This window comes from Delphinapterus leucas, chromosome 8, assembly GCF_059928025.1.
Source record: "Delphinapterus leucas isolate spDelLeu-1000000601 "Yukka" chromosome 8, BTC_Dleu_Yukka2, whole genome shotgun sequence".
In the NCBI taxonomy this organism is placed as follows: domain Eukaryota; kingdom Metazoa; phylum Chordata; class Mammalia; order Artiodactyla; family Monodontidae; genus Delphinapterus; species Delphinapterus leucas.
In genome coordinates this window covers 54,105,657-54,349,449 of record NC_143136.1, presented here as the reverse complement: position 1 = coordinate 54,349,449, position 243,793 = coordinate 54,105,657, and the positions used below count along the sequence as shown (strand labels likewise).

Here is a 243,793-nt window from a genome sequence, read left to right as displayed (position 1 = left end):
GAATACCGTCTTTAACCATTCACTTTAGACAAAATTTTCCCTAACTCATCCTTTGTATTATGTAATACTCTTCCTGGCACCTCTCATTTATTTCTTGGTTTACAAGCACTGTCACTTAACATCCATAAGTAAAGTGAAGCTGCTCTTTCCTCTTAAAACAGCCTCCATTCTGGCCATCAACTTATTCTTCTATGTAGTTATTCATTTGTTCATTCACTGAGTATGATTAAATATCTAGTAGGTGTGAGGCACTGTTCTAGATGCCAGGCACACAGCAATAAGCAAAACAAAGTTCATCCACTGATGGAGCTTGCCTTCTGGTGGGGGAGGCACAGCCAACTAGAAAACAAACAAACAAGAATACATATATAATTATGTAAAGATGTAATCAGTGTTATGAAGAAAAATAAGGCAGAGTAAGAAGGTGACAGTGAACAGGGGAAGAGGGATAATACTTTAGGAAGGAGTCAGGAAAGTTCTCCTGAAGAAATGAGATTTGAGTAGAGACCAGGATTAAGTTGAAAAGAGCAAGATATGCAGATATCTTAGGGAAGAACATTCCAGGTAGCTGGGCACACTTGCTATATCTGAAAAACATCCAGTAGGTCAATGTGGCTGGAGCTAAGTGAGGATTGAAAGAAGAGGACACTGATAGAACATGATATCTACCAGGTAGGGGCCCAGTTTGCTTGGACAATCACGGTTTACATCTGTTTCCCTGGCATAATTACTCTTAAGGCACCTTCCACTCTTCAAACAGTCCTGTTTGGATGATAAATTATGTGGTAACCCTGCTATTATGCCAAGGTAAGGACTTTGGATTTCATTCTGAGAGGGATGGGACATTAATGTGAGGTTTTCATCCAAGGAATGACATCATTTGACTTAACATTGTTAAAGAAGCTCTTCATGGTGAAGAAACAGTAGGAGTCAAGAGTGAAAGCAGAGGTAGGATGAATTCCATAGCACCCAAAACACAAATGCCAGTACAATTCTCCTTTGGGATGTTTCTTTACAGACACTTAAGTTTTACTTAAGAAATATCATGACTCTTTTTTAACAGTTTTACATTCTGTGTACATTGACTGCCATAGAATTCCTTACAATTAAATGTACGTAATGACATAAATCCTTAGCTTCTCCATAAGACCTAGGAGAATAATTATAAATAAGCAACTTCAATATCCAGCAAATTTCCCTTCTATAAGTAGTAAGGAAAACAAAGCAAAACAAAACTTGGGAAAGTTCAAAGAATACCTAGCGTGGTCAAAGATCAAAGATGGCTGTACTTACTATAATTTTAAGCCATAGTTTACCAAAATGATGTGTGAAATGATAGCAGTATCTGTTCAACTATCATGTACATATTTTCCTAAAATTCTCTATTTAGACCAATGTATGATCTGGAAAACTGTCAAATACTTGTGTAGAGTTTAGTTAAAATAATCAGCAAATGTGGCTATGATTGATTTGGCAAAACTTTCTTTTCTGAATGGGAGAGATGTATATGATGCTTCAAGCCAGAAAAGATTTTTTTAAAAAAATCACTGAAAAGCTTTCATGTAGAAAGTTTATTTTTAAAATTTAAACTCACACGGCTTTCTACCTGCATTGGGCTGTGCACCCAGGCTTCAGTGCAGCAGGGTTCTTTCTCTGATATAATTCCAGTTAACATAATGAAGTGTCCTGAGAGTTACCCTTTAGAAGGGAGGGTGAGTAAATGAGAAGACAAGAGTCTTAGTCAACTTGATTTTGGAAAATTACACTTTTGTTTTTCCTTACTGTTGCTAAACTCCAGTTGAGGCTGAGAATTTCCATCCCAGAGTAACTCCCAGGGAGGCCTAAAGAGCAGCAGTCCTTCCAGCTGCTTGGGAACCCAGCAGTGACACTAAGGGTGAGCTGCCACTTCTCCATGCAGCTACAATTTTTGCCAAGGAAGGAAAAATAATATAAAACTCAAGAACATAAAGATCACATAACCTCAACAAGATGGTGTTATCCATGGATTCTAAGCAGGAAGTATGCAAAGAATTAAAAAGAGAAAGTTTCTTTTTTTTAAACGACGTTTTATTAAGAAATACTAAGACCTAAAGAACTTAATGTATATGTGCATATATTTTGTATGTAATATACATATGTGTGTGGATGATTATACGTAGTAAGGCTCTGTTTATAGTGTTATAATGGGCTTTCTCAGTTGTATGAGGTGATATTTCATCATTTACTGACAGTTTATTGGCAACAGTTTAATGACAAAGCCATTTTTAATAGAATTCCCCTGTAGATTATGTTTTTAAAAACTTAACTGAGTTTCTAAAAATTTACTGTATGGTTTTTGAGATCTGCATCCTCAGTCCAAGTAAGAATGCCTCATACCAGCATTCATACAGAAGTCCCTTGCTATCGTTATCTTCATTTTTGTTAATACATCACTCACCCTAGTTGTGGAACCCACCTGAAAGGCAATGATTGTTGAGAATGTCCGGAAGGATAAAGAAGTTACTAACACCTGCAGGAAAAAGGATATTCATATACTCAGGCTTTTAGGAAAAGCAGGAAACAAGATGAGAGAAACTCAGAGAAATCTGGAAATCAAAAATGGAAACAAAAGTAGCAGGTCGTTTGTGCCCCACCCCATACAAATCACACCACTCTGAGCAAACCGGTTTCCTATCACAAATTCCACTCTCACAAAGGAAGGACTTCAAAAGCAAAGTCAATTTACTTTATGCAGAGTTTAGATTCTGCTCTGGCATGTCCCTGCCTTAAGCTCCTGCTATCAGGGTGAGTTAAAGGCCTCACCACTAATGTCTCTTGAGCACCTGCTGTACACGGGCCCTGATTTCCTTTATCAGCCCCATCCTCATTAAATCCCTTTAGGTTTGTAAAATTTATAACCAATTAATCTGGCTGGACCTCTCAACAACCTTGTACAGTTGGCCCTCTGTATCTGAAGATTTTTATATAAGGGACTTAAGCATCCGTGGATTTTGGTACCCACAGAAGGTCCTGGAAGCAATCCCCTGTGGATATCAAAGGATGACTGTACTATATTCAAGGCAGGACTGTTAATTCTGCCATATGAGTTGGAGAATTGAGGCTAGAGAAGTTAAAAGGGCTTATTCAAGTTCATGAAGTGAGTGAGTCTAGAACCCAGCCACTTCCCTCTTACTCCCCTGCTCCAATGCCACAGGGAGTAAGTTCTATCCTAATGTTGGATGAAAAATTATACAGATGTCCATACAAACCAGCTAGTCCGCAAAAGTTGAGCATTCTCTGATAGAGCCCTCTGAGTCAGAACACTACACCAACCACCCTTAAAAGGCAACAACAGAAGTACAAAGCCACATATCTATTCTCAGCTTTCCCTATTAGAAAACTAAAGATAAAATACACACATGAAGCAATTTGGCCAGAAAAGCTTTATAACATAGGAAATATACAAAACTAAAATGTCCTGTAAATGACAAGAACCCTTTTAAAGAATTTTCCAAATCAACGTGAGCAATCATTAGACAGAACAGCTTTATGCACGGATGTAAATTAACATTATAATAAAACTGATTTGGGTTTGTGTCATAGTTCTTTTTCTGCTCTTGTTAAAATGAAATCACATTAAGGATTTATCACATAGATGAATGGAAATCAATTCTTTAGTAACATACACTATAGGATTGTTTAGTGATTTGTTTAGCCATTTGTATGAATTATGCATTGATATTCATCTTTCTTGGACTTAAAACATGAAAGTATCTGCTTTTCAAATGTCTGTTTAAAATCTATCTTATGTACTTTCAACTTCTCAGGTTCCTAATTCTATTTTATTAATTTCTCCATACTTTAAACAGCTAAGTGTAAATATAAATAATTAAAATAAGATGTGGTTTCCTTGGATTTTCTTTTTTCCATGTACCTCACTGATATTTAAGAAAAAAAATTCATGGGGAGGGGAAATAGCTGTTTTGAGCATTCATTTTGAAATTTACCAGTATGTTGAATATTCAGTCTATCTTTACTTGCCATTTCATTGGATTATGTCAGATAGATAAATTTAATACAGATAAAAAGTAGAGGCATATATGACCATGTTTAAACATGGGCTGACTCCCTGAATACCTGAATCCACTAACTTTGGCCTTTCCACTAGTTTTTCAGAACATATTTTGATGTAATGATTTCCAACTTTTAAACTACCACACTCTGGTCTAATCTGTGAAATTACTAACCCATCACTTCCTTCTTCTTGCCAATGGCATATCATGGAGAAAATTGTGTTGTAATATTAATTAGGTTTTAAAAGATGTTTGGGGAAAATATTTATATTCCTGTGGAGATGTTTAAAGATACTTTGAGGTATCACAAATTTTAGGCTTAGAAATATTAGTATTCCAACTATTTATTTTTTCCAGGCTTATCGAGATACACTTGACATACACCATTGTGTAAGTTTAAGGTATACAATGTGTTGATTTAATATATATACATATATATATTATTAGACCCTCAGAATTCATCTTCTAACTGGAAGTTTGTACAATTTAACCAACATCTATCCATTGTCCCAATCTCTGAGCCCCTGGTAACTACCATTCTATTCTCTGTTTCTGTGAGTTTGGCTTTTTTTTAGATTCCACATATAAGTGATATCATACAGTATTTGTCTTACTCTGTCTCACTTATTTCACTTAACATAACACCCTTGAGGTCCGACCAGGTTGTTGTAAATGACAGGATTTCCTTCTTCCTCATGGCAGAATAATATTCCATATATATCACATCTCCTTTATCCATTCATCCATTGACAGACACTTAGGTTCTTCCTGATATTGGCTATTGTGCATAATACTTTAGTAAACATGTGAGTGAAGATATCTTTGATATTCTGGTTTTGTTTCCTTTATATATACACCCAGAAGTGGGATTGCTGAATCATATGGTAGTTCTATTTTTAATTTTTTGAGGACCCTCCATACTGTTTTCCATTGGCCGCATTACTTCCACTTCTACCAACAGTGCACAAGGGTTCCCTCTTCTCCAGATCCATGCCAACATTTGTCATCTCGTCTTTTTGATGATGCCCATTCTAACAGGTGTGAGGTGATATCTCGTTGTAGTTTTGATTTGCATTTCTCTAATGATTAGAGATGTTGAACATCCTTTCATGTATCTGTTGGCCATCTGTATGTCATCTTTGGAAAAATGTCTATTCAGTTCCTCTATTTTTTAATGGGATCAGTGTTTTGGGGTTTTTATTTTTTTTTGCTATTGAGTTGTATAAGTTCTTTATATATTTTGTATATTAACCACTTATCAGACATATGCTTTGCAAATAACTTCTCCCATTCCATAGGTTGCCTTTTCATTTTGTTTATTGTTTCTTTCACTGTGCAGAAGCTTTTCAGTTTGATGTCACCCCACTTATAAATTATTGCTTTTTGGTGCCATACCTAATTTGTTGCCAATACCAATGTCAAGGAGCTTTTTCCCTATGCTTCCTTAGGATTTTTATGGTTTCAGATCTTATGTTTAAGTCTTTAGTCCATTATGAGCCACTTTTTGTGAAGGGTGTAAGATAGGAGTACAATTTCATTTTTATGCATGTAGTTATCCCAACATCAACTATTAAAGAGACTATCATTTTCCCATTGAATCTTCTTAGATTCCTTGTCAAATATGGGGCAGTTTATTTCTGGGCTCTCAATTCTGTGCCATTGGTCCATTGTTTTGATTACTATAGCTTTGTAGTATAGTTTGAAATCAGGAAATGTGATGCCTCTGGCTTTGTTCTTCTTTCTCAGGATTGCTTTAGCTATTCAGGGACTTTTAGAGCTATACAAATTTTAGGGTTGTTTATTCTAGTTCTGTGAAATATGCCATTAAAATTTTGATAGGGATTGCATTGAATCTACAGATGGCTTTGGGCAGTGTGGACATTTTAACAATATTAATTCTTCCAATCCATGAACACCTATCTTTCCATTTTCTTGTGTCTCCTTCAATTTCTTTCATCAAATCTTGTAGTTTTCAGTGTACAAATATTTCACCTCCTTGGTTAAGTTTACTCCTAAGTGTTTTATTATTTTTGATGCTAGTGTAAATGGAATTTTTTTTTCAGAACAAAGTTGTTGTTCATGTATAGAAATGCAACTGATTTCTGTATGTTGATTTAATATCATGCAAATTTACTAAGTCTGTTGATTAGTTCTCATAGTTTTTCTGGTGGAGTCATTAGGGCTTTCTGTATATAAGGTAATATCATCTGCAACAAAGGCAATTTTACTTCTTCCTTTCCAATTTAAATATTTTTTCTTTCATTTTCTTGCCTGATTGCTCTGGTTAGACTTCCAGTACTATGTTGAATAAAACTGGTGAGAGTGGGCACCCTTGCCTTGTTCCTGAACTTAAAGGAAAAGATTTCAACATTTCACCACTATTATGTTAGCTGTGGGCCTGTTGTATATGGCCTTTATTATGTTGAGGTATAGTCCTTCTATATTCAATTTGTTGACAGGTTTTATCATGAAAGGATGTTGCATTTTGTCAAATGCTTTTTCTGCATCTATTGAGATAATCATTTTTTATCTTTCATTCTATTAATGTGGTGTATCACATTTATTGATTTGTATAGGTTGAAATTTCTTGCATTCCAGAGATAAATCCTGCTTGATCATTATGTATGATCCTTTTAATGTGCTCTTGAATTCAGTTTGCTAATATTTTATTTAGAATTTTTGCATTTAAATGCATATTTTTATTATTATATAAATTTCAGGTGTACAGTATTATAATCCAGCATCTGTATACACTGCAAAGTGATCATGACCACAAGTCTAGTTACCATCCTTCACCATACAAGTGTGACCCCCTACCCCTACTTTGCCCACTCCCCAACCCCCTTCCCCTCTGATTACTAATCTGATCTCTGTATCTGTGAGTTTGTTTTTGTTTTATTTTGTTTGTTCATTTGCTTTGTTTTTTATAGATCCCACATATTAGTGAAATGATACGGTATTTGTGTTTCTCCATCTGACTTATTTCACATAGCATAATACCTTCAAATGTTGTCACAAATGGCAGGATTTCATTATTTTTTATGGCTAAGTAGTATTCCATTGTGTGTATGTATGTATATATACACACATCTTCTTTATTCATTCATCCATTGATGAACACTTAGGTTGTTTCTATATCTTGGCTATTATAAATAATGCTGCAATGAACATAGGGGTGCATGTATCTTTTCAAATTAGTGTTCTCATGTTCCTCAGATAAATACCCAGCAGTGGAATAGTTGGACTATATGGTAGTTCTATTCTTAATTTTTGAGGGCTCTCCATACCATCCTCCATAGTAGAAAACGGTGTATGAGGGTTCCCTTTTCCTCACATCCTCTCCAACATCTGTTATTTCTTGTCTTTTTGATAATAGTCATTTTATTTTATTTTATTTATTTATTTTCTGCGGTACGCGGGCCTCTCACTGTTGTGGCCTCTCCTGTTGTGGAGCACAGGCTCAGCGGCCATGGCTCACGGGCCCAGCCACTCTGCGGCATGTGGGATCTTCCCGGACCAGGGCATGAACCCATGTACCCTGCATTGGCAGGCGGACTCTCAACCACTGCACCACCAGAGAAGCCCGATAATAGCCATTTTAACAGGTGTGAGGTGGTATCTCACTGTGGTTTTGATTTACATTTCCCTAATAATTAGTGATGTTGGCCATCTGTATGTCTTCTCTGAAAAAATGTCTATTCATATGCTCAACCCATTTTTTATTTTATTTTTTTATTTTTCTACCCATTTTTTAAATCTGCAAATAGTAACAGTTTTACTTCTTCCTTTCACTTTGAGCTTTTCACTGAGTATGATGTTATCTGTGAGTTTGTCATATATGACTTTTATTATATTGAGGTATGGTCCCTCTATACCCACCTTGTTGAGAGTTTTTATCACAAATGGATATTGAATTTTATGCATCTATTGAGATGATTATATAAATTTTATCCTTCATTTTGTTAATGTTATGTATCACATTGATTGAGTTGCAGATCTTGAAACATCCTTGCCTCCTTGGAATTTAAATTCCACTAGAGGGTGGCGTATAATCCTTTTAATGTATTGTTGGCTTTGGTTTGCTAATGTTTTGTTGAGGATTTATGCATTTATGTTCATCAGGGATACTGGTCTGCAATTTTCTTTGTGGTATCCTTGTCTTGATATCTGGGTAATGCTGCCTTTGTAAAATGTGTTTGGAAGCTTTTCCTCCTTTTCAATTTTCTGGTATAGTTTGAGAAGGAGAGGTATTAACTCTTCTTTACATCTTTGGTAGAATTCTCCTGTGAAGCTGTCTGGTCCTGGAATTCTGTTTGCTGGGACATTTTTATTTATTTATTTATTTTTATTTATTTATTTTTTGCGGTACGCGGGCCTCTCACTGCTGTGGCCTCTCCCATTGCGGAGCACAGGCTCCGGACGCGCAGGCTCAATGGCCATGGCTCACGGGCCCAGCCGCTCCGCGGCACATGGGATCCTCCCAGACCAGGGCATGAACCCGTGTCCCCTGCATCGGCAGGTGGACTCTCAACCACTGTGCCACCAGGGAAGCCCTGCTGGGACATTTTTGATTACTGATTCAATTTCAACATTAATCATTGGCCTGCTCAGATTTTCTATTCGCTTATGATTCAGTTTTGGAAAAATATGTATTTCTAGGAATTTATCCATTTATTCTAGATTCTAGATTATTCTAGATTTATTTATTCTAGATTGCCCAGTTGGCATATAATTTTTCATAGTAGTCTCTTATGATTCTTTGTATTGCTGTGGTATCAATTATAACTTTCTGATTTTATTTATTTGGGCCCTCTCTTTTTTTTCTTGGTTTGGCTCGCAAAAGGTTTGTCAATTCTGTTTATCTTTTCAAAGAAGGCAGCTCTCAGTTTGTTGAGCTTTTCTAAATTTTTTCACTCTCTATTTCTGTTCTGATCTTTATTATCCCTTTCTTCCAATAATTTTGGGCTTTGTTTGTTCTTCTTCTTCTTCTTCTTCTAGGTGTTAAGTTAAATTGTTTATTTGGGATTTTTCTTGTTTCTTGAGGTCAACCTGTATTGTTTTTAACTTCCCTCTTAGATACACTTTTGCTGCATCCCATAGATTTTGGTATACTGAATTTGTTTTCATTTGTCTCTAGGTATTTTTTTTATTTCTCCTTTAATTTCTTTGATGACCCATTGGTTGTTCAGTAGCATGTTGATTAACCTCCTATTTTGTGGTTTTTCCTGGTTTTATTTTTCTCATGATTGATTCCTAGTTTTATAACATTGGGGTTGCAGAATATGCTTGATATGATTTCAATCTTTTTGAATTTATTGAGACTTATTCTGTGACCTGATACATGATCTAGCCTAGAGAACATTCTACGTACACTTGAGAAGAATATGTATTCTGTCTTTGGATGGAATTATCTGTATATATCTGGTCTGATGTGTAATTTAAATCCAATGTTTTCTTATTGATTTTCTGTCTGAAGGATCTATCTATTGATGTAAGTGAGGTGTTAAAGCTCCCTACCATTATTGTATTGCTTTCAATTTCTCCCTTTAATTCCATTAATATTTGCTTTATATATCTTGGTGTTCCTCTTGGTGTTGAGTGCATATACATTTATAAATGTTATATCTTCTGCTGCGTCGACTCCTTTATCATTATGTAATGCCCTTCTTTGTCTTTTATTACAATCTTTGTTTTGAAGTCTATTTTGTCTGATATGAGTATGGGTACTCAAGCTTTCTTCTTATTTCCATTTGCATGGAATATCTTTTCTATTCCTTCACTTTCAGTTTGTGTGTGTCCTTTCTTCTGAAGTGAATCTCTGGTAGGCAGCATAGATGGATCTTGTTTTTTTAATCTATTCAACCATGCTATATCTTTTGACTGGTGAATTTAGTCCATTTACACTTAAAAGTAATTATTGATAGGTATACACTTATTGCCATTTTGTTCATTATTTTCTCACTATTTTCATAGTTCCTTTCTGTTTCTCTCTTCTCTTGTGTTTTTGTGGTTTTCTTCAGTGTTATGTTTAGATTTCCTTCTCATTTTCTGTTGTGTATTTACTATAGGTTTTTTTCCTTGTGGTTACTGTGAAGTTTATATATAACACCCTATGTAAATTGTAGCCTGTTTTAAGTTGGTAGCAACTTAAATTTGAACATTTCCCAAAGCATTACCTTTTTATTACCCGCCCCCACATTTTATACTTTTGATGACACATTTTACATTTTTTATTTCATGCATCCCTTAACTAATTATTATAATTCTGGTTAATTTTACTATTTTGTCTTTTAAGCCTCATGCTTACCTTAAAAGTGATTGATCCACTATCTTTATTATATATTTACCTTTTCCAGTGAGATTTTTACTTTTGTATGTTTTCTAATTATTAATTAGTGCCATTTATTTTTAGCTTCAACATTTCTTATAAGGCCAGTTTAGTGGTAATGAACTTCTTTAGCTTTTGCTTATCTGGTAAACTATCTTTCCTTCAATTCTGAATGATAGCCTTGCTGGGTAGAGAATTCTTGGTTGGACTGTTTTTTCTCTCAGCACTTTGAATATGTCATGTCACTCCCTTGTGGCCCGTAAAGTTTCTACTGAAAAATCTGCTGATAGCCTTATGAGATTTCCCTTGTATATAAGTTGTTTTTCTCTGGCTGCTTTTAGGATTCTCTCTTTATCCTTAACTTTTACCATTTTAATTATAATGTGTCTTGGTGTGTTTTGCTTTGGGTTCATCTAATTTGGAACTTTCTTGGATTCCTGAACCTGGATGTCTGTTTCCTTTCCTGGATTATGAAAGTTTTTGGCCACTAATTCCTCAACTGAGTCTTCTGATCATTTCTCTCTTCTTCTAGAACCCCTATAATGTGGATATTATTCCTCTTGATGTTGTTCCAAAGGTCCCTTAAGGTATCTTCACTTTCTAAAATTCTTTTTTCATTTTGCTGCTCTATCTGGTTGAGTTCCATTGCCTTGTCTTCCAGCTTGCTGATTTGTTCTTCTACCTCATCCAGTCTGCTGTTGAACCAGTCTGGTGTATTATTCAGTTCAGTTATAACTTCCATTTGGTATTTTCTTATATTTTCTATATCTTTATTGTAGTTCTCACTGTGTTAATCCACTTTTTCCCTGAGTCTAGTGAGTATCTTTATGACCATAACTTTGAATGCTTTATCAGGTAAATTGCTTATTTTCATTTTGTTTAGGTCTTTTTTTCTGAGGTTTTCTCTTGTTCTTTCTATTGTAACATATTCCTCTGTCTTCTCATTTTGTGTAATTCTCTGTGTTTGTTTCTGTGTATTAAGTAAATCTGCAAACTCTTCCAGTCTTGAAGGAGTGGCTTTATTTAGGAGATGTCCTGTGGGGCTCAGAGGTACAATCCTGCCTGTACACCAGAGCCTGGTGCTCAAAGGGTGTCCCCTCTGAAGGCTCTGTTTGCCTTCTTGTTGTGGTGGAGCCACAGCTGCTGCTGTGATGCACTGGTGAGTGGTGCTGGCTCCCAGACAAGCTACGGGGTCCAGCCATGGCTGCTGCACTTGATGGTAGGTGGGGCTACTGGTTGGCTGGCTGAGAGGACTAGCTGAGGTGCAGAGGTGGGTGATGTTCTCAGTGGGGCATGCCTACTGGCACTAACAGGTTAGAGGGAGAATTTCAAAATTTGCCTGCCAGTGCTGCATTAGCAAGGTAACCTGAGGTTGCAAAAATGTCTGCAGGGAGAATTCCAGCTGGTTCCTGCCTCTCTGGCAGATGCTTCAAGATTAGTAAGTGGGTCCCCTTCACCTATGATCCATGCACTTTTCAATCTGATGGTTTTTTTTTTTTTTTTTGGTGGTGGTTTTCAAGTTGAGTGAGTCTGCAGGTAGGCCCCTTAAGAGTGAGTTTTCCATTCTCTGCAGTCTATAGTTTTCTTGGACATATTCCCTGTTGGTTTTCAAAGCCAAACGTGCTTTGGGGGCTCATTTCTCTGGTGCAGGATTTAAGGGTTGAGATGCCTAGTGTGGAACTCGAATCCCTCACTCCTCATGGAAAGGATCCATAATGTTGTGATCCCTCCTGATTGTGGACTGCTGTGGCTGAGGTGTGGTTTTTTCCCCTTGGTGAGACCTTATCTCAGTCCTCCTACCTGTCTCAATGCTGTCCTTTTATCCTGTGTTGTGGAGGCTCTGCCCATTCAGTTTTCAGGTAACTTTCTGAGGGAATTATTCCATATGTAGTTGTAGATTTGTTGTGTCCATTGGGAGGAAGTGAGTTCAGGATCTTCCTATGCTGCCACCTTGAACCCTCTCCTCTTGCATTTATATTCATCAGGGATACTGCCCTATAGTTTTCTTAAAGTGTTTTTTGCAGTATCCTATAGATTTTGGCATGTTGTGATTCCACTTTTTTTTTTAGGGCATTTAAAAATTTCCTTCTTGATTTCTTCTTTGCCTCATTGGTTGTTCAGGAGATTCTTATTCCTACTTTTTTTTTTTAATTTAAATTTTTTTTCCATTTAGACCTATGTTTTTCTTTTTTTTTATTTTGGCTGTGTTGGGTCTTCGTTTCTGTGTGAGGGCTTTCTCTAGTTGTGGCAAGCAGGGGCCACTCTTCATCGCAGTGCACGGGCCTCTCACTATCGTGGCCTCTCTTGTTGCGGAGCACAGGCTCCAGACGCGCAGGCTCAGTAGTTGTGGCTCACGGGCCCAGTTGCTCCGCGGCATGTGGGATCCTCCCAGACCAGGGCTCGAACCCGTGTCCCCTGCATTAGCAGGCAGATTCTCAACCACTGTGCCACCAGGGAAGCCCGTCTTCTTCCTACTTTTAAAATCACTTTTGTCTACTTTGGTTTGTAGATACCTGGACAAGACAGGAGGGTGATTTGGCTGTATCATCAGCCACCCATAGGTCACAGGGAGATTTGACTGAATGGGCCCAACAGTCCAGGTCAAACAGGTGGTAGAACAAATAATATGGTTAATTTGAGTTATTACTCAACTCAGGAAATTTGAGTTATTACTGCAATGTGATATCCCCTCTCACCATTAGCATCCACAGACTGGTTAGGTTTGAGGACATATGAGTTATGTATTTGGACAGTTTCCTTAATTTTCTCTTTCATGGCTGTCAGGAGGCCTGGAAAAGTAACACGGCTGAATCAAAGGCACATTTTAATCAAACTGAAGTATGAATTCAAACTCATTTCTTTAAAAACAGAACTTTGAGATTAAGGAATTGGAAGGAAGCTTTTTGGTTCAGAATGTATGCTCCAGAATAATAATGAAGAGGGTGAATTTTATTTAGAATCTCTCCCCAGAATTCCATCTCCTAAGTATATTTGGATGTGAAAATTTTGCAGAATAAAACAGGCAGACCAGCTCATGGGGAATTGCAAGGCAGAGGTCTTTGTACCTGTTTTTGTAGCCTCACAGTCTCTGCTCCTTCCTGGTCTCCTCTGCCATGGGCCCCTTGCCTCAGTGCCATCCACTCCTGCCCTTACCTGGTTATTAACCACTTCCCATCAGGGGGTTCATAATCTAATGTGTTAGTTGATGCTGACTTAAACTATGGCTCCTTTTAGATGAAGCTGCATTGAGAGGAGTCTCTTGACAAGAAAAGATGGCATTTTTACATTCAGAGAGTAGACCCTCAGAACGCAAACCTGTGGTCTTGTCCTCTCTCTCTCCCCTATCATCACACTTGTATCCCTTAGAGAAAAGCCCTGTAAAATGGTCAAATGGGTTAAAAACAAAACACAACAAAAACTTGATGGCATATTAGATTCCATGCAAATATTCATTTATTTTTTCAACAAAGCACTTCTGATGTTCCAGGCATTGATTTAGGCACTAGCAAAACAATGGGGAGGAGACCCAAATTCCTTTGCCCTCAAAGAATTTGCAGTCTAGGAAGCTCACAGAAAAAAATTTCAATATAGGGCACTGCTCATGTGCCAGCTAACCTCTTATGAAAGAGTTTATGATTTCATATAATTACCAGAGAAACACTTTCAGGTATTTCCAATTGTTAATCTCATTTTATTAGGGAAACTGACCTAGATACATTAAATAACTTATCCAAAATTATGAGGTTAATATGGCTTAACTCATGTCAACCCAACACCAAAAACAAGATTATTAACCACTGGCTCTAGACTGTAGAGCCAAAGCTTGTATAACTCCAAAGCAAACTTACAAACTGAAAAATTATACAGCCAACCCATAAACAACATGGGTTTGAACTACATAAGTCCACTTACGTGTATTTTTTTTCAATAAATATGTACTACAGTATTACAAAGTCAGCACTTGGTTGAATCCACAGATGTGGAACTGTACATATGGAGGGCTGACTGTAAAATTATATGAGGATTTTCAACTGCAGCAGAGGGTTGGTGCCCCTAACATGCATATTGTTCAAGGGTCAACTGTATATTAATAATTTCCAGGTAAGCGCTACACTTGCAAATTCTTTTTACCATCAATCTGACCACAAGAGAGAATTGGTTGTGGTTTGCTAGTCTGGGGATCTGGGTTCTTGCTTCAGTCTATTTCATCTGTCATTAATGTTGATACAACATGCTGTTCTTGTACATCTTTATTTATCCCATGGGCTGGGCCCTGTTATGTGTGTGCTTTACACTTTATATGGAAATATTCTACTATAAATATACTTTATATATTTATACTGTAATAGTACAATTATTATTCTCCTCTTCTTGCAAAACTTCATGTTGTTTCTCCATTTTCTCCTACCCTTCCATTTTCACTATTTTCTGGCTGTTTTGTACTTCTCTCTTATACTTTTTCTTCTCTGCATTCTGCATACCATCTTGTTCTTTCTCTCCATGCTGTATACTGTGCCCATTCAAGTAATACAATCTACAGCTACTGCTTCTTCACTTCCCTTCTTCTTTTGTCTTAATCATCTTTAAGCATATAACCTTTTCTCTTCATTCCTTTAAATCTGCTGACACCTATACTCATCCAGGGATTTTTTTCTTCACTTACTTATGCCACGAAAAAAAATTCTTTCAGTACAAAAGAGCTGCTTCTATGTGATGCTATTAAAAAGGACTTTTGATTTCTGTTTTGTTTTGAAAGCAGTCCTAAAAGCAGTGTGGTAATGGCAAAAGAATAGATATACCAATCAGCAGACAGAACAGCAAGCCCAGAAGCAGGTCAGGAAACTTAAGAACTTATTTTCAAGGGAGTATCAGAAATTAATGGGCGAGATAGATTATTCAATAAGTAACGTTGACAACATTTGATGTTTGGAAAAATCTATCATATTAGATCATTATCTCATATCATGTGCCAATTCTTTTGTATTTAAAAGTGAAAAATTAAAACTGTACAAGAGGAACAAAATTTAAGCTGAAGGAGCAGGACTTAAGCTTTAAGGCAATGTAAGAAATCAAAAAGAAGATTGGTTAAGATTTCACCATAAAAATAAACACACTAACATCACCAAAATTCATGAAGATTAAAAAAAAATGACAAACTAGGAACAATACTGCTCCAAGTATGATAAAGGATTATTAAAAAACTTCTACAAACAAATAAGAAAAAAGGCTAAGACTCCAGAGGAAAAGTACACAAATAACCGGCAAATCATCAAGGGGAAACACAATAAATAATACCAAATTATTAAATTATTTTCAGCCTCACTGGCAGTTAAAGAAATGTAAATAAAATGCTTTTTTCAAAAATTTGCAAAGACTTTTAATAAATAACACTTCGTGATGGAAGGAGTGCCGTGAAATGGGCATGCTAGCTTTTGATGGGAACCATAAATTTGCTTCTGGAAAGCAATTTAATCATAGCTATCAAAAGTCCTAAAATATGGATACATTCCAATCCAATACTTCCACTTTAAGGAATCAATCTCAAGGATAGACGCAATCAGTTAAATACAAGAATGTTGACTGCAGCATTACTTATCAAAGCATTAAGAAAGAAAGAAAGAAAAAGAAGGAATGAACTAAAATGTTTTGCTTAATAGTAATAATAGTTCAATTACGGTATCTACTTATCATTGAATATTACACAGCTATTGACTTGCACTGGAAAAAAATTAATAAAGGGAAATTTTTATGTTACAATGACTGTAAAAAGCAGAAAATAAAGTTGAATAATTGTATAATATTGTTAGGTAAAATACAAAGGAAATGCATCAAATATAAACTGTATATTTTCTGCATTGACAAATTATGGGCAATTTTTAATTTTTAATATTTTTCTCTATTTCCTAGGGTACTTTTTAAAAACAATAACTATACTTTATTCTTATATTTAAACAGAATTTTAAAGAATAAAGCAAAAAGGGACAGTTGACCACAATCATCACTCAGTTTCCAAATAATGAATGAGATTATGTTCTAAAAATCTACTGGTAGGTCAGTTGTTCATAAATTGCAACATACAATAATATTAATACTAACTAAGTCTCTAGGCCATCCAACAGAGTAATTTACTTAATCCACAATGTAGCTGAAGAAGACCAATTGCATTTTAATCGTTTTGGTGGGAAAATATGTCCCCAGTTCTAAAAGAATACTCTAGGAAAGCCTGGTCCTGTCATCACTACAGGACTTCCCCGAAGATTCAACTGTGTAGACAAGTGGGTAGAGCAAATAGTCCTATTCTGAGAGTGTTCTAGATACAAGAATAAAACAGATTAGAAAGAAAGGAAAGTCAAAGGTTGCTGCTGACTCTTTCACGTTCCCTCCCAGACTTTATTTTGACTAAGGATAGACACTGGCAATATTACTTATCTTCAGAGATTTGGAGGAACGCATCATCCTGGGATTGAGGTACTTGACCCTTCCGATACAGGCATGGCTTCATTAGCATCAACCTGCAGCAACAGAGTTATCATTGAAATTTTCAGAGTATTTTCTTTGCTTACCCATTCTTAAAATGGATCTTTGTCCAATACAAAATGATTTGTTTGAAATAGACCTGAAGAGAGGGATGTAAGCAGATTTAAATGCACATTGTTTTCTCAAGGTATTTAAACCCATGATGTTATCTTCTATATATCTGAGATATTAAGACTTCAATGAGATTTACTTTTTGTAGCATTGTGAAAATAAAAAAGGTATATTCAGTTTTAAAATTCTATCCCCCCAGATCTTTTTTTTCCTACTTCACCTTTGTTTCAACAGATATTTCAGAATATACTTACTAATACTTGCTAGGCATTTAATATTTAGAAGCTCTTTAAAAATACTCATTTTAACAAAAAAAATCAGAAAATAAAAGTAACAAACGTAAGAAAATTATGATGACCTATTAATTCCACACCTCAAAGATAACTTATTCAAGTTCTAAAAAGTTATTTTTATTTTTAAAATGGAATAATATTTCTATAGTTTTGGAACCTGTATGTTTTCACCCAATAATATACCATAAATATGTTTCTTTTCAATAGACTTTTACCAATTTCAAAAAACATACTTCTGTAACAACAACATAATACTTTAACCTTACAGAATAAGCTTATTCAAACCTTTGGACTGTTTGCAATTTTTTATTCTTATAAACATATTTATAATTAAATCTTTTCAAGATTAGACTCTTTAAGTGGAAGTTAAAATTCCAAAGGCAGCTAAGTTACAGTTTGGTGCAGTGCAAGGCCATTTAATAAGGGAGTATGATTTACTAACCATTACATTTTATTTAATCATGGTTACAAACTAACTTTTATGCTTATTGTTCACTTTTTTCCCAGTTTTTCCACCTATTGTTTTTTAGATACTTTTTTGACTTCTTCCTATCACTGTAATTCTCTTCCTCTTGGTCCTGGCAAAAACTGGGTATTTCTTGTGCTTATTTTAACTTTCACATAAGAGTTTATGCTTATGAGAATACTTTTGGGTAGATTTTATGCAGAAGGTGGAACAACTTTGTGGATACATGTGTCTAATGGGAAATCTAGAGATGTGGGTGGATACTGTAGCTAGTAAAATGAAAATATTAATAATAAAGGTACATTCTTTTTCATACACGTATTTTGCTTGTATGTTGAACTGTCACTCAAATGTACCTAACTTCATTGGACAAGGTATAAGGCATGCCAACTTCCAAATTCTGGCAACTCTAAACTCCTGGTAGCCATTCTGGAGCTGCTACTATGTATAGCATAATATGATTAATTGTGTTATTTTTAAATACAGCTAACTTTGTTCTAATATGCATTCCCCAGTCCCAAATACACATTCGCCTTTTCAGTCTTAAAAATGGACTTCTTGAGGGACTTCCCTTGTGGTTCAGTGGCAAAGAATCCGCCTTCCAATGCAGAGGACGTGGGCGCGATCCCTGGTCAGGGAACTAAGATCCCACGTGCCCCAGGGTAACTAAGCCTGCACAGCACAACTACTGAGCTCGCACACCTCAACTAGAGAGACTGCTTGCTGCAAACTACAGAGCCCACGTGCCCTGGAGCCTGCTCACCACAACTAGAGAAAACAGGATGCCACAAGTAGAGAGAAGCCCGTGAGCTGCAGTGAAGAGCCCGTGCGCCGCAACTAAGACCCAACATAGCCAAAGATAAAAATTAAAAAAAAAAAAAAGGACTTGGTAGGAACAAATTTAACTACTACCTACCGTGATGAGAACCTAACAACTTCTGACACAGTAGGACTTAGAGAAAGCCCTGAATTTCTGTGCCAAGCCTGTGGGAAGGTAGGATGGGGGCTATTGACAAGGGAAGGAGAAGCACAAGGGAAAGTGTGCTTAGCCTCTGTCTTCTAAGACTCCAGATTATTTCAGAATAAAGGAGTTGCATTTTCATTTTAATCAAAGATTTCAGAGAATATTGCTAGAAAAAATTTAAAGTTAAAAAACTAATTTGAATAGATTCAGAAATGCAGAATTCATCAGATTATGTTATACAGACCCGTATGACTCAATTCTCCCTAGATGGGATGAACAATCTTTATTAACAGAAACCAAATTTATTGTCCAAAGTGATAACATACAAAGAAATACATATCAAAATCTGTTGCCATGAATTATAGTTTTTAACATTTTCATTACATTTACAATATGTGTGGAACATTATAAGGATTTACAGTAGAAGCCAAATATCCCAGCCCTTAAAAATCAAATAGGAAAGACTGTATGAATCATACATAAATATCTTTGAACACAAGCATTGGAAACATACATATGATTATAATTTTATAGCCTTATACAGGTAACCACTATATGTAACAGAACAGGCAGAAAGGGTAAGACAAACGGGATAAAAGTCACTGGGGTGTGAAATAACTATAGCTGGGTGGTACAGAATAAAAAGACAATATTGAAAATATGATTTGTAAAGGCTAAAATGTCCTGCAAAAACATAGCTATCCCCTGTGCACAACTGTGAGGTAGAATTCTCCCCACTACGTTTTCTGGTTTCTTGACCACCATTTGGGGGATTTTCCTGTCCAGATGGTTCACTCTCACATTGCTGTACCCGGGAATGACTAGTAGTACATGTTCTTTACTACCGCCATTGAACAGAATCTTTTCTGTTCAGTTATCAGTCTTATTTTACCTACTGAAAACGGGTGGCAAAAGTTAGTAACATAAACTAATGCTGTTTCTTCTAGTTAATATATCACCATGCTTGGGTAAGTACTTTAATCTTTTAAGGAGTTAAATTAATTCTAAAATTCCAGGGATAGGAACCATTTGGGGAGCTGTTTCGGGCAGACAGGCATTTGCTTCCCTCAGCACCAACTGCCAACCGTGAAGAATGCCATTTTTACCCCAAACCCACTTCTAATACTTCAAATGTGGGTCATAAAAATAGTTTACACCTTTCTACACATTCAAAATATGGTGAAAATCCAGGACACAGCACAACCACAATGAAAAAAGGTATGGCAGTTTCTTTTAAAACTACCCTGTGACACAGAAATTCTAATCCTAGGTATTCACTCAAGAGAAATGAAAGATTACGTTCACGTAAGACTTACGTTAAGAATAATCGTAGCAGCTTCATTCATAATTGCCAATACTGGAAACTGCCCAAGTATTTATAAATAGGAAAGTGAATAAATAAACTGTAATATAGTCATAGAATGGAATACTTCTCAGCAATAAAAAAGGAACGAACTACTGAAACACCCAACCACATGGATAAATCTCCAAAACATAGTAAATGAAGAAGCCTTCTAAGAGTACATGCTGTGTGACTCTACTTATACAAAGATCTAGAATGCACAAATCTGATATACAGTAGAATAAAGAAGAGGATGCTTGTGGGGACAGGGGGCGGGGGGAACAAGGACTGACTGGAATGGCCATATGGGAATTTTCTGGTAACATTTTATATCTTGATAGCACTGTATGCATTTGCCGAAACCCAGCAGATACACACTTAAGATTTATGCATTTCACTGTATGCTAATTTTACATAAAAGTAAAAATGTAAGCAAACATTGAATTCTAGTTAATGATATGTATGCTAAAGTATTTAGTAGGAAGTGTGTAGATTTCTGAAATTTAAAATGCATCAAAAATAATCTGGATTGATGAACTGATACATGGATAGGTATGTGATAAAGCATAATGCTAACTAGCATCTGGGTGGTGAGTACACTGTAAAATTTTAACTTTTTTATATTTGAAAAATTTTACAATAAAATGTTGGGGGGAAAAAATCCAGGGTGCAATGCTTGCCAAATAATGTCGCTGAGAATTTCATCATTGATCTCATAGCAACATAACCATCAAATTCATCCAAACAGTGTCAACTTAGAAACTTAAGAGTTTGTGAAAGGATATTCCTGAGTGTGAGGTGAGCAATCAGTTTTCAAATCTATGCTGACTGAAAATTGTCAAAGTGATACTTCGATCTCCTCATACCTTAATAAAAATAATACATACACTGATAGTATATTCTGAGCAAGTTTGTTGGCTTGTAGACTAACATAAGAGTTAAGATGAAAAAACATTAAGGGAAAAACCAAGCATAGACATTTTTACTGACTTCTAAAACAACCAGGGTAACAATAATAGAAGAGATGTGTAGAACCGAAACATGATGTGAGGCTTGATCATGGTGAACAGGTCTCTTTTTCTGAATGGAAGGACATCTGAACCGTCCTCCTGTCTCTTCAGGGAGCAACACATTTGGGGACACCCTAAAGAGATGGCATTTGACTTGTAAATACTTCTGAAGTGGCACCTTGAGAGTCACCAAGAATGGCTTCAGAATTTAGCCTTTTGACAGAAACAGTTTTCTACATGCCTTGGATCCATAACAACGCTGCTCATAATACCTAAAGCTGGTAACTATTTTTAGTTATTTGCTAAGAATTCCTGTATCATGATATGTGGGTATTATGTGTATTGCCTCCTAAGAGTTTTCTAACAAAAATAATCTTGATTCTTTTAAAATTTTACTTACTGCTTTCACACTACGTAGTCATGGTTCTGGCTTTCCTGTGATCTCTTAAGTTCTTCATGTTCTAGTACAGGCTCTGCTTTTTCTTGAAGCACACGGACTAGTTTTGACATGTTTTCAAGTCTGCTTTAAAATATTACGGTCGTGTTATTCAGCATATCTAGGACGCTTTTCAGTCTTAAAACATTCCCCCTTATTTATGCTATTTCATGGAGCACCCTTAGTTCTATCAGCCTCTATTACAGGACCAGTCTTTTTCTGTTATTATCACTACCCAAGTTTACCAGGATTATTCTTCTCTAACCATAACAGCACTAACGGTGGTCAGATTCATGCTCTTGTTTCTATAGGTTGGTGCTGACTCACTAAGATCCTAAGTATGATTTTTACTTACTTTCTTATTTATTGATGGAACTGTGTCGTGTCCTGTCAACCTCAAAGTAGATGATACTCCTCATTTGTCCTCCATCTGGCTGGCCTATCATCCTGTCATAAAAGAGTTAATTTGTCAGATTTAAAAGGCTTGCTATTTACTGCCAAGCTCGTTGACCCCACCCTTGGCATTTTCAGTGTATAGAATGGAGGGAAACGGAGCGTTGGGAGGTGAGCAGACAAGGTTCCCTTTCCCCCAAGACCCCATGCTTCCACCTGTGACAAGAGCAAGATTAAAGAATGCTCCATTTTCTATTCTGAAAAGATAATACCTTCCACATTGAAAGACATTTTGGCTTTCAATACTTTTTAACATGATTGTACTTCATTCTTAAAATTATTTGATATGATTTCTCTATTTTACAGATCCAGAGAAATTTAGTGATTTTTTTACCAAGGTCAGTAAATGGCAAAGCCAGACTTTGAAGTCAGGTATTTAAACTCCAAACTCTTTGCATTATATTCACTATAGTTTTTATTTTAACCTTTATGATCTTTCCTCTACTATTCTTGCCATTATTCATGTAACTTAGCTAAAACTAGATTTTCTGTAGCACACACTAAAGTCAAATAATGTCAGGTGTTTTATCTGTGCTTCATTTTGCCTCATCAAGGTATTCATTGCCCTACATACCAAGAGCGTATTTTCCACTCCCATCTGGAGCTTTTTATTTTTAGAACTGAAAGTTAACACTGGTTAAGTTTGCTAATTAGGTTAACTGGTCAGCTATGTTCCAGCCCATCTTCGTACTCCTAGAGAATTTTTCCTTTCAAGGTTTAAGCAAAGACATCCCAATCATAGAACTCTTGTCATTGATGATATTTACTGATGTTAATTTCCTCTACCGTTTTCAATAGGCTCAAGATGGGGAGGACTTTAGCAATTATAGTATGCTTGGTTTTTAGTAACCACAGTATTTTATTGCGGTCCTGTGAGGATGGGAAAAGTACACAGTAATTTCCAATCTCTCTGGCAGAGAACTTACAGTGTAGTAGAAAATTCTGAATTCTTTCTCCAAATGCAGATGGTACAGTGAGACAGGTTCACAATCAATCATGACATTTGTTACAGTGGGTTTATGTATGATTTACTCAGCACCATCAGAAAAGTAACTGTCACGTTCACATTAAGGAGAATGCACTAACTATAATAATAATACACTAAATAGCACACCCCACCCATGAACTGACAGGGTAATGAAACAAACGACAAACACGTTAATACTAGGTAACGCTTTGGAGCACTGGCCAATTTAAAGGCCTGTGAAGTGAGAGAAATATCCAACCTTCTACACAGCAAGGAAGCCTAGAACTGCCACTGATATCTTAGTTGGCAGGCTGAGCAGTTTCATCAACATGACCAATGAGTTACAAGAGTAGAACAAGGTCACCAACAATGAGGACTGGGAATAAAGTCAATTTCATCTGAAATGAAGTTATCATCTTCGCATATCATAACTCTGCCGGGTTAGACTTGTGTGAAGAACAGAGGCCAAAACTGTCCTTAGATATGGAGCTTACACGGGAACAAGTACATGACATGAAGACAAAAGGCAAAAAAACAAAACAAAATGAAGCTGGCCCAATTAACATTTCAGTAATTCCCTGAGATGAGCTAAAGTAATGTGGCAAGTTGCAGCATATACCAATTAGAAATGATGGTTCTTTCTCCGTTATATCTGCGGGGCTAATGTTAATTTATGATGTACAAAGAACTTGTCATTTCAAACAGACTGCAATCACTTCCTTCACAGGTACTCCAAGTGAACTATGACCTTATGAAAAAAATCACATTAGGGCACTGTTGGGTTTTCATTCATAACTGTCTATGTGTATATGGATATACAAATAGAAAGTAGCAGCACAGTTACAAATGAAAAGCAACAGTATTTATTATGTGATAAAAACATATTCATCTTCATTTGAACTACTCAAATTACAAATATTTCCAGATGTGCCTTATTTCGCTCTTGCTGTAGACAGGATAGCTTAAGGCATATAAAATTAACTCATTTGACAATCAGTAGGCGAGTTGATGGTAGAACTAAAGAGTCTCTTTACTTACAGTCAAATTCCTTTCTGGCAAAGTCTTAATAAAAACATTCGAATTCTGTGAAATTCAGTAAGAGAAATAGATATTGAATGCAACTAAGTATCTAAATTAGCCAGTATTTAAAATACCAAATGACTTCCTGATGAATAGATTCACTCATAAGTCAGTCCTAACTTTAGGAAATCTGTTTAAAACATACTTCAGACTACAATACAAGAGGGATTATTACTAATGCCTACAACAGACCATTCACATACAGGGGAACTGAGAAACTATTATGCATGAGCAAAAGGCTGGGAAGAGGAGAAGTCAGGCCCAAAAGATTCCTTCCCTCAAAAGAGCTTATAATGTAGCAGGTACAGACATAAACAACTGTAGCGCGTGGTCAGCACCATCATGAAGACTGAAATGAAGAATCACAAACATTTACACTCACAAAAGTTAAGCCCTAAAAGACTGAGGATTATCGAATATAGAAAAACCTTCCTGGATGTTCTCAGAGCAGTGGCAGCATGAGAGGGAACAGCTGAATGTGGCCCCAGATTTTCTGGCATGTCTGACTATTAAAAAAAGGCTGCATCTTTTACCAAAATTACTCCAAGAGGCGAAAGGTGGAAAATATGATAAATAACTTCACCTAGGTTGGAATGTCAAGTAGGTAGCTGAAAGTACAGGCTTAGAATTTTGGACCAGATATGTAACCCAGGACACTGGGATAAAATAGAAACCCTAAGGATGAGATACTTCCAGAAGCATTCTGAAGACAGAATCAGAGAGAGCACATTTTAGTAGATGCATTTTAAGTAAGAGTTATGTGACTGGACTCAGTTACAGCAGAGGATAACATCTTCAAGGGAGGAGACACTGTCTAGGAAAGGTTGCTCAATGGTATAAATGCTGCAGAGGCAAAGAAGGATAAGGGATGCAGACTGAGAAAAAAAAGTCATTCAATTCGGTAACTGGGAGCCCATTGAGAACCACTGCATTGCTGGTCTGTGTAAAACCAGACTGCAAGGTGCTGAGCAGTGAGTGATGAGGGTGCAGGGTCAATGGATATGGATTTCTCCAAGAAGTCTGGCAGTGAAAGAAGGCTGGAGAAACCAGCAGGCTCAGAGGGAGCTTTTTGCATTAGAAGATACACGAGCATTTCTGTAGACAATGAAAGGAACCAGCATACAATTCTTTGCATAATTTTGTATTGATCACAGACTACAAATTGTTTTTAATCTTTCTCAAAAACATTTTCTGAAATAAAAATTAAAAATTATGTTTTTACCATTTAAACTTAATATAAACTTAAAAGCACTAACATTTTATAAATTTTATTTCTAAAAGAGTTGTACAATTTTTGTTGTTATACCACTTCAGAATCTTGCTTCTAGTCTATGTTGAGAAATTTAATTTTATTAACAATTGCTATTTTAGCTCCTGAAAGATTACTCTGATATAAAGGATTACACTTAAGTAACTATGTAGGCCTTCTTCCCCAGCCCTCCTCCCCCAGAAACAAACTATCTTCAGGGTAGTTAATAATTTGGATAACATTTTTCAAGTTGAAGAAGAGAAAAATGAGAAATAGTATTCCATTATTCATAAGTTCTTAAAGATCTAAATTGTTCTTCACAATAATTTTTCATGATAAAACATGCTTATCTATTATATACACATGCTTACATATAAATTTCCTGGCTAAAATACATGCAACCAACATGAAAAAACAAATACTAAACCATCCTCACAATGCTAAGAATGCCCTTTTAAATAAGGCACTCATGTTTGGAAATAGATATAACCACCAAATTAAATAAGATGTTTAAAAGAAGCCTTTTATTAAGCACAAACAACTTTTATACATTATCAATACAAATAGGAAAATGTTTTTTAATGAATATGATATATCAAAAATCTGAAGGTTTTCTTCATACTGACACAATAAAAATAATCAATTTTGAAGGAGAATTACAAAGTAAAATTTTGAGGACACCACTGTCTACTAATAACAGTTTAACTATAGTCTAAATTTACTACATCACTTGGGGAGGAAGGGCAACCATTTTTTATGGAGAGAATTCCTAAACTCTTATTAGCACCATTCAAAGCTTATTATCAGTTATTCATCTACAAACTGACAGGTCAGGTAAAGCTTTAAAGCAAGTTTTCAGTGCAATGTTTACAGTTCCTTCTTTTAAGATACTTGGAGTCTATGGTCTCAAAGCATGTTAAATAATTCTGCCTTGGTAGTTACAAGATGTTAACACATGGAGAGAAACGTGTAATGGAAAGAAATGAGGCTTATCCTGGCTGTGAAATGCATCTTAACATATTGTAGCCGATGCTGCAGTATGCCAACGACATGCGGGATTATGAACTGCAGATCTGCGGGAAGAAGGCAGCTATTAGCTCTCTGTAGTCATCATTTCGGGATGTCTCAGCTGCTGCCTTTTGAGACTAACTAGTTTCATCCTGTCTCTGATGTGTTCTGCAGTAGAAGCCATGTCACTTGGACTCCCAAAATATTGTTCAGTTCTAAAAATCAAAACAGAAAAAGCCCAGTCAGATTAATACAAATCCATTGACTGTAGTGAATGCAAAAGGAAGCAAAAATTACCATAAAAATTACCTACGTGGTATGGTGTTAGTTCTTTTTGCAGACCATACTGTTTACCTCTGAGTAGCAATTTGGTAGGAGAAACATTTTTTAAAATGGCATAATATGTATTAAGACATGTTGAGAAAAATTTATTAGAAGTATAAATGTCCTATCATGTACACTTATGATAATCTCAATAAACCAAACAATTCAACAAATAAACAAAACAATGCAACAGTATAAATGTTATACTTTTAGCTTGGGGCCCATAAGCATACACAAATATAAAATTTGTATGTGTACTTCAGTGCCAAGGGCTACGGACACCAGTTGTCTAATATAGCTACCAAGTAAAATATCCGTTTAATGTTAAGCCATCATTTGGGACATTAATAGGTAAAATTATTTAATTTTATCCTATCTGCAAAGACACAGTATTCAGAGTCACAGAATCTTTTAGAGCTCTACGAGTTCTTGGAAATAATCTGGTTAAGCTCCTCATTTTTTAGATCAGAAAACTAAGACCTAGAAAATTAAATGACTAAGATCACACAGTGGAAAAAACAGAATTTGAACCTGGGTCTTCAAGCAGTGAATCCAGAGAGACCACCTAATTTCTTTTATTGTTCTAGGAGAATGTTACAAAAGATAAATCTGACTAAGCTTACTGTCCAACTTTACACAGCATAAACAAATTATCATATAAAAGGGAATGAAATAATAATCACAAATATTAAAGTTGTGAAATTAGAATATACAGCCCTAACTTACTCTTTTATCTTAAAAATGAAAATGACACATGAACTATTTGTAGAACACAGGAGGAGAAGCCCAAGCAAAAATACCAGGGGTAGATGCTCCTAGGATGACTTAAGTAGAATGAGAGCGACTTTATGTCAACTGGTTATGAAACACAGAAAAGAGATTTTGGCGAGGGGAGGGGGGGGTTCCTGGAATGGAACAACCAGAAGCACCCTACTAATACTGTTACCAGCTGAATTTATAAACTTTTAGATTTTATTCTCTTTTATACATTGGAGATATACATGACTTTAAGCTACTTCTAATTGTTCAAGTTTAGGTACGACTAGAGATTATCTAAGTACAGACTATGAATAGTATTTGTTCCTGGGCATAAAGTTATATCTTCTCAATATCAATTCCAAATCATCATTTGAAGTTCATGACACAGTAGTAGTGGCACTTACCATGTGTCACAATTGTTTTAAGTAGTTTATATACATGTAGCTCATTTAATTTCCTCGCTCTTGTAACCTGACGAGGTATGGAAAATATATCCCTATTTTTATTTTTATTTGTTTATTTTTTTGCCGTACGCAGGCCTCTCACTGTTGTGGCCTCTCCCGTTGCGGAGCACAGGCTCCGGACGCGCAGGCTCAGCGGCCATGGCTCACAGGCCCAGCCGCTTCGCGGCATGTGGATCTTCCCGGACCGGGGCACGAACCCGTGTCCCCTGCATCGGCAGGCAGACTCTCAACCACTGAGCCACCAGGGAAGCCCCATATATCCCTATTTTTAGATGAGGGAATTGAGGCACAGAAAGGTTAAGTGGCTTGCCCAAGACGTCATAGCTCATAAGTGGCGGAGCTGAGATTTAAACCCAACAAATCTGGATCCAGAGTCCACAATCGTACCCATTACACTCTGTTACAATGTAAGGATACCTGTATTCAATGGTTTGGTTTCTCTATTGTTTTATTTTTTATTTATTTATTTTTTTGCGGTACGCGGGCCTCTCACTGTTGCGGCCCCTCCCATTGCGGAGCACAGGCTCCGGACGCGCAGGCTCAGCGGCCATGGCTCACGGGCCCAGCCGCTCCACGGCATGTGGGATCTTCCCGGACCGGAGCACGAACCCGTGTCCCCTGCATCGGCAGGCGGACTCTCAACCACTGCGCCACCAGGGAAGCCCTCTCTACTGTTTTAATTCAACATCCTCTGGATTACTTCTAAATTATTTTTACTGAGAAGGTCTAGTTCCTTGTAGATAAAGCTCCTTCTGATTCATTTACTCGTCTGTTTATTTTCAAGAGGCTATTTCTTATTTTTATGATCAACTATTTGAAATGGAAAGGAATGTGAGAATCAGAACCCCATCATTTTACAAATGAAGAAATTAGGACTCCATACAGCACAGTGAAAAGAGAATGGATCTGGTGCTAGACAGACCTGAAACTATATTCTAATTCCACTCAGAAGCTGTGAAATCCTGAGGACCTTATTTAACCTTTCTGAGCTTTAGTTTCTTCATTTGTGAATCAAAATAATCATACTGCTCTAGCCCTGGTCAAAAGTAATTAAGGTGAAGTGTTTAACCTGGGGCTTGGTATATATTTTAAGTTACTAAACATTAGTTCCCTCCCCATCCCTTCCATGAATGAAGCCCAAAGTCACCCAGCTCCTTACCATCAAAGTCAAGGCGAGAACCCAAGATGTCAACCTAGTTGATGATCTTTATTCTACAACAAGCTATCAAGAGCAATAAATTTGACAGCAGCAAGTACCAATTGCTACTATTGTTAAGAGCCCAGTATGGATTTCTTTTCATTTTAAACTAACCTTTTATAGAAATTGAAAATGTGAACCAAAGCTAATTTACCAGGACTGTTAAGAAACAGACTTTCTTCTCTTGATAACCCTTTAAGACCTTACTGATAAAAACACAAATTGTAAGAACATGCACCATACCCATCAGGATAAACCACAGGAACAGTTAGTCTATCTAAAAGCGATTTCCCAACTGCTTCAATTTCATCAAATTGCTCCTCATCATTAATAGCTTCAGGCTCTTCCGGACAGTCTTGCAAAATCTGCAACAAATAAAAATGCAACATCAATCAAGAGACACAGAAAAGGAATCAAATTCATGCAAGTTTAGTAGATTGAAGGTGTTTTTGTTCTGTTCTTAGCATTGTCGTGTATGCCATTATAGAAGATTGATCAAAGCTGGCCTAAGAAATTCAAACAAAATGAAATACACAATCCCTACTAATAATATAACTGGAGTATAAAGAGGTTTATAGTGATTTCCAAGAAAAAAATAATACTAGACTACTATTTGGAATCTAAGCTCAAACTGTGCTTAAAAAGTAGTATTCTTTCATTCATTAAGTAACTATTTATTGAATACTTACTTTATGTTTATGTAGCAGCTTGGGATATGAATGAGATACAGATTTTGACCTCAAAGAGCTTACAGACTTCAAAAATGAAAGAAAATATAAATACATAACAACATATACTCAGAGTACAAACACATAACTGATGTGATTATCTAGCTAGAAACTTTATAGTTATTTTAAAAAGTGATCCACTGACCTGAGTTAAATGATGTAAGCAAACAAACAAAACAAAAATAACAACAAAAAAAGATGTAAATTCATTAAGGTTTTAATTCAAACACAGAAGTTCTACAGTCCTTGATATTATTTTTTCCTTAACTATTACCATTTAAATTTAAATGGTACAAAAGAAAATAAGGAAAGAAAGAAAAAAAATGCTGTGATTTGTAACAGTTAAGTCTACAAGTACAGACCCACACATAGTAGCCACTAAGTACATGTGGCTAGTGAGCTTTTGAAGTATGGCTAGTCCCAAATTGAGATGTTCTATGGGTCTAAGATACACTCCAGATTTAAAATAATAATACTAATTTTAAAAAATTACCTCCAAGAAAAAAACCTGCAAAATTTGGGGCAGAAGAAAGTATTTATTTTTACAACTTTTTTTGCATTATAGTTTACTTAATCCAATTATGTTTACTTCAGCATTACTCATAAAGGACATTTTCATATTGTAAAATTCTAGATTAAATTTAAATATTTTCCCAATCACTATCATTTGCTATACAAGTTGCTTATAGTTGTGGTTATATTTATGCTTACTGGTATAAAATACAATATGCTCAAAAGAAAAATAACACCTGATAACAAAAGGCTTTACATAGGTTGGCACAATAAAATAACTTAAAGAGTTTATTACAAGCATGATAAAGGCCATGTACCAGAAGAAATAAGAACATTAATTTTCTACGAAAAAAAGTCTCAACCATATTCATTCTTACATAACTTCTTAAAGAGATCTAGGTTTTAAAATGTCTTTGCAGATACATTTTTAAAGCACGATCCTAAAAAGTTATCAGTGGTGTTAGAAATCAGGCCAGTGGTCACCCCAGGATGGGCAGCAGAAGCAGGGTGATTAAAAGAGGGTGGAGAGCCTCTGGGGTACTGGTAACGTTCTGTTGTTTGAATAGTGCACTGATTATACAGGCATGCTCACTCTATGAAAATTCAGTGAGCAGAACATTTGAGCTGTACACTTTTCTATGTTAATACTATACTTCAATAAAAAGTTTTCATTAAAACAATCAGTAGATAAACAAGTCAAGCCATTTTGTGTACTTTCATTCATCATCACCAGGCCCATTTTACACTAAAACACTGACCTGTGGAGTTCAGTGACCAGCTCAAAAAGAGTTAACTGTGGACATTTCCTAACAAATGTACTGCATAACACAGACAGAAACTGCTTAATTCCTGAGGTTCCTGGCAATTTCTCTTCTGTTCTACAGACTAAGGCTATCACATTTACATCTTAGGTTTCTCATATCTTAAATTGTATTGAACATTCCCTACATATAAACTGTGATCGTTAAGAGATCAAAACAAAGTTAACTACTTAGTAAGACTCCTCTTTGGAATGGAAATATAAGGCTTGGGTGCTATAAATTTTCACTGTGCAGTTGAGAAAAAGGTTCTATTGAAAATTTGCCTGCATATTTCATTTTTGGTTTCTGGGACTAATGAATTCATTAACTAATAAATTCTAGAATGAATCTTTAAAGACAACACATTAAAAAAAAGCTATTTTTATCCTTACTCTCATAATTTTAGCTGGACAGTCTCTAAACATTATAAAAATCACAAATGACCTTTTAAAAAATTTATGACAATTAGTAGTAGTTGCCAAAGCAAAGTTTCCTTTCCTGGCATAATGAAACAGATGGGAGTCATGACACCTGAAAGAACAGACAGTACATTCTGGGCACCAGGTCTGGTGAGGAGAGACGTGCTATTGAGAGAGAGGACTACTGGATAGTTTCAACTCCTCTAACCACAGTCCTCTAGCACTGGTATGGCTTACTAAGAATCTGATTTGAACTTTCTAAGACAATACATTATATCTAAACAATCTTTAAACAATGAAATTAATATAAATTTTTAAAAAACAGACTAATAACAAAATTACAAGGTTAACATATTTTAAACGTACAAACACTACTGAAACTACATTTTTAAAAAAGCGAACCTTTTCAGCATTTGAGTGAAACGCAATAGCCATTTCCAGCCTATGTACCCTCTCTTCAGATGCTATCGTAAATTGTTTCCATACTCTGTTCAGTCGAGGAAGTGTATCCCCAGATGATCGAGAGGTGCAGCGCAAAGACTGGCACAGCACAACTGTGGCCTGTAGCAACTGTCTTCCATAGTCATAAGTGCTCTGAAAAAGAAAAAGTCAACATGAAATTATAATAAAAGAATTCTGAAAAGAGGGACGGGAAAGTGTGCAGGAGGACTGAGATGACAATTAAGCAACACTACTAGAAAGCAATAATGAGTAAGTCCACTGGCACTTACTGCTACAAACTGTCTGCATGCATAAATGATAAAGGGGAAGCAATACTTTCAGTTAATTTTTATTAAGTTTATTTCTTGTCTGGCTTCCCTCTCTTACTCTGTTTTCCCCACCTCGGTCTGCTCAACCATGACCCCCCCCCCCACACACAAAAAAAGGTTTGCTCCCTCATTGATCAAAACGAATGGGTGGCAAGTGGGCACTTTATATTACATACAGGAAACCACACTGTTACAATGTGAACTCAATAGTTAGGGAAAATAAATTAAGATACTTTTCACATGCAAAAAAAAAAAAATCTGTGTTGCTATGCTAACACTAGTGAGATGCAGAAACTAGGGTTTGTCATTTACTGATTTACTTTCGTGAATGAACAGTTACTGCCTAAAAATGTCATAATATATACCATAAATCAGAGGAAGCATACAGAACCTGTATTCAGGAAAACATAAACCCTCTCAAGTTTATGCAGGCTAGTTTTGATTCACCGGCTGACATTTTCTTAGTTCTGTAATATTTCTGGATTAACGTAACCAATCTTCTTGGACTTGGAAGGTTAAGTTACATTACAATCATGCAGAAAGCTACGCAAACACATAGCTTGTAGAAAAGGAAGATAACCAGTTCTGCACCTGGGCAACATCAACAAATTTTCTATGCTTCTCCAGTAGAACTTTCGTTTCCTGAGCATCATCACCCAGTCTGATGTGGGTCTTAAGAAGAGCATCCAGAAGTTCACTTAGCCATTCTACTGCCTAAACGAAAATAAATAACAGTGAAGCTGGATTCATAACTCTTTATGTCTTACGTCAAAACATCATATTTATATAAAGAAAGATTACTATCATGTGATTAATCCATTAGTTATAACCTTAATAGCTTATTTCATTCAATGCCAAGCTACATGAATTAATGACCTCTCCTCCCACTCAAAATTTTTAAAAATCTAAAGACAAGACCTATTAAAGAGAAGCACTCATTTAAAATTAACATTGCATGATTTATACTAATAGAACATCATGTGTTTATGTAATATAATCTTATTGGAATCTCATTATAGATTTATGTTACTACTTAAAATCATAAGTTTCTTCTATGTCAAGCTGGAATCATGTTCTTTGATGCTAACTATACAAAGATAGCAAATTGTTTATCTAGCTGAAAAACCTTCTTGTGGGTTAAAAAGCAATAAGCTACACCAGGCTTCATCCTGGGATGTGTAACTGACAACCAAATCAACAGTAATAAATAATACATAATCCCAATTTCTAGCTCAATAGAGCATTTCATTGAGAAGATAAGTCAAATGAGACGAGTAAGGGCTTCCCTGGTGGTGCAGTGGTTAAGAATCCACTTGCCAATGCAGGAGACACGGATTCGAGCCCCAGTGTGGGAAGATCCCGCATGCCACGGAGCAACTAAGCCCAGGCACCACAACTACTGAGCCTGCACTCTAGAGCGCGCGCACCACAACTACTGAAGCCCGTGTGCCACAGCTACTGAAGCCCGTGTGCCACAACTGAAGCCCACGCACCTAGAGCCCGTGCTCCACAACAAGAGAAGCCACCATAGTGAGAAACCCGTGCCCCCATTCGCCGCAACTAGAGAAAGCCCGCGTGCAGCAACGAAGACCCAACACAGCCAAAAATAAATTAATTAAAATAAATTTTAAAAAAATGAGACCAGTAAGGTAAGTGGGAATACAAAACTTTATTATTTTGACAGGATAAACTAGAATGTGATTTAATGAATTTACTTGCTTAGGACCATGAAAAGTACACTTTTGTTTATAGTTAGGTGAAATCAATCTTCTAAGAAAAGGCAAGTGCATAATGTGCCTGATTGATCTTTACCTGGGCAGCATCTTCTTCACATTTAAACAACTGCACCATCTGAAGCATCTTTAATCTTCGCACATCTACCATGTCTTCACATCTAATAAATCCAAACATAAATTTAGGACATTTCAGTTTTGTTGATAACTAGTATAACGCCACCATCTGGCACACATGTTTTACAGTATACTAAAATACTCAGTCCTACACTATGGAGGCTGTAACTATTTTGTATTGATTTGTAAGAATTTTAAGGATATCTGTATCTGTGTTATATCAAAACCTTAGAATACCTGAATGGTACTAAATCACAAACCCTTCTGAGTATAGTATGGGTTCTGCAAAATACTGAAGCAAAGCACAAACACAGCAGTACACTAAAACCCAAAGCAATATCAACTGCCAATTAGCATTAAACAACCTTCAAAGATAAAAATGTAAAGTTTCTAAAATACTAGTTTAGAGAATGATGCTCCAAGGGAATAAAAACAATAAATAAAGCTTTTCATTACATTACACATTACCCAGAGTAATATCAAATTTTGAATTTAAAAAAACCTCCATCTATGTTCTTAAGAAAGAAAAAAAATTCTGTTGATCTCTGGGTGGAGAGAAACACAATTCAGAGTATTCTTAAATTTTACTGTGGTCTGCCTGGATAATATACAGATTACAATTTTAAGCTGACTTGATCTAGCTCAGTTCTGATCCCTTCATTCTGATTCCCTTCATTCCCATGCAATTCCATGAACTTTAGATGGGAAGGTGGAAACTCACTGCAGTACCAAATACCAATAACAAGCTCCCCATGAGGCACTGGACTCCACTATAGTTGATACGCTTAAGGAAACTTGATAACAATAAGTAAGTCATTGTCACAAGGCTATTTTTTATAAGGATGCCCTCAACAAAAGCCCATAACATTTTGTTAAAATGCAACTTGGTTAAACAATTCTACAAGGGACTGAAGGGAAGTAATCATGATAAGTATTTTTACAATTTGAAGCTAAAAGACAATGTAAGACACTTCAGTGATGAAAATGATATCATACACATATTCAACACATATTGTCAGGTATGACTAATGTGCTCAAAAAGGATAAGACATGGTCGCTACTTTTAAGATGGTCTCATTTGGGGAGATGGACTTTTAAATAAACAATGTGATAAAAACACTACTGCAGAGCTGTATGAGAATAGGGAGGAATAAGTAACAAACTTGCCTTAGAAATCTAAAAAGGTTTCCAAGGATAACTACCCCTGAGTCTTAAAGAATAAGTAGGAATCCAGTTGGCAGAAAACAAGGAAAGACGTATTCTAAGTCATGGATGCATGAAATACCATGATGCGTTCAGGAAAGTGAAAACAAGTGTGTGGTTTTGTAGAAAAATCAAAGGAGGTAAGATTATGCAGGGTTGGACTATAAGGGTCTCCTACACTATTCCAAGGAGACTGAACTTCATCTGAGAAAATAGGAAGTCACTGAGAGGGGTTTATACAAGGAAGTTGGGGATTAGATGTGCGCTTTACAAAAGATTGTGCTCTTGCACAACAGACTGTAGACAAGCAATGCCAGAGGCAGCTAAGATCAGGTAGAAAGAAGTGTTCATGATTCAGAGACAGCAGAACTTGGGCATCTGATTAGGCTGTAAGGGATGAGGAAGAGTAAGGATTTTAATAAATCCTTGGCATAAATTCCAAGTTTGGTAGCTGATGGTATTTTTAACCTGGATAGGAAACTAAAGGAGAAGAGCAAGTTTTGGAGGAGAATGATTCTGATCTGTCCATATTAGTTTTTTTGAGTAGTGTATGGGGCATCCAGGTGGAGACATTCAGTAAGTAAGAGGAACTATGGGTCTAACATACAGAAGAGGGGTCTGGGTCAGAGTCATAACTACTCAATCATGGTCATATTAAAGAAAGTCATTAAAGTAGGGAGAAGACAAAGAGTGAGAAGAGAATTTGGCCTCAGAACAAACCCTGAAAGCAGTGAAATTAGCTAGAGAACAAGAAATCAGTGAAGAGAACCAAGAAGAAACAGAGTGCCAGGAGGAGACTCATGAGGGTGTTTTCAAAGAAGACAAGGTTGTCAGGAAGTTTCAAGAAGAAAGAAAAAGTCACTTGTGCCTAATTCTATTCAGAGTGGTCAAGCAATGTCAGGAGCAAAAGCATTCCCTGGATTTTGAGCAAGATCAAGCATTTATTACACATGGCGATTACAAAGTCACTTGTAACATCGGTAAGAGTATGTCCAGTGAAATGGTGAGGGGACAGGGGAGACTGAGAAGGGATGAAAAGTAACTAGAGGCAGTGAGGAAGTATGAGTGCAGATTAGACCATCAATGACAGCTGTCAGGAAGGAGAATTCTAGGGCTAGAAGACAAAGGGTTGAAGGTATATGCATGTGTGTAATTGTCTAATTTTTTTTTTAATAGGAGAGATTTAAGCATTTAAATGAAAGGCAGGGATCAGAGTAGAGAATGGGAATTGACAGAGTGAGAAGATGATGGGGACACATGGCTTTGATAAGAGCAGACATATATCATCTTTGTGATGAGCATAAATAATGAAATGGATACGTTTGCAGATATGAGGATAGAAAGAATTTCTGTCTAATGACTGTTTTCTCTGTGATGTAAGGGAAGAGTTTCTGTGAGGTTTCTGTTGATGACCTTAGAATTTCTAAGTGTACAAAGATTTCACACAACCATGCTAGCCTATATATACTAGCATATGTTAATTTAATCCTTTACTTTGCAATACTCTGCAATTGCTATTGCAAACTGAGTTTTCAAAGAACCCTTTAAATTCCTAGTTCTACATCAAAGGAAACTAAAAATCATCTTACCCAGAGTTTACTGTCTAATCCTTCTACAGCAAATATGAGAACAATGGATGCATGAAAATTTCTGAGACGTTTAGATGAAGAAACACATCAATGTAAATGACAGATTTAATAGCAACTCTAAACTAAATGAAAATGGAAAAGCAAAATTCTCCAAAAAGAGTCTTCTTAAAAGATAGACGAGTCATAGGCTACACTGGGGATATGGGATGTGATGTACTTGAGTGGAACCAAAATTTTTACCACTGAGTAAAAAGGGAAAATGTACCCATTAATTGAACAAACTGCCATTATTTGTTAGTACAATTATATACAATAATCATTACATTCACCAAAAACCAACTACATGCCTACTATATAACAGGTAAGAATTTTTACTCTGTATGGAAAATATAATAACATCACTTTTTATTTTAATTAATATTAGGTTGTCTTAGCAAAAATTAACATTAACAGTCAAACTTTGCCTTTGTTTCCTAAGCTGCATATCTTCCATCACTCCTTGTATGTGGTCCACATTTTCTTTATTTTCAATGGTTACATCCTTTCCATAGGCCCAGGATGCCTGATTGGAGATCTGATCCAGAAGACCTTGACCTTTTTCACGCAAACCTTGCAATCCTACATCTAAAACAAAAGTTACTATATTTAATCTCTTAAACCAGAGAAGCTTTCCCTCCCTTAAGTAAATCCTCTCAGCAGATACTGTACTTGGATTCCAAGTATAACAACTTTGTACATTAAACTACTTTGGGATGGAGCCCTCTGAATATTTCGATCAATAAAACCCCTTTAAATGTGGCTCAAACTGGAGCTCCCTCTCATTCAAATTCTCCCTGAAGAGAATTTCCAAAAGGTGAATTTCCATAGATAACAATTACTTTTCAAAACTGCAAATAGGAAGTGTGAGAATTTCTATTTTGACAAGATTTTCAATTTTTTCCTTTCTGTTTTTATGTAGTCCAATTTTTAGGAGAACAAGGCAAGTATTCTGTTCAAAAAATATATGAGTTACAAGACATTAAAACATTCAAGCAATGTATTCTCACTGTAAAAGGACACTGAACATTTTGAGTATAGGCGCTGTCCAGCTTACACCCAACGAGAAGCAACACTTAGGATATGTTTACAAGACTCTAAATTAGGTACATATACCAGAATTCTTTTAGCATTTTTAAAAGAAAAATATGGTTTAAGAAAACTTGTGACATTTTGAAATAAATTTCATTTGGTATATTAAATACTAAACATGTATTCCTCATATCATCTGTTAAAAATAACGAAGACTGTAAGCAAGTAAAATGCCAATACAAACGTGATTTTTCAAACCCATTCCCTCAAGTCCTTTTCAAAATTAATTAAATTGGTTCAATCACATGTCACCATTTTCCACTAAATCTCTGCCTTAAGTTACTGCTTTCCTCTCCTCCATTCTCCTTTGCCCTCCTGTCCCACTCAATACAACTCCCCTCCCATTTTCACATCCACTATCCACCTCTCCCAGTCACGTCTTAGGGAAATTCACTGTATTTCCTACTGTAGTAAAATGTAAAAAGCCTTGGTGTCAAGTAAGGGTACTAGCTTAATGAAATTGGACCATCCTCTCCTTGGAGAGTATGTAACCTCGGCAGTATTCCCAGTTTGGAGAAACAAATGCACAGAACCAAACCAACTATTTTTTCACAAGGTTAGGATATAGCAACAACAAAAATCATTGCATAAAACACAGTCTGGGGCATACAGGGTTTACCACAGAACATTTCACAGCTAATTACAGTTTATGCATGCACTACAAATAACTGTTCATAGAATATGCAAGACATAGCACCTGTAGATTCGGCTGGGTAAACAAGAAAGGCTAAAGGCCCTGTGAAGGAAGGGTGACTGACCAACAATGAAAAATAAACACTGTAGCATAAATTACACCCTTTAAGGGGATAAAGCCTTTTTTATACCAATTTTTCCTATGGTCCCTGTTAATAATTATAATTAGATCAGTGTAAGTTGACTTGTCTAACCATGGTAGTGATATTTTTAAAAAAAAGAACCCTTATGTTTCAGCATTTTTAAAATCTGCTTACCAACACTTTTCAGCTTCTCTTCAAGCAGTTTTAAAGTTTGCTGAATCGATGCTCCATCAGCTGGTGCTACATCTACGCACAACATCCCTAATAAGCCATCCAACTGCTGAGACAACTAAAGCAGAGGGACACCAAAGAGATAACCCTGATGTAATCAGCATCTAAAGTGTTTAATGATTAATGAGGTTTATATCTAATGAGGTTATCACAATTATACTTGAAAAAGACTCTGCTGTTAAAAGACAAGGACAAATAATTAGAATACATGTTATCTGAATGACAGAACACACAGATGCATGCACCAGGAAGACAAAGTATGTCCAGGTCAGCAGAATGTTAAAAAGTATTGAAACTTCCATTTCAATCTATGTTATAAAGCATGAAGACTGAAAAAACTATCCAAATGAAATATATCTAAGAGGTTGGGACACTCTATTTAGGCAAAAAAAAAAAGTTTAGTTGCATGCAGAATGACTTAAAATTTTTTTAAAAAATCAAAGAAGTGTATCTTATTTCCCCCACCAGTAAATTTTACTGTTCCAGAAAAATAATTAGGAGACATGCAAACCTGCAAAAATGATGTGCAGATAAGTATTCAGATAATTTGAAGAAAAGAAAAGCAATCAGAGTAGACACTTACATCTTGGGCAACACCATGAAATTCAAGAGCTGCTTGTAAGAGATTCTGCCTAAATTCCAGCTGACTGGCCTGTCGGTAACAAACATCACTAAGTTGTTGCTGCAGCGACTTCAGTTCCACAAGATCTTCCTCATCCCCAGCATTTAAGAGTGCTGCAATTTGCTGATTAAGTTCCACATAAACTGCAAACCATTCCTGTAATATGGAGGTTGTAAAGTAAATTAAGAATCAAATCAGTTCCTGAAGAATACATTACATTTTACAATATCTCCAGATATACTAAGTAACATATATGAGAGTTTTCTAAAGCAAAATTATTTAAATTGAGGACGAAAAGTCCCCAGCGCCCAAATCCTTCCACTGCAATCCCTGGAATTCACTCCTGCCAACAGCAGGATCTATTTGCTCATCCTGGCCTCTAAATGTCCCCTTCTCTTTCCTGTTGTGTGTGAAACCCGTCACCCTCAGAGGAAGCAGTTAGCTCTGCAGCCCTTCTGATGGCTGTTTTTGCTTGTACAGCCAACCTACCACAAGCCTGGAAGTGGGGGAGATGGCTGCCTCACTCCTCATTACTCTTTCCAAACCATTTCTTCTGCTCCTTCTCTCAAAAACCACATCTCCAGTGAAATGCATGTAGTAGGATTACATCCTGCCAACCTTTTCTGTTGCAGGCCCTCATCTCAGAGCTAGCAGACTTCCCTGAACTTCCTCTCAGTGCCAGCCTTCTTCCTGACTTCCACTGTGTAGACATCCAATCAACACTGAACTAAGTCTTAGTTCCTTGACTCCCTCCCTCACTTCCAACTATCCTGTCCTCACCCCACCTCAGCTACCTACTCCAACAGACACAACATTTTGTCATTATCATATACTACCATACAGCCCCCAAATCTTAATTTCAAGAATCCCATTCTCTGATCACCAGTTGCTGACTCTCCAATTCACATCCTTTAGTATGCCTGCTCCTACAGCCCCATGAGGTCCACCAATCCATTGATCTCAGCATGTTCTACTGTCCAGCACTCAGGAGCCTCAGGTCCTCCCTTCTACCCTTTGTCAGAGGCTATAACCACCTCCAGGGCACAACCCATGCTCATGCCCTGCTCTCCTTCCTTCCATCAGACTCACCTGTCAAAAACGAAGAACAGATGCAGAAAAAGCATCCATTTATGAGAAAAACTCTCCAGTGGGCATAGAGGAGACAAACCTCAGCATAATAAAGGCCATATATGAAAAACTCACAGCTAACATCATACTCAATGGTGAAAAGCTGAAAGCATTTCCTCTGAGATCAAGGACAAGACAAGGATGCTCATTCTCACCACTTATATTCAAAACAGTTTTGGAAGTCCTAGCCACAGCAATCAGAGAAGAAAAAGAAATAAAAGGAATCCAAATTGGAAAAGAAGAAGTAAAACTGTCACTGTTTGCAGGTGACATGATACTATACATAGACTATCCTAAGGACACCACCAGAAAACTACTAGAGCTCATCAATGAATTCAGTAAAGTTGCAAGATATGAAATTGATTACAGAAATCTGTTGCACTTCTATACACTGAAAACAAACTATCAGAAAGAGAAATTAAGGAAACAATCCCATTTACCATTGTATCAAAAAGAATAAAATACCTATGAATAAACCTACCTAAGGAGGTAACAGACCTGTACTCGGAAAACTATAAGACACTGATGAAAGAAGTTGAAGACAACACAGATGGAAAGACGTACCATATTCTTGGATTGGAAGAATCAATATTGTTTAAATGACCATACTACCCAAGGCAACCTACAGATTCAGTGCAATTCCTATCAAAGTACCAATGGGATTTTTCACAGAACTAGAACAAATAATTTTAAAATTTGTACGGAAACACAAAAGAACCTGAACAGCCAAAACAATCTTGGGAAAGAAAAACAGAGCTGGAGAAATCAGCCTCCCTGACTTCAGAATGCAAAACTACAGTAATTAAAACAGTATGGTACTGGCACAAAAAAAGACCCATAGATCAATGGAACAGAATAGAGAGCCCAGAAATAAACTCATGCACTTGTGGTCAATCTATGACAAAGGAGACAAGAATACATGATGGAGAAAAGACGGTCTCTTCAATAAGTGGTGCTGGGAGAACTAGACAGCTACATGTAAAAGAATAAAATTAGAACATTCTCTAACACCATATACAAAAATAAACTCAAAATGGATTAATGACCTAAATGTAAGACCAGATACTATAAAACTCCTAGAGGAAAACACAGGCAGAACACTCTTTGACATGAATCACAGCAATATTTTTTTGGATCTGTTTCCTAAAGCAAAGGAAATAAAAGCAAAAATAAACAAATGGGACCTAATGAAACATAAAAGCTTTTTCACAAAAAAGGAAACCAACAAAAATTACAACCTACTGAATGGGAGAAAGTATTTGGAAATGATATGAAAAATAAGGGGTTAATATCCAAACTACATAAACAGCCAATATAACTCAACATCAAAAAAATAAACAGCCTGATTAAAAAATGGGCAGAAGACCTGAACAGACATTTTTCCAAAGAAGACATACAGATGGCCAACAGGTACATGAAAAGATTCTCAACATCACTAATCGTCAGGGAAACGTAAATCAAAACCACCGTGAGATACCACCTCACACCTGTCACCTCACACCTGTCAGAATGGCTGTCATCAAAAGGAACACGAACAACAAATGTTGGCAAGGATGTGGAGAAAAGGGAACCCTTGTACACTATTGGTGGGAATGTAAATTGGTGCAGCCACTGTGGAAAAGAGTATGAAGGTTTATCGAAAAACTAAAAATAGAACTAACATATGAACCAGCAATTCTACTCCTGGGTTTATACCCAAAAAACCCCCCACAATGCTAATTCAAAAAGATACATGTACCCCAATGTTCACAGCAGCACTATTTACAATAGCTAAAATATAAAAGCAATCTAAGTGTCCATATACAAATGAATGGATAAAGAAGATGTGGGATACACACACACACACATACACACACACACACACACACAGACACACAATGGACTACTACTCAGCCATAAAAAAGAACAAAATGTTGACATTTTTAGCAACATGAATGGACTTAGAGGATATTATGCTATGTGAAATAAGTCAGAAAAAGATAAATCTATATGATACTGTATGATAATCCATATAAATGTGGAATCTAAAAAAATACAACAAACTAGAAAATATAATAAAAAAGATGCAAACTCACAGATATAGAGAACAAACTAGTGGTTACCAGTGGGGGAGGGCAAGATAGGGGGTGGGGATTAAGAGGTACAAACTATTAGGTATAAAATAAGCCACAAGGATATACTGTACAACATGGGGAATATAGCCAATATTTTATAATAGCTATAAATGGAGTATAACCTTTAAAAACTGTGAATCACTATATTGTACACCTGAGACTTATATAATATTGTGTATTAACTGTACTTCTATTTGAACAAACAAAACCTCAGACCTGGTTTCTCTTCCTGCTGCGTGCCTCCAGCAGCTGAAGGTGGCTGGATCAAATCAACTATGTGGATAGGTGTCTTTTAAAAGTTGTGACCAAATAACCTCAAATGGGCCTTCAGAAACCCTACTGTATTTCTCTAGTTATTTCACCTCCCTATTCTTATGATATGTTCTTTTCATTTCTTAAATATCCAACTCCCTTTCACCTCTTCACTCTAGCCAAAAATCCAACTTCATAATTCACTACGACGCCATCAGAAGAGAACTCTTTCATCCTCTCACAGACAAATCTATTACCTTCCCCGCTTCTGTAGCCCTAGGCTCTGCCCTCTCTGCTAAAATAATGAAGGAACTCTGCCTGATTCTAAGGCCAACTGCTCCACTGCACTCTACAGACTAACCTCTGCTGCCTATGCAAGGCTTTGCTCTTGCAATTATCTTCTCTTTTCAACTGGATTATTCCCATCAGCGTACAAATAAACTGCATATTCTACTAAAAAACAAAATATATACTTAAGATATGTGGATTTTAATATATGTAAATTAAAGATAAAAAACCTTCCCTTAAAGGAGATCGCTATACTCACTCTACCTTATTTCCTATTCTTTTTTTAATTCACTCTGATCAGGATTTTGTCCTTCCCACTCTTATCAAAAAAATCTCAGTCTTTATCTTATTGGACCTCTCAGTTGATTTTAACAAAGGTGACCACCTCTCCCTCCTTTTTCACTTCTTTCCTGAGCCACACAGATCCTTTTCGGCCTCTTCTGCTGGCTCTCCTTCCTCTCCTTGCCCTCTAAATTTAGGAGTGACCCAGGGTTAAGCTTTCCAAAGGCTCTTTTCTTCTAAACCAATACTCATTGGGTTTGGATGATTTCATCTTGTCCCACGTCTTCAAGTAACATCTATAGACTAATAATATCTTCAACCCTGACCTCTTCCCAAGATACTGATACCCAACTATCTAACAGCTATCTTCATTTGGATGACTAACCTGCCCCCACAGATACTGATTCTCCAGCCTCCCAAACCTACTTCTCTCAGTTTTCCCCACCTGAATAGTCATTAAGGCTAAACACATGACTCCTCCAAGAGCCAGTCCTGCCGGCTCAACCTCGTAAGCCTGACAACTTCTCACCACTTCTGCTGCCTCCATTCTGTTAGCTTCCTGTCTTCCTATTTCACTGTTTGTCCCTACTCCCTATCCCCTATACAATAGCTGGTAATCTTTTAAAAACATAAATCAATTATATGCTCAAATACTTCTCCAATGATTTCACATAATATTTAAAACAAACTTCAAGTTCCTTTTTCTGGGCTAAGATCACATGACATGTTTTGGCCCCTGACTCCCTATCTTGCTCACTGCACTCCAACATTGCCAACATACCTGCTGTTCCTCTATCATGGCAAGTAAGCTCCTGCCACAGAGTGTTTCTACTGCTGTATCCTCGATCTGAATTGCCCTTTGCTTGGATTACTCCTTCATATCATTTCAAGGTCTCTGATTAAATGTCATCTCCTCAGAGAGGCCCTTCCGGAAAGCCTTACCTATACTGCTCTCCACTCCCTCTTTCCTCAACTTGAATGTAAGTTCCGTATGATAAGACAGTGCTATATTCTCAAGAGCCCAGAACAACAAGTGACATTTAGTATGTGCCCTACTAGCATGTACTGAGTGAACACATAAAACACTTTTTATATTAGGTATTGTAGATTTGTTGACATTAAATTAGGTAGGTAACAGGTACTGTTCCAAATGTGGTCTCTCTTATGCCCTGTACCTAAAACTTGGGTTTCTCTAATCTGTCATATTGTCTTATTGCCTGAACTACTATGGAATTTTTGAGTATGATTACAGAGATGATGTAGTCATACGTAATGCAAAGAACACCAGACTTGAAAGACAGACTCAAGGTCTGTCTTTTTCCTTCCTAAGGGTGTGATCTTCATCAAGTCACTTAATCTCTCAGAATCCTTTTCTGTCTTTATAGCAGTATGTTCAACTGGTGGCAATTTTGCTCCCTAGGGAACATTTTGCAATATTTAGAGACATTTTTGGCTGTCACAACTGGGAGGGAGGGATGCTACTGCACCTAGTGGGTAGAGGCCAATGATACTGCTAAATACCTACGATCACAGGACAGTCCTTACAACAAAGATTTATCAATGAATAAATCAGTAATGCCAAGGTTGAGAAAACCTGTTCTCTACAGCTGTCCTTCCATGTCCTTGGTGGACTGGTGCCAGGGATTCCAAATTCCAGCCATGCTCACGTCCCAATTTATGTAAAATACTTTCTAACCACACAGTGATTATAAAGGTTAATGGAGACTGACTGATTTAAAGCATAAAATATTGCCTGAGAAGATGATCACTGTTGTGTTCTAAATAGAAAGGGATTTCACAGTCTTATCTATAGTACTTACAAATTTAGTTAATGCTCTAAATAAGTTGGTCTAATTCTTTGAAGAAGTAATAACAGTGATTCAGAGAAAAATAGTAAGCTAAAGGATAAAAGACCTGAGATATTATTTCTTGCAGTGAGAACTCTCTACATCAGATCACCTGGGGTGCTTATTAAAAATACCTAAGTGCCCCCCAACCTACCAAATCAGAGTCTGTGTGGGTGGGGTTCTGCCACAGGCCTTTTAACAAACACATCAGGTGACTCTCATGACCATTAAGGGTTAAGAACTACCATCCTCAAGCTGATTTCTTTTTTCCTCGTTTAAACTTGCAAACTATAGGCCCTAATAACCAGACCAGAGATGCAAACAATTTAAGAACTCGTATGTCTCATGAAATTAACACCTGAAATTAGAACTGATGTTGTCATAGAGAAATAATCAGTCTCTCTGGGATGTGGGGAAAAAAATCATATACATATACACACACACAAACACACACACATTTTAATCAAAATGTTCCTTCCTAGGAAATTGGGGAACATAAAATTTATAGAACCTCAGATGAACAGGCTGCATTCAGTTCAGTTATCGTCATTCTCTGGTTTACCTCTTATAAACATTTAACTGTATAGAAAATGATTATTTCTAGCCCCCCCCAACGAAAACACACACACACACGCACAGAAACAAAAACAAACTTAAAAAAACAATCCACCACCAAGATATGGGATTTGGATTAAGATGGTAGATAAGAAATGAACCTGGATGTTCACATACAAGGAAAAAGCAGTCATCAGGACTGACACTGGAAATGTATGTGAATTGGTGGTGATGCACAGTTGGTGAAATGATGGGTATTTATATTTTATACTATGATATAGGAATCTCAATCTAGGAGGAAAGAAACACTGCCAACACACTTAGGCTAATACCTTAGGAAGAAATGGGGTCTTGATTCTTTATGCAGACCTGTTTTGCTTACTATAAGGCACAACACACCAGTATTCTCTTCGGAGACCAGAAGTCAGTACTGTGGGATGGGGAGACACTGACAGAATCCTAAAGCAACTTCAGAGATTTATGCTTCTGCACCTTCCTATTATGTGCTTTTCCTACCACTCACCTACCTCCACCTAAAAGCTAAAGTAAGATTACTGGACTAAAATACTTTAAAAATTATTTTAAGTTATTATAATCATTTTCATACACCTTAATATTCTTTCTGTTGTGCTTACCTACTATTCAAAAACCAAGTAAACTTCTCATTGCCACTCCTTGACAAAGAATTATATATTAGTAGCATTTTCATTTTCTATATATTAGCATTGAATATTCTAATCAATTTGGGTTTATTTTTAGCTTTATTTCTAAAGTATGGTTTTATAAAGAATCTAAAATTTAATACTTGACAGAGTGCTTTAACACAAAATGGTACATTAAAAGTTTCTCCAAATTCTACCCATATCAAGCAATCAATACACTAGAAATTTGTCATTATAGTTTCATAAGACCTGAACAATTCCAAAATAGGCTTTAAAGTGTTGACTTTTATTTACAAAGAGAAAAGAAAGCTTTTAATAAAATATTAGAACATCTTAAAAATCATAAGCTGATACACGCGTCCTGCAGCAAACAACCTATTCTCAAGGTGACAATGCAGTGCCACCTATTGGTTAAAACAGCACAATTCAAGTTTTGCCTTTTAGAACTTCATGGAATATTTTTTTCTGAATATTTTCAATCTCTGGTTGGTTGAATCCTTGGATGTGCGTGGAACCTGTGGATACGGAGGGGCCAACTGTATATATATTATCTTTGCAATTTTCCTAGTTAGTACTTGTAAGAGACTTAAATATGAAATTCCATAATTGAAAAATCTATATATTTTATGCATTTCACAGGTTCCAACATAACGGTTTTTCCTTTTATGCTGAAGAAAACCCTGAATACTTTGTATTTAACTTATAATTCCTGTTCCTGAGGTTATACTTTTTAAATTCAAGACTAGATAAAGGCTGTATTTTTGTACTATCACTCTTTCTTCTGTTACAGTAGTTTTAAAAATTTCACATGAACTGTGTTTCTATAAAAATATATAATTAAGCTATACTGGAGACAAAACCAAAACCAAACTTCTAATGAATATGTACTAAGTGGTCAAAATGTACTTGATAGCCATTAAACATACCATACTTTATGCCCCTAAACCAAGGTGTACAGCAACTTATCACTTAGTACCACACGCTATTAATTATGCACATTAATAATAGCTCTGTAACTTGCAGAGGAAAAAGCCTCTCACACTGTGCTGGCTCTCGATCTCTTCGTGCTTCTGCTGTAGGGCTTGGGAAGCCCGAATGGAGTCTCCAATCCCCCACTGGGCTCTCAGCTGTTCTGATCCAGGCCCTTCAAGCCAGTTCACAACCTATGAATGGAAGTTGAGATGAAAATTTTAAAATAATCAAAAACTTTTCAAACTTTCATTCTAATTGGTTTTCCCTTCCCGAAGTTCCTCAAGTATTTTTAATTTAAATTATTTAAATTCTATTGTATAGGCAGTAAACGTTTCTTCTGGAACTATACAGCTATAATGTGACAACTTTTCCAAAACCTAAATTTGATAAAATGTACACTACAGCACCTTAGGCTTTCAGCTATCTGATCACCTGCCAGGCTAAAAGAAATATGACATGCTCCCATAAGAGAGGCTTAAAAATTAACTTATGATGATAAGAAAATTAGAGAACTATAGGTTTTAGAATTGAAAGGGACACCAGAAATGACATTGGTCAAATTTCTTATCTAATACTTAAGAAAACTGAGTTTCAGAGAGATTAAGTGACTTGTTCAAGGTAACATAATTCATTATTAAAAAACTAGGACTAAAAGCCACGTGTCCTGACTCATACTCTAAAGTTCCTTCCAAAGCACTCATAAAACAGAATCAATTAACTGATATAAAGTTAAAATACTATTTTTCTCACTTGGAAAAGAAAATTAAAAACTGTAGAATTATACTACTGCAGTACCCTCTAGGGGGTCTTCTTAGGATAAGCCAAACTTTCAGACCCACGAGACCATCTGAAGTCCCCGTGGCACCAAGTCTACTCAGAAGGATGAAGGGAAGGGACTACAGTCTGCCAGGGTAGCAGGACTGGGTGTTTCTCTTCTGCCGGGTCCCTGAAGCAGTCCAACAGTTCAGGATATGAGATCCATATGGGACAGATATGGGAGACACTCTGGCATCAAAACCTCACACCACACAGGCATCATGCCCATTATAAAAGTCACTGAGCTCCAAGATGCCCGAAGTTATCCCTTCCATCAAGTATTAAGAGTTCTCCCAGTCCAGAGCCAGAATAATTTTTACTACAAGCAATGTCGCCTAGTAACACAGTTGACATTTTTATCAGGTTTTCAAGGGAACAGACCTAGATAGTTAAGCAAAGATCAAATTCTCATGCAGAAGAAAGGGTTTTGTTTTCTCTACCCACAAACATATATACTCTAAAACTACAGACACAGTGAAGTAATTCTAACAGGAAAAAATACTGCCCAGCTTTACCAAGCTGAATTATTATTTATCAAGCTAAATTACAATCAGGAAGTCAACAACAGCTAACTTAGGATATGTCTTAAATCTAAACTTAGGATATGTCTTAAATCTAAACTTAGGATAGGTCCCAAGAAGTGAATGAGGATGTCTGTGCAGCATAATATTAGAGACTCAGTGGATAGACAGGCTTACCTTATCACAGACCCACAGTGCATTCCATAGTTATTACCAGGGTAAAATATATTTAAAATCTAAGAGTTTATGTAATTTAAATAATCATATAAAAGTACCACATCATAGGGGAAAATCATGTGTGTTTCCTTCCATTAATTTTTCACATGCACTGCATTTTCATATGTTACTCCAGATTTAAGTGCTGCAGCCGATTGTCAGAGTACAAGTAATTTCTATCCTGTGTTTTTCACTTCCTTGTGGCTACAGTTATTATCATTTTAATGGCTCGAAACCCCTTTTTTAAGAAGGCCAGCCTCCTTGCCTGCCTCCTTCCTTAGCTCCCTCTCATCTGTCCAAACAACCAACCATCCCACCTGACTAAGAGCTAAATAAGCAACGTCCGACCTCAAGTAACTATTATACCTGCTTTCACAACTCCAATTCTCTACTGTTGAGCATCGAAGTAATTTTAAGATGAACATATATATATAGCAGTTATGCAACAGAATTCTTCTCTAATTCTCTATTGCTTTCCTAGAAAACATTTTCAATAGAGATCTTGGGTCCAATGATGATACAATGTTAATTGCTAATAGTATACATTATAAAATTACTCTCTAAAACACTTGTCTCTATTTGAAACATCCAAGTCATGAAAGTTTTAACTGAGAATAACCTTTGCAAGGTATATAAACTGACTACTGCTTTTACTTTATTTTATTTTATTTTTATTTTCTGAGATTCTCAGTGCAATTTATTAAGAAACACCCATGTGGGGGCTCTGGGAGAAACAGTATCTCTAACAACAAATATATTTTGTCATTTCCAAAAAAAACTCTGGAAATGGGGTTCTTGCCCTTAGTCTACTTCAAGCTTAATGTAAGAGATGAGATGGGTAGTCAACCAAAATAATGCAGCAATGATTACATTTAATTTGAAATCATTTATATTTATTACAAAAGTGGGTTAGAAACAGTAACTAAGGAAAAAGTTGGTTAGATCATAAGAATGTTGGTAAGTTCCTATGTGAATGATACTAACTTTGAGTAAAATTAGGGGAAAGTTTCCTGGAAAACAACATAGACGTCATCTACTTTTGGATTTTATATCTTCTTACATAGATTGGTAAAAAACACCAAGACTTCTTGTTTTCTTAATAACCAGAGGGGAAAAACAGAACTACATACTAAATAAAAATCTTTTCATGAGGACCCAATACTCATCTTTGTTTAAATATTTCTCCCAGTGAGAAATCCTATACTGGTTCTGCATTACATTCGGGATGAAATGTGGCTATCTGGTATGGCCATACTATGCCATGGATGATGGGGCCCTGCCTATCCTTCACCATTTCCTTCTTTAACCGAGCCCACGTTGAACTTTTAGTGCTCCCCAAGGGCGCCATGTTCTCTCACTAGTCTTGCTTTGACATGGGTCATCCTCCTACCTGAAATCTTTTCAGCCCCTTCTCTTCGTGACCTCTTTTTCATCTTTCAAGACTCATCTCATGCTATAGATTTTGATGATTTTGGTTTTAAGTTTTCTACTGAACTGTTTATTTTTCTGTTGATCCATTTTTTAAAATGAGTTATTTTTCATTTCCAAGGGGTTGGATACTTTTGATCTGTTTGAACTTACACTATTGATTTCTAGTTGTCAAACAAATTCAAATAAAGATGACATTCTTGTGATTATTCTCGCTATTTCTTTTTAATTTTGAAACTGCCTACATAATGAGAATATTTTAAAGAGCATTATTATAAATTATGCATTTTAGAGTTATAATTTAGAGCAATATTCTCAAACCAAAAACCCTTAGAGTCATTCTTGACTCTTTTTTTCCTTTTACATCCTGCATATCTGATACCCCTGGAATCCTGCTGTTTTGACTTTCAAAATAAACCTGTTCTAAGCCTACTTCAGGCCTTACCTAGATCCTTGTGGTAGCCTCCAAACCAGGCTTTCTGCTTTTAGTTTTGCCCCCTACATGGCTGACTATTACTTATAAAATACTTCCACCAAGTTTAAAACTGAAATCTCTTCAGGTGTATTTCTAAATATTAGTGAGAACGAATAAACTGCGAATGTTTGCTTACTAACAGTATATGATCTTTTGGGATTTCTCTCTTTATGTGTGTGCACATTTATGTCCTAGTATCTTAAATATTAATATATTCTTAGCTTCCACCTTCTCTTTACAAGGTTTTAATACTAAAGAGCAAAAACTCAAAAACAAAAAAGTCCAAGTATTATTTTTGGCTCACTGGAATAGCCTAACTGCTACGATTTTCTTTGCTAAATTCTGTTTTCAGAGTCCTAAATTCATCTGCAAACCTCTATTGCCAAGTACTCTTTAGAATACAATGCTTTGTTCCTCAACATCTCCACTTTTTCTGCTTTACTCTTTGGTATGAGCTATATTTGCAGGGTACTAGGATCCTGTTTGTCTCTGCTGGCCTGTGGAAAGTATCACTCTTTCACAAAAGAGACAGATGAGCAGTTCTGTCTTCAGGAAGCACTAGGCGTGACTCTGAAATTCTGGCTCTGCTCCTAGGAGTTGAAAGACTTTGGTCCATCACCTTTGAAATGGTGTTAATGCTACCTACTGTATAGGGCTATTGTCAGGATTATACAGTCATTATACGTAAGACACTTAAGCACAGTAGATGATACCAATGGTTGTTAGCCTCTTTGCTTTCCCCACTTTTTCTGAAGAAGAAAGCCTAGCTCCTTCTATTTATTCACTCTTTATAAACTATGTCTCATATCTGCATTTTACAGTAAAACCCATAGGCTTTTTAATTCCCGAACTAAGTGTTTTAGTCTATGCTTTTAAAAATTGGAAATAAAAAGAGTAAGTTTTAAGAAATCTCATGTAAACATTTTGAAACAAGTTTCCATTCCCTTTGGGGGACTCAATTGCTTCTCACTAATTACTATGTATTACGAATATGAATATAGAAACAGATATACAATGGCATTTAAGCAATTAATACATTATTTCACTAAAAATGTCTAAATTCTAAAAATAAGGGTGGAATGAAAATAACTCAGAAATTTTAACTAATTAATGTGTTATATATTATTTTTAAAAACGTAAGGCAACATTATTTAAAATTTAAACTTTGAAACTCTAGAAAACTTTTAAACGATAGAAACAAAAGAAGCAGGTTAATATAAATCATGATAACTGGGGAAAAACAATTCATTAGCGGGGAACTTTCAAAGAGTTATAAACTTAAAAATAAATTTTAAATAAAGCAAAGACATCTCCTTGGCACACACACACAAAAACAGTTACACAGTCAAGTGTACATATAGTTTTAACGTATGCTGAAAGTAATTTCCCTTGGAATGCAACATCAGTAACGTAAACACCATAAATGTATGACTATTTCTAATAAAAATGATGCAAATTGAGGTTGATGCCCCAGTAAATAAATCTATTTAAATGCATTAGTGATGGTGGTTTGCCAAATTGGGTTATAAAACTTAATTTCAATCAGGACATCTTGCTCATCAGTCAATCTGAATATTAACTTACTGCAAAAACAGTTTCATGCACAATCCATTATCAATGTGACCTCTCAAACGGTTACATTTATATGCAAAGTATAACCTTGGAGATGTGCTCTTAGAATCCACCATGACAAATATTTGCAGAGGCCAAAAATGCATGTGACTATCCATCATTTTTTCCTGGCCAGACTGATTTCTAAAGACTGCATGAGAGAATATCTAGAAGCATGTTAGGTCAAACCAGGTAGAACGGCATATCAAGCAGATGTCAAGCATCTGACCAGAAGAAAGAATATGGTGAACTGGGATCACAGCCTCCAGCTGTATACTTTAGCAACTCAGAGTTATCCTATTTTGCATCTATGGTTCCTTTCTACAAAGGAAGAAAATCACATGGATGATTCTAGAAATAACATTTGCAATGCTGGCAGAAATTACTGCCACAATAAATAATGAAAATAACAATAGCTTATTTCAGTGAAGTGGCATCATCTCCTATCCAGAAGTACGTGAAATCTGATTTTTAAATGTAGCAGCAGCAACATGGAGAACTTCTGCATTCCACATGAAGTCTAATGCTACCAATTTGAACTGTGGGGAATAAATGGCTGACAACTACAATGGTTATTACCATATAGTTTATCTATTAGAGCTATTGGTTTCTTTTTCATTATGTTCTGTTTTCAGTGATAAATCAGTAAAAAAAGAGATGTGGAAAATTTCAACTTTCATTAATTTTACACAAGCAGAGGTAGTCAACTTTATGATTATCTTTATATAAACATCAAAAAATTTCATTTTCACCCAAATTTGCAAGACTGAAGATGGTAGTTTATATTCTGTGTGTGTGGACATGATCAATATATGTTTCTAAATAGCTAAACTTAAGTAATCATTTTGGCAAGAGAAATAGATCTTTCCCTAAAATGTGACCTGTGAAAAAAAGAGTGTAGAAACCATCACCTGGTGAATATTAATGCTCTAACCAATTCACATGTAACGCTTATAAAGAAAATTGAATTGCAATGAGGTTTATTTGTTTTTAACAATAATCTCATGACCATCACCACCATCATTATAAGTACCATCATCATCTCCTTTCTCTAGTTTCTTTATTCTTTATCCAGTTGAGCTGGTCCGTCATTTCAAAAATGCATGTCAATACATTAACTCCTTTGCCCCTGATGTCACATAGCAAAGCACAAATGCTGGGGGAATCCCATCACCCACGTTCTCTGGGGCCTGCACATCAACAGCCAGCCATGAATTGACAGGGTCACATAACAGGCCAGAAAGTTTCCACCGTAAGTTCAAGATCAGCACTATCTAAAAAATACATCTATACTTCCATGGTAATTTCACTCTTCCAATCCCCAAAATGAAAATTTTGAATCATTTCCACTCCATTTAAACCTCTAACCCTCTTTAACCACTGCCCTCCCCATCCCTGCCTTGCCTCCAAACCTCCACCACCAAAGAGATTCCCTTTGTGTCTTACTTAAAAACAAACAAACAAAAAACAATCAAAAAAACCTAATCACTCAAGAACTACTTCATCTTCTCGATGCCTGACTTATATATATGAAGGCAACTCTGGATCATCCTACCATCTCCCTCCTGTTACAAAGGAAGAGCTCTCCCTCCTCCATTCTAAAGCTAATCCCTTCAGCTCTGCTTTGGAGTCCATTCACTTCCACCTTGTCACGAACTTGATAGTATTATTCTCTCCTCCATGTTCAACTCCTCCTTCCAAACATATACTTTCCCCCTAGAATTTAAGCCTCTTAGTTTTCCATATTACAAACACAAACTAACAAAAATAAACTACACTTGACCCCAGCTGTGGGCTGAATTGTGTCCCCACACTCCCCATATGCTGAAGTCCTAACTCCCAGTGCTTTAGGATGTAACCATATTTATTTGAAGACAGGGTCTTTAAAGAGGCACTTAAATTAAAATGAGGTTATTAAAGTGAGCCCTAATCTTATATGACTGGTGTTCTTAAAAGAAGAGGAAATTTGGACACAGACAGGTATAGCGGGAAGATCATATGAAGACATAGGAAGAACACATCAGTAAGCCAAGGAGAGAGGCCTGGAACAGATCCTTCCCTCACTGCCCTCAGGTGGAATCAACCCTGCTAACTCCTTGATCTTGGGCTTTTAGTCTCCAGAAAAATGAGGAAATACATTTCTATTGTTAAGTCCCCTAGTCTGTAGTACTTTGTTACAGCAGACCTAGCAAATTAATACACCCTCACTTCTACACAATGCTCTGTTTCTCATCTTTCCTTCAGAGACAAAATTCTCAGCGAGTTCCCTACACTCCACGTCTCCTTCACCACACCTCACTTTCATTCCTGAATTCAGTCCAATGTGCTACTGGCCCTGCTACTCCATACCCTGGGATCACCAACGACCTTGACCTTGTGGATTCTTAGTGAACATGTTAAGTCTTCCTCTTTTTCAATCTTCCAGCAGCATTCGACAGGGTTCCCAACTCCTCCCCTGACATGCTTTCTTCTTTTGACTTCCATGACACAGAGCTGTTCACACTTTCCTTCTTCATCTCTGGCCAATCCTCCACTGCCTTCTCTTCAGGAGTATGCTCCTCTATCTTGTCATTAAATGCTGGAGCTTCTCAAAGCTCAGTTACAAAGCCCTCTTCTCATCTACTCTCAGCTCTTTCCTTGGGAAATTCTCACCCACATCAATGCTTTAATTACCATTCATACGCAGATGACAAACAAGTATGTCACCAGCCCAGACTTCTCATTTCTGGACCTGTTTGGGACTACCTTTATATATCTTCTCTTAGATGTCTCAAAGTCTCCTGAAATTCACCATGTCTAAAACCAAACTCTTGATTTTCCACACCTCTTCCATCTGCACGTAAACCCAAACCTGCCCAATTTCCCTAATTAGACAACACCATCATCCATTAAGTCTTGCAAGCCAGAAAAATGCTTCACCTCTGATATCATCTTCTTTCTCACGCTTCCTCCCTTCACTCTCCTTGGGACTTGAGTGGTTGCAATTTCACAACTATTGGTGTAGTTACGTAGCCATGCACCAAAAGGCGGGACACCCTGTCTGTTTTTACTCACCATTACATTCCACCGAGCACAATGTCACACTATTGTAGATACTCATTTCTTTAACGAGTGAGCAAATAATAAATGATACTAATAAAAACTCGTATGTGCCAAGCTAAACATTTTATTTAAATTATCTTCTTAATCTTTGTAACAGCCCTATTAAGTAGGTATTATTATTATTATTGTTATTGTTTCCCTCACTTTACTGAGGAGGAAGCTAGGGCATTGAGGAGTACACTTCCTTCCCAAGAACAAACTTGAAAGTGGCAGAAGAGAGTGGACCCAGGTTACTGGGGTACTTGTATACCACTATGCTATTCCATCTTTATGGTTTTCAAAGATACTCTCAAGCTATTTAAAGTTTACCTGAGTTTAATACAAGCTATCTTTAATTTATGAATATATTATGTAGAAAAAATTATATATAATTAACATATGCTCAGAAATCTTCAGTTTCTATGTAGTTATCATGAGATAAAGCCTAAATCCTGTTGCCTGGAATTCAAGATCTTCCATGATCCAACTCCTTCCCTCCTTTCAAGCCTTTTTCCCCATGACACCCTGATGCTCTAGTCAGGGGTCAGCAAACTACAGTTTGCAGGCCAATTCTAGCCTACCACTTGTTTGTATAAATAAAGTTTTACTGAAACAGCCAAACACATTTGTTTACATAATGACTATGCATTACAATGCCAGTTAAATAGCCACAGGTTCAAGAAAAACTGTATGGTCCAAGAAGCCTAAACATTTATTATGTGGCCCTTTACAGAACAAGTTTTCCAACAGCTGAATTAGAATTCTAGGCTACAATCTAGTTCAATGGGAACAAATAAAATAGCTTCCATTAGCTGAGTGCTGGGTTCTTTCAACAAACCTTTCAAAAGAGCTCCTGTTACCCCTGTTTTATGTAATGAAAGAAGGAAGGAAGAGAGAGAAAGAGAAGAAGGGGAATAAAGAAAGAAAGAAGTCAAACTGAGGCTCAGGTGGGTGAATAATGTGACCATGATCACACAGCAAATAAGTGGAAGAACTGGGATTCAGAGCATGCTCACTATGTTCCATGACTCAAAGGCCAAACACTTTCCCTGGTGCCTACTGCTGCCTTTTTCTTCAGTAGAACTTGGGATTTCATGTTATTGTTTATTCATGCTATTCTTTCTCCTCCACAGAATGCCAGTTCTCCTTTAAAACCTAAAGGAGGTGCCTGGTGAAATCTTACACATTCTTGGGGACAAGCTCAAGCACTACCTCTTTCCACTAAGTCTTCCGAGATCACCTGCAACCAGGGGAATAATCCCTCCATTGAATGCCCACAGCACTTCAGTCATTCCCTTGTGACACCTAACACTTTCTCTCCCCTCTTAAGTTTAATGTAGCAAAACCCAAGTTTACCTTTATATCCTGTAGAAAAGGCACACTGCCTTCTATATAATAAGTACTTAACAAATACTTATCTAATAAATGAATCTAGATTAAAAACTTTGGGACACTTCTAATCTGGATTTTTAAAGTGAAATATTTAAGATTTACTTCTTAATAATTCAACAGATCAAAATCCAGAATGTAGTCTAAATAGAGAAATGTCTTCCTTAGTATCGATTTTTAGCATTTTTAGCCTACTTATAAAAATCAATTTTAAAAGGAACTAAAAATTCATAAGAATTAAATCTACTTGAAGTTTTCTATCAGTATCATAAATAAGGAAACTTAATATTATAATTACTTATATTACACATTAACATTTTGCTAGGACAGAAAATCTCTTCATAATGCCCAAATTAACAACAACAACAAAGTTATTAGAAATTTAAAATAAATCTAAGGTCAACAATAAAATGTTATTTATTACAAGAATACAGAGACCACAGGTGATGTTTCCAACAGCTAGTTATTTTTGAAATTCTGATAGAGTGAGCTGAATGCTCAATGTCATCACTGTAGAAATAATATAATTTAAACGCAAATACTAATTGTAAAAATAGTTTGAGAGTCTGGTTTGACATTTCTAAAGTTCTCTATATAATGTAAATAAGGCATAGTATAAAATCAGGTACAGAGTAGAAATTACACACACACATAAGAAAATTTAGATTTTAAAAAGAGTTTAATATGTTAGAATCAGACACCTACCTGCATCACCTTCTGTTGAATCTCTTCTAACTGTGTACGCTTACTACGTTGCCTACAAACTTCCTGGTAGCGGGTATATTGCTCTCGCAGTGAATCTAATAATTTCATAACCTGTGGCTGAGCTAGCAGTTCATCATCCATAGGAGACCACGAGACCCCTCCATCTGAGCCATTAAATCGACGCTGCTGTAATTCGGATAACAATTCATGTCCTTTAAGAAGGAAAGATACTTATAATTAATATCCATAAAGAAATATAAATCTTACTTCTCAATCTTCTCAATTCTAATCCCTTATTTTTAGAACGTATCTGCCTATGTATTTTTAGAATGTATCTGCCTATATATTTACCTACCAGGTCTTAAGTACTAAAATGCAATTTCTCAATTTATATAGAAATAAATAGGAAAACTGCATGCATACATATACATATGGATATATACTATGTCGTATATCATAGCTCTATCATATACAGACAGTCCCAGATTTAACGATGGTTTGATTTACAATTTTTCGACTTTATGATGGTGCATTCAGTTGAACCCGTACTTCAGATTTTGAATTTTTTCTTTTTCTGGGCTAGCAATATGCAGTACGATACTCTTTTGCGATGTTGGGCAGCAGCAGTGAACTGCAACTCCTAGTCAGCCACATGATCATGAGGGTAAACACTGATATACTGACAACCATTCTGTACTCATACAACTGTTCTGTTTTTCACTTTCAGTACATTATTCAATAAATTACATGAGATATTAAACACTGTATTATAAAATAGGTTTTGTTTTAGATGATTTTGCCCAACTGTAGTCTACTGTAAGTGTTCTGAGCACGTTTAAGGTAGGCTAGGCTAGGCTATGACGTTCGGTACTTTAGGTGTATTAAATGCATTTCAACATGATATTTTCAACTTATGATGGGTTTATCAGGATGTAATCACATTGTAAGTTGAGGAAGATCTGTGTCATATATACTATATATGCCATACTATATAGTAAGTATATAGTATATATGGCATATATATTTTCTAGACCTAACTATCTTTCTATCTATCACATTCTTGTTATTGGTGGATTCACTCCTCAGGACATTGTGCCAACCATTTCTCTGTAGAGTACAATTATAATCTGGGATTTCTGTCTGATGGTACTAATTAGTATGTTTTGTCTGATAGTACTAATCAATACTAAGCATTATGTTGTAGGATTTCACTATTAATCCATAACCTTAATCACAGCACCTAAAAGAAATGTTGGTGTGTAACAAATGTATGATTAAAGGGAGAAAGTCTTTACTGCTGGTACAAAATAACATTTAAGTAATCTTTATTTATATAAATTTCTACAACATATTAACTGTGAATCGTGAGGGGCCACACTAATGTAAGAACTGCACTCAATGTTATTTGATTACAGCAAACTCATGGAGAAAATCACTCATGCACAAGAAGTTAAAATTATAGAATGTGTAACATCTAAAGCTGTAAGTATAACATTAACAATTTTACAAGATGACGCTGGTCAGACCACTGATGGCCAATTTCAAGATGACTGTCACAGCTGACTGTGCTGTTTCTGCATGTAGCCCCCTCCCTCCATCTGTAATAGCTCCTGCCCACTGATCGTCAGGTGCGGAGGAGGGAGTTGGCCTTTGGACAGGAGTCTGCCCTACACCTCAGTTGCCGGCATCCAAAACAAAGAAAACTATCCTTTCCATCAAAAAAGAAAAAAAAAAAATTTTTTTAAGTGAATAAATTGCAAATTGTTTTTCTAGGATAATACTATTCCAATTATCATTAAGGAACCCAAAATACGCAGACATTTAAATTCTCTTCTCTTCATCTCTATTCAAGAAAATGTCCTAAACTTAAATGGCTTTAAATAATAGAAACAGTTTTTATTATGATTTGGAGGTATTTCCAATTTCTGAAGAATATCCAAGACTGTTTTAAACGTCCCCATTTTATACTCTTTCTACTTTAAGAGTCAATAGCATATTAAAAAGGACTTAGTGACATATACAGATAATTCTAAAATACAAATGTAACAAGTTTCTGAATTCAATGGCTTAAGCAGCTTTTAAAACAAATATAAACATGGAGCTAAGTTTTGAATCTAAAGCAATATTTTTACTGACAGTCTCTTGTACCTTCTAAACATGCAGTAATTCACAGATTACAATTATTTCTTTGTTCTTTCAGGAAGTAAGATCTAAATCGTACTGAAAAAACTCGGGAAAACTGAATCGATACAACGAAGATATTCAGAATTTATTTCTTTACTCTTTATTATACTTTATAATTGGAAGGACACCTGTTTTGAAGACTTATGGAAAGTCTTTCTATATATATACACACACACATTCATATTCTTTATATATATATTTCCATAAAAGTCATTAAGATCAGAATATATATATTTTTTCTTCTTTGATGACTGTTACCTTTAATGTGCTCCTTGTGGATACATTTACATTAGAGAAGCAGAACCACATAATGATTTCAAAGACCATACTTCGAAACCAAACTGCCTTGGTTAAAGTCCCAAATCTAGCATTACTAGTTGTGTAATCTGCCCAAGTTACTAAACCTTTTAATGCCTCAGTTTCCCCATCTTAACATTGGGGTGACAACAGTACCTACTTCAGTGGGTTGTAGTGAAGCATAAATGAGTTAGCATACATAAAGTGCTTAGAATAGTACCTGCTATGCAGTAGGATTAGAACTATGCCCTATTAGAAAAATATATTAGAAATAAAATTAAGGTATTTTCATTTAAAAGAATTCCAATGTGTTCTCTAGAATCTGTGAAACTACTACTAAAGCTATTGGGGCTGGAATATACAAACCATGCAGCACTGAACACACACTACGCGCAAGGCCATTGCAAGGTGCTAAGTGTTTTTACACAGATGATTGTAAAACAGTACAACTAGTGGCTTTGGATTTAGACCTTTTTTTAGTGCTATGGTGGTAGAACTTAATAGTTATTTGATCTTGAACAAGCTTTTTAATATCTCTAAGCCTTGGCTTCCTCAAGTAGAGAAAATAATACTAATTCTCTCAAGGAGTACTTAGAAGAATGAAATATGAAAATACATAAAAGTACAATGCTAGAAACACAATGCATATTCAATAATCCTCATAGCAAACCCATCAAATAGAAATTTTTATCTTCATGTCATAAAGAAATAAATTCAAATATTTCAAGATAATTGATCATTATTAATAATTTTTAATATTGTAGAGTCTATTAACACACTCTTAGGCTAAACCAAAGAGCAGTTTGAAACACTTCTCCTTCAGTTTCTACGACATAATACATACTCAAATCAATGTTTATTTCATGAGCCAATTAATGTATGGTTGGTTTAATGGATTATGATTATCACTGATATGTTTTTTCATCTTACCTGTCTGAAGAACAGTTTCAGGATCAACTGATGGAAGAAAGTTTAAATCCACAGACCTGGCAAGCACCAAAAGAGTATTTTTTTTTAACTATATGTATTTCTATTTATATAACTTAAAAAAATCCTTTACATATATTTACCAAAACAGGGGCCTACAAATATGAAAATATGAAGCATACTGTCCTACCAGGCTAATTTCTCTTAAGCATCAGGAAACCCATTACAGATAATTAAACACTAGTAGCCAAAGAAATAACTATGTGATAAAAAACAAAATATACTACTTGGAAAAATATAATTTATCATTATTAACTACAGTATTATTTCAAGTATATCAAAGGAATCCATTTTATTATTTTTCCACTGGATATCTGCTTCAAACTGAAATTTGTCACTATATAATAATCCAGAAACGTTAACATTAAAATCGTGTGCAGCCATCCTCCAATCCAAAGTTTACCTATCTATAGCAATCTTGATATTCGTATGTATGTGTACCCTAGCAGATGTACACTCTTTATGTACTAATTATGTTTCACTTGCAGCTGGACTATGGGCTTTATTTTCTTAAACATATATGGAAAATGGAGAAGATGAAGGAAAGATAGAGTACCTGGCAAATCAAAGCCTAGGGCCTTGCTACTGTAACTGACAAGTCTTGCTCTATACATTTCACTTTTGTCAACTGATCTAGGCCTTCACCTCTTGTATAGCCCAGATGTTTCCTGAGGACTGACATAAAGAAGGTGATGAAAATTTGCAAGAGGGACTTCATTGTGTGGGGTTTAAAAGAGACTAAGTAATAACACTTGAGTTCCTTAGGGAGGGATTGGCAAATACAAGATTTCACTTGACACTTCATGTAGTCACACAAACCATCATTTCCCAGTGTTTACCAAAACACTGAATGAGATACTACTGAGTAGAGAAGATAGGGTTCCACTGTCGTGTAAGTACGGGAAATTTTAAGAAAGCAATTAAACAGGTTTCTTTACTGCAACACTTTCTCAGAACATGTAATCTGTAAATGTTTACAGTCATTCCCAGAGAAGGAAACATAGTAAACAGCATTAAACTCTATGACCATGAACTCATTTTCTACCAGTACCCTCTTAGGATGTCTTTCCTGGAGAACATGATTTTGAGAAACACCAGATTTACTCTGCTGGACTACTCAGAAAGCAAGAGGTTTGGCAAATTTTTGTCAAGTAACTTGAGTGATATTTTCAATTCCATAGTATTTAAGTATGTGTGTGTGATGTCTATACACACACTCACATATTTACATATATGTAAAATTGTCATTTACATTTTTATATGGCATCTATCTATAAGATAGTAATGTTCCTAAATGTTTGTTGTAACTTTAGATTTATATTCAAACCATTTGTTTTCATATTTTTACTTTATTTTAAATCAAGATTTGGTGTTAAACTATGATCTTCTCACATCCCTCCTATATTATTATCTCAGTTAACTGGTCTGTGACTATATTTGGATTCATGGAATAACAAGATGCATTTTATCAAGGTTCCATTGTATTTTCAAGGTCAGATTCAAAAAAGATAGACAAGGATGAGTGCTGATCCTTTCAAATTTCCTAATGAAAAATTACTGCCTACTGACTACTCTGTTACTGAGGATTAATTTGCTTCCTACAGTACTTTTTACCTGGGGAAAGGAAATTGGTCTGAAAACTGTTGGGGTTGAAAAGTTCAATGGAAATCTGCAAAATGATAAATCTAGGTAGTTATAATTAGATCCAGTGTCATAAAATACTAAATTCCCGAAGTTAAACTCATGAATATCACATATTTTACAAGGATGTAGGAGTTCCACAAGATAGGCATTTAAGTGCTAACATATGTAAATAAGGTTATAATGATTTTATTTCAAGCTGCAACCCTTTCCATATTCTTTACAAGCAAAGTAAAACTCTAAAAAGGCAGAAAATTGTTTCCTTCTGAAAACATGTTCTTGCAAAATAATTATTTTACACAGTGTCAGGAAAAGGTAAATATATTATTATTCAACAAAATTAAAAGTCTTCTGTAAAGAAACCTGGATTCAAATCAATAAATTTTATGTGTAAAGCAAATTCTCAAGTACTAAAAAATAAATTTAATACAACTTTTATAGGCCAAGTTTGATTGAATGGAGGCTTGCTTACCTTAGTTCTCTTGGCTTGCATTAACAACAGAGGTTATCTTTTAATTATAGCTTTGCAAAGGTGTAATTGTAGGACACTAGACACTTACCTTTCTTTCTCTTGCTGATTTCCTTTATCACTTCCATTGTTAATCAAAGCAAGTTCATCTAATAATGATGTAGATTCCTTTGTAAACTTCTCAAAAACCTAAAGTATGAGATTTTATTAACATGTTAAGGATGATCTTAAAAGTTGATATGTACATAAGGATTTTCAACTAAGAGCAACAGAATTAGTCAAGCAGGATTCTGGTTCCCTCTCTGGACCTCACTTAGTACACTTTAATCACCAGACCACACAGCATAAACAATTTAGACAATGAAGACAAAATTAAAACAATGAAGACAAAACTGCTTCCTAAAACAATGAATAGTTTTAATGCATAAAGAATTTTTTTAATTTAAACACATTAAGAAATTATTTTTATTCCTGAGACAAGTTTATATTTATTCCTGTTCCCTTGAGAAATATGTGTACCAACAACAGTTTTAACTACATGAACATTATTCAGACCAGTTCTAACCCTCTAATTCCAGTTAAAGAACTTTTCTTTATGTTATTCTATTAATCATTCTGGTTGCATGTTAATACTTAGAAAGTTTTATATATAAGCATGTAGCATAAAAATAAATTAGTTATAATCTTAACATGATTTCTTAAAATATTTCAAAAAAGGGATTTGGGCAAGTCTGCTTAGAATAAAATAGACACTCATTGGTTTTATATCATTGTTCAAATATGGTGAAAATAGAACTGGTTATCCATTCTCAAATATCCAAAAGTTCATTATTCTTCAAAAAAAATTAGCATATAATCTAATGTGAGCAAATTTTAAGTTTTTTCTTTTAGTCCCTGGCAGTTCAATTAAACAATACTATATTATACAGAGCGGCAAATTTCCAAAGTCTGCCCTGAAAAAGAAGATATATTTTCAGAAATGAAAACCTTAACCTGTCAAACTGCTTTTCAACTCAAATTGATGTCTAAATATCCTCTCTGAGAATGGTGTATCAAGGGCAGAGAGAAGAAACAAGAAGAACTACAATCGGGAAGCCTGTGGAATGAAAACCACATTCACAGAAAGACACACAAAAGTACAGGCAGAGGACTATGTACCAGATGAAGGAACAAGATAAAACCCCAGAAAAACAACTAAATGAAGTGGAGATAGGCAACCTTCCAGAAAAAGAATTCAGAATAATAATAGTGAAGATGATCTAGGACCTCGGAAAAAGAACACAGGCAAAGATCAAGAAGATGCAGGAAAGGTTTAACAAAGACCTAGAAGAATTAAAGAACAAACAAACAGAGATGCACAACACAATAACTGAAATGAAAAATACACTGGAAGGAATGAATAGCAGAATAACTGATGCAGAAGAACAAATAAGCGACCTGGAAGACAGAAAAGTGGAATTTACTGCCACAGAACAGAATAAAGAAAAAAGAATTAAAAGAAATGAAGACAGCCTAAGAGACCTCTGGGACAAAATTAAATGCACCAACATTCATTCAAATGCATTACAGGCTCCCAGAAGAAGAGACAGAAAGGACCCGAGAAAATATTTAAAGAGATTACAGTCAAAAACTTCCCTAATATGGGAAAGGAAATAGCTACCCAAGTCCAGGAAGTGCAGAGAGTCTCAGGCAGGAGAAACACGCCAAGACATACAGTAATCAAAATGACAAAAATTAAAGACAAAGAAGAATTATTAAAAGCAACAAGGGGAGAGATATGGGAACATATGTATATGTATAACTGATTCACTTTGTTATAAAGCAGAAACTAACACACCATTGTAAAGCAACTGTACCCCAATAAAGATGTTAAAAAAAAAAAAAGCAACAAGGGAAAAACAACAAACAACATATAAGGGAACTCCCATAAGGTTAACAGCTGATTCTCAGCAGAAACTCTACAAGCCAGAAGGGAGTGGCATGATATATTTAAAGTGATGAAAGGTAAGAACCTACAACCAAGATTACTCTACCTAGCAAGGATCTCATTCAGATTTGACGGAGACATCAAAAGCTTTATAGACAAGCAAAAACTGAGAGAATTCAGCACCACCAAACCAGCTCTACAACAGATGCTAAAGGAACTTCTCTAAGTGGGAAACATAAGAGAAGAAAAGGACCTACAAAGACAAACAGAAAACAATTAAGAAAATGGTAATAGGAACATGCATATCAATACTTACCTTAAATGTGAATGGATTAAAAGCTCCAACCAAAAGACACAGGCTCACTGAATGGATACAAAAACAAGACGCATATATATGTTGTCTACAAGAGATCCACTTTAGATCTAGGGACACATACAGACAGAAAGTGAGGGGATGGAAAAAGATATTCCATGCAAATGGAAATCAAAAGAAAGCTGGAATAGCAATACTCAGATAAAATAGACTTTAAAATAAATCTTACAAGAGACAAGGAAGGACACTACAAAATGATAAAGGGATCAATCCAAGAAGTTATAACAATTCTAAATATATATGCACCCAACACAGGAGCATATCAATACATAAGGCAAATGCTAACAGCTATAAAAGAGGAAATTGACAGTAACACAATAATAGTGGGGGACTTTAACACCTCACTTACACCAGTGGACAGATCATCCAGACAGAAAATTAATAAGGAAACAAAAGCTTTAAATGACACAATAGACCAGATATATTTAATTGATATTTATAGGACATTCCATCTGAAAACAGCAGATTACACTTTCTTCTCAAGTGCCCACAGAACATTCTCAATGATAGATCACATCTTGGATCACAAATCAAGCCTCGGTAAATTTAAGAAAATTGAAATCACACCAAGCTCAATGCTATGAGATTAGAAATAAATTACAGGGGAAAAAAAAGTAAAAAATACAACACATGGAGGCTAAACAATACCTTACTAAATAACCAAGAGATCGCTGAAGAAATCAAAGAAGAAATAAAAAAATACCTAGAGACAAACGACAACAAAAACACGATGATCCAAAACCTATGGGATGCAGCAAAAGCAGTTCTAAAAGAGAAATTCATAGCAATACAATCCTACCTCAAGAAACAAGAAAAATCTCAAATAAACAATCTAACCTTACACCTAAAGGAACTAGAGAAGAACAAACAAAACCCAAAGTTAGGAAGGAAAGAAACCATAAAGATGAGAGCAGAAATAAATGAAAAAGAAATGAAGGAAACAATAGCAAAGATCAACTAAAACCTGGTTCTTTGAGAAGATAAACAAAACTGATAAACCTTTAGCCAGACTCATCAAGAAAAAGAGGGAAAGGATTCAAACCAATAATATTAAAATAAAAAAGAAGTTGCAACAGACACCTCAGAAATATAAAGCATCATAAGAGACTACTGCAAGCAACTCTATGCCAATAAAGTGGACAACCTGGAAGAAATGGATAGATTCTTACAAAGGTAGAAACTTCCAAGACAAAACCAGGAAGAAATAGAAAATATGAACAGACCAATCACAAGTAATGAAATTGAAACTGTGATGAAAAATCTTCCAACAAACAAAAGTCCAAGACCAGATGGCTTCACAGGTGAATTCTATCAAACATTTAGAGAAGAGCTAACACCCATCCTTCTCAAACTCTTCCAGAAAATTGCAGAGGAAGGAACACTCCCAAATTCATTCTATGAGGCCACCATCACCCTGATACCAAAACCAGACAAAGATACTACAAAAAAAGAAAACTACAGACCAATATCACTGATGAATATAGATGCAAAAATCCTCAACAAAATACTAGCAAACAGACTCCAACAACACTTTAAAGGATCAAACACCATGACCAAGTGGGATTTATCCCAGGGATGCAAGGATTCTTCAATATATGCAAATCAATCAATGCGATATACCATATTAAAAAACTGAAGAATAAAAACCATATGATCATCTCAACAGATGCAGAAAAAGCTTCTGACAAAATTCAACACCCATTTATGATAAAAAACTCTCCAGAAAGCAGGCAGAGAAGGAACCTACCTCAACATAATAAAGGCCAGATATGACAAACCCACAGCAAACAGCATTCTCAAAGGTGAAAAAATGAAACCATTTCCTCTAAGATCAGGAACAAGACAAGGATGTCCACTCTCACCACTATTATTCAACATAGTTTTGGAAGTCCTAGCCACAGCAGAGAAGAAAAAGAAATAACAGGAATACAAATTGGAAAAGAAGAAGTAAAACTGTCATGGTTTGCAGATGGTATGATACTATACATAGAGAATCCTAAAGATGCCACCAGAAAACTTCTAGAACTAATCAATGAATTTGGTAAAGTTGCAGGATACAAAATTAATGCACAGAAATTTCTTGCATTCCTATACACTAACAATGAAAGATCAGAAAGAGAAATTAAGGAAACAATCCCATTCACCACGGCAAAAAAAAGAATAAAATACCTAGGAATAAACCAAGGAGGTAAAAGACCTGTACTCAGAAAACTATAAGACACTGATGAAAGAAATCAAAGATAACACAGATAGATGGAGAGATATACCATGTTCTTGGATTGGAAGAATGAATACTGTGAAAATGACTATACTACCGAAAGCAATCTACAGATTGAATGCAATCCCTATCAAATTATCAATGGCATTTTTTACAGAACTAGAACAAAAAATCTTAAAATCTGTAAGGAGACACAAAAGACCCTGAATAGCCAAAGCAATCTTGAGGGGAAAAAAACAGAGCTGGAGGAATCAGACTCCCTGACTTCAGACTATACTACAAAGCGACAGTAATCAAGACAATATTTTGTATTGGCACAAAAAATTTTGTACTGGCACAAAAAAAGAAATACAGATCAATGGAACAGGATAGAAAGCCCAGAAATAAAACCACGCACCTATGGTCAACTAATCCATGACAAAGGAGGCAAGGATATACAATGGAGAAAAGACAGACTCTTCAGTAAGTGGTGCTGGGAAAACTGGACAGCTATATGTCAAAGAATGAAATTAGAACACTCCCTAACACCATATACAAAAATAAACTCAAAATGGATCAAAGACCTAAATGTAAGACTGGCCACTATAAAACTCTTAGAGAGGAAAACATAGGAAGAACACTCTTTGACATAAACCACAGCAAGACCTTTTTTGACCCATCCCTAGAGTAATGGAAATAAAAACAAAAATAAACAAATGGGACCTAATGAAACTTAAAAGCTTTTGCAGAGCAAAGGAAACCATAAATAAGATGAAAAGACAACCATCACAATGGGAGAAAGTATTTATAAACAAATCAATGGACAAAGGATTAATCTCCAAAATATAGAAAAAGCTCATATAGCTCAATATTAAGAAAGCAAACAACCAATCAAAAAATGGACAGAAGACCTAAATAGATGTTTCTCCAAAGAAGATATACAGATGGCCAAGAGGCACATGAAAAGCTGCTCAGCATCATTAATTATCAGAGAAATGCGAATCAAAACTACAATGAGGTATCACCTCACACCAGTTTGAATGGGCATCATCAGGAAATCTACAAATAACAAATGCTGGAGAGGGTGTGGAGAAAAGGGAACCCTCTGGCACTGTTGGTAGGAATGTAAATTGATACAGCCACTATGGACAACAGCATGGAGGTTCCTTAAAAAACTAAAAACAGAATTAACATATGACCCAGCAATCCCACTACTGGTCACATACCCTGAGAAAACCATAATTCAAAAAGAGTCATGTACCACAATGTTAACTGCAGCACTATTTACAATAGCCAGGACAAGGAAGCAACCTAAATGCTCATTAACAGATGAATGGATAAAGAAGATGTGGCACATGTATACAACGGAGTATTACTCAGCCATGAAAAGAACGAAGCTGGGTCATTTGTAGAGACGTGGGTGGACCTGGAGACTGTCATACAGAGTGAAATACGTCAGAAAGAGAAAAACAAATATTGTATATTAACGCATATATGTGGAATCTAGAAAAATGGTACAGATGAACTGGTTTGCAAGGCTGAAATAGAGACACAGATGTAGAGAACAAACGTATGGACACTGACGGGGGAAAGCGGGGGGCGGGGTGTGGTGGGATGAATTGCAAGATTGGGATTGACATATATACACTAATATGTATCAAACAGATAACTAATAAGAACCTGCTGTATAAAAAAAATTGGTGTATCAACTAGATTACCTCTCAGGAAATTATGCTGCTGTTATTCAACTCAAAAGATTTACAACTTTGACTATAATACTGCTACTAATGACAACAGTAATAGCTAATATTTGTGAGTCTGACTCCAGAGTATATGCCTTCAAGCATTATGCTATCATGCGGTATGCATTATATTTCTTTAGTTTTGTAAAAAGTAAACAATCTACCTTTCAGTTGATTAAAATTAAAAAGCTATCAAAATATGTCTTATTTATATATAATAACATGTTTCTCATTGTAATATACCAACCAGCCTCTTATTTAACCAGTCCATATGATCATAGGTGAGACTCCCACCAAAATCTTCTGTTAACTGGCATGGTTCTATATAACGAGTCAATTTATTGGCAGACACTAAAATAACCTAGAAAGGTAAAAAGAAAGAAAAAAAAAAAACTTAGTCACTATTAATGTCCATGAAAAGTGATGAGGAGGTGAAATTGATTAGCATATGCAATACTATTTCCAACATGATGAAATATTACATAGATATTTATTTAAATAATACAACAGCATTTAAAATCAATTCAATAAATTGTGGCTGTTAAAGAAATAAGCTATCACAAACCATTTATAATAACACATTATAAAAAACAAGAGACGTTAGTAGCTCAGATGAAATATTTTCAAATCTTATCAATATGAATAATTTCTTGGTAGTAAAAATCAATTCCTTTAGTACAAAGATGTATTCGTCAAAGAATTTTCACATGGTCTTAAAATTAGCTAGGTACACTACAATAATAAGTACAAATGAATAATAAATCTGGAAATCAAAAAACGATATACTTTTCTAACATGAAATTTCTCTATCATTCCTTTGATTATATATTAACAAAACATATCTTCTAATAGTAGAGTAAAACTCAGGATAACATATACTAATATTTAATTTGAAAAACAGAACTAGAAAGTAGGGAGAAGTTCAGAGAATTCATAAACTTGAAACTTACCTGTTAAAATGATACTCTTTAAACTTTAAAAGATTTCAAATACAAATTACAAAATGAACAAAGATACCATTTTAGCACTAAATAAAACTTCAATGAAGATATACATGAGTATTAAAAAAATACATATGTGGGAGAAAGATATTCAAATGGTAGTGTTAATGCAAAAGGCTTGATAAGAAAAATAACGTGTCCAACTGGAAAGAGCACCATTCCCACCCTAACAACAACAAAGCCCAGATAATCTACAAAATTAAAACTTTTCTGAAACTCCTCAGAGAGCTGAGGTCACAGAAAAACCAACTAGTCTGAATATGCAGAGAAGACAGGCACCATAGAGAGAGCGGTAGAAGGGGTGACTATCAAATGTGAGGAGCAAATCTTTGGGGATGATGCAACTATTCTGTATCTTAACTGTGATGAAGGATTTATGACTATATCTGTTTGTCAAATCTCGAAATTGTAGGCTAAAAAAGGAATTTTACTGTATGTAAATTATACCTTGATAAACTTAACTTTAAAAAAAGGGGGGGAATAAACTCAACAACATAAGGAGGACTTGTGAAAGAACTACCAGGAAAAGAAAGAAGGAAAAGAAAAATTCAGAAACATACCCAATATGCAAAACTAGGTATATCCATACTATATATGAAGTTGTAATGTAAACAGTAAATAAGGGGAAATAACCAAGACTACAAAATGCTTTGCTAGAAGGGTGGAAAGGGAGTCACCTTAGGAAGATAACAAAAACACGGTACCAAAAGTTCATAAAAGGGGACTTCACTGGTGGCACAGTGGTTAAGAATCCACTGCCAACGCAGAGGACACGGTTCAACCCCTGGTCCAGGAAGATCCCACGTGCCGTGGAGCGACTAAGCCTGTGCACCACAACTACTGAGCCTGCGCTCTAGAGCCCATGTGCCACAACTACTGAGCCAGTGCGCCTAGAGCCCATGCTCTGCAACAAGAGAAGCCACCGCAATGAGAAGCCCACGCACTGCAACGAAGAGTAGCCCCCACTCAATGCAACTAGGGAAAGCCCACACGCAGCAACAAAGACCCAATGCAACCAAAAATAATAAATAAAAATAAAATAAAAAAATTTTTAAAGTTCATAAAACTATCAGAGAAAAATAAATCCTGTCATAATTAGAGTTTATAACAAAATGCTATTGATAACAATAAATAACAATTAAATGCCTTGGATGCTTACGTTAGAAAAGAAAGGCTAATGAATAATGAGCTAAGTGACCTACCTAAGAAGTTGGGGGGCAGGGAGTGGGAGGAGAACAACAGAATACATCCAAAGAAAAGAGAAGGAAGGGGAGAAATTAAGAAATTAATAAAGCCAAAAGTTGTTCCTTGAAAAGACTAAAATGAAATCAACAAAGTTCTGATAATGTAAAGCAAGAAGAAAAGGAAAGTACACATAAATAACACTAAGAATAAAAAGAACATGGCTACATAGACAGCAGTGATTTAAAAGATACAGATGGACACAGGACATGCTTTTGTCAATAACTATGCAAATTTAGAAGAAATGGACAAATTCCTGTAAAAAAAGTAATTTATCAAAACTGACATAAAAAAACCCCAGAACACCTATAATCAATGAGGTGAAGTGAATCACTAGATTCTTTTCATTTTCAGTGATCATACTGTTAGTGGTAGTTTTAGCATTGCTATTCAGAGATCACTTGATGAAAAAGACAGCAAATGATTAATATGGGTTATTCTTATTCTCCTATCCCTCATGTCCTTGAGAAAACAGAATTCTTGAGAAGGAAGACGTGAAAGGGAAAAAGTTACACTGTGGTCTTCAATTTGAATTGGAAGTATCAGATTAAACTCATGATGTATTTCATTTTAAATAAAAACATGCACACTCACATAATATAAATTTTCTAGTTTTGTCCACTGAAACGTTTAGAAATAATGACAAAGGCATTCTGTAGAAATGCACACTCCTAGCATCCCAGATTGTTGTCTTCAAGCACTGTTTCCCCCTAAACGGAATCAAGGTTCCTTGGAGAAATGGCCAATTCTAGGTCTGGGGCTGGAAATACACATGGTGACCTTGTAACATCTTCCCATTCAAATATCAAGAAAGCCATCCAAAACTTTTAGGGTTGTGCCAAAAGGTCCGGAAAAGGCTTCCACTGGCCAAATAAGTAACAATTTGCATATCAATTCAAATTCTTTAATAAACTAAAGGATCTAGGCATTGAACATCAATGGCTGCCAATATCACAAAAAAAGAAGACTACGAGCCTCATGATCAAGGAAACATCATCACCAATGAACAGCCCTGGAAAAAGAAATTCAGGTCTTAATCTAATCAACTGTTTGAATCCAACTATGAATTCATGGAAATACAGAGATGCAAAAGAGGAGAATGATATGTTAGACTATACCACGTGGATGCTCACTGAAACAAAAAATCCTGTAAAACACATATCCTGGTCTCCCCAAGAAAAAAAAAATTGTGTAAGAAAAAAGAGAAATTAAGATTAAAAAGCTTAATTTAATGGACTAACTCAAAATTCCACAACCAATAATAAGAGAATTACATATTCTTTTTAAGCAAATAAGAAATATTTTAAAACTTGAGTGTATATTAGGTCATAAAGAAAACCTTGGTACATTTCAAAGGAAATAACTCATAACGTTCTATCACCACAATGAAATTAAGTTAGAAATCAATAACCAATCAAATCAGAAATCATTAACAAGATTTTAACACCTATCCATTTGGAAAGGCATCTCAAACCAATCACAATATCTGGACAGTATCTGGATCCTAATTCAAAGAAATAAATCAATCTGTGTGCATTCACAATTTATGTATAAATTTATGAATAAATTTTAAAATACATTATTTATACAGAATATTTTTATATATTACTAAATCCTTTTATAACATTCATCAAATTTGAAACCAACTGGCTCTTTGATATTAAGGAACTGTTTATTTTAAGGCATGGTAATGGTCTTGGGCTATATATTTTAAAAAAGAGTCTGCAGATATTCAAATGTCTTAAATTTCCTTCACTATAACATCCCCAGCCTTCCTTGGGCGAAGTGGATAGGGGTAAGGATGGGGCAGGTGGCCCATGGGTTGACAGTTGTTGGAACTGGGTATAGGGATACATGGAGTTAACTATAATATTCTGTTTACTTTTTGATGTGTTCATAACTCCTTATAATAAAAATACTAAAAAACTAAAACACATATAAATCTCTCTTTTAAAAAAACCTTGGCAGAAAGAAAATATCAGGCCCAGCCAATTTACAAGTGAGTTTTAAAAATTAAAGAACAAAGGATCAATCAAGATGGCCAAGGAGGAGTATGTGGAACTCACTTACCCCTCATGAACACATCAAAAGTACATCTACATGTGAAACAATTCTCACTGAAGATGAACTGGAAACTGGCAGAAAGACTCCCATACAAGAAAGGCTATAAGATCCACATGGAATCAGGTAGGAAGGGAAAAGACATGATAAGGTCGGGACCTGTGCCCCTGAAAGGGGACACAGAAGAAAAGAAAGATTACATGGGTGGAGACCCGCCCTGGGGAGTGAGCAGTTCAAACCACAGACTGGGCATCTCACTCTTGGGGTCCAACACAGGGGGGACAGGCCCGTGGTTGGCTGGAGGACTGCTGGGACTAACTGGAGGAGTATGGGAAGCCTGGAATCCATTTGTGAGAAGCATGCATGCTGGTTTGCCCATGAGGCAATGAGGAGAGAACAGAGTGAGGACCATCCAGTGGCTGCAGGGTTTCCTGTAACTGCCTCAGTGCATATCCCAGCCGAAGCCAAGCAAAGGCTCCAGGCCTGCTTACTCCATGTTGCAAGTGGTACTGGATCGGGGGTCACATGACCAGGAGAAAGCTCAGCTGTGGATTCAGAGGCAACTCGGTTGCAGAGCAGTGACAGCCACTCTTGGCACATACTCAGGCAGTGCATCAGAAGCAGCCCAGAACTCTTGACAGCAGCCACTCCCCTACAGCTCACCTCCCAATACACACTGAGACCACAAGGCCCCACGTGCCCTGTGGTGTGGCTTCATGAGAGGGCAATGTGGCAGAGGCTGCGGGTGTGATTGGCTGGGGTCTGAATGAAGGGGGAGAAACAACTGCTGGCACCTGCAAGGCGGTGCAGCTTAGAATCTGTCTGCAAGCAAAACAAGCCAAGAGTGCACACAGGCCCCATTTGCTTCAGCACTCCCCCACTCTGGGTCAAGGGTCATGGTGCTGGGAAAGTAGAAAGCACACACTTAAGGGGAACAAAGTCACAGCAGGCCTGACCTTCAGGGCTTCTGCTTCACCAACTTGGGATCAGACCCCACACCTGAAAGGCCAGTGACGGCCACTGAGCAGAGGAGAAGCCTCGTCTCACACCCGGCTACAGCTCTGGCACCTCCATCTCCAGCACCACCTCTTACCAAGGTGATAGTGGCCATTATACCCTGAGGAAAGACATGACTGGCATCCACGTCAAATCCAGCTCTCCAACCACTGGGCACTGGGCATATGCAGTCTGTACATGAACGATCCCGCAGAAGGACAAACCTTTAAGACACAATAGGTAACTATTTCATCAAAATTCACAGAGACAGAGAAAGTTAAGTAAAATGAAAAGGCAGAGGAACTGGTCTCAAACGAAATAGCAAGAGAATAACCAGGAAAAAATAATGAAACAGAAATGAGCAATTTACAGAAAAAGAAATCAAAGCATTAGTAATAAGAATGTTAACTGAATTAAGGAAAAGAATAGATTAACACAGTGAGAATTTTAACAAGGAACTAGAAAAAAGCAAGAAAAACCCAATCAGAAATGAAGGATTCAATAACTGAAATAAAAAACACACTAGAAGGAATGAATAGCAGGCTAAGTGGTGCGGTCTTCTGCACAGAATAATGGCAATCATCCAGTCAGAACAGCAAAAAGAAAAACAAATTTTTAAAAATGAGAGCAATTTAAGAGATCTCTGGAATAACATTAAACATATCAACTTTCACATTACAGGGGTCCCAGAAGGAGAAAAGAGAAAGAAGAGGATCAAAAATGTATTTGATGAGATTATGGCTGAAAACTTCCCAATCCCGAAGAAAGAAGCAGATATCTATGTACAAGAGGCACAGAGGGTCCCAAATAAGATGAAACCAAACAGATCCATATCAAAACATACCATAATTAAAATGGCAAAAGTTAAAGAGAGAATTCTAAAGGCGGCAAGAGAAAAACAGAGATTCATATACAAGGGAATCCCCATAAGGCTATCAGCTGATTTTTCTGCAGAAACTTTGCAGGTCAGAAGACAGTGGCATGATATACCTAAAGTGCTAAAAGGGAAAAAACTGCAACCTAGGATACTCTACCCAGCAAGATTATCACTGAGGAACGAAGAAGGGACTAAAAAAAAAAACTTCTCAGACAAGCAAAAACTAGAAGGGTTCATACTAAATCAACTCTAAAAGAAATGTTAAAGGGTCTTCTCCAAGTGAAGGGAAGTAAGAATCCATGCAAAAGGGAAAATCTCAGTAGGACAAGCAAATATACAGTTAGGGCTGAGGAACAACCACTTAAATAAGCTAGTACAAAGATTAAAACACAAAAAATTATAACAGCAACTATAACTTTATATAAACAGTGAAGGCATAAAATGAAGATATAAAATGTCACATCAAAAACACAAAGTGTGGGGCTTCCCTGGTGGCGCAGTGGTTGAGAGTCCGCCTGCCAATGCAGGGGACACAGGTTCGTGTCCCGGTCCGGGAAGATCCCACATGCCGCGGAGCAGCTGGGCCCGTAAGCCATGGCCACTGAGCCTGCGCGTCTGGAGCCTGTACTCCACAATGGGAGAGGCCACAACAGTGAGAGGCCCGCGTACCGCAAAAAAAAAAAAACAAAACAAAAAAACCCACAAAGTGGAAGGAGTAAAATATGTAGATATTTTTGAATGTGTTTGAATTTAAACGACTACCAGTTTAAAACAAATAGGTATAGTTATAAGTCAACATAATTGAAGCCCATGGTAACCACAAATCAAAAACCTTCAACAAATACACAAAAACTGAGAAGAAAGAAACACAAGCATAATACTAAAGAAAATCATCAAACCACAAGGGAAGAAACAAAAAGAAGAAATCAACAGAGAAGAAACTACAAAAACAACCAGAAAACAATTAAAATGGCGATAAGTACATACCTATCAATAATTACTTTAAATGTCAATGAACTAAATGCTCCAATCAAAAGACACACTGTGGCTGACTGGATAAAAAACAAGAGTCATCTACATTCTGCCCATAAGAGACCCACTTCAGTGCTAAAGGTACACACAGACTGAAAGTGAGAGATGGAAAAAGATATTTCATGCAAATGGAAATTATGAGAAAGCAGGGACAAAACAGATTTTTTTTTTAAAAAGGCTATAACAAAAGACAAAGAAGGACATTATATAATGATAAAGGTATCAATACAAGAAGAGGATTTTACACTGGTTAACATATATAAACCCAAAACAGGAGCACTTAAATATATAAAGCAAATAGTACAGATATAAAGGGAGAAACTGACAATAATATTGGGTTGGCCAAAAAGTTCATTTCGGTTTTCCCATAAGATGTTATGGAAAAACCAATAAAATAGTAGTAAGGGACTTGAGCATCCTACTTACATCAATAGACATCTTCCAGACAGAAAATCAGTAAGGAAACAGTGGTCTTAAAGGAAACAATACACCAGCTGAACTTAACAGATGTCTACAAAACATTTCATCCAAAAATAGCAGAATACACATTCTTTTCAAGTACACATGGAACGTTCTCCAGGAATGATCACAAGCTAGTCCACAAAACAAGTCTCAACAAATTTAAGAGAACAGAAATTATATCAAGTATTTTTTCCAACCACAACAGAATTAAACTAGACATCAATTACAGAAAGAAAAATGGGAAAACCACAAATATATGGAGACTAAACAACATGCTACAAAAAACACCTATGGGTCAATCAGAGAGGAAATGAGAAAATACCTGAGGACAAATGAAAATGGAAATACAACTTTCCAAAATCTATGGGGTTCACCAAAAACAGTTCTAAGTGGGAAGTATGCAGCGATACAGGCCTTCCTCAAGAAGCAAGAAAAATTTCAAATAAACAACCTAACCTACCATCTGAAGGAATTAGAAAAAGAAATACAAACAAAGCCTGAAGTCAGCAAAAGAAAGGAAATAATAAAGATCAGAGAAGAAATAAATGAAATAGATACCAAAAGAGAGAAGAGATCAATGAAACCAAGAGCTGGTTCTCTAAAAAAATAAACAAAACTGATAAACCTTTAGACAGGCTCACAAAGAAGAGAGAAACCAAATAAACAAAAGAAAAAAGAAAAAAAGGAGGAATAACAACTGATACCAGAGATATAAAAAAAAAATCGCAAGAGAATACTACCAACAGTTATATGCCAACCAACTGGACAACCTAGAAGAAATAGACAAATTTCTAGATATGTACAACCTGCCAAGACTGAATCAAAAAGAAATAGACAGGGCTTCCCTGGTGGTGCAGTGGTTGAGAGTCCACCCACCGATGCAGGGGACATGGGTTCGTGCCCCAGTCCAGGAAGAGCCCACATGCTGCAGAGCAGCTGGGCCTGTGAGCCATGGCCGCTGAGCCTGCGTGTCCGGAGACTGTGCTCCGCAACGGGAGAGGCCACAACAGTGAGAGGCCCGCGTACCGCAAAAAAAAAAAAAAAAAGAAGAAAGAGACAATCTTAACAGACTGATCACTAGTAGCAAAACAGAATTTGTAATTTTAAAAACTCCTAGCAAACAAAAGCCCTGGACTGACTGGATGGCTTCACAGGGAAATTCTACAAAACATATAAAGAAGAACTAATACCAATTCTTCACAAACTATTCCAAAAAACTGAAGATGAAGGAACAATCCTAAATGGATTCTACAAAGCCAGCATTACCCTGATACCAAAACCAGACAAAGACACTACAAAAAAAGACGAAAATTACAGGCCAATATCTTTGATAAATATAAATGCAAAAATCCTCAACAAAATACTAGCAAACTGAACCCAACAATATATAAAAAGGGTCATATACCATGATCAAGAGGGATTTATTCCAGGGATGCAAGAATGGTTCAATATTCAGAAATCAATGTCATACACCTCATTAACAAAAGTGTAAAAATCACATGATCATCTCAATAGACACAGAAAAAGCATTTGACAAAATTCAACATGCATTCATGATTAAAACTCTCATCAAAGTGGGCATAGAGGGAACATATCTCAACATAATAAAAGTCAGTTATGATAAACCCACAGCTAACATCATACACAATGGTAAAAAGCTGAAAGCCTTTCCTCTAAATTCAAGAACAAGACAAGGATGCCCACTCTCACCACTTTTATTCAACACAATTTTGGAAGTCCTAGCAATAAGTGGTGCTGGGAAAACTAAACAGCTACATCTAAAAGAATGAGATTAGATCATTTCCTCACACCATATACAAAAATGAACTCAAAATGGATTAAAGACCTGAATGCAAAACCTGAAACCATAAAATCCTTAGAAGTGAACAAAGAACATTCTCTGGCACAGATTTTAGCAATATTTTTTTGGATCTGTCTCCTAAGGGAAAAAAAAGAATTAGTAAATAAAAGCAAAAATAAACAGATGGGACCTAATCAAACTTAAAAGCTTTTTCACAGAAAAGGAAACCATCAACAAAACAAAAAGACAACCTACTGAATGGTAGAAAGTATTTGGAAATGATATGACCAATAAGGAGTTAATATCCAAATAATATGACCAATAAGGGTTAATAAACAACTGATACAACTCAATATCAAAAAACCCAAACAACCTGATAAAGAAATGGGCAGACGACTTGAATAGACATTTTTCCAAAGTCATACAGACGGCCAACAGGCACATGAAAAGATGCTCAATCTTGCTAATCAACAGAGAAATGCAAATCAAAACTACAATGAGATATCACCTCATATCTGTCAGAATGGCTATCACCAAAAAGACCACAAATAACAAATGTTGGCGAGAATGTGGAGAAAAGGGACATTACATTGTTGGTGAGAATGTAAATTGGTGCAGCCACTGTGGAAAACAGTATGGAGTTTCCTCAAAAAAACTAAAAATAGAACTACCATATGATCTAGAAATTCCACTCCTGGGTACATATCCAGAAAAAACAAAAACACTAATTCAAAGATACATGCACCCCAATGTTCACAGTAGCACTATTTACAATAGCCAAGATACAGAAGCAACCCAAGTGTCCATTAACAGATGAATGGATAAAGATGTGGTGTATGTGTGTGTGTGGATATATGTGTATATACATGTGTGCGTGTGTGTAAATACACACACGCACACATGTATACATATATAAAATGGCATATTACTCAGCCATAAAAAAAACAAATTCAGCCATTTGCAGCAACATGGATGGACCTAGAGATTATTATGCTTAGTGAAATAAGTCAGACAAAAAAAGACAAATACTATAGGTTATCAATTATTTGTGGAAGTTAAAATATAAAATGAATAATTATATGTAGCAAAACAGAAACAAACTCATAGATACAAAGAACAAACTAGTGGTTACCAGTGGGATGGGGGGAGGGGCAAGATAGGGGTATGGAATTAAGAGATACAAATTACTATGTATAAAATAGATAAGCAACAAGAGTATATTATACTGCACAGGGAATTATAGCCATTGTTTTGTAATAACTTTTAATGGTGTATAATCTCTAAAAATACTAAATCATTATGCTGTACGCCCAAAACTAATGTAATAGTGCAAATTAACTATACTTCAACTAATTGATATCAAAGAACAGATCATTTCAATCTTTTAAAAAAAATTTTGTTATTCATTTATTTATTTATGGCTGCATCAGGTCTTAGCTGTGGCAGGCGTGATCTTTCATTGCAGCACACAGGCTCTCTAGTTGTGGTGCACGGGCTTAGTTGCCCCACAGCATGTGGGATCTTAGTTCCCCTACCAGGGATCGAACCCACGTCCCCTGCATTGGAAGGCGGATTCTTAGCCACTGGACCACCAGGGAAGTCTCCCAGATCATTTCTATCTTAAACAAATGCTTCCAAAGAATAGAAATGCAGCGAATACTCCAACTCATATTATGAGACTAGAATAACATTGAAACCCAACAACAATTTGAGAAAAGAAAAAACCATAATGAATGGCAAATATCCAGGTTTAACTGGTATCAAGTGTCAGCAAAGCTGTTGGGCAGCATGAATTCTTACACAGCAGAAATGCATACATAAATTAAAACACCTTTGGAAAACAATTTGGCATTATCTTGAAAATTTGAACATTTCTATAACCTATGCCTTGATATTCTGCAAGCAGAAAAATCTTATACATATTTATCAGGAGACATATGTAAGAACGTAAACATCATTCATAATGTCAAAAGAATGGAAACAACACAAATGTCCATCAATAGGAGAATAAGAATAAAATTGTTTTTATTCACAGAATGGAATAACATTCATCAGTGAAAATGAATCAACTACATCTACTGCAAGAATATGCATAAATCTTAAACATATAATGATGAGTGAGAAAAAGGTACTGAAGACTAAAATGATATTATTTATAAAGTTCAAAAATAGGTGAAACTATATTAAGAATAAACAATATCTTTAAATGGGAACTCTATAGAAATAGATATAAAAGAATAATAAAAGATAAACACTCCCTATTTTCTTCTAAAGATTTTGCCTTTCCCATTTATGTTTTTAATACACACACACACACACACACACACACACACACACATGCACGAGAACATGAACAAAGGATGGGTAGACACAAATAAGTTAGGTGTTAAGGGATGGGGGGTATATGAATGAGACCAGGGAGGGGCACTCAAATTTATTTCAAGCTGTTGATATCTGGATTCTTAGGTTGGGTCGTGGGTGCCCAAGTGTTTTATTATTAAGCTTCATGTTATATGTATTTTTTAAGAATATGTTCTAAATACTATATTAAAATACTAAAAACAGAAAGAATGAACAGAAGTAGGGAATCACTGACAGAAGGGGCACCACGAGATCTCAACTCAGACTGAAGAAAGGGTAACTCTTCTGAGGCAGCAAATAAGGAGGTTAGAGAAAAAATGGACAATCTTGTGGTGGTGATGACAGAAAGCAGAAGGAATTTATGTGCCTCTTTTTTTCCATTAAAAAAATAAAAAAGATATTGAACATCAAATTACATTTTTGGTTAGTTTAATAACAACAAACTATATTATGCCTATCTATTTTAAAAGGCAATTTAATGCTATCTCTACTATGAAGAGTTTAGCATATCAATTTCACTGTTCTCCTGTTTTGGTACTAATGGGAGCTAATTTAAGATAAACAATAAAAAGAACACAGAAAATGGTTTTCTCTTAGTGAAAAAGTTGTTAAAGAGGGCCTCTATTTCATCCTCTTGTTCTAATGCAACTTCTTTAGACTAGTTCTTAGAGACAGGCATGATGTTAAACATGAAATAATAAGTGGAGTTAGGCCACAGAAACCATTTAATCTGCCACCAACTCCTTTTGGGATCAAGACAGAAACTTCCACACTAAGAAAATTAAACACAACCAGATCCCAGGGAGGGGCTTTTCCTTTCTTCAAAACTGTCAATCTATTAAACAGAAATATACCAATAATGAAACAAAGAAATATGTATTTATTCCATGAGGAAATAAACTACTTGCTAAATTGAGCATCAATTCACATCTGAAAAGATAACATTTCCAGAGCACTCTCTCCTGAAAAGAGGACTGAATAGAAAACTTAAATAACACAATGAATGGTCTTTTTGCTCTTCTGCTCTTCTATTTCTGCTCTCCTTATTTGGCACAATATTCAATTTAAGCAGTGAAAACATATCTCTTGAGAAATTGCTATCATGTCCCTTATAATTTGACATTTTAATGTCAAATGTTCAACATTCATTATTTACTGGACATTAAATTTATTTACTAGAAGTATTATTTATTAGAAGTTATGTGTTCTAGTGCTGGGAATATAAGGATAAATAAGTCATGCTTCTACAAAGTAAATGAGCTTTTTATTTCTGCAATATTCCAGAGAGAGTTGTGCACGCTTTTTTTTTTTTTTTTTTTTTTTTTGCGATACGCAGGCCTCTCACTGTTGTGGTCTCTCCCATTGCAGAGCACAGGCTCCGGACGCGCAGGCTCAGCGGCCACAGCTCACAGGCCCAGCCGCTCCGTGGCATGTGGGATCTTCCCGGACTGGGGCACGAACCTGTGTCCCCTGCATCGGCAGGCGGACTCTCAACCACTACGCCACCAGGGAAGCCCCGTGCACGCTTTTATAAAAAAGAAATAGATTAAAGTTTTCTGGTTTGCTTCTAGAGCCTTTACTGAAAATACTCTAACTAAATCTAAATGTTGTCCCTTTGGTCGTAGTAGCATAGAGGGCCAAAGGCTTTACTAGAATACCCCAAATGATTTCCAAATCCCTTTCCTAGGTTAAACACCATTATATGATAATTGGAAGGATACTGAGTCAGGAGCCAATCATTCCACGTTTGTGCCCTAGCTCTGCCACAAATTCACTGACTTGTAGAAGTCAACCTAAAGGAATTCACTCCAGGCTTATCTCCCCATGTGCCAAAGAAGGCAGCTGCATTAAATTATCTGTGATGTCTCTTTAAGCTCTAAGAGGTCATAATTCTAATGAGTTGTCATCCTATACATTTAATTTGGGCCATTTTCTCTAATATATGACCTGTCTTGCCCAATGAAAAGAGCACTTGTCACTTTCTACCCACTCTGGTTAATCTCACTATTACACTTAAATACATTAAAATCATTTTGCAGTTGTAGTTCCTAAATACAATAAAATCATTAGCAACAGATTTCAAGTTTAATAAGCCGAAGGGAAAATTCGCAGTTATTGTTATATATGGCAAAAGTTTATTTACATCTGAATATTCCTCTTGAAAGCTTTTCCTAAAAAATCAACTTAAATGTAAATAGTACAGATTCTTTCCTCATGTAAAATATATTTGAGAGTATACTATCCCTTACTAAATATAATTTTTTAAATAGTTGGCTAAAATTACTCCTATTATATTTTTACTTATGCAAAACAAACGTTAACAAGGGAACATCATAATTATAGAGACCTGCATAGAACAAATTTTCTCCATCATCACAAAAATTTTATAGAATCCATATTCTTATAAAATTCACTGGTGGCTGTTCTAAGTGAAAACAGTAGATCTGCCATGTAGATATACAGAATTATATCAACAGCAAAGGTATCTCAAAGCTAAATAATGTGAAAAAAAGCGCAATAGTTTAAACAGTCAGCTGACTCAAAACTACCATCACTTCAAATTAACAATTTAGAGAACTATCTACCATGGTGAAATATGTGTTTCCACTGCAGTAATCTCATCTTTGCTTGAGAGGAGAAAGTGTAGAGGAGGCTGGCAAAACAGCTATAACTGCTTCTATTTTATTGTATAATACATGTTTCAAAAGAATGAGGGAAACATTTTAGGAAGAGTTTGCAGTAGTAGGAAAGAATCTTACTGTATGAAAATGCTGTATATCTAAGAATCACCTTTTTTGAAGGGAGTCAGGAGTGGCATCCTAAAGAGGAAGGAGAAGCCCTACTCCCAGCACACAGCAAAAGTACACTCTTCACAAAGGTAAAGAACTGTTCACCGGCCTTTGGAAAACGACACCACTTGCCAGAATGCAATGTATAAACTACAGACAACTGCTTCCAAAAGGATAAATCAAGTTTGGACAGATAATTTAACTCTATTCTTAAGTGATAGCAAATGTCACAGAGGGATGTGATTTCACAAAAAGAATAAATTCAAAGGCACAAGCAAAAACAAGACACTGCGTTTTTCGGGGGTGGGGTGGGGGAGAGTGGGAGTTTCAGGCCTGAAGTAAAATGTTAAAGAAATGCTAAAAAAAGAAGTTGTGTAGAGAAAGATTTCTGGACAATCTACATGAAAAAAAAAAAGAGAAAACTGACACATTTCAGAGCCAATGTGGCAAAACAGATTTGGAATCCCACGCTAGGTTATTTTCTCTAAAATCATTCATTGCAGCTTCTTAAATTACAAAATACTAGTAAAATTTCCTATATTCCCTTCTGTTACAGTTCTTAAAGAACCCACTAATACAGCAAACCTGTACAAAAGTTTAAACATAAAGCAATGCAAATCAGGGAGTTACTTTATCTTATAGGAGATGTTTTATTACCGGCAAAGAGGAAAAAAATGATAAATAAAAAATCCAGTCCCCCAAAGCAATGATCACCAAAATTAAAAACAAAACTAGAAAATAAGAGTCTAAAACATAATACTGAGGTCACATGTATTACGTCTGACCCCTTTTCACCTATGATTCTAAATATGAAAACAAAGAAATAATGACATAACTGTTGAAAATTCTAAAGAAATATTTTCCAAAGCTATAGAAAAAGCTAGAATCTTTAGTTAAGTGACTCCTTAACGAATAAGAAATAACACTATGAATTAGGGCAAAAATATTAAAAAGGACAAGACTCTAGGCATTAGAATATTCATTTAAACATCATATAGTCAGTTGTTTATTATCTACTATAAAACTTCCAAATATCTACTGACGTTGTCATCTACTCTAATTAAGTGGTTAATTGATAGGAAGACCATTTTTCTAGCTCAAAAGCAAATCTCCTTAAAAATCACACAATGCCTTGCTTGTGGAGAAGATGGAACCACGAGCTCAACATTTCATTTTTTTCAAAAATTACTTAAAATAATACATTTTCCAAAGGTACTGTACATTTTAGAGAACAGTCCACTGCATCACTCTAAAGCAGTACTTCCCAAGCAGGTATGAAAATCTTATATCATTCTATAGCATTTTATCACTTTTTCCCAGAACATAATATAAAAGTAATATACAATGAGCTTGTTTTAAGTTTAAAAAAAGAATTCACTGAATTATTAATATTATAAAACACTGAATTAAAGTGAACTTCATAATACCATCTTAACATATACCAAAGTAAAAGAAAGACCAATTCTGGCTCTTCCCATCTACAAATGGAAGTCATAATCTTTAATTTTAAAATAGTTATGTAAGATACAGAATGAATTGTAAATCATTTTTAAAACTATCTACTTTCATGTTGGATTTTAAGACTACATATAAATTAGGACGAAAAATGGTATTATGCCATCAAAAACAGAGGGGGAAACTATTTTTATAAACTGATCTTTGGAATTTAACTTTTACACTTAAAAAAAGAAATCCAGCTGGTTTATTTTTATAATTTTTACGTTTCTTTTTAAGCAACTATATATGAGAAAACGTCTGCAAGCCTGGCCTGGTAGACAACTCACTGACTGTGTAGAAAGTCTTTCATTCCCCATAAATGAAGATCCAAATTCGATTTAATCACATTATATACTATCTTTTTTACCATAATTTTTAGAGTACTAAAGACATTATGATATCGAAATAATTTTCATGAAATGAGTACAATTTATTCATCTGGGGATAATTGTCTTGAGGCAAATTTTCAGGATTACCATTCTTATGCTCCTTATTAAGTTGTTATAGATAACAAATATCAGTGAATTTTATGGTTTCTGTTATTGACGAGTGTTTCATTTAAAATAAAACCACCATATCATTTACGATTTCTAGCTGAGTGATAAATCTTGAATGACTGACAGATCTCCAACTAACTAGTCAACTGATAATATCAGAAAGATTTTAAACTCAATTAACTCAGAATGGTTTAAAGATTTCAACGTTAAGACCTGAAACCTTAAAACTCCTGGAAGAAAATATATGATGTAAGTTCCTTGACAGAGGTCTTGGCACTGATTTTTTTTAATCTGACATCGAAAGCAAAAGCAACAAAAGCAAAAATAAATAAGTGGGACTACATCATACTAAAAAGCTTCTGCACAGCAAAGGGAACCATCAACAAAATGAAAAGGTAACCAACTGAATGGGAGACAGTATTTAGAAATCATATATCTGATAAGGGACTAATATCTAAAATGTATAAAGAACTCATACAACTTAATAGCAAAAAAACAAACATCCGATTAAAAAATGGGTAGAAAATCTGAACAGATATTTTCCAAAGAAGACATAAAGATGGCCAACAGGTTCAACATCATTAATCATCAGGGAAATGCAAATCAAAACTACAATGAGATATAATCTCACACTTGCCAGAATGGCTATTATCAAATAGACAAGAAATAACACGTGTTGGCAAGAATGTGGAGAAAACAGAACCCTTGTACATTGCTGGTGGGAATGTAAACTGGTGCAGTCACTATGGAAAACAGCACAGAGCTTCCTCCAAAACCTCTGTACCTCCTGGATAAATCAGAAGAAGAAAGAAAAATAGCATCTCTTATATGTGGGATCTTAAAAATTAGCAAACAAAAACAAAAACAAGCTCATAAATACAGAGAACAGCTTGGTGGTTGCCAGAGGTGGGGTGGGGGGTGGAAGAAATGGGTGAAGGGGGTCAAAAGGTATAAAGAAAAAAAAATAATGTATTTTAAGTGAAAAAACTTGCTTATATCTTTAAAAAGGGGAATATTTTTTAAAATGAAGTCTTCCTTTAAGCATTTAACAATTTCGAAAATAATATGAGAAAACACTAAAAAAACACTAGTCCTGGCTAGGAATACAAAGCTTAAAGAGAGATTGATATGAAAATCGTAATATCAAACTTCAGAAAGTAGTTTCTATTATTCTACAGTGATATGAATGTTCAGTATGTCACTAATGCCCAAATTCAAATTTTACAAAATATAATCCTATAAAAAATATAATTCACATATCCAAAAAACTATCTAAATCTTAGGGAATGGTCAAAAGATAATACTGGGTGTTAGTTCATGCAGTGTGGAGCTCGTGCCTTCGACTGACTTTCTACAGACTAATCAATAGGTACTAACATCTGTAGGGACAAGGGTTAACTTTTAGATTTTGTCCAGAAGAAATGCAAATAATTTATGATCTGTGCAGTAGTTAAAATTTCTGTCCAGTAGGGTAACAGAGAACCTCAAAGTTTAGAATTTATGGATCTGCAGGACATTAACTAGTTTTGTAACTAATTTGGCAATCTTATCTGCCTATAAAAATCCTAAATTCTTCAAATGCTCTTTGGACCACACCTCACAAATTACTGGTAACTTCATTAGTTAATGATTTGCATAATATGTTTAATTTACACTTATTTTATATTTACATGAGAGTCATGATTTTACCCTTATGAAAATCACACTTTAACATATGCTTTATCTTATCTGTTCAGGGATGTGGTGGGGATTATATTCTAATTTTTATCTAGTAAGCAATTGTTAATTATCTTCAAATATCCACCTCCATGAATATCCTAATATGTATGGATACAATTAAATTCTTGAAGAAAACGTTTATTGGTTATATTCAAAGCAGCTATCATTTTAATAATCAGAAATCTAAATTTCAGATCTACTTCCAGGGAAATCTGGAACCTAGTAACAAGCACAAACGGAACCAGAGTAAAATGGAGGAACTACAAAAAGGAGGGAAAAAGACCACTACCTACATGAGTTTTTGCCAAGTCTTTTCAAAGGAAATTTAAAAAGCATAATATTTTTAAAATAGTAAAGTCCTACATAAATATTACTTTTTCCTTTATTTTATATATGTTAGGTTAAGACAAGACAAATTGAACTAAGCCACAGTAGTTATTAACTAGCACACAGCATTGTTCAGCAAGTTTGAGGAGAAAGATATTTATCATATGGTCTTTAATCAAAACATCTATGAAGGTTTTCTGGAATTCAATTTACAAAAAGACTTAAAACTTATTTCTCCTTTACTCCCACTCTTCCATATGTAACTAAAACACTTATCCTCTCCTAATAAAACATTCCCAGAGAACCTAACACTGAACCTTTCACTCTGTAGGCACTCAGATGTTTTATTTTTTAATTTTATTTATACTAACAATGTGTGTGCAAGATCTAAAGTGAAAACGTGTCTTTGTATATATCTTTGTGTGCTTAGTACAGATTCATGTGTATGTGTTATACACATACTATTTCAAAGGGTATGTCTGCTTATATCTGTTTGTGGAAGGATATTTTTCTCACTAAAGGAAATAACTTTCTGCAAAAGGTACAAAGAAGTCAGAAGAGATGGAGCCAGAGGTTTTCTTGACAGAGAAACATGAAGGAACTCTTTGGTCCTAGATCTTAACATTAGTATGGCCTCAAAAAGAGAACAGGATCAGATGTAGTAATAAGACGAGGTAAGAGAAGAAAACAACTTAGAATGGTGGCTTGTTATCATTACCAGTAAAAAAAAAACACTTTGACTATCATGAATGACAATAAAGAATGAGAAGGTGAGATCATTTTGATTATTACTTTCTCAATTTGAGGATAAGGTTAATGCCAGTACTATTTCAATTTTACCTTGTCATTAGACAGACTATAGATACTATTATCTAACCAGCAAAAGGTATCAAAGCCACCAGGTATAATGTTGCTGATGGTCAGAAAGTACTGGAATATCTGAGTTGCTAAAAAGGAAAATGAACAGGTAGGTATCAATTTCAGAGACAAGAAGGATATATAAAGAAACATTTAGGTGACCAATGAGAAAGGAATATTCAGTTGCTGATGAAAAACATTAGGGAAGTGAACAAGAGGAAGCCCATCTAGAAGAAAGAACTTAGGATGATAGGCAAGAAAATGTGAAATCATGGAAACAGGTTGTCATTAAAATGACAACTGGGTGTTTATCTGATGAATATTGTGGACAGCTAGTAATAAGTCTTTGTTATGAATAATTCAATAAGGTAAAACAAAAACTTTTGCTTACAGGAACACCAGTACTCATAACAAAGTTATCCTTTTAAAAATATTTAGAATACATACAAAAACATAGGCTTAATTACAACAGCCCAAATGATCCAAAATAATATCAAGGAAAATAATTATTAATCAAACAAACATCTATATTGAATTTAATTATATATAACTCTAAGTATCATTTAATGGCTGGTGTTGAATTGCCCCTTAAAGCTGATTATGTTTGGCGGTATATTAGCCAGCATTTGAAATTACTCTCGTCTCATTAGGACATTAGGCTTTTAAATAAGTGTCTAGTGCTTATTTACTTGGGAAAAATATTCTAACTGAATCTCTTTAGTGTCTAAAAGAAAATATATTGACAGAAGAAGCTTTAACACCTGAGTCTTAAAACATCAATCTATGATATCAGTTCAAGGCAGACAGGAATTCTCTGTCTTCCATTTTTTCCTCCAAGATGCAAGGTATTTAGCCACTACAAATTCATATAGCATGAGACCCAACTAGGCATACATTTCTGATCAGATGCACACACCTAAGCAGGATGTGACAGGTTCCTCACAAAAAGGATCTTTGCTTCTATTTGGAGTTCACAGAGTTAGTTTCTGAACCACTGGGCTCCGTCCACTTTGCATTCCTTCAGAGCAACATTTCTTGCATGCCCCTGGCATGACAGGTAGACTTCCCTGCCTGTATGAAATACTCATTCACCATGGCAACATCCAGGCCTCCTACATTCAGCTTTTGCTTTCTTCTCTCACTACACTTTTGATTCTTCTCCTTGGTATGCAGCTTCCTATCCAGCAATCAGGGTAACACCTTTCCTAACATAATCCAGCAGCCAGGGCTGCCTTCCCTTACACTGCTGGCACACAGCTTCTAATAAGTCTACATCACAGTCAAGTCAACCAATGACAAAAGTCTGCAAGATAAAACTGAACAACAAAACAACTGTCTTCTGCTTAGGATATGCAGAAAGATGGAAAGAGCATTGTTCCAATCCTTACAACAACAATATAATGCATATTAATCTGAAAAATGACAACTTTTCTTGAACCCATCAGAGAGTTGTAAGTCCACAGGAAAACCAATTACCCTGAAATCTAAGGAGAGGTGAAATCCAAGGACACATGGAGCTGGAGCACTTGCTTACCTGGGGAAAATACCAGGTACGATACAAGCCAGGTAAGAATTCAGCTAAAGTTTTTAATGAATTGCTTAAGGCCACATGTAGTTTAGTATGAAAGCACAGAACCTGTGGGAAGCAAAGATACAAGAAGAATTCAAACTCACTTGTAGACTCTTCTCCACAGACCTCCCAGGGACTCATAAGAAAGATTGGGGTAGGGAGGATAAGAAACTTCAAAAGAGGTCTGGAAGAAGGACACAGCAACCACCACTGTAAAGGCATGAAGCTGAAGCACAGCCCAGATTCTTCAACTCTTTCTCCTCTAGAGAACAAAAACCTTCAGGTCCCGAGGGAAGGCAGCAAGCCTGGATGACCTTAGACCACAAATAAAACCCCACTGCTGATATAGGAAGGGGAAAGACACGCCCTCTATCCCAATGGAGGCAGGAATATATTATGAGCCCAGACTACCATAGGCCTCCTAAAGCTGGGGAAGAGGGCCCTATCCCCTAGACCCTGGGTCTCAGAGCCTGCCTAAGACTGAGGCTGAATCAGAACAACAGAAAATGCCCTACCGACAAACACTGAGTAACAAGTAACAGCACTCTATTCCTGAGGAGGGTCAACAGTGCAAAGAGAGACCTTTTCTGAGGCACAGGTGCAAAGGAAAGACCTACAGCTGAGGGTGAGACAAACACTAACTCTAGAGGAATCTAAAGCCTGTGATACACTGAGGAAAAGAAGAGCAACAACAAAAGCCAAAGCCAATTCAACTCCTGGCTAGACTAAATCAACCCCTCCCCTGTCCCACTAAAATCCTAGCACAAACCAAGATGGGTCCATGTGCAGGCAAAAATACGATTTATCTCAGTCTTTACTGTCATAAACAAGATGTCCAACACCCAACATACAAAAAGCAAGAAAGAACACAACCCACTGTCAGGAAAAAAACCCAAACAACATAACTAGAGTAAGACAGACCCAGATACTGGAACTATTAGGTATGGAATTTAAGATAACTATGATATATGCTAACAGTTCTCATGGAAGAACTGCAAGACAACATGCAAAACAGATGGGGATTACAGCAAAGAGACAGAAACCATAAGAAAGAATCCAGTAGAAATGCTACAAACCAAAAACCTGGTAAAAGAGATAAAGTGCATTTACAACTGGCTCATTAATAAACTCAACACAGCCAAGGAAACAGTGAACTTGAAAATGGATCAAGAGAAAATACCCAAACTGAAACACAAAAAGAAAAAAAAAATAGAGCACCAACCTAGAATGGTGAGAAATTTTCAAATGGTCTAACATACATGCAATTGGAGGTCAGAATGAGTAGAAAAACAAAATGGAGCAGAGGAAATATTTGAAATGAAAATGTCTAAGAATTTTCCAAAAATGATAGCAGAGGTCAAACCAGGGATTCAAGAAGTGCAGCAAACAACAAATAGAATTAACACCAAATAAAACATGCCTAGACATTACAAAATGTCTAGATTTGAAAACTTTTTTCAGTTTTTGCTGAAAACCAAAAACAAAGCAAAAATCTTGAAGGTGGCCAAGGAAGATAAAAGATATATAACATATAGGGGACCAAAGATACAAATAATAGTAGAGTTCTCCTCAGAAACTAAGGAAATGAGAAGGCAACGGTATGATATAGTTAATGTGCTAAAAGAAAAAAATCAAACAAACAATGAAAGAAAATTCTATACCAACAGAACATAACTTTCAAAACTGAAATACAGACTTTTTTCAGGCAAACAAAATCTGAGAAAACTCAATGTCAACAGACCTGCAATGTAAGATATTTAAAGGAAGTTCTTTAGGCAGAAGGAACATACCAACCAAAAAGCTGAAAAGAAATGAAGAACACTGGGTGTTGTGAGCAACCATACTTCCAGGAGATGCTTCCCAAAGGAAGAGCCCTGGGGAAAACTAAGTATGGGAAACGCTATATGTTAAATGTATCTTATGATCATTCACAACACATATTAGCAAAGTAAAAGTTTGTAGTAAAGAAATGTCATAAATGAAGGTAAAAATGAAATTCATTTTTTATTATTTTAATTGCTATAAAAGACAAGAGACTATAGCAAAAACAGTAGCAATATATTGTGTGCTTACACTATAGTAAAAGTAAAATGTATGGAAACAATGGAAGGAAAGTATTAGAGATATACTGTATTAAGGAATTACCAGTGGTAAGTGGTATATTACTTGAAGATAAGACTCCGTTAATAAAAGATGTATATTGTAAACCTAGGGCAACCACTGGAAAAAAATACTTAAGAGATATAAATTACCAGTCAATAATGGAGATAAAATGTAATCATAAAAATACTCAATCCAAAAGAAGGCAGAAAAAGAAAAAAATACATAAAATCTAGCAAGATGGAAGATTTTAATCCAACCATATTAATAATTACATTAAATATAAATGGTCTCATAAACCAATGAAAAGACAGATTGTCAGGCTGGATATGAAAACAAGACCCAACTATACTATATTTATAAAAAATCCACTTTAAATGTAAAGAAATAGGTAAATAGATGATATGTAAACAGGTAATACGGAAAAACATACAATATGCAAACAGTAGTCAAAGGAAGCTGGAGTAGCTACATTAGTATCAGACAATGTACACCTCAGAACCAGATTATTATCATGGATAAAAAAGGGACATTTAATAATGAAATGATAAACTGGTCAACTCAGTAAGACATAATGATTTTAAATCTATGAACTCAACAGAAGAACTTAAAAATACATGAAGAAAAAACTGATAGAAATGAGAAATAAATCCACAATTATAGTTAAAGAATGCAATATTCCTCTTTCAGTAATTGATAGAATAAGTGGACAGAATATTACGAAGACTATAGAAGACCTGAACAACACTATGAACAATCTTGACAATTACAGATCACTCCACCCACAACAGCAGAATACACATGCACAGTACAGGGAGAACACATGTGCATAAGGAAATCACCAAGATAGAGCATATACTGGGTCAAAAACCAAACCTTAACAAACTTAAAATAACCCAAGTCATAAAATACATATTGTCAGACTATAATTTATACAAATATTAACTCAAATGGATAGATCTAAATATAAAACCTAAAATTATACAACATCTAAAACAAAACATGAGAGAAAATCTTTGTGACCTTGGATTAGGCAAAGATTTCTCAGCTATGATACCAAAAGCCTGATTCATAAAAGAAAAATTTAAAAATCAGACTTCATCAAAGTTAAAAACTTCTTTAAAAATGCTGAAAGAATGAAAAAACAAACAACAGATGGAGATGCAATTTTTGCAAACGACATATCTGATAAAGGATTTCTATCCAAAATATATAAATAACTCTCAAAATTCAGAAAACAAAAAGCCTTAATTCTTTTTTAAAAATTGGGTAGAATTGAACAGACACCACCAAAGAAGGTACATGGATGGCAAACAAGCACTTGAAAATATACTCACGTCATTAATCATTAGAGAAATGCACGTTAAAACCACGCTGAGATACCCCTACACACCTACTAGAGTAACTATAATTTAAAAACAAAGAAAACCTGACAATGCTAAGTGCTGACAAAGATGCAGCTGGAATTTTTACACTATGCCTGTGGGAATGCAAAATGATACAGCCACCTTGAAACTGTCAATTAGGAAGTTTCTTATAAAATTAAACATACACTTACCGTATGACCCAAGAATCCCACTCCTAGGTATTTTATCTCTTAAAATAAAAACTTCACACAAAAGCCTATACACAGATGTTTACAGTGACTTTATCTATAATCACCAAAAATTGAAAACAACCCCAAATGTCCCTCAACTGGGGAATGGATAAACAGACTGTGGTACATCTACACAGTGGATTACTACTCAACAATAAGAAAGGAAGTACCAGTACATCCAACAACATGGATGAATCCCAAATACAAATGCATACGTGAAAGAAGCAGATTAAAAATGCTATATACTTTATCATTCTAGTTACATGGCATTCTGGAAAAGGCAAAAACCACAGGGACATAAAACAGATCAGTGGTTGTCAGGGACTAAAGATGGAAGAAGGAGTTGACTACAGAAGAACATGAGAGAATTTCTGGAGTAATGAAATATTCCTTAGTTTCTTGATTATGGTGATGGTTACAGACCGGTTTGTGTTTGTCAGAACTCTCAGAACTGTACACTAAAATGGATGAATTTTACTGCAGTTAACTTCTTTTTTAAGTGCAGAAAAAAATCACACATTTTAAAGACATTTTGTGCTACCTCATTTAAAAACTTTTAACTAGATTTTCTTAAATCTTTATCTAAGACACCTTGGAGACTTTTCCTCCATACAAAAAAAAACTGACTTTACTGAAAATAAAAATGACTATTGTAGTCTGGCAAAGTCCACAATGAGTCTTTATTGTCTGACTCCTGTAAACATTCCAAGGCTAGATTCTACAGGGTTGAGTTAGGTTTTGCACCCTTCAGTGCTTCCACATTTTAACTAATGTAAAGTTTAGTATCTATCAACTCTCCTACTAGGAAGCTGGGATTAATAGGCTGTGGAAGGAAAAATATGACTGAATTGTTTAAATTTATATTCCATCTTAGGACTTCTTTCTGATCTACAATAATATGTACAGCCCTCCCTCAGTATCCACAAGGGATTGGTTCTAGGAAACCCCATGGATACCAAAACCCACAGGTGCTCAATTCCCTTATATAAAATGGCAAAGTACAATGAATACAGTTGGCCCTCTGTATCTGTGGATGTTAAACCCGAAAATAGGGAGGGCTGACTGTAAAAATCCACTTGTAAGTGGACCTGTGCAGTTCAAACCCATGTTGTTCAAGGGTCAACCAAGCTTTCACACAAGAAAAGTAAGAGGGAGAGAGTAATGCCAATAGGAAAGGATGGATAACTGTGTTCATGTATCAAAACCAAACCAGATACTAAGAAATAATTATGACATCATACAAAATAGGCTCTAATTTCAATTTCTAAATGCCTAGGATTTCCTAGTATTAGTTAAATGTCTTCTTGGTAATGTAATAAAAATGTTTTTATTTTCATTTATTTATTTATTTTTGGCCGTGCCATGCAGCATGTCGGATTTTTAGGGAAGTCCCTAAAAATGTTTTTAATAAAAAGCTTCTACTTATTCCAAAGATTCACAAAGAGTGATTAAAATGAAAACAAGAAAGCATTTGTGGCCTTGACAAAGAATCATAATTCATTCAACAAGTATGTGAATGCTGACTAAATATTAATCATTACTTAGGCACTGATTGAGCATTGCATAAGCACTGCTTAGTATCCAATGCTGAACAAACAAAATAATACCAGCAAAATGCTGTTTTTAAAGATATAACACACTTCTATTTTTTTATAGAGTATATTTACCTCAAAGCCAAGTCTATCCTTTTCCTTCCAAAAACAAAAATGTGTTACTTTCTTATCCCAGAATTCATCTGGCTTCACTACACAAACAAGGGACACTTCAGCTGGAACAACATTCTATAGAATACAAAAAAAATTACAAATTATACATGTAAAATTAATAATTTATTAAAGTTATAAATTATTAGATGCTCACGATTAGGCTGAGTAATTAGGAGACCTTTGGAAAATAATTAAAATAATAAAATAGAAGCAATACTGGAAACTTCAAAATGTACATGGCAATACAGAAATACTTGAAAGACAAGCTGATTCAGAGAAGATTTCAAAAAACAATGTAATACAGACAGTACCTGTGCATTATTTTTGTATTTCACTGAATCTCTATAACAGGGATATATTTAAGCTGTAAGATAATTTTTAGTTGAGAAATTATTAAATTTGGTTTTTCTATGATATGAAAAACATTTTTTATAACACAATCATCTTAGAGAATTTCCTCCAATAACATAAATCAATATTCCCACAAAATAAGTTTCTTACCAGCCATTATGCAAAAAGGCCAAGATTCTGCGTGATTATTAACTTGAAGAAGAGGACAAAGCTAAACCTCAACAAATACAATTTCACATTTACTAGATGCAGTTATTCATATCATCTAAAGAATGGAAATTAACATTTACTGAGTTTAATATATATTCCACATATATTTTATCAGCCAAGTCCCATGAAGTCTATCTTTAAAATATATCTTAATTAAACCTACCCATTTTTACCACCTACATTGCTAACATTCCCAGACTAGTCAGCCTTTTGAAATATCCTTTTAGCAGGCCTCCCTGCTTCACGTTTTCTCATGTTCAGAATAAAATTCAAACCCCTTACCAAGGCCAAGAAGGCCCTCCAAGCTCAGGGTTCCATGACCTCAGACCTCATCTCACACCTCTCCCCTCCCAGCTCACTCCTCTAACACAGCCACACTGACCTTCTTGCTGCTCCTAGAACGTAACAAGTCTGCTCCCAGTTCAGGACTTTGCCCTTGATGTTTCCTCTGCCTGGAATGTTCTTTGCCCTATACCTAGGAGTACTTCCTCAGTTTATTTAGGATTCTACTCAAATATTCCCTCTTCAGAGAGACCTTCTCTGACCACCCTATCTAAAGTAGCAGCATCTGACTCAGTCTCTTTTCACCAATTTATTTTTCTACATAGCATTTATCCTTATATGATGTTACATTACTTAGTAATTTGCCTAACTGCTTATTGTCTGACTCCTCAAACAGAATATAGGCTTCCCAATGGCAGGTACCTTATCTATAATGTTACTCCTATATCTCCAGAGCCTATGACAGTGCCTGACATATAGAAGATACTCCATAAATCTTTGTTGAATAAATGAATTCACATTAACAAGTGGATCTCATCCTTGCAATTTTACAGAAAAGTAAACTGAGCTTGAGAGAACTAAAGTAACTTGTCCAAGGGAACAGAGTTGTGCGGGATGGCACTGGATTAGAAGCCAGGTCGGTCTGACGCTAACGTTCTACCATACCATTCCAAATGTTCTAGACCAGGGGTGAGTAAATTCTTTCTGAAGGTCCAGATAATAAATATTTTAGGCTTTTCAGGCTATACAGTCTCTGTTGCAACTATTTCAATTCTGTCCACATAGTATGAAAGCTGCCATAAACAATATGTAAACAATAAAACTCTATTTATAAACTCTATTTATAAAATAGTGGTCAACCACTATTCTAGACCATAAATGGCACTACTGAATAATAATGTTATATAATTATAAGTATTGATTAGGGGAAAATAGAAAACTTTTCAATTTAAACATGTCACTGTGCACATCACAAATCTAGCACCTCCTGCAATGACTGGGTTGTGAATAAAGTTAAAAAAAAAAAACACCTCAGTGTTATCAAAACTTTTATCAGAGGGGCTGGGAAATTTAGGGTAGAATGAGGTTTATTTATATGTTGATTGTGTTAGAATATTATTTCAAAATCACTGCGTATTAAAGCTGTGAGAAACAAGAGAAACCAAGCCACTCATTTTAGAGAATATTTGTTACAGGCAGAGCCAGCACTAAGCTCTGGGCTCCCAAACAGCCAGTACCAGTACCTTCTGAAATAAAAGCAATGAATAACTTTGTATGTAGAAACTGTTTGACTAGGAACAAACAACAGGTCATTGCAACTTCTGAAAATCTTAACTATTAATAAGTCCAAAAGTTGTTAAAATACCTATCAGAAAAGAAATCGCAAGAGGGGATTAAATCATCCATTGATTGTTCTTCAAAAGTGCCACTGATCAAAGTCCAGTTCAAACAGCAAGTCCCAAACAGCTCATCTGTGACACAGTTGAATGGAAGAACACAAGGTCATAATGAATGGATTTCTCATCTAACAGTTATTTTAACAACTTGCACAGAGAAGAGTTAATCTTCAGGGTTTGGAATACAAAAGTGCTGGGAACACATGTGACAGAAAAAGTTATTATGGGACACCAATCTGTGTTCCCTTAAAAACTGATCCACTGGGACCTCTGTCCTTTCCAACCCAAAGGAGTGATTCTAATGATGAAGGTTTAGGCCAACCAGTTAAGAATAAGGTAATGGGGAGATAATTTGGGAACCACCTCAGATACATCCCACTGGTAAATATACACTTTTAAAGGATAAAAACCTGGGGCTTAGGTTGTGCCAGGTTCCAATCGTGACTCTCTCCCATGTTCACCATGAGAACCTGGGTACATTACTTAAAATCCTTGAAGACCTTTGGGGATCGTAGAACCTGCCTCCCAAGTTTGTGAGGATGAAATTAAATGAGATCATTTATAGAGCAAGCTTATGCACAGTACCTGAACCATACTAAGCACTAAAACTAAAACTGAAATTACCAGTTCCCATCCCTTGAATTTCTTTTTCCTAATTATCACAAATACAAATAAACCATTAAGATTCATTCTCCCTAGTTATCATTTAAAATTTTAAATTATATTTCTTTCCACAGAACCCTAAAGCAGCTACCGATTATTTCCCAGTTCCTTTAAAATTCTTGATCTTTCCTTCAGTCTCACTAATATTTACCTAATTCAATGTTCAACATCCCACGTAACAGCCAATATATTGTCCCCAAACTAGCCTGTCATCAGCTCCTTTCATTGTATTCACTTAATTTTTGAGCTATCACTGAATCAGTGTCCCTGCCAGGAATGTCCTTTTCACCTTCTTTCATTTAAATTAGATAATCTCTCTTATTTAATTCACTTAACTTTTACTTTCTTTACAAGCCCTTCTAAGGAAACCCAGGTACATCAGAGCAATCTGTCCCCTTTCAATCACTCAAATACTGTATTTTTCTCTTTCAGATCACAGTATCCTCAATACTCTCACAATAAACCAACAAGTATTTACTAGGTACCTACTATGTGCAAGGGATTACAGAAACGTTCTGTGAGGAGCACAAGGAAATATAAACATAAGACTAGGAACAGATCAGGGATTCTATAATCACAGCTATTTATGAAATGCTTATCTGTGAGCTGCTGAAGCCCCCAAGGACACAGCTGTCAGAGTACGTTTCTTCTAGACCAGAGACAGATATAAGACTATTATGAATCCTGGTGATTTTTGAAGGAAAAAGGGTAACAGAAAGGAGAAACCTATCAGAACCACCTGAGAAGCTTTTTCAGATTAGACTTACCCAGTCCTACTCCCTACCTGTGGTATTAGGAGGGGGTGGAGGTGGGATGATGCAGCTACTACAGTGTGCAAAAGTTCCTAGATGAGTCTGATAACCTCTGCCCTCACACTTTGAGACTCATTGGCCTAGTTGTTTAAATTACTTAAACATGACATATTATTTTTGGTCATTTACAAACCTTTAGAATAAGGTTGAAATTTATTTTACTACTCAAGTGAAACCTGTAAGAATTGAATCTAAACAATCCAATAGTGACCTGTGCATTTCAGAACTCAGTCACTGCTGAGAAGCTTGGGCACAGTCCAATAAACAAAATGCATTTGCCACTATCACCTCACCTGTTGCTGTACAATAAAACCACTTCCTAATAGTCAAAAATAAAATTACCTGTAGCATTAAGACTACTGTTTTCACCACATTCCACTGGGATTTTCTGCCATCCACAATCACGGTAAATCCTCTAGCCTTACACTTTTCACTGAAATGAAACAAAATTACAGAGTATTAAAACAAGCTTCCTATTTTATTCTTAATAATCCTAAATAAAGTTTACAGTGTAATCATACATGGAGCAGCATTAATCTCAATTGACTTGGTTTGCACTGTCAATAAATGAATTCTTCAGTGTCCTTTCAGTTTTCTCAAGCAATTTATTTTTCTCATTTCAGGAAACACTGACAATTTATAAGCTAATTTGGCAAGAAAGTTACTCTAAAAGCATGTAAATTCAATGTCTTAAAAAGAGAAGAAATCAAAGCAACATTCAAATAGTCTCACTAGCCTCTCAATCTCTTCATCTGTAAAATGGGATCACAGTGAAGTAGGTAACTAATGACTGCCAAGTGTGGACGTACTTCTTGTCTCTCCTTCCTGCCAGAAGTGTAAGGTTGTGAAGTGATATTTCAAAACAGGTAGAAAATAAAGTAAGCTATTATTAAACCATTGGAAATAAGCTTCTTGGTGTTCTTTCGGGGAAATTTAACGAGGTGAAGTAGCATTGGTGTATATAAGAATTCAAAGCTTGAATACACCATGTCTGACCCACGTCTGCTTTCACTTTTGCATTCTTAGGCACTTGACCAGCACAATATTATCTTGAGTGTTGGAAAATGTGTTATTGCTATATATTATATTCAATTATTCAAGTACCTACTAAACACTTCTCAGAAGCCTGCCCTAGTAAAATGCAACAACATGGAAAAACTCTATCCTATGACCAAAACTACATAGCTATATTATTATTATTTATTATTACTATTACTATATATTTGTTTTACTTATAAAATCAACAACATAAAGATCTCAACTGCCTTCCCTCTAATATAGTGGAAGAAACTGCAGCTTTGCTTAGCAGAGCAAGGATTTGTTAGTGAAAATTCTCTCCACACAAAGTTCTCCCAATTGCCTACATTATAGGATAGGTTAATAGCAGGCCCTTTCCTAAGATTTAAATCCAACAGTCCAGGGAATTTTACTAATCCTCCCTTATTCTCTCCAAACATTCACATTAACCTCAAGAGGATTATTGGAGAAGGATATCCAATTCTATTGAGAAACAGTAAGGTCACAAGAATGAGGATGATATTGCTAAAGATTTGGAAGAAGAATAGGTGACTCTGTAGGCAGGGACAGAAGCTGAGCTTCCAAAGAAAGCAGAGAACTGTTCAAGAGGTGAGGCAAAGTGAAACATATGTCCATACAAAAAACCTGCAAACAGATATTCATAGCAGCATAATTCATAACAGCCAAAATCCAAAACAACTCGAATGTCCAGCAATGGATGAATGGGAAAAAAAATGTGGTAATCCATTCAATAGAGTATTATTCAATCATAAAAAGAAATGAAGTACTGATATATGCTACAACATGGATAAACCTTGAAAACATGCTAAGTGAAAGAAGCCAGATTCAAAAGTCCATATCGTATGATTCCATTTATATGAAATGTCCAGAATGGGTAAATCCATAGAGACAGAAAGCAGACTAGTGGCTGACAAGGGCTGGGAGGAGGGGAGAATGGGATGAGGAGGGACTACCAATGGGTATAGGTTTCTTTTTTGGGCTGATGGCAGTGTTCTGGAATTAGAGAGTGATGGTCGCACAACCTTGTGAATATACTGAAAACCACTGAACTGTACACTTTAAAAAATGATGTTTATGATATGTGACTTATATCTTAATAAAAAAATGTTGAAGTATTCTATTTTTGGATTTTGCATTACAAAATAAAGGATCCACTAAGCATTCGTGGGGGTAAGGCAATAATACAGTGATCTCTTCTGCATCAGCAACAGCACATAAAGACTTGCTGGGGGAAGCAAATCTGACATCTAACTGCTAGTTGTGGGATCAGGTAAGGAGAAGACCACCCTGACTTACGGAGGATACAAGCCAAAGAAAGACAAGCCTAGTAGAGTTACTGTCAGTGAGTGGTCTTCAGAGAAGTGGCAGCAACTCAGGGACTCTACCAGTGCAGTGTGGAAATTTGCAGGAAGGGGAGCTAAGATACATGTCCAGTGGAGGGCCTTTGCTGGTTGGGACTAGAGCCCAAGAGAAGTAAGTCATCCCCATAATTTGGCACCTGCATCTATGAGGTACAGGTTACACAACCATTTTGTTAAACAAGTAAGTTTTACACAAACGAGACATCTATATTTCAAAGCACACTAAATTAATCTGTATATTAAGACAAAGAAAGTAATGAAGCTTGCAAATACCATCTGCAGTGATCTTAAGGGCATAAAATACTCTAAATTTATCTTTTAGAGTACTTAAAAACACCCTTAATCATAATTTTTCTCACATTTTACTAAGATAAAGAAAATACACACAATTCAAAGATACTACATATTTGAAGATTGTAAGATCAAGTGATCTTTCAACTACTTGAAAGGAATAGTTTGTTTGCTTATTTAAATTTTTTAGCTGTGCCACACGGCATGTGGGATCTTAGTTTCCCGACCAGGGATTGAACCCATGCCCCTGCATTGAAAGTGTGGATTCTTAACCACTGGACCACCAGGGAAGTCCCTTTTTTAAAAAAATTGCAATCCTACAAGTGGAGTGATGGTTTAAACTGTTTTTTACAAGAACATACTTCGATTTAGAAGCATATTATGTCCCTTATAAAGGGTGTGTAGCTGCAGTGCTATATTAGTAAATTCCTATACTACTATTAACATTTTATAATTTTAAGACCACTAACCAAAAAAAAAAAAAAATCTATTAACACCCCACTTCCTTGTTCTTACTCCATTAGAGCCTTTCAAGGGTGACGTGGCTAAGTCAAAACAGCTATTAAAGGAGGAGCAGGTCCTTAATAAGCTCACTCACTTTGGCTAGAAAGAGACTGTCAATGGATTTTCTGCAGCTCTTCACTAATTTCTTTGATTACGACTAAGGGCTCCTTCTTTCCACTCAGAGAGCTCTGCTTATACTTACTTAACGGCACTAATTTTACTTATGCTTTTATTATAATTGCTTGTTTATAATTCATCTTCATTAGATAATATGCTTCCAGAAAGCAAGGATATTATTGTCTTAATGATATGTTGGCAGCTTCCAGCTTTAAATACAGAGGGCCTCTAGAAATGTTAGAAGACGCAGATCATATCACTCCTCGGTAGGAATGTAACAATGGCCTTCCTTCTCATTCAGAATTGGAAGTCCTTACTATGGCCTACGAGGTCCTCTAAGTTCTGACTGCAGCCCCTCTGAGGGCTCTCCCAGAACCCTCCTTCTCTCAAACTGCTCCACCCACACTATCCTCCCTACTGATTGCACAACACACTGAGCCTGCTCCTGACTCAGGGCCTTTCCACTTACTGCTCCCTCTGTCTAAGATACTCTTTCTTAAATGCTCTTTCATCAGCTATCTGTATAGCCTGGCCCTCACTTCACTCATCTCCGGTAAAATGTTACCTTCTCATTTTGTAAAATATTGCCACACACTCCTTTGCACTCCATCCTTCCCTTAATTCTTTTCATGCTCTGTTTTATAGACTTATGAACCTCCAACATACTATGTATTTATTATTTTTTATTTTTTTTTGCGGTACGCGGGCCTCTCACTGTTGTGGCCTCTCCCGTTGTGGAGCACAGACTCCAGACGTGCAGGCTCAGTGGCCATGGCTCACGGGCCCAGCCTCTCCACGGCATGTGGGATCTTCCTGGACCGGGGCACGAACCCGTGTCCCCTGAATCAGCAGGCAGACTCTCAACCACTGCACCACCAGGGAAGCCCTATGTATTTATTTATAATATTCATTTGATCATTAGGGCATCAGGCCCATAAGGGCAGGGACTGGGCCTTTGTTCACCCATTTCCTCAGCACCTAGAATGATGAGGAACTCATTGTAGGATCTCACATATTTACTAAGTGACTGAAGACTTATGACTAATCTCTGTGTGATTCTTGGCAAGTCATTAAACCTCTGTGTTCTGATGTTTCTTCTGTGACATAAATGAGTTTTTCTACAATTAGGAAGAACTGACCTAAAATCCAAATTTGAAAAAAATCAATACTTGAGAGAAACAGAAAAGTAACTTCTATAGATGTTGACTCTCTACAGAATTAGATTAATCTGGGCAAGTACTTGGCAGCATTTCTATAAAGAGGATTTAAGTATGGGTAAAGTGGTTAGTCTAGATGATTGAAGATGTTTGGTCTAGATGACTGTTAAGGTACTTTCTTAATCATGACATTCCATGATTCTATAACTGGATGATCAACAATTTCCCTTTGAGCTAGAAAAATGCTATGATTTTAAATATACGCTGAATATACTGTTGAAAGAAAATGTTAAAACAAAAAAGATTTCCATTATGCTCAACTATGTTCACCATAGTTATTTTCATATGTCAATTCTCAATTGTGATAGATGCAGGTTAAATGCAAATGAACATTAAAAGTTATCAATAGCTATGGCACTGTGATTATAACAGAGGTGAATACAACAGTGGCTAGAAACACAGGCTTGGAGTCAAACCACTAGGTCCAAATCCCCCTCCAACCCTGGTATGCCACATGTTCTTGGTCAAGATACTTAAATTACCCACTTTTTCTATGCCTCGGTTCCCTTATATGTAAGAGATAAGGATGATAGTGCTCGTCTCATAGGGCTGTTACGAGAATTAAATGACTTACTGTTATCTATTATTTCCTTAAGTATAGGATAGTCTTTTTCACATATGCCTCCCAATTATCACCCATAAGTAAATTCCCAGGTCCATTTCAAATTTAATGTCTTCAAAGGAAAGCAAGACCAGCCTAGACAAACTTCTTATCCACCAAAATAGCTTCTACTGAGCTGCAACTTCTACATGTTTGATTTTCCAACAAATGTGAGATGTTCTGAAAATGATCAGCCAGGCTGCATTTGAGTACACAGAGCTATGAAGAAACTTAAGTAAGATAAAGAGCAGAAACCCATATCCACTGACTATTGATTACTAAGTATCAATATGAGGTACTGCACAGGATTATGAAAAAATATGTATTATACAACACAGTTTCTCCCTTCAAGAAGCTTAAGATCATTTAGAAAGGTGAAAAGGTAAAATAAAAGTATTTTAATTAGTGTCTACACTCACTGATGTCACCTTTTTAATGTTACTAGGGAAACATATATCTTTGAAATTTTTTTAATGTAAAACTTAAATAATAAATGTAAAAATTCAAGAATTATCATTAAACACATTATGATTAAATGCCTAAGAGTCAGAAACGGCAAGTGCTGTAAGTCTGGAGAACAGCTGGAAGACTCTGGGAAGTACCGACATAAAGGAGCTAATGAAACTTAACATAAAAGGATACAGAGCAAGAGGAATATGAGCAAAGGTACCACTTATTAATTTGGGTAAGTTTCTTAAATTTCTCTGCCCTCATTTTTTCATCTATGTAATAGGGATAATAATATTGTTATTTTGAAGACTGAGTTAATACAAGTGCTATAAAACTAAGTGCCTTGCATGATAAGCGCTCAAGAAATATGAAATGAAAGGGTTAAGTCAAATCACACAAGGTCTTGGCATAGCAGTTAAGAAGGCTGAAAGACTGTCCTTGAGAGCACACACTAGTCTTTCTTGCCTTCACAATGCACGGTGTACAATGTCTGCACTTGGTAGCAACAAAATAAATGACCATTGAATTAAATTCATTGTGTGGAAAGGAGAGGAGGTCCTAGAAAACTGAGAAGGATGATAGAACTGCTGTTTTGGTGAAATTTATCTTGTCCTTGTGTACAAATTGGGGAGAGACTGGAGATAGAGAAATTAGCTTGGCTATTGCTGTACTAGTCCAGCTTGACAACCCAGCCATCCCTAGATGTGAACTTAAGCACATGAAAAGGGAACAGAGGAGACAGGAAATTTAAAAATACGTGGTAAAGAAAGGAAATGCTAGCTTAGCTGTCACATTTTAAAATGGACATTATAAGTTTTCAATACATATTCGTTGAATGAATGAAGTAAATATTAAAAAAGCACTCATCAACAGCATAAAGCATGTTCAGAGCATTTAACTACAGTGCTTTGAAGTAACTCTAAGATCAACACAATTATACCGTCATTTGCCAGAAGTGCATTTGCTAAGGAGGAGAAAGGAAGGCACTGCCTTAAACTTTCTTAGAAGCATGTCCCATAAAAAAACAAAAATAAAGGAGAGCCATCCCAATATGTACAAAGTAGATAACGAACAAGAATCTGCTGTATAAAAAATAAAAAAAAAGAAGAGCCATCCCAGTCACACTCTCACAGACTATACTGAACCAATCAGTGTTATATTCATATTCAAATTACCTTCTAAGCGCTCTGCAGAGTCCTGTAAGCTCCAAGGAGGCTCCTTAAAAGCGGGTGAGGGGGCACTGCAGTGGAAGTGGAATTTGAGAAGGTGGGGATGAGCAGGAATGGCTGTGGGCCTACACTTCTAGCTCTTTTATAAATTTAGTTTCTCTGTAAGATTTTCTTTGAATAAAAATGTCCACAGATAAATTTTTTAAAATTCTGAAGGTACAGAATATATGCCCCATAGAATTCTGGCAGTAACAAAACTACTTGTATGGGATTCAAATGATATTTCACCATACACAGCTGTTATATCTCCTTTCATAATATATTTTAAGTCGTTTCTATGACTTTATTGCTAAGTCTGGTTGGTTCCTTCAATATCCATATAACAAACACCTAAGGTCTCCAAATCATTTTTATTGGCCTTGTGAATATGGAGATAAATGAAACATGGCTCTGCACTCTAATATCAGACTGATTTAACAGTAAACTCTATGACATCAAGCAGAAGTGAATAGGAAAAGCTGCCTAAAAGGGCTCCTTACAAAGGTAACAATGACAAAGAAGGTTGAGAAACACTGATGCATATGTTTTGCCACATGTTTTTAAAAAGCTGGTAGTCTCAATATCTTATAATCATACTTTGTGTAATAGTACTGACACAAATTTCATTTTATACTTTGAATGTGAATATGCTTCTGACTTAAAATTTTGAAATATATAAAGAAATGATATGAGATAAAGATCTACTTGTGAGGTTTTGTTTAGTGCTAATCTCAATATTTACTTTTTTAATGAAAAGATTTGCAGATTAATTTATATATCTTTTCTTCATCTCCATAAGGTACTCTTGAATTTGATTCTGCTTTCTGAGTCATGGACTCATAATTTCTAATCATGTTGTTTATGTCTAAAGTGTACAGCAATCGCTGGTATAACGAAAGAAAAACTCCATTTACCTCTCCTAAAATTTAACACTCAGGTTGGCCCAGCTGTGTCAGTCTATGTTATTTTTTATTAAAAACCCTTTGTAGAAAATGGGGCAGTAATGGTTAGTCCTGAACTCCACACAGACCTGGACATGAAGAGTTACCTGAACATAAACTTAGTATTCAGGTCAGGTTACAATTAACCTGAACTTCTCCTTTCTTCTCAGCCCTCTGCTCAAGAGTCAGAAACCAAAAACAAGCTTAGGACCAAGCTGTGTGTAAAGGAATCAGGAAATGACCCCATTTTCAACTGTACTGGGTTACCCATTTAAAATAAGTATGTATCACACCTTGCTCCTGCTCATGAAACTAAGCATAAAATATGGGTAAGAACTGAATAGTTTCTTTCCATTTTTAAATAACTTTTAAAGAGCTGTTACTATATTCAGAATGTTAACGTTTTCACTGCAATGAAAGACTACTTTTGGACATCTCCTATAAAGAAGAGGCCGCATTAGCTAGCTACACTGCTGGAGCTGTCTGGAGACATTCACAGTAGGGAGGAGTTAAGCTTTAACAGCAGAGTCTGGGAGAAACAAGTCACACCAAAAAAAATGCAGACATACTAAAAAAGGAAAAACCTTCTAGACCCAAGCTGAGACTGATCTGACAGGGTAAACTTAAAAACAGTTCTGGAAAAAAAAAAACAAAACAGTTCTGGGATGGAAAGAGGGGTGGATGAACACATAGATACGTGATAAAGTATTACAACATTAGTTGCAGGCTTCTAAGTGATGGGCATAATGGTGTTTACTGCACTATTCCTTCAACTTTTTTGTGTATTTGAAATCTCTCATAATACAATTTAAAAGCAGTTTTAATGGCAGGCATTCTGAAGGAGAAAAATCAGTTTTTAAGGCTGCACCTAATAAACTACTGTCCAGAGTTGGAATGAAGAGCTCAAAAACCCTCTAGCTCTCTAATGAAATGGCAAGCACTGATATAAAGCTGCCAACTACGTTTTTAAATGCCAAAGTTATAGGAGGTTGATCCAAGAAAGCAGAAGGCTAAAAAGTCACGGCCTTCACAAATATTTGAGACGGTCAAACTTTAGCAGAACAATTATCAAAAATAAAGTATCCAGGTATCTATTTTGTCTTGCTAAATTAAGTTCTTTCATCTTGCTTCAACTTACATCTTCTCTATTAGCTGGCAGGTAGGTATGTGTAGCTCTGCAGAAACTGATTCATAATTTACACTGAAATAGTACTATATGTATATCTATATAAGAAAGAAAGAGAGAGAGAACGTTTAAATAGTGTAGGCTATTTTGCCCTCCATTGTACTTCCTGTTTGCACACCCAGAGTGAGCAGACAGGCTGCATGAGTGAAACTGGTCATTTACCCTACAGTGTGAGCATCCTGGCAGGCTGATCCTGATTCTAGTATATACAAGCGTGCATTTTCTTATCACAAACCTAACCACAAGCCGACTGTGTCTTCCAGAACTCAGCCTCAATGACTGACATGTTCCAATGCTGGAAGAAAATCTAGCATGTTCACGGAAAAATAGTTCATAAGTCTCTAATTCTTCCTTAGGCATTTTTCAAGGGTAATTTTGACTATCAGTAATTTTTGCATTACATTTTAACTTCAGAACCTCACCCCACATAAGATGCAACTACACTGTACTCTATTCATCTGAAGTATGAGGAGCTCTGGATTGGTGTCAGGAACTGCAGATTCTAATCCCAGCTCTACTGCTAATTAGCTGTGTGATCTTGGGCAAGTAACTAACTTCCGAGTCTCAATTCCCTCAACTGTAAAATAAGGCAGTTGATTCAGATGGTCTCTAAGTTCCCTGAACACTTTTAACCATCTATGAATCCATGAATATTTTTTCATAATTTGTTAGCTATATGTTTAGCTAGTGTCATTTACCTAAAAACCAGTTCGTTATCTAATGATGAATAATACAAATTGGCAATCAGCAGCTCAGAGAATTAGCAAGGCTATTCAGTACTAATACACTGTGAAGTCTGGTAACTTTCTTTTCCAGAAAGTAAAAAGACTGAAAATTTTCACTTTAAGACCTCTATTTTCCCAATATTGAAAAAAAATTCAGCAACAGAATCATTATACAGCAATACTGGAAGCAGATGTGATTAAAGTCAGTTGTTCTAAAATGTAATTTTAACCCTGTATTCTTCAAGGTGGTTTAAAATGAAATAATCTATTATGTCAATACTGCAAATATAGGAAAAGGATACAAAGAATTGTTTGCTCTGACTAAAATGTTTAAAATTCACTATTTCGAGCTTAAGAGCATTATGTAAAAGATAGTTTTGTTCCTTTTACCACCCCTATATTTTACAAACACACACAAAACAATCTGCCCTCATTCCTGCACTTTGCTGCAGTGGGTTGCAAATGTGACTGCATATTAGAATTATCCGGGAAGCTTAAAGAATTTTTTTTGAAGTCTGATGAGCAGTCCTCCCAAAAACAATTGGATCAGACTCTCTGGAGGTGGACCCACAAGCATTAAAACTTGGGAAAAAAATCTCCAGATCATTCTAATGTGCAGTCAGACTTCAGTCCCCAAATATCACATATGGGAAAGGAAGCTGGGGAGGGGGCTTTTCTGTTCTTGTTGTTGAAATGATGGGTAGGCTCAAGCAAATACAAAGGTTTAAGTTTTGTCTTCACCAAAGAAATATAAAAATTAAAAATCCAATGATCTTTGGATTAAAATATAAACATTTTTTGCATTTTTTAAAAATAAAAATGTTTTAAACTCCAAATAGCTTTCATTCAATATATTAAAACATACAGATGTATTTATATCTATTTAGTGAAATAACTACCTAAATACAAGAGCTTTCTACTGAATTCACTTTTCTAAGTTTTCTTAAATTACATGGTATATAGACAGATGCTCAATCTTTGCATTCCTTAAAAGTTGACAGTATATACATTTTAGAAATCAGTATCATTTAGTGCATCAAGAATATAAAATGTCTTTATCTGCTGTGGCATCATATATTATTGATTCTTGTGTTTTCAATTATGATTTCACTGCTAATAAAAGCAGATAAGATAGCAAAGTATACTTTAACAATAGCAGGAATCATTCGTAAGTAAATGAAAACATATTGAAATTTAAGAAAAGACACCTTTAGAGTCACCTTGGAATGCTGAGTAGGTAGTCTAAGGTGACACTCAGCTCGTCCATATTTGTCTGTTCCAGGCATAATGGAATTGTCAGAATGAGGCCGCTTCGTCTGTCCTTTCCTCCTATTAAAGAAAAAAATATATAAATTTAACATGTAAGAGATATTAAAGCACTAAATGAATTAAATATATTTGCATCCAATGTTACTACAACAATTACAAGTTTAAGACATCAGTAAAAAACAATCTAATGGCTGTTTATTTTATATATTGTAAATGTTTATAGTAGTACAGCAAAATTATATAAAATTTAGAAAAAATAAGAGGAAAAAAATTCACCAATGAAATATTCACTTAAACATAGCAATTCTCATTTTGTTTAATTTCTTCCATTTAGTCTGCTTCTGATTGTAATCAATTCATCAAACACCTATTGTGTGCCTAGTACAGTAAGCATTTGCAAGTAAAACAACAAATTTCTTATCAACCTAGGAAGAAAAACTTTAAGTCGTAAGAAGTAACAGTATGAAATATGACAGATAATTTGTTAGGCTGTGTTGTACAAAATATATAAAATATTATAAAAAGGGATTTAGAACATGGAGAAAATGATAAGAGCTATAATAAATGTAAAAAACTTCATAGAAAAGTTAAAACTTAAGAAAAATGAATAGAATTTATAAACCAAGTCAAAAGAGCATTCCGTGATGAGGAATGATCTGAGTTAACTCACAAAGGTCAGACAGGCATTCTTTGTTCATGAGGCAATAAAGGGAAAGCCCTGTCCAGCTGAGAAGACTGCACGGGACCTGGATATAGAATTCTGAAAGCCAGGAAGTGGAATGCACTTACATTTCATGGATGTTCAAGTTCTCTTCGATTTTCCATAAGCATTAAAATATAACTAGTACTTTTATACACACACAGCTTCTTTGAAAGCTCCCCACATGATTGATTTTCACACTGAAGTCCATCTTTTGACCCAACTGACATTTATGGCAATTTTAGAAACTTAAAAGCCAGCAAACACTAAAGCAAACAATTTTATATGATCTCTATCACTAAAAACTTAAAGGACTGAATTGAAAAAAAATGATTCCTATGAATAACACGGATGCAATTCACAAGGTACCAACCATAAATGATCTTTTATCAGATTAACCATGTAAATTACTGATAGTCAACCACTTTGTTTAATCTCAATAAATGGCAATTTCAAATGGTTCAACTTAATCGATAATCAATAGTGACTTCAACTGCAAATGTTGTTTTGTTTAGAATACAAGTTTTATTTTTTTTAATAGACTGCAACCATGGTTTTCAAACTGTATCCCCTGAATGATTTTGTTGGTTTGAGAAGTTATTCTCTATTATTAAAAAAGTTTGAAAATTACTGGTTGAAATAATTAACGGTCAAGAGCAAGTCAAGAGGAATTGGGTTCAGAGAAGTCTCATTTTCTCCTCAAAAATCGCTAAGCCCTGCATTAAACCAAACTGCAAAAAGGTTCATATCTGAACTTCAGCACTCTGACCCACTGTGAAATTGTCTGCAGAGCACAGGTCTAACATACAGGATTACATTTAACCTCATGCCCTCAGCTTTCACTAAGGTACAATAAAATAATCACCAGTGTAGATGCAAAAGAAGGCAGATGTCAAGAAGAAAAAGGCTTTCAAGACAGGTATGGTCACCAGGGTCAAATGCTGCACAGAGACAAGTAAAATAAGAATGCAAAAATGTCACTGATAAAGATTTTTTTAAAATAGTAATATCCACTCTTGGCAACAGTATGGGCAAACTGGCTTTTTTTTTTAATTGAAGTATAGTTGATTTACAGTGCTTCAGATGTACAGCAAAGTGATTCAGTTATACACATACATATATATCTATTCACTTTCAGATTCTTTTCCATTATAGGTTATTATAAAATATTGAATATAGTTCCCTGGGCTATACAGTAGGTCCTTGTTGTTTATATATTTCATATTTAGTAGTGTTTATCTGTTAATTCTAAATTCCAAATTTATCCCTCCCCTCTTTCCCTTTTGGTAACCATAAGTTTGTTTTCTATGTCTGTGGGTCTATTTCTGTTTTCAAACATGCATTTTCATACACTGGTGAGAGATCAACAATTGCCACAATATTCTTATAGGGCAATCTGACAAAACCTTTAAATGTAAATGTAAATTCTCTTTAATACTTCCAGTTGTAGGAATTTATACTGCTGGGCTTGTACAAAATGCACAAACTGTGAATAAGAACGTTTCCTACAATACCATTCATATCATAAAAAAATAGAGAGAAAACGTGTCAACTGGTAAGGGAAGAAGTTTTTTTAAAAAAGAAAACACATATTAAATAAAGAACTAATATTACTGGTGGAATTCAATATCTTATTTTCTCCTTTATAATGTACACTAGAAAAACATGCCAATTTACAGAGAGATACAATATACATTGAAAAGGACATTAGTAGCCTAAATATCAAGACAATTCTGATAGGACCTAAAAAGTATAAGAGAGAAAAAGCAAGATAATACAACTTAAATAATCTTCAATAGGTGGGTCACAGTACCTATTCTAAAGCATGTGCAAATTTACTCAATGGTCCAAAATTCCAGAAAATTGCTACACCCAGCGTCACCACTGCTTTCACACTAGCAACATATCTCGAAGCTTCTCTTTGACTCTTCTTAGTCAATGCAGACTTTGGGTTAATAATGGAAGGTAAATTCAAGCCTTATAACCAAATTTGAGCAGTAAAAAGTGAAAACCATGTAATTTATTTCATAACTCCCCCTTCATAGGAAGATGGAAGACAAAAGCTAGAACGGGATAACACAAAAATGAATTACTCTATATTTCAGAAACAATACTTTAGATGCTGGTTACTCAATTATTCTCAGCCTGTATTAATTATTTCATTTTTATATGAGAAGTGAGATGTCATGACATCTACCTTGTAGAGGTCATTTAATCAAATTACAGAACAGAATAAAAACTAGCTGCCAAGCACCAACTGTGACAGAGTTGGCTTGCACCGCTATCCATTCTGAGTAAAAGGTATCTCAGAAATACCTTTAAAACAAAACCTTCAGAGAAAAATGAAATGCCTTTCTGCCAAACTTATCAAAGAAAAAAAGATTAAACAAATTTATACATCAAACACTTCCAATTTTAAGAAGAAAACATACCTGAAAGGAAGGCTAGTTTTTTCTTCAGAATGGGTAATATTACTGAGGCCTCCATTTTACTCCAGTAAACTTCCTCCAGTAAATTTTCCTTTCTGAAAACAAAGAAAGTTAAATGTCAACTACAAGATAATAATTACTCTATGAAATATATACAGACATACCTCATTTTATTATACTTCACTATATTGTGTTGTTTACAAATTGAAGGCTTGTGGCAACCCTGCATTAAGCAAGTCTACTGCTCATTTTTCCACCAGCATTTGCTCATTTCGTGTTTCTGCGTCACATTTTGGTAATTCTTGCAATATTTCAAACTTTCTATTATTATATTTGTTATGGTGGTCTGTGATCAGTGATCCTTGATGTTACCACTGCAAAAAGGTTACAACCCACTGAAGGCTCAGATGACGGTTAGCATTTTTTAGCCATAAAATATTTTTAATTAAGGTATGTACATTGTTTTTTTAGACGTATTGTTATTGCACACTTAACAGACTACAGTATTACATAAACATAACTTTTATTTGTACTGGGAAACCAAAAAATTCATGTGATTTGCTTTATTGCAGTATTTACTGTGGTCATCTGCAACCGAGCCAGCAGCATCTCTGAGGTATGCCTATACTTAATGGCTTACGCAGGGTTTCTCAATCTCAGAATTATGGACATTTTGAGTCAGATTATTTATTCTTTTCTGTAAGGAGTTGTCCCGTGCCTTGTAGAATATTTACCAGCATCCGTGGCCTCTACCCACTAGAATACTAATACCATTCCCCCTTCCCAGTTGTGACAACCAAATGTCTCTAGACACTGCCAAATATCCTTTGGCAGGCAAAAATCACAGCTAGTTGAGAATCACTGGCTTAACTGTTTTTCGGAGCAATGCTCTTGGGCTAGAACAGTGCCTGGTACATAGCAGTAACTCAACAAATTATTTGCTGAATAAAGGAATGAATCAATTAATCAAACTTGCAATATTCTATTACTCTCCTTATTATTTACGCAGCTTAATTCCAAATATCTGATTCTTTCAGATCCACTATTAAATGGCTTTCTCTCACTTCTCATATTTTTGCTTCCCCATAACACATGATAACTCACCTTATCCTCATGTTTACCTCAAGTTATTTCCCAATATACTATTTCAGTTTTTGCCCTCACTGTTAACTGTCTCTATCTCTCCACATTTTATATTTTAAATTTGCCAGGGAAAAATCTGATTAGCCTAGTTATCTTTTTGTACCAAGCCATAATTCACTGATCTTGGTTTAGTTTTCTAGTGTCCACTCAGGTACCCCCAGGGGTTATTGAAAATACAAAATGGGACTATTCATACAGCAAGGGCTAAGAGCAAGACAGTTTCCTTTAAATGGGAGCTTTGGCATGGCAGGCATCTGTATGCTTGGCCAGCCCAATATACCATCAAAGCACGATTTTAAGAAAAGCAGGAACTTCAAAACAAAACATAACAAGAAAATCAAAGGTTCAATTATATTAGCTACCTAAACTTAATTTCATGTCTCAGAGAGTATTCTCCATCACATTTATCCCTCCTTCCCTTGTCCTACACCCGCATACCATCACTACATAGTGACAGTTCCTTGGAGGACACTGTAAAATTGCATTGCATTTAGTGAAAGTATACTCTTTTATAAACAGCCTCCTCTTTTTTTACTGAGCTATAACTGACATAGAAAATTATATTAGTTTCAGGTGTACAGTATGATTTGATACTTGTATATATTGTGAAATGATCACCACAATAAATCTAGTTAACATCCACTACTATAAAGAGTTGCAAAAATTCTTTTCTTGTGATGAGAACTGTTAAGACTTACTCTCTTAGGTCTTTCAAATATGCAATAGTGTTATTAACTACAGTAATCAGAAAGCACACTCTCTTGAAAATAATTTTCCAGCAGAGCAGAAAATGTGACTCTGTATTACTTATTCAGCAAATACTTGCTATGAACCTATCCCATTTCAAGCACTGTGCTTTCAGCTGGAGCTAAAAACTCAAGCCACAGCCTTGCCCTGAAAAAACTGTAGTCTTTTGAAAAAATTCCCAGATTACTTGGGAAAAAAAACGACATAGTCTTATTACTTGTCAGATGACTACACAAGCAAGACTAAAGAAGTATATTATTTTACAGCTTTTGTATATACAACTAAAAAAAAAATCACTACCATTCGTATATATCTACAAAAGAAAACATGTTGTCAAAGTAAATATGATATATTCTCTTCAAGTTTTATCCTCGAATATTTGTTTGCAATTTGTTAATTCAGTTTTGTTCTACATCTGCCCAGGCTAACATACAATTAGTAGGAAGAATGAGGGAAAAGCTCATGTTTTACATGTTTAACCTAAAATAGTAGCACTTCATGTTTCCAGATCAGTATCTTGACCTGATGAGTTTTTTCTCCAGCACTACAAGAACCAGACAGTTCAGACTCATGACTAAGCTCCCTTCTCTGGTGACCAGCTTGTCAAAGACCAGATGTAAAAGTCTGATAATGATGATTAAGCAAGTTAACATTTACCAAGTGTTTACTACAAGGCATACATTGTTCTAAATGATTTACTTATATTAATTTAATTACTCCTTGCAACATTTCTATGAGATAACTACTATTATTAACCCCATTTTATAGAAAAGTAAAATGGGGCCGAGAGAGGTTAAATGTGGCCCAACATCTCAAAGCTAGTAACTGGGGAAGTTAGGATTCACACCCAGGCAATCTGGTTCCAGTAATGATGTTCTCATATCACATGATCAGCTTACCAATAAAACAGCCCTGAAAATATCCAGTGACATCTGGCCAATTGAACAAGATGGAGTCCTAGCTTTTGCATTATCGGTGCAAATGGCAACACAGTGAAAGGGGCATTACTAAGAATTATTATTAAAATAGTTTTGAACTCACAGACCCCCCGAAACCTAGTAACAAGAGAACTGCTGATCTAGGCTGTCAATGGGATGCTCCAGACAACTTCTCAACTGCCTTTGTGTCCTTCCTATTTTCTGAGCCTATTTTCCATCCTTCTCATAAATTCTGAGTTACATCTTTCTAATGAACCCCTTTCTGCTTAAGTTTTAGCTAGAGCAGCCTTCTCTTTTAGTCAATGGAGAAACTTGGTACAGGAAGCAAAACTGCAATTCAGAGTTTGGTAGGTCTTATCTGCAAACACCTCAGCACCGCTGCTTCTTCTTTGTAGGTTTTTTTTTTCCCCAATCTGTTGCCATTTATTCTGAATGAAAATGTCCATCAATACACTGAAGGTTAAGCCTTGCCACAATAAAACCTAATTAACCAGTACCCAAGAAAAAAGAACCTCTGGAATTCCTAAGGCATAAGAAATGATAGCTGCAGGTAATCCTTTGAATAATATCTGTGTTATCTAAGCTTTGCAAGCCAGGTTATCAATTTTATGCCAGCAAGTGCCAAATTTTTCACCACTGTGTTCTCCACATACTTAAAGTGCAAAAGGGAGATGGTTTCAATCTCTAGTCTAGATTTAACCTTGGCAAACTATAGTACCCAGAAGCAATCTTACATTTCATCACTGTCTCCTGAGACACATGCTCTTTCCAAACTTTCTATGACTTCACAAAACCACCTCAGCATGGCAAAATACTAATTTTTTTTAATCCAACAGTCTTTTTTTTTTAAAGAACATTTTGAAAGTGATGAAAAAGTAATTTAAAGTAATGAGAAATATAGATTTTTGGCTGTGTGGGCCAATATCCAATGAATTGATGAATAAAATGTGAAGCAGTCAAGAGATGAAAGCTGTAATGTTTACTCTTTATATCTTCCTCCCTTCTACAGTCTCCTTTACATCAATCTCTTTCATTGTTATCATAAAAGAGATGGATAATAAAAAGTAATGATTACTGTACTACTAGTTCCAATTAAATGTGGTTTTGCAAGTCATTTGTTTTACATTTTTCAAGTCATTAGCACAGCCATAAGAAAAAAAAATCTCCCTATTTCTAGTTATATAGTTCACAGAATAATGTACAAAACACACAAAATAAAGAGAAAATCCTGCAAAAGACAATACAACCATCCACTACCATCACCACAATAAATGTTAAATAACATGAGGTATCTGCTCATGCTCTTCTCCAGTAGGTAGATATAGATCATTATTTTTCACAAGAAGCTTATTCAACCTAAATATATCTGAGTGAATTATATTCTCAAACAAGGAATGAAGTCAGTGGCAGACATATACCTGATATGAATCAATGGAAAGTGACAAGGAAAACATGTCTTTTAAAAAATTTGCCAAGTGAAGCAGGCCAAAAAAATGGCAGAAAATTCACAACATGCTTAACACAAACATGTCATATTTCATATATGGCTATTTAAAACGATCTATTTTAAGTCACGATTTATAATACATAAAAGAAGCAGAAAGCCAGAGTTTATAGCAGGTGAAGTGCCTTGGAAACTGGTGAACATAAAGGAAAATGTGCAACCATGACTGCATGTTGCTTTCAACCAAAAGCAAGAAACAGCAAAGTAAATTAACATCGTTCCTAGGTGCAAAATAAACCCTACCTAAAAACAGAATCCTACGTTAGGGATGATGAATTCTGAGAAATTCTGAAAAATGTAAGGAGACTAAGTTTCAACTGATATTTGTATCTATCTTCTAGTTTGAACTTCTCAAGACCTTGAAGAGTTAAAAGAGGAAAACTGGGGCAACTAAGTAGTTAGAGACCAAGTCCTATTTATCTTTACATTTATTTACTCATTCATTCACTCATTTAACAAATCTACAATAAGCACCTACTAGATCGAGTCAAGGCGAGGCACTGGATATATTTGGCATTCAAAAAATATCTGATTAATGAATGGATAAATGAACGAACAAATGAACAAACATATGAGACCGACAGTAAAGTGAAACACACCCTAGGAAACCTAACGTTATCACAACTACCTGACAGTCAACACCTTGTGGTGTGATCACAGACCACCTGTGCATACTTTTCCTTCAGAGCGGCTCCTCCCAGCTCCTTCTACTGGGACACTCTCCCACGGATCCAGCCGCTACGTAAATCACTGGATGCCAGAGGAAGGCAGGTCTATGATGATGGTAAGGGGGACCTCAATGGGTGCTACCAATGGGCAGCCGTTAGAGGGCAGCAGAAGTTGTGTTTAAGGAGCAGGAAAAGAGAACTGCAGGCCTTTTAATCAAGACTGGGCAAATTACACTTCATAGGAGACTGTAATTGATGATACGAGTGGGTACACTGGAACTCCTCTCTCAATAAGTATAAATCAACCAGTTTATTTGGAAAATTTAGTTAGATTCTTCGAAGAGTCATTTTTAACAACCAGTGAAAACCCATTAAGATAGCCTAAGGCTAACTAAATCATCTCTAATGAGTCTACATCATGTAGACACATAATGGCAATGAACAAAATCAGAATGCAGGCTCCTCAGCCCTGCATTTTCAGAAGAAATACTATAGCTGTCCTTAAATTCAGATTAGAAATACCTTCAACTATTTTGACAGAGCAAGAGCAATCCTAGATGAAAACAAACAAGCACACATAGGTACTCACTACTACCTAACTGGGCTCACCACACTATGTATCCATATATAAAATTATGCAGAAATAAACATTACTCAACTTTAGGAAAATATATCAGTAAAGCAGATCAACAGTTGAAAATATCTGTCATTTTTTTATTATTGTAGGTGCCAGTGTATAATTACTAATCTGGTTTTACAATAACATTGACAGTTCTAAATGAAAGAAAAACAATCGTTTTGGACAGACTTTAAATGAAAATGATAAAATAATTATTAACTTTCATCAAAATACAGATCTATCCAAAACAGTAATTCTTCTAAATAAAACTGAAAGCTGAAATATCAAGTATTTTACAGATGGATCAGGACCTAGTTTATTCAGTGAGGGAGGGAGGAAGGAAACGGAAAGTTCTGAGGTTTCTATGAAAATACAATCTACCTTGAAAGACAAGAAAATTCTATATTGAAGGTCCAATTGGACATGAAAAGTCCTACACTGTATTTAAACGTCAAAAATTCAACAGCTTATGGTAATGATAGCCTACCACTTAAAAACTATTTTCAAAAACAACATAAGCAGCTACCCCTACATCTAACCCTCCCTGCCCTGCCCCCTCTCCACAGGAGCCAGACACCAATATCTACAAAGTCGAAGGGAAGTCAGTTCTTTAAGGATTTCCCCACCTCTCTAGCTAGTCTACCAAACCCTTAGCAGCGGCAAACTTTCAGTTTTGAAGGTCCAGCTTCAAGAAGTCCTTTACTCCATGACTTTTTCAAATCTTTGGCTTTTCTTGTCTGTGTTGATTTACAGATAAATCCTCCTTCACCAAAACTGGAGCAGCAAAAGGAAAAAGGAATATTGCTTTAGAGAAGTGAATCAGGCTGATGGAATTCCAATAAGGTAAAGGTATTTCTGGCATCCCCAGCTATAGAGTACCCTATAGCTTGAGCTTCTTCACCTGCTGTCACAGCTCTCTGAGGTGAGCTCTCTTCCTGCACGGCTTCTGCATCTGAGTATTGCACTCCAAGAAGCCTGCATGGCTTCCTTCCCCAGGGCAATGGATGTGTTCACTGAGTTCCCCTGCCTGGGTACAGGTCTTCCTCCATCAACAGGCGAAGCACGTGATAACTTTACAAACTCACGGTCTTATTTCTAGATCCCAACCTCTCTTGACCTGCTATAGGTGTCTCCTCCCTTCCTCTTTATCTCACAATTTCTCTGGGTCATCACTAAACCTGTTCTCTATTGACCTTTATCCTAGAAAGAAATGTTCCTCCTCTACACTTGGCAAAGACATACATGCCTTTCATTGAGCTAATCTCAGGCTAAATCTAATTCAGACATATAATAGTCTAACGGATTTGAACAGAAGTTCATATGTATCATCAAGTTCCTAATTCTAAACAACTGGCATACAAATTAATTTTTAGTACCAAATTGTTTATATGTTGGATACCGCACATATACAAAAGAGTACTTTTGTTCAAATGAAATTATATATAAAACATGAATTAAGACTTTGGCACTATTAAGTTTTTTTGTTTATATAATGAAAATATTTGGTATATACCAAACACCACACTGGAAAAAAAGTTAAAAATATAGTACAAAAGAAAGTTTAAAAAATTTAAGTTAACTAAAGAGACATAAAACTGCTCAAAAAAATGGAAATTATTATGGCATTACCCAAGCAGAAAGAAGCCAGTGGAACATGTGAAAGTTGTCTTCCATCAGATTAAAAGTCCATTTAAAAAAACCATGTATATTATAATGTATTTTTGAGGTAAAACTACAAAAACAATACTGAACATACTGCAAATCCTTTAACTTGTTCAGTAACTAAAATGTCTCATCACAATCACATGGAACAAAGTAATATAAGACATACGGAAAACTGTGAACCAGCACCTGTTATCCCTCAGCAGGATTGTTAGCAATACTAGATATCTTTCGCAAGCAAAGTCCTCCCCAGATGAAGACCTTTCTGCCATGGGATTCTGTTCCAAAGAGTTGTTCTCCCTGAAAGGCAGTCTGGTGCAGTGGTATACATCATGGTCTTAGTTAGAGCCAGGGTGTGACTCTGAGGCAGCCACTTACTAGCTAGGTGGTTTGGGCAATTCCTTTGCTTTCTTTTATGGGCATAATCACCGAACCCACAGGACCCAGGATTAGGTGAGCTAATGTATGTATAGTCTTTAGTATACTCCAGAATGTTAAACACTCAATAAATGGTACCTATTATTAGCAGCTAAATTTTCCTTCCTCCACCAATTACTAGCTTACTACCACTGATTCTCCACGAAGGCCACAGCCAAAGCATTCCCACTAAGGCCTTCTTGCTCCAACAAACTAAAATGGACACAAACATATTACACATAGCTTAATACATCTTGGCATTTTTTTATGTTCCAAGAATATTATTTCATCCTCAGAACAACGTATAGTTATATTAATATCCCCATTTTTTCTGATGAGAAGACTGAGGCACAGAGAAATTAAATAATTTGCCCAAGGTCATACAGAAATTAATAGATTTATAACCAGGGATTTAGAACCATGGAGAGCATCTACTTGAATTTTTTCATTTTATTAATAAGGAAACTGTCTTAGTACATTTGGGCTGTTATAATAAAAATATCATAGATTGAATGGCTTATAAACAACAGAAGTTTATTTCTCACATTTCCGCTCAGGCTGTTATAATGAAAATACCATAAAGTGGGTGTCTTATAAATAAAAGAAATTTATTTCCCACAGTTCTGGAGGCTGGGAAGTCCAAGATCAAGGCACAAGGAGATTCAGTGTCTGGTAACGGCCCACTTCCTGGTCCTCAGAGAGCCATCTTCTACATTTGTCCTTACACGGTAGTAGGGCAAGGGAGCTCTCTGGGGTCTCAATACTAATCACCTCCTAAGGTCCCATCCAAACACCATCAACTGGGGATTAGTTTTCAACATATGAATTCTGGGGGGATACAAATATTCAATCTAGAGCAGAAACTGAGATCTACAGACATAGATTTACCCTTCTAAGGCCACAAAGCACGTGAGTACTAACATGAAACTCAGACTCCTAAAACCCTGCACAGAGCTTCTCTCCACTATACTGTCACATAATAAAATCAAAATTAAAAACACATGAATAAAAGAGAACCATTATTTCTACATATGTTAATAATTTTTTAAAACAATTATGTCCCCGTGAAAACTTACACACAAATGTTCATAGCAGTATTAGTCAAAACACTGAAGACATGGAAACAACCAAATGTCCATCAATTCTGCATGGATAAACAAAACATGGTACATCCATATAATAGAATATTACTTAGCAATAAAAAGGAATGAAATATAGACACATGGTATGACATGGATGAACCTTGAAACATTATGCTAAGTGAAAGAAGCCAGACACAAAAAGTCACAAACTGTATGACTCCATTTATATGAAATATCCAAAAGAGGCAAATCTATAGAGACAAAGTAAATTAGTGGCTGCCTAGAGGTGGGTAAGTATGGGGAATGACTGGCAATGGGCAGAGGATTCTTTTTTGAGGTGATGGAAATGCTGTGAAATCAAACTGTGGTGATGATTCCGTAAATCTATTTTAAAAATCACTGAATTGTACACTTAGACTGGGTAAATTTTATGGCTATAAATTTTACCTCAATAAAGCTAACAAAAAATAAAAAACAAAAAACAGAATTGCTCATTTTGTAAATCAGGAAAATCTGCATGAAAGTGATGAGCACTTTAAGTATTAAAAAATAAAAACTAAAGATGTGTAAGCATTATGTTCCAGAAAGTCTGTACAATGAATTGCATATGCTGAGCATTTTATCCCCTGACTTCCACTATAATTAGAACACACTACTATGAAAGAACTTCAGCTGCAAAGACAAATTTCCTTCAACATTGTACATTCTGGATGGAGTAAGATAAGAAAAAAGATTAAATGGATTAAATAGAGGGAAGAAAGGAGAGTGTAAGCAATAATATTGATACCACTTTTATGTTCACAGTTGCCCAAGCTATCACTTTAGGTAAACTGGCATTCAGATTTGCTTTTTATTTTTAACCTATATGGAGATTTATAAATAATGGGCTTATCTCAGGGTATCTCAAAGTTTTCATACCAACACACATAAAAATATCCAAGATTTGAGTAAAGTTTAAATATTTATTGCTTTCAACAGTATCACATGTCTTAAAACAAACTGTTTGCTTTTGAGAAAAGTGTAAAATATACCTTTGAATTAAAATAATACTAAGACTTTTCGGCATTCCCTAAAACTCAAAGGCTTAGAGGATCACTGAATGCAAATCACTTTGAAACATCACCTACACTAAAAGGTGGAATGTGAAATTAGTTATCTGTATATTTCCCTATACCTCCAAATAAAATAACAATGACTAATATTATTGAGAATGTTCTATATACAAAGCAGTATCCTAATCACTTCATGTTCATTGCTTCATTTATACCTCACAACTATCCTATGAGGCTAGAATTACTGTTATTACCAATTAACAGCTAAGGAAACTGAGGCTAAGTGAGATGAAGAGAGGTTAACGTGCCCAAGGTCATGAAGTTATTGAAAAGCAGCAAAACTGGCATTTAAACCTAAGGCTGAGTCCAAGGCTTAAGTGACATTACTTCTCATGCTCTTGTTTAACACAGTGACCTGTATTATGATATGAATAATAAAGGTCTTTAACACCTCTCAAATAGAATTGTTCACTTTTTCAGATGTAATGACAGTAAGGTTATATTTATTAAAAAGAGTACATTATCTTTTAGTGACAGATACTTTAATATTTACAAACAAAATATGTCTGGGATCTGCATCAATAATGGGGAGGAACATACATGGGGAACATACATGAAATAGGATTGGTCACATTGACAACTGTTGAAAGTAGACAGATGATTGGTGAACAGTGGTTCATTTTACTACTCTCTCTGCTCTTGTATGTTTGAAAATGTCCATGATTAAATTAAGAAAACTAAGTCTTTAAACATACCAATACTGTAAAACAGGAAGCTACAATCCTTTACTTTTTTTACATTTAGCAATATTTTATTTCAAAATCAAGAAGAAACAGGAAACAGACTACATACAATTTTTTAAAATATTCACATATTCACCAACATATCCTAAAGCTCTTTATGTAGAAAGATCTGAGTATTTGGTCCCCATGTAAAATTGCTGAGGAGGAGACCAATTCTGACACACAAAATAACCAGAAGATACAAAGAAGCAGATTAGGCAGGTGGAATCCCTGCTTTCACCGCTGCGCTGGCACTGGAGACTTTTGTTTCCTGTCCCTTTAGGTTTTTCTCACTTTGTAACTGGAGTCATTTTCTCAGCAGTCTCCCTCTCACTTTCATACTCTTTTATATATCACTATATTATACTCTTTTATAAGAAATTAAATTACTAAGAAAAGCAAAAGCTTAAGTCCACAACAGGCATTCACTGTGATGTAGTGGCTGGTCAGAAGACAGGAAGATCTCTTAGATGGAAGACTCAATTAAGTACCATACTGTTTGACTCAGAAAAGAAAGAGAGTCCAAAGGTTTTGCATGTAACACATATTAACACTTAAGAGCATGTTCCAATTTAATAACAATTTGTTTTACCTATACAGTCAACAGAGCCAAAAAAGTTATTTCTGAAATCTTAAGTAGGTGTTAAGTCAGCCATTTGAATGCATCCACTTGTTTGCCCAGGAGAAAGCCTGGCACATGACCAATGCACAATAAATATTCACTGAATAAAATCCCTTCTCACAATCCTGCCAGCTTTCTCATTTAAGTGCCACTGGGCAGAATAATTAGGAAGAAGAAGAAGCAAGGTAAAAACAATCAGATAATTTTAAATTTGACAAAGCACTATGAAAAGAGCATGCATTTACTCCGAGGAGAATATTAAATTACATAGTACAGGGACCTTTACTGAAACATCTTGGGACCTGGCCCATCGGGATCACGAATGAAGAGAGGCATTTTATAAAGCCTTCTTTATGCTGAGCCAACTCTAAATTTTGGCTTTTAGAAATGGCTTATTTAACTTTACTACATGTATAGCCTAAGTGAGTTTTCATTATCTATTTTCAACACTTGGAAAAAGTCACTATTTAAATGAACACTTTTTCATTTTCTGAAATTGCATCTTCACGTTTATTACAGCATTCACCATCAGCCCCTCCTCCACCTCACTTTCTCATTTTAATATCTATAAATACTTTTCCAGTTCCTAGTTCTCTCTTGCAATATTTAGATGGCTCCTGATTCTAGCATCCACATCTCACTTGTCAGATCATCTGATCTGTAGAATCCACAAAACAACCACAGAAGAAACTTTGGGATTCCTCTGGACAGCCAAAAAGAAGCTGCTGACAGCAAGTATTTTGAATAATTGAAGCAATATCATGTCTGCCATCAACTAATCCTATATTTTGGAAGGGAGACTATGGCAACAGCAATTAGAAAGAATACTACTTTTTTATTGGAATACACTATATACAAAATCAAATTTTTTAAAGTGAGGAACTGTTTACTTTACAGAAAAATGATTTAAGTTTAAAAGGGCTTTCTTGAAGTGGCCCCTGCTTCTGGTACAACGCATACCAGTTAGGTAGGAGGCAACAAAGCAGCACTTCCCATTTTTAATGATTTCTGTACTGTTTGTGGAAGCCCTGAAAATAAGCAGAGGCAGAAGGGTGCCATAATTAAGAACTAGAGTCAGACTGACCTGGGGTCAAATCCTAACTCTGCCCCTTTTCAGCTGTGTGATCTTAAGCAGGTTGCTTTACCTCTCACCCTGGTTTTAGTACCTAAGAGGGCCCAGCTGCCATTCTGTGTAGGGTGAAATCCCAGCTTTCAATAAATCCCATTTTAGCTTAAGCTCATTACACTGGCTTCAATGCTTAAAATTAAAGGGACTAAAAATAAGACAATCATCCTTCCTGAGCTCCATCCTTAAGATCCTCCCCGCTCCCAGGAATCTTCCTTGATATCAATATCTATCAACCAACCACTGAAGCAAATTGAAAGACACACAATCCTTTCACCTACCAGAGGTAAGTACTCTGCTACAGTAACGGAGGAGGGTACTCTTAAATTAGTATTCTCGTAAGTCCCTAAAATATCAGCCTTGCTCACATAAATGCAGAGGCATGAGCAATTTTCATCTCTATAAAACTGCTACAAAATTAAATCATAACAATTACACTGATGAAAAATACCCCTCCAAATCGATAACAAAGCAGAAAACGTTAATAAACATTCCAAACTCAATTGTATCTCCTTAAATACAAATTTGGTATATGAAAAAACACGTTGGATCACAAATTTACAAATGAAAAACAGAACGAACAAAAGCTAACAGAAATGAAAAAAAGAGGTGAATGAAAATGATAAAATTCTATCAGAATTGAAGACCAAATTGCAAGGTGCTCAAGAAAAAATTCAAATAAAAACTTAATAAAAGACACTGAAGAAAACAGTAAAAGAACCAAGAAGATGAAAATGAGATAATGAAGTAAAAATAGAAAGTTTCTGAAATGGAAGATAGACAAAGAAAATATAATTATGTGTTACTAGAGTCCCCATAGAAGAAAAACAAAACATTAGAATATTTAAAACTACAATCCAAAAAAAGCTTTTCAGAAACAAAAGCCCCAATAATACATATTAAAAGGATCCAGTAGGTAGAAGGGGAAACTGACCTGCTACAATAAACTCTAAGACATATCCTAACGAAACTATTAGACTTTAAAAGTAAAAGGGAAAATAAAACCGAGCAAAAGGGTCAAATAACTTATAAGGGCAAGAGAATTAAGACTGGCATCAGATTTCTCAAAAACGACATAAAAAACAAGGGCACACTGTAAGCAAGGAAAAAAAGTGTGAATCAAGCTGTCCTTCCAGTATCAAGGCTATAGAAAAACAACTTTACATATGCAAGAACTCAGGGAAAATTGTGCCCACAAGCTCTTCTTAAGAAATCTCCTAAAAATTGAGATATATCTACCAGTAGGTGACTGGGAAACCTCAGCAAAAGACTGATGGTGAGGATTTAACACATTTAACTGTAGAACTAAGAGCAAAACAAAGTTGCAGTTAAGTTTGAAGAGAAAGTAGACATAATTCAACTAAAAACATGGGAGAAGAGAGAAAAAGAACACAAAATAAACTCATTGACTGTTCAAATAGCAATAGGTAAGAATCAAAGCACACCATTAAAAACTAAAATAAAGGACAGTAGAAAGTTAAACAAGAAAACAAGGAAGAGGGCATTTTAAAAAGGCATAAGTACACAAGTAGCTACTATAACAAAAACAAAAAATAAATCCAAAATACCCAAAGAAATTTTTTAAAGGGAAGTGCAAAGAAAGCACATCACAAAGAAACAAAGAAAAATATAACATAATGCATACAGTAGTATATATATAACGTAAAATGACAAAACTGAGATTGAGCTCAACAGTTGTTAACAGAAAATGATTTTTTAATACAACTTATAAAAAAAGACCTAATTAGGGCTTCCCTGGTGGCACAGTGGTTGGGAGTCTGCCTGCCAATGCAGGGGACGTGGGTTCGTGCCCCAGTCCGGGAGGATCCCACATGCCGTGGAGCGGCTGGGCCCGTGAGCCATGGCCGCTGAGCCTGCGCGTCCAGAGCCTGTGCTCCACAGTGGGAGAGGCCACAGCAGTGGGAGGCCCGCGTACTGTGACCACCTAGAGGGGTGGGAGAGGGAGGGTGGGAGGGAGGGAGACGCAAGAGGGAAGAGGTATGGGAACATATGTATATGTATAACTGATTCACTTTGTTATAAAGCAGAAACTAACACACCACTGTAAAGCAATTATACTCCAATAAAGATGTTAAAAATATATATAAGCTACAAGGACATACTGTGCAACACAGGGAATATAGCCAATATTTTATAACAACTAAAAATGGGATATAGCCTTTAAAAATTGTGAATCACTATGTTGTACACCTGAAACATATAATATTGTACATCAACTATACCTCAATTAAAAAAGAAAGATAACCTAAAACAAGGTAAATCAAAAAGACTAAATATTAAAGAGATAGTAAAAGCATATTTAAGCAAATAAAAACAGTAAACAAAAAGCAGGAGTAGTGATCCTGATACAGAAGAATTCAAGTCAAAAAAGCATTAAACGTGACAAAGAGAAGCAACATGTAATGTTAACAGCCATATTACACAATGAAGATATAATAATTAAGAATACTTATGCTTCAAATACCACAGCAATTACCTTTAAAGGCAGAAACTACAAGGGATGCAAAAAGACTCAGAAAAACAACTTTAGTAATATGTAAGACTAACACATACTCATGAACTTAACTGAGAATATAAACAACTTACATAACATAAAAAGGTAAATCTTATATATCAAACTTTATACCCCGATAATAAAAACTCCTCCTCAAGTGGACCTGAACACTGACCAAAAATATGGGGGTGGAGGGGGATCATATGTAGGTCTTAAAGTATATTTCATGAAGTAGAAATAATGTAAAGGCTGATCACAAGTCTAATAAAATTAGACATCACATCACTAACAGAATCAAAAATACAAGGGCATTCTACTCCAAAATTTTTAAATTGTCTACTATTAAACAACTTGACTTACACAAGTAAGTATGAACCAAAATTACAGATTTTCTAAAAAATGATACATTTAATGCACTGAAAAGAGGAAAATCTATACACTTGAAAATTTATATCAATAATAAAAATAAATTCAAAAAGAACAAAATAAACAAAGGAAAACACAAGCATGGAAATAATAAAGATTAAAAAAGAAATTAACGAGGTAGAGAATTTCTAAAAATTTATCTAATTCACAAATCAAAACCTTAGACTTTTTTAAATTAAGAAAACAGACAAGGTTAATCCAGAAAAAACAAAAGGAGAAAACATAAATATACAAAATAAGGGGGAAGATACACTTTCAACAATATAAAAACAAATATTATGCAAGATTATTCATTGCAGTATTACCTGTTATTGAAAAATACAATTAGAAATAACATGAATGTCCAAAGTGTAAGAACAGTTGAATAAACAGTTGGTATAGCCACACAGTGGCACACTATGCAGCTCTAAAAATGAATGGAGATCCCTATGAAATAATATAGATATCCAGTACACATAGACAAGTGGAAAAAGCAACGTGCAAAAGAATGCCCACAGTGTGCTACTTTTTGTGTAGTAAAAAAGAGGAAAGAAGAATATATATATGTACATCCTCATCTTGTGCAAAGAGAAACAAAAGATAAAAGAGAAACTTAGACTAATTGCCTATGGGAAGTAGGAGAGAATGGATGGAAAGGATGGGGGACTGGAAAAGGAGTAGAAGACATGGGAGGGATGACTAACATTTCTCTTTCTGTATAGTTCTAAATTTTGGAACTATGTGAATGTTAAAATAACATTTGTCAAAAATAACAAAATAAACAATGATGAGAGAAAAAAAAAAGAACCCTAAAAGAGAAATCAAACAGAAAGAAATGTCTCTAATGGCATTTCAGATGACAAACACAATTACACTAAAGAGGAATGGGGGAGGGGAGAACTAACCCAAGTAACTTTTGAACACAGTATTTTTAATAATACTCTCAGGCTATAAACAAACACACGACATTGTAAAGCAACTATACCCCAATTAAAAAAAATAAAAAACAGGAAACTAAATAAACACTGAATTCCAATAAATATTTTGTTTTTCACAGTGTTAAAGATTAGCAATTCTGAATTACTTTCTGTGTATTCTAGGGTTGAGCAAATAAATAAGTAAACTGTGGATAATGGGAGCCGGAGTTCTCATGGTCAGAGAAGAGAGTTACAAATATGTAAAGTGGGGAGGGAGGCTACAATGAGTCCCATAATGATGGCTGAAGAAAAGTAATATGTACTCATAGTTTTCACTTAATATAGGTGTGTGTGTGTATCCCCAGCTCCGCCCACTGAGCAGGCTCTGATGGTTGATTTTATGTGTCAGTTGGCCCAGTGACCACATGTTTGATTAAACATTATTCTGAATGTTTCTGCAAGGATGTTTTTAGATATGATTATAACATTTTAATTAGTAAAGCAGCTTGCCCTCCATATTATGGGTAGGCCTCATCCAAACAGATGAAGGCCTGAACAGAACAAAGAGACTGACCTGACCCTCCTCTAACATGAAAGAATTCTCCAAGTAGACAGCCTTCAGACTTAATCTGCAATATCGGCTCTTCTTGCCTGATGGCCTTGGAACATTGGTTCAATGGACCATCAAACATTAGTTCTCCCTGGGTCTCTAGACTGCCAGCTCACCCTGTAGATTAGACTTGCCAGTCTAATCACATGAGCCAATTCCTTACGATAAATCTCCTTATATATATTTCCTATTGGTTCTGTTTCTCTGGAAAACCCTAACTGATAGAAGGGTCTAAAAATCAATGACCTCTCAGTAGCAATGAGCACAGTGCCTAGATCTTGATTTCTAAATACTACTGCCACTAAAATGCATCAGGGCTCCTTGAAAAAATGGCAGATTCCAACACTGGGTAGGGAAAGTACAAAAGAACTCTGAAACACCTTGTTGCCAGAACAGAAGGAAGTGCTCAAAGATTTATGGGTATGTGTCAAAAGTACACAATGATTCAGGTAAAAATTATTATTGTGTGTTAAAACTATTAGGCAAAATTTTAGGAGAAACAGGATATTTGCAGAGTCTCAAAGTATTTCCCCAAAAGATACCTATTAATTACAAAGGGAAAAAAAGTAATTTTATAGTGGAAAAACCTGGAGGACACTACCATAACAGGTGATAAGAATTTCCATCACCAGTAACGAAACAGTAGTATGGACCTTCAGATATGATACATGATACACTTTTGTAGTATTCCAGCCAAAAATGCATAACCTAAATCTAATCAGCAGGAAACATCAGACAGACCCAAATGGTGGAATATTTCTACAAAATAATTAAACTGTAGTCTTCAAAAATTTTTTATGAAGAAACACAAAGACCAAGGAAGTGTTCCAGATTAAAGGAGATTAAAGAGATACAGCAATTAAAAGTAACAAATGATCCTGGACTGAACCCTATACCCGGAAAAAAAATTTTTTTCTCTTTTACTCAAAAGGACATTAGGAAATTCAGCAAAATTTTAATTAAGCTGATTTAGTGTTCTATCAATGCTAACTTCCCAATTTTGATGACTGTACTGTGGTTATATAAGAAAATATCCTTGTTTTTTGGAACGTGTAAACTGAAGGATTTAGGAGCAAAGGGCCATAATTTAGCAAATTACTCTCAAATGGTTCAGAAAAAAATATTTATTTATTGTTTTATGAAGAGTGACTGTGGTAAATAGTTAACATCTGGGGAATCTGGGGTGAAGAAGAGTATAGGGGAATTCTCTGAATTATTTCTGCAACTTTTCTGCAAGTCTGAAATTATTTCAATATTTTTAAATTAGGTAAAATTACAGTAGTATCTGATAATAAGCTTTCCTACATTATTCCCCTACAATATTTGTTCACCCACACACACATATTATAAAAACCAAAGCCAAAAACCTGACAGGTTTTTCTTTTCCTATACCCTCTATACAAATGACTACATAACGTGCTGACTCTATCCTCTTCTCTTCAACAGCACTATTGATTCAATTAACTGTATAATTTCTAAACGATTTCCTGACTCCAGACTCTCCACTTTCACACACTTGCAAAATTAACCACCTCACTACTCCACTTTAAAACCTTTAATGGTCTCCATGGCAACCTTTTTACAAGACTTAAGTCTTCTCCAGATCATGCCCTTTCCGCTGTACTTCATGCCCTTCTCATCAGGAAGAAAGCAAGTGCAGTTCTCTGAACCTGCAATGCTCTTGCATTGCTTGTGCTCTGGCATATGCTATCTATACTGAAATATCCTTATCTATCCAGTCAAAGAAATTCCTATTTATTCTTTAAACCTTATCTTAGCTTCACCTTCTCTGTGAAACCTTCCCTGACACAATACACAACGTGAGGGTGAGTAACCATTCTCTCCCTCCTTAGTGCTACTATTTTATTTTATACTATCTCTATTACACTTATCACACAGTGTAAGTCCCATTCTAAGGTGAATGGGGATTCACTGACAGAGGGACCAAGTCATATTTATTTTTGGAATTACTTAGAATACAATAGGTTCTCAAGGGTAGAAAATGTTAGGAAAGTCTTTATCTACATGATGAAAAAATAAAAGCTAAAACAAAATGAAAATATAATTTTAAGACTAATACACCTTTCACAGGGAGATGACATATGCTTTTGCTTCTTATTTAATATAAAAGTTAGAACAAGCCCTAGACTTAATATTTTGCACTCATCTTTGGAAAACAAATAATCTGATGCAGCTTTCCAATTTTTTATTTTCTGTAGTTTGTTAAGAACACTGTTGTTCACAGCCTTTTAAGTTATGAACTGGGACTAAAATAAACTTATGTATATGAAATAATACAAAACCAAAAGTAGTTTTACTTTATAATACTTAAGTTCAAGAATCATCTTTTTGGTCTAAGTGCTTTAAATGCAGTAATTCCTGATTTAAACTCAATTCTACAAAAATCTAAACACTGCTTAATCTTATTTTTCTTGATATAAAACTAAGCCAATTATATAATTTTCTATCAGAAAGAAATTTAAAGGAAAATATTACAAATGGTTCACTTGCCTTCCTTTCCAATATATACATTACGGGGATAAATAAAATTATTTTCTAATCTTAAGAAATGGATCCTTAAATTATTAATCACATAACAATACATGTGAAAGATTCCATGAAGAAAATGCTATTACATACAAATATGCAAAATCATAACTGTTATTGATGTCTTCTATACCTCACTCCCCTGGTTTTCCTGATGGCTTTCTGATGGTCACTTTATCTTAAACTTTTTTGGGGACCTAGCATGTGATCAACCCTTGTTTGCCTTGCCCTTCCTACATGTTTCTTTCATAACCTATATCTCCAAGTATAAAGTTTAGCATCTAGTAAAAGTATATGCAATTATACTCTAATAAAGATGTTAAAAAAAAGTATATGCTCCAGAAGGTCAGGGACTGAGCCAATTTTACTATCTATTATGCAACTGCTCCTTCCCTACAAGTGCCAAGTACAGTGTCTAGAGCATAGAAAGAGCTCAATAAATGTAAGACAAATGGCTGAGTTAGTCTGGAGATACTTTAAGTGGTAAATTTCCATAAAGATTTAATTTATTTTCTTTAGGAATAAGGAAAGTAATTATTTTCCGTACGAAGCACTGGTAATCAGACACGTGTGCCAAAAATGGCAATAGGCATACTTTCAGTAGCATAAAGAATAAATTCAAAATTTCCCCTCAGTGTTTGGGAGTACAGAGACTTCCCCTAGCCCTGCTCACCAGACAAAAGAGTCCATGGGAGTTGGCACCTTTATTTCCTACCAGAAGGACCAAGATACAGCCATGGTAAATAAAGTTTGAAATGAATCTATACATATAATGATACTAACAAGCCTCTAGAAAACTGTTGGCATAATGAAAACTAATGTCTTCTCTTGATTTTCCCTTAGATATCCTAGAATCATTAATTAAATTCCTTCAAAATTCTTAGAATCCATTAAAATATATACTAATAAAACATTATTTAGAAAAACAGAAGATCTGACAAGTATTAATACTAATTTGACAATGAGCCAATAACTTTGTCACTGTCATTCATTAAAATTAACGTAATATAAAGTATCAGTTCTTTTGCAGTAGTCCCCTCAGTCATGCCAGTTCCTGTATGAAACTAGAAACTTATTACTTAATAAATTACTAACTGTAGGAAAAAAAGTCAGTGTCATTTTATAATCCTTTCTGTATCTTGCTTATAGAGGTCATACATAATACAGTAAACTGAGCAAGTGTCCCTAAAATGAAGAACGAACTAGAGCACCTAATTTCTTCTTCCTCAGAGGAAAGGTTTTGTTGTCACAAAAGTTAATTGAATTCTTGATCCTATTTCTTTTCTCTACATTCTCTATTAACTGACCTCTTTTTTCTTTTTCTTCCTTTGACTTGCCTTTCTTTCCTTAGCTGTAACCACTTTTATTATTGAAACTAAAAGTCCTGTTAACCTTTTTAGTCAAACATACTAACTACCTAGATGTCAAATGTCTACACCAATTTTAACATAAGACATTCAAGAGTGCTATACTTACTAATCACTACCAACGTCTGATTTCTCTGCTCTAGTAGCAAATTCCTTGTTTACAACTAGCTAAGATACTATATTCTTTCTATGTATCTTAAGTGTTTGACCAAAAACACTCAAGGTCAGTCTAGTTTAAATGGACTGTGTAACAGGCTGCTTCACTATCTTACTGTTCCTACAACCATCTTTTTAAAAAATCAATAGTGAATTAAAATAAATCTTTGAAAAAATCTTCGTAATTTTAAGTGCCTAAAGAAATATTTTCACAAAATGTTGTCTTCTCTTTGCAAACCAGATCATATTTCATATAACGTACAACATGGTTTTTTAAAATCTGCTAAGGTAAAAACTGAAAGACAAAGTTCAAAGCTGCACAGCTGGAAGCATCCTGGGACAAAACTTTAAAAGTGACTGAAATCACTGGTGTTCACTTATATTTTTTAATAATCTGATTCTAGACCAGTGGTTCTCAACCCAGCTATGTATTAGAATCACTTGGGGAGCTTTTAAAAAACATCCACTCCAGGCTAACTGAATCAGAATCTCTGGAGTCTGGACCTAGGCAAAAGAATTGTTTCAGAGCTACCCAACTGACCATAATATGCAGTTAGGATTCCAAACCTTTGGCTGCGTCTTTATAATTATTAACACAGACTAAAATACTAAGGCGTCATTTAGCACTAATAGCATTTTATTCTGAAAGAACTGTCATTCAACTAAATGTAAATCTTTAAATTATCTAACAGTATTCCAACATTTAAGTCCATTATTCAACAAAGAGTAGGTCCTCCACAATCATTTGTTGGTGATGTAGGTATTTTAACAATTAAAATTACAACAATCCCTTACTTTAGAAGGAATATGTAATTATTATAATACAGAACATATTAGTTTGACATTTTACAATAATTCCAGCTTCAAATCCTCTGGAACAACTGATGATGCAGTCACCAGTTAAGGTGATGCATCACAGTAAGATGAAGGATTGGGGCATTTCAGGCCAAAGAACAAATTGGTGAAGACCATGATATACAGACAATAGGAGTACAGAATCTATTTATAACAGAGGGGAAAATTCAGTATGATGGTGTGATGGAGACAAACAGGAGTAGTTGGAAATGGGAAGAAAAGCTAAGATTGTGCACAGATTGGGAAGGTCTCTGACAGACTAAGAAACTTAGATATTCAACTACAGGCAACAGAGAGTCATTGGAGGTTTTTGAAAAGGAATGACAGGATGTTCTACTTCCAAGATGACTGAATAAAGGTACTTCACCCTATTCCTCCCACTAAGTGCAACTGAAAGCCCTAGACATTACACATAATAAATATAAGAAGTCTGTGAAAGGTGGACAGACGAAGGCAAACGCTTAGGAACCTCAAAACCTGAGGAACAAGTCAGTGGTTAGATTCCTGGGTTTTCTTTTTGCCTTGTGTATCTCAGACTTGCAGCTGAAAACCTGGCAACACCAAGAGGCAAAGACAGGGACTTCCCTGGTAGCACAGTGGTTAAGAATCTGCCTGTCAATGCAGGGGACAGGGGTTCCAACTCTGGTCCAGGAAGATCCCACATGCTGCAGAGCAACTAAGCCCATGTGCCACAACTGCTGAGCCTGCGTGCCACAACTACTGAAGCCCATGCACCTAGAGCCCGTGCTCCGCAACAAGAGAAGCCCCTGCTCGATGCAATTAGAGAAGGCCCGCGCACAGCAATGAAGACCCAACGCAGCCAAAAATAAATACATAAATAAATAGATTTATTTTTTAAAAAAGAGGCAAAGACAAAAAAGCCCCAACAAAAGCTTGCTCTCTTTAGCCAAAAGACCAGGTAGGGACAGTCTAGCAAGACAGAAAACTTTTAGACAGTAACAGTGCTACTCTAGCTAAACACTACACAAAAAACCATGACCCCACTCTCATCCATGCCAACAAAGGCTGAATGGGGAGCCTAGACTTCCACCCTCACAAGGTTATAATGAGGCATACCCAGCAGAGTGGTGTCATAGAAGGCCAAGGTGGAATTCAAAACTTTCATCTGATAATGAGCCCCCACGTTCCAGTACTCCCCCATTCTTGTGTCAGTGGAGTCCACATGGAATGCTGTTAGAATTATCTGACAATGATCTTAAAGCAGCCATAATGAAAATGCTTCAATGAGCAATTATGTTCAAAAGTAATGAAAACACAGAAAGCCTCAAAAGAGAAACAGAATATCTCAGCAAAGAAATACAAGATATAAAGAAGGACCAAATGGAAATTTTAGAACTGAAAAATACAATAACTGAATAAAAAAGCTCAGTAGATGGACTCAAAACAGAATGGTGGGGACAAAGGAAAGAATCAGTGAACTAGAAGAGAGAGAATAGAAATTACCCAACCTTAGTAACAGAAAGAAAAGAGAGTGAAAAACAAACGAAGAGATTCTCAGAGACCTGTTAGATTACAACAAAAGGTCTAATATTTTTGTCACTGGAGTCCCAGAAAAAAAGAAAAAGGGACAGGGGGTGACTGAAATAGTACTTGAAGAAATATGGCAAGAGACATAAAGCTATGGGTTCAAGAAGCTGAGTGAACCCTAAACTGGATAAACGTAAAGAAATCTATGCCAAGTCACATCATAATTAAACTTCTGAAAACTCAGGACAAAGAAAGCATTCAGGAAAACACCAAAACCTTTCCCACAAGGAAAAAACAACTCAAATGACAGTGATTTCTCATCAGAAACCATGCAGGCCAGAAGGAAGTGGCCCAATATTATTCAAATGCTATACCCAGCAAAAATATCCTTTAGTCATGAGGGGGAAATCAAGATGAAAAAAACTTTTCATCTTTTCAGATGAAAAAAACTAAGCCAATTTCTCCCCCACAAACTAACCTTAAAATAATAACTAAAATAAGTTCTCTAAACAGAAAGAAAATAATGAAAGAAGGAACTTCCAAATATCAGGAAAGGAAAAGGAAAACAGGAAGCAAAAATATGGGTAGATATAATAGGCTTTCTTTGTCCTCCTGAGTTTTCTAAATTATGTTTGATGGTTGAAGGAAAAGTTACAACTGTCTGATGTGGTTCTAAATGAATGTACAGTAAACATTTCAGGACAATTATATGATAAAGAGGGGAGGGTGCAGGGATGTAAAGAAAAGTAAGGTTTCTATATTTCACTCAAAATGGTAAAATGACGGGTTTCCCTGGTGGCGCAGTGGTTGAGAGTCCGCCTGCCAATGCAGGGGACACGGGTTCGTGCCCTGGTCTGGGAAGATCCCACATGCCGCGGAGTGGCTGGGCCCGTGAGCCATGGCCGCTGAGCCTGCGCGTCCGGAGCCTGTGCTCCACAATGGGAGAGGCCACAACAGTGAGAGGCCCGCATACCGGAAAAAAAAAAAAAAAAAAATGGTAAAATGACAACAATAGACTGTAATAAGTTATGTATATATAATATCTATATTATAGCAAACACCAAAACCAATTATAAAGAGATATATCCATAACACAATAGATAAAATAAAAATGGAATTCTAAAATATGCTCAAGTAACCCACAGAAAGAGAACAAAACAGAGAAAAGAAAAATAGAGAGATAAACAGAAACCAAAAAGAAAATGGCACGTTTAAGCCCTAACAAATCTAAAACTACATTAAATATAATAGCCTAAATATATTAAGACATATCAGCAAAGTGAATTAAAAAATATAATCCAACTATATGATGTTTACAAGAAACTATATGTCTACAGGAAACTCACTTCAAATATAATTATAAAGGCAGATTGAAAGTAAAAGGATGGAAAAAGACAAATCATACAAACATTAACCAAAGGAAAGCAGGAATGGCTATTTAATATCAGATAAAGTAGACTCGGAGCAAAGAAAATTATCAGAGACAGAGAAGCATATTACAGAATGATAAAAGGGTCAGTCCATCAGGAAGACATAGCAATCCTAAATGTACCAAATGACAGAACTGAAAGATATGTGAAGCAAAAAGTGGAAAGACAGACAACTCCACAATCATAGTTGGAGACTTCAACATCCTTTTTTCAATAACTGATAGAACAACTAGACAGAAATCAGCAAGGATATAGAACTCGAAGACACTGTCAACCAACAGGATGCAGTAACATTTATAAAACATTCTACCAAACAACATCAGAATACATATTTCTTTCCAAAGGCCCAAGGAACATATACTAAAATAGACCATACTACTAAGGCAAACCCTGGGTCATAAGGCACACCTCAACAAGTTAAAAATAACTGAAATCACACAGAGTATCCTCTCTGACCACAATGGAAATCAAACTAGAAAGCAATAATGGAAAGATAAAAGGAAAACTCTTCAACTACTTGGAAACTAAGTGATACTCTTCTAACTAACCCATGGGGTCAAATAGGAAGTCTCAAAGGAAATTAAAAACAAACAAACATTGAAACAAATGAAAATAAAAATACAATGTATCAAAAAATGTGGGGGACTTCTCTGGTGGCACAGTGGTTAAGAATCTACCTGCCAATGCAGGGGACATGGGTTCGAGCCCTGGTCTGGGAAGATCCCACATGCCACGGAGCAACTAAGCCCGTGCACAACAACTACTGAGCCTGCACTCTAAAGCCAGCGAGCCACAACAACTGAAGCCCGCATGCCACAACCACAGAAGCCCACGTGCCTAGAGCCCGTGCTCCACAAAAAGAGAAGCCACCACAATGAGAAGCCCACGCACCACAACGAAGAGTAGTCCCTGCTCGCTGCTGCAACTAGAAAAAGCCCGTGTGCAGCAACAAAGACCCAACGCAGCCAAAAATTAATTAATTAATTAATTTAAAAAATGTGGAACACAGCTATAGTGCTGAAGGAAAAATTATTACACTAAATGCATACATTAGAAGAAGAGAAATCTCAAATTGATAAATCTAAGCTCCCATCTCAACAGAAGAGCAAAAAACCTTAAGAAAGCAGGATAAAAAAGGAGCAAAGAAAAAAAAGAAATACAAATTACCAATATCAGGAATGAAACAGGGATATCACTATAAACTGCAGACAGCAAAAGGATAAGGGAGTACCATAAACACCTCCCCACACTTTAAACTGACAACTCAGACTAAATAGGCCACTTCCTCAAAAAATACAAATTACCACAATTCACCTAATATGAAACAGATATGAATAGCTCTTCAAAGGTTATCAAGGAAAATACATTTATAAGACTCAAAAAAAAAAATAAATCTCTGAGCCCAGATAGTTTTCACTGGAGAAATCTACCAAATGTTTAGAGAGGAATTAAAATCAATTCTACACAATCTATCTCAGAAAAGAGAAGAAGAGGGTACACGTCCTAATTCATTTTCTGAAGCTAGTATTACTACCAAAACCAAAACCAAAGAAAGGCACAAATATAAACATGAGAATCCTTAATGAAATAAAATCCTTAATGAATTCAGCAATATGTAAAAAGATGATAATCAACTGGGATTTATTCCAGGGATGCAAAGCAGGTTCAATATTCAAAAATCAATGTAATCCACCATATTACCAGGATAAAGGAGAAAAATCCCATAATCATATCAATTGTTGCAGAAAACACAACTGGCAAAATTCAACACCCATACATGATAAAAATAAAAAGAAACTCTTAAAAAAACTATGGAAAGAGGGGAACACACTCAACTTGATAACGAGCCTGTACAAAATAAACCTTACAGCTAACATACTTATGGTGAAAGACTGAATGCTCTTCCCTATGATAAGGAACAAAGCAAGTATATCTACTCTCACCAATCTTATTCAATATAGCACTGAAAGTTCTAATCAGTGCAATAAGACAAGAAAAAGAAATAAAGGGCATACAGATCAAAAAGGAAGAAATAAGACTGCTCCTCTCTGCAGATGACATCTAGGTAGGAAGACCCAAGGAATCTATAGAAAATTCCTAGAACTAATCAATGAATTCAGCAAGGTTGTGGGATACAAGATTAACACAAAAACCAACTGCATTTCTATATACTAGCAATAATGTGTGAACACTGAAAAAAACCACCATTTATAATCACCCAAAATAACAGAATACTAAGGTATAAATCTAACAAAACATGTATAATACTTCCATGCTGAAAACACAAAATGCTGATGAGAGAAATCAAAGGAGATCTATAAAACAGGGAGAAACATACCAGTTCATGGATTGGAAGACTCAATATATCAATTCTCAAGACATCAATTCTCCCCAAATTGATACTGAGTTTCATGCAATTTCTAACAAAATCCCTCCCATCAAGATTCTTTGTAGATATAGAGAAGATTATTCTAAAATTTATATAGAAAGGCAAAGGAACTAGAATAGCTAAAATAACTTTCAGAAAGAATAAAACAGGAGGAATCAGTCTTACCAGATTTCAAGATTTATTATCTACCTATAGCAATCAAGACTGTGACATTGGCAGAGGGATAAACACACAGCTCAATGGAACAGAACACAGAACCTGGATATACAACACAAGTATGCCCAACTGTTTTTTGACAAAGGTTCAAAAACAATTCAGTGAAGAAAGACAAATGGTGCTGGAGCAACTGGATATGCATAGACAAAAATAATAAACCTTGATCACACCTTATACAAAAATTAACTCAAAATGGGTCATGGACTTAAATGTAAATAGAAAACTGTAAAACTTTTATTTAAAAAAAAGTTTTCTAAAACTTTAGGAGTCAATTTTCAGGATCTAGAGCTAGGCTAGACTTGATACCAAAAGCACAATCCATAAAAGGAAGAAGTGAAAATTTAAGTCATCAATATTAAGAACTTTTGCTCTGTGAAAGACCATGTTAAGAGAATGAAAAGAAACCACAGAGTGGGAAAAAATATTTGCAAACCACCTAACTGACAAAGAACTAGTATCTAAAATATATGAAAGAATACTTGAAATTCAACACTAAAACAACAAAAACAACAAACAATCCAAAGAGAAAATGAGCAAAAAACATGAATAGACATTTCACCAAAGAGGACCTACAGATGACGAATAGGCACATGTAAAGATGCTGAATATTGTTAGCCACCAGGTAAATACAAATTAAAACCACAGTGAAACATCACTACGTACCTGTGAGAATGGCTAAAATTAAAAGTTAAAAAGCAAATGCTGACAAGGATGCAAAAAAACTAGATTATTCACCACATTAGTCTGCTAGGGCTGCCATAATAAAATACCACAGACTGGGTGGCTTAAAGAACAGAAATTTGTTTTCTCACAGTTCTGGAGGCTAGAAGTTCAAAATCAAGGTGTCAGCTTGTTTGGTTTCTTTTGAGACCACTTTCCTTGGTTTGCAGATGGCTGAGTTCTCACTGCATTCTCACATGGTCTTTCCGCTTGAGTGTGCATATCCCTCAAGGATGTGTGTCCAAATTTCTTTCTTATAAGGACATCAGTCAAACTGGATTAGGACCCACGGTAAAGCCCTCTTAATCACCTCCTTAAAGGCCCTATCTCCAAATACAGTCACACTGTGACATGTTTGGGGAGTTAGGGTTTCAATATATGAATTGCGGGGGGGACAATATTCAGCCCATAATACACATGCACTAATGTAAAAGAGTACTGCTGCTCTGGAAAACATTTTGGCAATTTCTTTTAAAAAGTAAACAAGCAACTATCATACGACCCAGCAATTACACTCCTGATCATTTTTCCCAGAAAAATGAAGACTCATGTTCACAAAAAAACCTACAGACAAATGTTTACAGCAGCTTTAGTCATAACAGCCAATAACTAGAAACAACCCAGATGTCCTTCAATGGATGAATGTGTAAATAAACTGTGGTACATCCATACTATGGACTACTACTCAGCAATTTAAAAGGAACAAACTACTTCAATATGGAATAACTTAAATAAATATCCAGAGAATTATGCTGAATGAAAAAATCAATCCTAAAAGGTTATATACTGTAGATTCCATTTATATAGCACTTTTGAAATGATAAAATTATAGAAATGGAGAAAGGATTAATGGTTTCCAGGCATTAAGGAGAAAGGGGGTAGGTGGGAAGGAAGTAGGTGTGGCTACAAAAGGGAACTCTTTATGTCTTGCTACAGATGGGTGGGAAACTTCACTGAAACCTTTTTCCACTTTCTAATATCTGAATGATGTGCTCCAAAATAAATTAGATAACAACGATCAAACGGGCAGATGGGGAGATATTAGTTACCACATGTGGAATGATTAAGGAGGGCGAGGCTCTGTGCTAATCCAGATTTATCCTGGCTCCAACGCTGTGCTTTACTTCGCCAAGCTGCACTCAATTCTTAAATGTCACCCAAATTTAACAACCACAGTGTCTAGCATGATCCTGCACAAAAGATGTAAATTATAAAATTACCTCTCCTCTTCTACCAACATTCTTATTTCCTTAGTATCTGATCTCATTCAAGAATTAATGAGAAAAGCAATAATTGTCCGCTTAAATGATTCACACTAACATATAAGTAACTGATAGGTTTAAATATCGTCACAATGTACAAAAGCAGGTTAACTCAAATGGCATTTTAACAAAAATTGTATGTTTAAGATAGAATTAAACTGTAGTCCGAGTGTTGTCATCTGTTTAATTCAGATGCCCTAAAACATCACTCCCCATCCTGATCTTGGAGTTCTTAGGTATTTTGGAAGTAAATTAGATACAAATCCTAAATTCAAAGTAACAGTAATAGCTTCCATCTCACCACAACTCAAGATGCATGTCTGGTTAGCTGCCTGTCCTACAGGGAGGAAATATTTGTAATAGAGCTTTTGTCTGTGAATAAAGATAATCCAAGACGGGTGAAACTTGTAAAAATCCATGTTTGTTTTCTCAGCTGCCTCTACGCATCCCTTTCTCCTGCCTTCTAAGTTCTCTACCACTCCCAGTGCATCCTTCATACCTCCTGCTTTCAGGAGGCCATTATCTGCCAGTTTCTCCAAAGCAGTAAAGGACTTAAGCAAGGGCTGAATTCAGTCTTTCAACAGACTTATTTGTAGTTTAAGGTAGCCAGGAGAAACGTTCCACTTTTGGTTGACCTGGATTGACTGAAAGCCTAAGGGCTTCGTTTGTTTTTATTTTGCTTAGTCCAGGGAAAGCTGCCTTAGTACTGATACCACACCTGGGGGGACTGGGTCAAAAGAGTTAATAGGTCACTTGAGCTCTCCTTTGCCCTGTTCACTCTATTAACCTTAATTATTCAGAAGCCAAGAATCTCAAATTCCAAGGATTCAGATTCCATTTTCAGGGTGTCTACTACTCCCTTCTGGTTTGATATCCCTTTCCTTCTTTCGGAATGGTGGTCATTTTCTCAGAATGGTGGTCATTTTCTCCTGCCCTTCAACTCCTAGAAATCTGTTCTCATGCCTCAGGGTTCTTGCAGCCCCCAGTGTGCGAGAGGTAAAGAAACTATGAATGTCTGGAGTGGGTAGGCTGGGCTCATGGACTCCCAAACATGAAACTCAAACTAAGGAAAAGAGCAAGGACCATCACCCCACTACCACCCACTTCCAGCTAATGTAAAGTAAGACTTAACACTTTTGTTTTTTACAGTGTAGTTGTGGAGGATGGGGGGGGTACTTTAACGATAACAACAACTGCACAATACATGATATCAGAAAAAACTACCAGCTGGCAATGACTACATACTGGGGAATGGATGGAGAAAGAAACACTTCTAAAACTGGATGTTAAAGTTAATTACATGTTGTAACTTGCTTTTACTTTCTGCCTAATCATTACACAACATAATAAACATGCATCTCATAAACAATGTGTCAGATTAACTTTCAGTTTTATTTTAATGCAACCTCAGCCTTTTCTTCCAACCTCCACCCCTGCAGCTTCGCTCATTGCTGGCTGCAAATGTAAGATGGAGATTCCTTCTAAAACAATTACCAAGACACCATGCTGCCACACTGGAAGAGAGGCCAGCAGTTGGGTGTCCCACTTCACAGACTGTCCATCTTGCAACAACTGTACTTCTAGTCTCTCCTATGCCTAATCTAGTTACTGTAATTACTTCCCCCAAACAATTTTTTTTATCACTTCCCAGCCTATGAAGCACAAGTTGTTTCACAACCAGCAGCATCAAAATCTAAACTCTTAAATGGCTCAATGAAAAGACGGTCAAATGAATTCAAAATATGAGATATGCATCAATGGATTGGCAAAGATCAAATAATCTGGTAAAAGGGACATAGAAACGCAGATGTTGTCATATATCCCTGGTGGATATACAAAATGGTTCAACCTCTATGGAGGGAAATTTGGCAATATCTATCAAAATTACAAACGCAAGTACCCATTTGCAGGAATTTATCTTATACTATACTTGCCTGTCCCACCACTGTGTTGAAATAATAAGTTATTCATTGCAGTATTATTTTAAGGACAAAAAAAATTAATAATGATAATAGCGAACACTTATCTAGCACTTAGTATAGTGCCAAACACTGTTCTAAGCACTTCACACATACGCTCATTTAATCTTCTGAACAATCCCATGAGGCAGGTGCTATTAACATCCATATTGTACAGATGGAGAAACTAAGAGGCCAAATAAAATTAGCCCAAGACCACATAGCTAGTGTGAGCCAAGATTTGGGCTCCAGAGCCTACTATCTTAACTATTACGATATACTAAATCATCTAAATATATATCAATAGGAGAACAGTTGACTAAAATATATGATACACCCGTCTAAAGGAACATCACATTTTTAAAAAGGAAAGCTCGTTAAATTGCCTCTCCCACTTTGAGGGTAGGTTAAACTTAGTGACTCACCTCTAAAAATAAAGTATGGAAAGAGAAAAACAGCAATTTTACAGTGGAGAAACCTGGCAAAACACCTTAACCAAGAGATCTAAGTTAAACATCAGCAGTGATGTCTTGTAAATATCAGGTAGTACTCCCTTGCTGAGACATTGAGAAAGACAACTCAACTTTGTGCAGTATTTCCAAAAATCCATAGCCCCATTCTAATCATGAGGAAAACATCAGACAAACCCAAGTTGAGAGACAGTCTATAGACTGGTACTCCTGAAAACTGTCAAGGTCATTAAAAACCTTGAGAAACTGTCAAAGGAGACTACGGATAAATGACAACTAAATGTAATTATGGTATTTTGGATGGGATCATGGAACAGAAAAAGAACATTAATGGAAAAACTGGTTCTATCCAAATAAACTCTGGAGTTTAGTTAACACTAACGTACCAATGTTGATTTCTTAGTTTTGACAAATGTACCACAATAAGATGATAATATTAAATAAAGGGAAATGAAACTGGGTGAGGTGTATATGGAAACTTTGCAACTTTTCTGTAAATCTAAAATTATTCCAAAGCAAAGTTTATTTAAAAAAAAAAAAAAAAGAAAGAAGGAAGAAAGCTCTTTGTGCACTGATATGAAAAAAATCTCCAAGAAGTGAAAGATGTAAGGTAAAGTGAAAGACGTAAGGTAAAGAATAAAGGACTTCTCTGGTGGCATAGTGGTTAAGAATCCACCTGCCAATGCAGGGGACACGGGTTCGAGCCCTGGTCCGGGAAGATCCCACATGCCGCGGAGCAACTAAGCCTAGGCGCCACAGCTACTAAGCCTATGCTCTACAGCCCACGAGCCACAACTACTGAAGCCCGCGCGCCTAGAGCCCGTGCTCCACAACAAGAGAAGCCACCGCAATGAGAAGCCTGCACACCGCAACGAAGAGTAGCCCCGGCTTGCTGCAACTAGAGAAAGCCCGCATGCAGCAACAAAGACCCAACGCAGCCAAAAATAAATTAATTAATTTTTAAAAAAAAGAAGAAGAAAGTGTATATAGTATGGAAGAAGCAGTATTTGCATAGGTACAGAAATATCATTTGTGTAAAATGGTTGGGAAAGCACATACGTATACAAAAATTATTTCTGGAAGGATACATAAGAATCTGATAACACTGGTTGACTTTGTAGAGAGAACTCTGTAGCTGAGGAACAGAAATAAAAGACTTTTGATTGTGTCCTCTTGCACTTTTTAAATTTTAAAATATATGAGTATATTACCTACTCAATTAACTTTTAAAATTAAAAGTATGGGGCTTCCCTGATGGCACAGTGGTTGAGAGTCCGTCTGCCGATGCAGGGGACACGGGTTCGTGCCCCAGTCCGGGAAGATCCCACGTGCCGCGGAGCGGCTGGGCCCGTGAACCATGGCCGCTGGGCCTGCGCGTCCAGAGCCTGTGCTCCGCAATGGGAGAGGCCACAAACAATGAGAGGCTCGCGTACCGCAAAAAAAAAAAAAAAATTAAAAGTATGACAAGGACCTGAACTCAGGCAAAGCCCTGGAAATAACATAGGGGAATAATTAGAGAGAATTTTAGGAAATTAAAAAATCTAATCTCCTCCACCTACCAGTTACCCACACCCCCTTCCTCACTTTTCCCACCAACCTCATTTCTCCTTATGCAGTGCAAACATTTTATTCTAGCCAAACCAATCTGACTCCCGACCCCAACAAATCAGCTTGTTCCCCAATTCCTTATCCCTCCCAACAAAACCTAGCTCTTAAATTAAAAGCCACCCACCTATTTAGCTATTCAGCATCCTGTAGTCTGTCTGTAACAGAGACGGCAAATACAGACACTCACGCCATCACTACTCCTACATCCATGACAACAACACTGCTCAATGATCACAGGAGCCTTTCCCACTAAATCTACACACTGCCTCCAACTACTTCTTAACGCGGTCCTCCATGCAGCCATCATTATCAACCAAAGCTGGCCCATGAAATAAAACCTATTCGCCATACTACTCTACTATATTGATCTGTTTGCCTTGATATGTTCCTTCATGAATTTCATATATATTCATTTACACATACCCCTATTTTGTTCTGAAAAGGATTAATGAGACTTATAAGAATACATGAACTATAAAAAGTTAATAGATTTAAAATATTAGCAGAAGAATAAAGAAAACACCAAAAATGATGCCACGAAAAAAGCTGAAAAAATGTACAGCATAAAACCTGTATGCCTACTCTGGGGTACGCTACAAATCTGGCTCTGGTTTTCTAACAGCCATCACAAAAAGAAGAACCCAGTCCACAGCCCAGGAGATAAAGAGAAAAGTACTCGGAAGAGGAACTATTCTTGGTACTTAGACCAAACAGTAATTTTTACAAAGCAAAGAGAACACTATAGAAAGAGCAAGACATACAAGATACACAACTACCAGTTTTCAAAGAGTTGGGATGTTTCTGATAGTATCCATCAGGAGAACCTACAGTGTCTCACCAAAGTCCAATGCAGCAAAACTAATTTTACAAGGAGCAGACACAAGTTTTAGAACTCTCTGTGTCCCTTCACTTGGTCTCCTCCTTCATTGCCTCCCTAACTAAATATAAACTCTTTGAAGACTAGAACCATGTTGTGTAACTCTTATAAAGCTCACAGTGTTCTGTATCCTGCAAAATAGCAAGCATTCAGTATCAGTGAGAATTTACCGAGAGCAATTCAAGCCTATTCTGAAAAAATTCTCTAATCTAAACATAGGAATTCTCACTCATACTAAATAGGATAAAAATGATACTGAAGCCTCAAGAGATAATCTCTAAACCTTCTATACTATTACTGAATTGCAATTTAATTTATGATGTCTCAACAGCATTTTTTGTTTTGCATATCCCTGGCACAAGGCTTGCAGAAATGCCAAATCAGTATCACTAAATCTGATCAAATAAAATGGCAATCCCTATAAAATGAAAGACAATATTACTATCTTTCAAGAATGTAAGCAATAGCTCTTTACAAACCAGCTGACAAAGGCAGTTTCATTTTTTAAATGACTCTGCAAGTCCTGTAGCAGACAATGAATTATAATGCAGATATTCTCTACTCCTTTCCAAGAAACTGTAGTTTCTGTAAATGCCAAACTGCCAGAGAACTATACTTCCCAGCTCTTCCATACACACGTCCATTCATAAATACATACATACACACCACTATCAAACACTGATGTAAAGCTTATCTTTCCCTTTACAACCACTCCCTACCCCCTCTTCTTTACCTGGTCAAACTGAAAATGAATGAAGCCTAATAAATTTAGGTAAAGCGATTATGAGCAACACAAGTATTTAAAAACTTAAATTAGGGCTTCCCTGGTGGCGCAGTGGTTGGGAGTCCGCCTGCCGATGCGGGGGGCGCGGGTTCGTGCCCTGGTCTGGGAGGATCCCGCGTGCCGCGGAGCGGCTGGGCCCGTGGACCACGGCCGCTGGGCCTGTGCGTCCGGAGCCTGTGCTACGCGGCGGGAGGGGCCGCGGCAGTGGCAGGCCCGTATACCGCAAAAAAACACTTTAAATTACTACTCTTAAGCAGAGGCATTAGGACACATTAACAATCTCTGTATTTTATTAATGGAAATCGTTAATAAATAAAAAGTCTCATCCTACATTGGTTTAACTTTTTTAATACACTTAGTATTTCAGTTTGCAGAATGCTCCTCATTTGGTATTCCCTGTATGCAGGGGAACACCCTACCGTCCCGGGAGGGGATAGCTGTAATAAGTGAAAGAACATGGACAGGACTGCGGGGTCCACCAAATGGACCTCAGAAAATCTAATTCCTGTGCCTTTGTTTCTTCAACCATAAAATTGAGAAATGACAATCATCTCTATCTGATAAATTATTGAGAGGATAAAATGAGGTAAGATTTGTAAACTGCCTAGTAAATTGCATGTAAAATAGATCCTCAATAAGTGTCAGTTCTCTTGCTCTTTTCTTATAGGTAAGGAAACAGAAAGAGCTTAGCAGGTGACTGGTCCAAGGTCAATGCCTAATCAGTGTAATACGTATGCTAAAACTCTAACTTAAGGACTCTTGCCACTACATCACACAGCCTTAACAGAACCCAATACCTCATGTTCATCACTGTTGGGCACTCATTACATGAAAAGAGAAAAAACCCTAACAATTTGTACACCTATTAGATGCCAAGCACTATATTAACTTCTTTCCTCATGACTACCTACAAAGTAGGTGTATTTATCCCATTTTACTGAGAAATTAATTCATCCAAAGTCACAAGGCTAATAAGTGATAATGCAAAATTAATCCAGGTCTGTTTACTACTTTCCCCTACTATCCTGCCTCAAAAGCATACAAGTATTTAAAAATAACTGTCTATCAAAATTAAATTCTAAATGGCCTGGAAATTTTTTTTTTTTTTTTTTTTTTTGCGGTATGTGGGCCTCTCACTGTTGTGGCCTCTCCCGTTGCGGAGCACAGGCTCCGGACGCGCAGGCTCAGTGGCCATGGCTCACGGGCCTAGCCACTCCGAGGCATGTGGGATCTTCCCGGACCGGGGCACGGACCAGTGTCCTCTGCATCGGCAGGCGGACTCTCAACCACTGTGCCACCAGGGAAGCCCGGCCTGGAAATTTTTATAGATCCTTCCAATTTATTAGTGGAAACTGTCCCTAGCGTCACCATCCTTTCTCCTTAAATTTGTTCTTGTTAGGCTAAAACAATTTACAGTAACCTCAGTGACAAATTTACATTTGTATAGCATATTACAGATTAGTATTATAAATTTTTTCATTCTTATTAGATGCAACAACAGAAGTTTTTCACGCATTAGCTCACATCTCCTTTAATACTTTCAAGATTTCTGTGATGTAGAGATTATTACCATTTTACAGGTAAGGAAACAGAAGTTTGAAAAAGGTAAGTAACTTGCTTAGGTTATACAATTAGTAAGAGCAGGGCTCTACCTCGATCTCTCTAAGAGAAAAGCGCATATACTCTTGCATCCATCAATTCATTTAATCATTTGCGTTTGTCAATTTACTCATCAGGGCTGGGGGAAGGGATGTGTGTGGGGGAAGAACTTGTTTAACAAAAATGTAACAGAAAATAAAGGCCAAACCTTGATAAAACAATAAAAACAGGAAAAATCAGAAAGGCTGTCCCAGATCTCTTCACTCCCTGCAAGGTTGCCAGGTGACTGCCAATAAATGTTTACAGGGCAGTTTCAACTATTCCAGAGCACAGAGGAAAAAATGAGAATTTCCCAATTCATTCTTAGAGGCTAGCTTAATCTTGACACCAAACACTCAAGAATAGTAAACTAAAAGTGAGACATAAATATTATGTTTATCCTTTGTGATTATAGAGGCAAATGTCTTAATAGATTTAAGTGAAAAACAAATAAATATGTGTAGTATGATCTCTTTTATAGAAGAAAAATCACTGAATACACATGTATGTACTAAGTATGGCATACAGGTGTATTCAGTGTGTATTTGTACATATACACATAAACGCAAAGATACAGGTTTGGAAATATAAACCCCAAACTGTTAACAAGGTTACCTGGGACAGAATTGGTGTCTGGGGTGCAAGAAGGGAAGGGGACAAATAGTGAAGTGAGATTTTTTTACTTTTACTCTATATATTCCTGTGTTATTTGTATTTTTATGATTAACATGTATATTTGACAATTAAAATACACAAATGAAAAGTACGGCCTAATAGCCATTTGATGTATCTCCTCTACTTGTTATAGTGAAAACTAATTCTTTTATTCACTCATTGGGCATTCATTTATCTAACAAACACTTAGGGTACAATCCTACATGTGGACACTGAGCTAAGTAAGCACTTGTGCCAGCCACCAGGTACTTAGAGCCTGTTTTTAATCCCAGGATGGAACATGTATTTCCTTCCATAAGACAGTGTTGTTTTAAGTCAAGTTCTAATTTTTATTATTTATTATTTTTTAGGTCATATGCCAGGGATAAGAAATATTTTCTTATTTGCCTTTATTCTAAGAAAGAGTACTGGATATTTTTTATTGAATTTTTTTTTTGCAATTAAAAAAATGCATTTGTATTCATTCATTCAACAAAGGTTAGAGTACCTCTTATGACATGTTTGAGCACAATGGCAGACAGTGGATATGCAAAGATGAATAAATAACATGTGGCCTCTACTTACCCTCTAGGGAGCTGAGAATTTCACAAACCTGCTATGTCTGATACAGAGTAAGTAGCACATAAAAACTGAAATATATACCTTAGTAATCCTGCACTTCAATATGAATCTGGCAAATGCCCTGTTCAAAAATAAAAGTTAATTTGTGTAACCCAGAAATATCTTAATGTTTATGAAAACTGTGAAATTATTCAATTACTCTAAGGTTAAAGGGTATAAATTAGTGGGAAAATAGAGAACATGGAAGCTCCAGGGGAACAGACAGTGCGATGGCTCAGTGAACAGTGGGTTCTAGGATTAGCTATGCCAGTAAAAAGCTGTTACTAGGTTTGTTACCCAAAGAAAATATGGAAATCATATCTACCTTATTAGGACAGGAGAAATCAAAGAATTTATTCAAAAAAGTATAACAAAACCTGGAAAACATGAGGCAGTGTGGCCACAACACCTGCTTTTTGTTGTTTGGTCTCATTTATTTTATTTTCCCCCTACTCTGTCAATGATTAGCCAAGCAAATCTGCAAACACAATTTAACTTCTGTATGCCTCATAAAGTGGCAAGAATGCAGGAAGCAGAATCAGAAGACCTGAGTTTACATTCAGACCCTGACTCTTATTAACTCCACAAGGTTAAAAAATGAGCAAATTACTTAACCTCTTTGAACCTTAGCTTCCTAGCATTAAAATAGAGATAAATATTTTACAGTGTTATTTCAAAGACTAGATGAGAAAATACGTGTGAAAACATAAACTTAGAAACTACGAATTTGGTTCAAGATGGCAGAGTAGAAGGACGTGCTCTCACTCCCTCTTGCGAGAGCACTGGAATCACAACTAACTGCTGAACAATCATCAACAGGAAGACACTGGAACTCACCGAAAAAGATACCCCACATCCAAAGACAAAGGAGAAGCTGCAATAAGACAGTAGGAGAGGCGCAATCACAATAAAATCAAATCCCATAACTGCTGGATGGGTGACTCACAGACTGGAGAACACTTATACCACAGAAGTCTACCCACTGGAGTGAAGGTTCTGAGCCCCACATCAGGCTTCCCAACCTGGGGGTCCGGAAACGGGAGGAAGAATTCCTAGAGAATCAGGCTTTGAAGGCTAGTGGGATTTGATTGTAGGACTTAGACAGGACTGGGGGAAACAGACTCCACTCTTGGAGGACACACACAAAGTAGTGTGTGCATCAGGACCCAGGGGAAGAAGCAGTGACCCCAAGGAAGACTGAACCAGACCTACCTGCTAATGTTGAAGGGTCTCCTGCAGAGGCGGGGGGTGGCTGTGGGTCACTGTGGGGACAAGGACACTGGCAGCAGAAGTTCTGGGAAGTACTCCTTGGCGTGAGCCCTCCCACAGTCTACCATTAGCCCTACCAAAGAGCCCAGATAGGCTCCAGTGTTGGGTCACCTCAGGCCAAACAACCAACAGGAGGGAACCCAACCCCACCCATCAGCAGACAAGCAGATTAAAGTTTTACTGAGCTCTGCACACCAGAGCAACACCCAGCTCTACGCACCACCAGTCCCTCTCATCAGGAAACTTGCACAAGTCTCTTAGATAGCCTCATCCACCAGGAAACTTGCATAAGCCTCTTAGATAGCCTCATCCACCAGAGGGCAGACAGCAGAAACAAAAACAACTACAATCCTGCAGCCTAAATCCTGCAGCCTGTGAAACAAAAACCACATTCACAGAAAAATAGACAAGATGAAAAGGCAGAGGACTATGTACCAGATGAAGGAACAAGATAAAACCCCAGAAAAACAACTAAATGAAGTGGAGATGGGCAACCTTCCAGAAAAAGAATTCAGAATAATGATAGTGAGATGATCCAGGACCTTGGAAAAAAGAATGGAGGCAAAGATCCAGAAGATGCAAGAAATGTTTAACAAAGACCTAGAAGAATTAAAGAACAAACAGAGATGAACAATACAACAACTGAAATGAAAACTACACTAGAAGGAATGAAAAGCAGAATAACTGAGGCAGAAAAACGGATAAGTGACCTGGAAGACAGAATGGTGGAATTCACTGCTGTGGAACAGAATAAAGAAAAAAGAATGAAAAGAAATGAAGACAGCCTAAGAGACCTCTGGGACAACATTAAATGCAACAACATTCGCATTATAGGGGTCCCAAAAGGAGAAGAGAGAGAGAAAGGACCCAAGAAAATATTTGAAGAGATTATAGTAGAAAACTTCCCTAACATGGGAAAGGAAATAGCCGCCCAAGTCCAGGAAGCGCAGAGAGTCCCATATAGGATAAACCCAAGGAGAAACACGCCGAGACATATAGTAATCAAATTAGCAAAAATTAAAGACAAAAAAAATTATTGAAAGCAGCAAGGGAAAAATGACAACAAACAAGGGAACTCCCATAAGGTTAACAGCTGATTTCTCAGCAGAAACTCTAGGAGCCAGAAGGGAGTGGCATGACATATTTAACATGATGAAAGGGAAGAATCGACAACCAAGATTACTCTACCTGGCAAGGATCTCATTCAGATTTGATGGAGAAATCAAAAGCTTTACAGACAAGCAAAAGCTAAGAGAATTCAGCACCACCAAACCAGCTCTACAACAAATGCTAAAGGAACTTTTCTAAGTGGGAAACACAAGAGAAGAAAAGGACCTACAAACACAAACCCAAAACAATTAAGAAAATGGTAATAGGAACTTACATATCGATAATTACCGTAAACGTGAATGGATTAAATGCTCCAACCAAAAGACACAGGCTCATTGAATGGAGACCCATATAAAAACAAGACCAATATATATGCTATCTACAAGAGACCCACTTCAGACCTAGGGACACATACAGACTGAAAGTGAGGGGATGGAAAAAGATATTCCATGCAAATGGAAATCAAAAGAAAGCTGGAGCAGCAATACTCATATCAGATAAAATAGACTTTAAAATAAAGAATGTTACAGGAGACAAGGAAGGACAATACATAATGATCAAGGGATCAAACCAAGAAGAAGATATAACAATTATAAATATATATGCACTCAACATAGGAGCACTTCAATACATAAGGCAACTGCTAACAGCTATAAAAAAGGAAATCGACAGAAACATGATAATAGTGGGGGACTTTAACACCTCACTTACACCAAAGGACAGATCATCCAAACAGAAAATTAATAAGGAAACACAAGCTTTAAATGACACAAGAGACCAAACAGATTTAATTGATATTTATAGGACATTCCATTCAAAAACAGCAGATTGCACTTTCTTCTCAAGTGCACGTGGAACATTCTCCAGGATAGATCACATCTTGGGTCACAAATCAAGCCTCAGTAAATCTAAGAAAACTGAAATCATATGAAGTATCTTTTCTGACCACAACACTATGAGATTAGAAATCAATTACAGGAAAAAAAATGTAAAATACACAAACACATGGAGGCTAAACAATATGTTACTAAATAACCAAGAGATCACTGAAGAAATCAAAGAGGAAATCAAAAAATACCTAGAGACAAATGACAATGAAAACACGATGATCCAAAACCTATGTGATGCAGCAAAAGGAGTTCTAAGAGGGAAGTTTATAGCAATACAATCCTATCTTAAGAAACAACAAAAATCTCAAACAAACAATCTAACCTTACACCTAAAGGAACCAGAGAAAGAAGAACAAACAAAACCCAAAGTTAGTAGAAGGAAAGAAATCATAAATATCAGAGCAGAAATAAATGAAATAGAAACAAAGAAAACAATAGCAAAGATCAATAAAACTAAAAGCTGGTTCTTTGAGAAGATAAACAAAATTGATAAACCTTTAGCCAGACTCATCAAGAAAAAGAGGGAGAGGACTCAAATCAATAGAAATGAAAAAGGAGAAGTTACAACAGACACCACAGAAATATAAATCATTGTAAGAGACTACTACAAACAACTCTATGCCAATAAAATGGACAAGCTGGAAGAAATGGACAAATTCCTAGAAAGGTGTAACCTTCCAAGACTGAACCAGGAAGAAACAGAAAATATGAACAGACCAATCACAAGTAATGAAATTGAAACTGTGATGAAAAATCTTCCAACAAACAAAAGTCCAGGATCAGATGGCTTCACAGGTGAATTCTATCAAACATTTAGAGAAGAGCTAACACCCATCCTTCTCAAACTCTTCCAAAACATTGCAGAGGAAGGAACACTCCCAAACTCATTCTATGAGGCCACCATCACCCTGACACCAAAACCAGACAAAGATACTACAAAAAAAGAAAAGTACAGACCAATATCACTGATGAATATAGATGCAACAATCGTCAACAAAACACTAGCAAACAGAATCCAACAACACATTAAAAGGATCATACACCATGATCAAGTGGGATTTATCTCAGGGATGCAAGGATTCTTCAATATACACAAATCAATCAATGTGATACACCATATTAACAAACTGAAGAATAAAAACCATCTGATCATCTCAATAGATGCAGAAAAAGCTTTTGACGAAATTCAACCCATTTATGATAAAAACTCTCCAGAAAGTGGGCAAAGAGGGAACCTACCTCAAAATAATAAAGGCCATATATGACAAACCCACAGCAAACATCATTCTCAATGGTGAAAAACTGAAAGCATTTCCTCTAAGATCAGGAACAAGACAAGGATGTCCACTCTCACATTTTTTTTTTTTTGCGGTACGTGGGCCTCTCACTGTTGTGGCCTCTCCCGTTGCGGAGCACAGGCTCTGGATGCGCAGGCTCAGCGGCCATGGCTCACAGGCCTAGCCACGCCGTGGCATGTGGGATCTTCCCAGACCGGGGCACAAACCCGTGTCCCCTGCATCGGCAGGCAGACTCTCAACCACTGTGCCACCAGGGAAGCCCCTCACCAGTATTATTCAACATAGTTTTGGAAGTCCTAGCCAGGGAAATCAGAGAAGAAAAACAAATAAAAGGAATACAAATTGGAAAAGAAGAAGTAAAACTATCACTGTTTGCAGATGATATGATACTATACATAGAGAATCCTCAGAGGCCACCAGAAAACTTCTAGAGCTAATCAATGAATTTGGTAAAGTTGCAGGATACAAAATTAATGTACAGAAATCTCTTGCATTCCTATACACTAATGATGAAAAATCTGAAAGAGAAATTAAGGAAACACTCCCATTTACCATTGCAACAAAAAGAATAAAATACCTAGGAATAAACCTACCTAGGGAGACAGAAGACCTGTATGCAGAAAACTATAAGACACTGATGAAAGAAATTAAAGATGATACCAACAGATGGAGAGATATACCATGTTCTTGGATTGGAAGAATCAATATTGTGAAAATGACTCTACTACCCAAAGCAATCTACAGATTCAATGCAATCCCTACCAAATTACCAATGGCATTTTTTACAGAACTAGAATGAAAAATCTTAAAACTTGTATAGAGACACAAAAGACCCTGAATAGCCAAAGCGGTCTTGAGGGAACAAAACGGATCTGGAGGAACCAGACTCCTTGACTTCAGATTATACTACAAAGCTACAGTAATCATGACAATACGGTACTGGCACAAAAACAGAAATATAGATCAATGGAACAGGATAGAAAGCCCAGAGATAAACCCATGCACCTATGGTCCACTAATCTATGACAAAGGAGGCAAGAATATACAATGGAGAAAAGACAGTCTCTTCAATAAGTGGTGCTGGGGAAACTGGACAGCTACATGTAAAAGAATGAAATTAGAACACTCCCTAACACCATACACCAAAATAAACTCAAAATGGATTAGAGACCTAAATCTAAGACCAGACACTATAAAACTCTTAGAGGAAAACATAGGAAGAACACTCTTTGACATAAATCACAGCAAGATCTTTTTTGATCCACCTCCTAGAGTAATGGAAATAAAAACAAAAGTAAACAAATGGGACCTAATGAAACTTCAAAGCTTTTGCACAGCAAAGGAAACTACAAACAAGACGAAAAGACAACCCCCAGAATGGGAGAAAATATTTGCAAACGAATCAATGGACAAAGGATTAATCTCCAAAATATATAAACAGCTTATGCAGCTCAAAATTTAAAAAACCCAATCCAAAAGTGGGCAGAAGACCTAAATAGACATTTCTCCAAAGAAGACATACAGATGGCCAAGAGGCACATGAAAAGCTGCTCAACATCACTAATTATTAGAGAAATGTAAATCAAAACTACAATGAGGTATCACCTCACATCAGTTAGAATGGGCATCATCAGAAAATCTACAAACAACAAATGCTGGAGAGGGTGTGGAGAAAAGGGAACCCTCTTGCACTGTTGGTGGGAATGGAAATTGATACAGCCACTATGGAGAACAGTATGGAGGTTCCTTAGAAAGCTAAAAATAAAATGACCATATGACCCAGCAACCCCACTACTGGGCATATACCCAGAGAAAACCATAATTCAAAAAGACACATGCACCCCAATGTTCACTGAAGCACTATTTACAATAGCCAGGTCATTAAAAAAAAAAAGAAACTACTATAAATTAAACAGACATTTTTCCAAACAAGATATATAAATCGCCAATAAGAACATAAAGATGCTCAACATCATTAGCCATTCGGGAAATGCAAATGAAAACCACAAGATACCACCTCACACCCACTAGAATGGCTATCATCAAAAAGACAACTTTGACATGTGTTGGAGAAAATGCAACCCTCATACTTTGATGGTGGGAATGTAAAATGATGCAGCAGCTATGGAAAATAGTTTGGCAGTTCCTCAAACAGTTACAGTTACCTTGTGATCCAGCAATTCCATAGCTAATTATATACCCAAGGAAACTGAAAACACATGTCCACACAAAAACTTGTAAATGAGTGGTCATAGCATTATTACTCATACTAGCCAAAAAAGTGGAAACAACTGAAACGTCCATCAACTGATGAATGGATAAACAAAATATGGCGTATCTATACAGTAGAATATTATTCAGCCATAAGAAGGAAGTATCTTGATACATGCATAATATGCATGAAACCTGAAAACATTACGCTCAGTGAAAGACACAAAAGGCCACATATTGTGTGATTCCATTCATATGAAATGTCCACAATAGGCAAATCCATAGAGACAGCAAGTAGACTGGTGGCTGCCAAGTGAGATGAAGGGGAATGGGAGTGGCAGCTAATGGGTACGAGGGTTTCCCTTCAGGATGTTCAAAACGTTCCTTGAATTAGTGATGAGGTTTGCACTACCTTGTGAATACACTAAAACCACTAAATTGTACATGTTAAAAAAGTGAATTCCACAGTATATGAGTTATATTTTAATAAAACTATTCTAGAAATTTAAGTTTCTGCTACTTTATTTATTTTTGACCATGCTGGGTCTTCGTTGCTGCGCGCTGGCTTTCTCTAGTTGCGGCAAGCGGGGGCCGCTCTTCATTGCGGTGCGTGGGCTTCTCATTGCAGTGGTTTCTCTTGTTGCCGACCATGGGCTCCAGGCGCTCGGGCTCCAGTAGTTGTGGCATGCGAGCTCAGTAGTTGTGGCTTGCAGGCTCTAGAGCACAGGCTCAGTAGTTTTGGCACACGGGCTTAGTTGCTCCACGGCACGTGGGATCTTCCCAGACCAGGGCTCGAACCCGTGTCCCCTGCATTGGCAGGCAGATTCTTAACCACTACACCACCAGGGAAGTCCCTCTGCTACTTTTTAATAGTTAATATCCTTTTTTCAGGAGGCTGTTCCTGCTGCTTGTAACAGCTACGAAAGCTCTTTGAAGTTAGATGTTACACAGATGAATGGTATTTTTAATAAAGTGAAACTACTAATTATGCCAGAGAAACTTTCTGCAGATCAGATTAATTTGGTATTATTTTATTTCTTCAAAAGAAAAGTCCTTATTAATATCGTTTGTTTTTAGGGAGTAGAGAGAGGTTCAAGGAGTCTTTATAGAGTACATTTTTTAAAAAGGCTAAAATATAGTATTTTGTTTTTAAATTAGTGGACATTTAGTTTTCAGACATGCCCATCAATCAACTAAAACACAAGTAGATGGAACTTTGCAACCTCTACCTCTTTCCATGTTCTGCATTCTGCTGTCAGATTCTAGGTCCATCACCAGTTCCTTCCAATTATTATTCACAGGAGTTAAAATGCTTGGTAAACTTTTAAGTGCAATCAATTCATTCCCTAATGCTAGGGAATTTACAGAGTAGGCCCAATTTTTAAGGTTAAATTTAGTCTAGATTGTTTGAATAAATATACAACAAAATGATTTCCTCGAATTTGGAATACAAAAACAATCTATAGAGTTGTGTAATGCTTTCTAAGTCCTTTGGGAATTTTTTCCTGAATTTGGTCATGGGGTAAAGACAGTCAGTCACTAACTTTTGTCCACACAAAGTATTATGTATAAAAGCTTCCTGGTTCGAGAACAAAGAAGTACTTTATTGCTCAAAGCAGAAGGCAGATATTTTCCTTCCCTTTAGTATTGTTATACTAAAATAGCATACCAATGAAACCAGCTAGGTAACAGCATGACCCCAGGTATGTAAACAAAGATAAATTGTTCTTTATTTTGTATTCTTCCTTGGGGGGAAGAAAAAGTTTCTCACATCTAAACAAATAAGGCTCATCAAGCCAGAGTAAAAACTACGGGTTACTACTTCCCAATATGGGGGTATTTTGAGTGGTGATCTTAATATGAGAGTCTGCCAACCTATGCTAGCATGCATGGTGGGTATACTTGGCACAGACAAAATGCGAAGAAAGAGGCGACCTGTCAAACAGCTGTATCGAGTTACTCCCTCAACGGCGCTTCCAACTTCTTGGGTGATGTCTGTGTAAGAAAGATGTCAAAGCACCAAGAAGAGAACCACGGCGGCAGTCGCAGCAGCAACCAGGACCAAACGGTGCATCCCAGGGTGAAATGCCACAGGAACCCTCAAGAGCCGGCCAGACTGCGGTTCCTTTCCAATATGAGTCTACCTCACATACAAAAATAAATACACAGCCAGATAACCCTGCCAACCCGCTCTCCCTTCCCGTTGTGACTCCTCCAAAGGCTGGAGGGGGGTTAACAGCCCGCAGGCCCGGGAGAAGCCAAGCCCCACACCCCGAGGGAGGCGTCCAGGAGCCTCGGTGCAGCCCGGGGGCCTCGGGCGGGCGTCCCCCACCCGCCGGCCAGGGCTGGTCACCGGCCACACAAAGGAGCAAGCCGCGGGCGCTGGACACGGGGGCTCGCCCGGGAGCCGGGCGCCACATCTGGTCCCCGCACGCCGGGTTGACAAGACCCGCCGTTAAATAAGGACTAACGCCCGTACCTGTTGCACGATTCGGGTCCCTTTCACCCAGAAATGAACAAGGGCGCTCAGAAGGGGAGACGCGCGGGCCGCCCGGGCTTTGCGGGCCGCGACCGCACCCGGCAGGCGGCGCGGAGGCAGGGGCCGCCCGCGGGGCTCCCACCTCTGGCGCTTGCTTTGTCTGCGGTGGCGGCGGGGGCTGCGGCGGGGCGGGTGCGCCCCTCCCTCAGTCGCGCGGCCCACGCTGGGGAAGAAAGCCGGGCCCGCCGCCGCCGCCCGCCCGCGCTCCCTGCCCGGCCGCTGGGCCTGCGCGCTCCTCCCGCCCGGGCCGCCCGGGCCGCGCGGCGGCCACACTCACCTGGCTGGCGCTGGCGCTGGCTGCCCGACGTTCCGGGGCGGTGGGGAGGACGCGGGGACGCGAGCAAGGCTCGAGCGGAGGCGGAGGGCGAGGCGGGAGGAAGGCGGACTGAGGGCGGAGCGGGCCCGGGAGGCGGTGGCGGCGGCAGCGGCTCCAGTCACTCGCGGCAAATCGCGTCCCGGCCCCTCTGTGCGTCAGGCAAGGGGCGGCGGCGCGGGAGGCTCGGCGACCTCCCGTCACCCTCAGCCCGACTCGCGTCCGTGCTGCCCCGCGCGCGCCCGGGTAGCAGCGGCGCAGCGACACCGCCCGCACGGGAAAGGGGCGGGGCTGGGAGTCCCACGGGGGCTGGGGATTGGGGGCTGGGCGAGGAGGGGGCTTCCGACGCCACCAGGCGGACCCCGCTCTCCTCACCACCCGCCGAGCTTCCAGCTCCCAAGCCCACAGGCAGCGTGGGATTATGGAAGAACTGGGCCTAGAGTCGGGGAGCCTGGACTTAAGGAAGGACACCCCTCCCCTTGACGCCTTGCCTGTCATTTGTTTTCTCTGTCCTCATACTGAAATATGTATGTTCGAGTATATGGTCTCCAAGATTTTCAAAATTCTAACGTTGTCATCCCGGGTTTGTTGGGATTCCTTTACCCCCAAGTACCCACTGCCAGGAGATGCCAGGAGATGGATCTCCCACACAGAGACGTGTGATGTGTCTGAAGGATAAGGCAACTGCAGGGGAATGGGTTGTAGTGAGGAAGAGCTGGATTCAGGGCATTTGTTTTCCTTTGGGGACCTTTCCATTGGATAGCCCAAAATTTATCCACAAATGGCCCTCTGATAATGGCTACTTCCCCATCTTCACCAACACTAGTTATTTTTCTCCAAATGTAGTGACTTCAGAGTCCTTGTTCTTCCAATTTTCTTGCACAAATCGTTTTTATGTCATTTCCTGAATTCGGTTCAAAAGAGTCATCAGCTAATACACACAGGCTCAGGGCAGCATGTGTTCTCAATCTCAGGCCTTACTTATTACTCACTGTGCCACTCACTTCAGTATCACCTCATTTCTTTAGGAAAAAAATTTACCATTCCAACAACTAGGCAACTAAGTTTCTCTCTGCTAAGGTTCTCTGATTGAAAATCCCAAGGATTAATACTTCCTCTTATTTCTATGACTGATAATGTCTCCACTACATCAGTCTCTGCCACCATTTAGGTCAAGCCTTGCTAATTTCACTTCTGCTTGTGTTCCAAAGGACTGCTAGGAATGCCCCAAAAACACAGAGCCTCCCTCTTCAAAGGCTTTCCACCTGGATAATCAGTTTCAAGCAGTTACCGTGATATCCAAGGCCATTTATGATCTGATCCACAGATCTCTTCAGCTTCAGCTTTAATTCCCACCACATCTCACATACAGTCTCTGTCTGTGCCTTTGTATATTTTCCTCCATCTGAAATTCATCCCTCATTTAACCGGGTGAACTTCCAGTCTCCTTCAAGATAATAAAGATAATGCATCTTTTCCTCCGTTGAATCTTCCCTGACATCCTGTCCTTTTTCCACCCTCATATCCTCACCCCACACACTTACACTGAATTATTCATTCTTTTCTGCTTTCATGTAAACTTTGATCTATTCTCTACGATAACCCCTAGCACTTTCTTTTTTCCCATTGCTTTGCTTGGTGGTCTTTTCTTACTAGACTGTGAGTTCCTTAAAAGGATGGAGATTTTTGTCTAGTTCATTTTTGGCTCTCAGACATAGCACAGTACTCAGCACTATGAAGGTTTTCTTTAGATATTTGTTCAAGTACTGATGTCACTATTCATTCCAACAAATAGATGTTGAACATCTACTCAACAAGAGGGAAATACACTGGAATCCACAGTCCCTGCCTTCCTTACTTAACCTTCCACAGTATTCTGTTCTTCCTTCCTTTACCATGTGGCATTCTCTGTTTATCATTTTAAACCCTCTCCTATTACCACTCACATTCTTGGCTCGTTTTAATAAAGCAAGTTCATGCCAAACAATCTATTATAGTAATTCACCAAATATCCCTGCCCTTCCTCTTTCCATACCCTCTTGTTCCACAACAGTGTGGACCCAGGTATTAGATAAGGGGAACTGTTGCAACAGAAAACACATTAGACTATAAATGCAGAGAACAAAGTTTGGGTGCTGTATTTTCCAATAACTACTAAATGAACACAGCTCAATCACTTAAATTCACTAAGCCTCCCCTCTGGAGTTCCTTTGGCTCTATGATTAGGCTTCATTTCTAGTACTTTATTAATAAGGTAAACATATCCTTCTTTATATATGTATAAATTGAAGGGACAACCAGATCCTTGCAAAGTAGCTGTCCAGCATATGCTTGAACTCTTGAGTGATAGGGAACCACTCACTACCTCACAATAGTATTCATCTTTGAACAGCCCTGCTAGTCCCTACTTGGAACTGAAATGTGTCTTTTTGTAGATTTGGTAGGTAACAATGGTATTAGTAGAAAACACCACTGGAATTAAACTCCAAAGTGGTGTGGTCATATCGTAGCTCTGTAACTTCTAGCTGTATGACTTTGGACAAGCACAAAACAGCTCCAAGTTATGAGTTTGCTCAACTCTAAAAGGGGGAAATAATAACACCTTAAATCATTATCATTAGTATGAATACAATTGTATTAAAGTACCCAGTGAATCTGAATCTGGTACTCAGATGTATTGAATACAGAACAGCCCAATTCCCCTTCCATATACAGCCTTTAAACATCTGAAGTCAGCAACCAGAACATGTGCCTTCTCACACCAGCTTCCATACACAAGCCCCATTCATCTCCTCCATACACTTATCTAAACATACCCTAGTGCCTCTTACAATGTGGCATCTAGAACTGAGTCCAGTATTCCAGGTATACAGAGAAGAATAAAGAAATACAGTTTTCTACATTCTTATGATGTTTCAAAATTCAGCTTGATATCACATTCATATTTTTCTACCACCCCACACTGTTCATAAAACAAACAAAAACCCTTGAATCTTTCTTAGGACTTTAACACATACACACCTGTAAAACCATATCTCCTCCAACCTGTATTTGTGCAATTTGTTTTTGGAGACTGAGTGTGGATCTTTGCATGTTATTCGTCTTAAATATCACTTTGGAAGTTATGTACCAGAATCCCCTGCCAAATAGAAATCAATGTGAAATAAGAATAACATTTGAAAGACATTCAGGACTGGGGGGTGGGGAGAATCACAAAAGCACTTTAAGCAACTCGTTCTTAAATTCCTAAATTCTCCCCTACAACTTCCCTTAGGCTTTTTATTAAATGCCATACTTAAATGTCATCTGAATTTATGTAACGTCTCACATTCATTTTATTTTTATAATAAGTTAATATTTTATATGCATATGTTTCCCAAACATCATTCTCTGGAACTTCTGAAGAACTCACTGAGATAAGGTAGACCTGCACTGTTAATGCAGTCTTACTGAAGCTCAGCAGGGTCAAGTAACTTGCTGAACACTCACTCTGCACCAAAATAGGCTTCTTGGAGAAAATGCCCCACCCACACGCCCTGCTGAAGGGGGGGCCCCAGGCAGTACTCTTTTGTGCCTCTGTGGACTACTCCTGGAAGGGCACCTGACCTGTTAAAACAGCCAATTCACACCCATTCAAAAATGACCTGGGAAAAACACTCAATCCAAAAGAGCTGGTCCAAAGACTTCTCTAGTGATCCAGTGGTCGAGACTCCGTGCTTCCAATGCAGGGGCGAGGGTTCAATCCTTGGTCTGGGAACTAAGATCTCACATGCCACGTGGTGGGCCCCCACCCAAATAAAAAAGAAGAAGAAAAAAGGGTTGGTCCAATCAGACAATCAACTGGGGAAGCTGGACCCAAAGGGAGGCACAGATGGTAGCCATGGGTGAGAAGGGCTCTGACACATCACCAGTGAGCAGAAGATAATGTCAGCCAATTACTAAGCAGAAAACATCCATTCACTCATCTGCTCAACAAATATTTATTAAGAATTTCCTGTTTTAGGTTCTGGGAATGCAGTATGGACAAAATACACAAAAATTCTGCATGGACCTTGCATTCTGGTAAATGGGACAGGCAATAAACAATAAATAAGTAAATCAAATATTGTATTAGAAGGTGGTAACTGTTGGATAAACATTATGCAGGGCAGGGAACTAGAAAGTGCCAGGGGCTGGGGTACGACTTTCAATCACAGGAATAGGGAAAGCCTCACTGAGAAGGTGACATTTGAGCTAAGGCTTGAAGGAGGTGAGGCACTGAGCCTATAGTAAAGAATCTTGAGGGAATCAACTGGTAGTGTGCTGATCAGGAAGCAGACACCAAGAGAAGAGGCAACCCAGGCAACCCGGAGAGCAGGGCATTCAAAATCTAGCTGGGATCTTTTTAAAAACAAAGCGTTCCCAGAACTTCCCCAAGTGTACTAGACCTGAGCCTTTGCAGATGGGACCTCAAAATCTGTATTTTTAAAACACTCCTCAGGTGATTGGGATGCTCCAGCAGGATGAGAAGTCCTACTGATACATTGGGTTCTGAATATCCTTCAAATTCTGTGTTCCGAAAAGCCCAATTCAATTGGCATTCCTCTCCTCCTAAGAAGCTTTGTTGTTCAACTTTCCTGTTATTCCTAGGAAGGAAGCCGGATATCATGGCTGAGATTTCAGTTTTTCTGATTTACATATGTATTCTTTACAAACCAAACAAACAAGAACAAACCCCAACACCCTCTTCCCTGAGGTCACATGTTTGGGTTTCTATATTTTGCAACCAAAATTGCCTAACAAACCACAGTCACAAAGCTGTGAGATGGTGCCAAACGTGCAGCACTGAGCTAGTATTCATCCTGCAACTCTTGCCTTTGGGAGTATTTAGCACTTCAAAATCAATATTTGAAAAATTGTCAAGGTACTGTATTTTTAAATCTAAAGATATATAGCATTTATTTTAATAACGTACACTTAATACATTAGTAAATTTTTAAGAAAAATCTTTAATAATTTTATTTAAAAATTACTTTGAGTACTTATTTTATTAATTTTTGACATTTTAATTCCAAGCTCAAAACTTCTTTCACTGAGGAAGTTTAAAAGATCTGGTTATATGGAATTTAAGAAAAAAAAAATGTCATGAAGAACCTTGGGGTAAGACAGGAATAAAGACACAGACCTACTAGAGAATGGACTTGAGGATATGGGGAGGGGGAAGGGTAAGCTGTGACAAAGCAAGAGAGAGGCATGGACATATATACACTACCAAACGTAAGGTAGATAGCTAGTGGGAAGCAGCCGCATAGCACAGGGAGATCAGCTCTGTGCTTTGTGACCGCCTGGAGGGGTGGGATAGGGAGCGTGGGAGGGAGGGAGACACAACAAGGAAGAGATATGGGAACATATGTATATGTATAACTGATTCACTTTGTTATAAAGCAGAAACCAACACACCATTGTAAAGCAATTATACTCCAATAAAGATGTAAAAAAAAAAAAAAAGAAAAAAAGATCTGGTATTTTTTTTAAATGTACTTTTATGGTTCTGAAATTATATAAATAACTCTTTTAAGGGTACGGTTTTGTTTTGTTTTGTTTTGTTTTGCCACCTATTTGTTCAGCATCTAGGCCAATGTATTTGGAGTCCTTTAGACAACAGAACTTTTTCCAAGGCCAACATAGTTTGCATTCATTTGTATCAGGTGGGATTTTTTTCCCCCAATGACACTTTCACACAATGTTTTTAGTAAACAGGCCAAAGGAAATAGTAAAAAGCAGTGTTTGATTTTTTTTATAAAATCAGGAAAATCTTTTTCTAACAGAACTGTTTTTTCTACTAGTGGAATCTTAGGGTTTTAAAGCTGGAAGACACCCACCTATTCCAACATCCTTATTTTCCTGTGACCTGGAAAAATTAAGCAACATACCCAACACTAGACTTAGTTAACAAAATATCTAGTGTCCAGGCCTCCTGACTACTAGTTGCTATATGCTGAAAGTTTATGAATACTTGCAGTATCATCTGTATGTGTGTAAATAGATGTGGTGCATAATTTAGGCATAATACAAGTTTTTCTCTTGAACATCAATAGTGCTTTAAAAGTATTCTGAATAACAGAAAATGAAATAAAATTTCAACTAAGGAAAAGTCCCTAATTTGAGCAACCAACTTACTGTCACTCTTAATATAAGCTTTGTAATAGAGATTAACAAAGGAGGTCAAGTTAAAGGCAAATTGTTTGGACAAATTGTTTTACATGCTTCTGGCAATATACAGTACATTACATAATACAGTAAACTGTCTATGCCGGTTTTTATAGTTCTGTCCAATAAATTTTCTTCCAATAAGTACCACTAAATGTCAATACAATATGTGCTCCAGTAAATGTTCCTGAGTCAGAACTCTTTGGTTGCAAGTACCAAAGCCAATCTGAACTGGATTGGGGTGGAGGTGTGATGGATTTTCTGGAACAACACTGAGGTAGCTCAAGAGCACTGATGGAAGAACAGCATTTCTGAGAACCTCAGGGACCAGAACCAGAGACCAAAGCAAAGTCAGCATCTTTCTCAGCCCCTTCTCCCAAACCTGTTTCTTTTTGACTTGTCTTCAGTCTGTACAATAGCAAACTAGTGTTTTAGGCTACAAGGAGAAGAGCCACAGGTTGCACTGGGTGTGCATCCTGCATCTGATGGACAGTTCATGTAGAAAAATATCAGGGGTGGCTAATACTTGGGGTCATATGAATGTGATGAATCATCACAGGCAGCTCCCATTATGGGAGGACGTCTCCTCCAAAGGACACAGGGGCATTACCAGCGAAAGGGGAGAGAGGAGAACCAGCCTGACAAAAACAGTAGATAGTCCCTGCAGGATGTGTACATCTCTAAACCTTGCACTGGAAAGACAATTTTTGTGAAATATTTTTTGCTGAAATATTTTATTACCCGCCCAAATATAAAAATTAAAATTATGTTAATTTCTTCTAGTCTCATAATTGGATATTAAAAATGTACATTCAAGTATCCTATTTTCTGGTTTGTTGATGTGCCTTTAAAACCCTAGCCTAGAAAAATTCTTCAATTTATTCATGATTAGGATAGAAAAATACAATTTTGCTTAATCAGAATATTTTTACTTATTATGTGCATTATAGGTCTAAAAAATTTTAGAGCTAAAAATAGTTTATTCAAAGCTGAAGAGGTAAAAAGCACTTGTCAAGTTTAATCTGCATAATGAAAGAATCAGGTCTCATTTAAAAGGTATTATTAGTTAAGTTATGGAGAAAGTTCTTTAGTTTCTGTTACATGATATTTCAATATGGGGCTAGGTCCCAGTTATTAGTAAGACAGAAAAGAATGTTAAAAACAAGCTTGGTCCAAGTCATAAGGTTTACTTTTGTTTTTCCAATATGTTCCAGTCATCAGCCTGAATACAAAAGTCAACATTTACCTCAGTGATCAAGCAATGTGTTTTGCTCTAGACTCTCAAAATCTGAGGCCAGAGACTAAAGTGTTCCGTTCTACCTTCAGTTGTTTCATGCTCAGAAATGGCTCTCTTGTCTGGGCATTTGGTTTTTTGCTTTTTGTTCGTTTTTTAAAAAATCCTGTGTTCTTGAACAAAATAGGGACAAACCACATTTGAAAATAACCTCCAGCCATTGTCCAAGCTCCTTTCACTCCGTCACTCTCTCCAGCTGCTCTGGAGAGGTGGTAAAACTCGGCTGTGACTTTAGCAGCTGATTGGCAGCTTGGGAGAAGTCCCATTGCATAAAGTTGGAGTAGGCACTAGCAACACAAAAAGCAAAGGACTGATTTGCTTATGGTATAAAGTGGAAAATGGAAAGAACTGCCTTTTGTATCAGTCCAACTTTTCCTCTCCTTCTGAATAAAACATTATTATGTAACAAAGGGCCTTTAAACAATTTTTTTTAATTGGCAATTTGACAAACACAGATTGTGTCATCCTGGGTCAGAGCCACTTCTTAGGGTGTGGAGCTACTTGATTCTGGCACTGTGGATCAGTGCTCAAAACATGTCATACAAGCTAGGTTCATGCCTCAGTAATATTATCTTGGATTTAGGGGAAGAAAGGAATAAAAAGTGTGTTTCCCTTTGGGGACTTGAAGAAAGGGAGCCACAGGGTCCTAGTTGACCATTTTATTCCGAAACCTTAATTTTTGCATAAAAAAGTATGCAAATAAGCCAATAAATGTATCTTATCACCATTCCTAAGATGAAAACACTTATAGTTTAGACTTTTTCATTGTAAAGTATGGCAGCAAATTTGGGACAAGAGCTGTTGCTGGCTCTCAGCTTACCCTCCTGAGAAACGATCCTGCATGTTCTGTCTGCACAGAAATTATGCTTAGATGCTTCCATGGTCATTTTAATGTCATACAAACAATTTTTAAGCATTTTAGTTGGAAAAAAGGTGGAAGTGAACAGAAACATGGGAAAAGACATTCAATGATTTATTTTTTCACGCAACCGAAAATGTAGTGCCAGCCTTGCTCCTTGCCAGAGAGCTAGAGACAAGGTTGAGGACGTTATGAGTTTGCTCTCAGTCTCACTGGGAGACAGGAACCCAAACACACACTCAGTGCAATGTGATACATACTAATCATTAAATTCTACACAAAAATGCTGTGGAGACCCAGAGAAGAGTCACTGCCAGGGTGTCTAGTGAAGGCTTCATGGAGGCTTTGATGCTTGAACTGAGCCTAGAAGAAAGAGTGGGCAGTGTCTAGGCTGGAAAAAGGGAGAAAAAGCAGAAGAAACAATATACACAGTGGCTAAGAGGCACTAAAGAACATGCTACTTGAAGGGGAATTTTGAATATTCTTGCTGTGGCTACATGAGCAGAGAGAGGGTCATTTCAGGGAAGATCAAAATGAGAAGTATCTGTGTGCCAGGGGTAGAAAATTCAACAGGCTGCAGAGGCCAGGCAGGTAACGAAAATGATCAAAGCTGAGCAGGTCTAGGTGCAAATGCATTCACTGTGAGTGAATGGCTCACCGGAGAATGAAAAACCTCTCAAAATATTGCGCCAAATTATACTTACCTCCCCAAATGTGAGAGATTGCATCTTTCCCCATACCCTTGCCAAGAATGGGTATTTACAGCAATATTTATCGAGTGCCTTCTATTGTGAGGGATGGTATTTAGGAATTGAGGATACAGCAGTGAATAAAATAAAATTCTTATCCTCATGGAACTTATACTCTAGTGAGGGGCAGACAGACAAAATAAAGAAGTAAAATGTGTAGTTTTTAGATAAATGCTGTGGAGAAAAGTAAAGGAAGGACGACAGAGAGAGAACGGGAGATAGGTTGGATTTTAGATAGAGTAACCAGGAAGGTGTCACAAAGAAGGTAGCCATTGAACAAAGACTACAGAAGATATAAGAGGAAACTCTGCAGAAGTCTGTGGGCAAAGCATTTCAAGCAGAGGAAACAACAAATCAAAGCCCCTGAGGGGAAGCCGTACCTGCCAGGGCAGGGAAGTGGAAGGGAATAGAGTGAGAGGGAAAGAGATTGTGTTGGGTCTTTTAGAGAATTGATTGAGGCTTTTCCTCTGAGCCACCTGAAAAATCTTTGAATGGTTTTGAGCAGAGGGATGATAGCCAGGGCTTGTACTTTTAAAGACTCATTCTGGCTGCTGAGTGTAGAACTGAATGCCTTGCGGGGAAGGGTATAAGCCCAGAGACCAGCTGAGAGGTGAGAGTTGCTACTCCAGGCAGATGTGATCGTGGCCTGTCCCAGTGCGGGGGAAGCAGGTGGTAGGCAGTGGCTAGATTCTAAGTTAAAAATGGCACCCCAGGATTCCATGACTGATTAGATGTGGGGGGTCAGGAAAAAAAAGAATCCAGGGATAACTCATGGGTTTGGGGCCTGAGCAATTAGAACAATGTTCTATTTACTAGGGGGAAATCGTGGGGAAGAGCAGTTTGGCTTGAGGGGCATGGAAAGGGAAGAGGGCTTAATAATATGGTTTTGGAAATGTTAACTTTGAGATATGTATCAGATAATAAGCATAAATTTAGAATAAAGCAGCTGGAAATATGAGTCTGGAGTTAAAGGGAGAGTTCTGGGCTAGGAATATACATTTGGAACTTTTTGGTATATCAGCAAAAAGATAATGTCACAGCTATGAGACTTGGTGAGATTAACAAGAGAGCAAGTATAGAGAAGAGGTCTAAAGACTCAACTGTCAGTTCTGGAGATCTAATATTTAGAGACTGGGAAGACAAGGAGGAAATCCACAAAAGAGACTTAAAGGGAAAAACCAATGAGGTTGGAAAAAGAACAGGAGCATGTATTATCAGAAATCAAGTAAAGAAATATTTCAAAAATAGGGGAATAATCACCTCGGTCTAATACTACTAACAGGGTGGGTGTATTCGTCAGGGTTCCCAGAGAAACAGAACCAATAGGTAGGATGTCTGTATGTGTTTTAAGGAATTGGCTTATACAATTACAGAGGCTGGCAAGTCCAAAATTTATAGAGTGAGCTCGTAGCTTGGAGACCCAAGCAGGACTGACTGTGCAGTTCAAGTCCCAGGGCCTTCTGCTGTGGATTTCCTCTTGTTGGGGGAAACGTCAGTCTTTTGTTCTATTCAGGACTTCAGCTGAATGGATGAGGCCCACTCATATTATGGAGGGCAATCTGCTTTACTCAAAGTCCACCGATTTAAATGTAAATCTCCTCCCAAAACACTTTCACCAAAACATCCAGAAAAACGTTTGACCAAATATCTGGGTAACTATGGCCCAGCCAAGTTGACCCCTAAAATTAACTGTTGCGGCAACAAAGATGAGGCTGAGAAAAGGCAGTTGTATTTAGCAACAACATACAGGCTATTGGCAACCTTAGGAAGAACAGGTTTGATAGAACGACGGGAGAAAGCTTGATCCGAAGGGGTTTACAAGAAAACAGGAGGAGGAATGTCATGTGCTTCTGGGTTTACAGGACATGGGGGAAAGAAAACACAGCAGTGTTAAACCACCAGGGCAAACCGACCTGATGTTGGTTGCCAGCACCCAGAGAAGCAGCCTAGGCACAAGAGAGGGAACTAAGGGAGATCAAGCTCTCTCCTGAAGCTGGAGACCTGAGAAGGGGCTACAGTGGTCCCAGGTCACTAGTGTGGCATGCAGTTCCACACAGAAGAGGATTTGGGGAGAAACACATCTTTAGTTTAAGTCTTTGAGTATCCCACAGATTAATACTGTATCAACTAAATGAGAGTTCATAATCAATAGGCCAAATATTCAAACATTCAAGTTACCAAACAAAAAATATTTTAAAAACTACTATGAAATGTTGAAAAAATTTAAAAATTATATAAAAGATGAGTAAGCAGTAAGAGGCTCGCCTATAAAACCAGGCAAATTTGAAAACAAACCAAACAAAGCTTTTAAAAATAAAAAATAGAATGCTACTCAATACTCTGAATGACCTATATAGGAAAAGAATCTAAAAAAGAGTGGATACATAAATATGTATAACTGATTCACTTTTCCGTATAGCAGAAACTAACACAACATTGTAAATCAACTCTTCTCCAATAAAAATTTTAAAAATAAAAAATAGAACTGTTAAAATAAAAATCTCAATTGGTTAGTTAAAATACATATTAGGCACAGTAGAATAAAACTATTGGTAAATTAAAGGACAGATCTGAAGAAATTATACAGAAGATAAGCAGATGGAAAAAATGAAAGGTTAACATGGGAATTCCCTGGAGGCCCAGTGGCTAGGACTCTGTGCTTTCACTGTCTGGGTTTAATCCCTGGTCAGTGAAGTAAGATCCCACAAGCCCTTCAGTGTAGCCAAAAAATAATAAGGTTAACAGATATGGAAATAATCATATGAGATTACTAGGAAAAGAGAAAGAGAAAGCCTATTTGTTTCACATGCCTAGCACCAAGTAGGCAAGCAGAAGATAAATAAAACCCACAGGATTCACATACACTGACCCTGAGCCTGGCTGGTGCCATCAAATTTTAGATAGATCTGATTAGTATTTCCTCCTTTGGGGGAGGCTGGGAAAGGGGTTGGGAAAATGGCAGAACCAACAGAAGCTCCTTATCCAAGTTACCAATAATAAATGTGATGCATAAACAGTGGAACCACTTAACAATATTCATATTTTAAAATTAGACTAATCTTGCCACGTGACATTAGAATTTTCTTTTGGGTGTGGTTTCTTCTTCTTTGCCTACAAACATACTTAAATTTCGATTTATTTATAAAAACCAAAATTCAAAGAATTCTTTTAAACTGTTATCTTTTCTTTCCCCTTCCATTTAGTAATAAATTTCTTGGGGAAAAAAAAATCATCTAGACTTGAAACGATTATTTGTTCACTATTCATTCACTACTTGCTGCCTCCCAGTTAATCAACTGAAACAGTTCTTTCAAAGTTAACAATGACTACTTATCATATTCAATGAATTTTCTTCCTCTTTCCCTCTTTGTAGTACTTGATACTGTTAACCACTCATTCCCTTTTTTTTTTTTTTTTTTTTTTTTTGCTGTACGCGGGCCTCTCACTGCTGTGGCCTCTCCCGCTGCGGAGCACAGGCTCCGGATGCGCAGGCCCAGCGACCATGGCCCACGGGCCCAGCCGCTCCGCGGCACGTGGGATGTTCCCGGACCGGGGCACGAACCCGTGTCCCCTGCATCGGCAGGCAGACTCCCAACCACTGCGCCATCAGGGAAGCCCCCTTCTTTTTTTAATCTATAAACATTTATTAAGTTTTGATAGTCTCTAAATTAGGCCCTGGAAATAAAAATATAAGAGAGTCCTCTGACATCAAGTGGTTTACAGTTTACTTATCAAAGAAGACATATGCACTACAAAATGAAATAAGGCACTAAAAGAAAAAGTGGAACCACAATGAGGCGGTGATCACTTCTACCCGGGGTGGTAGAGGGTGTGGTCCAGGATTTTACCTTCCTCCTCAGTTGAGTTTTTGAAAGATAATGTGTGTTGATCATGTGAATGGGTGCAGACATAGGCATCACTAGAGGCAGAGGAAACGTGAGCAAAGATACAGAGGCATAAAGCATCCGGGTGTGTTGAGAGTACTGTAAACAGCTCATTAAGTGTGGGACAGAAGACCCAAGATGAGCATTAAGGGCAGAATGAAAGGCAATGCAAAATCACGGAAGGCTTTTTACTCATTCAAAGGAGTTTGGGGATTCCCTGGTGGCGCAGTGGTTGAGAGTCCGCCTTCCGATACAGGGGACACGGGTTCGTGCCCCGGTCCGGGAAGGTCCCACATACCGCGGAGCGGCTGGGCCCGTGAGCCATGGCCGCTGAGCCTGCGTGTCCGGAGCCTGCGCTCCGCAACGGGAGAGGCCACAACAGTGAGAAGCCGGCGTACCACAAAAAAAGAAAAAAAAAAAAGAACAACAACAAAGGAGTTTGGACTGTATCTTATCCGCACTCTACAAAGTGCTGAAGGGATTCTCCTTCTCCTTTTCTCTTCTCTTTACTATGTTTATAATTTAGAAATAACAACCTTGAAGGAAGAAAGAGGCTTAATTGGAATGCTCTAAAACTGGAGGATGGAGACATTGACAACATTGACACACTGATGAACATTAAGATTGACTTCTGTTTTGCCATCAGATATAAATGTTGTAATACATTAGCATTATATCACTCTGATTATTTCCTTGGTAGAAATTCCTGGAAGTAGAAATTACAGTATCAAATTTATTAACAATTATAAAATCTCTTGATATATATTGACAAACTGCTTTCCAAATACAGTCTCAATTTATGTTCCCATTAGCACTGAGAATTATGTTAATTAAAAAAAAATTTTCTAAGTGTATAGGCAGAGATTTCTTCTTCATTTAATTTGCACTTCCTGAATTACAAGTTAATACATTTACTGGAAATTTGTATTTTCTTGTTTTGGGAATTGTGCCTTCAAGTTCTTTGATCATTTTTCTATTAGAATGTTGTTTTTTCAGGATTTATGTTAAGTATATTGATCTTTCCTAATGTCATGTTTTTTTGCAAATATTGATATGCAAAATTTTACAACTATTTTATAGCTAAATATATTGATCTTTTCCTTTGGAAAACTTGATTTCCTTCTCAAACACTTTTCTTTCAATGTCTGTGACACTACTTTATCCTGTTTCCTATTTCTTAGTCCATTTTGCTGTAGTGTCTAGCTGATACTTCTCGAGGGAAGGAGGCTTCAAATAGATATTTGTCATGGTCTTTGGCCTTTTTATGTCAATGTCCTTACACTCAGAGATCTAACCTATTTCAAATGTTTCACTGGTTTTAAATATTGACCCTCTTAATCTAAAAATATTTTTTCTGAGTAATATATGTACACAGTATCAAATTCAAAAGTATGAAATAATATACAGTGAAAAATAAGTCTCTTTTTCTCCCTGACCCCCACCCATCCAATTTCTCTCCTAGGAGGCAATCACGATTACAGTCTCTTCAGAGCCTTCTAAGAATAGTCTATGCATTTACAAATATATGAGTTTGTGTATGTACATGTATATGTATATTTATTATATAATTATGTGTATATATATAATTTGACCCACATACATATTAGCATGCCATGTACCCTGTTCTACACATTACTTTTTGCACTTAACAATAGATTTTGGAGATCTTTTACGACCAGTACACGGGACAGCATTGTATTTCATTATTTAAATATAATTTTTATAAACCAGTCTTCTAATGCTAAACATTTAGTCTGCTTCAAGTCTACTACAATCTATTAGAAACATCATTTTGTACTTATAGGATAAGTGCTTCGGACTAGAATTGCTAGGAATATGTGCATTTGTTGTTTTGACTGATTACTGTGAAATTGCCTGCTACTGAGGTTATACCAATTTACAGCCCCTCCAGCAATGCTTGATAACTGTCATAAAAATTTTGGGGTTTTGCCAGTCTGATAAGTGAAATATAGCATCTAATATAGTATATAATTGGGTGAGGATTGGTGTCTTTTTTATACATTTAAGAGCAATCTGTATTTCCTTTTTAGTAAACTGTTTTTTCATATCCTTTGCCCCATGTACTCCTATTTTGTATTGAATAGTTGGTCTTTTTTCTTATAAATTTATAGGAATTGGATTCTAATATATGTTGTATATATTATTTTTCAAATTTTAGTTTATGTAAGATAGTTTTGTTTCCTATAAAATTTCTGATTATTATATAAACAAATTCACCAATCATTTCTTTATGGCTTCTGCGTTTTGTGTTATAATTGTAAAGCCCTTCTCGTGCTGGTATTACATAAAACAAAATTTTCCCGGCTATGCTTATGTATTTTTACATATAAACTTTAGATTCAGATTGTCTATTTCTAAAATTTAAGTATTTTTATTGTTACACTGATTGGGATCAGGTTAAATTTACAGATTAATTTAGGAAGAACTGACATTTTTATGATGCTAGTTATTTCAATCCAAGAACATAAAATGTTTTTGATTTGTCCAAGTCTTCTTTTGTGTCTTTCAGTAGTGCTTTTTTTTTTCATGTAAATGATACACATTTATTTTAAAGTTTAATCTTATGTATTTCATCTTTTTGTTGCTATTATAACATCTATTAGTTCTATGCAAATGACTTTCAAACAGCTATCTCTACCTTCACGTCTTTTAAGAGCACCACACATACACGTCCAGCTGTTTTTTAGATTGTTTCCATTTGAAAGTTCTGCTGTTATTTTAAACTCAACAAGTTCCAAATATGACTCATCACTTTCCACCAACAAAATGCAGTCTGTCTTCTTCAGTTTTGCATTAGTGCCTAATATAGGGCCAGGTGCTCGGCACATAGTAGGTTTATATACATCTTCTGTGTGGAAACACTTGGATGTGTGCCTTCTCTCCTTATCCCTTTCTACTTCTCTCTCTCTGTCACACAGACACACACAAACTGAAAGCCAGCTACATAATTTGTGGGGCCTCGTGCAAAATAAAAATGAAGGACCCTTTGTTGGAAAAGCAGGAAAAAAAGTACTACTAAAGGTACTAAAATAGAAAGTTTTTCCTTTTTTCCCATGCTCTCTCTTTTAACTTGTGGTATTTTTGTTTGATATTTAATGTCATCCTACATAAAAAAAATCAAAATTTGTAATAATTAGCATGAATTTTACCATTCATCTTTATGTTGTGCAATGCCAATTTCAAACATAAATAGAACATTTAAAGTACGCAGAATCACAGAAATGACACAATTTGTGTACGTGCATATGCATTTTGTTCTTAACAGAACAGTGGAAGTACTGCACAAAACTAACTCAACTGTTACTTCACTTCTTGATACTCATGCATCCTACCCACGCTGTGTGCTTTTGCCTTACTGCTAAGTAAGAAAGGAGTGAAAGGAAATGAACTATCTTTTCCTTTCCTTCTACACCATCATTCTCAGCTTAAGTGGTTGGCTAGTAAAGGAAGTAAGATGAATAAGAAAGTATATGTAGTTTTCCTTGCTCATTTGAGTTTCTAAGAATGCCACTGTCTTACTTCTGCATTTGAAGCAAGTTCTGGTTTACAGGGAAGGTGTGGTCTCTTGGCAGCTATCAGCACCGTGACTTACTCAGGTGTAGGCGTAACATGCTTACCTTTTACTTGCTTCAAGTCTCGTTGAACTCCGTACATTGCAGGTCCACCAGAATTCTGTGCCCATGCGGCACTTAAAGGCAAATGGGATGGTAAGGAGCTACAGGCAGACATTTGAGTGTATCTCCTCTGCTCATAGGCATACTCCATTGCCCCACTGAACTCTACTTACAAAAGTCCAAAGATGAAATTGTTAAGAATTTCAAGACAGCAGAGCATTAAACTATGCATGGCTCCCTTCTGAGAGTGGCGTCCTGTTGGGCTACACAGGTCCTACGCCCACGAAGCCAGCTCTGTATACACCAAGCTTCTCTTTTTTACTATTTTATTCTCACTTTCTAGTAGTGGCAAACAGTCATGCCAATTGAGAATTTTGAAGTTAGTTTTGGCTTTTTCCTCCCTCCTGTGCTGCCTCACCCTCATCTTTCACTTCTACTTCTGAAATCCTATGACTTAAGTTCATCTCTAGCATCTGCCTTTCCTTGTTATTCCTACTTTATCATCCAAATTTAGATAATTGTATTCTTCAACAGAATTTTAGTAACAGTAACCACATGCTGTGGTCTAAATTGTGTCCTCCCTACATTCATACATTGAAGCCCTAAAATCCCATGTGATTGTATTGGAGAAGAGGGCTTTCAGGAAGTGATTAAGGTTAAAAGAGGTAGAACCCTAATCCAATCTGACTGATGTCTTTGTAAGAAGGAGACACCAGAGTTCTTTCTCTGCTATGTGAGGAGGACATAGCGAAAGAATGGCCCTCTCTACACCAGGAAGAGAGTTCCAACCAGAACTCAATCATACTGACACCCTGATCCTGGACTTCTGGTCTCCAGGACTGTGAGAAAATAAATTCTTGTTGTTTAAGCCACCCACTATGGTATTTTTGTTGTGGCAGCAGGAGCAGACTAATACATCACCTAACTCTTTCTCCCTATTTTCAGTTTTTATGTGCCTTTGTCAGTGCACTTTTAAAGAATTATCATCCTAAAATTATAACTCAGATCAAAGTGCTACTCCATTTAAAACCACTGATGATTGAGTTGAATGTTTGCCTCTCAGTCTGGCATTCAAAGACTCCACACAGTGCCTTCTACCTACTTTTCCATCTTTTGTGCCCCAAGAAAACTGGACCACTTAAGCTTTCAGAAATAGGCCCCTGCTTTCCTGCCTCAGTGCTTTTGGAACCCTTCCCCTCCCATCTCTGCCTGTTGAAATCCTTCCTTTTATTCAAGGTCCATTTCTTAATGTTGCTTCTTCCTTGAAGCTTTAACTTACCTAATTGTATGTTATTTCTCTTTATTTTTGGTGGGGGGATGAATCCCCTTGGTATTTTATTTTCAATCCATGTGGCATTTAAATAAAATTCAAGGATGATTTAGGCATTTTTTTAATCTTCCTTATTAGACAGTATTTTCTTATGGATAGTAGCTGGGCCCAAACTTAACCTTCTGACAACTATGTGACTATTGTGGAATCTCTATTTTTCATATATTATTTTAGATAATGATTATCCAGCCATAGAGAAATCCAAAGGATGTTCTAGTGTAACTACTTGCCTATTAGCCTGCCTCTGCCAATAGAGGGTGAATTCTTTGAGGGTAGAAATATTCAACTGCCTTCTTTGCAGTCCCCCCCAATTTAATATGGATTCAGTAATATCACCTAATATACATTCCAAGACTCAAAAATGTTTTATAGCTGTTTGAGATCCAAGATCCACTCAAGATCTATCCATTGCATTCTGTTGTCAGATCTTTTTTCTCCTTTAATCCAGAATACTCTTCACTTTCTTTATTTTGTCTAGAGTCTAGGTCCAATTATACAGAATGCTCCATGGTTGTGATTTGTCAGATTATTTTCTCATGATTAGATTCAGTTTAAACATTTTGGGCAAAAACATTATGTAGGTAATGTTTTGTCCTTCTCATTGCATTATAAATGGAGGCACATAATTCCAGTTTATTCCATTCCTGATGACTCTGCATTTGGTCTCTCTATTGAAAGCTTTATTTTTCCTTTGTAGTTAATAAGTGGATTCATTTGCAGGTCATATTTCGAAATCCAGTGGGTATCCTCTTCCTTAACAACTATTAATCTGATGATTTTAATATCTAATTAACAATCATTTCCTGATTCATTATTACATTTGAGATAGCAAAATGATATTCTTCTATTGTTGGAGAACAAAAATGTCTGACAAAATCTAAACGCTTCTTTTAGAAACTCTAATAACAAAAATGCATTGTCTTTTCTGAAAAAAAATGGGAAACTGGCACCCAGGGTTTTAAACCCAGGACTGAGAATTGGTTAGATAGGCAAAGAAAAGGCTGTAGATTAAAAGCCATACCAAGGAGTCTTTTTCTTCTAAGAGCTGTCTGCACATGAGTGCAAGAATAGTAGCCATTTCCTGCTAAACTGAAGCTGTGCTCATGAGCAGCTGTGAATCCTTTGGTGAATAAAAAAAAATAAAGGTATAGAACAGGAGTCGGCAAACTATGGCTCATGGGCAAGTCCAGCCTGCAACCTACTTTTGTAAATAAAGCTTTATTGGAATAAAGCCTGTTCATTTGTTTACATTGTCTATGGATGCTTTCCCTGTAACACCACATCTGAGTTGTTTTGATAGAGACTGAATGTCCCACAAAGCCTAAAATATCTACAATCTGGTCCTTTAAGAAAAAGTCTGTGGACCCCTGGTAAATTGTGTCTACAAATGTGTGTTCAGTAAGATGTGATTTTTTTCCCCCCAGGCTTATAAAGAAGGGCTCCAAGCAAGTGAAGAATGATGTGCCCAATTAAGATAAAGCTCTTTAGATGAGAAGTAATAAAATCTGTTGCCTACCATTGGCTCTGGAGCTGGCCTGCCTGAGTTCAAATCTCTATCACATATTAGGGGTGTGACCTTAGGAAAGATCTTTAACTTCTCTGTGCATTATGTTCTTTGTATAATAATAATAAGAATAATGATGATGATCTAATACAATAATAATATAATGATAATAAAGATAATAATTATACCTACCTCAGGACTGGTGTGAGGATTAAGCTAATGCATATAAACCTCTTGGACTAGAATCTGGTACATAATAGAGTTCATTAACAACTATCATTATATGTTAAGCAATTCTGACATAATTTTGTATTTCCTAAAGCATTTAAGACAATAAAATAGAGAAATATAATATTGAATTAGTATGCTAATAATCAAAAAAAGTGGAACCTGAATGATAATGGCCCAGGTGTAAGGAGAAATTGTGATATATTTTGAAGGCCATAGCCTGAGATCTGTCTGGTTTTGGATAGGTAAAAGGACAACCATGAAGTGTTACTTAAACTCTGAAGCAGAAGGAAAACAACAAATTCCATAATTGAATATTTATTCGTATTGCTATGGTGAAGTGCAAGTCTAATTTTAAGTAATTTTTTTCCTAAGAATTATCATTTGGTAATTTAAATAGTATCTGATACTTGTTTGAAATCACTGGATGAGCCCAGGTTTCTGCGTGTAAAGCTACATCTATGAAATTTAAGCATAAATATAGAAATTTAAATCAATTAATTATTTGTGGGCATTACTGGCTTTAAAAAAATTCCACATGATTTAGTACAATAGAAGGAAATATCAATCCACTGTTGCTTTTTAGCCTCATTCATTCATTCAACAAAAACAGATCGAACACCTAAAATGTGCTACACTCTATACATTAGAGGATTCTGTTAGGCTGATATATTTCTGTGTGCATGTGAATTTATGTGAATATAAAATGTTTTCTAAAAAGCTAAGAGTACTTTATATCTGTATTACATAAGTTAATTTCAAAACTATGCTCTACTGTGGGGAGAGAATACATGGCTTTTACTTCCATTTTAAAATTTCAAAAATGAAAAATAACACCTTGTTCCTTCTGGTTGTCAAATCATGCTCACAGCTATGAATACATGTACCCAGTTCTGAGATAGACAGTGTAGGTATCAACCCTGTCAAACTGATAAGGTAGGGGCTTCCCTGGTGGCGCAGCGGTTAAGAATCTGCCTGCCAACGCAAGGGACACGGGTTTGAGCCCTGGCCACGGAAGATTCCACATGCCACGGAGCAGCTAAGCCCATGTGCCACAACTACTGAGCCTGCGCTCAAGAGCCCACGAGCCACAACTACTGAAGCCCACATACCTAGAGCCCGTGCTCTGCAACAAGAGAAGCCACCGCAATGAGAAGCCTGCGCACCACAATGAAGAGTAGCCCCCGCTCGCCGCAACTAGAGAAAGCCCGCGCACAGCAATGATGACCCCACACAGCCAAAAATAAAAACAAATTAATTAATTAATTTAAAAAATTGATAAGGTAGCCAAGGCTCTGAAGGATTAGGGGATTTACTAGAGGCTGTGGAACTGTTTTGTGAGACCCAGGATCCACAGTTGGGTCGCCACCATTGTCCACTTTTTAAATTAAATTCATGTGGAAGAAATATTCAAAATCTGCTTGTTTTTTAGAACCTCATCATCTTACAGGACCTCTCCCTCTAAGGTCTGTCACACCTGAATCAGTTTTAGAGTCAGGAATAAATGCAGATCTACTTACTCTCAAACACTGTACTTTCCACAGCTTTTATAAATATTTTATCAAGGAAAAAATCCTTTATTTTTATTTCTGAGCCTGAACAGCTAAGACTGTACACACAGACCATAAACACAATTAACCATAAATCAGCTCTAAAAAATTTTAATCATATAGAAAATTCACAAGTACCCAGAAAAAATTCATATGTCAGGGAGACTTTTACACTGAAAGAGTTTGGTAAAAACAAAATTTGAACTGAGGGACAAAGGGCCTCTGTGTGCACATAATAAAGAGTGGAGCAACCACCTACTTTATATTTTCCTATTCATTGTTTTCCTAAGTAATATGAATGTGGAGCCTACTGTTTACCTAGAAACTCTTCAGTGAAGCCTGAAATATGAAAATGCTGGACATAATAAATGCAGCTAATACTTGTGCTGGGTAGCTAGACATTTAAGTGGCTGTGTGTGACTAGAAAGAAGGAGATTGTTGTTTTCCCATTTGGTGTTTCCTCATCCCCCTTACCACTACCTACAACGCTGGCTCCACAGGAAATTAAGGTCCTGAGGTATGCTGGAGTAAGCCATTTATTATTGAAAATTTTCAATAAAGTGGATCAGAGAGAGTAGAATAAAATCCTTGAGGGCAAGTATTTCCCCTTTTCTTGTTGCACTTTGTTGTACCTACTTTATTTAAAATAGCAACTGGAGTCCCAATAACACAATGGAATTCAAAGTATGATGTAATCCATCTAGGAATATATGAACTTCTCTGCATCAGCTGAAGAGTTGGCCCACCCACTGCCCACATTTTGAGACAAAGAGGGAAATGCCAGCTATTCAGCAAACCTAAAATTTCTGGTTAGGTTATAACCCAGTTCTCCCATCCTATGCAATAATTGCAACAAAGTTCAAAAGAATAATCTGAAATAGGCAACTAAGAAAGTTCTGTATTTTTAGATGACTAAAGAGAGAGAGAGAGAAACTATTTCCAGGTTCAGTTTCTTTCAAAACATTTCAAAGATTTTACCTCTCAAAATCACTTTCAAGGCCTGTCTTAGCTTGGGTTTGTTAGACACAGTTACTAAAATGGAGAGTTGCATCTGGAAAGTTTACTGGGTAGTGCTCTTAGGAAACATACCTGTAAGGAAGTGAAGCAGAGGGAAAAGATGAATTGCAGTTGGTTGCAAACGAGACCTCAGCCAGTTTTAGCAGGAGGTCTAAGCTGGGGTGGACCAGGTTGAGGGGAGGGGGCCAGGCCACTGTTTTCCCACATTAGCCAGTCATTAGTCATGGGCTGCTCCCTCAAAGAGACACAACCTTGGGGCAGGCTGAGGTCTCCAAAGCTGAGGGCAAGATCCCTGGAAGGAACATGGGTGAGCCTATTGTCAGCAGCTAGGGATGAGTGCATCAAGCCTGAGGAGCGGGTTCTGGTGAAGGGCTATTGCATCCATTACAAGGCCCTACATGATGTGATCCTTCATATGACAGAACTCATCTCCTCTTTAGCCACACTGGCCTCCTTACTAGTTGCTGAAACTGCCAGACATGCTCTCCTCTCAGGGCCTTTGCTCTTCTTTTTCCTCTATCTGGAACATGCCTCAGGCGATCAACTGTCTGGTTTGCCTAGGCTGGGACTGCCCTGGTTTCAGCACCAGGATGCATCCTGGGAAAATGTTAGTCTCAGACAAGTCAGGATGGTTGGTCACCTATACCTCCTCCAGGTACCCACATGCTTCACTCATCTTTTCTGAACATCCTACTTAAAATTGTACCCTCTAAACCTCACATACATATTCCTAATTCCCTTTCCCTACTTTTATTTTTTTCTGTATCACTTAATACCTTCTAATATACTATATCACTTGTTTTATTTAGTTTAGGAATATAAACTCCTTGAGGACAGTTTCTGGCATATAATAGTCACTTGAAAAGTATGCGTTGAATGGATGAAATAAATATTTCTAATATTTTATAGAAAATAAATAGTTCCTGGTTGTATAAAATGTATGCTGTCCTTTAACGATTAGTTAAAAATTTCAGATGGTAATCATTTATCATTGTTAATTATTTGGCAATTATGCTGCTGAAAGGTCAAACTGATCACAGAATCATTTATTCGGTAAGCAAAAGGAGAAGGGATTTAAAATTAAATCATTCTACTTAGTGGCTGATGGTAATGACATGTTATTTTTAAATTATGTGAAGTAATTTAACAGACTACTTATTTAGAATTTGCAACTTGAAAAAATAGACTGGAAAAAATGGGGCAATCTAACTGACTGGCAGCATTGCCCACTGTGAAATTAACACATGGTAGCAGCCATTTCCTAAACACATCTTTATAGGCAAATGTTTAAACCGGAGCACAGGACAGCTATGAGACTGAAATTCCAACAGCCGTAAAGTCAAAACATTAGATTTTGCTTTATCTTCAGTGATCCACATTTTCTTCAACAAGAAGGGCAGAGGAAAAAAAGAACAGGTATCTTTTGGAGAGATAAATAATGATTTGCACTTGAAAGAAAAATTTTTAGAAAATGTAAGATATTAAGATATACTCAAACACACATTTCCATTTCCATGAAATGTAATAAATACTTTGACTCCTATTCCAAAGAACTTGGCCCAAACTATAGTTCCTTCTGCACCACAAAGAGTGAAATATGATGAGAAATATTAAGTGGTTTCACACAGTATTTTAAATGAACATTTATTATTTTTAATTTTTTAAATTTATTTATTTTTGGCTGCGTTGGGTCTTCGTTGCTGCGCCCGGGCTTTCTCTAGTTGCGGTGAGCGGGGGCTACTCTTCGTTGTGGTGTGCGGGCTTCTCATTGCGGTGACTTCTCTTGCTTTGGAGCACGGGCTCCAGGGGCGCAGGCTTCGGCAGTTGTGGTTTGCGGGCTCTAGAGCGCAGGCTCAGTAGTTGTAGTTGCTCCCCAGCATGTGGGATCTTCCCAGACCAGGGATAGAACCCGTGTCCCCTGCATTGGCAGGCGGACTCCCAACCACTGCACCACCAGGGAAGTCCTAAATGAACTTTTTTGCTTTTGGTTTTAGTAGAGAATTAAGATCCTTCCAAACTAGTTTACCAGCTGATCTTTAATGCAGACATAATTATTATTCTCAAGCTGTGCAGAATTTTTAAAACCAAAAATGTGGAAAATTCTCCTTTTTATTTCTGAAATATTTTATCCTGAGACGATGTAATAAATGAAACCTAACTGAACATATTGTATCATGATAGGAATTATGCATTTAGCTTCCCATGATCTTTACATGGATTCATACATAATACTGTAGAACTAAAATAGATCCTGTATCTTTGTCTGTTTATAGAACAATAGAAGGAGCTAATTAACCTAAGTAATTTACCTAAAAAAAACTATTGTTGGGACTTCCCTGGGGGTCCAGCAGTTGAGACTCCACGTTTCCAATGCAGGGGGCATGGGTTCGATCCCTGGTTAGGGAACCTGGGATCCCTCAAGCTGCACAAAAAAACATACATGGCCTGAAAGCTCATTTTGCTAATCAAAGTTTTGTCTCCTAATGATGAAAAGGTAGTGATGTTTACTGTACCTTTGTTAAAATTCTACTAAAGATGAAGCATTTTACTTTGTGTCACTAATAAGTTTGCATTTGTAAAGTTATAAGTTCAACTCTAACACAGACTCAAGGAATATATAAAGATTTGTTAAAATATTAAATGAAATTGGTTAAGTACTGTCATGGATTGAATTGTGTCCTTATAAGAAGAGGAAATCTGGACATACAGAAAGACACCAGGGGTACGTGAGTCAGAGGAAACACCATGTGAGGACACAGTAAAGACGGCCATTTACAAGCCAGGGAGAGAAGCCTCAGAAGTCAACTCTGCCAACATCTTGACCTTAGACTTCCAGCCTCCAGAACTGTGAGAAAATACATTTCTGTTGTATAAGCCACCTAGTCTGTAGTACTTTGTAATGGCAGCCCTAGCAAATTAATTCAGTGTACTTTTAAAGCATGGTAGTTGTTAACCCTGATTGTAACAGCTAAGTCCCTTTCCGTTTAGTCCCTGATTACATGCAGTTTAAACTTTTTGTTTGTTTGTTTTGTGGATCCTGGCATGGGGGCTACATGAATTTTGTTTGGCCATCACCCTCACCGAGCATCCCTTGTTTCCTTCCTCTCATCCATTCTTCCCTCCTTTTTTGTCTTGCTCTTTGTTTCACACCAGTGCTTCTCCTTCCAGTGCTTTAGAAATGCCCTACATGCTGCAACCAGATGTCTGCATTATGAAAGGAGGAAATGTCAAGTTTTATTTTAAATGGAACGCAGAGAGAAGCCGAAAGGCTAGGGGAAATAGATGGTACCAGAGCTCTTGAAAAGAATTGGGATGGCATTCTTCATCATCTTATAAACAAACTTCTTGATATTTGAATAGATTTCTAATTAAATTACCTTTTTTATAACCACTTAATGATTTTACATTTCACTATCTTCATAAGCATTTCCGTCTCTTATTTTCTTCTCTTTGAAGAAAAAAAAATCAGTTTTTTTCACACCTCATTTTTACTATGAATCTTTCTAGACACATTTCTGACCATTTTCCCCCATTAGCAACCATGACAACTAGCAGACACTCAATAAATGCTTGATACATTAATATATAAATATCAGAATGCATACTGACATTCTCCACCATCTGCACTGCTGTGTCCCTGCTCTGAGCCTCATCCTCTGTCTCCTGGCTCATGGTGGAGGCTCTTAGCTGGTCTCCCTGCTCCTCTTATTCCTGGTGGCCTATTCTCAACACAGCAGCCAGTGACTTAGAATATAAAGTAAATGTGTCACTACCCCACTGAAAGCCCGGTCACGATTTTCCATTTCACTCAGAGTAACACATCAAGATCTTAAAATGGCCTGCAAGGCCCTACCTAATCCCCCTTCCCCTCTATCCTCACCTACTCCACTCCACACTAGCCCCTGCTGTTCCTCAAATAACTCTAGTAAATCCCCATTTTAGGGCCTTTGTACTAGCTGTTTTCTCTTTGTGAAATATCCCTACTATGGGCTGAATTGTGTCTCCCCCAAATTCATTTGTTGAAATCCTAACCCCTAATACCTCAGAATGTGACTGTTTGGAGATAGGACCTTTAAAGAGGTGATTAAGTTAAAAATGAGGCAAATAAGGTGGACCCTAATCCACCTTATAAGAGGAAATTTGAACACAGACATGCAGAGTGGGAAGGCTGTGTGAAAACACGGGGAGAAGATGGCCATCTATAAGCTGAGGTGAGAGGCTCAGAAAAAAACAACCCTGCTGACACTTTGATCTTGGACTTCTAACCTCCTGAATTGTGAGAAAATAATAAATTTCTGTTAAGTGACCCATTCTGTGGTACTTCATTACGGCACCGCGAGCAAACCATACAATCCCTGAAACTCCCTTTCTTACTTTCTTCAAGTGTTTTGTTTTTTTGTAATGTTACATTTTCAATAAGCCCTACCCTGATTACTTAATTTTTTAAAAGCAGTATAGCAGTTTTATTTTTAGTATCTTAAAAATTGAAATGTAGTTGATATTCAGTATTTAGTTTCAGATATACTACATAATGATTTGGCATTTGCATACGTTATGAAATGATCACTGTAGTAAGTCTAGTAACCAACTGTCCCCATACTAAGTTATTACAATATTATTGACCATACACATTTCTTATGTTGTGTATTACATCCCCATGACTTATTATGTAACTGGAGGTTTGTATACCTTAATCCCCTTCACCTACTTCGCCCACCCTCCTACTCCCCCACCTTCTGGCAACCACCCATTTTTCTCTGTATCTATGAGTCTGTTTTCATTTTGTTTTGTTTGTTTGTTTGTATAGATTCCACTGTAAGTGAGATCATACAGTATTTGTCTTTCTCTGTCTGACTTATTTCCCTTAGCATAATATCCTCTAGATCCATCTGAATTGTCACAAACAGCAAATTTCATTTTTTATGGCTAATATTCCTGCATGCGTGCGTGTGTGTGTGTGTGTGTGTGTGTGTGTGTGTATCACATCTTCTTTATCCATTCATCTATGGATGGACACTTAGGTTGCTTCCCTACCTTGGCTATTGTAAATAATGCTGCATATATGCACAGGTGTGCATATATCTTTTTGAATTAGTATTTTGGGGTTTTGGGGGGTAAATATCCAGAAGTAAAATTGCTGGATCATATGGCAGTTTTATTTTTAATCTTTTGGGGAACCTCCATACTGTTTTTCATAGTGGATGCACCAACTTACTATCCCACCAATAGTGCACGAGGGTACCCTTTTCTCCACATCCTTGCCAACACTTATTTCCTGTCTTTTTTTTTTTTTTTTGCGGTACGTGGGCCTCTCACTGCTGTTGCCTCTCCCGTTGCGGAGCACAGGCTCCGGATGCGCAGGCTCAGCGGCCATGGCTCACAGGCCTAGCCGCTCCGCGGCATGTGGGATCTTCCCGGACCAGGGCACGAACCCGTGTCCCCTGCATCGGCAGGTGGAATCTCTACCACTGCGCCACCAGGGAAGCCCTCTGCCCATTTTTTAATCGTGATCACAACCTCGCTTTGTTCCCCCTCCATTCTCAACCTCCCAACTCCACTCACGATCCCCTTTACTCCTCTCTACCATTTTTCTGTCGTTTGCTTTAATAGCCTTAATCACCTTCCAACACACTCTAAAATTATTCATTTACTGTGTTTATTTTTTATTGACTATCTCCCCTGCTAAAATTTAAGCTCCACAACAACAGTGATCTTTGCTTTTTGTGGTCATTCCCTGATTTATCCCCTATGCCAAACACTTGGAATAGTGTTTGGCTCCTAGTAGCTGCTCAACAAATATTTGTTGAATATTGAATGAGTAAATGAAACAGGATGTTTGACTTTTGCTCATAGCTGACAGTATATTTTCTTTGATAATGTATGTTCTCAAATTAATTTAATGTATTTCAAAATATATCTCCTATCATATAAGAATGTCTGTATTGTTTAATCCAGAAATTGGGAAAAAATTCAAAGGTCTATGCTAGCATTTATTGAGTATTTACAAAGTATCACTACACATGGATTATCTCATTTAATTTTCATAAAAACCCCATGAGATAGATGCTATTTAAATGACCCCCATTTTACAGATTAGAAAACAGAATGATAAAGAGATTAAATAACTTGTTCAAGGTTCTTGTGCTAGGAATGATGTAATAGAATGTGAACCCAGGCAGTCTGACCCCAAAGCCTGTGCTCATAACTGCTATCTTGCACTGCCTTTTAGAGGAATATTGATTTCCAATTCAATGTGTTACAGCCCCATACACTACTGCTCTCTAATCTCAACTTTTTTAAGATTCCCAAAGTTACAGTAGGAAGTATATCTATATATATATTCATATATTGTTTATACAAACAAATAATGGGAGAATAATTAATGTCTCATTTCAAAATTTCTTTGATTTAGTCTTAAATTTCCCCCTTAAGTGGACTTTTTCACTCTTTATTACTTTTCTCCCCCCACAAACAGAGTCATGCCTAAAAGCATTATCACACTCTTTAATGTTTCCATTTTATACTGTGGGGTCCAGTTGTAGCTAAAAAACAAACAAACCTTCCTAACTATTAGAAAAGAATTTTCATATGACTAAATTTTAGGTTGACAGTATTCAACAAGGTAGGTAAAAATATCAATCATCTAATCAGATAAAGTCACAATGCAATGATCTATATTATCTTGAGACTATGACCCTTGGCTAACTTTGATCTTCAAGTTCACAGGATTAAGGCTACTTACTTCCTCTTCTGCACACAGACTGTACTTCAGGTATCAGCAGTATCAAGTGAATAGTGACATTCTGAGTTACGACTGCTGAACTTTACTGTGCAGGCTTACCTGAGGTGTGGGTAATTAACCAAAAATTAGACTAGCCCAGAAGCTCATCAGTTCTCTATAAAAATTAGCTCTTTGCTTAAAAGCCAATCTTTGCCTCCTATACATTTAAAAACAATGGACCAGTGACCCCTCAGCATCTTGGAGTTCCGCTTTAGCTGGACCATCAGTGGTGCACATCATTCTGAGTCCACTGTGGATGGGCTCCCTCATTCATTCCCTGCAACATTTACTTGTAAATCTTTCCTAGTCTAGTTAAATCCTCTGAAGTACAATACCCTCTCTTTGTTTCAGAAAATAAAATTGCTTCTATTTTACAGAGAAAAGATAGGATTTTCAGGGGGGAAAAATCCCCAATTTCCTGCCCTCCCAAGTCAAGTTTATCTGTGACCCTACCCACTTTCAATCATTGCCTATTTCCCAGCCAACTCCAGAATTGCACCTCTTTCTCCTGTATTTCTTAAATCTCTGTTTTCTTCGCCTGTTTATCCCTCACCCCCTGAGCTCCTAGTTTATAAGTCCATAGACATATCAGTTCTCATCTTACATCACTCCCATCTCTTGGATCATTCTTAGGTCTCCTTGGTTGGTGTCTTCTTCTTTTCCTGCCTTCAATATTCTGTGTTTTAAACCTACTCTTCTTTCTGTGCATGTTCCTCAGAAAGAAGCTCATCCATTTAATAACTTTAAACACGGTACCTATACTATATGCTTAGGATTTCCAGATTAATATCTCTAGCCCAAAACCTCTCCTCTGCACTCAACATGCATACATCCAATTGTCAACTTGCCATTCTCTTGAATGTCTCACTTAACATGTCCAAAACATATTTTCTCCTAATCCTGCTTGTCTCCTATTTCTGTAGCTCAGAGCAGGGTAATGTCATCTACCTAGATGTTTAAGCCAGAAAACTGGAAGTTATCTTCAATTCCTCCCTCTCTCTGTCTACACCCATACCATCTCGTCTAGTAGCAAGCCTGGGATATTATCTCTAAAATAAATCCCACACAATCCACTCTCCATTCTCACTTTCATCTCCTAGTTCCAGGCCGCATTCATTCTCTTGGGAGGAAAGGCTCTATGCTTCTATTCTCGTTCCTGTGTCATATTTCAGGCCCTCGTCACTTTTTCCTTGGACCACTGCCATAGCCTCTTGCCTTCTTTCACTCTAATCCCTTCTCTACATTGCTGCCAGTTAGATCTTTTTTAACATGTGAGATACAGATCATTAGCATTGTATACAAGGCCTTTCACGATCTGGTGTTTCTCTGTGTCTCCAAACTTATTTCCCTGCCACATTCCCTATCAGCAGTCAGACATACTACATACTTTCCCTGCTTCTATGCTTTTTCTGCGCTGCTCTCAAAACAGTCATCCATTATTTATCTGCCTTACACCTACTTGCCCCCAAAGAGACTCAGTTAAGATTTTGTCCCTTCTAGAAAATTTCCCTTGATTTCTCACAATTCAAGAAATGTGACCCTTAAGTTCCCTAACTTCTGTCATGGCACTTATCAGAGAATGTTCTCTCTCTCATACTAGACTGAGCAATTTGAGAGCAGAGACTCAAATTGTGTATGGCTGGCACAGAGTCAGTGCTCACTGAATGGTCACTGAATAAATTTACAGATGGACAATACAGTTTTGAATAAATTAGGGAAGTACAGATATCTGGGCACAAAATAACAAGGCAACAAAACTATTAACTCTGGAGAGAGCTGTGGGATGAAGGGTTGAGTAAAGGAAGAATTTCAATTTTTTTCTTTATGTGTTTAATTGAAAAACTGACCTGTTGTAGGGGAGTTATGAGATGAAGAGAGAATGTCACAAGTGCTATCAGAACTGGGCTCTCATCCCACACTAGGGTCCTAACTAATTGAATAATCCCAGATAAACCACTTAACTGATTTGGGCCTCTACTTCCCCATCTGTAAAATCAGAGGATTGGCTAAATGAGGTGTTATTTTAAGAATCTCTTTCCGAGATCTAAAATTCCATTTTACAAATGGAACAAATGAAGTACTTTATAATGGAACCCTGAGTTCCCGTCTTCTGTTTTAAGGCAAATTTTATATACTCTTTGGATGTTAAAAAGCTATCCCACAATTCCCCAGAACCAGAGTCCCAAATTTTCTGTCTGCAAGATATCAAAGAAAGTGTTCATTTGCTCTCTTGGCATGTCTGACTTTTGGGGGGGGGAAGTCTGAATAACTACATGTTTCTTTTTAGCTGCATCGTTCAAACCAGTGTTCTAGGAGATTGAAATAGGTCACCTCAGTAGAGGTCAAGTAAGTTTGGGAAATTGCTGCCTCCTAAAGCCCTTTTTGAGGTGCACAATCTATCTTTGTCTATTGAAGGCTCAGAGAAGTCCTGCAATGTAGAAATGTGCTTAGCATTTCCTTAAACGACATAAGCGTGGAACACTTTGTTCATGGCACATGTGCTCGTATCCTGTGGCAATTTGTTCTGATGGAATCAACCTGGGAAACTGACTTAGAGCCACCTTTCTACTGCTTATTTTTGTGTTTTTGTTCATAAAGCCCCTATGACTTTATAAGCATAGGACTAAGCATATACGGTGTGCATAAACATGCTGACTTAAGCAGCTTGACTTAAGCTGTAACTATTTCGTGGCTTGATAAGTGCCCTTGATGATTCCTTTCCAATCTGATCATTATCCCCACATAATCCATTTTTCTGTTTTGGGCTGCCACAATGTAAAAGTTAATTTCTATGGAATTTCTTAAAGGTAGCTACACAGCACTTTATAAGACTTCCATTTTACTTTCTTGCTACTGATTAGAGTGGCTGTAAGTTTTTCTTTATAACATTTTAAAACACATTTGATTTTTTTAATAGATCTTTATTGGAGTATAATTGCTTCACAGTACTGTGTTAGTTTCAACAGAAACTAACAAAGCGAATCAGCAAAATCCATGCAACTATATTACTTAAGTACAATGTGTGTGAAGAAACTCCTAAATAACACAACAAAGCGAATCAGCCATATGCATACCTACATCCCCATATCCCCTCCCTCTTGAGCCTCTGTCCCATCCTCCCTATCCCACCCCTCTAGGTCATCACAAAGCACCGAGCTGATCTCCCTGTGCTATGCGGCTGCTTCCCACAAGCTAACTATTTTATGGATATATAGTTATACATTTCCAAGCTAATCCAGTTGGCACTTAAGCTTTTCTAAAAAATACATGATCTTAGAAATTGCTTGAATTTCTTGTCTTATCACACTTGAACCATATCTTATTGGTAGTTAAAGCACTTAAAGTACAGAATATATTCTTTCCATATCTCTTTGCACATAATAGATGCTATTCTGAGAAGTCCAATGAACTCTGAGTATGGTATGTCATCCTGCTGTCAGCAGTACAAACTGAAAATCTTTTAAAATGTCTCTCTCATGTTTTATTATTCAAACAACAGCCTTTCACTTCTTTTCTAAGCAGATCTACTAACGCTTCATCAACTTAAGATCAGAGTTGAGTCCCCAAACTGAAAAGTTACAAAGCTTCAATTATTTGTTCTACTTTATACGGATTTATTTTTAAAGCAGGCGGGGAAGAGTTTTTTGATGGTCTGTGCTGCTGGACCTCACATGCTCAGCATGACTGCAAACAGCTGCAACCAAAGTTAGCGAGAGTCTAACGGGCTCTGACCTGACTGCTGAACACCATCAATAACCTGCAGCAAACGCTGGGGGCTCTAGCCAAAGGAGCTGACAGCTGTCTCCTTAGGAGCATTTCAGAACAATTTCAGACAGCCTGATTGTAACCTCTTTTTAAAATCCTCCAGTTTCAAATTTTGGGAGACAGAGTCGTTGAATACGGCTAACATGAATAATGTCATAATACCTCCATTTAGAACTCAAATGAAACAATACATTTGAAGGAACTGTAAAATAAATACTGTTTAGAGAGGAAGCAACGTATCTTAGTAGTATTCATTTTGAATAACAGACTCAGCTCTAAAAATGATACCATGGTTATAAGACATATGGGTAAAATAGACTGACCTAAGTAAAAAAAGAAAGTCATAAGTATTTTAACATATTATTTGTAGTTAGGTCATTTTATAGGTATGATAATTAAAATAGAGTATTAGTCTAAGAATAGATAAATGGAATAGAATAAATAAAACAGAAATTAATGGTATAAGAATTTAATATCAGATACCAGCAGCAGCACAAATAAAAATGGGATGAGAAAGAAATTGAATAAATAGTATCATGCTAACCAGATAGCCATCTTGTACTATATACTAGTGTTTCTAGTAGGGATGAGTATATTAAAACTAGGGAATTTTTAGAGCTAAATAAATTAATTAATGCCAACATAAACATTCAATAATGGGGAATTGCTTATATAAACTGTGACACATTTATGAGATGAAATTGTAAACAGCCATTAAAAATTATGATTACTGTCTTAATCTGTTCAGGCTGCTATAACAGAATACCATGGATTGGATGGTTTATAAACAACAGATATTTATTTCTCACAATTCCAGATGCTGTCAAGATCAGTGATGAAGGGGGTGAGGGAGCTCTCTGGGGTCCCTTTTATAACGGCACTAATCCCATTCATGAGAGTTCCTCATGACCTAATCACCTGTCAAAGGCCCCACCTTTTAATACCATCACACTGGGGTTAGGATTTCAGCATATGAATTGTAGGGACACAACCACTCAGTCTATAGCAGTTACAAACAATATTTGGCAACAAAAAAATGTATCATATAGTGTTAAATGAAAAGGGTGGATTACAGCAAAATCCATGCAACTATATTACTTAAGTACAATGTGTGTGAAGAAACTCCTAAATAACAGTGGGTTAAAGTAGATAGAAGCTTATTTCTCTGTTAAATGAAAGTCCATTTGGCTGTCCAAGGCTGGTATAGTATAATATATAATATTATAGTATATAATATATAATAACACACAGATACTACTTTTGTTGTTCCGCTATGCATGGACTCAACCTCAAAGCTGAAGATGGAAATATCAGGCAGCAGGATGAAGAAAGAGATAAAGGGAAAAAAGGTAAAGGGCACTCATGCTGTTTCTGAGGCATGATTCCCAGAAGTTGCTACATGACTCCTCCACCTGCTTAGATCCCTCTGGCCTGAACTCAGCCAAGTGGCCCCTCCTCACTGCAAGGATAGCTGGGAAATGTAGTCTTCAATCTGGATGGCCATGTGTGTACCCAAAAAGTTAGGGGCTCTATCACCACAGAAGAAGGGAGAAGAGATTTTGGAGGTCAACCAAAAGTCTCCGTTTTAATACCATCTTATAACAATATAAAAAAGCAAAGAGGGAAAAGAATGGAAGGAAATAAACCAATGGGAGAGAATATGTCGCTGGAAAAAAAGACACCCAATTCCTACTTTTGTTTTTTTTTGTTTGTTGATTTTAAAGTCCCTTCCCTGGTCGTGCCACCAAGAGGAATTCCTTTTTCCTGGATTCTTCTCTTCACATTGTCCTTACCTTCCCTAGGTCCTGTCTTCTGAGTTTCCCTCCCCAAATACTCAAATCCTATATGCCTTCTCCTCTCTTTTATTTGGCAGAGCAGTTAAGCTCTGCCTCAGTTTTAGTCTTCAGTATGTATATAGGAGTTGAAGAACAAAACAAGCTACAGGGTAAGGGCATCCACTCTTCACAAGGCAATGGTATTTTGTTATTTCAGTTTACAGGCAGTATTTTCCCTAAAAGGAAGCTGTAGCAAGTCACAGGGATAGTATTACACCAATTAATCACTGTGCCCAGCTTAGCTATAAATTCTGTTTGAGGAAAAGCTGCCCTACTCCTAACCTGGAGCTGAGGCAGCAGTTTACAGGTCTTTGACCCCATTTCCTCCAAGTCACAGCTAGTTGGACCAGAGATAAGCATCTGATCTAAGAACAGCCTGGAAAGAATAGTACAGTCTAAAAAGGTGATAATAGATATGAATTGGGCCAGTTAGAGAACACATTCTAAAGGCAAGCAGAAAGCTCTGAGTGAGTAAGTGCTATGAGGCCCAATAAAGATGCATCAATAGAGAGAGGGGAATTGGTTGGTCATAGTATTTCCTTGTGGACATTCTTTCCCAGCATTTCTTAGGAAATCTGTGTGTTTTTTTAATGCTGAATCCCTAGAAAAGATCAGTTGAGAAATTGAGAACACAGAGCCAAGTATTACAATTCTCCTGTGAAGAATTAAAGCTGAAAAATCAACCTGGAGATATCACTGGATACATGGAAGCCACTGATGTAAAGCTGAACAGGAAGGAACAGGAAACGCTGACATGTGGAGTCAAAAGTTACAGTTAGCATTTCCGGGAACAGGACAGGAACATGTAGAAGTAGAGTGGTTACAATCCAACCAGTCACTCCTGCTTGTAGCTGTGGCTAAGTTATAAGTATTTCTGTGGCTCCATCTCTTGTTAATGAGTTATTCTTGCAAATTAAAAGAAATTAAGAAGTTTATATGCATATACATTTAATACAAATTCTGTGAGACATGTTCCAAGAAATAAGTTTTGGAAGCAAAATGAGTCCTTAAATTGGCAATTTTCAAGCATGATCCTATTAAGTGTTATGAACCTTGCTAGGAGATCTGTATGTTAGATGATTTGAATATGACCTAATAATGTTTGCTAGTGTTTTCAGTGTTGAAATATTTACCATAAGCTACAGATCCTTGTAAATACTATAACAGAAAAATACTGAGAGAAAAAGATGTGTTATGTTGTGGAATACTGTTATATGAAATCAGAAAAAGATCCAAGATCTGAATTATCAAAAGCAATATTGATTTCAACAGCTAAACCAAAATCAGGGCAAGCAGACAAAATATTTTCATCCTTAAACAAAGACATGAATTTTATGAAACAAAAGTACCCTAATACCCAACTTGAGGATACTTTTGGACACACTTTTAGCAACTTGACCAATATCAATGCAAAATAAATGAAAAATTTCTACGTTGAACAGGCAATTAATTCTAGGCGGATTTTGAAGTTTTACTTTAAGAATAATAATTTTAAATATTAAATATTTGTCATTCTATTTTAATTTTTTAATTGCTTTTATTTGACATTTACTTTGTGTTATCTTGCCTTCTTTTAGTGTCTTTTTTATAATCAGGTAGAGAATATTTTAAAATATTTTATATTTTTGCTATATATTTTTACATATTTATACTTTACGTATATTTATATTTTATATACTTTTATATATTTTCATGTTATTATATATTTACATGTTATATATATTTACATATTAGTATATTAGGCCCATAATAATGGGAACTCCAATTTTTTTTTTTTTTTTTTTTTTTGCGGTGTGCGGGCCTCTCACTGTTGTGGCCTCTCCCGTTGCGGAGAACAGGCTCCGGACGCGCAGGCTCAACGGCCATGGCTCACGGGCCCAGCCGCTCCGCGGCATACGGGATCCTCCCGGATATTTTGCATCTATTCCAAAATAGAACTAAACGTTGAAAAACCGTGCAGATGTATGGAATTCAGGAGGCATTTAACAACTTCACTAAACATCTGTCTTGTCTTGTAACTCACTCAGTTGTGCTACTAATTGTGTTATCATTTATCTCTCCATATTCTGGAGTTAGCTCTTTACTCTTTTCTGTCCTTTGCTTTTTTGAGTTACAGCCAAAAGAAATTTGTATCATAAGTCAAAGTGCCCCAAAATGAAAATGATGTACAGATTCATTTCCACATCTATTTATAATTAAATATTTTTATTTTGTCAAAAGGGGAATTAACTTCATTTTAAAATCACCTGTGTATCTACTCTCTCAACATGAATCTTTTCTCTTTGGAATATTAGATCTTACATGTCCACATACTTTAAACATATTTCAATCTCAGATAACTTTATTTTCTTTTGTATTTCATTTTAATCAAACATGAATACTGTTCTTCATTGTTGGGCTATTTACTCTTGGGATGCAAATCACTTCATACATTATATGTAAGGTTTCAGTAAACTTTTTTTGTAAAGGGTCAGCTAGTAAATATTTTAGCTTTCGCAGGTCAGACAGTTTGTCAAAATTACTCACCTCTACCTTTGCAGCATGAAAGCAGCCACAGACAGTACATAAATGAGGACTGTGGCTGTATACCAATAAAACTTTTTTATGGATAATTAAATTGAAATTTCATATAATTTTTATGTGTGACAAAACATTATTTTTCTGTTGAATTTTTTCAAGCATTAAAAAATGTAAAGGACACCTTTGTAGGTCATACAGAAACAAATGGTGGGCTGGATTTGCCCTGTGGGCCACAGTTTGACAGCCCATGTACTATATACTAGATTCGCACATAGTATAAATATTTTCAGTATGATGTTTCTATTCACTTCTATTGGTAAAGAATGAACATTACAGTGTTAGTAGTACAGAAATCCAGTGGTTTTTTTTTTTTTTTTTTTGTGGTACGCAGGCCTCTCACTGTTGTGGCCTCTCCCGTTGTGGAGAACAGGCTCCAGACTCGCAGGCTCAGCGGCCATGGCTCATGGGCCCAGCCGCTCCGCGGCATGTGGGATCTTCCCGGACCGGGGCATGAACCCGTGTCCCGTGCATCGGCAGGCAGACTCTCAACCACTGCGCCACCAGGGAAGCCCAGATATCCAGTTTTAAAGGTAAACCTCTGATAATTTGAATTCACCTATTTATATATTCCAACACTTTGTATTAGTATGATAGGGAGACAATAACTAGCTTTCATTTGAGTCAAAGTGGTTTAGTTAATCATATACAGAGACAACATTGGATTAATAATGCTTCCCTCTCAACCTCAAAGGAGAATTGGAAGAAGTAATTAGTGATTTGCCATCAAAGAAGTAAAACTGTTATACAAATACTGAATTTAATAAGGCATGTGGACATGGCTTTAATCAAACCCAATTATGAACGTGTAGATTCACACAAAGGAGACTGCAGGGTGATTGCTGAGTTTACCAGAGAATACATGCTTGTATCTCTTTGTTCAACATGCTCAATGAGTACATTTAAAATATAATTTGGTTTGCACGCAGCTTTCCCACAATTAAAAATATAAAATGAAGAACTGTAAAATGATACAAAAACATCTATAAAATTTTCACCCACCCACTCTCAACCATGCACACTGAAAAGCAAAAGTTGAAGCCTAAAAGAATGTTATCATCTGGTTTTTACCTCAAAACCATCAGTGGAACCCTAGAAGGCCTCTAGCTGTCACCTTACAAAGATGTTTCTCCAAGCATCAGAGAAGCCATTTGGTATACATGATGCAGAGTTGACTCTTGAACAATGTATGGGTTAGGGGCTCAGACTCTCTGCCCAGTTGAAAATCCAAGTACAATTCAATTTACAGTCTGCCCTCCTTATCCATGGATTCAATCAACTGTGAATTGTGTGACACTGTAGCACTACTAATGAAAAAAATCCCAATATAAGTGGATACACACAGTGCAAACCCATATTGTTCAAGGCTCAACTGTATATTGAATCTTCGTATTTAGAAAATTCCAAAACGCTAGAAAACAATCTTTTTAGTCTCACTGCTCTTGAATCTTTTTTTTTTTTTTACATCTTTATTGGAGTATAACTGCTTTACAATGGTGTGTTAGTTTCTGCTTTATAACAAAGTGAATCAGCTATACATATACATATGTTCCCATATCTCTTCCCTCTTGCATCTCCCTCCCTCCCACCCTCCCTATCCCACCCCTCTAGGTTGTCACAAAGCACTGAGCTGATCTCCCTGTGCTATGCGGCTGCTTCCCACTAGCTATTTTACGTTTGGTAGTGTATATATGTCCATGCCACTCTCTCGCTTTGTCACAGCTTACCCTTCCCCCTCCCCATATCCTCAAGTCCATTCTCTAGTAGGTCTGTGTCTTTATTCCTGTCTTACCCCTAGGTTCTTCATGACATTTTTTCCCCCTAAATTCCATATATATGTGTTAGCATACGGTATTTGTCTTTCTCTTTCTGACTTACCTCACTCTGTATGACAGACTCTAGGTCCATCCACCTCATTACAAATAGCTCAATTTCATTTTGTTTTATGGCTGAGTAATATTCCATTGTATATATGTGCCACATCTTCTTTAACCATTCATCCGATGATGGACACTTAGGTTGTTTCCATCTCCGGGCTATTGTAAATAGAGCTGCAGTGAACATTTTGGTACATGACTCTTTTTGGATTATGGTTTTCTCAGGGTATATGCCCAGTAGTGGGATTGCTGGGTCATGTGGTAGTTCTATTTGTAGTTTTTTAAGGAACCTCCATACTGGTCTCCATAGTGGCTGTACCAATTCACATTCCCACCAGCAGTGCAAGAAAAAAAAAAAATTGGGGTTCCCATCTCCACACCCTCTCCAGCATTTATTGTTTCTAGATTTTTTGATGATGGCCATTCTGACTGGTGTGAGATGATATCTCATTGTAGTTTTGATTTGCATTTCTCTAATGATTAATGATGTTGAGCATTCTTTCATGTGTTTGTTGGCAGTCTGTATATCTTCTTTGGAGAAATGTCTGTTTAGGTCTTCTGCCCATTCTTGGATTGGGTTGTTTCCTTTTTTGATATTGGGCTGCATGAGCTGCTTGTAAATTTTGGAGATCAATCCTTTGTCAGTTGCTTCATTTGCAAATATTTTCTCCCATTCTGAAGGTTGTCTTTTGGTCTTGCTTATGGTTTCCTTTGCTGTGCAAAAGCTTTTAAGCTTCATTAGGTCCCATTTGTTTATTTTTGTTTCTATTTCCATTTCTCTAGGAGGTGGGTCAAAAAGGACCTTGCTGTGATTTATGTCATAGAGTGTTCTGCCTATGTTTTCCTCTAAGAGTTTGATAGTGTCTGGCCTTACATTTAGGTCTTTAATCCATTTTGAGTTTATTTTTATGTATGGTGTTAGGGAGTGATCTAATCTCATACTTTTACATGTATCTGCCCAGTTTTCCCAGCACCACTTATTGAAGAGGCTGTCCTTTCTCCACTGTACATTCCTGCCTCCTTTATCAAAGATAAGGTGACCATATGTGTGTGGGTTTAGAGTCTGTCTTCTTGACCAGGCTTTCCTCTCTTCTGTACTTGGCTTCAGCCATTGTTTAACTCAAAAACCTTTTGAGCATGGTTTGAACTACAAACCAGGGACTGAACTTCAAACCATGGATGATTTGTTCCCTTTACCTCTGGAAACATAAGGTCTGCAGCAGCCTCTAGACACCATATGTGGGTGCTTGCTAAGAATTAGACGCTTTCTCAGTGGTGGCAAAATCTCTGCTCCTCTTTTATGATTTTACCATGAGTTGTAAAGTGGAAACTGCTACACATATCAAGTGTGAGTATAAAGCGACTAGTCTGAATATGGGCTGGGCTCCACTTGTTCTTATGTGGTAAAGGAGCCATTAGTTGTGAATTGGTAGTTTTGGAGTCACACCCTGCCACATATCTTAAGGGTTTAATTCTAGTGGAAAAATCTCAAACATCATAAATTTCCTTGCATGCTTCCAATTAGATATTTTGTATTTGCTCTATTGAGTCTAATCATTTCAATTCTCTTCATATCTGGCTTAGCTATGACTAGGATCATGCCAATAAAAAACTGACCTAGTCTCCAGTGGGATATTAATTTACTTTCTAAAGGAAAATTAGATTGTAAAATTCCAGATTTCCATAGTTTTCCACAGAGCACTTTATCTGACATTAAAGCTTACCTTTATTAAAGTCCTTACTGACAAGTAATTTTACAGATGTGCAGTGTATCACAGGAAAATAAAGTAACTTTCCTACAAGTTGTCAGGGAATCCTAGATTCCTTGAATTTGAATATTTTGCTTATCCTTTTGAGCTGTTCCCCATCTTAGATTTAAAAAATCACTTTAAATTGTTGTTAACTTAGATTTTCCTTAAGGTTGAGTCAAATCTCTTCAAACATTACAGAATATTTCAAAAACACTGTTAGAAATAGAACAAATTTTTTTCCTCTTGAAATTTTATACTAAATTTATAATTAAATATATTTAAAGAATATCCTCTTAAGTATCATTTCCTCAACTGGAATTTCACTGTTTTTCTCTTATCTTCTATTTAAAATGATATTTCAGATGGTTTTGGAAAGGTTCACCATTACAACAACTATTTGACAGGACTCACTTTTCATTTTCCAGATGAAGTCAATTCTACACAGTGAGCTTCAGAAACAGACTTAAAAGTCAGTTCTTATACTCAAAGCTTAGGCCACTGAACCATACAATCCTATAAGGCATATAGAAAATGATGTACATAGTAATATTTCCTTTAAGTAAATATTTTTGTATGTTTCTATAATGCCTATAAGAAGCACTAAGTTCTCAATTTTTAATTCATAAGTTAGCACTAGTATTAATACCCAAATATATCTCAAGATTAAAAAAATGATTAGATATTGAGCCTCTTACTTGATCAAGGACAAGAGAAGATGATACACAGATACCTAACTTTACAAATCCTTAGGGAAGAAAGGAAACTGTTGTTATGTAGAACTAATCAAAGAAACATGGAAATGAACAACATAACCTCGAATATTAATGTTAATCAGAAGACTAACCAACGAAAGTCAGGCAAGAACCAGAATTGTGAGTCCTAATTACAGTGCAGTTTTCTAAGAAGTAAACTGAACAGCAACTACTCTATTCATTCTTTCCATCAATAAATAAGGATTTCTTGGACATCCACCATGAGCAAGGCATTGGAAATTCAGACTCACATGTTGCTCTCTATGAACTCATGATTGAACAAGAGAGCTCATAACCTGTAAGAACAAAGCATCTCCTACCATTTGTAATGAAATACTTCTCATTGCCCAATTCAAAATTCCACAGGATTTCTTAACTGTATTAACAAAGGTATATCAATTGTTCATAGAAGTTGCTTTGGGTGTGGTATAAAATGACAACTTTCCAGTCTCAGTGATTAAGGGTAAGATGCTTTATTGCATTCAGATGTGCAGGTTACTGCCGCTGGGATTAGAGAAGTATTCAGATATATTGAGGTAAAATCAAAGAAGAGAAATGTGTGTCTCCCCAGACAGTAAAAATATTGGTTATATTTCTGCATCCATCACTGAGGCATTCTATTTAGGCACTTGGTGCTTTAATTTTCTCATCTATAAATAAGATACTTGGATTAAATCTTTAAAATCTCTCTCTAGAATTTAATTCAGTATATTTCAAGAATTTTTAAACGGGAAGAAGTTGGTTTATTCATCTGACTTATATGTATTGAACAATTGCAAGTTCTACGGTTAAAATGACCAAGAAACTATGATAATCAGAAAGAAAGGAAACAACATAGAAAGGAAGAGTGTTTGTTTCCAAGGATTAGGAGGCAGATGGAAGACATTAATAGCAATCCATAGCAACTTTTCTGGACAATGCTTGAGTTCAGTTTGTAGGACATACATCTTAACCAAACCAAACCAAATTCTTGACGACATATCCCTTTCCTGCCTCAACCCTATTTCTTTGCTTCCCATTCACAGCAAATGCACTGAAAAGAGCAGTCATTATTTGCTAGCTCCATAATCCCATTGCCATTGGGTTTTTTACCTTTCCTTCCACTAAAATGGCTCTTTTTAAGTCACCAGCGCTTCCCACATTGCCAAATCTAGGGATTACTTCTTTGTCCTCCTCTTCTCCTTTCAGCAGGACTGACACACTCCACAATTCCCTTCTTCCTCTTCTTGTCCTCTTGAGCCCAACTCTCCTGATTTCTGCCGACCTCACTGTAACTCTGCAGTTCCCGTCTCTAGTTCCTCCCCTTCTGCCTGTTCTCTAAATATTGGAGTGTGATGCAATTCAGGCTTCTCTACTCTACCAACACTACTTTCTGCCCCTAGATGATCTCATGTGCCCCGTGGCTTTAAAATGCAGTTATGTTTGATGACCTCCAAATATTTATCTCCAGACCTGACCTCCCTCAGGTTCGAGATTTGTAGAGTTCACTGCACACCTGCTATCTCCCCTGGGGTGTCAATAAGTACACTAAACTCAACATGCCTAAAAAGAATTCTGGAAACAATCCTCCATCACCACTTCCAGGAAAGCTGTTCCTCATGTAGACTTCCCTATCTTAGAAAAGGACACCTGCAAACTCTGATTGCTAAGTTAAAAAATCTGGGCATAATTCTTGATATTTTTCTTTCTCTCATTCCTACCATCCTCACCCCTGTCCCTGGCCACCTAATCATTCATCTAGTCCTGTCAGCTCTACCTCCAAAATATATCCCAAATTCATTGACATCACTTCATTTTCACTGTGACCATACTATTCAAGCCATCTCATTTTTTACATGGGATATGGAATAATCTAACTGGTCTTCCTGCTTCCATACCTATCAATCCAAGCAATTGTTTTTTCATTGAAAAGTTCAAATTTTTATTAGATTTTTGAACTGTGGATCATACTTGACATATTTTAATTCCTCTATGCCTTATTATCAAGAAATAAGTTACAAGTCAACTTTTTAAAACTTATTTTGAAATAATTTTTTATTTACAGATGAGTTGCAGAAAGAGTACAGGGAGCTCCTCTTCACCCTTTACTCAGCTTTCTGTAACGTTAGCATCTTATCCATAACCCTAATACATTTATCAAAACTAAGAAATTAACACTGGTACAAGGCTATTAACTAAACTGCAGACTTTATTTAGATTTCACCAGTTTTCCCACAGGTGTCTTTTTTTCTGTTCCAGGTTCCAGTCCAGAATACCGTCTTGTATTCAGTCATCACATCACCTCAGTCTCCCCAAATCTATCATATTTTCTCAGTCTTGTCTTACTTTTCATGACTTTGACACTTTTGAAGAATGCTGGTCAGGTGTTTGGTGGAATGACCCATGCCTCTCAGTTTGGATTTGTTTCATGTTTTCTCATGATTAGACTGGAGTTATATGAATTCAGGGGAAGGATATCACAGAGGTGAAACACTCTTGGCCTTCTTGTTCTCCAAACATACTAAACTCGGTTCTCCCAGGGCTTGTGTACTAGCTGTTTCTTCAGCCTGGAGTGTTTATTCCCTTAAATATTTGCATGGCTGGCTCTTGGTTTTCATTTTCATTGATATAACAGCTCAGATGTCATTGCCTAAAAGAGTTCTTCCCTTATTTCTCTAAGAGTACCTTCTCTTTAGTCCTTTCCTATAACATTACAGTTGACCCTGAACAGCATGGGTTGGAATTGTGTGGGTCCACTTATACACAGGTTTTTTTTCAATAATGAATACTACAGTACCACATGATCCCTGGTTGGTTGAATCTGTGGATGCAGAGGAACCCAGGATACAAAGGAACCATGGATCCAGAGGGCCGACTATAAGTTATATGCAGATTTTCAACTGTGTGGAGGTCAGCATCCCTAATCTCCTGGTTGTTCAAGGGTCAACTGTATTTTAGGGTTTTTGTCCTTTCATCTCATCTGTTACTATTTTAAATTTTATATACATTTAACTTGTTTATTGTTGATTTCTCTCTGTAGAATGTAAAAAAGGAACTCAGGAGTTCATTATTATAATTCATGTCTTAAACAGTGGTTGGCACATACTGATAATAAAGAGTTGTTAAATAAATAAGTGAATATCACAAAGATAGACTCATAGACCTCAGATTTTAGAGCTCTAAGAGACTTTAAAATTAACTATTTCTACTTTTTTATTTCATAGATGTTTTAAGTTCCAGAAAGGTGAAGGACAGGTAAACTGGTCACTTAACCTAGTCACATAGCTAGTTAGTGGCTGAGCTAGTGATAGAACCCAGATTATCTGACTTCCAGTTCAAGCTTTAAAATATACTCCAGGGACTTCTCTGGTGGTGCAGTGGTAAAGAATCCGCCTTCCAATGCAGGGGATGCGGGTTCAATCCCTGGTCTGGGAACTATGATCCCACATGCCGCGGGGCAACCAAGCCTGCATGCCACAACTACTGAGCGCGTGTGTCTCAACTAGAGAGCCCGCGTGCTGCAAACTACAGAGCCCATGCTCTGGAGCCCGCACACCACAACTACAGAGCCCATCCTCCCTGAAGCTCACGTGCCACAACTAGAGAAGAGAAAACCCTCATGCCACAACTAGAGAAAAGCCTGAGTGCTGCAACAAAGAGACCGTGCACTGTAACGAAAGATCTCACATGCCTCAATGAAGATCCCGTGTGGCACAACTAAGACCCAATGCAGCCAAAAAAATAAGGAAAAAAAATACTCCATACTTCTTTGATATTTTTGAACAGGATTTCAAGTCCAACTTTGGCTATTATTGGTTTCCTATTCATTTTTTGAAGTCATCGTGTTGTAAGTAAGGATGAATTCGTTCTAATCTTTCCCTGCTGCTACGGTGCCCCTGAGCTGCTAGAGGAACTTGTACAGTGACATAATTTGGTGCCACTACAATTTGTATCTTCTAGTCTCACCTGGGTTCTCAAAGCTCTCTAAAATATTTCTGTTTATTCATACTTGTCTCTTTTTTCCATCTGCACAGCAGCTGTCCCAAACTTTCAAATTTACCCCAAGTATATTTATTAAACGATTTTACCTTCAATTTCTCATGAAAAAGGAAGTGACACGGTAAATAATTTATCAACTTCCCACAACCCTAACTATAAGCTTCCTGCTATTTTCTTTGGTACTTCTTTCTTTGTAGTCTCAATTTGAACCTACTATACATTAAATTTCCTATCCAAAAAATCCTTTGATAAGGTAAGCACCCTTCCTCCTTCTTGGAACTCTGTTTTCCCTTGAGTCCCCTGTTACCATTACCTCCTGCTTTTCTTCCTACCTCTCAGACCACTTCTCAGACTCCTTCTCTGAGCTGACCTACCCCTTAAAAAGTGTTTCACTCTGGGATGACATCGTTGCCTTTTTCTAATGTTTAACTCTCTCTCTCTAGGAAATCTTATCCATTCTATATCTTTGCATAACACCTGTAGATATGATCCATAGTTCCAGTAGGGATGTGAAGGTGATCAAGCTATATTTTCAGCTCTCATATTTTATCTGAACTTCATATTTATATTTCTAACCAGACAGAGTTATAGGAGAGATCTTCTTACCATGTGGGTGGTGATAGGGAGCTCAAAGCACTATTTTTGCGCCACATATTACTGAGGTATGTCTGGAGATATCAGTTTTCTATCACTACCATAAAACTAATCAGCAAATGCTTATTAAAAATCTACCACACAGAATAGAGAGCTCAGAAATAAACTCACACACTTATGGTCAATTAATCTACAATAAAGGAGGTAAAAATACAGAATGGAGAAAAGACAATCTCTTCAATAAATGGTGCTGGGACAACTGGACAGCTATGTGTAAAAGAATGAAATTAGGACATTCTTTAACACCATATACAAAATAAACTCAAATTGGATTAAAGACCTAAATGTAAGACAGGAAACCATAAAACTCCCAGAAGAAAACATAGGCGGAACACTCTTTGACATAAATTGTAGCAATATTTTTTTGGATTGGTCTCCTAAGGCAAAGAAAACAAAAGCAAAAGTAAACAAATGATACCAAGTTAAAAGCTTTTGCACAGCAAAGGAAACCACTGACAAAATGAAAAGACAACCTACTGAATGGGAGAAAATACTTGCAAATGATATGACCAACAAGGGGTTAATCTCCAAAATATATAAACAGCTCATACAATTAAACATCAAAAAAAAAAAACCCAGTTAAAATATGCACAGAAGATCTGAATAGGCATTTTTCTTTTCTTTTGTTCTTTCTTTCTTTTTTTTTTTTTTAGAGTTCTGTTTTATTAGGGAACCTTACTGAGGACTATAGCCAGGAATCAGCCTCTCAGATAGCTCTGAGGAACTGTTAAAAAGAGGTAAGGGAAGAGCTAGGATAACTCAGAAACAGCCAGATGGAAGAGATGCATAGGGCAAAGCATGAGGAAAGGGCACAGATCTTTGATGCTCTCTCCCCAGGTCACCACTCTCCACTAATTTCCATGTGTTCACCAACCCAGAAGCTCTCCTGAATAGACATTTTTCCAAAGAAGACATACAAATGACTAACAGGCACATGAAAAGAGGCTCAACATCACTCATCATCAGAGAAATGCAAATCAAAACACATTGGGAGCTACATAGCACAGGGTGATCAGCTTGGTGCTTTGTGACCACCTAGAGGGGTGGGATAGGGAGGGTGGGAGGGAGGGAGACGCAAGAGGGAAGAGATATGGGAACATATGTATATGTATAACTGATTCACTTTGTTATAAAGCAGAAACTAATACACCATTGTAAAGCAATTATACTCCAATAAAGATGTAAAATTAATTAAAAAAAAAAACACATTGGGATAGCACCTCACACCTGTCAGAATGGCTATCATCAAAAAGACCACAAATTGGGGCTTCCCTGGTGGCACAGTGGTTGAAGAGTCCGCCTGACGAAGCAGGGGACACGGGTTCGTGCCCTGGTCCGGGAAGATCCCACATGCCCCGGAGCGGCTGGGCCTGTGAGCCATGGCCGCTGAGCCTGCACGTCTGGAGCCTGTGCTCCGCAACGGGAGAGGCCACAGCAGTGAGAGGCCCGCATACCAGGAAAAAAAAAAAAAAAAAAAAAAAAGACCACAAATAATAAATGTTGGCAAGGATGTGGAGAAAAGGGAACCCTTATACACTGTTGATGGGAATGTAAATTGGTGCAGCCACTATGGAAAACAGTATGAAGGTTCCTCAGAAAACTAAAAATAGAACTACCATATGATATAGCAATTCCACTACTGGGTATATATCCAAAGAAAATGAAAACACTAATTTGAAAAGGTATATGCACCTCACTGTTCATAGCAGCATTATTTACAACAGCAAGACATGGAAGTAACCTAAGTGTCCATCAACAGATGAATGGATCCAGAAGATGTAGTATGTATATATAGTGGAATATGACTTAACCATGAAAGAAGAATGAAATTTTGCCATTTGCAGCAACATGAATGGACTTAGTGGGTATTACGTTGAGTGAAGTAAGTCAGAGGAAGACAAATACTGTATGATATCACTTATATGTGGAATCTAAACAATACAACAAACTAGTGAATATAACAAAAAGGAAACAGACTCACTAATACAGAGAACAAACTAGTGGTTACCAGTGGGCAGAGGGAAGGGGGGAGGGGCAAGATGAGTAGGGGATTAAGAGGTACAAACTACTATGTATAAAGTAAATAAGCTACAAGGGTATATTGTACAGCACAGGGAATATAGCCAACATTTTATAATAACTATAAATGGACTATAACATTTAAAAATTGTGAATCACCATGTTGTACACCTGAAACTTATATAATATTGTAAATCAACTGTACCTAATAAAAATAATAAAAGAAATAAATAATCTACTACAGTGAAGGTGTGTTAGGCCCTTTATCTTCTAACAACGCCAGCAGGATCTGCTCAACTTTGCCTACACTAATAAAATTAGTTAGAACTTTGATAAAATTGATCTAGAGGAAAAGAACACATAGAGATATAACTCCTAATTAAGTGCTAGAATATCTGTCCTTTTCCCACCACAATTATTGTGAGTGAAAATTGATGCGCTCTGCATTGTTTCTGAACAAACTCTGAAGAAGTTTCCACTTTGTGACTTGAAGCAAATGAGCACATTATAAAAACATCAGAGGGACAATGATTCGATTGATTTTAAAATGTCCTAAGAATGCACGAAGCAGGTACACACACAAGATATAAAGATCTAAGACTGCATGTTTACCTTGTAATTCTGATTCCATGTCTTCACTTACAAAGTTCCTAGATTAATATTTCGCCCATTCCTATCAGACAAAGTGCAAAGCAAACCTCAAGACTGGAATTCCTGTTGGAAGGGCTTTTTCCTCCATGAAGGAATCCTCCTTGTCCTAGTGAAAGAATATTACTTTGTAATTCAAGAGAAAAATATATTAAGGCAGGAGAACATTTGATCAGGTAGAGAAGGAATCCTGGAACAATTTAGTTAAGAGCACAATACTTACAATAATTAAAGAAAAGGAAGGGGATAGATTAATGTCTAGTGTAGATTGGCAAAAAGGTTTTATGCTGAGATTGCTTTAGTAGCGGATGTCTGGTATGTGGCATTGAATTCCAAGTTTAAATACAGGCTAAACAGGAAGAATCGATGAGTGATGCTTGCCTTGGGTGTGGAGTTGGGGAATGATTGCACCCACATATGTATTTACCAACCTGAGTCTAATGGTGTTACCAGCACGCTGAAATGGAGTCTGGAGTTTACGATGTAAACATGATTCCTGAAAATGGAAGGAAAAAGCTGATTTTACAACCCCCAAAATATGTAAAACATTGGTTAGATAAAAGAAAATGTCTGCTATGGGAATAGATAAGTAATAGCCCTTGGAGGAAATTCTACATCCTAGTAATGTTTGGAATTTGTGAACTTTGATATGGTTGAAATAGCATGATACGAGAGGTTAATTATCAAATAAGTAATGGGAAACCTATAAATCAAAACAGGGAAAATGCACATTCCTATTATCCAGCAATGTACAACCTAAACATCACTGATTTGTTCCACTAAACCCAAGATTCAAAATCTTGAATGAAATCCAATATAAGCCCAAAATTTAAACAAATATTTGATGTTCAGGCTCTTTTTCTAGTTTGTCTTTATTTTAATGCTGATTCCACGTAAAGCTTTTCCCCCAGCTTGTCAATCAGGATATCTCTCTACCTTTCCCTTTCAGTTTAATTTGGTTTATTTTATGTAAAACGGCTCTGAGATGAAATGTAATAGAAAACAAAGAAAAGACAGAGGAAATTAAATGAGTAATCACCTAATTAAATTAGAGGCTTATCTCCTATCTCTTCCCTTCTTCTAGCTTGTTGACACCTATGCATTTATGAAGAGTTCAGCATACTTTGCAAAACAATAATGCCACAATTAAGCTAACCTGTTTATTTCACTGTTAGCTAAGTAAAATCATTTAGGAAATAGATGTCCCCTACCACAATTTTATGGCTTAACTTATGCACTTAAACTGGCTATCTTCTTAAAACAAGGAGATTATAAAAGTGCATGTGTTATTATGCCATGTTTGATGAATAAAGTTTCAATTCATCTCTAGAACTCAGAAAGTTTGTTCTATTCATTTCGTGAAACTTTTTAAAGAGTCAGTTTACTAAAGATTACAAAGTTTTCAAGCCTAGTAAAATTAACTTTGTGCTCAACCTTTCCCTATGTCATTGATTTGTGCCTTCTCTCTTCTTCAGGGAAGAAGGCACAAATCCAACTTTTGAGAGGGTAGAGCTTTGTTTCAGAAAGGGCAGGGTCTTGGCTTCTTGAAGCAAATCCTGAAGCAAATCCTCAAGGAACAAGTGAAAACACAGCTCTGAGGTGATGTTTCTTAGGGAAGAGATGGAAAGTTCTTCCCAAATTACTTGATTGGTTCTCATAATACCAGCACACTGTGGCTAAACATATGGGGAAAAAAAGTGTATTAATAAATGTGATTAAATAAATATTTATTGAACACCTACTTCAGTATGTGCAAGGTACCAAGGTACTACAGAGAAATACCTGGATAAACAAAAGACAGACTTTGTTATTAAAGAAGTCACGGCTGACGGGGGACTTACACAGTTATATAAATCTGTCTATCAAAAATTTGATAAGGGTAAACAAAATATATCCAGAGAAGTGAGGTCAGAGAATGGTCTTGCTTAAAATGATTTATCAGGCAAGTGATGGAGGCAGGTTTTGACTCCAGGTTTACTAATTGCAAAGGCACCTCTTCACAAATTAAATAATAGTTAAAAAAAGAGCCCCATCAAACAGTAGTAGGGAAATGGGGGTTGGGGTGTGGAGGAGGGAAACAATGAAATTAGATGACACTGTTACATTATTTACTTGGAACAATAATTAAGGAAAAAATTCCAATTTGTAAGCAAGAGAATGGTAGTAGGTTATATACATTTATATTTATTTATATATATATATATATAGTATTTTCTTGGTTCTAATGTGCATGTTTTTCCATAGTTTAATATTTCTGAATTCAAGATTCATCTTCTGATTAACATTTACATTTAAGCTGTTGTTAAACTGATGTTACTTCTTATAATTAACGACATCATAGATGAAGAAACCTTGGTTTGGCTACACACTGAGCATATGATTCTATAAAAGGGAAGTGGCAGTGTCCCATAGAGTTTATGAAGATTTAATGACATAATGTATATAAATCACTTAGCAGTGCCTGGCACACAATAGGCCCATAGCTAAAGTCGTAATTATTGTCGTTTTTATTGTTGCTGATGTTTACCAGTTCACAGACTGAGCATCATTCACGGTGAAGCATCTACAAAGTAACTTTACTTTCTGTCAGAATTTAATCATCATACACAAAACATGACAATACTACAGCCACAAACCTACTTCTTGAAAGAAAGGGATTATGATAGGGGTTAGAAAGAGGAGACAAATTAGAGAGGGAGGGTTGTCAAGCATTGAAAGCCTTCTTTCATAATGTGACCTCTAAGAGAGGAACTCTTTCACTGAAAGCACACAGATGCATCGTAAGAACACGTCAATTTTCTATTCTGTGGAAGGATGAGCAAATGGTGGCTTCTCATCACTGAATTCAATAGGGACAATAATAGGATGACAGTTATCCGACGACAATGGCTGCCATGAATGGGGAAAAAGTCTTCAGAAGAAAAGCAATTATATTTAGACCACAAGAAGGAGGCCAGAAGAATGAAGAAAGTACAGGGCTACACACAAAATTGCCCAGGTTACCTAGCAACAGGTTAACATTTTGTTGCTGTTGTTGTTAGAAAATGGCAAAATAGAATACCAAGAATAGGATGTGACACTGAGCTCAGGAGGGCTAAAATGCATGAATATTACCAGTGAGTTTATAATTACATCAATATAAAATGGTGATTTGTGGCACATGCTTCAGGGGACTGGTTGCATAAACAGGGGTGTGTGTGTGTGTGTGTGTGTGTTATAATTTTATAGCAACGTCTATAGGAAGGAGGAACAGCCCAAATATAAAGAATTCAGATAATATAGGGGAAAAAATCTTAGGTACCACCCCAGCTGGAATGTACGACAAAAAATTAAACTCAAGGAGAAACCAGATGTGAGTTGGCTAAATATAAGGATTTTCCCAGTAATATTTACATTTTAGGAGGCAACTCCTGAAATGAATTCTTCTAAGCTGTGAGGTATAGGGGTAGGGATTGTAGCACCTGCGAGGCAGAATCTTTGCAACAGCTGAGATGAGTTTACAGCCCACAGTCTGCTCTTCTCCTGTTCAAGGTCAGTGTGCCAGGTGAAAAACTGCCCTCCTTCAGAAAAGGCTAATACAGTCTGCAGCAGCAGCTACAGAACAGCATATGCTGTCAATCCAAGCCAGCATGACGAAAATTATTCAAATCAATCAATTAAAAACAAACTCACATACATAATGCATTTGCCACCCAACTTTGTTCTGTTTTCCTGGCTGAGTTCATAATCAAGGGAGTTAACATTCTTTAAAATGCAAATATTCATGTATTTAATCTTGAAGACCTTGCTAAATAGACAATAAATAAAGTTCTACCAAGTGTAGTTTATGAAAGCCTTTAGAAAGGAAGCATTTGCCAGACAGATTTTAGTGTAAGTCAAAAGGAGATCATTCAAGAAGAAAGTAAAGTACTCTCGATTTCAGCCTGTGGTCGAGTCCAGGGTCTCCTGAGTTTTAAAACCTTCACCTTCATTATTCTTTAGTTCTTTCTTCACTGTGCTAAAGCAAGCACAAACTAAATTCTCTAATTCATGTCTAGAAGGGCACCAGCCACAAACGTACTCTCTTCAGTCAGCAGCGATCAACAGCTACCCTGTAGTCCCCATGCAAATCTCTCAGCACACTGAATCTCTACATCTGGAAAATATTGCTTGCTGCTTGAAGCATCACTCCAGCTGTGCGCTGCTGGCAGGAATTCTTGCTGCTCAGACTTTTGGTATTTATTGGGAGAGCCCCACATACTGGCGCAGGATGCCCAAAGGGAGTCCTGGAAAATCCTTTGGAGCTTCACAGCTGGGATCCCTTTTCAGGCTGCACAGCTGGTATTATATGTGGGCAGCGTGCCTTAGCTTCTGTCTGTGGGGATGAGAAACCAGCCCCCTGTGCTGTCTCAAGATTATCAAGCTCTTCCAGTACCCACCTTCTGTCTTCGTGAGAATTCTTGAGTTGGTTGGTTCTTAAATGCTTTCAAATTGCTCATTAATGCTCAGTTCTAAGTATGGCAGGCTTCACTAAAAAATACTATAGCTTAAATGGGTATTGTTTAACTCCGAGAAAATGGAATTGTTAAATTTAAGATGATTTTATTATGTACCAGCTATGGAAAGAGAATCAAAATGAAATTTTCTTGAGTATTCACTGAAATTTTAGTGGATCTAAAACTCATTCCCCAAACTCTTCTAGATGTCAAAGCTCAGAAAGTTTGTTAGATTTTATAAAGGATATCAAAGTCATCTCCCAAACATCCTCCCTGGCTCCCTCATGCTATCCTGTCGGAGTAGGTATGACGCCATTTCCAGGTCCGGGGTTTAGACCTGGTATAGCTAAACTAATCGGAGTAATCCTGTACCCTTGACACCTTTATTAGTTCAGGTAACTCAGGCCTAGGCAATCAGCACGTGAACTTTCCCTTGTTCAGTGGTTGGGGAAGCCTGCCTCTTCTCTTACCTCGGATGTGAATGAGGAACAGCAGCTGAGGCTGGCAGCCATCTGGCGAAGCCAACCTGAGGGCAAAGCCAACCTGAGGGCAAAGCTGATGGATGAGGGAAGGGAGACTCGAAGAGCCATTTCTCACAGGTTCCTGCACCTTGAATCTCGCTTCAACCCACACACAGTCTCTCGACAAAGATTTAGCCCTTTGAGCCCCAAATTCTCATTTACTCTTTAATTCAGTTTGGGTTCAGTTTTTTGCTACCTGCATCCAAAAGCATTTCAGCTGACCTAATTTAAGGTACAAACTGAGTACACACAAACTTCTCCGTAATTCTGGCCCTCATCCTGGGAGACTGCTAGAAATGCCATGTGCTTTCCAACTGCTCTGAGGGTGGCCAGGAAATGATTCTTTTTCCTGGTGTTGTCTTGTCACCTTTTCTCTCGTGGCTGGGGCCGCTCTCATAATCTAAGTACTCCCTTTCCCTCTTTAGTTTCAGGATGACAACTCTGTTTCTAGGACAACTACAACCCCAACCAGGAAGTTCCAAATTAGTTATTATAACAATCTCTACATTTGTGGAAGACAGTTACTCACGGAGAGAATTATTATCTCTCCATAACACCTCACTGCCCTAATATTCTCCCAACCTCAAAAACACCACTTCAGCACCAAGGTTTGGCCCTTACCTTGCCTAACCAGAGATCCAGTAAAATATTTCTGCACAGAAAAGGACAATTTTCCTCAAAGAAGTTGCACTCACCCTCATTAATACAGAATACACTTCCGTTTTTTTATACTATTACTTACATATATTAAAATTAGGCAAAAATGGTGATTATGGCTGAGCTTTTTCTAATGCCTAAAATTGTGTGGGCATTTTAAATAAAAATGAATAAAATATGTGAAATCTAGCAGAGGATATGAGCTATGTCTTGTTGACTAACGCTTACGACACAGTGCAATAAAATGCAGAAGTTTAATAAGTATTACTTAATGTTTCGGTATAAAGTCAGTAAAGCAACTTATTTTATTGTGATACTCTTTTGGATATAATTTAGCAGATACAATTCTTTCTACTCTTTCTATTACATTATTTTCTCATTAAGAAAGGCTTTGGTTAAATCTCCCTACTCACCAAAAATGCCTTTATCCGACTTATTTTTGCATTTCATCAGTGAAATTCTAGGCAAGTAAACATCACTGGGGAAGTATTTGAGTCTCGAAGATAGTATTATAATTAATATTATGCTTTAATTAAGTTACATTGACATTCATAATAGATCTCTATCTGGCTAATAAGAGCTAATATTTTCTTGGATAAAGAGAAATGCAAGTTACAGACAGACAGTGATCAGCTACTAGTGTTTGATTTTAGCAGTTCAGATAAAATGGATCATATTCTATGGGGAAATTATAGAAATAATTATGAAGAGTAATGACGCTCTGAAAAAAATACAGATTTTCAGCAGGAGCTAATTATAACAGTTACTGATAGCTCTAAAATTTTTATTATCTAAAACTTTTCATGAGTGGGTTGGATTTTTACACTGTAATTTTCTCTTCAAGCTGATTGGGTAGCTTCCAAAATAACTCAGTGTGCAACCTAACAACATAAATTGATATGATCAGATACCATCTCTGTTCATGGTGAAGACCATTCCAATAGGTCTACTTCTGAGCATCAACAAAACTCAAGTCAACCCAGCCCCAATAATGCAAAGCATCTTTCTTTCCCTACAATCACTGATTAACCGTACACAGTACGAACAAGTGGAATCACAGCAGAGCTTGGGGCTTCTAGGCTCATTACACTGTGCTCTCATGTCCTCTCCACCTTCCCCGTGCCCTCCACCACACAGAAATATATCTATTCACTGAACTTTTGCCAGTATATTTTTATACATACCACTCTCAACCTTGATCAATTTGATACAGACACACTGATATTCTTTTTGTTCCTTAAACATGCCAAACTTGATCTTCTTGCCTTGGGGATTTTTTGTAGCTGTCCTCTACTGAAGTCTCTTCCAGCAAGGCTTGCTTGGCTAACGCCCATTTGGGTCTTGGAGCAAATGTCATATTCTCAGGGAGCCTTTGCCTGATGGTTCATTCTAAGTTTGCACATGTTCCACATGCATAATCACATTATCCTGTTCTTCCTTCTTCTATAATAGAAGTAATCTTTATTTCTTTGGCTGCTGTCTCTCTCTGCTTTAACATTCTAAAAGTCAGTTTCCCCAGAGCAGAGACCTTGTTTGTCATTTTTCTTCTAGATCCCTAGCATTTAGAAGGTAGTCAAAAATATTTGTTGAATGCATGAGTGAAAGAATGAATGGATGTAAAAATGAAATGAAAGAAAAATCACAAGGTTGCATCTTTAGAAAGGAGGAAGGGGTATCCCACTACTTAGGCTTTAATGGTAGGGAGAGTTTTATGCACTGGTTTTATAGCTGCAGTTATGAAAACCTCCTTCTTGAGTTGCTGGCCAGCTACCCTGTAAGATTTCAAGGATGGAGCCTGGGAGATTCACCTCAGCCCAGGAGTAACCCCATCAATTAGACTCTTCTTTCCTCTCAATATATTCTGGCACCAGAACTAATGGAGAAACCATTCAACTGTAAATTGATTTGCAGTGGGTGAATGACTGGAAAGCACACAAAGCCTACAGAGGCAGGAGGCCTTATATTTTAGACTTTTTGGAGCATTCTATTGCTTTCTCAATATCCTGCACTTGTACCTATTAAAAGGGAAAACACTGGAGTATTCTTTTTGGTGTTGGCTCTACTTCCTGAAGTATACAAGTCATTTTTAATATTTGTCTGGAATAACCTATTGATTTTTAGGCAAGGAAACACAAGTGGGTTTTATTCTTTTACCTTGATTTCCCTAAGTCCTAGATGTTCTGAAACCAATGAAATGATCAGAATGTGAACACTTTCTTGCTCAAACTCTGTCTCAACCTGTACATGGCTTGCACACCCAGGGTCTTATATTAGTAGAAGCAGACACTAGAATATGGAGGAAGGCCCTGGAAAAGTTCACCTGAATGTGTCAGAAACATTTGAATAGGTATGTGTACATGAGGGAACATTTATTTCCTGTCTTGTTACAAAAAGATTTAAAGCAGTTGATACTAAAAGGTACAAATAAACCCTCATCTTCCATCAAACTGAGAAAATAAAGGATGGCAAGAACACAGAAACACTGTTGGGAAATATGATTTCTCTGTCTGAATGGTTTATTCATTTAACTATACATTTGCTGAGCATCTGCTTATTAAAGCAATGCTTTAAGTGTTGGAAATGCAGTTTTTTACCCAAGTCCTACTGTTAGAGGAGGAACTGGGATTCAAACCTAAGTAGTATGACTAAGTAGTAGTAGAATTTATGGCAAATATACTTCTTCAAAATTATAACTATGTTGGCCCTGTTCCCAGAGAGGGAAGAGTAGCCAAAGGAGACCCCAAAGCTCTGAGCCTAAGTCAGTGCTTCTCAAATGCTAACGTGCATAAGAATTATTTAAGGAATCTCGTTAGAATACAGATTCTGATTCAGAAGGTCAGGGATGAGGCCAGAGACTCTACCTTTCTAACAAGCTCTCAGGTGAGATTAATGCTGCTGGGCTGTGGACCACGCATTGAGGAACAAGGGCTTGGGTAAGGGAGACCTGTACCAACCAAATTGGCTTCACAGTCACTGATCCGCTGCCCTCTTGTGGCTACCCTCTGCGCTAGCATTTTCTTTATTCTTGAATTTAAATTATTCTTGCAATCATTCTGTAGTTACTCCAGGTAAACGCTTTTCAAACTTTAGTCTTCTCATAACAGTTTCATATTTTTTCCGTATTCACATAGCATTACATGTTACCTCATAATTTTTAACATCTATGTATAATCCCTTCTCCACACCTATTACTATTTTACTTGACTTTCTTTTCCTTAAATAGATATTTTCAAAGGAAATTTTATATCATTACCTCATAAGCATTACCTCAAATGGAAAGACCAATATTGCTTATCACAAATACAAGGTAACTGTAAAACTAATTGAAAGGAAAACAAAACAATGTTTAAAAGTCCAGGTAGATGTCCTTCAAATCTCCAAGCCTAAGTCTTTGTTAAAGGGAGATTTACAGGATGGACCTAGAGTTTGTCATACAGAGTGAAGTAAGTCAGAAAGAGAAAAACAAATACCGTATGCTAACGCATATATATGGAATCTAAAACAAAAACAAAATGGTACTGATGAAACTAGTTGCAGGGCAGGAATAAAGATGTAGACATAGAGAATGGACTTGATGACACGGGGTGGGAGGGTGAAGCTGGGCGAAGTGAGAGTAGCATCGACATATATACACTACCGAATGTAAAATAGCTAGCTAGTGGGAAGCAACAGCATAGCACAGAGAGATCAGCTCGGTGCTTTCCGATGACCTGGAGGGGTGGGATAGGGAGGGTGGGAGGGAGGCTCAAGAGGGAGGGGATATGGGGACATATGTATGCATATGGCTGATTCACTTTGTTGTACAACAGAAACTAACACAGTATTGTGAAGCAATTATACTCCAATAAAGATCTATTTTTTAAAAAAAGGGAGATTTACGTATGTTAGAGAGTGTTAAAGACTCAGCACTAAACTGGCTCTTGCTCTGATACTATCAGGAGGATTGAAAAGGAGCGGAATAAACATTAAGTCCTCAGTAATTCAAAGTTATTTAATGCAGTGGATGTGCACCACCCAAATCATCTCTTGGGGAACCAGCTGTAGATAATGTGTTTAGGGTCTTGCTTTTCTTCTGCATATTCATGTCACCTGTCCTTGAGAAGTGTATTTATAGATCTAAGTGAATCAGTGTCACTACAGAATTTGTCTAAGGCAAAAGTATGTGTGAGAGAATTTACTCTTACCACTCCTCTCTGCACAACCAATGGCATGGAGGCATTGTGGGCTCTGAAGTCAAACAGACTTAGTTGATTTCTGTGACAATTCACTATCTCTTTTCTGGATATCACTAGGATTTCCACCTGTAGTCACAGATTAGCTTGCTCTTTCATTCATCCATTTAAGAATTGGTAACTGAGCCTTACAATATAAAGCTTTGAGGAGGGTAGTGGACAAATTCTACTTCCCTTCAGATGATTAATCAAATCAATCCTGAAAATTTATCTCTCTTTACCAGTGAATGGTTCAGGGTGGGCAAGCTGAAGACAACATGGGTCAAGATGCAAGGAGATGCAAGGAGAGATTAGCTGATTGACCATAGTTGAACCACAGGGGTTAGCCTGCCTCTCCTCTCAGATCATATAAATGAAGTGTGATTACTGCTGGGTATTGTAGGCGACCACAGCCCTCTTCACCAGTGAGGGTAACAAGCCTTAGGGTGAAGCAGATCCTGTCCATGGTGGAGCAGAGAAAAAGATTCTAGCTCTTTATGACATTGTCGATTGTTCAATCAACCACCCTTCAAGCCTGCCCCGACCATCCTGTGTGAGGTAATTGATTTCCTTCCTGTTTAATATAAATTTAGTTTCCAGAACATGTAATCAATAACATTCTAACTGACACAAGGAGGATACAAAAGGTGTATAAGCCATAGATTTTTTTGGGGGGTGGGGGAACTATAGCACATATAAAAAAGTTCAGTATCAGTGTATTTCAGTATAAGAATGATATGGTCATGTTTTGATACTTAAACACCTAGTATGAGCCACACTGTGCCCCATGTTTTACATACATTATCTCATTTAATGGCTTTAACACAGTAGGTAGGCATTGTTATACAAATTTTAGAGCTGAGGAAATTAAGGCCTGGACAACTGTGTACCATGACCAATTACACAGTGAATGATTAAAGAATACAACTCCAAACTTTACACCTTCTCCATAGAGTTACCGAGAATAGGAAGTTAGATAGAGGTCAGTGTAGCAAACTGGTCAGCCAAACAGTGGAAGCAGAGTGGCTTTGAGTTCTGGTAGACCAGACATCTGTTTTGTACTGTCTTATAATCTTAGCTAACTTACCTAACTTTTTTGAGCCTCAGTTTTCTTATTGGAAATATGGGATAATTATATCTACCTCAAATGGTTCTAACCAGGATGGGTAAGATAATAATATATTTATAATGAGACCATGCTACTCAAATGGTAGCTGGCATGATGATTTGGATACGGGAAGGGTTTGTAGAGGAAACTGTTGAAGTATCAGACACATTATTTTATGGGAAGCCACCCTGTGTTTCGGTAGGACCAATACTCATTTTAAAACTGTTTTTATTTTGCAATGTTGTTGATTCACAAGAAGTTGCCACCAATATCCATTTTTAAAAGCTTATAGCGTCAAACTTTTTCCTGTATATCCTTCCTACTTCATTCTTTTTCTTAAAAAGTTTAGTTTAATTCAGTAGCCTCTGGGAAATATAAAATAGAAAGTTCAAATGTACCTAGACTGATTTTGAAGCATGGGATATTTGAAGATCAACAGCTAAATCCAGGTGTCCAAAAGCTCAGAACTCTCACACACTCATCCTGTTGGTACCCTTCTCTTAATGGGAGGAGGAGAGGTCATCTTCCCATTGAACTGGTGAAAAACTGAAAGGCGGAGGCCAGTAAGAAAGGATAAGAACTCAAGAGAACTCTCTACAGTCCCAGCCCAGGGCTGATGCACTATCTCCCTGCTGCTAAATAAGGGAATTTTCCACTCGCACGCTTTTCATTTATGAAATATGATCTTCCACAAACTGTGTGAAAAGGACTTTGTGCCTTTTACCCTGCACAAACGTCTTGCCCACTTTCCTAATCCTTCTGAATTTGCTCACTCTTGAAAGCAACCTTTTAAGTCCTGGGAAATGATTCTGTTTTCTCAGTTGGCTACTGCTGCCCAGTTCACTACTGCTGCCCAGAGAATGTCTCTTGCTCCCTTCAGTGACTCAGCACCTTAGAGAGAAAAATTGTTCTGGAAAGAATGTTAAGACAGGCCGCACTGCTTTTTACAGGAAAGAGAGAGATCAAGTGCTATCTCCAAGGAAAGTTGAAACACCGTACTTAAATATTGAATGGAAAAAACAGCAGATGATGGAAATCCTGTGAGAACAAGATAATGGGGAAAGCAACTGCAGAAGCTCTCTTAGGTATGAACAGGTAAATTTACTGGTACCAGAAGCAGGTGGGCTCTGGGCAAGTGACACTGCTGTGGGAAAGGCAGAGCTTGCACTCCTTTGTTCTAATTTTGGACTTTGTCTTCACTTTTCTGAAGCTGAAAGTTTGTAAAGGAGTTTGTGAAACAAGTGGATGCAATGAAGAATTTGACCTTGGAAAATTGCAAAGAAACAAAGAAAAAAGTCACTCTTTCCTGCCTTTCTGATTTGTCCACTTAAGACCAAAGCTGCTGGCCTGTTTCCTGAGAAAACAGTTCATTTTAGGTTGTTTCCCTTGTCACAATGGATCTTGTCAGAGCTATACACGTACCTGGGACTTGGACTCTGTCATTCTTCTTTAAAACAAATAATGGGGAAAAATCTTCCATTTGTCATATTTTCATCATGTCAGCAACTCTTGAATCACTGCTGATTGTTCTAGAAAAGCAGATGAAGCAAGAAAACTCTGATCATTGTGCTGATTTGAAATCATAGCCATAAGTTCCCATCACAAATTTGTTTTTACTCATTTATCTTTTTTTTTTTTTTTTTTTTTTGCGGTACGCGGGCCTCTCACTGTTGTGGCCTCTCCCGTTGTGGAGCACAGGCTCCGGACGCATAGGCTCAGTGGCCAGGGCTCACGGGCCCAGCCGCTCCGCGGCATGTGGGATCTTCCTGGACCGGGGCGCGAACCCGTGTCCCCTGCATCAGCAGGCAGACTCTCAACCACTGTGCCACCAGGGAAGCCCCATTTATCTTTTTATTGTTTATTTATTTCTTCCCTCCCCCTCTTTATATGTTTTGAAGGAGCATAAAAAATTGGAGGAAAAAAAAGGCAGGAAATCAGTGCCAGAAGAAAATCAGAGAGCAGTTCAACAAACACACATCTGGACTTTTGTTAGAGGAACACCACATATTTGGCCCAGGGCTTTACGGCAGCTAAGACAGAGGTGTGTGTGTGTAGCCTGTAATTTTAAAATTGATAATACAAATTACAGTGTCCATAAAATTAAAGCAAACCCATTGCTTATAAATATCATGGTGATTTTTGACTTGGAAAAAATTCCCTTCTATAGTGTAAGATATGGTGAACAACTGTTTCAACAGCACTTCTACATTTAATGCAATTATGGTTTTCATAAGGTTGTTACTTACAAGATCCCTCATTGCAAGCTGATGGTTTCATGGCTAAATTCAGCTCAGTAAATGTGATTTTGTAAGGAGCTCAGCAATGTGACTGTAGGATACAGATGTAAGATTCAGTGGTAAAATGTCATCCCAGAGAAACAGACTATATGGCCATCTGGTAGTTTTACCTGAATATATATATATTCAGGTATAATAATAATATATAATACATATAAATGTAATATGTAAATATATATAATAAAATAGTCAAGCTCTTTGTTTTAGCAGAGTTCAAGGTTATGCTCTGTGGAGAGATGCTGGAGTATAGATAATCTATAAGGATGATGAAGGACACATCTATCAGTGTCAGTTGAGCTGGTGGTAGAATTGATGTTTTCTTATGAAAACTAAGGAGTCTAACCCAGACAAAGGGCTGGATAAGAGGCCATCAGACAAAGGGCTGGCTAAGAGGCCACCAAAGGGCTGTGTAGAGGTGAGCATCACTGTCTCAGGCAAAACAAAAACAGACTCCTTTTTCTTCAATGCTAGAAATTAGGAGAAATTAATTTTAGAAATTTTTATGCTTCATTATACAGTAATTTTTGGAATTTAACATATGGCCACTTCAAAAAATTTAGAAAATACAGAGAAGCAGGGCTTCCCTGGTGGCACAGTGGTTAAGAATCCGCCTGCCAATGCAGGGGTCACGGGTTCGAGCCCTGGTCTGGAAAGATCCCACATGCCGCGGAGCAACTAAGCTCATGCGCCACAACTATTGAGCCTGCACTCTAGAGCCTGCGAGCCACAACTACTGAGCCCGCGTGCCACAACTACTGAGCCCGCGCGCCTAGAGCCTGTGCTCCACAACAAGAGAAGCCACCGCAATGACAAGCCTGCACACCACAATGAAGAGTACGCCCCGCTCTCCACAACTAGAGAAAGCTCACAGGCAGCAACAAGGACCCAACACAGCCAAAAATAAATAAATAAATTTATAAAAAGAATCCGCCTGCCAATGCAGGTGACATGGGTTCGAGCCCTGGTCTGGGAAGATCCCACATGCTGCGGAGCAACTAAGCCCGTGCGCCACAACTACTGAGCCTGTGCTCTAGAGCCCGCGTGCCACAACTACTGAAGCCCGCACACCTAGAGCCCGTGCTCGGCAACAAGAGAAGCCACCGCAATGAGAAGCCCACACACTGCAACGAAGAGTAGCCCCTGCTCACCGCAACTAGAGAAAGCCTGCGTGCAGCAACGAAGACCCAACACAGCCAAAAATAAATACATAAAATAAATTTATTAAAAAAATACAGAGAAGCATAAAGAAAAACTTAAAATTACCTTTCATCCAATTGCTAGAGACAATCAGCAATGACATTCTATGATCTATTTTTTTATAGTACAAAATTGGGATTTTACTGTGCAGTACTTTTTAATTTAATATTACATTGTGAGCATTTTCCCATACCATTAAATATTCATAAATTCATTATTATGTTTTATTGTTGCTTGATATTCATTGCATGGGTAAACCATCGTAACTTAGTCATTCTACTATTTGAGGCATTTAATTTTTTTGGAAGACATTCTGGTCAGGGATCACACCTTACTTGACTTCTGCAAAGATACAGTTTCTGCAGTCACACTGATTGGGTTCAAGTCTCAGTTCAACCATTGTGTGACCTTGGGATAGTTACTTAACCTCTCTGATTCTGTTTCTTCATCTGTATAGTAAGGCTAATATTGATGCCTGTCTCCTAGAAATTTTGTGACAGATGATGTCTGTAAAAGAGCTACTACATAGGAAGGGCTCATTTAGTGCTAGCTATTATTATGATTACCTTCCAGAGGAATCTATCCAGAGCTGTGACATCAAAAATCTAAGTTCAGGTTGTAGATGCCAGACCCCAAGCACTGCAGCCTGCTTCAAGAGAATTAGCATCTCACAACTGAAGCTTCAAGAAGAGAAAGAGGAGGCCAACACAATGAACATTTCAGTGTTTAAAATAAAGGTACTGGATGAGGGCTTCCCTGGTGGCGCAGTGGTTGAGAGTCCGCCTGCCGATGCAGGGGACATGGGTTTGTGCCCCGGTCTGGGAAGATCCCACATGCCGTGGAGTGGCTGGGCCCGTGAGCCATGGCCACTGAGCCTGCACGTCCGGAGCCTGTGCTCCACAACAGGAGGGGCCACAACAGTGAGAGGCCCGCATACCACAAAATAAATAAATAAATAAAATAAAATAAAATAAAGGTACTGGATGAAAGGCAAAGAGGAAAGCAATTAAATACATTTGGATTCTGTATTAGTTTGCTAGGGGTGCCATGACAAGGTACTACAAATTGGGTGGCTTAAACAACAGAACTTTACTGTCTCATGGTCCTAGAGGCTGAAAGTCCAAAATCAAGGTGTTGGCAGGATGGGTTCCTTCTGAGGGCTGTGAGAAAGGCTCTGTTGCAGGTCTCTCTCCATGGCTTGCAGATGACCATCTTTTCCCTGTGTCTCTTCACATTAACTTCCCTCTATGTGTGTTGTGTCCAAATTTCCCTTTTCATAAGAAAACCAGTCATATTCGATAAGGGTCCACCCTAAGGACCTCATTTTAACTTGATTACCTCTGAAAAGACCCTATCTCCTAATAAGGTCACATTCTGAGTTCATATGACTTATGGAAGGGACACAATTAAACTTATAAAAAGTTCCAGGGCTTCCCTGGTGGCTCAGTGTTTAAGCATCCGCCTGCCAACACAGAGGACATGGTTTCGAGCCCTGGTCTGGGAAGATCCCACATGCCGTGGAGCAACTAAGCCCATGCGCCACAACTACTGAGCCTGTGCTCTAGAGCCCACAAGCCACAGCTACTGAGCCCGCGTGTCACAACTACTGAAGCTCATGCGCCTAGAGCCCGTGCTCCGCAACAAGAGAAGACACCGCAACAAGAAGCCCGTGAACCGCAGTGAAGAGTAGCCCCCACTTACCGCAACTAGAGAAAACCTGCACGCATCAACGAAGACCCAACACAGCCAAAAATAAAATAAATAAATTTATTTAAAAGAAGTTCCAAAGTGAGCTTCATCTTACTTTACTTTTTGGAAGAAAATCCCTTCATCAGGAAAGAAAAGACCACATCTGTTCTAACTGTTAAAATAGCCTACAGTAGCATTAAAAGCACATATGCACAATGTAAGCTCTCTGTGAGAGCCACAGTAGCTGGTGAAGGAGTGGATGTGAGGAAAAGACCTAGTTTAGATAATAGAGAGGGCTGCAGAGCCACTTTCTCAAATTCTACCATTCAAATTGTCTCTTCATCAAGCAATTCTTTCATGAGTCCTCACGTGTTCATTATATTCTTGTGTTAGCTACATGGACATTTTACAAGACATGCAAAATACTGTAGGGTGAAACTCAATCCTGTTTCAAGTCTAAAGGGACCTCGCTGCCATGATAAAAATCAGAGAATGAAATTGAACTCCTAATGGGACCAAACAATGGCTTAAAGAGATCAGAGAAAACCGGAAAATCATGAAGAAAATATTTCCTTTACTATACTAAAACAATAAACAAATGTAACTGTAAATTTAATTGGTTGAAGGAAATAAGCATCCCGGAAATAGATCACATAAAGGACTCAAATATTTCAGGAATATAAAGGACCTGGGGTTGAGGGCAATGGAAGCCCAATGGATCAGCAATAACTGACAACAAACATCCCTGGGAGGGGAGATGGAGACTCAACCTTACTGAGTCTATCCCATCCGAGGTCGTTCTTCTTAACTACCAGGTAATAGAATCATTATTCAAGTTAAATCATCCATGGATTTACAGAACTGCAGAAACTGAAGAGGCATTCGTTAAATGTAGAGGTGGCAAACAAAGAACTACTGGTAAAATCTTAACTCAGATTTGAGTCCTCACATATTTGAAGACTGTTCTAAATTTTGGACCTGATACTAGACAGGGACTCAAGCTCTAGTGTTCTTGCTTTAATTCCCAATCTAAAGGCTCAAAAAGAATCCCATGGAGTCCAGGAACATGACAGATCCAAATGCTTCTCCAGCAGATCAGACTTCCTCTTCCCTTGGAGCAATTGTTCACAGGCTAGTGTCTAGGATCTCCCTGGTCTGTGCAGAAGTTTGGCATGCAGCATTACTCTGGGAGGCATTTCCCCTGGAACACTGGCCAGCATTCCTCCAGAAGCAGAGTTGAAAACTGAAGAACCTTTAGAAAGGACAGGAAACTAGAAGTAGGACAGCACTTGAGAGTACATTTGTCCCAGTGGCTTTTGGTGTGTTGTCAGATGTTATGGAAATTTCCAGTTTGAGAAGTTTTAGTATTTTCTAGACTCTCTACTTGAAATATAGTTTCCCCCTTTTCTAAACATCAAAGGATGAGGTCACCAGCCTTCTAAGTCATTTAGGATCAAGGCAGAAAAGTAGGTTTTTGGTAATGTTTCACCCAGAGTTAGATAGAATTGGACAGCAGCAAATTATAGTTCTTCCTGAGAAATGTTTGCTTTTGGATTTTGCTTCCAAATTGCCATTAATTCTGATATATGCAAACATTGAGGCTGTTGAGGAATCTTCTTGTTTCTAAGACAAACTTCTTCTCGGTTTAGTAATAAGCCAAATGCATAGACATCACTTCCTAGCCTTTGAAATGATGATATTTATAAATACCTCACGATTTCAAATGCAACAAATTTAGTGGATGGGCAATTTAAATCTCCTCACCAGAAGACTCAAATGCAGAGGGATCAACTCGAATTTTAGTTTCACACTTGTGATAGAAACACACTCAGAAGGATATGTAAATAAAGGGGTATGAGTAATTCCATGTCATAAATATTTTATTTTCAAGTTTATATTTCTCTCTCCATCACATACACTTGTGATATATGGCTCAAATATGCATCTGTAACAAACCCTTCTAGCAGATACTTGATATGAGTAGTGAAAATAGCTTGGTGAGTTCGTTTAGTTTTTGTTATTATTTTTTTGTAAGGTATCAAGGACTTTGCTGAAAAATTGGTCCACTGCATTCTTAATATATTTAAGAATAAGAATGAGTTAGCTATTGCCTCCTGCTTGAAAATCAAAATTAGGTTGTCTTTCCCCTAGTAATTTATATCATGCTATAAATAGTATTTGCTAATAATATTAACAAAGAACTGACCTACTTCCTCTTCTTAACCAAGAGATAAAAGGTAACTGACTTTCCAGTAACTCAGTACTGGTCTTGCTATCTGCTTGTCTCATTTCATAAATATATTGAAAGAATTTAAATTCTAAACCTTGGGTAAAAAAAGCCCAGTAGAATTAAAATTCCCTGGCTTTCTTAACAGGATGAGCAGGAAAGTATGACTAACACTATAACTGGCTCCTGGGCATCATAGTTCCAGAGGAAATATTAGGATGTTTCCAATTAAAACCCAACAAAAGATAAATTGCAGTGTGAATGACAGAGAAAATCAAATACCAATTTTATTAGAAGGATCCCATTAGGGAGACTCATCAAAACTAGGAACTTGTGGCAACTTACGGTTCTAGGGAGACAGAAAGTGGGTCTATTGTCACTCAGAAAATATTTCACAGCTGTATAAAATTAATTCAACAAGTACAGATAATACAATTAGACATCTTAGTTCTTTGGATGGCCAGGGACAAGCTGTACTGATCAGCTGTATCACACTGGGTTTGATACCTGGGCTCTGTGCACTGTGAGCTCCCCAAGGACAAGGGGCACATCTTTGAAGTTCCAGAGGGAAGAGATAAATGCTTATTGTGAAAATTCAAGAACAGGACAGAAAGCCCAGAAATAAACTCACACACTTATGGTCAATTAATCTACAACAAAGGAGGCAAGAATATACAATGGAGAAAAGACAGTCTCTTCAATAAGTGGTGCTGGGAAAACTGGACAGCTACATGTAAAATAAGAAATTAGAACACTGCCTAACACCATACACAAAAATAAACTCAAAATGGATAAAGACCTAAGTGTAAGACTAGATACTATAAAACTCTTAGAGGAAAACATAGAATACTTTTTGACATGAATCACAGTAATATCTTTTTGGATCCACCTCCTAGAGTAATGAAAATAAAAATAAACAAATGGGGCCTAAAGAAACTTACAATCTTTTGCATAGCAAAGGAAACCATAAACAAAACAAAAAGACAACTCACAGAATGGGAGAAAATATTTGCAAACGATGCAGCTGACAAGGGATTAATCTCCAAAATATATAAACAGCTCATGCAGCTCAATATCAAAAAAAAAAAAAGCCCAACCCAAAAAATGAGCAGAAAATCTAAATAGACATTTCTCCAAAGAAGACATACAGATGGCCAAAAAGAACATGAAAAGATACTCAACATCGCTAATTATTAGAGAAATGCAAATCAAAACTACCATGAGGTATCACCTCACACCAGTCACAATGGCCATCATCAAAAATCTACAAACATAGGGCTTCCCTGGTGGCGCAGTGGTTGAGAGTCCACCTGCCGATGCAGGGGACGTGGGTTCGTGCCCCGGTCCGGGAAGATCTCACATGCAGCGGAGTGGCTGGGCCCGTGAGCCATGGCTGCTGAGCCTGCGCGTCCGGAGCCTGTGCTCCGCAACGGGAGAGGCCACAGCAGTGAGAGGCCCGCCTACCAGTGTAAAAAAAAAAAAAAATCTACAAACATAGATGCTAGAGAGGGTGTGGAGAAAAGGGAACCCTCCTACACTGTTGGTGGGAATGTAAATTGGTGCAGCCACTATGAAGAACAGTATGATGGAGGTTCCTTAAAAAACTAAAAATAGAACTACCATATGACCCGGCAATCCCACTCCTGGGCATATATCTGGAGAAAACCATAATTCTAAAAGAAACATGCACCCCAATGTGCACTGCAGCACTATTTACAGTAGCCAAGACACTGAAGCAACCTAAATGTCCACTGACAGAGAAATGGATAAAGATGTGGTACATATATACAATGGAACATTACTCAGCCATAATAAAAAGAATGAAATAATGCCGTTTGCAGCAACATAGATGGACCTAGAGATTGTCATACTGAGTGAAGTAAGTCAGACGAAGACAAATATATGATATCATTTATATGTGAGTCTAAAAAAATGAACTTATTTACAAAACAGAAAGATTGACAGACTTCAAAAACGAACTTATGTTTACCAAAGGGGGAAGGTTGCGGGGTGGAGGCATAAATTAGGAGTTTGGGATTAACATACACACACTACTATATATAAAACAGATAATCAACAAGGACCTACTGTATAACATAGGGAACTCTACTCAGTACTCTGTAATAACCTATATGGGAAAAGAATCTGAAAAAATTAGATACATGTATATGTGTAACTGAATCACTCTGCTGTACATCTGACACAATATTGTAAATCAACTATACTCGAATATGAAAATTAAGAAGAAATTCAAAAGTCACTGAAAATACCCGATGCAGAAAATGAAAGTAATCCATGATCTACTCCCTTAGAGATAGTTTACTGTTGACAGTTCGGTCAATTGTCTCCTAGCCTTTCGAGGCGCTATCCACATCTATCATTTATTTATCTATATTAGACAATAAGGTTGGAATATTTTTATCTTAACTGCTGACCTGAAAATTTGTCACAGATTAAAGCTGGAGAAACACCTTAATAAATGACTGAGTTGAAAGGTAAACCCTTAAACGTATTGGCCAAGGTGTAGGTTGATACCCTATTCAGAGAATAGGGCAGAATTGCTCTTTGTGAGACAAGGAGAGGAGTTCTTCCTTTTTCATTTAAAAATGGGTAGAGGGCAGAGTTGAGAAGAAATAATCAGGGGGAAATAAATGAGGGGGGGTAGAAAGGAGGTTGTGAGACTGTACGGAGGAGTGAAGAGATTTCATGGTGCTGAGGTAACAAGAAGCAGAGACCAGGGTCTCTCATGGGGTGTTTCATGCCATTTGTGTGCAGTGGTGGTGCCACCTCTTCCATGGCCCCCAGTAGTTTAGTAAAGATTGTTATATCCACAGAATGCTTCCTATGAGTGAGCTTTCCTTGTGAAAACAGATCCTGGGGCTGAGTGTCTAAACCATATTGAAGCTATGGAGGGAGTCCACACCAGAGGGGGCCATGAGACGTAAGTCCCTTCCTTCTTTGCTGCCTGATCCCCTTGAACTCACAGAACATTCGGGGAAGTTTTAGAATCTATAGGACTTGAAATTGGAGATGGGTGTTGAACCACTTTATCTTTAAAGGTCAGAAAGACCCCAGATAACATCTGGGTTATAATTATTCTAATCCAAACCATGATGGTGAGGCCTCTCCCCAGTCTTCTTTATTAAGATGGAATTCCCTACAAAGACTGTCCCTCAGATATCTCTAACAGTTTTTTGGTACCTAACATCTGCTAAGGAAAATGTCCCTGGGGTTCTTCCCTTCTGGTCCTCTCTTCCTGTCAAAGTGCCCCTCCTTGCTCTGGGGATGAAACTCACCATCTTCATTTCACAGGACATAGGAGCCCTCTGGCAGTGAAAACTGGTGACTAGCATGGACATAAGCTCTCCAATAATTTCTCCTCGATCTGCTGACCTTACAGAAGGACAGGGACTAATGGAAGGGAAGTCCAATATGAAAAATAAATTGCTGCTGCAGCTCGTGTCCAGCCTTCTTTTGGTCCCCTGTGGGCTGAGCCAATTTCCTGACTTACCAGCTTGTCTCCATGTGATAGGGCACAGGTCAGGGCTCCTGGTCTCTCATAATCTCCCACTTTCAAACCCAGAAAAGAGGAAAATTTTCTCCTTATCTCAGTCTAATTCTTGCTCACTAGGTCCCCATTTTCCATCTCAAGATGAATCTCTTCCTAGTGTGGAGAGCATCCATTGCTTGCACGGAAACCCAACTCCTATATACAAGAATGAGATCTAACTCTGTATCACCAGGAAGACAATCACAAAGACGATGCTTTTTCCATCATATGCGTTAGATAGACTTACCCTTGGCTAACTTGATGTAATATTATTTTTATAAAAGAAATATATAAAATAACTACAATACAATTTTCCACTTCCATTTCCTCATTTCATTAGACAATGTATTTTGTAGATCATTCCAAATACGCACATATTCACATCATTCTTTTCAATAGCTGCATGCTATTCCATTAAATGGTTATACTACAGTTTTTTTATTTTGCTTTGTTTTTTTGCAGTACGCGGGCCTCTCACTGTTGCGGCCCCTCCCGATGCGGAGCACAGGCTCCAGACACACAGGCTCAGCGGCCATGGCTCACGGGCCCAGCCGCTCCGCAGCATGTGGGATCCTCCCGGACCGGGGCACGAACCCATGTTCCCTGCATCAGCAGGCGGACTGGACTCCCAACCACTGTGCCACCAGGGAAGCCCTATACTATAGTTTTCTGATGAACATTTTGGTAATTTTTTTGATATTGCAACAAGTATTTATTTCAAAAATACCTTAATAGATAATGTAAATTTAATATGTACTCCACCATATACCATCCAATACTTTTTCATTGTGGTTAAACATACATAAAATTTACCATTTTAACCATTTTTTAAGTATATAGCTCTGTGGCATTTAATACATTCACAGTGTCATACAACCATCACCTCCATATATCTTCAGAACTTTTCATCTGCCCCAACTGAAACTCTAATGTTTTCAGGGTTCACTCATGTTGTAGCATGTGTTAAAATTTTCTTCCTTTTTAAGGCTGAATAAAATTTCATTGTATGTATGTACAGTTGGCCCTTGAACAACTGAGCGGTTAGGGACACCAACCCTCTGTGCAGTCAAAAATCTGCATATAACTTGTAGTTGGCACTCCATGTCCAAGGTTCCTCTATATCTGCCATTTCACATCCACAGATTTAACCAACTACGGATCATGCAGTACTACAGTATTTAGTACTGAAAAAAATCCGTGTATAAATGGACCCAGGCAGTTCAAACCTATGTTGCTCAAGGGTCAAACTGTAAAATATTTTGTTTATCCATTCACAGATGGACACTTGGGTTGCTTTTACCTTTGGCTATTATGAATAATGCTGATGTGAACATAGGTGTACAGATATCTGTGTGAGTCCCTGCTTTCATATCTTTTGGGTATATACCCAGAAGTGGAATTGCTGGATCATGTGAAATTACCATGTTCTATTAAGTTACTATGTTTAATTTTTTTTTTTTTTTGAGGAGCTACCATACTTTTTTCCACAGTGCATTTGGGTCATTTTTAATAATATAAAAACAGCTTTAGGGGACTTCCCTGGCAGTCCAGTGGTTAAGAATCCGTGCTTCCACTGCGGGGGTCATGGGTTCAATCCCTGGTCATGGAACTAAGATCCTGCATGCCACGCAGTGCAGCAAAAACAAAACAAAACCAGCTTTATACATATATCTCTGAATATTCACGTAAAGGATTTCTGTAGAATAAAGTCCTAAAAGTGTAGAAGTGAAATTACTGAGTCAGAAATATTTTAATCAGTATTGCCAAATTTACCTCCCAAAAGATTATATTAATTTACATTCCTACCTACAGTGCTGAAATTTTCTACTTTACAAATTTTTCATTATCAACTCTTTTCATCTTTGCCAAGATGATCAGATGAAATTTTTAAGCCTGTTTAGTTTTATGTTTCCGTATTTATTAATGAGATTGAACAAGATTTTTCATTGTTTTCTGCCCATTTGTATTTGTTCATCTGTGGTTTCTGTATTTACATCCTTTGTCAATTTTTCTATTGGGTTGTCTTTCTCTTAGTGACTAAAGAGAGCTAATCCCTTTTTGCTCACTAATGCAAAATGTTCTAATCCCTTTTTGCTCACTAATGCAAAATGTCAATATTAGCATTTACTAAAATACCACATATTACTGTTTGTTTTCCTATTCCACTGATATGCCTCTCTTTTACTAGGCTGTTAACATACTGTTTTATTATGGCTTCATATCACTTTTAAACACATGTTAAATCTAGTCCTTCCCTCTAGTACCCTTATTTTAATTTTGTTGTTGTTCTTGGTTTTCACTTGCACATTCTTTCAGATAAACTTTAGAAACATTTGGTCAAGTATATTAAAATTCTACTGGGAATTATATTCCAATAAAAATGTTAAAAAAAATTATACTGGGTTGTCATTGAATTTATGGATTAATCTAGGGAAACTGACATCTCAAAATACTGAGTCTTTTTATGCAGAAACAAGACATTTTTATCTATTAGTCATTTTAATTTATGGTTATCTCTTGATTACCCTCAGTTGCAGACAACCCTTAATTTCAAGTTTTTGTTGAGAATCACCTGTTCTGCTTGATTGGCTCCTCTGTTTTCCTTAACTGCCTTTATTTATTTATTTTTTGTGGTACGCGGGCCTCTCACTGATGTGGCCTCTCCGTTGCGGAGCACAGGCTCCAGACGCGCAGGCCTAGCGGCCATGGCTCACGGGCCTATCCGCTCCGCGCCATGTGGGATCTTCCCGGACCGGGGCACGAACCCGTGTACCCTGCACCGGCAGGCGGACTCTTAACCACTGCGCCACCAGGGAAGCCCCTTAACTGCCTTTATCGTCATCATCTATATACAAACTGTAACTGATTAGGAATTTGGAAGCAAGAAGTTTGGAAGAAAATACCTAATTAAATTTCTACCTGAGGACTTCCCTGGTGGCACGGTGGTTGAGAATCTGCCTGCCAATGCGGGGGACACGGGTTCAAGCCCTGGCCCCGGAAGATCCCACATGCCACGGAGCAACTAAGCCCGTGCGCCACAACTACTGAAGCCCATGTGCCTAAAGCCCACGATCCGCAATAAGAGAAGCCACGGCAATGAGAAGCCCATGCACTGCAACGAAGAGTAGTCCCCACTCGGCGCAACTAGAGAAAGCCGGCGCACAGCAACAAAGACCCAACGCAGCCAAAAATAAAATAAATAAATTTATAAAAAAAAAAAATTTCTACCTGAGAAGAATGTAGATAGAGACATAGCAACGATCTTGGCAGATGTTCTTTCAAAATGCGTTTCTCCTCAATTTAAAAATGTTCCCTGGTCCTTCTTGAGGTAGAGAAAGCAGAGTGTAAAAGGCAGGAATAGTGGACAAATTCCTAGTTCCTATAGAATCAGAAGTTCCATGGGTGGCTTCTTTATTTTATTTCAAATGTTGTGAATTCTTAGAAAATGAGATGTACTCATGACTAAGCATGAGTAAAAAGGAACTCTAAACCAAAATATAATGACATTTTGGGACATGTAGAATTCTATATATATAACTTCCTCCAGTGGTGTGAATAACTGCCTACTGACAATATTCCAAATGGAAGACAGGAAATTAGAACACTTTTTAAAAGTAGAATAAAATTTGGGTAAATGAAATGTGAGGAAGATGAGTCAATCTCCTATGAACCTATTTTTGATGCATTCATAAACACCAAGACAGTGTAATACAAATGATTTACATTATTTGTATCTCCTTAAAGATTGATAAATTTCTTTTATACTGTACAATTTACAGTATAAATCCAAAAAATTAAATACATATATTTTAAAGTAAATATATAGTAAATTTACAGGAAAAGGCCAAAGAACGAAATAAAAGTATTTTTAAGAATGTCACAATCACCACTAGAGGGTACAATAAGCAACCTTTCTTCCACATAGTGGAGCAGAAGAATATTACGGAGAAATAAAAGGCAATTTAGAATCACAGTACTTAAAGCAACCTCCACAGGTCATCTGGAAGAGAAAGGGCATTTAGAAATGTTCATCAGATTTGACATCTAACCAAGGGCAGAAGGTACCAAGTGATTTTCAAGGGCGGTGTTTATCTTAGGCAAAAGTAAAGACAGTTTATCAAGGCATACAGAACTGTTTCTAAAGTAATTTAACAGGAAAAAAAAAGCCTTTTATACTTACACGTAACTGTGCATCCATCTCACTCGGCAAGGCTGTTGATTAAAGCTTCCCCTAGAGTGATTTTACTCTGGAAAGATAAACTCCATGAGGACTTAGAAAACAACATGATTACACAGACTTTCAGAACCTCAGCAAGATCCACGTTGGCAATAAAAGAAAGGAGAACATTTTCAAACCAGCTAGCGATGATTGGCATGACCAGATGCAGGGAACATGAATTCCTCACTTCAAATATTTCACCAGGCTGGTGGAGCCCATGTCGTGAAAAATAAATGCATTCCTCATTAGAATTCCAAGAACAGCAGTTTTTTGTTTAAGTTGAACCATCTCATCCAATAAACCACCTAATCTGCTGTAATTGTTCTTGGGGAAAAAAATCCTTCCTTTAATACAGGATTTCCCCTATTTCCCATTATAAACATGCTTCCAACCTTCAAATTGTGAATGCTATTCTGTGTTCCAGAATAATTGTGCTTCTTAAGAGAAACACACCAATCTTTGCAAAATAGGAGAAAATAAGACAAGCAAAGCTCATTATAAGGAGGAAAATTTGAACATTTTTTTCAACTATATTTTCTAAGCATAACATTGCTTAACAGGTATATAGCACTTTATAATGTATAATGTACCTTTACAATAATCTTTTGATCTAGGCAGGTACGTATTTTTATTCACAGCTTCTGAGTGATGAAATGGAGACTTCGGGTGGTGAAAGCCTTACCCAAAGTCTCTCAGTAGAGGATGGAGCTGGGAGAATAGAATCTGGACTCCTTAATCCAGTCCTATTGTCACTGTACTCTGGCCCCATGATCTGTAAGGATTCAGTGTCAGAAGTCCCTTTAATGGCACATTTACATTTCTTTGAAGGAAGTTCAGACTTAATATGTGAAGGATATTCTATTTGGCTGAGAATGTTCCTGTGTTTGTGCTCAGAGTGTCCAGTAACTAACTGTTTTGATTTCTCGGTCATATTAGTTTCCCAGATCCATTTCATCATTTGGGTATGACACCCCAGGCAGTGTATCACTGAAGGATTATTTCTTCAGAGGCTGAAGTCCCTTGACCTTATTACCCTGCATTAACCTGTCTTGTTTTACTGATTACCTGGAAACCATTCTCAAAATGTACAAAGTTGTTGAGTGTATGCTTAAGTCTTTATAGCATTTGTTAAAACATTAGAATAGTTTACAGTGTGGGCTTATATTATTACTCAAAAATTTTAATGCACACATATAAGAGGTAGAAAAATATCATATTTTTATATTTTAATATCTTGAATAGCAATGACACTAGTGAGATCTAGGAAAAAAATGCAACAATGTCTTCTAACATGAATCATAATATGTAGATAGACTGCTATAGACCTACTCTTTCTTAAAATATTTGGTTTACATCCAAATCTTGAACTTAACATGGCCACTGGATCACTTTTAAGAGATTTTCAAGATGTTGTTTGTAATTTCACATGAACTTGATGAGGGTTTAAAACTTTGATCATCTCTAAGATTTTTGCCATATCTATATGCCATCTGTACTATTATTTACCGTATATATGTATATACATATGTTCATAAAACTTGATTCTCATTATTTTTCTAATGTATACTAAAATAAATGTGTAATTTTAAACTTTAAAAATGTTTTTTCATAATGTATTCAAAATAATCTTGGATAGCATATTTGATCAGTGTACCACGTTTTGTGAGTCACTGCTCTAGGTGAAAGAGTTTTGAACTAAGAAATAGAGGCCTGGATTGTGCATAAACATTACCATTTTCTAACTCTGATCACTGAGCAAGTCAATGGAACTCCCTGAGTCTGAACCTTATAAAGCTGTGAGGATTAAAGAACTAATGACATAGAGATCTTTGCACATGCAATGTACTTAAATGTTAGTTTCCATCCCTTTAAGGGAATTCAACTGATTAAAGACAATGTTTACCCAAGTTAAGATAGTGTGATATGAGTCCAAATACCTTCTTCTCTGTGTAATTCTTATCCACAAGATAAGCAACAAAATACTGATAAAAGACCCAGGAGCTACTTCAGAGAGGCCAGGCTGTTAATAAAACCAGGTGAGGAGGCAGATCCCCATTGTAAATGCATTGTAACACAATTATTCATCACATTCTGTGAGTAACCCTACTTTTCTTTTCAAGGTTGCAAGAACAGAGGTCCACTAAAAAGCTCACATCAATGGGGAATGGGGCTGTTCTAGGTATTCAGAGGTCTCATGGAATACAAGGACACCTAAAGGCATTCAGCTAGGTCTCGAGTCACCTAGAACTGGAAAACCAACTTCAGTCTTTCAGAGGCTTTGTGGTCTCTTCTCTGTCTCATGTCTGCTCCTTTGGGTTTCTTTTTCTCATTGCCGTTTCCTCTGCTCACTCATCTTTCTCATGACTCCAAATTGGCAGTAAGAGGAATCTATCTGGTCAAGCTTATATATTTCCATGAAGCCAGAGGTCTTTGGCTAACCAATGGATCAGCTCTTCTGAAAATCCACTTCAGGAACAATGAGCTGTGAGGGGAGGAGAAATGTATTTCATTTATTCAGTCAGGAATATATAAATTCCTTCCACTACCCAACCCTCCCACCCAAGGTATTAATAACGTTTTGCTAGGGGTTGGTCATGGGGCATACCGAAAAGAACTAGAGGGGAGCATGATTTTAAGATTGGTGTTTTTATATGATACACATCACATGTCTGAAAAATATCCTGTCAGTACATCATACTTTACTCTTTTTAAGGATGTTACCCCAGATTGTTTTGGCTCTCAAGTTAAATCAATAATCCTTTCCTGGGCCAGGTCACATTCATACCTTAAAATTTAAAAGAAAAAAAATGTTTTTCAGAGAAATTGTATTTGTGAATCAGACTCCTCTATCTGGAGAAACACACCCCCAACAAGACTTTTCTTGTGGGAACTAAGTAAATAGTATTAATACCTACTATGATGGCTCCCTGGCTTTGACAAATGTTATAATGAAATATTTTATTTCTTAAGCAATGAATCAGTAGTTGTTCTTCTCTCCCCCCCCCCAAGAAATGTTGATATCCCATCATGCAGATAGAGACTAATAACACTCAATACTGTTACTGAACTCAGGTCCGGCTGCTCACTGCTCAAAAATCAATACCCAAGAGGCAAGTGTTGGTAGAAATGGAAAACAATGCTTTTAATCAGAAAGCCAGCAATCTGGGGAGAAGGTGGACTCAGTGTCCCCAAAAACTAACTCCAGAGATTCTGCTCGGCCATAAAGGTTTCTGAAGGGAAAAGGGCAGTAATCTCAATCATTGAGATAAGGGGTCAGAGCTGTCGCCATCCCCTACTGCATACAGGCTTGTCACCCTTTTGTGATCTTTCTTTAGTTGCTATCTTGTTCACACAGTTTGTTTGGAGACTGCTGAAAGGGAAGCTAGGGAAGAGATATGGTCATCTGTTAATTACTTATTCTTCACTGCTACTTCTTTGATCTATGGAAAGAACCAAAAGGTTAGGCAAGGTATTGTGTGATCAAAAGATCTGAAAGGTGAGCTTGGGCAGGAGATGAGTAGAGCATGGGGGTGCTGGTTTAAGGTTAGTTACAATATAGATTTGCTAAAGTGACAAGACAAAGGGGCCTCCTGCAGAGAGCTCTCTCCCACAAAGAGCTCTTTCCTGCCAAAAGCTGCTTACAAATACCACTTGTCAGAATATCATTCCATTTCTATGGGATTATGGGTGAAGGTCCATCTTCTGTAATTTCTTCTTGCCGACACAGGATACCGTATTCTTAAGAGTCGGAATATATCGATATGGGTCTGTAGCATCTCTTTTTGACAGTTTTAGTTGCCCATTTACATATATGGGCAGAACAAGTTAAAATTATTTTGATGTCCACAAAGATAGGCTACTATGAGCAATAGTACTAATCCCATTCTCGCAAGGCCAGTTCTTGGAATTGTGCTAGCCGTAGATTCAGTACTGCTTAAGACGGAAGAGATTATGTCATGGATGCAGTCTGGTCATCATGCAGCTTCTTCCCTTTGGTGGCAGTTATAGTATCTGTAAAACAACTCAGGAATGTGCATCAGACACTGAGTCTGTGACTCTATTGTCTTAATTATTAACTGCTTGAGTCTTCGTTTTGTGACTCAGGGAGGCCTGGGAGACTGGCTTTTCTACAAACAAGAGGTAGGGCACATGCAGGGCTCTGCTCAGTTCTAATACCATCAGTTAAAGAAGTGAATATTCATATTTTCAGTATTATTTTATATATACTGAGTGAATTCAATGCAAAATAAGTAACTTCCTCATGCAAAATTTTGCTAGACTCTTGACATGAAGATATGGGTCTCAAACTCTAGCATGCCTAAGAATCAACTTAAAGATTCCTATCCACTAGGTTTGAGAGAGCACCAAGAAAACTTTTAATAAAGTTTTGCACCCAGATTTTATGGGTTCAAGTGGTCTGAGAACCACACTTTGAGAAACATTTTCGAGGAAACGTGCATGAATGAGAAGAATCTAAACAAGTTCATTTGGGCATGATCTGGTTTCTGCTTTCTGCAAAGAGATCATCACACCATGTACTTTGTATTTGGGACACTCATGCACTAGCTGTACTTACTTAAGTCCCACTTACCTACTTTGAAATTATTATATAACAACTGATTTTTCAAAAACAGGGTTTCTTAGTGCCTAGGGAGAGAGCCTGGATCCTACCTAGTTAAGTATAACCAGGCCAAGCTGGTGCACTGGGATTCTGGTGTTGGTTTTGTGTTAGTCCACAACCCTTTAACATATATCACTTCAGTGATGTGCCATGCTTTCAGAGTATGCTGTGAAGAAAGCAGCTTTGTTCCATTTTGAAACAGGTGTTTTGCCAAGGGAAACGTGTCTTTTGAAATCAGGTACATTTTCTTGGGTGTTAGAATACATCATTGTAGCAAATGATTATAAAAATGCTATGATAGTCTTTGGGGATATTTTAAAATGTCATACCATATGATTTTTGAATCATAAAAACTTCCTAGTGATACCATAATATTGTATGACTGAAGTCCTTAAGATATTCTGAAGTCCACAGGGGTTTTTCGTGTCTCTAAAGGGAAAATGTGGGAAAACTGAAGGTATGTGATAGCATAAGAGACTTTGGGTTGTTTATCATAAAGATCTCCTGGGTTTTAAATGGAATTTTTAAAATGATTGTTCCAACCTGAAAAAGAATTTAGACAACAACAAAGGCAAACTTATTTTCCAAAGTTAAACCTGTGCTTTTACATCTAATGCTTCCTGCATGCTGGTTATAATTCTCCTTTATTCTCTACCTTTACACTTAATGCTCATTTGGGGTCCTTAAAAAGCTTTTTTCTGCTTTAAATCTTCTCTTCTTAGCCATGGCCAAACTTGTCTTTGTGCTTTTTATTTCTCTAGACCATGAAGAAAGTTAGATTCTGAACTTCTTTATTTTTCTTGATTTTCTCCTTGGAGATTTATGTTATCAGCCATACATTTTCGAATCAAAATTTCAGAAGTCTATAATGATTTTAGATTTAACTCCTAATTGTTCCATATACTATTAAAGGAAATCACAATTTATTTTCTAAAACTAATTAGGTTTGTACACCAAGTATGCTTTTCATGGTATCCCGGCTATGAAGTCTGTTCTTCTCCAGCCTCCAGTCTGAAATATTCCTACTTAGCCACACAGTTTCAGCCCAGAGCTCTTTCCTCTTGAAGTCTTTCCTGTGAATCGTTTGCCAACTTTGGTGTTCTGTGTCCTATTTTCCAATCTCTAGTCCTACAATTATCCTATGGTAATGTGATTGTTGACCTATCTCCACATTAGATAGTAGCTCATAGAAGGCAGGGAACTTACTTTGAAATCCACAGTGCCTAGTGCATTGCCTACTGCAGATAAAATGCCAAATAAATATATGAAAAAATATATCTTTATGAATTAGACTCAAACCCATACGTTCTGATCCACATAAACATTTAAACTTTTATTTTGGACAAGAAACACCTCTCTTCAAATGTAAGAAGTCATAAATTTACCTGAGAAATGTGTTGCCAAACCACTTATTCAAATACAATTGCCTGTGGTATCGTAGAACACAGTTCCTCAACTATGGCACTATTGACAACTTGGGCTGGATAATTCTGTGTTATGGGCGACTGTCCTGTGCATCATGTTTAGTATCATCTCTGGCCTCTACCCGGTAGAAGCCAGTAGCACCCCTAACCCCAGTTGTGACAACTAAACATGTCTCTAGATGTGGCCAAATGTCCTCTGGAGGGCAAAATAACCCTTGGTGAGATATACCACCCCAGAATGTTAAGTTTACCAACTTCATAGATTTCAAATATTATTAGAAATATAATCCTATTAACTCTGCAAAATATTCACTTTTAAGTTGTAATTGCCCTTTTAAACTTCCAATTAGCTCACAATGTAAACAATGGCTCCTTAGCTTATATGACTGGTGTATGAGCTGGTATGGCTGGAAGTGTGTGGTTGGCTGGACATCTATCTCTCTCCAGGAGGTCAGCTTGTGCTTCCTTACAGCATGAGAGTCTCAGGGTAGCCAGACTTTTTACAATTTCCCATGAGCAGGTGTTTCAAGAGACCTGGACAGAAGATGCAAGACTTCTTAGGACCTAGCCTTAGAAGTACTGGAATGCCACTTTTGTTGCATTTTCTATAAAAGAATTCACTAAGTCCAGCCAGTTCAAGGGGGCGGGTAGAGAAAGAGAGGAATAGACACTACTTCTCTTGAGGAGAATGAAATATATTCACGGGGGGGGGGGGGGAAGAAAATGATGGTGGCCATCTTGGAAACAAGCTACTAAATCCACCCAGGTTTAGGCAAAATGCTCTCTCTTCTTTTCCATCCTTCCAGGATAGGTATTTCCACTCCTCACAGGTTTGTGTCAGCTCGATTTCTGGAAATGGACAACAGAAGACAAATGCTCCATTCAGATTCCTAAGATATTCCTTCACTTTGGACAACAGCTCTTTCTTTTCCCTCTTTTTTTGACAATTAAAATTTGGGGTCCTACTATAAAGACATCCCACTTTGGGGGAGGCATGCTAAACTCATTTATACAGTTTTGTTCTAATTCTTCTGAGATATCTTTCCGGAAATAACATTTATCATCCTGGGGTAGGGGGAGGCGCACAGTAAGCTGATAGAAATTTTTGTCCTAGAAGAATTCAGTCATGAGTTTTGTCTTGTCATAAACACAGACCATAAACAGGCATGGCTTTTGAGAGTGGTTTGGTGGGCAGAAGGTATGGAAGGAGAGGGGTCTAGGTATAAAT

The 243,793-nt window shown here is 36.9% G+C and overlaps 1 protein-coding gene across 1 annotated transcript; it reads right to left on the bottom strand.

The window, feature by feature from the left end:
* Positions 1-11,354: 11,354 nt before the first annotated feature.
* SESTD1 (SEC14 and spectrin domain containing 1) lies at positions 11,355-161,626 on the bottom strand. The gene is made up of 18 exons (XM_022570146.2): positions 161,458-161,626; positions 114,018-114,109; positions 110,837-110,945; positions 100,320-100,410; positions 96,224-96,337; positions 70,017-70,130; positions 63,622-63,719; positions 61,364-61,419; positions 57,953-58,164; positions 47,779-47,901; positions 39,572-39,766; positions 38,932-39,046; positions 37,318-37,477; positions 34,024-34,105; positions 32,803-32,925; positions 31,844-32,035; positions 29,225-29,346; positions 11,355-26,451 (listed from the first exon to the last, which is right to left on the bottom strand). Exons 2-18 carry the CDS (start codon positions 114,070-114,072, stop codon positions 26,322-26,324), a joined length of 2,091 nt encoding a protein of 696 aa, XP_022425854.1. The 5' UTR covers positions 114,073-114,109; positions 161,458-161,626; the 3' UTR covers positions 11,355-26,321.
* Positions 161,627-243,793: the final 82,167 nt, after the last annotated feature.

Excerpts from the sequence above, each read along its gene's own strand:
- SESTD1 (XM_022570146.2), bottom strand. The coding sequence starts at position 114,072 with ATGGAGGCCTCAGTAATATTACCCATTCTGAAGAAAAAACTAGCCTTC. Across the intron at positions 110,946-114,017 it reads AAAACTAGCCTTCCTTTCAG|GAGGAAAGGACAGACGAAGC; the intron begins GTATGTTTTCTT and ends TTTCTTTAATAG. Across the intron at positions 32,036-32,802 it reads AATTTGTTGATGTTGCCCAG|AGCACTTATGACTATGGAAG; the intron begins GTGCAGAACTGG and ends TTTCTTTTTCAG.